The sequence below is a fragment of the Amblyraja radiata genome, chromosome 28 (assembly GCF_010909765.2).
Source record: "Amblyraja radiata isolate CabotCenter1 chromosome 28, sAmbRad1.1.pri, whole genome shotgun sequence".
Lineage (NCBI taxonomy): Eukaryota > Metazoa > Chordata > Chondrichthyes > Rajiformes > Rajidae > Amblyraja > Amblyraja radiata.
Window position 1 is genome coordinate 28,527,600 of NC_045983.1, and position 288,358 is coordinate 28,815,957.

The 288,358-nt window shown below is 45.5% G+C and overlaps 3 protein-coding genes across 5 annotated transcripts; 2 read left to right on the forward strand and 1 right to left on the reverse strand.

The window, feature by feature from the left end:
- Positions 1–12,597: 12,597 nt before the first annotated feature.
- On the forward strand, positions 12,598–130,239 carry LOC116989034 (cytosolic arginine sensor for mTORC1 subunit 2). Its single transcript, XM_033046158.1, has 9 exons — positions 12,598–13,014; positions 66,388–66,458; positions 113,340–113,533; positions 117,247–117,379; positions 119,499–119,622; positions 120,277–120,387; positions 122,689–122,771; positions 124,038–124,132; positions 128,472–130,239. Exons 1-9 carry the CDS (start codon positions 12,902–12,904, stop codon positions 128,535–128,537), a joined length of 990 nt encoding a protein of 329 aa, XP_032902049.1. The 5' UTR covers positions 12,598–12,901; the 3' UTR covers positions 128,538–130,239.
- A 61,091-nt stretch (positions 130,240–191,330) lies between these two features.
- Positions 191,331–232,266, forward strand: vkorc1l1 (vitamin K epoxide reductase complex subunit 1 like 1). Its single transcript, XM_033046163.1, has 3 exons — positions 191,331–191,549; positions 222,013–222,122; positions 228,475–232,266. The coding sequence occupies exons 1-3, from the start codon at positions 191,359–191,361 to the stop codon at positions 228,699–228,701; spliced, it is 528 nt and encodes a 175-aa protein (XP_032902054.1). The 5' UTR covers positions 191,331–191,358; the 3' UTR covers positions 228,702–232,266.
- gusb (glucuronidase beta) lies at positions 214,854–250,984 on the reverse strand. 3 transcript variants are annotated; one of them, XM_033046159.1, is made up of 14 exons: positions 250,762–250,984; positions 248,716–248,904; positions 247,161–247,342; positions 246,565–246,707; positions 244,735–244,928; positions 243,653–243,805; positions 242,551–242,729; positions 241,148–241,294; positions 240,962–241,046; positions 239,208–239,384; positions 236,870–237,005; positions 235,176–235,302; positions 233,745–234,511; positions 214,854–214,885 (listed from the first exon to the last, which is right to left on the reverse strand). In XM_033046159.1, the coding sequence occupies exons 1-13, from the start codon at positions 250,963–250,965 to the stop codon at positions 234,427–234,429; spliced, it is 2,001 nt and encodes a 666-aa protein (XP_032902050.1). In that variant the 5' UTR covers positions 250,966–250,984; the 3' UTR covers positions 214,854–214,885; positions 233,745–234,426. The 3 variants fall into 3 exon arrangements, with proteins under 3 accessions (XP_032902050.1, XP_032902052.1, XP_032902053.1); XM_033046161.1 differs by lacking the exon at positions 214,854–214,885 and adding an exon at positions 232,963–233,362 and having other exon boundaries at positions 234,404–234,511; positions 248,716–248,906; positions 250,764–250,984; XM_033046162.1 differs by lacking the exon at positions 214,854–214,885 and adding an exon at positions 233,393–233,411 and having other exon boundaries at positions 234,404–234,511; positions 248,716–248,906; positions 250,764–250,984.
- Positions 250,985–288,358: the final 37,374 nt, after the last annotated feature.

Sequence of the window (288,358 nt, forward strand, 5' to 3'; positions counted from 1 at the left end):
TCTCTCATTAAAATGGGAAAGCAATGTGTGTACGGAACATGCCAGCATTCAAAATGCTGTCTTCTTCAACCATAGCTCTGCCGTTCCCTCTCCTCACCCCCCCTCTCCTCAACCCTCTCTCAACCGCCCCTCGCTACTTCCTCCCCTCTCCTCACCCCCCCCTTTCCTCACCTCTCCCTCCTCACCTCTCCCTCCTCACCCATCCTCTCACCCCCCCTCTCCTCACCCCCCCCCTCTTCACCCCCCCTCAACCTCCCTTCTCCTCACCCCCCCTCCTCCCCCCTCTCCTCACCCCCCCTCTCCTCAACCCCCTCTCAACCCCCCCTCTCCACTTCCTCCCCTCTCCTCACCCCCCCTCTCCTCACCCCCCCTCTCCTCACTCCCCCTCTCCTCACCCCCCCCTCTCCTCATCGCCCCTCTCCTCACCAACACTTAACAATTACGCACTTGCTTGGTTTTTATTAGTTTTTTTTCGTTTATTGAGGAGAAGTGAAATGTAAAGCCAGAGGAAGGGATATGGGTGGATAAGGACAGTGATGGGGAAGTAATGGGGTGCAAAGGGCTGTACAAAGGAGGTGGGGGGTGGGAGAAACACACTGTACACTTTTCTCCTTGTTCCCTTATGCCTTTCGCATTCAATGGCAGACTCTTAACTTTCATGTTCAAGAAGGAACTGCAGATGCTGGAAAATCGAAGGTAGACAAAAGTGCTGGAGAAACTCAGCGGGTGCAGCAGCATCTATGGAGCGAAGGAAATAGGCGACGTTTCGGGTCGAAAACCTTCTTCAGACTCTCTCTTAACTTTCATCCTCATTTCAGTTTTAGTTTGGTTTAGAGATACAGCGTGGAAACAGGTCCTTTGTGCCCACCGAGTCGGCACTGACCAGCGATCTCCGCGCATGACACTGCGCTAGAGTTGCTGCCTGATAGTGCTTTCAGCGTCGGAGACCCGCGTTCGATCCCGACTACGGGTGCTATCCGTAAAGAGCTTGCACGTTCACACCAGTTATCTTCCTCCTGGTTTTAAAATGGTTTCTGACATTTTTCTGCATGCTTAGCAAAGTGCTGCACAAATTCTTGTTATTTAGGAAACTTATTAACAAACTGATAGCCAGATATAATTCAGCCTTGGATGGTTAATTAGCCTAATTGACTCTATAAGTCTATCCATCAGATGATGTAACTCTGAACACTCAGATTACAATTCTGCTGAATAGTAAATCTGACCACAAGTAAAACAGTGGCGAGATGATAACTCCATTAGACAATGTAACCTGCACGATAGAGCAAAAAGCTTTTCACAATAAGTTCGGAGGTTTAGTTTAGTTTAGTTTAGTTTAGTTTAGAGATACAGCGCGGAAACCGGCCCTTCAGCCCACCGTGTCCGCGCCGACCAACGATCACCCCGTACACCAGCACTATCCTACACACACACACACACACACACACACACACACACTAGGGACAATATACAATTTTACTGTGGCCAATTAACCTACAGACCTGTACGTCTTTGGACTGTGGGAGGAAACCGGGACACCCGGAGAAAACCCACGAGGTCACAGGGAGAACGTACAAATTCCGTACAGACAGCACCCGTAGTCAGGATCGAACCCGGGTCTCTGGAGCTGTAAGGCAGCAACTCTCCCGCCACATCACCGTGCCACCAAAATTCTCCACAATAGATTTTGGCTTATCTTGAGAAAACATCTCTTGGGGCCAGAAATTGCATGTACAGGTCTGATTACTGTGAACCAATATTACAGCAGTCACTGAATGTTTTTAGTGAATTTTCAATGAATAGAGACATACAGGTTTGTAAGTTAATCGGCTTGGTATAAGTGTAGATTGTCCCTGGTGTGTGTAGGGTAGTGTCAGTGTGCGGTGATCGCTGGTCGGTGCGGACTAGGTGGGCCCAATGAATGAATGAATGAATAAGTTTATTGGCCAAGTATATTCACATACAAGGAATTTGCCTTGGTGCTCCGCCCACAAGTGACAACATGACATACAGTGACAGTTAGGAATGACACATAAAACATTTAACATTAATAATAAAACATTATCGATTAAACATGTGAATTAAATAAAATACCAGAGCAAAAGGAGGCTACAGATTTTCGATTATTGAGTAGAGCTACTACTCGTAGAAAAAAAGCTGTTTTTATGTCTGGCTGTGGCAGCTTTGACAGTCCGGAGTCGCCTTCCAGAGGGAAGTGATGTAAAGAGTTTGTGGCCAGGGTGAGAGGGGTCAGAGATCTTACCCAATTGCTTCCTGGCCCTTGCAGTGTACAATTCATCAATGGAGGGAAGGTTGCAGCCAATAACTTTCTCAGCTGATCGGACGATTCGCTGAGTTTCCGTGCTGTATCTCTAAACTAAACTAAACTAAACTACGAGGGTTAGAGTGCCGGAGGAGGGAAATGGTGCTTCCAAAATTGCACACACCTCAAACTGATCTCCCTTCAATGTTAAACTTCTGTACATTTCACTCCCTAGTAGCGTTCCCTATTAGGATACTTGGACATTTTTCTCAGGAGCATCGGCGGCTAAGTGGAGGCTTGAAAGAAGTTTAGTTTAGTTTAGTTTAGAGATACAGTGCGGAAACAGGCCCTTCAGCCCACCGAGCCCGAGCCAACCAGCAGTCCCCGCACACCAACACTACCCCCAACAATTTACACATACATCGAGCCACTTAACCTACAAACCTGTACGTGTTTGGAGTTTGGGGAAAAAAACGAAGATCTCTGAGAAAATCCACGTGACCGCGGGGAGAACGCACAAACTCTGTATAGACAAGCACCCGTTGTTGGGATCGAACCCGGGTCTCCGGCGCTGCAAGCGCTGTAAGGCAGCAACTCTACCGCTGCGCCACCGTACTTATATAGAAGTATATAAAAGAGGGGCATAGATATGGTAGAGAGTCGGAACATTTTTCCATAAGGTGGAAATATCAAGGACTAATGGGAATACCTTAAGGTGAGAGGGGTAAACTTTAAAGGAGATGTCCGTGACAAGTTTTTTTCACACAGAGTGTGGTGGGTACGTGCTGTCGGGGGTGGTCGTGGAGGCAGATTCTACAGGAGCATTTAAGAGATTTTTAGAAAAGTACACAGATATGCAGGGAATGGAGGGATATAGATCGCATGAAGGCAGAGGAGGTCGGTTTAACCTGGCGGGGGGGTTAAAACCATGCTCGGCACGCACATTTTGGGCTGATGGGTCTGTCCTGTCCTCTATTGTTCTATGTGGATTCAAGAAACTACAGATGCTGGTTTACAAATAAAGACACAAAGTGCTGGAGTAACTCAGCGGGTCAGGCATCATCTCTGGAGAACACGGACAGGTGACGTAAGGTTACAAAGAGAATATAAGGTGTGAAAAGGACAGATCAAAGCAGATGATGATCAAGGAAAGGTAGAATGGTTCAGGAAATGTAGCCCTTGTTCCCTTCCATATCTCTAGCTTCCCTCTCCCCTGACTCTCTGTCTGAAGAAGGGTCTCGACCCTCGAAACGTCACCCATTCATTGTCTCCAGAGATGCTGCCTGACCTGCTGAGTTACTCCACCATTTTGTGTGTCTATCTTCAGTGTAAACCAGCATCAGCAGTTCCTTCCTACACACTAATTCAAATGAGTAGCTTGGACGTATTATTTATTTTCCGACACTTATATATCCTGCGTTGGTTTAGCTTATGAATTTTGTTCTTAAAATACAATTTTTTAAAATAATCTTGTTGGGTGACTTCAGAAATCTCTGTGATTCTGGTGCGGTTGGTTGCTTGGTGTTTAGCAATTCAGTCTCATTTAATTAAACAACGCATGGAATTTAATTAAAGTCGAGAAATAATTAGCTTTAGCCATTTTTACATCGTATTAACGGGCGTATACGTATGGCACGATAACTGTTCTTCCAGGCAGGGAAACATGAAGCACTGGTGAATTTTAGGTGCAGCATTTTCCTGCATTCACCGCTGCTTTTCATTAAAGTTTTTCACTAAAGGTTTAAGGCCTTGTCCCACGATGCAAGTTCACCCAAGAGCTCTCCCGAGTTTAAAAAAAAATCAAACTCGTGGTAGAATGTACGTAGCGGGTACGTCGGAGCTCGAGGATGTCTCGTAGCGGCTCGTAACGCTAACGGCAGGTACTCGGGAAACGCAGAAACTCGTGAAGTTTTTTTCAACAGTGTGAAAAATTCCCAAGAGTAAAAAAATACTCGTGATGAGGTACCACGAGTTTGATTTTTTTTTTTAAACTCGGGAGAGCTCTTGGGTGAACTCGCCTCGTGGGACAGGCCCTTTAGGATCAACTAGAATCGGCTTGGAGAAGACTCAAAACGCTGGAGTAACTCAACGGGTCAGGCAGCATCTCTGACGAAAAGGAATGGGTGACCTTTCGGGTCGAGACCCTTCTTCAGACTGAGAGTTGGGGGAGAGGGAAACGGGAGATATAGAACAAATGAATGAAAGACATGCAAACAAATAATGATGATCAAGGAAAGGTGGAGCCCACAATGGTCCATTGTTGGCTGTGGGTTGGGTGATAACGAGTTATACAGACAATGAAACTCACCAGGACGACAGTGAAACTAGTACAACGACTAGGATGGGGGAGAGACGGGGGGAGAGAGAGGGAAAGCATGGGTTACTTGAAGTTAGAGAAATCAATTTTCATACCGCTGGGGTGTAAGAGGCCCAAGCGAAATACGAGGTGCTGTTCCTCCAATTTGCATTAGGCCTCACTCTGACAGTGGAGGAGGCCCAGGACAGAAGGGTCAGTGTGAGAATGGGAGGGGAAGTTAAAGTGTTTTCATGGGAAGGGTAGTGAAAGAGTTAAAGACCTGTGGAAGGGGTCTGCCTAAAGGCCTGGCTTCTGCCTGTAAACTGCTACACCGCCCCTCCCCCACTGTCCCTGAGTAACACTGCTAAAGAAAAGTGTTCTTTGACGAAACCTCCCCTTTTGGTAATCCTCTCCTTACTTTAAATGTTTTCTTTTGGCCTCCCTTGTAACCCTCCAACCCCCCTCCCTCCCCGAACTCTTTGTTTACTTTCGAAGCTCTTTGTGTCAGGACACTTGCTAATAAAAAATCAACCTGTGATTGAATTTCACAGACCAGAAAATACCTTGATTTGCTTCCCCATCTGGGCAGAATTAGTCACTTTCTGTCTGAGCAGCAGTTGGAGATCCACAACTTAACTACGGCTGTGAAACTCAGAGAATAGTAATGCCAATTGCTATTAGCAAGCAGCAAAAACAAAAGCTTTTCTCTGTACCTAATAATAAACACATGATAATAAACTAAACTGGACAGAACTAAATCTGTAGGAAGGAATGGAAGATGCGGATTTCCACCAGAGAAAGCTGCAGTGACTCAGCGGGGCAGGCAGCACCTCAAGATAGAAGCAATGGGTGGCGTTTTGGGTCGAGACCCTCCTTCAGTCTCAACTAAATTGAACTAAACTGTCTGAAGAAGGGTCTCGACCCGAAACGTCACCCATTCTTTCTCTCCAGAGATGCTGCCTGACCCGCTGAGTTACTTCAGCTTTTTGTGTCTATCTTCGGTTTAAACCAGCATCTGCAGTTCCTTCCTAAACTAAACTGAACTATTTGGTGATCCCTGCGGGGAGGAATTTGCCTTGGAATTAGGCGAGGAAAGGGACGGTCTGAAGAAGGGTCTCGACCCGAAATGTCACCTGTCCATTTTCTCCAGAGATGCTGCCGGAACTGCCGAGCTACTCCAGCACTTTGTGTCCTTTAGATGAGGAAAGGAACAGCCTCCACGATGGTGTCCTTTACAAGTTAAAGGCTTGACCATTCAAGAGGCCTGGCCTGTCCATATCCTGTGTCCAGGAACCCTGAAGCAAAGAGGGGATATCGTCGGAGAGCTAAAACTTGTCCTGATTAAAATGTTTTCAAAAGAGAGTTAGACACAGCTCCTAGGGCTAGCTGAATCAATAGACAATAGACAATAGGTGCAGGAGTAGGCCATTCGGCCCTTCGAGCCAGCACCACTATTCAATGTGATCATGGCTGATCATCCCCAATCAGTACCCCATTCCTGCCTTCTCCCCATATCCCCTGACTCCTATTTCAAAGGATATGGGGAGAAAGCAGGAACGGGGTACTGATTTTCGATGATCAGCCATGATCGTATTGAATGGCGGTGCTGGCACGAAGCGGCCAAATGGCCTACTCTTGCACCTCTTTTCTATGTTTCTAATTGATTGATTGAAAGATACAGCTTAGAAACAGGCCCTTCGGCCCGTCGTGTCCATGCCGACCACTCATCACCCACTCTCTTCACCATCAGAGGCAATTTACAACGACCAATTATCCTGCAAACCTTTGGGAAGAGGATGGGGGGGGGGCAGCACCCAAAAGAAACCCATGCAGTGATAGGGAGAACATGCAAACTCCACACAGACAGCATCCAAGATCAGGATCGAACTCTGGTCACTGGAGCTGTGAGGTGGCAGATCTACCCGCTGCACCACTGCTCTGCCCTAAGTTCTGTGCAGATTAAATGGAACACAATCTGGATAAAAATTGCATTAAATCGTACTTTCCTTCCCATTTCTCAGGTATTTCAGAGAGCTGCTGCCTCACAGCACCAGAGACCTTGACTAGAGTTTCTGTCTGTGTGGAGTTTGCACTTCTCCCTGTGATCGCTTTGGGTTTTCTCCGGGCGCTCCAGTTTCCTCCCACATCCCAAAGACATGCAGGTCTGTAGGTTAATTGGTCCTCTGTAAAAAGAAAACCCTAGTGTGTAGGTACTGGACGGGAAAGTGGGATAACATAGAACTAGTGTGAACAGGGGGTGATCGATGGTCAGTGTGGACTTGGTGGGCCGAAGGGCCTGATTCAATGCTGTATCTCTGAACTAAACTGTGGAATTATATGCAGGCAGGCAGAGGTCAGTCTTTAGATGAGGAGGAGTGATGGAGAGAGAGAGTGGTGGTATAGCTAAATAACAGGTAGAAGCAAAGAACTGCAGATACACAAAATTGCTGGGGAAACTCAGCGGGTGCAGCAGCATCTATGGAGCGAAGGAAATAGGCGACGTTTCGGGCCGAAACCCTTCTTCAGACTCCGTACAGTTGGAGGGCAGGGGGGATCACAGAAGGTGTGCAGTTAGAGAGGAGGTTGTGAAACTGTCTCCGGAGAGAGGAGGAGAACTTCTTCAAAGTAGGCATACCTTGAGGAGATATCGCAGTGGAGTAGACAAAGTGTTCAAAAGGGAACTGCAGATGCTGGAATATCGAAGGTACACAAAATTGCTGGGGAAACTCAGCGGGTGCAGCAGCATCTATGGAGCGAAGGAAATAGGCGACGTTTCGGGCCGAAACCCTTCTTCAGACTGTTCAGAACTGCAGATGCTGGTTTGTACCAAGGATAGACACAAAGTGCTGGAGTAACTCAGAGGGCCTTGGTCTCCACAGATGCTGCCTAACCTGCTGAATTACTCCAGCACTTTATGTCTATCTTTAACTAAATATCAACTCTGAACAATAACACTGGGCTGTTGGCTTGTATCAAATCTCTGACTTTTTTAAACATTTAAGATACAGATAAAGGCGGCACGTAGGCGCAGCGGTATAGTTGCTGCCTTATAGCGCTTGTGGCGCCAGAGACCCGGGTTCGATCCCGACTACCCTGTGCTGTCCATACGGAGTTTGTAGGTCGGTGCGGACTCGGTGGTTCCGAAGGGCCTGTTTCCACGCTGTATCTCTAAACTAAACTAAATTTACTCTTTAATAACTGTGGTGCCTTACGTTAGTGTAGAAAGGAGTGAAAAAAGTTAAGGAAACGATTGCATCCCTAATTTTAATTAAAACATATTGAATCTTCTGACCTTGCAGCCAGTGATCGAAGTCTAATAAGCCACACCGTTTAAGGAAAGAAAGGAAACCCCTTCAATAAATTGGTCTCTCATTTTTAGTGTGTTTTAAAAAGTATGCGTTACTGTTCTCTGGGTGGTTTTATGTGGGGGTGGTGGGGTGGGGGGGGGTCAGGGTAACGTTTTTCAATCTCGTACCTTTTTTACTGGATCGTATCTCCGGTCGTTCTGCGGCCTAACATCATGGAGCTGGCGGTTTTGCTCGAGACTGACTTTGAGCCCCACCGCGGGGCCGTGGACTTACCATCGGAGCCTGCGATCCCTTACCTGGGATCGACGCTCCAATTCGCGGCCTGCGGATTTCACCATCGAGGAGCTCGCAGTCTTGAGTAGAGACCGATGTCGGGCAGCTCCAAACGACGCAGAAGGTTTCGACCAGCCCGGACCCGGGATCAGATCGCCCGGCGCGGGGGAGCTGAGATCCCCCCCGATGCAGAAACTTGATCGCTCCGACGCGATGGCCCAAAACGCCGCCGGCTACGGGAGTCAAGATCACCCCGTCAACGGAAGGCTATAGGTCCCTGGCCGCAGGAGAAGAGAAGAGATTGAACTTTTTTTCACCTTCCATCACAGTGAGGAATGTGGAGGAGTCACTGTGGTGGATGTTAATGTTAAAATGTGTTTTGTGTGTTATGTTGCTTTTTATTGGTATGACTGCACGGCAAATGAAATTCCTCGTATGTTGCAAAACATACTTGGCTAATAAAGTATGATTATTATTATTATGATTATAAGCTTGTGAAGCCCCACAGCAATCTCCAGTCAATAAAATATTTTACGATAGCACAGATTGTTATAATGTAGTAATCAACCCGGAATATCTGTGGGAATTAATCCATTCCGTTAACAATACAATATTAGGGAAAATTAGTTTCACCTTTTCCTGCAGCATTTCCTTTGCTGTGTAGTCAAGAGAGCTAGTATTTGTCGGTCATCAGGGTCCTACAGAGTGATTGCTTTGGTGGGTATATGGAATGATCTGCCGGAGTAGATGGGCTGGTAGGTGGCGCAGTAGTGGAGCTGCTGCCTTACAGCGCCAGAGACCCGGGTTCGACCCTGACCACGGGTGCTTGTCTGTACAGAGTTTGTGCGTGCTCCCCGTGACCTGCGTGGGTTTCCTCCGAGATCTTCGGTTTCCTCCTCACACTCCAAAGACGTGCAGGTTTGTAGGTTAATTGGGTTTTGTAAAGTTTTAAATTGGCTCGAAGGGCCGAATGACCTACTCCTGCACCTATTGTCTATTGTCTACCTTTTCTCAAGCTTTAACTCAAACACAAGCTTGAACTCATGTTCACTCCGCCTGGGCCTACGCAATCTCCCAGTTGCTAAACACTTTTAACTCCCTTTCCCATTCCCACACTGACCTTTCTGTCCCGGGCCCCCCTCACTGTCAGAGTGAGGCCACAAGCAAATTGGAGGAACAGCACCTCATAGACACAAAAATGCTGGAGTAACTCAGCGGGGCAGGTAACGTCTCTGGGGAGAATGAATGGGTGACGTTTCGGGTCGAGACCCTTCTTCATCTCATATTTTGCTCGGGCAGCTTACAACCCAGCAGATTGAACACTGATTTCTCAAATTTCAAGTAGCTCCTGCATTCCCTGCATCCCCCCCCCCCCCCCCCCCTCTCTCTCCCCACCCTCCCTAGTCATCCCACCAGTTTGCATCCTTGTATCCCTCTCGTTAGCACACCTTCCCCAGCCAACAATAGACCATTGTGGGCTCCACCCTTCTGTTGCTGGCCCTGTTTTGTTCTGGCCTTCTCTATCTTTCAGTCTGAAGGAGGGTTCTGACCCGCAACGTCACCTACTCCTTTTCTCCAGAGAAGCTGCCTGACCCGCTGAGTTTCTCCAGCATTTTGTGTCTATCTTCGGTATAAACCAGCGTCTGCAGTTCCTTCCCACACAAGCTTTAACTTATCTTTTCTCCCTGGCTCTTGGTTGCTCACTGACCTAACAGCAACCTCAGCGAGACTTTAAACCCTTGCTTTGACCGGGAACATAATGGTGCAACTAGTGGTGCTGCTGTCTCACATTTCCAGATGTGCATTCAATCATATGTTAACCCACTCATTCCTGGGATCATTCTTGTCAACCTCCTCTGAACCCTCTCCAGAGCCAGCACCTCCTTCCTCAGATATGGTGCCCAAAACTGCCCGCAATACTCCAAATGTGGCCTGACCGTCGCCTTATGTAGCCTCAGCATTACATCCCCTTCATGCTAAAGTGTTTTGAAGAAAGGGCCCCAGATCTGAAACATTATCCAAAATGCTGTGGCTGACCTGCTGATCAGCACCCGCTGCATTTATTTCACGTTTTCATAGCTGAGTCTCTGCTCTGCTAAGTCCCATAACTTTAGTCTGCACCCCTCCCCCGCATATTGTATTAACCCTCCCATTTCTCCTGATCTCACTCAGTCTCTAACCCCACCACCTACTCCTCGAAACCACCTTCTGTTTGTCCCCAAGCAATGATCAGTTCAACTCCACAGCCTGAAGTCCCCACTCAATCTTACTCGCTGAATTCTCCTGTTCTTTTCTCTCAATTAAGGCCCTGAGCTTTCTAAAGTACTGGCTTATCTACGGTATGAGGATATGTTAAGATATTACTCCCACATGCTAAATGCTTCTAGTTCAGTTTAGTTCAGTTCAGTTCAGTGCTGTTTAGTTTAGTTTAGAGATACAGCACTGAAACAGGCCCATCGGCCCATCAAGTCCGTGATCCCTGCACACTAACACTATCCTACATACAATAGGGACAAATTACAATTTTGTACCAAAGGTAATTAGCCTACAAACCTGTACGTCTTTGGAGTGTGGGAGGATACCGGAGTACTCAGAGAAAAACCCACGCAGGTCACGGGAAGAACGTACAAACTCTGTACAGACAGCACCAGCAGTCAGGATCGAACCCGGGTCTCTGGCGCTGTAAGGCAGCAACTCTACCGCTGCGCCACCGTGCCGCCCTAATCTGTTTCTTAAATGTTTAAAAAAGTCAGAGATTTGATAAAAGTCAACAGCCCAGCAGTCTGAAGAAGGGTTTCGGCCCGAAACGTCGCCTATTTCCTTCGCTCCATAGATGCTGCTGCACCCGCTGAGTTTCCCCAGCAATTTTGTGTAGCCCAGTGTTATTGTTCAGAGTTGATATTTAGTTAAAGAAAGACAGACATAAAGGAGGTTAAGCAGCATCTCTGGAGACCAAGGCCCACTGAGTACTCCAGCACTTTGTGTCTATCTTTGATATAAACCAGCATTTACAGACCAAACCCACTAACCTATTTTGGCGTTAAAGTGTGTTACTATGCAAAATGTGAACACAAGCAATTTTGCATAAATATAACATTTCCGTATTTCGCTGCTTTCATTTATTTTCTGTTCTTATTATTAGGTACAAAGTTGAATCAAAAGTTGCAGAAGCTTCATGGCAACGTTCGTTTTCTATGTGTCATTTAATATTTACAGTGTGGTAAATGTCCAATATATTTTGATCGATAAGCTGCCATAACTCTTAACCATCATCAGCAAGGCTTTGCAAGAAAAACAAACCTTTTCTGCTTCCAAAGTGATTTAAAAAATACATAGTCAGAATTCTCTCTTAGGCTGTTTGAACAACATGCCTTGTAGGATGTTGTTTTTGAGACATTCATTTGAAACTTAAACCTTAACTTTAAAACTTAACTTGAACTTATTATTTTTCTCCAGAGGTGCTGTCTGACCCGCTGAGTTACTCCAGATTTTGGTGTGTATATATGTGTATATGTCGTAAGGAATTGCAGATGCTGGTTTAAACTGAAGATAGACACAAAAATCTGGAGTTACTCAGCGGGACAGGCAGCATCTCTGGAGAGAAGGAATGGGTGACGCTTCAGGTCAAGACTTCTGAAGAAGGGTCTCGACCCGAAACGTCACCCATTCCTCCTCTCTGGAGATGATACCTGTCCTGCTGAGTTACTCCAGCATTTTGTATCTATCTTATGTGTACATGTACTGTATGTGTATATACACACACACACTGAACTTTTTTTTCTCTAGTTTATTATATTGCTTACAGTGTACTATGTTTACCAATTATGTTGTGCTGCTGCAAGTAAGATTTCCATTGTTCTGTACGGGGCATAAGACAACAAAACACTCTTTTGCTTACAGGGAACTATGTTTAAATATTCTGTTGTGCTGCTGCAAGTAAGAATCTCATTATTTTATCTGGGACATATGGCAACCCTAAAACAGACACAAAAAGCCGGAATAACTCGGCGGGACAGGCAGCATCTCTGGAGAGATGGAATGGGTGACGTTTCGGGTCGAGACCCTTCTTCAGACTGACAGCCAGGGGAGAGGGAGACACATTAGATAAGGAAACGTAAGACAGACACAAAAAGCTGGAGTAACTCGGCGGGGACAGGCAGCATCTCTGGAGAGATGGAACGGGTGACGTTTCGGATCGAGACCCTTCTAAACGTAAGGTGTGAAACCAGGAGCAAGTTTCAAAGGACTTTTATTGTCACATGTACCACAAAGTGGACGGAGATCAAGGAAAATGTAGAATAGATCATTGTTAGCTGGGAGAAGGTCTCTGGATCTCATGGAAGAGGGGCTCCAGCTAAAAAATAAAAGCCACCTTCCCCGCGCATGCGCAGTAGTATGGACTACAACTCCCAGCGTGCCCTGGGCGCCGGGGCATGCGCAGTGCGGGCGGTCTGAGTAGCATGTTGTTTGTTACAGTGAAACGAGCTGTTACAGTGGGAACTGCTAGGATCATCACTCTGCATGTTGCCTATTCCACCCAACCTCCTCTCTTTTTCTAATCTCTCTCCACCCACCCCTCCCTCCCTTCCTCCCTCTCCCCCTTCCTCCACCTCCCTCCCTCCCTCTTTTCAAGGAACTTTTTATTTAAAAAAAAACATATTTGCAGACCAAGTGGGAAATGATATAAAGGAGGACGAGGATTTTTTTTGATTTTATTTTTTTGTTGCAACGAGATGATCCACAAATGAAAAGGAGGAAAATATGGAACTGCACATCTTAGAGCACAGGCTGAAGGTAGCGAGTATAGCCAAGGACGACATCCAGTTGTTTACTCACGGATTAATAAAACTTGCTTTCCTGCCTTCAAAGACGAGGTAAGTCTGCAAAAACAAAAATCGAAGAACACGTTGAAGGGGGCAGAGCACAATGGCACATTTAGTGGGGACTCATGCAGTCCTGTCTTGCAGTGCAAACTGCAAGCTAAGGGGAGGAAAACAACAGTTGATGTCATTGCTTCGACAGACACCGGGAGGCAAGATAGAGGAGAAGGTGGCAGCAATTGACTGGGACTGTGTTTTTGGAAGAATTTTTTAAAAACAGCTACTTATCCCGGCCTAGTGGGACAGTCATTGTCGTCTGCAGATGGATAATTTGATTCAAGCACAGCAGGGGAAAGTGCAGTTGAAATAAACGGCAGACCCGGGGGGAAAGGGGAAGAGAAGGGGAATGCAAACGGGTCAAAGCATTCATTCGGCTCTTGGTCTGGAGTAGTAGCCCTGGTGTTGGAAGAGGGAACCGGCGTCTTTAAAACAGCGTTTGAGCAGCGCCTGGGATTAGGTGGGATTTTTAACATTGTTGGGTTTAAGCACAGAGAGAGCAGGCTGTCCAACATTGCAATGACACCTGATCGCACCAGAGCTCAGCTAGATGAACGAACGACCTCCACACCCCGCCCCTGTGTGTGTGTAAAAAAAAAAAAAATCCACCGCTCGTTGTTGTTTGCAGAAATCATAATTTTGCTTTACCGTTTTAAAAAGACTATCCGTTCTAAGGGGTCTTGTTATCCCGGTTTATTGAACGTGCAGCGTCCCCCAGTTTGGAGTTTGATCGCCTTTGTTTAAGTGCACAGGCGTTAGCAGATACTAGGGAAAATCTCGTTGCTTCAATGACTTTCAGAACATTATTAGCTGGGATTTAGCAGCGAGGCACTCCTTTTTTACATTTAGATCTTCCAATGCAATGTGATATTTGTTTGATCAAATTGTACTTCTTTGTGGATATTCTATTTTTTTTGGGGGGAGGGGGAGATAAATCCCAGATATTGAATATAATGTTTTATGATGTGGTGAGTCGAACAGCCCACAGCTTATTGTGGCTGTAACGTGTTATTTTCAGTCCAGAAATGCAACCAAAGTCAAATCATCTTGGTGACAACCCAGGGTTGCAGCCGGATAGTCAAACTGATTTTGCAAAAGTATAAAAAATAAGGTCGTTTAACACCTAGTTGATCTTGCAACCAATTTTTTTTTCTCTCACCCACTTTTTGCCAAGTCAGCAGATTTGTTTCACCCGGCCTGATGCACGCATTTGTACAATCACGACGCAGCGATTTAATGTGCAACACATTTTTCTTTAGAAGTTGCTGCAAGTATTTTGTTGTTGTTATTGTTGTTGCCCCGAAGAAATCAAAAAGTGGATATGTTGCAGAGAAAAGAAAAATAGCAGTGCGGGCTGACATGCAGGGATGGCTGGGCTTTGATTCATTTGAAAGAGGCAGTCTGGTTTGTGTTACTGCTTTGCTAAATGCAGGCACTTTCTAACGTGCAGAACAGCACAGTGCAGTGTGGCATTAAACAAATGTATGCAACTGTGTGTGTGTGGGGGTAAATTTCTGCTGAAGCCACCGATTGAAACCGACATTATTTAGCTAATTAAACTTCCATTTTCTTATAAAATGCTTAAGAGGTTTTTTTTTTTGGGGGGGGGGGGGGGGAGGGGTGGGAAGGGAGGAGGGGTAATGAGGGAATGGTTGCAAGCAGTAACGAGGCCTGAACCATTGGGAAGTGTACGGTTGAAAAAGTAAACTACTTTCGTGTGACTTCGAGTAGATTGGAATAAGAGCAACGTTTCAGCAGGGGCCAACAGTCACGCCCCCCCCCCCCCCAATTGACTGGCTGTGGAAAAGTACAAGATTGGAAGTGTGCAGAGAACAGCAGTGCGAGGGTGAATAAATGGGGAGTGGTGAGGGAATTGTATCAACTAAGGAGAGGAGGGCTTGGACTTGTAATGTAATGATTTCTAAAACCTACTTGATGCTGGATGATTTACAGTCTCTACAGGAAGCACTATAACAGTGCAGAATGTATGGGAGGACAGGATAATTGTAGCAGAGTGTGGACCTGGAGAGGCTGGGTAAAGAGTTACTCCAGCCTTTTGTGTCTATCTTCAGTTTAAACCAACGTCTCAGACTGAAGAAGGGTTTCGACCCGAAACGCTGCCCTTTTCCTTCGCTCCATAGATGCTGCTTCACCTGCTGAGTTTCTCCAGCATTTTTGTCTGCCTTCGATTTTCCAGCATCTGCAGTTCCTTCTTAAACATCTGTAGTTCCTTCTTGGTGGAGAAGGGTCCCAACCCGTTCCTTCTCTCCAGAGATGCTGCCTGTCCCGCTGAGTTACTCCAGCATTTTGTGTCCATCTGCAGTTCCTTCCTGCACATTAAGAGTATATAGTGTTTTGTTGGACTTGGAAAGTAAAATAAAACACATACACACACCCTCCTCCTCCTCCTCCTCCTCCAACCTGGAGGAACTTAATGGGCCAGGATGCATTTGAGGAGGGTGACAGGTGATGTTTTGGGTCTGGACCCTTCTTCAGACTGATGGGATCCCAACCTGAAATGTCGCCTGTCCATTCCGTCCTCAGATGGTGCCTGACCTGAATAGTTCCTCCAGCATTTTGTGTTTTGATTAGATTCCAGCATCTGCAGTTTCTTGTGTCTCCAAGCAGTTTTTCACCTTGGCTTATCAACACAATTCTAAAAGTTTCAGCAGAGCGGCAAATTAATTTGTGTAGTGACACTAATCAAAATATAAATAAGGACATAAAGTGCTGGAGTAGTTCAGTGGACCAGGCAGCATCTCTGGAGAACATGAAACGTTGAAACTTACTGAATTGTGAAATGCCTGGATGGAGTTAATGTGGAGAGGGTGTTTCCACTAGTGGGAGAGTTTAGGGCCAGAGTAAAAGGATGTACCTTAGGAAAGGAGATGACGAGGCATTTCTTTATTCATTCTTAAAGCACGGAATAGTCTTCACCCTACCATAGTTACCCAACCAGACGCAACTAAACCTTTTTTCCCAATAACCATTTTTTGATTAAATCCACCCTCCACCACCTCCATTTGGAATATTTTTTGAGGACCAGGAAACCAAGAACCAAGGGTGATGAATCTGTGGAATTCATTGCCACAGACGGCTGTGGAGGCCGTCAATGGATATTTTTAAGGTGGAGATTGACAGATTCTTGATTAGTACGGGTGTCAGTGGTTATGGAGAGAAAGGGTTTGAGAGGGATAGATAGATCAGCCATGATGAATGACGGTGATAGGTCAGCCATGATTGAATGATGGAGTAGACTTGATGGGCCGAATGGCCTAATTCTGCTCCTACAGCATATGAACCTATGGATAGGTGATGTTTAGGGTCATTAACCCATCAACCTGAGACGTCACCTATCCATGTTCTCCAGAGACGTTGCCTGACCTGCTAAGTTACTCCAGCATTTTGCGTCCTTTTGTGTCAACAACCATCTGCATTTCTTTGATTCTACAATCAAAATATAGATATTATTTGGGGGAGCCATTACTAGCATTAACTTACAGATTTTTGTTTTGAGGTGATAAAGGGGCGGAATGGTGGGTAGCGGTATAGTTCGCTGCCTCACAGCACCAGAAACCCGGGTTGGATCCTGACCACGGGTGCTGTCTGTACGGGGTTTGTACGTTCTCCCCGTGACCTGCGTGGGTTTTTTTCCCGGGTGCTCCAGCTAACTCTCTCACTCCAAAGACGTGCATGTTTGCAGGTTCTTTTTCATTTGGTTATGAAAAAAAGGTAAATTTTCTCTGGTGCATAGGGTACAGGGATCGCTGGCCGGTGCAGGCTCGGTGGGCCGAAGGGCCTGCTCTGGCGCAGTATCTCTAAACTGAACAAAAGATAGCAGTCAAGTCCAAATAGTCACCCTATAGCCACCCTAAAGAATTTATGACTTCTAAATGGCGTACCCCTTTAAGAATAAGGGGTAAGCCATTTAGAACGGAGACGAAGGAAACACTTTTTCTCACAGTTGTGAGTCTGTGGAATTTTCTGCCTCAGAGGGCGGTGGAGGCCGGTTCTATGGATACTTTCAAGAGAGAGCTAAATAGGGCTCTTAAAGATAACAGAGTCAGGGGATATGGGGAGAAGGCAGGAAAGGGGTACTGATTGGGGATGATCAGCCATGATCACATTGAATGGTGGTGCTGACTCGAAGGGCCGAATGGCCTACTCCTGCACCTATTGTCTAAACATTCACCCCCCCCCCCCCCCTTTCATGGCTGCAGATGTGTACTGTCCACAAAATTATTGCACCGACTCACCTAAGCTATTTCCAACAATACCTCCCACATCCACAACCTCTACTGCAGAGGGCTTCAGGAACTTTCAGGAAATTTGACATTCACTCCAGGGAGAAATCCTAGTGGATATTCTGTGACCCATGAGGTGGAACTCCATTCGCTCTGTAAAAGTGACCATGAATTTCCAGTGGTAGACAAAAATTCTGGAGAAACTCAGCGGGTGAGGCAGCATCTATGGAGCGAAAGAATGAGGGGTGATCTTATAGAGGTGTGACGTATCAGGTCGAGACCCTTCTTCAGACTGATGGGGGGGGGGGGGGGAAGAGGGCTGTGGGAGAGCTGGGAAGGGGAGGTGAAGGAGGGAGAAAGCAAAGACTACCTGAAATTGGAGAAGTCAATGTTCATTCCGCTGGGGTGTAAACTACCCAAGCAAAATATGAGGTGCAGCTCCTCCAATTTGCGGTGGGACTCACTCTGGCCATTATGATGAATTTCCAGTCATCTCTTTCCCAATCCTCCTCTGAACTTTTTGTTTCACCACCTGAACTATTCCATCAAAGTCCGACTTAAACCGAATGACCAGCATCAGGCTGACACATTTCAGCCCTCATGACCTTATACTAAAGCTAGTATTTTAAGATAACAGCCCTTCCCAGTTAATATAGCACAATGGGACAATTTTGATGGAAAGGATCAACAATAATAGCAGCAGAAAATGTCAAACAAAAAACATGTGCATCATCTGTGGAAAGATAAACAATGTTAACTTTTCAGGGGTGACTTGAACGATCGCACTCGGGGCGGCACGGTGGCGCAGCGCTAGAGTTGCTGCCTTACAGCGCTTGCAGCGCCAGAGACCCGGGTTCGATCCTGACTACGGGTACTGTCTGTACAGAGTTTGTTACGTTCCCCCGTGACCTGCGTGGGTTTTCTCTGAGATCTTCGGTTTCCTCCCACACTTCAAAGACGTACAGGTTTGCAGGTTAATTGGCTTGGTATAAGTGTAAATTGTCCCCAGTGTGTGTAGGGTAGAGTTAATGTGCGGGGATCACTGGACGGCGCGGATTCGGTGGGCCGAAGGGCCAGTTTCCGCACTGTATCTCTAAACTAAACTTGCAGTATTTTTCCCCTCCTTTTTCTCTTTACAATCATATTACTGGGTGGCATAGTGCACAAATGCTAAAACTGCTGTCTCACAACACCAGTTACCTGTTCCTTGGAGCACTGCAGGATGAGGGGGTGTTCTTATAGAGGTGTGTCAAATCATGAGAGAAATAGATCGGGTAGACTCACAGAGTCTCTTGCCCAGAGTAGGGGAATCGAGGACCAGAGGACGTGGGTTCAAGGTGATGGGGAAAAGGTTTAATTGGAATCTGAGGAGTAACTTTTTCACGCAAAGGTGGGTGGGTGTATGGAACAAGCTGCCAGAGGAGGTAGTTGAGGCAGGGACTATCACAACGTTTTAGAAACAGTTACACAGGTACATGGATGGGACAGGTTTGGAGGGATATGGGCCAAACGCAGGCAGGTGGGACTAGTGTAGCTGGGACATGTTGGCCGTTGTGGGCAAGTTGGGCCGAAGGGCCAGTTTCCACACTGAATGACTCTATGGCCCTATGTCCTGTGTTCAATCCTGGCATCGAGTGTCACTGCACGGGATTTTCATATTCTCCCTGTGGCTATTTGAGTTTTTCCTTTTACTTTCCTCCCACATCCCGGAGACGTGCAGGTTTGGAGGTTAATCGATCATTCTAAATTGCCCCAAGTGTGAAGGTGTAGAGCTGGTACCTCGCAGCGCCAGTGACCCGAGGTGATGCTGCCTGTGTGGAGCTTGCACGTTCAGCGTTCTCCCAGTGCCCACGTGGGATTCCTCCGGGTGCTCTGAGTACCGATGCTGTCTGTACGGAGTTTGTACGTTCTCCCCGTGACCGCGTGGGTTTTCTCCGAGATCTTCGGTTTCCTCCCACACTCCCAAGACGTACAGGTTTGTAGGTTAATTGGCTTGGTATAAGTGTAAATTGTGTGTGTGTGTGCGTGTGTGTGTGTGTGTGTGTGTGTGTGTGTGTTAGTATGTGTGTGTGTTAGTGTGAGTGCTGGGACCGCTGGTCGGCGCAGACTCGGTGGGCTGAAGGGCCTGTTTCCGCGCTGAATCTCTGAACTAAATGGATAGGGCAGGTTTGGAGGGATATGGGCCAAACGTTGGCAGGTGGGACTGGTGTAGCTGGGACATGATGGCCGGTGTGGGCAAGATGGGCCGAAGGGCCTGTTTCCACGTTGCATGACTCTAAACTAATGCTCAGCAATTCTTTATCCTCGTTTAAGATGCACATAAATGAACTGAACTCCCTGCTGACATTGGTCACCTTGCACTGTCATTGTATTAATGAAAACATAAAAGCTTTTTGTTTCCTGTAGATATGTGTACTTTGCTCTTGTGGTATTTGAATGATATTATAACCAAATGTCTCTCCCAGCAGACTTTTATCAGAGCATTGAATCTTGAAATAGTGCCCCTTTGACACAGTGGTAATGAACATAAAATGATTAACTATCTTTCTTGCATTTTATTACATTGTGTAGAAGCTTTCGTGCTTATTCAAGAAGCCCTTAAACACAAGAGCTTATTTTTACACTTTGTTCTTTTCATCAATGTTTAGGGCTGGAATAATTATCATAACATCAGGAATATAAATCATTTACAAATTGCACACCTCTTTGAGGGATTTCAGTTTTAGAAATCCAGCTTCCTTGAAAAATTTCCGGCCTTTTCAACATTGATTCTTCTGTGTGTCGGGCAGAGCTGTTTGCTTGGTTTAGTTTAGTTTATTGTCACGTGGACTGAGGTACAGTGAAAAGCTTCCAGACTGAAGACGGACACCAAAATGCTGGAGTAACTCAGCGGCTCAGGCCAGCGTCTCTGGAGAGAAGGAATAGGTGATGTTTCCCATAACCTCGGACACCCGTACTAATCAAGAATCTATCTATTTCTACCTTAAAACTATCCACTGACTTGGCCTCCACAGCCTTCTGTGGCAAAGAATTCCACTTTCTGACTAAAGAAATTTCTCCTCATCTCCTTCCTAAAATAATGTCAGTTAATTCTGAGGCTATGACCTCTAGTCCAAGACTCTCCCACTAGTGGAAACATCCTCTCCACAACCACTCTGTCCAAGCCTTTCACTATTCTGTACGTTAACCTTCTGTGATGTGTCAATGTAACCACATAAGCTTTATATTTCACTGTTCCCCTACCTTATCTGACACCCATTTCCATTCACTCCACCCGTTTGGCTGTCTAAGCCCGATCACCTGTATCTGCCTATCGGAAGAAGGGTCTCGACCCGAAACGTCACCCATGCCTTCTCTCCGAGATGCTGCCTGTCCCCGCTGTGTTACTCCAGCATTTTGTGTCTACTTGCCAAGCTTTGTTCTGCCCCGACCTCTCTTGACCAGCTCCTACCCCACCCCCCACACTACCATCTGTCTGAAGGTGGGCCCCCGCCCGTAAAATCTGCCTGCTCATTCCCTCCACGGATGCTGCCTGACCCGCTGAGATCCACCAGTTCCAGATTCCAATCAGAAAGAAAGGACGTACCTTAAGAAAGGAGATGAGGAGGGAGGCATTTCTTTAGCCAGAGGCTGCTGAATCTCGTGGGATGGAGAGAAGGAATGGGTGGCGTTTCGGGTCGAGAAGGTCCTTGAAGAAGAGTCTTGACCACGAAACGTCACCCATTCCCTCTTCAGAGGTGTTGCCTGTCCTGCTGAGTTACTGCAGCATTTTGTGTCTATCTTATTGGTTTATTACAATTGAACTTTGGGAAGGCTGTATTAATTAGAACTACAGATTAGAGACTGACCTTGGACAAAGTTTTTTTCCCTTCTTTATTCCTCTCCTCATTGGGTAATGTGAACCAGGGGTATTTCCTTAATCCTGACTGCAACTGGATAGGCAAAGAAATGTCCGTAGAACTATGTTTCAGCATTAGAGCCCACCCTGTGAATCATGCTCGTGTTTATAGCTCCTTGCTCAGAAGGAAAGATTGTGAAATTATAGATCTTGCATTTCTATAGGAGGTTTCGGGATGTCTGAGAGTCTTAACAGCGGTGACATTTTCGGGCGGGGTAATGTGGTACTCTGGGGAAAAGCAATTCTTAGTCTTCGGCTAGATTCCACAGACAGCCATCAGATCACTTACCAGACGGGATAAATGGCCGCCTTCATTTAGTTCATTGTCACGTGTACCGAGGTACAGTGAAAAAGCTTTTGTCGTGTGCTAACCAGTCAGCGGAAAGGCATGATTACAATCGAGCCATTTGCAGTGCATCGATACATGATAAGGGAATAACGTTTAGTGCAAGGTAAAGCCAGTGGAGTTTGATCAAACATAGTCTGAGGGCCACCCATGAGGTAGATAGTCGATCAGGACTGCTCTCGAGTTGTGGTAGGATGGTTCAGTTGCCTGGTAATAGCTGGGAAGAAACTGTCCCTGAATCTGGAGGTTGACAAAAATGCTGGAGAAACTCAGCGGGCGAGGCAGCATCTATGGAGCGAAGGAATGGGTGACGTTTCGGGGTCGAGGTGTACGCTTTCACACTTCTATACCTTTGGCCCTGTTTGTATTTCCAAGTGCGAGAGGAGATAGAACCTTTTATGCATTGACATTCCCAGCACTGTAGCGCTTCCTCTGTGCTATACTGCAGTCTGAAGAAGGGTCCCGATCCGAAACGTCACCTATCCAATTTCTCCAGGGATGCTGCCTGACCCGCTGAGTTACTCCAGCGTTTAGTTTGGACCCTACTTCAGACTGGAGTTCTTTGTTTTTGCAAGTACTTTGTCATGATGCAATAAGTTTGCATGATTTACTGCAGCCTGTTTATAATATTGCATGCTCACTCAAATTAGGCGACCAGTTAATGCCTGGGGAAATTTTAATTACAGATGGCTATCTGTTGGAACTTCAGGTTTAGCTTCCATGTTCTTCTTTTAAGGAGTGTCGTTTGATCTTTTCCACGCCTTGGAGAATGCAAACAGGACTTCACCTGAAGGCCCCATCTGAAAGCTGACACCGCTCTAACTTGCTATAGTGCAGCTGTCCCTTAGTATAGGTTTGGAGTGTTCAGTTTAGATAGGTTTGGAGATACAGCAGGGAAACAGGCCCCTACCACCGACCAGCGATCCCCGCACATTAACACTATCCTACACACACTGGGGCCAATTTGCAATTTTACCTAGCCAATTAACCTTCAAACCTGATGTGGACACAAAATGTTGGAGTAACTCAGTGGAGTTCCCTCAGTAACTCAGGGAAGGAATGGGAGATGTTTCGGGTCGAGACCCTTCTCCAGTCTGAAGAAGGGTCTCGACCTGAAACATCACCCATTCCTTCTCTCCAGAGATGCTGCCCGTCCCGCTGAGTTATTCCAGAATTTTGTGTCTATAACCAGCATCTGCAGTTCCTTCCTGCACAACCTGTACGTCTTTGGAGTCATAAGGTTATAAGTGATAGGAGCAGAATTAGGCCATTTGGTGCCATTTAATCATGGCTGATCTATCTCTCCTAACCCCATTCTCCTGCCTTCTCCCCATAACCCCTGACACCCGAACTAATCAAGAATCTCTCTATCTCTGCCGTAAAAATATCCATTGTCAGGGCCTCCACAGCCTGTGGCAAAGAATTCCACAGATTCACCACCCTCTAACTAAAGAAATTCCTCCTCATCTCCTTCTTAAAGGAACATCCTTTAATTCTGAGGTCTAGTCCTTGACTCTTCCACTAGTAGAAACATCCTCTCCACATCCACTATATCTGACAACAATCTTAGTGTCTGTAATAAGATAAAATATCTAGGGCATATTATTACAGAACAAATGACAGATGATGAGGATATTTATAGGCAACGACGCATGCTGTATGTACAGGCGAATATCTTCTTGCGTAAATTTGGTGCGTGTGCAGATGTGGTGAAGATGTCGCTATTTAGAGCATACTGCACACCACTCTACACTGCGCACCTGTGGTCGAACTATTTAAAGACAAGTATGCAGAGACTAAAGGTGGCATATAACGATGCCATGAGAACACTGCTAAGGCAGCCTAGATGGTGTAGTGCCAGTAATATGTTTGTGGCTGCAGGAGTCAGTACTTTAGAAGCTATCCTAAGACACCACATGTATAAATTCATTTGCAGGATAAATGACTCTAAAAATGTGCTTATTGTGGCCTTGACAAACATAAGGGTTAGCACTACACGCTATGAATCCCAGCTGTGGAGACACTGGTATCGTTGTCTCGTTGTAGGACATTGATCATTCTTTTAATCTGGATTTTTAACTTAAGTATTGTGTTTAAAAAATATATAAATTATGATGTTTTTATAAGTGATATACCAAGATTTTATATGTATTTATGATATTTGATATGCAATGCTTTTTTAATGTAATGTTGCCCCTTGTCTGGACCTTGAGTCCGTAATGAAGTTTATTCTCATTATTATTATATCGAAACCTTTCACTATTCGATAGGTTTCAATGAGGTTACCCCGTCATCCTTCTAAACTCCAGCGAGTACAGGCCCGGTGCCGTCAAACACTGGTCATATGTTAAATGCTCATTATATGTTAACCCACTCATTCCTGGGATCATTCTTGTAAACCTCCTCTGGACCCTCTCCAGAGCCAGCACATCCTTCCTCAGATATGGTGCCCAAAATTGTTCACAATACTCTAAATGTGGCCTGACCAGCACCTTATAGAGCCTCAGAGTGTGAGAGAAAACCGTAGCTCCTGGGAAAATCCCATGCAGGTTACAGGGAGAAGGTACAAAGTCCGTACAGACAGCACCCACAGTCAGGATCGAACCCGGTTCTCTGGCGCTGTAAGGCAGCAACTACCGCTGCGCCACCGTGCTGCCCGCGTGTAAGCTCAGACTTTCGTGCACGAGTTTCTGGACTAGATCCTTCATGCAGAGACATGGGGCGGCATGGTGGTGCATGGTAGAGTTGCTGCCTTACAACGCCAGTGACCCAGGTTCAATCCTGACATGGGGTGCTTCTCTGTACAGAGTTTGTGCGTTCTCCCCGTGGCCTGCGTGGGTTTTCTCCAGGTGCTTTGGTTTCTTCCCACACTCCGAAGATGTATAGTTTAGTAAGTTAATTGGCCTTGAATACATTGTAAATGTTCCCTATTGTTGGGATATAGGATAGCGCTAGTGTATAGGATGATCGCTGTTCAGCACAGACTCGGTGGGCCGAAGGGCCTGTTTCCACGCAGCAAGTCAAAAGTAACGTCTAAAAGATTGGAGATTAAGCTCAGATGTTTGTGCATGAGTTTCTGAACTCGGTCCTTCATGCCCATGAAATGTGTCCTATTACCTCAGCCAGGGGCAAGATATATTAAAAATCTACCAAGGAAGGAACTGCAGATTATTTTTTGAACCAAAGATAGACACAAAATGTTGGAGTAACTTAGCGGGACAGGCAGCATCTCTGGATAGAAGGAATGGGTGACGTTTCGGGTCGAGTCTGAAGAAGCGTCTTGACCTGAAACGTCACCCATTCCTTCGCTCCAGAGATGCTGCCTGTCCCGCTGAGTTACTCCAGCATTTTGTGTAAAGGTTTAGTGCAGTCTAGTTTATTGTCACGTGTACCGAGGTACAGTGAAAAGCTTTCGTTGTGTGCTAACCAGTCAGCAGAAAGACAATACATGATTACAATCGAGCCACTTACAGTGTATAGATACTTGATAAGGGAATAACGTTTAGTGCAAGGTAAAGCCAGCAAAGTCCGATCAAGGATAGTCCAAGGGACATCAGAGGTAGATAGATAGTAGTTCAGGACTGCTCTCTGATTGTGGTAGGATGATTCAGTTGCCTGATAAAAGCTGGGAAGAATCTGTTCCTGAATCTGGAGGTGTGCGTTTTCACAACTCAGTACCTTTTGCCCGAGGGGAGAACAGGGAGTGGCCAGGGTACGACCTGTCCTTGATTATTGCTGCTGGCCTTGCCGAGGCAGCGTGAGGCATAAATGGTATCAATAGAAGGATAGGTTGGTTGGTGTGATGGCCTGGGTTGCATCCACAATTCGCTGCAATTTCTTACATGATAAGGGAATAACATTTAGAGTAAGTTAGAGCCAGCAAAGTCCGATCAAGGGTAGTCCGATGGTCACCAAAGATGTACGTCTTTGGAATGTGGGAGGAAACCGGAGCCCCCAGAGAAAATTCACGCGGTCACGGGGAGAACGGGCAAACTCTAATGTAAAATGTAATCCTTCGGGACTTAATTCTCAGAGAGATGATTGATCTGTGTCGTGACTCACCAGCCGCTCGCAGAGGCACTGGGGTAACTTTTTCGCACAAAGGGTGGTGGGTGCATGGAACGAGCTGCCAGAGGAGGTAGTTGAGGCTGGGACTATCCCAATGTTTAAGAAACAGTTAGACAGCTACATGGATAGGTCAAGTTTGGAGGGACATGGACCAAACGCTGGCAGGTGGGACCAGTGTAGCTGGGGCATGTTGGCCGGTGTGGGCAAGTTGGGCTGAAGGGCCTGTTTCCACACTGTATCACTCTATGACTATCACTCTCAAGCACAGAAGTAGGTTTCTCCTTTTTTCTTGCCGCAGGGTAGCAAGTGCATTGCAAAGCTCTGAGGAAAAAGGCTAATTATGATGTTTTATGTCCACAAATGGGAGTCTCACTCCCCTTTTCCCACCCGCGTCACAAAACAGCAGCAGTTGGCGTCGATCCCCATCGAGCCATTGTTCCCCATCCCGAGCTTTGCCTGCTGAATTATCACATTGTTAAAATCTGCTGAGACAACTCCCATGATAAATGCTTCGTAATGCAGCGACAGCAAATACAGAGGCCTTCCCTGCTCCACAGCCCCCTGTTGTGACAGCTCTGATCTGTCAAGATTACCTTTGTGATTTGGAATGGAGTTTATCAAGTCTTGAAGAGTGAAAGACTAGGTTTGGCCACTGCTGGAGCAAAGTTCTGTGTGATTGCTACCTCAAGTCTTTTTTTTACTTTATAGTTTATGGAGGTGGCACATTTGGCCAGAATTTGGTAGAGTTACTGCCTTTACCGCGCCACAGATCCCCGGGTTCGATCCTGACTACGAGCGCTTGTCTGCACGGAGTTTGCCCGTTCTCCCCGTGACCGCGTGAATTTTCTCTGGGGGCTCCGGTTTCCTCCCACATTCCAAAGGCGTACTGGTTTGTAGGTCGACTGGTTTCTGTATGTTGCCTCCCCCCCCCAGTGTGTGTAGGATAGATCTAGTGCATCGGTCATTGTTGGCTGCTCAGTGCCGACTCGGTGGGCCGAAGGGCCTGTTTCCACGCTGTATCTCCGAACCAAACTAAACCAAGACTAAACTAATTACAAATACCACAAACTTCTTGCACGCTATCAAAGTTTGTGGTTTCAAGATTTAGGTGTGTTAGATGGACGGTTAATAATTTACCTGGGATCGTATGATTTAATGAGATTCTAAAGATCAAATGAATCTAACTATTTTAAGGCTAACTAAGTTATGTGGTTTGGTATGAATTTTAATGAACATATCAGGGTATTGACCAAGTTGGGAAATGAGACCATCTACAATATTGTTTTGAGTTAGAGGGGTTTGTGTTAATTTTTAATATTTCCATCATAAGTTATAGGTCGAATTAGGCCATTCGGCCCTTCAAGTCTACCACGCCGTTCAAACTTGGCTGATCTACCTCTCCCTCTCAACCCCATTCTCCTGCCTCCTCCCCTGGCACCTGTATTAGTCAAGAATCGGTCAATCTCCAACTTTACAACATATCCACTGACTTGTATTCCACAGCCATTTGTGGCAATGAATTCCACAGATTCACCACCTTCTGACCCAAGAAATTCCCCCGCATCTCTTTTCCAAAAGTACGACCTCTATTCTGAGGCTATGGAGTACTTCTCGCCACCATGAGCAATTTTGGGCACTATATCTGAGGAAGGATGTGCTGGCTCTGGAGAGGGTCCAGAGGAGGTCTACAACAAATGATCCCACGAATGAGTGGGTTAACCGATGATGAGCATTTGTCGGCACTGGGCCTGCACACGCTGGAGTTAAGAAGAATGAGGGGAGACTTAATTGAAACATACAGAATAGTCTTCTTCTTGTGTATGGCGTGCACAGCCTAAAGTTGTAGGACAACTTGTTCTATTTGATCTTATTTGTTTGTGCACGCCGGGTTGATTGCATTCGTCGAAACAGGGCGGACCACGTGAAGGTTGCAATCTCCCACCCCACACAGAATAGTGAAAGGCTTGGGTAGCGTGGATGTGGAGAGGATGTTTCCACTAGTGGGAGAGTCTAGGACTAGAGGTCATTGCCTCAGAATTAGAGAACGTTCTTTTAGGAAGGAGATGAGGAGAGATTTCTTTAGTCAGAGGGTGGTGAATCTGTGGAATTCTTTGCCACAGAAGCCTGTGGAGGCCACGTCAGTGGATAGTTTTAAGGCTGAGATAGATAGATTATTGATTAGTATGGGTGTCCGAGGTTATGGGGAGAAGGCAGGAGAATGGGGTTAGGGAGGAAGTGGTGGATCAGCCATGATTGAATGGCAGAGTAGACTTGATGGGCCGAATGGGCTAATTCTGCTCCTATCCCGTGTGACCTTATGACCCTGGCTGTGACCCTGGGAAGTCCTATGGTATTGTCGCATCGTGCGATATGTCTCTTTTTCTGAATAAGACATTAAACTCCGGTTCTGTCATATCCCATGGTACAGTTTAGTTTAGAGATACAGTGCGGAAACAGGCCCTTCGGCCCACCGGGTCCGTGCCTACCAGCGATCCCCCCACATTAACACTACCCACTAGTGACAATTTTTACATTTACCAAGCCAATTAACCTACAAACCTGTACGTCTTTGGAGTGTGGGAGGAAACCAAAGATCTCGGAGAAAACCCACGCAGATCACGGGGAGAACGTACAAACTCCGTACAGACAGCACCCGTAGTCGGGATCGAACCCGGGTCTCCGGTGCTGCATTCGCTGTGAGGCAGCAACTCTACCGCTGCGCCACCGTGACTGCGAGTTCTAAAGAAGAAGAAGTTACCTCATGTCTGCTGGCCAGTATTTATCCCTGGATAAACATTACTGCACCGTACTCCCATCGCCTCCCCCCGGAGCTGGCTGCGTACAGATTGAGTCCTCCCTCCCTTAAAGGTTCCATGGCTTCTTCATTATCACGAGTACCGAGGTAGGGTGGATATTCTTATGGCAGAGATAGACAAATTCTTGATTAGATTGGGTGTGAAGGGTTGTGGGGAAAAGGTAGGAAAGTGGGATGAGGGGGCAGAGATCAGCCATGGGTGAATGGTGGAGTGGCCTCGAAGGGTGGAAGGAACTGCTACACCCTAGAACTTGTGAGCTGCAGTGACATTCTTTTTTTGCATACAGTTCGGCGAGATTATTTTCATACTTAGATACAATACCTAGTTAGCACCTAATGCAAACAACCGGCCCTTTGAGTCCACATGCAAGAGTCGCCAGGATTTGCTGCCATGTCACGGTCCCAGCTGCAGCTGGCCAGATAGTCCTGTTGTTTAAAGGTACACAAAATTGCTGGGGAAACTCAGCGGGTGCAGCAGCATCTATGGAGCGAAGGAAATAAGCGACGTTTCGGGCCGAAACCCTTCTTCAGACTGATGGGGGGTGGGGGGGAGAAGGAAAAGGGGAGGAGGGGGAGGAGCCCGAGGGCGGGCGGATGGGAGGGTGGGAGGAGACAGCTAGAGGGTTAAGGAAGGGGAGGAGACAGCAAGGGCTAGCCAAATTGGGAGAATTCAATGTTAATGCCATAAGGACGCAAGGTCCCCAGACGGAATATGAGGTGCTGTTCCTCCAATTTCCGCTGTTGCTCACTCTGGCAATGGAGGAGACCCAGGACAGAGAGGTCGGATTGGGAATGGGAGGGGGAGTTGAAGTACTGAGCCACCGGGAGTTCAGGTAGGTTTTTGCGGACTGAGCGGAGGTGTTCGGCGAAACGATCGCCAAACCTATGCTTGGTCCTGTTGTTTAAGTTGCCTCTGTTCAGTTGTCCTGCGAACCGTCGTACCTTGCCACACCTTCGTGCCCCACGGGAGGGGGCTGTGGGGGGGCGCCTCCCACAGCCGACCATGAGGGTGCTCAAGGTAAGACCACCCGGTTCTCCGTCCCGTCCCTTGTCCAGCGTCCGTCGCCATGGCGACTCCCTCCTCTGTGGGGGTCGAGCGGGCGCGCCGGGCCCGGCAGCTTCCCTCTCCAGGTTCCGCGGCGGGAGAGCCGGGCCTGTCGCCGCGGTACGGGCCGTGGCACAGCCTGGATCGTCAGCCACCGCCCCGCGGCTCACACACCTGACGCACTACACCTTGGCCGCACCTGCACAAATACTTCTTCATCCGGAACCTTGGGAGATCCCAAATGTTAGAGGGGCCGAACTCTTTGTGGAATCTGTGGAATTCATTGCCACGGACGGCTATAGAGACCAAGTCAATAGATTTTTGTAAAGGCAGAGATAGGTAGATTCTGCATTAGTACGGGTGTCAGGGGTTATGGGGAGAAGGCAGGAGAATGGGGTTAGAAGGAAGAGATAGATCAGCCATGGTGGAGTAGACTTGATGGGCCGAATGGCCTAATTTTGTTTACTGGAACAAATGAACTTATGAAAATTGATATGAAAGGTATATTTTATATATATATATATATATATATAAAATATACCTTTCATATCAATTTTCATAAGTTCATTTGTTCCAGTAAACAAAATTATGCCATATATATATATATATATGTTAGTATTTTTTTAAGTTGCGAGCAAAGACAAGGGATTGATAATGACGTGAAGTTTTCAATGACTTGAATTATCAACCTTGCATTTTCTTTCCACAGATGCTGCCAGAATTGCTGTGAGTTATTTCATGTTTCCTGTTTTTAATTCTGATTTCTAGCATCTGAGCTTTATTTTATTTTTGGTTTTCATCAATCTTCCGACTTTATGGTCGCGACAGTTTCTTTTAATAGAACCCCAATCTGTTAACTGAGTGTAGTCTTTCTTATATATAGACACAAAATGCTGGAGTAACTCAACTGGGACAGGCGGCATCTCTGGAGAGAAGGAATGGGTGACGTTTCGGGTCGAGACCCTTCCTCAGACTATACTTTCCCACTTCAGCTTTCTACCAGACTATGTTTTAACGCAGTCGACCTGGACCTGCTTGGCAAAATATTGACACAACAGATCTAGTTTCACCATGTCCTGAAAACTCATTCCACTAAGCTCCCTACATTTGCATTAATGTAAATAATGCAACGCTGAAGTCTGAGATTTAAATGCCACTTTCTGTCTATAATGTTTACTGAGTATAACAGGCATTGTGTTTGTAGTTTGTGTACTGAACAATCAGGGTGCAGGATGCCCTCGCTGTGGGATAGGTTGTAGTATATGAGCGGCACAGTGGCGCAGTGGTAGAGTTGCTGCCTTACAGAACCAGGGACCCATTGTCTGATTCTGACTACGGGTGCTGTCTGTACGCAGTTTGTAGCTAACGATGGCCTGATATCCTTTATCTTTGCTACTTTTTTGCATATCTTTCATTCATTTGATCTATATATCTCTCCATCACCGTCAATATCTCTCGTTTCCCTCTCCCCTGACTCTCAATCTGCAGAAGGGTCTCGACCCGAAACGTCACCCATTCCTTCTCTCCAGAGATGTTGCCTGTCCCGCTGAGGTACTCCAGGTCTTTCTGGTGTCTATCATCGGAAGTAATAAAATCAGGAGTGGGTCTGTGAGATTATAGCCAGGTGCTCATCTGTGGGGTCATGGTCCAAGGGTAAGTAGGAGGAGGTGTCCGAGAGCCGTCTTTAATATCACGAACCCCGGCAACTGAATCTGCAATCCGGCAACAAGAGGACTACAGAGTATTAAATGACGTACTTCGTTAAATACTCTGCAGACAAATGAAAGTAAATAAGGTCGACCATGCACTACAGCTCATTCAAACTGTTTAGGGTTTTTAAAAATTTAGTTTAGAGATACAGCGCGGAAACAGGCCCTTCGGCCCATGGAGTGGATAGGCACACTATCCTACACACACTAGGGGCAATTTACAATTATACCAAGCCAATTAACCTACAAACCTGTACGACTTTGGAGTGTGGGAGGTAAACCCACGCGGTCACAGGGAGAAAGTACACACTCCGTCCAGACAGCACCCGTGGTCATGATTGAACCCGAGTCTCAGACATAGAAACATAGAAAATAGGTGCAGGAGTAGGCCATTCGGCCCTTCGAGCCTGCACTGCCATTCAATATGATCATGGCTGATCATCCAACTCAGTATCCTGTACCTGCCTTCTCTCCATACCCCCTGATCCCTTTAGCCACAAGGGCCACATCTAACTCCCTCTTAAATATAGCCAATGAACTGGCCTCAACTACCTTCTGTATGGCAACACCTCCACCGTTGCTCCACCGTGCAGCCCGATTGTCTTGGTAAAATTGTAAATTGTCCCAACTGTGTGTGTCGGATAGTGTTGGTGTGCGGGGATCGCTGGTCGCTGCGGACCGGATCGCTTGTCAAGTGCATAGCTTGTGGCCTACTATCCAGTCAGCGGAAGGACTGTGTTCAAGAAGGAACTGCAGATGCTGGAAAATCGAAGGTACACAAAATTGCTGGAGAAACTCAGCGGGTGCAGCAGCATCTATGGAGCGAAGGAGATAGGTAACGTTTCGGCTTCGGGTTTCGGCCCGAAACGTTACCTATCTCCTTCGCTCCATAGATGCTGCTGCACCCGCTGAGTTTCTCCAGCATTTTTGTGTACCAGCGGAAGGACTGTACCTGTTTACAATCAAGCCGTCCACAGTGTACAGATACAGGATAAAAGGAATAACGTTCAGTGCAAAATAATGCCCAATTAACGATAGTCCGAGGGTCTCCAGTGAGGTTGCTACAATTGTATAGCGTGGGTGAGGTACCCACCTGTAGTGACGAGTATATCTTGATCACCCCTCATCATTTGGGATGGAGTGACATTGGGTGCAGTTTTGAAAGCATGGTCACACGGGCATAACTCTGACGCTGGGCATGGAGGGGGGGAAACTCTAAAGCTCCAGAGAAAATTGCCAAAGAGGGATTCATTGTCCGATGTACTGACAAACGGACCAAATTATTACTTACAGCAGCATGGTAGGTCGTTAAAAATAATACACATAGAGAATATGTAATGAACAAAAATTCAGTAAATTAATAATCCCAAAATAGCAAACAGAACCCCATGGTTCTTCGAGTAACTAAAGGCAGTCCACCGTTGAGGTGTCTGGTGGTTATTGGGAAGAGGCTAGTTTTTTTGCACGGCTCATGTACTGTGCATATTTATTACTTGAATAAAGTCTGTAATTAATTGAATAAACTAATTGAATAAATTTTTTAAAAAGCATTGAAGTCAGTGGTCATGGTTTTCAGACCCCTGTAACAACGGCACCATGGAGCAGAGGTAGAGTTGCAGCCCCAGAGACCCGGGTTTGATCCTGACCACAGGTGCTGTCTGTACGGAGTTTGTACGTTTTAAATTAAATTTCTTTATTTATATAGCACATTTTTAGTCAACTTGCATTGACCCCAAAGTGCTTCACATAATTACATCCACACACACAGGCAAAGGTGGGTGAAGTGTCTTGCCCAAGGACACACACAGGCAAAGGTGGGTGAAGTGTCTTGCCCAAGGACACAACGACAGTATGCACTCCAAGCGGGATTCGAACCAGCTACCTTCCGGTTGCCAGCCGAACACTTAGCCCATTGTGCCATCTGTCGTCTGTCGTTCTCTCCGTGACAACTCGACTTTTACCCATGTGCTCCGGTTTCCTCCCACACTCCAAAGGCGTACAGGTTTGTAGGTTAATTGACTTTGGTAAAAAATTGTAAATTCTCTCTAGTGTGTGTAGGACAGTGTTAAAGTGCGGGGATCGCTGGTCATCGTGGACTCGGTGGGTCGAAGGGCCTGTTTCCGTGCTGTATCTCTAAACTAAACTAAAGCTTCTCATAATTTAGTATACTTCTATCAGGTTTCTGTTTTACCTCTAGCATGCCAGATAAATTATTTGTTTGTGTTTGTTAACGGCTAAAGGCAATCTATGTCCCTCTTCAATGCTTACTTTCTTCCCTCACCTTTCATGTCTACATTTGTGACTATATCTTTCATGTACTAGGAGTAGAATTAGGCCATTCGGCCCATCAAGTCTACTCTGCCATTCAATCATGGTTGATCTATCTTTCCCTCTCAACCCCATTCTCCTGCCTTCTCCCCATAACCCCTGACACCCGCACTGATCAAGGATGTGTACTTCAGTTCTATTCAGCATGGTTTATTGTCACGTGTACCGAGGTACAGCTTGTGTTGACCATACATGATTACAATCAAGCTATTTACAGTGCATAGATACATGACAAGGGAATAATGTTTAGTGCGTAGTTGGAGTAAGAAATGTTGCAGTAGGAGTAGAGATTTTAAAGTTTGTAATATGTGATTGTAGATGTGCTTCTGTGGCCAGCACGCAAATAGTCGCCTGGGTCGGGCGCCATTTTGGATGCTGCAGTTAACTTTGTACTTAACTATAATGTAATAAAATTGAACCACAGATGCTGATTTATACCAAAGATAGACACAAGTGAGAGGTTGATCTTTTGTCTCTTTGTCCTGGCAGGCTTGTAACTCCCAATCCTTGTGTACATGTTCATCTGGAATCTTTATCTAAAAATTGTTTTCCTTTTGCCTGTGAACTTCTTTCCCCATTCTGTTTGAATTTCTTTCTTTCTCTGTCCCGGCGTGGTCTTTGTGGCTGAACCTTTTTCGCCCAGCGTCAAAATGACTTCAACTCTGAGATTAAGTCTAATTTAGTTCTGAACTAAATTAATTCCAATTTAATTCTGAGGTAAATTAGTTGGGGTGGCTTTCTTGAAAATATGGTCACCTAAGTAAGACATGCAGGCTTGTACGTTGATTGGTCTCAGTAAATTGTCCCTAGTGTGTAGGATGGAACTAGTGATCGCTGGTCGGCGCGGACTCGGTGGGCCAAAGGGCCCGATTCCACTCTGTATCTCTAAAGCTAAAACTATAATGTTGGCATAAGTTGGTGGTGCAGTGATCAGTAGCACAAAACAATGTACTCTTTTTAAGGCAAGCCCTTGACTATGCAGGTAAATGCAAACATCTTCATCGGCACGGACTCGATGGGCCGAAGGGCCTGTTTCCACGCTGCGCCTCTAAACTAAACAAATCCACTTCAAAACTGGAACTGGGCCAAATTTGCCAACAGGACCACTGCCCAAGCCATTGAAAGGAGAGTGGGAAGTGTTGTAGGGATGGTCATGAGAGCCGGACAGAGGAGGGGGGGGGGGGGGGAGGAAAAAAGCAACCGAGAGACGACATAAAAGCGTGTGAAAGGATCGATTAAAAAGAGCTGACAAAGCTGCAAGTGGTGCATATTTGGGAGAAGTGTTCGTGAGCTGTCGGAGCAAGAGAAATGAAACACTTCGGGTGGTCTTGACCTTGTGTCTGTTTACAAAGCCACAGTGTAGTGTTTAAATCCTGTCCCTAAACTGGTGTTCAGTTCCATTGTGCCTCGCGCCACAGAAATGGACAAAATTGTTTACGCTGTGCAAGACAAAGAAATAGCGTTTTGTTTTTTTTACACAACGCCTGTATCTTGAAAGTACATATGTTGAAGTTGAAAATACAACGGTATTTCTGACACCACATTTTCTGAATTCCAGCTAAAGAGTGTTGGATTTTGTTCAGTTTACTGCCTCGTTATGTGCACAGCAATGCTCCCAGTTCTTCCTAGCTGAGCAGAATATGTGGCATTGGCTTCTGTTATTTTTGCAAGCAACCATGTGGGAGCAAGTTGAAAGTATGATTGGGATGCAGACCTGGGCATTCCAGAAAGTCTTCCCAAAAAAACTCAACCTGAAGCCTCTTTAAGAGTGGGCTCCCGCATTCCTGGTAAATGGAAGATTAGTTTTACGCTGAGCCAGCAAGGGCTTCCTTCATCTTATTGAGCTGCGTTGACTTTAGATGGCCGTCTTGGAGAACCAAGCCGATTGATACGTTAAACACAAAAGGCTGGAGTAACACAGCGGGACAGGCAGCATCTCTGGAGAAAAGGAATGGGTGACGTTTCGGGTCGAGACCCTTCTTCTGACTGAGAGTCAGGGGAGAGACGAAACGAGAGATACGGAGAGAGAAAAGAGATGCAAGGGCTACTTGAAGATAAATAAATCTATATTCATACCACTGGGATGTAAGCTGCCCAAGCAAGATATGAGGTGGGACTAGTGTAGATGGGTCAGCGTGGGCAAGTTGGGCTGAAGGACCTGTTTCCACACTGTATGACTCTGACTCCCTGCAATTGAATTGGGAAGTGATTTTTCTTTGCATATTTAGACGTGTTTTGGTGGGAAGGGATTATCCGGTGAAGATCTCGATGGAGGATTGTACCTTTCCAATGGAAAGTCTACTTTGGTTCAATGAACTCTGAAGAAGGGTCTCGACCCGAAACGGCACCCATTCCTTCTCTCCAGAGATGCTGCCTGTCCCGCTGAGTTACTTCAGCATTTTCCGTTTATCCTCCAAACTGGATGCTTTGTACGTTGAATGTTGGAACTGGGGCCTCTTTGGTTTTTTGGCTGCCGTGCCTTTCCAGCATAGAATGCTGCCCTCCCATCGATCTCTCTTTGTCCACCTAACTAACCCCACTGCCTTGTTGACTGTTGTGCACAATAGCCCAGTTTTCTTAACTCAGCGTTTCATAGACTGAACAGCTAACATAAATTCACTGGCTGGTTTTGGAAGTGAATCAATAATTAAATTTTTTTTTTTTTAAAGTCTTCTATCCCGTAATTCCCGCATGTCACCTCCTCCAGGTCTTTGCATGTTTACTTTTCCCATCGGTGCAGTTTAGTTTATTGTCACATGAACAGTGGAAAGGTTTTTGTTGCGTGCTAACCAGTCAGCGGAAAGACAATACACGATTACAGTCGAGCCAGTTACTGTGTAGATGCATGATAAGGGGATAACGTTCAGTGCAAGGTAAAGCCAGTAAAGTCCGATCAAAGACAGTCTGATGGTCTCCAATGAGGTAGATAGTAGTTCAGTACTGCTCCCTGGTTGTGGTAGGATGATTCAGTTGCCTGATAACAGCTGGGAAGAAATTGTCCCTGAATCTGGAGGTGTGCGTTTTCACACTTCTATACCTTTTGCCCGATGGGAGAGGGGAGAAGAGGGAGTGGCCAGGGGTGCGACTCGTCCTTGATTATGCTGCTGGCCTTGCCAAGGCAGCGCGAGGTATAAATGGAGTCAATGGAAGGTAGATTGGTTTGTGCGATGGTCTGGGCTGCGTCCACAATTGACTGCAGTTTCTTGCGGTCTTTGGATGGAGCTGTACCCAAACCGTGCTGTGATGCAACTATCCTGATGAAATGCTTTCTATGGTGCATCTGTAGAAGTTGGTGAGAGTTGGGGACATGCCGAACTTCCTAAGCCTTCAAAGGAAGTAGAGCCGCTGGCCCCCGATCTCCTGCATTGCCCCGCACTCCTGCACTGCACTGCGGGTACCACCCTCTGTAGCCCGATCCCAGTCATTGTGCTGGGATTTGACACGTGGTGAATTGAATTGCAGATTTTTCCACTTTTTTTTTGCGAGAGCTTTTGGATGACTGAATTACGGTGTTGAGCTTAATGTAGTACGGTTTGCTTTAGCGTGGGTAAGGGGCATGTTCATAAGCCATTGGAGCAGAATTAGGCCATTTGGCCCATCATATCTACACCGCCATTCAATCATGGCTGATCTATCGTTCCCTCTCAACCCCTTTCTCCCCATAACCCCCGACACCCATACTAATCAAGAATCCGTTAATCTCTGCCTTAGAAATACCCATTGACTTGGCCTCCACAGCCGTCTGCAGCAATGAATTCCACAGATTCACCACCCTCTGACTAAAGAAATTCCTCCCTTCTAAAGGTACGTCCTTTTATTCTGAGGCTGTGCCATCAATAGTGGAAACATCCGCTCCATCCAGGCCTTTCACCATTCAGTAAGTTTCAATGTGACCTGCCCCCCCCCCCCATCCTTCTGGACTCTAGCGAGTACAGGCCCAGTGCCGTCTAACGCGCATTATATGTTCTCCAGAGAGGATGTCGAGAACATTAACTTCTCTAGGCAATGTTTTGGGCAGAAACGTCGCCCATTTCCTTCGCTCCATAGATGCCGCCTCACCCGCTGAGTTTCTCAAGCATTTTTGTCTACCTTCGATTTTCCAGCATCTGCAGTTCCTTCTTAAACAAAGAGTAGTCGGAGACTGGTCGGAGAACTGGGAAGGGGGAGGGGATGGAGAGAGAGAGGGAAAGCAAGGGTTACTTGAAGTTTGAGAAGTTAATGTTCTCGACATCCTCTCTGGAGAACATGGTACGGTAGCCTAGCGGTAGCGTGGCTGCCTCACGGCGCCAGAGACCCACACACTAACGCCAGTCCTACGCACGCTAGGGACAATTTCAATACCAAGCCCAATTAATCTACAAACCTGTACGTCTTTGGAGTGTGGGAGGAAACTAAATATCTCGGAGAAATCCCATGCAGGTCACGGGGAAACGTACAAACTCCGTACAGACAGCACCCATAGTCAGGATCGAACCCAGATCTCTGGCACTGTAAGGCAGCAACTCTACCGCTGTGCCACCGTGCCTCCCCATGCCAGGGTAGATTGTCAAGTACATGGGTGACGTGTGGGGGAGCAGAGTTTATTGCACGATAGAACGCAAGCAACAGAAAACAAAATTGAGTTTTAATTTAGTTTAGAGATACAGCACGGAAACAGGCCCTTCGGCCCACTGAGTCCGCACCGTCCAGCGATCCCCGCATATTAACACTATCCTACACACACTAGGGGACAATTTACACATTCACCAAGCCAGTTAACCTACATACCTGTACGTCTTTGGAGTGTGGGAGTGAACGGAAAAGATCTGGGAGAAAACCCGCGCAGGTCACAGGGAGAACGTACAAACTCTGTACATACAGCACCCGTAGTCGGGATCGAACCCGGGTCCCCGGCGCTGGACAGCAGCAATCTACCGTTGTGCCGCCCAGTGCGAGTTAAGCAGGTGGCACGTCTCGAAAAAATTCATCACATCGGTGTCAACGGCTTAGTGATTCTCCTGTTGCTGAGCTATTTCAGTAGTAAAATTAACTGCTATTTGTAGAACATCCATCTGTGGCAAGAGTATTTCTGGATGTGGACCTTAGCAAGAGCTGGAGTGTGAGATGGTGTGTTTGTTAACACTCTAAGCAATCACATTTTTAAAGTACCTTTTTGTTTGTCGGATGGTACAGTTAATTCCCTGTTATCGGGCAGCTGAATCATCCTGAAGGCTCACCAGCGTCTCTTCTTCCTGAGGAGACTGAAGAAGGTCCATCTGTCTCCTCAGATCCTGGTGAACTTCTACCGCTGCACCATCGAGAGCATCCTTACCAACTGCATCACAGTATGGTATGGCAACTGCTCTGTCTCCGACCGGAAGGCATTGCAGAGGGTGGTGAAAATTGCCCAACGCATCACCGGTTCCTCGCTCCCCTCCATTGAGTCTGTCCAAAGCAAGCGGAGGGCGCTCAGCGGAGGGCGCTCAGCATCGGCAAGGACTGCTCTCACCCCAACCATGGACTGTTTACCCTCCTACCATCCGGGAGGCGCTACAGGTCTCTCCGTTGCCAGACCAGCAGGTCCAGGAACAGCTTCTTCCCGGCGGCTGTCACTCTACTCAACAACGTACCTCGGTGACTGCCATCACCCCCCCCCCCCCCCCCCCCCCCCCCCCCCCCGGACACTTATTATCACTTATTATTATTTATTCAAATCATTTGCTATGTCGCTCTTCCAGGGAGATGCTAAATGCATTTCGTTGTCTCTGTACTGTACACTGACAATGACAATTAAAATTAAATCTGAATCTGAATCTGAATCTACCACGACCAGAGAGCAGTCCTGAACTACTATCTATCTACCTCATTGGTGACCCTCGGACTGCCTTTGATACGGCTTCACCTTGCACTGAACGTTATTCCCTTATCATGTTTCTGCACACTGTAAATAGTTTGATTGTCATGGTGTTTTGTTTTTCCATTGACTGGTTAGCAAGTGGCACGGTGGCGCAGCGGTAGAGTTGCTGCCTTACAATGCCGGACACCCGGGATCGATCCCAACTAAGGGTGCTTGTCTGTACGGAGTGTGTGTGTTCTCCCCGCGACTGCGTGGGTATTCTCCGAGATCTTCGGTTCCCTCCCACACTCCAAAGACCTACAGGTTTGTAGGTTAATTGGGTTTGGTCTAAATTGTAAAATGTCCCTAGTGTGTGTGTGTAGGGTTGTGTTAATGTGCGGGGATCGCTGGTCGGTGCAGACTCGGTGGGCCGAAGGGCCTGTTTCTACGCCGTGTCTCTAAACTGGACTAATCTAAAAGCTTCTCACTGTACCTCGGTACATGTGACAATAAACTAAACTAACTAACTGTGGAACAGTTGCAGCAGGGACTTAAGAGATTAACTTGATTTCCCAGTCCTGAGTTGCCTGATCTTCACTGTTAACAGATTAATGGTAGTTAAGGGATGATGAGATTGGCGGGAAGATGCCTGGTAGAAGGAGAGGAAAATGGACTAGAATTCCTGGATTGTGTCACTTGTCCACCATAACACACCCAAGGAACGTAGAATAAATAACAAACAGACTCATAACTGTCTGTGTGAAAAAGTGTTTCGTCATCTCTGTTCAAAATAGCTTACCCCTTATTCTTAAACTGTGGCCCCTGGTTCTGGACTCCCTCAACATCGGGAATATGTTTCCTGCCTCTAGCGTGTCCAAACCCTTAATAATCTTATATGTTTCAATAAGATCCTTCCCATCCTAAATTCCAGAATATACAAGCCCAGCCGCTCCATTCTCTCAGCATATGACAGTCCTGCCATCCTGGGAATTAACCTTGTAAACCTATGCTGCACTCCCTCAATAGCAATAATGTCCTTCCTCAAATTAGGGGACTAAAACTGCACACAATACTCCAGGTGTGGTCTCACTAGGGCCCTGTACAACTGCAGAAGGAACTCTTTGCTCCTATACTCAACTTCTCTTGTTATGAAGGTCAACATGCCATTCACTTTCTTCACTGCCTGCTGTTACCTGCATGCTTAATTTTATTGACTGATGAACAAGGACCCCCAGATCCCATTGTACTTTCCCTTTTCCCAACTTGACACCATTTAGATAATCTGCCTTCCTGCCCACTCACCCAACCTGTCCAAGTCACCCTGCATTCTCATAGCATCCTCCTCACAGTTCACACTGCCACCCAGCTTTGTGTCATCATTGATGTATATTGTAAATAGCTGCGTCCCATCACCGAGCCTTGCGATACCCCACTAGTCACTGCCTGCCATTCTGAAAGGCACCCGTTAATCCCTACTCTTTGTTTCCTGTCTGCCAACCACTTCTCTATCCATATCAGCACTCTTCCCCCAATACCATGTGCCCTAATTTTGCCCACTAATCTCCTATGTGGGACCTTCTCAAATGCTTTCTGAAAATCCAGGTACACTACATCCACTGGCTCTCCCTTGTCCATTTTCCCAGTTACATCCTCAAAAAATTCCAGAAGATTAGTCAAGCATGATTTCCCCTTCGTAAATCCATGCTGACTTGGACCGATCCTGTTACTGCTATCCAAATGTGCGGCTATTTCATCTTTTATGACTTTTTTGATTGACTCCAGCATCTCCCCCATCACCGATGTCAGGGTAACTGGTCTATAATTCCCTGTTTTCTCTCTCCCGCCTTTCTTAAAAAGTGGGATAACATTAGCTACCCTCCAATCCACAGGAACTGATCCTGATTCTATCGAACTTTGGAAAATGTTCACCAATGAGTCCACGATTTCTAGAGCCACTTCCTTAAGTACCCTGGGATGCAGACCATCAGGCCCTGGGGATCCTTCTTCCCCGTGGCTATCTAACTGTACAACTCCTCCCGCCTTCTGTCGTGGGGTAGACAGACGGAAGTAGACAAAGTAAGACTGACTCCCCCCCCCCCCCCACCCCTCCCCTCCCACCCCCCCCCCCCCCCCCCCCCCCCACCAAATCTTTGCACATCCCCAATCCTTTCCACTCATCACTTTAATTTCATGTTTCATGTATTTTTTGTGTTTTTATGACTGTTGGCAGATCAATTTCCCTCCTGGGTTTAATAAAGTTCTATCGTATTGTACAGTATCATCTGAGAGCTTCTATAGAAAGTGTAAATTGTCTGGTTGTAAACAGCTCGGACGTAGTCTGGCACCGTCTATCGGCTTGTCACTACTCACTCCGGTCTGTGGTTACCAGACCTCAAGTGACACAGCGTGGTGCCGTTCATAAACCAGGTTTCCATTCCCTTCTTCATGCCGATGGAAACCACAACAGCATCGCCCTTGTTGCGAACGTCTAACTTGAGTTTGAGTTCAGTTCATTGTGTACCGAGTGAAAAGCTTTTGTTGCGTGCAGTGCAGTCAGCGGACAGACAACGCACGGTTACCATCGGGCCATCTGCAGTGTACAGGTACATGATAAAGTGCAAAATAAAGTCAGATCAAAGATAGTCCGAGGGTCTCCAATGAGGTAGTTAGTAGCTCGGGACTGCTCTCTAGTTGTCAGTAGGGTAGTTCAGTTGCTTTCTGCACCAAAAAGTTTCCCTGGCGATTTTGTGCATGAAAAGAACATGAACTAATGCTCAGAAATGATCCAGAATTCAGTCCTGGATTTCTTTTGGGGCACGTTTCAAATGGACCGGGTACAGGGCTGAATAGCAACAAAATCTGGACCATTTGTGTTGGAAGGAACTGCAGATGCTAGTTTGCACCGAAGATAGACACAAAATGCTGGAGTAACTCAGCAGGACAGGCCTGACATAGTCATAGAGTGATACAATGTGGAAACAGGCCTTTCGGCCCAACTTGCCCACACCGGCCAACATGTCCCAGCTATACTAGTCCCACCTGCTCGTGTTTGGCCCATATCCCTCCAAACCTGTCATATCCATGCACTCCCAACATTTTGTGTCTAACATATTGCACCCTGTCAGGAATGCAGACGGGTCTGAAGAAGGGTCTCGACCTGAAACGTCACCCATTCCTTCTCTCCAGAGATGCGGCTTGTCCCGTTGAGTTCCTCCAGCATCTTGTATCTATCTTCAAAGTAAAACTGCTGCCTGTTTATTACCGTGCTTTGGATTTCCAACTGTTCTGGAAGTGTTCTGTTTCATTGGAGCTTCCACCTGGAGCTGTTTTCAGATGTTGCAGAGTATTGGTGATGTTGCAACTGGGAGTTGGCAAGCCCAGCCGTCTTCTAGGATTTCGCATTTTGTAATCGAGGCACTTGAGACTTGTTATAGCGCTGAGGCTCGGAATTCGGTGGAGGGATCAGGTAATTAAATATAAATAAAGTCCCAAATACAACTCTCAACGCACCAGGCAATCACTGCCAATGACAGCTAGCTCATGTCGTGTAAAGTCTCCCAACTTGCCAAGCGGCAGAATTGTAGACAGCAATGCGAGGATGTTGCCAGGACTCGAAGGCCTGAACTAAAGTGAGAGGTTGAAGGTAGACAAGAATGGTGGAGAAACTCAGCGGGTGAGGCAGCATCTATGGAGCGAAGGAGTATGAGACGTTTTGGCTCGAGACCCTTCTTCAGACTGATGTGGTGGGGGGGGGGCGGGAAGAAGAAAGGAAGAGGTGGAGACAGTGGGCTGTGGGAGAGCTGTGGAGGGGAGGGGAAGGAGCTGCGGCTCGCCTGCAGTCCGTTTGTCTTTTCTTTTTTTGTTTTCTTTTGTCCCGTTTTTACAGTTTATTTCGGTTTATTTAGTTGTATATGTGTGGGGGGTGGGTGTGGTACGTGTTTTGACTTCCTTCGGGGGGGGGATGCGACCTTTCTTGCCGTTTCCCCCGTCCCCGTGTCCGTCTGCGCTGAGGCCTATCGCGGAGCTGGCGGCCTCCAACTGCGACCGACCTCGAGGCTGCGGAGGCAGAGCCAGGACTTACCAACGCGAGGCTGGCCGACTTCGGGGCTGTGGTTGCGGGGCAACCCAACTTCCGACCCGACTTTGGAGGCTCGGCCGCGGGCCAGTGGACGACATCATCGGGAGCTCACAGGTTGGTGACCTGTTTTTCCGGAGCTCCCGCAACTACAGCTGCGACCGCTGGACTGGAGGACGGCAGCTTCAACCGCCCCGGGCCGCGGAGTTTGAACCGGCCCGTTTGCGGAGCACGGATTCAGCCGCGGGACTTGCACACCATCACCCGGCGGGGTCACAACATCGGAGGCTTGGATCGCCTCGGCGCAGAGGGAGAGCAAGGAGGGAAGAGACAATGACTTATGGGACTTTAAACTGTGTTGAGTGTTTGTTTTGTTATTATTCTATGTTATGACTGCAGGCTAAACCATTTCGTTGCACTGAAAAGTGCAATGACAATATAATTGAATTACATTTTTAAAGCAAGGACTACCTGAAATTTGAGAAGTCAATGTTCATACCGCTGGGGTGTAAACTGCCCTAGCAAAATATGAGGGGCTGCTCCTCCAATTTGTGGTGGGACTCACTCTGGCCATGGAGGAGGCCCAGGACAGAAAGATCAGATTGGGAATGGGAGGGGGAGTTGAAGTGCTGGGCGACTGGGAGATCAGGTTGGTTAGTGCGAACCGAGCGGAGGTGTTGGGCAAAGCGATCGCCAAGCCTACACTTGGTCTCACCGATGTAGAGCAGTTGACACCTAGAGCAGCGGATGCAATAGATGAGGTTGGAGGAGGTGCAGAAGAACCTCAGCCTCACCTGGAAAGACTGCCTTTGTCCTTGGATGGAATCAAGGGGGGGAGGTAAAGCGACAAGTGTAGCATTTCCTGCGGTTGCAAGGGAAAGTACCAGGGGAGGGGGTGGTTTGGGTGGGAAGGGACAAATTGACCAGGGAGTAACGGAGGGAGTAGTCTCTACGGAAAGTCGAAAGGGGAGGAGATGGGAAGATGTGGCCAGCGTTGGGATCCCGTTGGAGGTGGTGAAAATGTCGGAGGATTATCTGTTGTGTGCTGGTGGGGTGGAAGGTGAGGACAAGGGGGACTCTGTCCTTGTTACAAGTGGGGGGATGGGGAAGGAGAGCGGAGCTGTGGGATATAGAGACCCCGGTGAGAGCCTCATCTATAGTCGAAAATGATTTTTACCAAAGCCAATTAACCTACAAACCTGTACGCCCTTGGCATGTGGACCACCGAATCCGCACCGACCAGCAATCCCCGCACACTAATACTATCCTACACACACTAGGGGCAATATACACTTACACCAAGCCAATTAACCTACAAACCTGTACGTCTTTGGAGTGTTGGTGGAAACCGAAGATGTCGGAGAAAACCCACGCAGGTCACGGTCAAGTTTATTTGTCACATACACATACAAGATGTGCAGTGACATGAACGTGGCAATGCCTGCGGATTGTGCAAAAAACGACAGAACAGAATAGAACAGAATCAGTATTTACATGTTAGAAAAAAAACAACAATTTTAAAAAGACACAACACAACAGTAAATTAGTCCCTGGTGAGATAAGAATTTACTGTCCTAATGGCCTGTGGGAAGAAACTCCGTCTCATCCTCTCTGTTTTCACAGCATGACAGCGGAGGCGTTTGCCTGACCGTAGCAGCTGGAACAGTCCATTGCTGGGGTGGTAGGGGTCCCCCATAATGTTGCTGGCTCTGGATCTGCACCTCCTGGTGTATAGGTCCTGCAAGGGGGTGAGTGTAGTTCCCATAGTGTGTTCGGCCGAACGCACTACTCTCTGCAGAGCCTTCCTGTCCTGGGCAGAGCAGTTCCCAAACCAGATTGTGATGTTGCCGGACAAGATGCTTTCTACAGCCCCAGAGTAGAGGCACTGGAGGATCCACAGAGAGACTCTGAATTTCCTCAGTTGCATGAGGTGGTAAAGGCGCTGCCTTGCCTTACTCACCAATGCGGCAATGTGTATTGTCCATGTCAGATCCTCTGTGATGTGGACTCCCGGGTATTTAAAGCAGCTCGCCCTATCCACAGTAGCCCCATTTATCTCCAATGGAGTGTACGTCCTCGGATGTTGTGCCCTTCTAAAGTCCACGATCAGCTCCTTAGTTTTTATGACATTCAAGAGGAGGCTGTTGTCCTGACACCAGAGTGCCAGATCAGCCACCTCCTCCCGGTAGGCCTTCTCATCGTTATCGGAGATCAGGCCCACCACCACAGTGTCATCAGCAAACCTGATTATGGAGTTGGAGCTGAACCTGGCCACACAGTCATGTGTGTACAGGGAGTACAGTAGGGAGCTGAGGATGCAACCCTGGGGGGATCCTGTGTTCAGGGTGATGGCGTTCGATGTATGTCTTCCCATCTTGACCACCTGGGGCCTGGCGGTGAGAAAGTCCAGGACCCAGGCACACAGGGGGGTGTTGAGCCCCAGTTCCAGCAGCTTCTCAGCAAGTCTGGTGGGGACTATCGTGTTGAAGACTGAACTGTAGTCTATGAACAGCATCCTCACATAGCTGTTGTTGAGCCCCAGTTCCAGCAGCTTCTGGCTGTCAAGGCGAGAGAGGGCGGTGTGCAGAACCTGGGAGACCGCATAGTCCGTGGATCCGATCGGACGGTATGCGAACTGTAGCGGATCCATGTTGCGAGGGAGGAAGTCGCAGATGTGTTTCTTGACCAGCCTCTCGAAGCATTTCATGACCACCGAGGTGAGGGCCACCGGACGGTAGCCATTCAGACAAGCTGGAGAAGCATTCTTTGGTACCGGTACAATGATGGATCTTTTGAAGCAGGCAGGGACCATGGACTTGGCTAGGGAGAGGTTGAATATTGTGGAGAACGTACAAACTCCATACAGACAGCACCCGTAGTCGGGATCGAACCGGGGTCTCCCGCACTGCATGCGCTGTAAGGCAGCAACTCTACCGCTGCGCCACCGTGGCCGTTTACCTTTCCTGTGAAGATTTTGTTTTTCTGATTTAAGTTTGCAGTTTATTATTCTGTTCGGTTCGCAGGATGTGGTCCAGGTTTGGCAAAATGTATTCACCGCATCCTATTTATTAGGAGAAAGTTTTGATGGCTTGAACCTCGAACCGGTGTCCGTCTTGGCATAGATGCCGTCCCTTGGCATTGGGGAAAGGAGTTTCAACGGCAACAAGGTAACAATAATAAACATCCATGAAAGAATGGTGTGTGACTAGGAGATGTTGACCCCAATCCACGGTTGCATGTTTAACCTAATTTAGTTCAGTTTATTGTTGTGTGTACCGAGGTACAGTGAAAAGCTTTTTTTGTTGCCTGCTATCCAGTCAGCGGAAAGACTATACATGTTTACAATCAAGCCGTCCACAGTGGACAGATGCGGGTTGAAGGAATAACGTTGAGAGCACAAATAAAGTCCGATTAAAGATAGTCCGAGGGTTAATGGTAGGTCAGGACCGCTCTCCAGTTGTCTGTTGGGAGAACGCACAAACTCCGTACAGACAGCACCGATAGTTTCATGCGCTGTAAGACAGCAACTCTACTGCTGCGCAACCGCACCGTACCTGTGGAAATACCTCTCTGTACTTTGTTGGGATTGCCCTTTTAATCTCTTTCCAGAGCTTTTCTTTTATTGTTTCTCTGTCAAACCCATTTTTCTCAGCTTCAGCGTGATGTTGGAACGCACAGCACTAACGGCAACGTGGCTTTTCTATGGGGAATTTAGCACGCTACCAAGACCCGTGCAAGTGGCACAGCGGTAGAGTTGCTGCCTTACAGCGCCTGATACCCGGGTTCGATCCTGACTACGGGTGCTGTCTGCACCGAGTTTGCACGTTCTCCCCGTGACCGCGTGGGTTTTCTCAAGTTGTAGGAGTAGAATTAGGCCGTTCGGCCCATCGAGTCTACTCCGCCTTTGAAACATGGCTGATCTCTGCCTCCTAATCCCATTTTCCTGCTTTCTCCCCATAACCCTTGACACCCATTCTAATCAAGAACCCGGTTTTCTCCGGGTGATCCGGTTTTCTCCCGCACTCCAAAACACGTGCAGATTTGTGGGCTAGTTGGCTTCAGTAACTTGCCTCTAGTGTGTTGCATGCAATACCGCGGGATAACATTGAACCTGTGTATGGGTGATCGTTGGTCGGCACGGACTTGCTGGGCCGAAGGGTCTATTTCCAGGCTGTACTTAAAAACTGAAATAAACTTGACTGTAGAGCTATTGCATAGAAAGAGACACTGGGGTATATTAGCACAGAAGGTTAAAGGGTCTGTCCCACTTGGGGGTCATGCAGATGGCGAGTGAAGATTTTGTGCATTCCAAAATCCTGGGGCGACTGCACGTCACTGCCTACGTCACCGTGCACCATGCACGCGTAATGCGCACCATACGCGCATCCCGTGCGCGTCACGCCGAGTGCGTTGTGACGCGTATATGATGACGCGCAAATGACTCCCATGTGGGACAGGCCCTTAAAAGATTGATGAAAGAGTTAGGTTTAAGGAAGTAGCTTAAAATTGTTGAAGAAGGGGAGAGGATTGGAATGGGAATCCAGGGATTTGGGACACAAAATGAGTGATTACATCAATCAATAAGAAACTGGCTGCTCAGAGATTGGGTAGGTGACGTTTTGGGACGGGACCCTTCCTCAACGGCCTGAAGAAGGGTTCCAACCCGAAACGTCACCTAGCCACGTTCTCCAGAGATGCCGCCTGAGTCGCTCCAGCACTTTGCATCTTTCCCTGTTACTACACACAGAGTGTTGAGAGCTTCTCAGTGGCGATGGAGGCAAACGGTTTTTATCTATCGAAACAAAGAGTACAGGTGGAAGTCAGCGAGTCAGGCAGCATTTTTAGTTTAGTCGAGAGATACAGTGCTGTAACGGGCCTTATGGTCGAGATTGCACCAGTCAGCAATCCCCGGACGTTAACGCTGTCCTACACACACTAGGGACAATTTTATTTTAAACATTTACATCAAACCAATTAACCTACAAACCTGTACGTCTTTGGGGTGAGGGGGGAAACCGAAGATCTTGGAGAAAACCCACGCAGGTCATGGGGGGGGGGGAACGTGCAAACTGCATACAGACAGCACCCGTAGTCAGGATTAAATCCGGGTCTCTGGCGCAGTTGGGCAGTAGCTCTACCCGCTGCGCCACCTCTTGAGACCTCGACTTGGCTTCCACAGCCTTCTATAGCAAAGATTTCCACAGATTCATCACCAAAGAAACTCCTCCTCATCATCTCCTTCCTAAAGGAACGTCCTTTAATTCTGAGGCTATGACCTCTGGTCCTAGACTCTCCCACTGGTGGAAACATCCTCTCCGCATCCACTCTGTTCAAGCCTTTCACTATTGGTGAAAGTGCTAGTGTGCGGGGCGAATTACTGCTGGGCGCGGGCGGGCCGAAGGGCCTGTTTCCACACTATATCTCTAAAACTAAACTGAAATAAGGACATTGCAAGCCGTTTCTGCTTCTCGCTGTGGCGGGCAGTCAGTAAATCTGGAGCACAAGTATTTTTTGTTTTGCTCCAGCAGAATTAGCATCTGCAAAATGATGTTTCCTGGTCTATTGTTGAGTGCCATTTTAATCAGCGCATAGGTTTTTGCTAATAACCTCAACAGCTGGTTTTATAGCAAACCGAGCGTGCCTTTCATCGCTTCCAACGCAGCCACAGCCGTTTTCTACATGAAAAGTTCAAAATGATATCTTCGTCTTCAAAGTAGAACAATTGGCACTTAATTTTCTTGTCGGATTTCATGGCCTTCTCCAGCTTTGCATACTGAATGTTTGCATAGCACCCCCTGGATTAATTTGTACCCCGATCCCTAAGGGACTTGAGTGTACGTGGAGGCTGGACTGCAATCCTGCTCGGGACTGAAGGCGGCTTTGTGCCGGTGGAAATTTCCAACCCTGACTGGCAGTAAACAGATAATATATTTCTCCAGTAGACTCTGTGGCGCAATATTAAATTAAAAATATCAACCCAGTTCCTTTTTGCTCCATTAAAGCTGTCAGGTTTCGCACTCTTCGGACAGAAAGACCCAACATTCTTAAAAGAGTCGTGAAATCGTCCGTCGCGACTTGTCACCAGCTCTGGTTTATGTACGGGATAAAAACTGTGAACGAGAAGGTAAATTAAATGTTGTTTACTACCAGGAGAAATGGAATGGCATTCGGTAATTCCATCTCGCTCGGCTGTTGAGAGAAAAGGGCTGGCTGTTTACCAAAAAACATGTCGGAATTAAACCACTAATTACTTTTATTTTGGCACACACATTCGCGTTTTCTCCCTCCTCTCTCTCTCTCTCTCTCTCTCTCTCTCTCCTCGAGTGTCAGATGTTCCCCACTTTCTAACATATATATAGAGTAACTTTCATTAACTCTGCCTCACATAAAGCACTTTATGGACAGATGAATGGCTTTGAAGTGTAGTCGTTAAGACTCCCACACCAGTCTGGAACTTTAAACCTTTGGCCTTTTGGTGCCTGCGATGGATGTCACTTCTTCCAAAGTAGTCCACAAGATTGGCCAGCCAGGGTCACCCATGCAGTGTGGATGAGGGCTGTTTAAGAGGCTAATTTCACAGTGCAAATCGCTGACTTCTTTCCAACAACCTGAGAAATGGGTGCGTTTAATTGGCACAAGAGACTGCACCTCAAAATATCATCATGGAGCAGACGTATTCATAGGTTGTAGGAGCAGAATGAGGCCCTTTGGCCCGTCAATACTACTCCACCATTCAATCATGGCTGATCTATCTTTCCCTCCAAACCCCACTCTCCTGCCTTCTCCCCATAACACCCGTACTAATTAAAAATCTGTCAAACTCCGCCTTAAAAAAAAAATCCAATTGACTTGGCCTCCACAGCCGTCTGTGGCAATGAATTCCACAGATTCACCACCTCTGACTAAAGAAATTCCTCCTCGTCTCCTTTCTCGAGATTAATTTTTCGTTTAGTTTAGTTTCGAGATACATCGCGAAAACAGGCCCTTCGGCCCACAGAGTCCGCACCGACCAGCAATCCCCGCACATTAACACAGTCTTACACACACTAGGGACAATTCACGTCAAGCCAATTAACCTACAAACCTGTACGTCTTTGGAGTGCGAGAGACCTAAAGATCTTGGAGAAAACTCACGGGGAGAACGTGCAAACTCCGTACAGACAGCACCCATAGTCGGGAGTGAACCCGGGTCTCTGGCACCGTGCCTATAGACAATAGGTGCAGGAGTAGGCCATTCGGCCCTTCGAGCCAGCACCGCCATTCAATGTGATCATGGCTGATCATCCCCAATCAGTGCCCCGTTCCTGCCTTCTCCCTATATCCCATGACTCCGCTCCGCCCTATCTAGCTCTCTCTTGAAAGCATCCAGAGAACCTGCCTCCACCTGAGGCAGAGAATTCCACAGACACACCACTCTCTGTGAGAAAAAGTATTTCCTTGTCTCCAGTCTAAATGGCTTATTCCTTATTCTTAAACTGTGACCCCTGCTTCTGGTTTCCCCCAACATCGGGAACATGTTTCCTGCCTCTAGCGTGTCCAAGCCCTTAACAATCTTATATGTTTCAATGAGATTACCTCTCATCCTTCTAAACTCCAGAGTGTACAAGCCCAGCTGCTCCATTTTCTCAGCATATGACAGTCCCGCCATCCCGGGAATTAACCTTGTAAACCTACGCTGCACTCCCTCAATAGCCGCCCCTGTTTATCCAAGATTGGTGTACCTAGTCTATTCTGTCACCTTCAATACCTTGGGCTTTGTGCATTCAATTCAGCAGATTAATTCAGCAGTGGAGCCGTGCACTTAAACTGGCCAAGCAGCATCATGTTAACATGGGTGAATAATTTCTAGCCTTGGCGATGAACTCCCAAGTTTCGCCTTTTACTGAAATGAAAAACCTCGTGGCATTTATCCAGTTGGATGGAAACTCCCTTGTGTTCTTTGAATGTTGGTGCCTCCGAAACACTTGTACAGCGTGTCCCTAATCTCATTTAGCACCCTAACGAAGATCATTGATTCTTGGAAATATAATTAGTCTTAGGTCCCACAAGGCTGCCCTCGATGTCCACACAAGTACCCACTGTCATAATATTTGTGCGTTCCGTGGTAAACACTTCCAGGAAGCAATCAACTAGGTTGCGCAGTTTTAAAATATCAATCTCTATTTCAACCTTCGGTTATTTCCTTTCTTACATTTGGCGAATCCAGACAGTTTCAGGAATTCACTGCCACAGACGGCTGTGGAGGCCATGTCGGTGGGAAATTCGAAGGCGGAGATAGACAGATTTTTGATTAGTAAAGGTTTGTCGGGGGGTTATGGGGAGAAGGCAGGAGAATGGGGTTGAGAGGGAAAGACAAATGAGCCACGATTGAATGGCGGAGTAGACTTGACAGGCCGAATGGCCTAATTCTGCTCCCAGAATTTATTAACCTATCTAGTTATCAACCAAATGCACCAATGGACAGCATGCTACAGAATGTGTTCACTATTAAATCTTGAGTGATAACTGCATTAACCTAAAAATAATTTTGACCTGAATAATTTCAGTCTGAAGAAGGGTCTCAACCCGAAACGTTGCCCATTCCTCCTTCCCTCCAGAGATGCTGCCTGCCCCGCTGGGTTACTCCAGCATTTTGTGTCTATCTTTGATTTAAACCAGCATCTGCAGTTCCTTCCTGCACAAATAAATTCTACCTAATGTCCTGTTATAGACACTGATACCAAGTGTCAAGAAGGCCAATTATATTCAGTGCAAGACATTTGTTCGAGTGGATTAATGGCCTGTGGTGTCCTTTATTAAGCAGACACTGGTCACATAGGAGGTGAGAGCAGGTATTGAGGGAAGGTACACAAAAATGCTGGAGAAACTCAGCGGGTGCAGCAGCATCTATGGAGCGAAGGAAATAGGCAACGTTTCGGGCCGAATCCCTTCTTCAGACTGATAGGGGGTGGCGGGGAGAAGGAAGGAAAAAGGAGGAGGAGGAGCCCGAGGGCTGAGGGATGGGAGGAGACAGCCCGAGGGCTGAGGAAGGGGAGGAGACAGCAAGGGCTAACAAAATTGGGAGAATTCAATGTTCATGCCCGCAGGATGCAGACTCCCCAAGTGGAATATGAGGTGCTGTTCCTCCAATTTCCGGTGTTGCTCACTCTGGCCATGGAGGAGACCCAGGACAGAGAGGTCGGACGGGGAATGGGAGGGGGAGTTGAAGTGCTGAGCCACAGGGAGGTCAGGTAGGTTCTTGCGGACCGAGCGGAGGTGTTCGGCGAAACGATTGCCCAACCTCCGCTTAGTCTCACCGTCTGAGGAAGGGTTTCGGCCCGAAACGTTACCTATTTCCTTCGCTCCATAGATGCTGCTGCACCCGCTGAGTTTCTCCAGCATTTTTGTGTACCTCCGATTTTCCAGCATCTGCAGTTCCTTCTTGAACAGATATTTGAGGGGAGTTCTTCTGGAAAGCCAGAACTAACTGTTGAGCCTTCCGGAGGTGTTGTTGGGCCTAACTCAACGAGACACCAGTGAAGGGAGATGCCTACTTGATAACCCCAATGATATACTTGCATCTACACCATCAGTCTTTATGTCCTTGTTAAAATGTAGGCAGCTGTTTATTGCATACTGAATTCGTTATTGTCCTTGTGTTGGAAGGAACTACAGATGCTGGTTTAAGCCGAAGATAGACACAAATAGCTGGAGTAACTCAGCGGGACAGGCAGCATCTCTGGAGGGAAGGAATGGGTGACGTTTCGGGTTGAGGCGTCTGAAGAAGGGTTCGGACCCGAAACGTCACCCATTCCTTCTCTTCAGAGATGCTGCCTGGCCCGCTGAGTTACACCAGCTATTTGTGTCTATCTTTAGTTATTGTTCTTAGCATAAGTTTGTATAATCAGTTTAGATGGTGCTTTGGGTTTCGTGGTTGAGAGCTTATCCCTGGTGTTACAGCATGTACTTTGTGTTTCCATTGTAATTCAGCAGCGGTAGACTTAAGAAGGATTAAGTATTTCTTCAATTTCAGGATTATGTACTCCAGCGTTGATTATCGTTTTAAAGGCCAATTCATTGCCATCGCTAAAAAACAAGAGTCATGTTGGCCTTTGTCTTTCAACTATTCCAAGTTATTGTGTGCGTTTCATAGCTTTTAAACGGCCGAGTTTTGCCCTGATCGCCATGCACGAACCGTGAAACCCAGGCAGTTACGAGCTAAAATGTGTAGGAAGGAACAGCGGATGCTAGTTTATACCGAATGTAGACACAAATTGCTGGAGTAACTCAGCGTGTCAGGCAGCATCTTAGTTTAGTTTGGGGATTCAGCGCGGATACGTCTAGAGTCAAGAGTGGTTTATTGTCAGTAGGTACACAAAAAAGATGGAGAAACTCAGCGGGTGCAGCAGCATCTATGGAGCGAAGGAAAAAGGCAACGTTTCGGGCCGAAACCCTTCTTCAGACTTGTTTATTGTCATATGTCCCAGATAGAACAATGACATTCTTACTTGCAGCAGCACAACAGAATATGTAATCATAGTAAATAATATAACAAAAACTCACAGAGAGAAAAAAAAGAACAAACAATAACAGTGCAATAATAATAATAATAGTACTCTATTGGAGTTCATAGTTTGAGGTTGTAGTGTTTAATAGCCTGATGGCTGCAGGGAAGAAGCTGTTCCTGAACCTGGACATTACAGTTCTCAGGCTCCTGTACCTTCTTCCCGATGGCAGCGGTGAGATGAGTGTGTGGCCAGGATGGTGTGGGTCTCTGATGATGTTGGCTGCCTTTTTGAGGCAGCGACTTCGATAGATCCCTTCAATGGTGGGGAGGTCAGAGCCGGTGATGGACTGGGCAGTGGTCACAACTTTCTGCAGTCTTTCCCGTTCAAGTTGCCGAACCAGGCCAAGATGCCACCAGTCAGTATGCTCTCCACTGTGCACCTGTAGAAGTTCTAGAGAATCCGAATCTCCGTAAACTTCTTGGGAAGTAGAGGCGCTGATGTACGTTCTTTATGATTGCATCATTGTGCTGGCTCCAGGAAAGATCGTCGTAAATATGCACGCCCAGGAATTTGACGTCTTTGACTTCGGCCCAGCGAGTTAACGCTGACCATCGATCCCCACGCACTAACCCTATCCCACACACACACACACACACTAGGGACAATTTACAATTTTACCGAAGTCAATTAGCCTACAATCCCGTACATCTATGGAGAGTGGGAACAAACCCATGCAGGTCGCAAACTCCGTACAGACATAGAAAACATAAAAAATAGGTGCAGGAGGAGGGCATTCGGCCCTTCGAGCCAGCACCGCCATTCATTGTGATCATGGCTGATCGTCCCCAATCAATAACCCGTGCCTGCCTTCTCCCCAGATCCCTTGATTCCACTAGCCCCTAGAGCTCTATCTAACTCTCTCTTAAATCCATCCAGTGATTTGGCCTCCACTGCCCTCCGTGGCAGGGAATTCCACAAATTCACAACTCTCTGGGTGAAAACGTTTTTTCTCACCTCAGTCTTAAATGGCCTCCGCTTTATTCTAAGACTGTGGCCCCTAGTTCTGGGCTCGCCCAACATTAGGAACATTTTTCCTGCATCTAGCTTGTCCAATCCTTCTATGATTTTATATGTTTCTATAAGATACCCCCTCATCCTTCTAAACTCCAGTGAATACAAGCCTAGCCTTTTCAATCTTTCCTCATATGACAGTCCCGCCATCCCAGGGATCAATCTTGTGAACCTACGCTGCACTGCCTCAATCACAAGGATGTCCTTCCTCAAATTAAGAGACCAAAACTGTACGCAATACTCCAGGTGTAGTCTTACCAGAGCCCTATACAACTGCAGAAGAACCTCTTTACTCCTATACTGAAATCCTCTTGTTATGAAGGCCAACATTCCATTAGCTTTCTTCACCTGTGTTCACTGGAGAAAAAGAATATGTGGACGTTTCGGGTCTTTTTCTCCAGAGATGCCGACTGACCCGCTGAGTCACTCCAGCATTTTGTGTCTTATCTTCAGCTAACCCGATGCCAAATGCACGGGAACACAGTCGAACACTTGACGGTAATGAGATGCAATGGAGCTCTATGGATTCTGCAGGCATTGTTACCCACAGAATGATTAGATTGTGGAGCTCACTACCACGAGGAATAGTTGGGACGATTGCCAGTAGCTAGGCAAAGCTGGGTAAACAGGAAAGAGAAAGGAATAGAATGATCTACTGTTGGGGTGGGATGGGGGGAAGGTATATGGACGCCAACCTGTACGATAGAGCAATTCGACTGAAATGGCCTCTGTTAGCTGTACTTTCTGTGCAATAAATTGGTGAGCTGGATCATTTTTATATTGTGACATTAGTAAAGGGATAAATACCAAAGCCAGGACTCCAGGGCCTCAGTTCAGTTTAGTTTATTGTCACGTGCAGCGATGTCAGGACTTTCATATGAAGAAAGACTGGATAGACTCGACTTGTACTCGCTAGAATTTAGAAGATTGAGGGGGGATCTTATAGAAACTTACAAAATTCTTAAGGGGTTGGACAGGCTAGATGCAGGAAGATTGTTCCCGATGTTGAGGAAGTCCAGAACAAGGGGTCACACAGTTTAAGGATAAGGGGGAAATCTTTTAGGACCGAGATGAGGAAAACATTTTTCACCCAGAGAGTGGTGAATCTCTGGAATTCTCTGCCACAGAAGGTAGTTGAGGCCAGTTAGTTGGCTATATTTAAGGGGGAGTTAGATGTGGCCCTTGTGGCTAAAGGGATCAGGGGGTATGGAGAGAAGGCAGGTACAGGATACTGCGTTGGATGATCAGCCATGATCGTATTGAATGGCGGTGCAGGCTCGAAGGGCCGAATGGCCTACTCCTGCACCTATTTTCTATGTTTCTATGAAAAGCTTTTGCTGCGTGCTAGCCAGTCAGCGGAAAGACAGCACATGCGTAGGAAAGGACTGCAGATGCTGGTTTAAATCGAAGGTAGACACAAAATGCTGGAGTAATTTAGCGGGACAGGCAGTACCTCTGGAGAGAAGGATTGGGTCGAGACCCTTCCTCAGACCTTTGGGTCGCGAGCCGAAAGGTCGCCCATTCCTTCTCTCCAGAGATGCTGCCCGCCTGTCCCGCTGAGTTACCCCAGCATTCTGTGACTAAGCTGGATTACGTGCTGTGTGCAATGGCGATCCACAGCCTTGTGACTCCGAGGCAAGGTCACCCACAGTGAACCAGATAAACCTTGCCTTGCTGAAGCTCCCAAGAGCACAGGTCCAGTTCTTGAACCCTGTCGAAATGAAATGCTTCCATTTAAAATGTCGATTTTCATTCCTTCAATTCCCAGTGCACCACTGTTTGAATTTTGTAGCCTTAATTCGGGCGGCACGGTGGCGCAGCGGTAGAGTTGCTGCCTTGCAGCGTCAGAGACCCGGGTTCGATCCTGACTACGGGTGCTGTTGGTACGGCGTTTGTACGTTCTCTCCGTGACCTGCGTGGGTTTTCTCCGGGTGCTCCGGTTTCCTCCCACATCTCCCACTGGTGGAAACATCCTCTCCACATTCACTCCTACCCGGCCTTTCGTTATTCGTTTCACCATTGTTGCCCCTGATATTTTAATTTCATGCTGTTTAATTAATTACATTAAAATCCTCCAGATTTTAAATCACATCTACGGCTCATTAGCCAGGATCTTCGGATTACAAATCCAATTATTTAGCCAATATGTTAGTATTCAATAGTACAGATTGCGTGCTACATTGATTAGGTTAATGGACTAGCAGGCAGAGACATGACTTCAATTTTCACTGTGAGACATGGCGGTCTTAAATTCAAATCATTAAATCAATCTAGATGTTGTAATATAAAATATGGTATTAGAGTTGGCTACAATGAAAATGGTGGATTGTCATAAAAATTAATCTGCATCATTGCTTTCCCCTTTGAGGAAGGGAATCCACTGCCTGGGGCGGCACGGTGGCGCAGCGGTAGAGTTGCTGCCTCACAGCGCCAGAGACCCGGGTTTGATCGTGACCACGGGCGCTGTCTGTGTGCGGTGCTTGTACGCTCTCCCCGTGACCGCGTGTGTTTTCTCCTGGTGCTCTGCTTTAGTTTAGTTCATTGTCACGTGTACCAGTCAGCGGAAAGACAATACATGATTACAATCGAGCCATTCACAGAGTACAGATACATGATAAAGGGATTCCTCCCACATTCCAAAGCAGTGTTGGTTTGGAGGCTAATTGGCCTCTGTAAATTGCCCCCAGTCTGCAGAATGCCAAAATGGGATAACATAGACCCAGTGTGTAAGAAGGAACTACAGATGCTGGCTTAAACCAAAGATAGACACAAAATGCTGGAGTAACTCAGCGGGACAGGCAGCATCTCTGGGGAGAAGGAATCGGTGATGTTTCGGGTTGAGACCCTTCTTCAGACTGAGTGTCAGCTGTTATCAGGCAACTGAATCATACTACCACAACCAGAGAGCAGTGCTTTTTCTCACAGAGAGTGGTGAGTCTGTGGAATTCTCTGCCTCAGAGGGCGGTGGAGGCAGGATCTCTGGATGCTTTCAAGAGAGAGCTAGATAGGGCTCTTAAAAATAGCAGAGTCAGGGGATATGGGATGAAGGCAGGAATGGGGTACTGATTGGGGATGAACAGCCATGATCACATCGAACGGCCGAAGGGCCTACTCCTGCACCTATTGCCTATTGTCTAAACTACTACCTACCTCTTTGGTGACCCTCGGACTATCCTTTTGTTAAAGAAAGAACTGCAGATGCTGGAAAAATCAAAGGTAGACAAAAATGCTGGAGAAACTCAGCTTGTGAGGCAGCATCTATGGAGCGAAGGAATATAGCGAAGGAGTCTGAAGAAGGGTCTCGACCCGAAACGTCACCTATTCCTTCGCTCCATAGATGCTGCCTCACCCGCTGAGTTTCTCCAGCATTTCTGTCTACCTCGGACTATCCTTGATCGGACTCTGTTAGCTTTACCTTGCACTAAACGATATTCCCTTATCACGTATCTATCTATACACTGTAAACAGCTCGATTGTAATCATGCATTGTCTTTCTGCTGAAGATAGACACAAAATGCAGTGGGACGGGCTGCATCTCTGGAGAGAAGGAATGGGTGACGTTTCGGGTCGAGACCCTTCTTCAGACTGGTGACGGGATAGACTGGATAAAAGCTTTTCACTGTACCTCGGTACACGTGACAATAAACAAAACTAAAACTCAAACTAAAGGAGATAGGAACAAGAGATATACATGGTACCAAGTGGCTATAGGCCAGCAAGGTCGGAGCTCTGTGTGTGGATCTAGGAAGAGGTGGCAAGGGGATATCACAGTCCCCGTGCCAAAGGGAAGCCCAGCCCCAGTAAAATTAATTCTAAAAATAAGTAAAATCAAAATCCAATTTATTGCAATCTGTGCAGCAATCCATCAGGGAGTTTGCCCAATGTATTGTCACTGGCTGCTCTGATCACAACAGCTGGTTGTGCATTCCAGTGTCACTTTGTGGCCTGGCTTACCCCATGCCAATTAAGTGACTGGTCGAACCTTCCGCGATGGGAGAACATTGTTCTTGATCAGCACGGGTGTCAGGGGTTGCGGGGAGAAGGCAGGAGAATGGGGTTGAGAGGGAAAGATAGATCGGCCATGATTGAATGGCGGAGTAGACTTGATGGGCCGAATGGCCTAATTCTGCTCCTATCACTTATGAACACAAACGCTGTGATCATTGAATGAGTAGGATGACTAATATTCAATGATCCTGAACCTTAAAAAAATCACTCCTGCAAATTGTCTCTGGTACAAAAGCTCAAATGTCCTGCAGACCGATATGAGGAATGCATGAACAGACAGCACCTGCCTTTTGCTGTTTACTTTTCACGTTGAGAACTAGGGCGTTTCAATCAGTATTACCATTTCTTTCAGCGGAAACCTGGAGCTTAAAAAAGAGAGCGCGGTACTCTAATCTCAAAAGTCAGTCGAGAAACTAAAACTAGCTTCGGGTCGAGACCCTTCTTCAGACGATGTGCTGTGTCGGTCAGTTTGTGTTTTCGGGCTGACAGTTTCCTTTAGCTGAAGCTGAATCGACGGAGACCGATTATTTTCTTTTCTGTTTCCCCTTGCTCTCCTCTTGTCTCGACCGAGGCCTCCATGTCAGACAAGTGGCCCTCAGGGGATTTAGTAAATGCCAATGAATGGGCACTTGTGCCGTTTATTTATGGCACAGTCCAGTCACAGTCTCGCAGCCCCACATTCTGGTCAAGTGTCAGACTAGGCAGCCCCTACTGCGTGGAGCTAATGAGTGTGGGGGGTGTGGGGGGGTAGGGTTGTCAACTGTCACGTATTATCCGGGACATCCCGTATTTTGGGCTAAATTGGTTTGTCCCGTACGGGACTGCCCTTGTCCCGTATTTGACTGCTACTACTCGGGTCAAGGGGGCTGTCGGGTCGGAGCGCCACGTCCGGCCCCGCCTCACCCGTCCCGACGTAGGTCCCTATGACCTCCCTGTGGTTTTCTCCGGGCACTTCGGATTCCTCCCACCCTCCAAATGCGTTCAGGTTTGTAGTTGTAGTTCAGTTGTAGTTGTGGTTCAGGTTCCTGTAAAATTGTCTGTGTGTAGAATAATACTAGTGTATGGATGATCGCCGGTCAATGGGCCGAGCGGCCTGTTTCCACGCTGTATATCATAATCATACTTTATTAGCCAAGTATGTTTTGCAACATACGAGGAATTTGATTTGCCGTGGAGCCATACCAATAAAAAGCAACAAGACACACAAAATACATTATAACATTAACATCCACCACAGTGACTCCTCCACATTCCTCACTGCGATGGAAGGCGAAAAAAAAATTCAATCTCTTCCCTTCTTTATTCTCCCGCGTTTGGGGGCCTCGAGCTTTCCGTTGACGGGGCGATCTTGACTCTAAATTAAATCTAAAAAACTAAATCGCTTTGGGGATTTTTTTCGGCGAATGCCGGCATCATTGACTGGCGTATCAGGCGACCGAAAACTTTGCGGCTTGATGACGTATGACACGCGGCAGTTTTTTCAAGTGTCGTAACATTTTTGGTCGCAGCTGGATTTTGAAATGTTCAAAATCTTTTGGCGACACTGATATAGCGCCAGCAGTCGCCGAAAAAAATCGCCAAGGAGAAAATTCCTCTCAGCATCTCCCTGTCAAATTCTCCTCAGAATGTTAATTGTTTCAATCAAATCAACTCTCTTTTTAAAGTCCATGGAACATCGACCCAACCTATTCAATCGTTAAGACCATTAAGAAGACTCCATTATTCCAGGAATCAGCCCGATGAACATTTTATTGTTACTCCCTTCAATAAAGAGTTCATAATACTCTAGTTGTATTCTCACCATTGCCTTGTACAATAGTAGCAAAACTTCCCAACATTTATACTCTGACACCCTTCCAATAAAAAGTGTAGGAAGGAACTACAGACACAGGTGATCTTACAGAGGAATAGATCGGGTAGATGCACAGAGTCTCTTGTCCAGAGCAGGGGAATCAAGGACCAGAGGACATAGGTTCAAGATGAAGGGGGAAAGATTTAACAGGAATCTGAGGGGTAACTTTTTCACACAAAGGGTGGTGGGTGTATGGAACAAGCTGCCAGAGGAGGTAGTTGAGGCAGGGACTATCCCAACGCTTAAGAAACAGCTAGACAGGTACATGGATAGGACAGGTTTGGAGGGATATGGACCAAGCGCAGGCAGGTGGGACGGTGTGGGCAAGTTGGGCCGAAGGGCCTGTTTCCATGCTGTATCACTCTATGACGCGATGCTGGTGTGCACTGAAGATTGACACAAAATGCTGGAGTAACTCAGCTGGTTGGGCAGCCTCTCTGGAGAAAAGGAATAGGTGACTTTTGGGTCGAGACCCTTCATCACACCCGAGTCTGAAGAAGGGTCTGGACCTGAAATGTCACCTATTCCTTTACTGCAGAGATGCTGCCTGCTCCTCTGAGTCACCCTTCCAACGTTAGCCTTCCTAACTAATTTGTGGAATCTGCATGCCAACTTTGTGTTAAATCTTCCCAAAGAAGACACCTAAATATTGCTTTGTCAATCTGTAGCCCGAAGCAAGAAGAAATCGCTTAAACAACTTCTGTTGAGCACTGCGGCGATGTGACTTTGCCAGCTCGTTGACTTAATACAAGTTTGAAAGTGGTTTGTTTCCCAATTGACTCGTAATGTCGCAGCCTTTAATTACTTCACAAGCTGGAGGCATCAGGAAGTCACTCACCTTGAGTGAACTGCAAGGAAACAACCGAGAAAGAATCAATCCGAAGTGTCGACAATTTTCAGCTATAATTAACAGAAGATTATATGTTTCAGTGCCAGAAACATTGGCGTTATTGCTGTTGCAAACACTGGGCCAGTTGGGCTCTGCACATCAGGAGGTGCGGACAGCATGAGGACTTGATCTCTTTATTCTACGGGGCAGACCATTCTTCAATCCAACTATCTCTGGGGTGGCACGGTAGAGTTGCTGCCTCACAGCGCCAGAGACCCGGGTTCGATCCTGACTATGGGTGCTGCCTGTACGGAGTTTGTACGTTCTCCCCGTGACCATGTGAGTTTCCTCCAGGTGCTAGGGTTTCCTCCCACACTCCAAAGACCTACATGCTTGCAGGGTAGGTTAATTGGCTTTGGTGAAGGTGTAATATTTCGTAGTGTGTGTAGGATAGGGTCAGTGTGCATGGTGGCCACGAGTTGGCATGGACTCGGTGAACCAGTTTCCACGCTGTATCTCTGAAGTAAAGTCTAAAGATTCAAATTATTCCTTAAACCTCAGGTTAGTGCTTAATCCCAGCAACTATCAGGCTCCTGAACACTACGCAATGTTAACGTTACCTCAGCAACTATGGTTCTCTATGGACTATGACTTTAGATGCACCACGGACTTTGGTTTTGCACTATTATGGATACCTGGTATTACGGTTATTAATTTACTGTATTATCGATTAGTACATATTAATAATCAGTGTTGTTGTGTTAATAGGCCTGTTAAACTACAGCAAATCAGAATGTTATTGTTCCATTGCTGGTACATATGACAACTAAACACTGGAGATAGACACAAAGCGCTGGGGTAACTCAGGGGGTCAGGCAGCACCTCTGGAGAAAAGCACCAGGTGACATTTCGGGCCGACACCCTTCAGACTGAGAGTCGGGGAGAGGGAAACTAGAGGTATGAATAAGTTCAGAACAAATCAGAACCAAGGAAAGGTGGAGCCCACAATGGTCCATTGTTGGCTGTGGAAGACTTGCAACTGAACACTTTTGGCTCCCTTTTCAATAGACAATAGGTGCAGGAGTAGGCCATTCGGCCCTTCGAGTCAGCACCGTCATTCAATGTGATCATGGCGGATCATCCACAATCAGTACCCCGTTCCTGCCTTCTCCCCATATCCCCTGACTCTGCTATCTTTAAGAGCCCTATCTAACTCTCTCTTGAAAGCATCCAGAGAATCGGCCTCCACTGCCTGAGGCAGAGAATTCCACAGATTCACAACTCTCTGGCTGAAAAAGTTTTTCCTCATCTCCGTTCTAAATGACCTACCCCTTATTCTTAAACTGTGGCCCCTGGTTCTGGACTCCCCCAACATTGGGAACATGTTTCTTGCCTCTAGCGTGTCCAATCCCTTAATAATCTTATATGTTTCAATAAGAACACCTCTCACCCGTCTAAATTCCAGTGTATACAAGCCCAGTCGCTCAATTCTTTCATCATATGTCAGTCCCGCCATCCCGGGGATTAACCATGTGAACCTACGCTGCACTCCCTCAATAGCAAGAATATCCTTCCTCAAATTTAGAGACCAAAACTGCACACAATACTCCAGGTGTGGTCTCACCAGGGCCCTGCACAACTGCAGAAGGACCTCTTTGCTCCTGTACTCAACTCCTCTTGCTCTGAAGGCTTTCTTCACTGCCTGCTGCACCTGCATGCTTACTTTCAGTGACTTTTCAGCCAGAGAGTTGTGAATCTGTGGAATTCTCTGCCACAGAAGGCAGTGGAGGCCAATTCACTGGATGTTTTCAAGAGAGAGTTAGGGCTAACGGAATCAACGGAACGGGGTACTGATTTAGGATGATCGGCCATGATCATATTTAATGGCAGTGCTGGCAGGTAAAGTGTCTATCATTTAGTACAAGATAAAATCCGATACAGTCTGATGCAAGATAGTTCAAAGGACTCTAATGAGGTAGTTTGGAGGTCAGCACCGCACTCGAGAATGGTTTGCCTGATAACAGCAGGGATGATCGATTCAAAATTCTGGAGTAACCCAGCGGGACAGGCAGCATCTCTGGAGGGAAGGAATGGGTGCGGTTTCGGGTCGGGACCCGTCTTCAGACCTTTCGTCACCCACTCCTTCTCTCCAGAGATGCTGCCTGTCCCGCTGAGTTACTCCAGCATTTTGTGTCTGTCTTTGATCGAAACCAGCATCTGCAGTTCATTCCTACACAACAGCGGGGAGGAAACTGTCCCTGATTCCGCGGAGATGTGCGTTTTCAAACTTCTATACCATAGAGTATTAAATAAGCTTTTTTTTTTTGCCATGTAGAATGTATCTTTGTAGCTAGAATTCTCAAAATTCTACCGAGAAAATTGTTGGCAAATTTAGTTCCAATGGAAGTGCAACTTTTGAGATAACTTTATTGCCGTTAGTTACTAAAATTAGTTTTTGCTGTAATGCACACTGGAATCTTCTCTTACAGATTTCATTAGCGTAGCTTCCTAGGTAGGTTTGAGTAAATACTTGCTTAATTACTTTTCTGTGGCCTTTGCTGCACTCTATTGATCCCTTCAGCTGTTGGTCTGTATATTAGTCTTAATTTTTGAATCTTGTAGCTGGCCCTCGGTGTTTGTTTCTTCAGCAAATTCCAGAGTTGCTGTTCATTGTGAAACATTCCAATAGCTGGAAGAGTCTCTCCGGCCTGTCTGCACTGCAGCCATTTCGTCAGCATCTGTTCTGCCGGCCCCCCACCTCAGGCTTGCTCTCCAACGCGTAATTCTACACATTCTCTGAAGGTCTGATGGATTAAAGAGGTTCAGACCAACAGTTCCCCACAACCATCAGGCTATTAAACCTGGCTCGGACAAAACTCTGATCATTAATAACCCCTTATCTATTATTTGCACTTTATCAGTCGATTTATTCATGTGTGTATATATTTATATTATGGTATATGGACACACTGATCTGTTTTGTAGTAAATGCCTACTATGTTCTGTGTGCTGAAGCAAAGCAAGAATTTCATTGTCCTATCAGGGACACATGACAATAAACTCACTTGAACTTGCTCCCTGTTTCAAATGAAGCCCGCGACTGAGGGGTTCGAGAGTTATATTATTATCCTAAGTCCCAGATAGAACAATGACATTCTTTCTTGCAGCCTGATAAATGATGCATGTTGTGAGGTGATGGATATAGACTTTTGACTCGGACACGGTGTGGAAACAGGCCCTTCAGCCCATCAAGTCCGTGCCGACCAGCGATCACCCATACGCTAGTTCTATCTGACACACTAGGGTCAAAATACAGAAGCCAATTAACCTACAAACCTGGGAGTGTGAAACTGGTGTACCCGGAGACAACCCACGAGGTCACGGAGGAGAAAGTCCAAACTCCATACTGCCAGCACCTGTAGTCAGGATCAAACCTGGGTCCCAATGATTCAGTTCAGTGATGTTTTCCTGTCACGTGTACCTGGGTACCATGAGATTCTTGTTTTTTTTTGCATACAATACACAAAAGAGTCGCCACATTTCTGGTGCTGACAAAGTTCAGAAAGTACTCTTGCTATTGAGGGAGTGCAGCGTAGGTTCACCAGGTTAATTCCCGGGATGGCGGGACTGTCATATGCTGATGGAATGGAGCGGCTGGGCTTGTATACTCTGGAACTTAGATGGATGAGAGGGGATCTTATTGGAACATATAAGATTGTTGAGGGTTTGGACACGCCACGCTCAAGGCAGGAAACATGTGCCCGATGTTGGGGGAGTCCAGAACCAGGGGCCACAGTTTAAGAATAAGGGGTAAGGCATTTGGAACGGAGATGAGGAAACACTTTTTCACACGGAGAGTTGTGAGTCTGGAATTCTCCGCCTCAGAGGACGGTGGAGGCCGGGTCTCTGGATACTTTCAAGAGAGAGCTAGATAGGGCTCTTAAAGATAGTGGAAAAGGGATATGGGGAGAAGGCAGGAACAGGGTACTGATTGTGAATGATCAGCCATGATCACATTGAACGGCGGTGCTGGCTCGAAGGGCTGAATGGCCTACTCCGGCACCTATTGCCTATTAGAGTCATGATGGTCCCACTCGGTTCTCGGCAGCAGAGGGCGGTGAATCTGTGGAATTAATTGCCACAGAAGGCTGTGGAGGCCAAGTCGTAGGATATTTTTTTAAAGCAGAAATAGATAGATTCTTGATTAGTGCGGGTGTCGGGGGTTATGGGGAGAAGGAGGGAAAATGGGGTTAGGAGAGAGAGATAGATCAGCCATGATTGAATGGCCTAGTAGACTGGATGGGCCGAATGGCCAAATTCTGCTCCAATAACTTGTGATGCACGCTCCTGCACCCCTGGGGCTACAAGGAAACCGTTACATTCTCATTCCTATGCCCCGCTTGCTTCTCTCATGACAGCAGATAGTTCGCTGATAAACATTAATTTGGCTTTTGGTAAATTTGGTCTTTATCTGTGCAGGATTCTGGCTCAATCATTTGCACATGAAACCTTCTCGTATAGACAGCCTTGCGACCTCGTTCAGTTTCAATAATCGGTACACAGTCGCAGGTGCTTTTTACCAGTAATGTGTACATGGCCCTTCCCATCAGGATATTCCACAGTGCTGGTATAGAATGTAATGTGACTCTGTGCGCAAGGCCTTATAGCCACTCACTGACCCAAAACATAGACAGTTTTAAACCTCCACTGATCACGGGAAGATCTGTAGCTGAATTATCTCAAGCTAATGGCCTTGTTTTCAATCTCTCTCTCCTCCTAGGTGCAAGTTCTTCAGTTTGACGGAGACTCCTGAAGACTACACCATCATCGTCGATGAGGAGGGTTTTAAGGGTGAGCACCTTCTTTGCTGCTGCTTTGGTCGTGTCCACCAATAATGGAGATGCGTTGAGCTATTTGCTGCCGTGTGAATCTTGTAATGTGGTGATACCTGCCAAAGCCGTCTTGCTGAGTCTCATTGTCTGTAAAGGGCCTGTCCCACTTGGCGCGTCATTTACGCGACATCTTTTACGTGTCAAGATGCAGGACGCCTGCGTTGTGACGCGCACACGTGATGCACGCATGGTGCGCATTACGAGCGCATGGTGTGCATTACGCACGCATGGTGCGTGGTGACGTAGGCAGTGGCGCGCGGTGCCCCAGGATTTTGGGATGTACAAAATCTTTGCGCGCCATCTGCGTGACTCGCAAATGAAGCCCAAGTGGGACAGGCCCTTAACTCGTCCTCACCTAGGGCACAGCTAACAATGGCCTGTTCCCTTTATCATCGTTCCTTTCTTGCATATTTGTGATTAATTTGTTCTATATCTCTCTATATCACTGTCTATGGGCGGCACGGTGGCGTGGCAGCTGAGTTGCTGCTTTACAGCGCCAGAGACCCAGCTTCGATCCCGACTACGGGTGCTGTCTGTATGGAGTTTGCACGTTCTCCCCATGACCTGCGTGGGTTTTCTCCGAGATCTTCGGTTTCCTCCCACCCTCCAGAGACGTACGGGCTTGTAGGTTAATTGGCTTGGTATAAGTGTAAATTGTCCCCAATGTGTGTAGAATAGTGTTAGTGTGCGGGGATCGCTGGTCGTGTGTGGACTCGGTGGGCCGAAGGGCCTGTTTCCGCGCTGTATCTCTAAACTAAAAAAAAGAAGAAATATCTCTCGTTCCCCTTTCCCATGTTTCTCAGTCTGAAGGAGTCACCCATTCCTTCTCTCCAGAGATGCTGCCTGACCCGCTGAGTTACTCCAGCATTTTGTGTCTATCTTTGGTTTAAACCAGCATCAGCAGTCCCTCCCTTCTTAAGTTACTACCTACGCAAGGGTGCTTTAATGAACCACGGTGACATCTCTCTGAAGATGCAGTCAGTGCCCACGGGAGTTAGTAGATACAAATTAAACACTTATCTGCTTTCAAACGTGTTATTTTCAATGGATTTCAAATGCAGCTGTTCGCCAGTTGTATTCAACATATAATTGACTTACCCCAGCTAGTTACATCTTTTCACCAAATGCTGCGTCACCCATTCCTCCTCTCCAGAGGTGCTGCCTGCCCCGTTGAGTTACTCCAGCATTTTGTGTCTATCTTCGGTTTAAACCAGCGTCTGCAGTTCCTTCCTGCACACATTCCTACACCTGCTTACATCAGTGCAGTTGGCCATTGGGCTTTTGAAATTAGCTGAGCAATAATATTTCTCCTAAAAATCTGCTTGATATATAACATTTGCAAACATTCACAGACTCTATTCGCAGTGTAATAGAGTCATTCCTTCATTTTACTTCGGAGTCACGTGAGTGATTCCGTGAAGAACCCGCTCAGCACGCATGCGCGGCATTACGTTCAGCAGAGCAACAGCGGCACAGCGGGAGTCAGGCGCTCCCGCTATGGAGGTGAAAGAACGGACCGTCAGGTAAGCTGACGTCGGGTTTTCTTTCACAGGGAGCCTTCTGCTTTCGTGCTGAGCGGGTTCTTCACGGAATCACTCACGTGACTTTCAGGCAGAGAAGAAAGGCTCTAGAACAAACCTGTCCCCCGCTCGACTCCATTGAGGAGCGTTCCATCTGGGGGGGGTGGCAGCATCAGAACAGACCTGTCCCCCCGCTCGACTCCACGGAGGAGCGTTCCATCTGGGGGGCAGCATCAAGGCGGTAGGATCACTTACCCGGCGCTCCGCTATCCCGACACCGTGCCGAGCCTAAGCAGCGGGCTGGAAGTACCGCCACGGAAGAGGCGTCCGGCCGGTGGCTCCGACTTATCGGACGGGACGTCTTTCCACCCGCACGGGGGGAAAGACAGCCGCCTGAACAGACCTGTCCCCCCGCTCGACTCCACGGAGGAGCGTTCCATCTCGCGCGGGCAGCAACAAGGCGGTAGGACCACTTACCGTGCGGCCTGCTATACCCCGACACCGCGCCGAGCCCAGCCCGCTAGCGCCTGAGCAGCGGGCTGGAAGTAAAGCCATGGAAGAGGCGTCCGGCTGGTGGCTCCGACTTGTCGGACGGGGACGTCTCTCCACCCAGGCGGGGGAGAGACAGCCGCCTGAGCCGCATGGAGCGGCTCTTGGAGCAGGAGCTCCAGCGAGGTGCGCCCCAGGAGGGGCACTCCTACAGTGCCTTGTGCACTGTCCATTGCTTCCTCCTTTCCAGAGGATAGCTTTGGTGACCAGGACTGGGCTGGTCAAGAACGGGGGCAATGGCTGAAGATCTCGGGAGTATGCAAGGGGTGCAGGAACAGGAAGAGCTGCTAGGTGTGGTGGACAGCTACGTGGAAACCCCACGTACTGGAGGCCGTTAAAAGCCTGACGTCAGCCATCACATCGTTTTCTCCTCGTTCCATGGACAAATACGGAGATGACCACAACCTTCGTAAACAAGTCATAAGACCTGCCAATAAATCCTACATTGCGGGGTTGTGCATACCCCAGCCACTGAGCCAGACCCACTGCTCTTTGGCAAAAACCTCACAAAGCATATGAAGGACATGCAAGAGGTTTTACAAAACTTTCGGCTCATGAGGGCAGGGCCGGGACGAGCAAACCAAAAACAGTAATTCCTACGCAGCAGCACCCCATCGCGTCCATCAGTCAACGTCTACCATATGGGACTGATGAAAGCTCGGGGTCCGCATTCTATCATCGAAAGTCTTCTTTAGACCAGGGCCCAGAGCGGACCCCATGGAAAATGTGCCACCCCCCAACGTCACCGCCACGTCAGACGACGTGCAACACTCGTTGGACCAGCAGGAAACAGAAGAATACCCATAACCATGGAGGTAGGTGGGTCTGGTTCCTACCGGTATATAGAGTAATACTAACACATGGGAGTCTATCACGAGTGATCAGTATATACTCAATGGCATTAGTGAATACAAATACAGTTCATACTAGAAAAATTGCCACCAGGTCAACATTCACCCCAGAGGGTATTTTCCCCTCTCCGTTAAAGAAACAAGAGGGACAAGCTGAACTGGTGAGAATAATTACAAAGGGTATCATGGGAAAACCTGAACCCTTGCAATTCGTATCAAATATATTCACTAAACCCAAAAAAGATGGTGGATGTCGCATCATCATTGACTTAACTTCACTAAATATGTTTGTTAAGTATATACATTTCAAAATGGAACCGGTTGTTACTGCCAAACAACTAAATTCCAAAGGATACTTCATGGCAAACATTCATCTTAAAGATGTTTACTATTTAGTACCATTCACAAGCATCATCGCAGATTTACCTGGATGGGGCAGCTATAGCAGTTTAAAGCGTTACCCAATGGGTTCACATCAGCCAAGAGTGTCACTAAGACACTAAAACCAGCTCTGGCAATATTCAGAAGACAAAAACATATTGTCATGGCATATCTTGATGATATCCTAAATGGTAGGCAAGACCATGAAATTGACTATGTTAGCTGTTCAGCTACCAAACAGTTCTTCGAAACTCTGGGGTTGTCTTACATCCAGATAAATCTAGGTTGAAGCCATCCACTATCATGGACTACTTGGGCTTCACAATTAATTCAGTCTACGTGACTGTAACATTGCCAAGAGACAAAATAGTTGAATTGGCACAATCATGCAACAATTTAATGGTCAACAAACTACCAACTACTCGACAAGTAACAGAGTAGTTGGGAAAATGGTAGCAGCATTTCCGGCTACATAATTCGGATCTTTGTACCAAAAACGACATACAGGTCATTACGATCATTTCATGAAGTTACCCACTGAAGTAATATCAGAACTACAGTGGTGGGCAAAAAACGTTTGACATAGTTTTCAGCCTATTATCATCACTAACCCTACGTCAGTTATCCAAACAGATGACAGTGCTCAAGGCTGGGGAGCAACTAACTCTATATCCAGCACAAGTAGTAGATGGACTAACCCAGAATCATCGTTACCACTTACACTTATAATTAATGGGCATTAATTATCTAGAGATGTTGGGTGACTTTTATGGTTTAAAAGCATATGCATAAATATGCATCACTTGCATGTACGGTTATAAATAGATAATACTACGGTGGTGGCCTACATTAACCATATGGGCGGCATAAAATCGGTATCATGCGACAAGTTGGTCAACACAATTTGGCAATGGGGTGACCAAAGACATATTTGGCTATCAGTAACTTACCTGTCAGGTAAGCTAAATACAGTGGCAGACACCAGGTCACGTAAATTTAATGACAACATCGAATGGATGTTAAAAACCCCAACATTTATTTTCACAAATGTTATCAAGCAATATGGCACGCCAGATATCGATTTATTTGCATCAAGGCTAAATCACCAGGTACCTATGTATGTTGCTTGGGAACCAGACCCTGAGGCAGCAGCGGTAGATATGTTCGCGCTGGATTGGGGAAATTCTTCTTCTATGCATTTCCTCCCTTCTGCCTCATCAGCCGGGGACTACGCACAGTACAAATGGACTCTGTTTCAGGTATTTTGATAGTACCCGACTGGCCTACACAGCCATGGTTCCCAATACTCCATGACATGGTTGTTGAAACTCCGATGGTATTCCCCAGTGACCCAGAGTTATTAACACCCAGTGTCGGGCACAAGCCACCCGTGCCATGAAAAAATCAAACTCCTGGGTTGCAGATTCTGCACAAACCACTTCTGGGACTGGGATTATCAGAACAAACCGTCGACACCATGTCAGCATCCCTCCGAACATCCACTAAAAAACAGCACTTGTCCAGCATCAAAAAATGGGAGAAGTACTGCTTGGATACAGGGACCACCTACTCAACCGCTACAGTTACCAACGTACTGGAATTCCTGGTGAACCTTCACCACGATGAAGGACTCAGCTACAGAGCCATCAACACAGCTAGAATTGCCCTGCCTGTCTATTTAAAACCAGCTCCAGGACAACAGGCCATGGGGTCCCACCAGCTGGTGGTCAAACTAATGAAGGGTATTTACAACTAACCCCCTAGACCAAGGTACACCCATATATGGGATGTCAGTGTGGTCCTGACATACCTCAGGGGATGGCCACCAGCCAGATCCATCAACCTGGAACCATCTATGCTCAAAACACTAATGTTGATGGCACTTGTATCTGCACAGATGGTCCAGTCACTACACCTATTGCGACTGGACACCATGCTCACAGCTTCAGACCAGATCTCTGTCGTTATCCAGGGAATGATCAAACAGAGCAGACCAGGAACACCTAATCCAGTCGTGGAATTCCGGGCTTACCCGTCAGAAACACGGTTATGTGCCATGACCCTACTATCCTACATAGACACAACCAAAATACTCGATGGAGATGAAAAGCCTTGTGGGTCAGTCATAAAAAACCTTATGGTCGGGTGACGAGCCATTTCGAGATGGCTCAAGCAGGTGCTAAAAGCTGCTGGGATAAAAACTAACATGTACAAATTTCATTCCACCAGGGCAGCATCCACGTCGACGGCTAAAAGAATGGACGTGCCTATAAACCACATCCTGGCTACAGCAGGATGGTGGGGGGAAAGACCGTTCAGAAATTTTATAATAAGCCGTTGGCAAAACCTGTTTTATTTGCAGGAAAGATTTTACAGACTGCAAATATTTAATTTAAGCCCAGGGGAGCAATTTAATTTCTTTGTTGTTATTGTTAAAAAATACCATTGTGTTTTTCTACAAACAGATTCATTGGTTGGTACGATAACACACTTCCTCCCTCAAAGACTTCGGCAGTGATGTAGTAATAACTGTTACACGGTTTGAAATCACAGAGCTTTGAAATCTTCACGGAATCACTCACGTGACTCCGAAGTAAAATAGTAAGATTAAATGAGAACTTATCAGTTTGAAGTTTGATCTGTATTTTATGAGGAGTTACGATGAGGGATTACGTGCCCTCCGCTCCCACCCTCAATAATATGGGTCAAATTCATAAACTGATGTCTCCTTGTCTTTACTATGTTTACTTCAATAACTGTGTCTATCTGTGATTCCACACCGCTGCTTTGAAGTATGCCGCGCATGCGTGCTGAGCGGGTTCTTCACGTAATCCTTCATCGTAACTCCTCATAAAATACAGATCAAACTTCAAACTGGTAAGTTCTCGTTTAATCTTACTATTCATCATCGTTGAAAGCATTAGCAACGCAGTGGCGCTGGTTTCCGACGGGAACGGTGACGGACGCACCACACATCTCTGTCCTCCAGTTACTATGGACTTCCGCCGCTGGAAGTATAGGATTTTGGTGTGTGTGTGCTTTATCATCATTCCTTACAATGCTATGTTCGACAGTGATCGCAACTTCTACCGAAGTGTGGATGGCCGTTGGCTCGCTAGAAGCTCATCCGCCCTTTGACGGGTCTTGTTTTTGGTCCTGTTGGGGGTCCACAGCCCCCTCCTCACCTGGCAAACCAGGTGGGGGAGACGGTTTAGTCGCCGACTGTCTGACCATGAGGGGGGAATATGGATAGGACAGGTTTGGAGGGATATGGACTAAATGCTGGCAGGTGGGACTAGTGTAGCTGGAACATGTTGGCCGGTGTGTGCAAGTTGGGCTGAATGGCCTGTTTCCACACTGTATCACTCTATGACTCAATCTCTACCACCATCGTAACACCCTTGCCTAATGTGCCCCGAGTCCAATTCTGATTTTATTCCCATTATTAGGCTTCCTTTCTTTTCTTAAAGAGACTGCATGAATGGACACCTCTCCTTTGATTAATCTTTCCTTAACCTTTTCACGCAAAGGGTGGTGGGTGTATGGAACGAGCTGCCAGATGGTAGTTGAGGCAGGGACTATCGCAACGTTTAAGAAACATTTAGACAGGTACTTGGATAGGACAGGTTTTGAGGGATATGGGCCAAACGCATGCAGTTCGGACTAGTGTAGATGGGACATGTTGGCCAGTGTAAGCAAGTTGGGCCGAAGAGCCTGTTTCCACACTGTATGACTGTGACTCCATGACTTGGGGCATCACTGGACAGAACCCGAAATGTTGGAAGAACTGAGCAGGTCAGGCAACTTCAGTTGAAGGAATGGACAGATGACGTTTCAGGTCCGAACCTTTCAATCTGAGGAAGGGTCCTGACATGAAACGTCACCTTTATCCTATAAACCCCAGAGATGTCCAGAGATGTTGCCTGACCCACTGGGTAACTAAGTACTTTAACACGTTGTGCCCTTTCTAGGTTTCAAACTAGTTGGAACAAAGAACTAAAAATCTTCAGTCTGACAAAAGGTCTGAAGAAGGGTCTCGATCCGAAACATCACCCATTCCTTCTCTCCAGAGATGCTGCCTGTCCCGCTGAGTTATTCCAGCATTTTGAGTCTTTAATTAAGTAAGGCTCTTTAGTCTCTATGACTCAATCTTCATCCTCCTCACCCTGTTCACCACCCTCCCCACATCTCTGCCTTTAAGAATAAGGGGTCGGTCATTTAGGACTGAGATGAGGAAAAACATTTTCACCCAGAGAGTTGTGAATCTGTGGAATTCTCTGCCACAGAAGGCAGTGGAGGCCAATTCACTGGATGTTTTCAAGTGAGAGTTAGACATAGATCTTAGGGCTAATGGAATCAAGGGATATGGGGAGAAAGCAGGAAAGGGGTACTGATTTTGGATGATCAATCATGATCATATTGAATGGCGGTGCTGACTCGAAGGGCCGACTGGCCTAATCCTGCACCGATTTTCTATGTTTCTACCTGTGTCTGAACTACACTTTCAGCCATTCCATCTTCAATAGCCAGAGGAATTCCCATTCAATCCCAGAGGAAACCCGCCTTTACTGTTTGCTGGCCTCTCCACTCTCTTTCTCAGGACGGCCTTTGTTATCTGGGAGCTACGGTGTAACCTGACTGACTCCCTCGTATCTGTCCATTCTGTGATGTGGTTTATATTCCCTGTGTCCATCTGCGTGCGTGTGCGTGTGTACGTATGCGGGGCAATGAACAGCTGGAACACAGTGTAACGCCCCACTTCCGGGGACAAGGTCAGGTCACGGTGTCTGACAGGAATAGGTCTCATGGATGATTCACGATGGCGGATTAGTTACATAGATGTTGCTGGTAAGGTGTAAGCAAGTGCAGTGAAAGGCTCTTGCAATCAGGCATGAGTGTTTCGTTTAGTTTAGAAATACAGCACGGAAACAGGCCCTTCAGCCCGCCGAGCCCGCACCAACCAGCGATCCCCGCACATTAACGCCACCCTACACACACTAGGGACAATTTTACATTCATACCAAGCCGATTAACCTACCAGCCTGTACGTCGTTGGGGTGTGGGAGGAAACCGAAGATCTCGGAGAAAACCCACGCAGGTCACGAGGAGAACGTACAAACTGGTTTCCCTCCCCCCCCCGCACTCTAAAGACGTACAGGTTTGTAGGTTAATTGGCTTGGTACAATTGTAAATTGTCCCTAGTGCGTGTAGATAGCGTTAACGTGCGGGGATCGCTGGTTGGCGCCGGTCTCGGCGGCCCTGTTTCCGCGCTGTATATTTAAACTAAACTAAAAGTGACAGAGAGAGAGAGAGAGAGAGAGAGAGAGAGAGAGAGAGAGAGATGGAGGCCGGAGCAGAGAGTTGAAACAGTGGGTCCTGGATCTGATGTTCGCTGCACAAGATCTGGTAAATTGGGGTTGATCTTATTTTAAAGTGCAATTGCGCAAGTTGGACAAGGAGATAGTTGTTTATTTCAAAGCAGCTCGTCAATGCCCCGTGTTGCCAGGAGGAGCACAGGAGAATTAGTGAAGTGGCATCGATCCAGTGAAGCCAAGTACAAAAATACATTTAAAAAAAAATATGTGGCTTCCTCTTAAAGGGGGAAAAAAAGAAGGAACTTGTGGTTTTCGCAGTGACCTGAAGGTGCCGAATAAATGCCTTGAACGTGCAGTCTTGCCTGTAGTGGAATTTGGTTCTGGTCCAGTGAGCTTTGCTCCTAATACAAGCAGCTATGAATTGGAGCACTAACATGGCTAGTGTGGGACGGAACTACAGATGCTGGTTTAAACCGAAGATCAACACAAAAAAGCTGGAGTAACTCAGCGGGACAGGCAGCACCTCCGGAGAGAAGGAATGGGTGATGTTGCAGGTCGAGACCCTTCTTCAGACTACAGCCTACAAACCTGTACGTCTTTGGAGTGTGGGAGGAAACCGGGGAAAACCCACGCAGGTCACGGGGAGAACGTACAAAGCAGCATCTCCGGAGAGAAGGAATAGGTGACGTTTCGGGTCTTGGTTCTTGGTTTCTTGGTCAAGATCCTTCTTCAGACCTTCTTCTGAAGGTCCCCTTTAAACATTGCCCCCTCTCACTTAAAGCCATCTCGTCTTTGATACTTCCAATCTTGGGGGAAAAAAGGTTCAGACCTGGTCACCCCTCAGCCTCGGAAGTTCTACCCCTGGTAATAATTTCTTCAGCATTTGTTCTGTATTAAAATGGAGAAGTTGAGTTTCTGAAATGGTAGAGCATTTAAAAAAAAAATAGTATATTCTATAACTTTACAGCCACGCACAATAAATGCAGGATTTTTAAGTAGAAACGAGGAACTGCAGATGCTGGTTAATACACATAAGGACACAGTGTGTGGGAGTAACTCAGCGGGTCAGGCAGCATCTCTAGAGAACACAGATAAGTCACATATCGGGTCGAGACGCGATGTTCCCGATGTTGGGGGAGTCCAGAACCAGGGGTCACAGTTTAAGAATAAGGGGTAAGCCATTTAGAACGGAGATGAGGAAATACTTTTTCACACGGAGAGTTGTGAGTCTGTGGAATTCTCAGCCTCTGAGGCCGGTTCTCTGGATGCTTTCAAGAGAGAGCTAGATAGAGCTCTTAAAGATAGCGGAGTCAAGGGATATGGGGAGAAGGCAGGAACGGGGTACTGATTGTGGATGATCGGCCATGATCACATTGAATGGCGGTGCTGGCTCGAAGGGCCGAATGGCCTACTCCTGCACCTATTGTCTTCTTCACACCAAGAAAACCAAGAAAAACTTTGATGAAAAACTGGCCCGTTGATTATAATGGTATTTTAGTTCATTTTAATTTCGAGCTACAGCGCGGAAACAGGCCCTTCGGCCACCAAGTCTGCGCCGAGCAGCGATCCCCGTACACGAGTTCTACCCTACAGAACAGGGACAATTAACCGAAATACCTGCACGTCTTTGAAATATGGGAGGAATCCAGAGCACCCGGAGAAATACCCACGTAGGTCACAGGGAGAAGGTACAAACTCCGTACAGACAGAGCTCGTGGTCGGTATCGAACCAGGGTCTCTGGCGCTGTAAGGCAGCAACTCTACCGCTGCGCCGCCGTGCCGTGCCGCCCCATAGGGGGACTGAACTCTACAATCGTCTCATTTCAAAATGTTGAAATGGCTTTGACAGTCCTGCCCCAAATCTGGCTGTAAAGTCCATCTGTCTTAGAGAGAGGGGCTGGATTATTCACCCTCTACCTCCCTTTAGTTCAGTTGCAGATACAGCAGGGAAACAGGCCCTTCAGCCTGTTAGAAACATAGAAAATAGGTGCAGGAGGAGGCCATTTGGCCCTTCGAGCCATTCATCGTGATCGTGGCTGATCGTCCCCAATCAATAACCCGTGCCTATTCTCCCCATATCCCTTGATTCCACTAGCCCCTAGAGCTCTATCTAACTCTCTCTTAAATCCCTCCAGTGATTTGGCCTCCACTGACCTCTGTGGCAGGGAATTCCACAAATTCACAACTCTCTGGGTGAAAAAGATTTTTACTCACATCAGTCCTAAATGGCCTCTCCCCTTTATTCTAAGACCGTGGCCCCTGGTTCTGGACTCGCCCAACATTGGGAACATTTTTCCTGCATCTAGCCTGTCCAGTCCTTTTATAATTTTATATGTTTCTATAAGACAACCCCTCGTCCTGCTAAACGCCAGTGAATACTTGCACTAAAGGTTATTCCGTTTATCATCCATCAATACGCTATGGACAGCATGGTTGTAATCGTGTATTGTCTGTCTGCTGACTGGATAGTCACAACAAGAAGGCTTTTCACTGTACCACGGCACACGTGACAATCAACAAAGCTAAACTTCACTCAGCAGGTCCACGCCCACCAAAGATCAGCCATACACTCGTTCTATTCCTACACACACCACACCATTTGCAGAAATGCCAATTAACCCACAAACCCGCGTGTCTTTGGAATGCGGGGGGAAAACCAGAACGCCCGGAGAAAGCCCACGCGGTCGCGGGGAGAACGTACATACTCCATACGGATAGCTCCCGTGGTCAGGATCGAACCCGGGTCTCAGCCGCTGTCAGGCAGAGACTCTACCGCTGCGCCACCGTGCCGCCACCCTGTTAAGGCTAAATGCTTTCAATGAGGTACTTGAGTACCTGACCGCGACCAGTGCATTTCCATTCAGCAGCGGTGGGAAAGGGTGCAAGAAACAGCCTCCCCTTTCACTGTCCGTGGTAGCCTTTCTTCACGTCTAATGAGCTTAGCTTCTCTTCAGGCAAAGGACCCAAGCTGCCTGCCAAAAGTGCTTGTGCGATTATGCTGACTCTGCAGTTTTGGCCGAGCCAGACGCACAAAGCAGCTGAACAAATAGAATATTTCTCTGTCGCTATACTCCCCCAGCTTTTGCCAAACACATTAAAGCCTGGAGAACTGCATGTGTTATCAGTCACCGTGATGCACCCTTGCAGTCCTGTTACTGCATGGGTTGTGGTTTCAGCAACATATTAAAATTACAGCAAGAGAGTGTTAAGGGAAGGAACTGAAGTTGCTGGTTTAAATCGAAGGTAGACACAAAATGTCTGGAGTAACTCAGCGGGACAGGCAGCATCTCTGGAGAGAAGGAATGGGTGACGTCACTGGTCGAGACCCTTCCTCAGACTGATCTGAAGCTTGTTCAACTGTGGGATAGTTTTTTGATATGGAGCCGGAGTTTTCTTCATTATGGTGAAAAAAGCGATTTATAAAATTTAGTTTGAGGAGCAGTGATAGGCACGGTGGCGCAGCGGTAGAGTTGCTGCCGTACAGCGCCAGAGACCCGGGTTCGATCCTGACTACGGTCTCCCAGTGACCACGTGGGTTTTCTCTGAGATCTTTGGTTTCCACCCACGCTCCAAAGACGTACAGGTTTGTAGGTTGATTGGCTTGGTATAAATGTAAATTGTCCCTAGTGTGTGTAGGGTAGTGTTAATGTGCGGGGATCGCTGTCGGTGCGGACTCGTTGGGCCGAAGGGCCTGTTTCCGCGCTGTATCTCTAAATTAAACTGAATCGGCTACTGGCTGTGACATCATGGGCAAGGTGGCAGAGGGAACAAACACAATTTGGAAAGGGAAATGCCATTTTCCTTTGTAAATCGGCCTTGAACGTGGCCCAAATGTGTGTCCACAGCACAGATTCCTCACAATGATGTTGATGGATTGGCCGAGGTTTGAAGGACTCGGCCTTCAATAGACAAAAACACGCCGTGTTACGCAGCTGAGGCCAATTATGATTGCCCTTTCAATGTCTCTGCTTCCAGCATGCTACAATTCCTAGATAACACCTGGGGCGGGGTTAATTAACGATTAATTTAACGATGAATTAACCTACAAACCTGTACGTCTTCGAAGTGTGGGAGGAAACCGAAGATCTCAGAGAAAACCCATGCAAGTCACGGGGAGAACGTACAAACTCCGTACAGACAGCACCCGTAGTCGGGATTGAACCCAGGTCTCCAGCGTTGCGTTCGTTGTAAGGCAGCAACTCTACCACTGCGCCATCGTTTAGTTCTTAGGGCTAACGGAATCAAGGGATGTGGGGAGAAAGCAGGACCAGGGTACTGATTTTGGATGATCAGCCATGATCATATTGAATGGCTTGAAGTGTCGAATGGCTTACTCCTGCACCTACTTTCTATGTTAGCCCTCGGACCTCTTCCTACCGGCCCTTTGTCCAGCGTCCACTATCTCCTCCTCCCATTTCCCGACCTTTGGGGGGCGGGCTGGAGACGGGAGCGTGGGCACACTCCGTAGCGGATTCCGCGGCCCGTTGGGGTTTGGCAACCACCTGCCCGTCGACTCCAGTGGCTCTACCTGGTACTTTGTACAAGGAGGGGCCCAGCAGAAATTTCCCCCCTACAAACGAGGATGTTGCCAAGACTCGAGGGCCTGAGCTACAGGGAAGGTTTGAACAGGCTGGGACTCTATTCCTTGGAGCGCAGGAGGGTGAGGGGTGATCTTATAGAGGTGTACAAAATCATGAGAGGAATAGATCGGGTAGACGCACAGAGTCTCTCGCCCAGAGTAGGGGAATCGAGGACCTGAGGACATCGGTTTAAGGTGAAGGGGAAAAGATTTAATAGGGGTAAATTCTTCACACAAAGGGTGGTGGGTCTATGGAACGAGCTGCCAGAGGAGGTGGTTGAGGCTGGGACAATCCCAACGTTTAAGAAACAGTTAGACAAGTACATGGATAGGACAGGTTTGGAGGGATACGGGCCTAACGCGGGCAGGTGGGACTAGTGTAGCTTGGGCCGAAGGGCCTGTTTCCACACTGTATCACTCTGTGGCTTGTGCTCTGTACTCGGGGGTGTTTGTGCTCAGTACTGACAATGATCCCAGTAAGGAGTACAGTTCACAAAGTGAATCTTGTTCTTGCTCCTTGAATGTCATATTACACCAGGCCACACCTTCCACAGAAGTAAGATAATCTCACCAAGGTTGAATAATATTGATTAAAAATATTTCTCATGCCGTGGGTCACTTTTCGTCATGATTGTATTACTGTTAAAGTACTTTTGCAGCGTTCTGTTCTGGGACGTGCCAAAAAGTGTAGTCAAGCATTTTGGTCGTAGGAATGAAGGCGTGGATTATTTTTCTAAATGGGGAGTGAATCCAGTAGTCGGAGATGCAAATGGACGTTGGAGTGCTGGTGCAGGATTCCCATAAGGGTAATCTGCAAGTTGAATTGATTGTAAGGAAGGCAAATGCAATTTATTTTGAGAGGACTAGAATATAAAAACCGGGATGTGATGCTGAGGCTTTACAAGACGCTGGTCAGGCTGCATTTGGAGTGTTGTGAGCAGTTTTGGGCCCCATATATGAGAAAGGGTGTGCTGTCCATGGAGAGGGTCCAGAGGAGGTTTACGAGAATGATCCCGGGAGTGAGTGGGCTAACATATGATCAGCGTTTGACGGCACTGGGTCTGCACTCGCTGGAGTTTAGAAGGATGAGGGGGTACCTCATTGAAACTTACCGATTAGTGAAAGGCCTGGATAGAGTGGACGTGGAGAGGATGTTTCCACTAGTGGGAGAGTCGAGGACCAGAGGCCATACCCTCAGAATAAAAAGACGTACCTTTAGAAAGGAGATAAGGAGGAATTTCTTTAGTCAGGGGGTGGTGAATCTGTGGATTTTTTTGCTACAGACGGTTGTGGAGGCCAAGTCAGTGGGTATTTCTAAGGACGAGATTAAAGATTCTTGATTAGTAATCGCCCTGTCCCACGATACGAGTTCATTCCAAGAGCTCTCCCGAGTTTAAAAAAAATCAAACTCGTAGTAAGCACGGAGAATGAACGTAGCGGGTACGTCGGAGCTCGGGGACGTCTCTTAGCGGCTCGTAACGCTAACGGCAGGTACTCGGGAAGACTCGCTAACAGCAGGTAAGCTCGGGAAGACTCGTGAAGATTTTGCAACACGTTGAAAAATGTCCACGAGAGCCCCGAGTACCGACGAGCGGCCATTACCTTAAATCTTCGAGTTTGAATCAGGGCAAACTCGGGAGAGCTCTTGGAATGAACTCGCACCGTGGGACAGGGCTATAAGGGTGTCAGAGGTTATGGGGTTGAGATGGAGAGATAGATCAGCCATGATTGAATGGCAGAGTTGACTTGATGGGCCGAATGGCCTAATTCTGCTCCTATAACTTATGAACGCCTCATTTGGACAGATCTGGTGACCGGGCTTAGCTCAGAGCATTAAAGCATGCACTGAGTGAGATTGCCCCAAATGCCAACGTGGGCACAGTGATGGAATCAGTAAAATAACACCTCTCACCTGGGTGAGCTGTTACAGGATTGTAAGTCACTGTCCAAGTTGATGTGTGAATGAAGCTGGTTTGATGTACCTCTCGTTAAATCAGTGACCCCAGCACAGCACCATCCCCATGCACACTTGCAGACACATTTAGCCACAGTTATTACGTGGAATTTTAAAGCACTTATGTGATAGCACACGGTGGCAGCCTGACCTTATGGACACTTATTGCAGGAGGTTTAACAGCTAGTGTCAGCAGTTTGAATACAGGCATTGATTTATTTCCCAAGTCGCTATCTCTCAGCTTGCTAGGGCTTAACCAAGGTGGAAGTGCATCCCGGTTTTAGGCAAAGTTGATATTTGTGGTTAGACACAAAATGCTGGAGTAACTCAGCGGGACAGGCAGCATCTCTGGAGAGAAGGAATGGGTGTCGTTTCGGGTTGAGACCTTTCTTCAGACTTCTCAAGCCGAAACGTCACCCGTTCCTTTTCTCCATAGATGCTGCCGCACCCACTGAGTTTCTCCAGCATTTTTGTCTACATTTTCGATTTTCCTTCTTAAACATGTGAGCGTTCAGCATTTGTTAGAGTGAATGAATCATCTGTAGTTTCAATAGACAATAGGTGCAGGAGTAGGCCATTCGGCCCTTCGAGCCAGCACCGCCATTCAATGTGCAGGCTCGAAGGGCCGAATGGCCTACTCCTGCACCTATTTTCTATGTTTCAATGTGATCATGGCTGATCATCCCCAATCAGTACCCCGTTCCTGCCTTCTCCCCATATCCCCTGACTCCGCTATTTTTAAGAGCCCTATCTAGCTCTCTCTTGAAGGCATCCAGAGAACCTGCCTCCACCGCCCTCTGAGGCAGAGAATTCCAGAGTTTCCTTTATTCAGCAGACACTGGTAGCACAGGTGGTGAGAGCTTGTATTGAGGGGGGTGGTTCTTTAGTTTCGAGATACAGCGAGGAAACTGGCCCTTCGGTCCAGAAAATTCGGTGGTGGACCTGTATAAGGCTGCTAATGCAAAACAGGTTACAGACTGGGTGAAGAAATGTCATTGGGAAGCTGGTACTGCAGCAACATGCTGTGGTAACTGGTCTTTCCTGTGGTAATGAAAGAGCTGCTGTTCCACTCTTTTTGAAATGTTAATTCCAGAACAGGGGATTTACTATTCAAGGAGGCTTATGTGAAAAGGACAAATTTGTTGAAAAAGATTAACTAGTTGTCCTGAGAGCATTGCTCAGGAGATTTCTTGCTCAATTTTTTTCACAAGTCTGACCCTTTAGACTTTACTTTAGGCTTTAGCGACACAGCGCGGACACAGGCCCCTCGGCCCCCCGAGTCCGCGCCGACCAGCGGCCCCCCGTACACCAGCACTATCCAACGCACACTTAAGGACAGTTTACAGAAGCCACAAACCTGTACTTCTCTGGAGTGTGTGGGAGGAAACCGGAGCACCCGGAGAAACCCCACATGGTCACAGGGAGAACGTACAAACTCCGTACAGACAGCACCTGTAGTCAGGATCGAAACCCGGGTCTCTTGGGGCTGTCGGACCCATTTTGCACCAAATCTATATATCAGAGAGTAGGGTTTTCTTGTTTGTAGACAGAAATGCTGGAGAAACTCAGCGGGTGCAGCAGCATCTATGGAGCGAAGGAAATAGGCAACGTTTCGGGCCGAAACCCTTGGGTTTCGGCCCGAAACGTTGCCTATTTCCTTCGCTCCATAGATGCTGCTGCACCCGCTGAGTTTCTCCAGCACTTTTGTCTACCTTCGATTTTCCAGCATCTGCAGTTCCTTCTTAAACAAGGGTTTTCTTGTTTTATAGGAATATATATTATCACGTTCTGGGTTGAGGGGAGATTTGATAGGAGTATAGGAAATTATGAGAGGCAAAGAGTTGCCCCTCCGGTTCCTATTAAATCTTTCACCCTCTCACCTTAAACCTTGGCCCCTGGTTCTTGATTCCCCAACCCTGGATAAAAGTCTCTGCTCCCACACCCTATCGACTCCCCGTGTTATTTAATACCTTTGTGTCCATAACTTGAGTCTATGATGAGCGTTTGTCGGCACTGGGCCTGGACTCTCTGGAGTTTAGAAGAATGAGGGGGGACCTCATTGAAACATACAGTATAGTGAAAGTCTGGGATAGAGTGGATGTGGAGAGGATGTTTCCACTAGTGGGAGAGTCTAGGACAGGGGTGGGGAACCTGTGGCCTTAAGGCCGCATGCAGCCTTATAGGCCATTGAGTGCGGCCTTTTGAATGAATCCAAATTTGGTAGAACAAATCCTTTTATTTTTATTAATATGTTTTTGTTCATCTTTTATTATTTTTATTTTAATCTTAAAATGAACGTATTTAAAATACCAAAGAGTAAAAGAGGATTGAACGAAATAATCCTATATCTCATTGAAGTTTCTTGGATGCAGCCTTATTAGATTACAGCTAACTTAATGCGGCATTCCGACATGAAAAGATTCCCCACCCCTGGTCTAGGACAAGAGGTCATAGCCTCAGAATGAAAGGACGTTCTTTCAGGAATTGGATGAGGAGAAATTTCTTGAGTCAGAGGGTGGTGAATCTGTGGAATTCTTTGTCACAGAAGGCTGTGGAGGCCAAGTCAGTGGATATTTTTAAGGCAGAGATAGATAGATTCTTGATTAGTGCGGGTGTCAGAGGTTATGGGGAGCAGGCCGGAGAATATGGTTAGGAGGGAGAGATAGATCAGCCATGATTGAATGGCGGAGTAGACCTGATGGGCCGAATGACCTAATTCTACTCTTATCACTTATGTTTGAGAGGATTAAAATTCAGGCCAGAATAGTTCACAGACAAATTACTAATACTCTCGTAATATACTTTTTAGTTTAGTTTAGAGACACAGCGCAAAAACAGGCCATTCGGCCCCCCGGGTCCGAGCCGACCAGCAATCCCCGCATATATTAAGACTATCCTACACACACTAGAGAGAATTTTTACATTTACCAAGCCAATTAACCTCCAAACCTGTTCGTCTTTGGAGTGGATTTTACTCCACTTTTGTGCGGATTTTATGCAAGAATAAATCTGTTTGTTTTCACTGAGAAAGTTTGCGTGAAAATAACACAGGGTATAACATGAGAGCGAGTGTGTTGAGGAAGTGGTGGAAAGAAAGTACTTGTCATTACACAGTATCATTAATGAATTCAGAAGGTCCCGAAGTGTTAGGCAGCTAGCGAGGTACTCCTGACATGCAATGCAGGCAGTTTACTAACAGCAGGGTTTCACACCAGCCATGTATTTACCAGCAGGTTTTATTTTTAAAGCAAAATAACTTTAATAGCAAGTTTGACTTTAAAAATAACTTTGGAAGCAAAATTATTTTTAAGGCAAAAGCACCATGGGCGACCACTTTCTGTCTTAGAGTTGCTGTCTTACAGCGCTTGCAACGCTGGAGACCCGGGTTTAATCCCGACTACGGGTGCTGCCTGTACGGAGTTTGTACGTTCTTCCCGTGAACGTGTGCGTTTTCTCTGAGAACTTCAGTTTCCTCCCACACTCCAAAGACCTACAGGTATGTAGGTTCATTGGCTTGGTGTATGTGTACATTGTCCCGAGTGTGTGTCGGATAGTGTTGATGTGCGGGGATCGCTGGTCGGTGCGGACTCTGTGGGCCGAAGGGCCTGTTTCCGCGCTGTATCTCTAAACCAAACTAAAAGCAGTTTTTTGCTGGAAACAATCACCATGTCGGGCAGCATCTATGGAGAGAGAAGCAGAATTGATCGTCCAATACTTGGCGGAAAGCACTGGTTGCCTTATGGGGCCACGTGCTTCCCTGGCTTGTAGCAGGCGGGCCAAACTCAGTCTGCAAGTGTATCCAGGATCTGATTGTTAAGGCCAAAGTTCAAGGTGCGAGGGGGACAGATTATGTAGGCATCTGAGGGGCAACCTTTTCACTCAGAGGGTGGTGGGTATAAGGAACGAGCTGCCATGGGAGGTAGTTGAGTCAGCTACAAATGCCACATTTAAAAGACACTAGAACCGGTAGACTCCGAGTCTGATGCAAGATTCTGACCCGAAAAAGTCACCTATTCCTCTTCTCCAGAGATGCTGCCTGACCCGCAGAGTTACTCCAGCATTTTGTGCCTATCTTTGGTATAAACCAGCATTTGCAGTATCTTCCAACAATGCTTATGGATCACACTAGCACTTGAACGAGAGCAGCAAAAACAATCCTTTGTGAAAGCTGAAATCCCACCTATACTGGGAGGTCTGGAGATTTTCCCTCTGAAGTTTTTGAATGTTTAGCATACTGAGAATGTCTAAAAGCCATCAAAAATTGCATGATCAACTACATTTTCAGAATGATTCAAAATATAAAGATTATTTAATGGCCTCAACGCTTGGAAACACTTTGAAACAATTCACAAATGCAAGGTAAATTTAATTAAAAACGAATGTAACTTTCTGGCATGGGGCATTTCTGTCTCCATTGGACAAGGGCAGAAGGTTCTATCCCTCTTGAGTAAAGCCCGTGTCCCACTTTCCTGTGTTACTTACGAATTCTCCCGAGTTTTCCCCTTGATTCAAACTCGGAGAATGTCCGTAGGAGTCCGTAGATATTTCGTAGCGGCTCGTAATGCCGGCCCTAGGTACTCGGGGCATCAGGTAAGCCGGGACGTTTTTTCAGCATGTTGAAAAATGTCCACGAGTTTAGAAAGAAATAGCCCCGGGTACCTACGGCTGGCTTTTACCGTAATTTGAAGTTTGAATCAAGTGGAAAATTCGGGAGGATTCGTGGTAACGGGGAAAGTGGGACGGGGGCTTAACTCAGCGGGTCAGGCAACATCTGTAGCAAAAAGGAAAAGGTGGTGTTTCGAGTCGAGACCCTTCTTCAGACTAAGAGTCAGGGGAGAGGGGAACGAGGGATATAGATGGCATTTAAAAGAAATGAATTGAAGATTACGTTTGTGTCTGTCTGTGGTTTAAACCAGCATCTGCAGTTCCTACACAGGCCGTAGGCCACGTTCTTCAGCAGCGTACCATTTTTTAAATTTGGAAGCCACCCTGGTGTGAAGTTGGCCTGCAGGGTGAGTTCAGGTCTCGGGAGCAGAGATTGAACCCACGACTTTCTGACTCATAGGCGAGTGGGTTAGCAATTGAGCAACGTCCAACCTTTAGAAGCTATAGAGATCAACTCAGTTTAGTTTTAGTTTAGAGATACAGTGCGGAAACTGGCCCTTCGAAGCCCACCGAGTCCGCACCGACCAGCGATCCCCGCACACTGACACTATCCTACACGCGCTAGGGGCAATTTACATTCATACCAAGCCAATTAGTCTACAAACCTGTACGTCTTTGGAGAGTGGGAGGAAACCGAAGATCCCGGAGAAAACGCACGCAGGTCGCGGGGAGAATGTACAATCTCTGTACAGATAGCACCCGTAGTCAGGATCGAACCCGGATCTCTGGTGCCGTAAGCACTGTAAGGCAGCAACTCTACCGCTACGCCACCGTGCCGCAGCTAGTAGAGGCGAGCAGAAAGGATGATGAGAAAGAGGATTATTGAACAGCACAATGTAGCGTAAAGATTGCAGAGATGGGCAAGAATAGGCCGAGCTGCCCCGTTTAGTGTGTTTATTTTAATGTGTACCGAGGTACAGTGAAAAGCTTTTGTTTGCATGCTATCCAGTCAGAGAAAAGACCACACGTGAAGACAATCAAGAGACCGTGGGCGATTGTGAGATGATTGTAGATCTGCCTCTGTAGCTGACATGCAAATAGGTGCCTGGGGTGGGCGCCATCTTGGAACCATCAAGGTGAATAATGTGAAGAGCGTTCCGTGCAAGATAAAGTCCAGTAAATTCTGATCAAAGATCGTCCGAGGGTCTCCAATGAGGTAGATAGTACCTCTTGTATATATTTTTATTTTTGGCATTTTAAAAAACAGAGATAGCGATGGCGGTGCCTGAAGGTGGTGAGGATAAGAAGGGCGAGTTGTTATTATCTCTCTGTGCTGACTCTTGTATGACAACAGACAATAGGTGCAGGAGTCGGCCATTTGGCCCTTCGAGCGTATACACCGCCATTCACTGTGATCATGGCTGATCATCCACAATCAGTACCCCGTTCCTGCCTACTCCCCATATCCCTTGATGCCGCTATCTTTAAGAGCTCTATCTAACTCTCTCGTGAAAGTATCCAGAGAACTGTCCTCCACCGCCCTATGAGGCAGTGAATTCCACAGACTCGCAACTCTCTGGGTCAAAAAGTATTTCCTCATCTCCATTCTAAATGGCTTACCCCTAATTCTTAAACTGTGGCCCCTGGTACTGGACTTCCCCAACACCGTCCGAGAGTGATACAGCGTGGAAACAGGCCCTTCGGCCCAACTTGCCCACACTGGCCAACATGTCCCAGCTACACTAGTCCCACCTGCCATATCCCTCCAAACCTGTCCTATACATGTACCTGTCTAACTGCTTGTTAAATGTTGGGATAGTCCCTGCCTCAACTACCTCCTATGGCAGCTCGTTCCATACACCCACCACCCTTTGTGTGAAAAAGTTATCCCTCAAAATCCAATTAAACCTTTTCCCCTTCACCTTGAACCTATGTCCTCTCGCCCTCGATTCCCCTACTCTGGGCAAGAGAGACTGTGCATCTACCCGATTTATTCCTCTCATCATCTTATACACCTCTATAAGATCATTCCTCATCCTCCTGCGCTCCAAGGAATAGAGTCCCAGCCTACTCAACCTCTCCCTGGAACTCAGGCCCTCTAGTCCTGGCAACATCCTTGACAAGATGTTGCATCTGGTGTATCATAATTTGATTGGCATTCCTCAAGGCTCACGCCTCGGTCGCCATGGTGAAATCCTTTTAATACCCAGCAACCCAAACTTCCATTGTTCAAAATAAGTGGTGACTCACCAAAAAAGCCTGAAAGGTCTCTTATTTTGGACTAAAAGTACCCATTGAATCAGATGACACAGTGATGTATGAGGGAAGTGCTTACTGATATGAACAGGATTTATATTTTATCCATAATTTTTTGCCAAAGAATTATCTTTCCTGTATGTAAGAGAAAAGCTAAGGTTTCAATTGACGACTTAAAGGACTGTGTTTCCCTTCCCACTTACAAATCGATAAAGCTCTGATTTGATTTTACTTTTAACAGGCCATTCGGCCCATCAAGTCCACTCCGCCATTCAATCATGGCTGATCTATCTCTCCCTCTCAACCCCATTCTCCTGCCTCCTGCGGCCCTTAACCCCTGACAACCGTACTAATTAAGAATCTATCTATCTCACTGCCTTAAAATTGACTTGGCCCCCACAGCCTTCTGTGGCCAAGAATTCCACAGATTCACCACCCTCTGACTAAAGAAATTCCTCCTCATCTCCTTCGTGAAGGAACATCTGGTCCGAGGCTCTCTCACCATTGGAAACATCCTCTCCACATCCACTCTATCCAGGCCTTTCACTATTCGGCCTTCTTAATTATGAAGCAGAATTTTCATTTTTGGTCTCCTTGACTACCGGTGTTGGAGATGAATGAATGAATAAGTTTATTGGCCAAGTATTCACATACAAGGAATTTGCCTTGGTGCTCCGCCTGCAAGTGACAACATGACATACAGTGACAGTTAGGAATGACAGATAAAACATTAAACATTAATAATAAAACATTATTGATTAAACATGTGAATTAAATAAAATACCACATCAAAAGGAGACTACAGATTTTGTGTTATTGAGTAGAGCTACTACTCGTGGGAAAAAAAAAAGCTGTTTTTATGTCTGGCTGTGGCAGGTTTGACAGTCTCCACATCGGCCAGCGAACCTTCGTCCCTCTCCTCACCCAGCCTCCGTTCAGCCTTCGTACCACGGGCGCGCCTCCCAAAACCAACCGTGACAGCGAGGATGGTAAAACTCATTGGCAATATGAAGGCACATGCAGACTGGAGGAACAGCACCTCGTTGCTGAGCTTACAACCTAACAGTAACCGTATTAGTGCTGCCTTCCAACTCATCCAGAGTTTAGTTCAGTTTAGAGATACTGCGCACAAACAGGCCCTTCGGCCCACCGAGTCCGTACTACCCAGCGATTCCCGCACACTAGCACTATCCGACACACACTGGGGACAATTTTTACACTTCTGCCAAGCCAATCAACCTGAAAACCTGCACGTCTTTGGAGTGTGGGAGGAAACCGAAGATCTCGGGAGACAACCCTCGCAGGTCGCGGGGAGAACGGACAGGCAGCACCCGAAGTCGGGGTCGAACCTGGGTCTCTGGCGCCGTAAGGCAGTAGCTCTACCGCTACGCCACCGTGCCGCCGGTTCATCCAGAGGCAAGCGGCAGCAGATGGCTATTTGCTGGGTTTACTGATCTTGCAGAAGTATAAAGCACACACAAACCACTCTCTGCTGCGCTGCATCTAATTGACTTGCAATTCAGCAAACAGTTTGCCACACAAGCATAATTACAACTCCCGATTGATAATGCTTTATCTTGTGTGTAAACGCAGGCCACGTGTTGCAATGAAATTGGATCTAACCTGCCGCAAGATGCCACCGACCACAGCTAACCTCATGTTTTCATTCAGCTCAGAGATACAGTGCGGAAACAGGCCGAGTCTGTGCCGACCAGCCAACCCCGTAACCAGTAGCCCTATCCTACACACTAGGGACACTTTGCAATTTTTATCGAAGTCAATTAACCTAAAACCTGAGATGGAGACAAAATGCTGGAGTAACTCAGCAGGACGGGCAGCATTCCTGGATAGAAGGAATGGGTGATGTTTCTGGAGAAGAAGGGTATGACAAAGGGTGTTGACCGAAAACGTCACCCATTCCTTCTCTCTCCCTCTCTCCCTCTCTCCCTCTCTCCCTCTCTCCCTCTCTCCCTCTCTCTCTCTCTCCCTCTTTCTCTCTCCACCTCTCCCTCTCTCCCTCTCTCTCTCTCTCCATCTCTTCGTCTCTCCCCCTAACCCTCTCCCCACTCTCTCTCTCTCTCTCTCTCTCTCTCTCTCTCTCTCTCTCTCTCTCTCTCTCTCTCTCTCTCTCTCTCTCTCTCTCTCTCTCTCTAGCGTTTGGTGACTATCTTCGGTTTAAACCAGCATCCACAGTTCCCTCCTACACGTTTAACCTACAAACCTGCACGTCTTTGGAGGGTGGGAGGAAACCGAAGATCTCGGAGAAAACCCACGTGGTCACGGGGAGAACGTGCAAACTCTGTACAGTCAGCACCCGTGGTCAGGATCGAACCGGGGTCTCTGGCGCTGTAAGGCAGCAACACTACCGCTGTGCCGCCGTGCCACGTTGCCTTCGTCAGTCTATGCTGGGAGAAGTCCAGACTTCTGATCAGACTTTCCACCATCTTAGCTACGGCACATCATCAGACCATAAAGGTGTGGCAGAGCATTTCACTTTAAGGGAATGGATCCCAGAGGCCGTGTGACATTGCTGTAACTAGGTACTGTATTTAATACCTCCATCTAGCATGAATTCCACAGCAATTAACCTCATTGACTTATTTTGCTTCAAATGGATCATCAATTCGAAACCAGGGTGAATTAAAAAAAAAATCTGTTAACTTAAGTGCAGGAGGATACGGGGTGACCTTTTCGAGGTGTATAGAATCATGGCTGATCATCCAAAATCAGTCCCCCGTTCCTGCTTTCTCCCCATATCCCTTGATTCCATCAGTCCTAAGAGCTTATATCGAACTCGCTCTTGAAAACATCCAGTGAATTGGTCTCCACTGCCTTCTGTGGCAGAGAATTCCACAGATTCACAACCCTCTGGGTGAAAACGTTTTTCCTCATCTACCCTCTGAATGAATGAATGAATACGTTTATTGGTCAAATATTCACATACAAGGAATTTGCCTTGGTGCTCCGTCCGCAAGTAACAACATGACATACAGTGACAGTTGGGAATGACACATAAAACATTAAACATTAATAATAAAACATTTTCGATTAAACATGTGAATTAAATAAAATACCAGAGCAATAGGAGGCTACAGATTGTTGGTTATTGAGTAGAGCTACTGCTCGTAGAAAAAAAGCTGTTTTTATGTCTGGCTGTGACAGCTTTGACAGTCCGGAGTCGCCTTGCAGAGGGAGTTTGTGGCCAGGGTGAGAGGGGTCAGAGATGATCTTGCCCGCTCGCTTCCTGGCCCTTGCAGTGTACAGTTCATCAATGGAGGGAAGGTTGCAGCCAATAACCTTCTCTGCCGATCGGACGATTCGCTGCAGCCTCAAGGTGTCGTGCTTGGTGGCTGAGCCAAACCAGACCATGATTGAGAAGGTGAGAACAGACTCTACGATGGCCGTGTAGAATTGGACCATCATTGACTTGGGCAGATTGTGCTTCCTCAGCTGCCGTAGGAAGTACATCCTCTGTTGGGTCTTTTTGACTGTGGAGTCGATGGTGGCCCCCCCCCCCATTTAAGGTCCTTGGAGATGATGGTTCTCAGGAACTTAAAAGACTCCACAGATGTGACTGTGTGAGGGGAGGGGGAGCTCTCCTAAAGTCTACAATCAATTCCACTGTCTTAAGAGCATTGTGCTCCAGGTTGTTGCGATGGCACCAGGATGCCAGCTGTGTCACTTCTTGTCAGTAGGCAGATTCCTCCCCATCCTGGATCAGTCCAATCAGGGTTGTGTCGTCCGCAAACTTGAGAGAAGTTTGACAGAGGAGTCAGTGGAGGTGCAGTCACTGGTGTAGAGAGAGTAGAGGAGAGGGGAGAGTACGCAGCCTTGCGGTGCTCCTATGCTGAGGGTCTGCGGGTCCGAGATGTGCTTTCCCAGCCTCACATGCTGCTTCCTGTCTGTCAGGAAGCTGGTGATCCACCGACAGAGAGGTTCAGGCACAATCAACTTGGATGAAAAAGTTTTATCCTCATCTTAAGAGGAATAGATCGGTGTATAAAATTATGAGAGGGATAGATCGGCTAGAAACACAGAGTCTATTGCCCAGAGAAGGGGAATTCAGAACCAGAGGGCACAGGTTTAAGGTGAAGGAGAAAAGATTTACGAGGAACCTGAGTGGGTAACTTTTTCACACAAAGGGTGGTGGGTGTATGGAACGAGCTGCCAGAGGAGATAGTTGAGGCTGGGATTATCGCAACGTTTAAGAAACAGACAGGTACATGGATAGGACAGGTTTGGAGGGATATGGGCCAAATGCAGGCAGGTGAGACTAGTGTAGCTGGGACATGTTGGCCGGTGTGGGCAAGTTGGGCTACTGCTAACAACCGAAGTTTAATTTTACACATTTTTGAATTGTGCGCTGCTTTTCAAGCACGTGATCGCTGCGTAAAATGTGAGGTGCCCATATTAATAAACGAGCTATGGAGAGTGAGCCACGCGCAGTTTGCGCACATTTCTAACCACAGGAACTTGTGATTGCTCGGTGCATGTCTCAACAAGGTGCCATTGAGCCAGTGAAATAAACTGATCCTGTTAACCTCAAGCAGATACTGATACTTGACCTTAATGAGGGACGCATCGATTATTTTTTGAGAAGCATTTGTCTTTGGCTCTGGACCTTCAGAATGCAGAGATACCTGTTGTCAGAAGATGCCCCACAGGCAGTGTCGAGATCCAGTCTGTTCGGAGAGAGTAATCTGTTCACCAGTTTGTTTTCACGGCCATAGAGAGAGCAATGTCTGAGAAAACGAACACAAAAAAACCTGGAGTAACTCGGCGGGTCAGGCAGCATCTCTGGAGAAAAAGAATTGGGTGACATTTCGGGTCGAGACCTTTCCTCAGGCCGAGTGTCGGGGGAAGGGGAAACGACAGGTATAGAACGTAAATAGAACAAAAGAATGAAATCTACGCATAATGCAATGATGATCAAGGAAAAGTGGAGCCCACAATGGTCCATTGTTGGCTGTGAGGGTGGTGATAACGAGTTACACAGACAGTGAAACTCAACAGGACGGCAGTGAAACTAGTATGACGACTAGGGTGGGGGAGGGACGGAGTGAGAGGGGGTGCAAGAGCTGCTTGAAGTTGGAGAAATCAATATTTATACTACTGGGTTGTAACCTGCCCAAGCGAAATCCTCCAGTTTGTGTTTGGCCAAAGTTTGAAAAATGCAGATTTAGAAAAAAAAATTGCAAAATAACATAAGAGAAAAATTATGGGAAGATGGAAATTGGATAAAAACCCAGATTAGTATTAGTTTAGTTTAGAGATACAGCGCGGAAACAGGCCCTTCGGCCCACCGAGTCCGTGCCGACCAGCGATCCCCGCACATTAACACTATCCTACACACACTTGGGACAATTTACATTTATACCAAGCCAATCAACCTACAAACTTGTACGTCTTCGGAGTGTGGGAGGAAACCGAAGATCTCGGAGAAAACCCACGGGGAGAACGGTACAAACTCCGTACGGACAGCACCCGTTGTCGGGATCGAACCCGGGTCGCTGGTGCTGTAAGCGCTGCAAGGCAGCAACTCTACCGCTGCGCCACCGTGCCCCCTTTTCTGGAGTAAGAAAGGTGCAATTTCACTGCTTAGCAGTATCTTCCCCACTGAGAGCCTTAAACATACACTTTATTTGGAAGCTTATATCTGTTAATTTGGAATGGCACTGCTGTTGTGTTTCTTGTGAAGCGTTCCCTTTAGGTTACTAACCATGTAGCTGTGAACTTCTCACCAACCTGGGCTGCAGTCCAAGTGCTAGGTTCAAGCAGTAAGGGTGTATCAAAGGTTACGGGGAGAAGGCAGGAGAGTGGGGTTGAGGGGGAAAATTAGTTCAGCCATGATCAAATCAAGCAGGTCTGAAGAAGGGTTTCGGCCCGAAACGTTGCCTATTTCCTTCGCTCCATAGATGCTGCTGCACCCGCTGAGTTTCTCCAGCATTTTTGTCTACCATCAAATCAACCTACAAGCCTGTACGCCTTTGGAGCGTGGGAGGAAAGCGAGGATCTCGGAGAAAACTCACGCAGGTCACTGGGATGACGGTACAAACTCCGTACAGACAAGCACCGGTAGTCGGGATCGAACCTGGGTCTCTGGCGCCGTAAGGCAGTAGTAGCTCTACCGCTGCGCCACCGTGCCGACCAATCCAGAGATTGGTAAATCAGTTCTGTCTTTTTTTTTTACCACCATAAATTGCCACAATCGGGAAACCTTTTTTTTACGGACACAATCACTGAAGAAAATGACTGATAAGAGCTCAAAATCACTTATGTGTTGAATGTTCTGTGCATTCACTTAATCACTTTTGTTTCTCTTTCTTCTGGACATTTGATGAAAAATATCAAACAATACTATTATCAGTTTGTTTTTTGCCGGTTCCCATGCACTGTTGCAAAGCTGACTGTGCATCCGAGATTTCAAAGAGCAATCTCGCCCTAAAGCCCCTGTCCCAGTGTACGAGGTAATTCAAAGAGTTCTCCCGAGTTTTCCCCTGATTCGAACTCGGAGAATTACGGTAATAGCCGCTCGTAGGTACTCGGGGCTCTCTTGGACATTTTTCAACGTGTTGAAAAAAACGTCGCGAGCTTACCGCGTTTCCCGAGTACCTGCCGTTAGCGTTACGAGACGTCCAAAGATCCGACGTACCCGCTACGTACATTCTACGCACTTACCACGAGTTTGATTTTTTTGTTTGTGTATAGTGGGACAGGCCCTTAAGCACAGCAGAAGCAAGTGTCCCCGGCAGAGTCCCAGACCCACCCATCAGAACTCTTTCCATAATCCGGGAATGTGATAATTTTTGTAGGAAGTAACCGCAGATGCTGGTTTACACCGAAGATAGACACAAAAAGTCAGGGTCACCTATTCCTTTTCTGCGCATAATGTGTGTGACAGCAGGAACTGCTCAGGAAGAGTGTAGAGGCAAGGAACCTCCAGAATGGGCAGCATGGCGGTAGAGTTGCTACCTCACAGCGCCAGAGACCTGGGTTCAATCCTGACTTCGCGTGACTTGCGTGGGTTTTCCCCGGGTGCTCCGGTTTCCTCCCACACTCCAAAAACATACAGGTTTGCAGGTTAATTGGCTTCGATAAAATTGTAACTAGTCCCAAGTGCGTGTAGGACAGCGTTAATGTGCGGTGATCGCTGGTTGGCGCAGACTCAGTGGGCCGCTGTTTCCATGCTGGATCTCGAAATTAAAATAAGAACATGGCTCTCCATTAAGTGTGTGTGTGTGTGTGAGAATGTGTGTGTGTGTGAGAATGTGTGTGTGTGCGTGTGTGTGTGAGAATGTGTGTGTGTGTGTGTGTGTGAGAATGTGTGTGTGTGAGAATGTGTGTGTGTGCGTGTGTGTGTGAGAACGTGCGTGTGTGTGAGAATGTGTGTGTGAGAACGTGCGTGTGTGTGAGAATGTGTGTGAGAATGTGTGTGTGTGTATGTGTGTGTGAGAACGTGTGTGTGTGTGTATGTGTGTGTGTGAGAATGTGGGTGTGAGAATGTGTGTGTGTGTGTGTGTGTGAGAATGTGTGTGTGCACGGGTGCGTGTGCGTGAGGGAATGTGAGTGTGAGAACATGAGCATGTGTGTGTGTGTGCGCGTGCGTGTGTGTAACGTGCCCTTCTTGCATTCAGAGCACTATTGAATTCTTTCTTCCAACTAAATTCAAACTACTTCACCAGAGTGGAGATCATCCCCTTGTAAAAAAATGCCAAACGATTACATTCCATAAACATCACAGTCTTGCAGCAGATGATGTGACTCGAGCCGTGAGATAAGAGCGCCCTGCCTTGCAACCAGTGACAGGGAGCCTAAGATTGTCTGAAGAAACAAAACAGGAATAAAACGTTGCCAAAAAAAACCCCCCCTTAATCAACTGTTTGTTTACGACACTATTCATGTTTCAAGCTGCAATAACCTTTTAATTGTGGCTTGATTTTGATCGTCGCTGGTGTTACGACTCTTGGTGCCAGCATTTATTGGGGTCCAAAATAATGGAGGCACTGATGTGGTGGCAAATCTTTCTTACAAACAGCCAGCTGAAATGGCCTCAAAGGCAAGAAAAATAACATCCTTCCTACACGTTTTAGCTGCTCCAATTTTTAAAAAAAGTTTAGTTTATTGTCAAATGTACAAGTGGGAAGTGCTTTTTACCAGTAATGTGTACCTAGCCCATCCCATCATGTTTATTCGACAGTGCTGGTTACGAATGCAACGTGATACTTGGGCGTAAGGCCTTAAAGCAGGGGTTCGGCAACCTAGGGCCCACGGGCCGAAATCATCCGGCCCGTAGGCGGATTCTTTTTCCCGTAATCATCCGGCCCGCCGAGCGCCGAGCTCTTGCTGTACCGCATCCTGCGCAAAGCCGCCGGCATGGCCGCGCACCTTCTGTGAACACGTTTTAAGAAACAACTGTAGATGCTGGAAAAATCAACGGTACACAAAAATGCTGGAGAAAATCAGCGGGTGAGACAGGCAAGGATTGCATGAGGCTGCCTCACCCGCTGAGTTTCTCCAGCATTTTTGTCTACCTTCTGCGAAGACGTGATTTGATGCCAGCCATCCGGGGCTTGATGGGGCCGGGATCCACGTGTACACGTGATAGATGTGGCCCGCCATCCGCTCACAGACATGCGTCCTGGCCCCTATGCAGAACAAGGTTGCCCACCCCTGCCTTATAGCCACTCATTGACCTAAAACGTAGACGGGTTTAAACCTCCACTGTTGCTCGTTTTCATTTTCTCTTTCTTTAAATAAATACCACCCACAGTTCTGTGGGAGAAAAAACTGCAGATGCTGGATAAAATCAAAGGTAGACACAAAATGCTGGAGTAACTCAGCGGGTGAGGCAGCATCTATGGAGAGAAGGAGTGGGTGGTGTTTCTGGTCGTTTCGACCCGCTGAGTTACTCCAGCGTTTTAATCCACTCACAGTACAGCGCCAGAGACCCGGGTTCGATCCTGACCTCAGGTGCTGTCTGTGCGGAGTTTGCACGTTCTCCCCATGACCGTGTGGGTTTCCCCCCAGGTGCGCTGATTTGCCCCCATCTCCCGCATTAGGACATTATTCCTTGGAGCACTGGAGGATAAGGGGTAATCTTCTAGAGGTGTGTATGATCACGTGGGGATTAGGTGGGGTAAATGCACAGAGTCTTTTACCCAGAGTAGCGGAACCAAGAACCATAGGTTTCGGATGAGAGGGCAAAGATTTAATAGGAACCTGAGGGGCAACTTTTTAATACAAAGGTTTGTTGGTAAATGATACGATCTGCTGGAGGATATAGTTGGGGCAGGTACTATCACAATGCTTAAAAGACATTCGGACAGGTATATGGATAGGTCAGCCATGGTCATATTGAATGGCGGTGCTAGCTTGAAGGGCCTCCTGCACCTAGTTTGCATGTTTCGACGATAGGTTTGGAAGGATATTGAAGATGGACGCAAAAATGCTGGAGTAACTCAGCTGGACAGGCAGCATCATAGGAGAGAAGGATTGGGTGTCGTTTCGGGTCCAGACCCTTCAGAAGGATATGGGCCAAACGCAGATGGGGGATGTTGGTCGGCAAGGGCAAGTGGGCCGAAGGACCTGTTTCCACTCTCAATCACTCTGTGACCCTGCCCCACAAACGCGCAGGTTTATCGGTTAATTGGCCACTGTACGTTGCCCTTTGTGTGTCCGGAGTTGATGCAAATGTGGGATAACATAGATCTAGAGGGCCTGTCCCACTTTGCGACTGCGAAGGTCAGCGACTGACGCCCTAAAAACCGTCACGTCAAGCTACGACACTCCGCGTCACATTACAATACAATACAATTTATTGTCATTTGAGCCTCAGTGAGGCTCAAACAAAATTCTGTTTCCACAGCCATACAAACAAAGACAATTTCCTAGACATACACACAATTTAATTCACACAAACATCCATCACAGTGGACCCACTGTGATGGAAGGCAAAGTATTTTCTCTCCCCTGTTCTCCATTTCTCTCCCGATGTCCAAGCCCCAGGCGGGCGATGATAAGTCCCACGGCCATTTTAGGCCGTGCCGGGCGATTTACGACCCCGCTCCCGGTCCAAAAGTCACAGAGTTGGAGCCCCCGGCGGGCGCTGGAATGTCCCACGGCCATGAAGCCGTGCCGGTCGTACCAACCCCGCGACACGGGCTGGAGAAGTCGCGTTGCGGGAGCTCCGGGAAGCGGTCTCTCTCTCTCCCCCCGGACCCGCGAGCTCCCGATGTCCCAGTCCACCGAACCTGCGGCTGCGTTGCTGGAGCCTCCGAGCCCCAGGAGTCACCCGCCTCCACAACACAAGAAGGTTACACCGAAGTATAATAATCACATTGGAAATGAACTTATCTACAATAAATCTAAGGACCAATAACTTTTTAATAAATAAATTGTTTAATTAACGTCAGCGTCACCGGGCGTCAACCGCAGGACAGCGAACGTCAGCGTGTGACCGGGCGCACGACATGATGAGGCACCCAGATGTCGCCTGAAGATTTTGAACATTCCAAAAGCCAGGGGCAGCAGGGAGACACCGCGCATCACTACACGCATCACCCTGCGTCACGCCCCGACCACGCCGCCACAACCTCTTTTCAGGCTGTCGCCGAAAATGTCGCCCAAGTGGGACAGGCCCTTAGGGCGGTCGGTCGATGGTGGACGTGGACTCGGTGGGCCGAAGGACCTGTTTCAACGCTGTATCTCGAAAACCAAAACATGGATCTGGCGTTTCTCAAGAAATCTCACAGCCCCGGAGATTTCCCGGGTTTTCCGTCGCGCTGGCTGATCACAGAGTCAGGGAAAGTCACGGTGCGGTGACTGTGGGGCAGCAGGTAGAGTTACTGCCTTACAGCGAATGCAGCGCCAGAGACCCGGGTTCAATCCCGTCTACGGGTGCTATCTGTACAGAGTTTGTACGTTCTCCCCATGACCTGCGTAGGTGTTATCCGAGATCTTCGGTTCTCTTCCACCCTCTGAAAACGTACAGGCTTGTAGGTTAATTGGCTTTGTAAATGTAATGCACCCTAGTGGGTGTAGGATAGTGTTAATGTGCGGGGATCGCTAGTCGGTGCAGACACGGTGAGCCGAAGGGCCTGTTTCCGTGCTGTATCTCTAAACTAAACTAAACTAAAAAAGCAGCAATGATGTATACCGACTAGTTTGAGTTTAGTTTATTGTCACGTGGTCGGCATAGATAGAGTGGATGTGGAGAGGATGTTTCCACTGGTGGGAGAGTCTGGGACCTGAGGTCATACCTCCAGAATCAAAGGACGCTCTATTAGAATTGAGGTGAGGAGGGAACTTTGTTAGTCAGAGGGTAGTTGATATATGGAACTCACTGCCACAGAGGGCTGTGGAGGCCAAGTCAGTGGATATTTTTACGGCAGGGATAGACAAATTCTTGATTAGAATGGGTGTCGAGGGTCATGGGGAGAAGGCATGAAAATGGGATTAGGAGGCAGTGATCAGCCATGATTGAATGGTGTAGAATCGATGGGCCGAATGGCCTAATTCTACTCTTGTAACTTGTGAACTTGTGCACCGAGGTACAGTGAAAAGCTTTTGTTGCGTGCCAACCAGTTAGTGGAATGACAATGTATGAATGCAGTCGAGCCATTCACAGCGTTCAGATACATGATAAAGGGTGTCCTCCCACATTCCCACAGCTGTGCAGGTTTGTAGGTTAATTGGGCCTCTGTAAATTGCCCCCCCCCCCCCTAGTGTGTTGGATGCGCAAGTGGGATAAGGAACAACTAGTGTACGGGTGATGGATGGTCGGTGTGGACTCGGTGGGGCCATCCACAGAGTGCAGGTACGGTCCGTGATAAAGGGAATAACGCAAATAACCTTCAGCGAAGGGGTGTCAAACTCTCGGCCCGCGGGCCGCATCCGGCCCGCGGGCCGCGAGTTTGACACCCCTTCGCCAAAGGTTATTTATGGGGTCCAATCCGACCCGCGGGATGATTTCCCCGATGCCAGAGTGGGCTGCAGCTGTCCCCGTTGACGGATCAGGCTGCGTTAGCGCGTGCACGCCGCAATCCGGCGGCGCGCGTGGTCGCATTTTGCCCGTGACCTAAAATGAGTTTAAACGAGTTTGACGCCCCTGCTTTAGTGCAGGATAAAGTCCAGTAAATTTCCGATCGGAGATAGTCTGAGGGTCTCCAATGAGGTGGGGAGCGGTTGGTAGGATGAAGCCATGACTGAACCCAAGAAGCCATCTTTTAAAACAATCAGACTTGGTTATTAATTTATGAACGGGTCTCCCAGAATGCGTGATCATATATCCCAGCAAGAGCTGGGGCAGTAAATTATTCACTCCCAGCTCTTGCATTAATTATCCAGCGAACATATCGCTCAGGAAAGCAAGCCTGTCATTAAAATACTTGTCAGCAGTGAGGTTAATGCATCTAGACTGTCTTGTGCGCGACCTGAGGGCATGTTGAGCCATTTCACAGGCCATGGGTTTTTAAGTGTACTTCTGACACGCAAGCATGTGGAGCAGCAGCAGCTTGCACATATCACTATCTCCCTAGCATCAAAATAGATCTGTATTGTGTAAGAAGGAACTGCAGATGCTGGTTTGAACCGAAGATTGACACAAAAAGCTGGAGTAACTCAGCGGGACAGGCAGCGTCTCTGGAGAGAAGGCACGGGGGACATTTCGGAAGGAGGGTCTCGACCAGAAATGTCGCCCATCCCTTCTCCACAGAGTTGCTGCCTGTCCCGCTGAGTAATGCCCCTGTCCCACTTAGGAAACCTGAACGGAAACCTCTGGAGACTTTGCGCCCCACCCAAGGTTTCCGTGCGATTCCCGGAGGTTGCAGGTGGTTGCCGGAGGTTGCAGGTAGTGGAAGCAGGTAGGAAGACTGACAAAAAGCTCCGGGAACCTCCGGGAACCGCACGGAAACCTTGGGTGGGGCGCAAAGTCTTCAGAGGTTTCCATTCAGGTTTCCTAAGTGGGACAGGGGCATTACTCCCATCTTTTTGTGTCTATCTTCTGAATAGTATTGGGCAGGTTACTGGAAAGTTCATCAGTGTTGTTCATAAGTGATAGGAGCAGAGTTAGGCCATTCAGCCCATCAAAAGTATACTCTGCCATTCAATCATGGCTGATCTATCTCTCCCTCTTAACCCCATTCTCCTGCCTTCTCCCCATAACCCCCGACACCCGTACTGATCAAGAATCTGTCTATTTCTGCATTATAATATCCACTAACTTGGCCTCCACAGCCTCCTGTGGCAACGAATTCCTCAGATTCACCACCCTAAATTCCTCCTCTTCTCCATCCTAAAGGAACGTCCTTTAAATCTGAGGCTACGACCTCTGGACCTAAACTCTCCCACTAGTGAAAACATCATCTTCGCATCCACTCTATCCAGGCCTTTTACTATTCGGTAAGTTTCAGTGAGGTCCTCCCCTCATCCTTCTAATCTCCAGCGAGTGCAGGCCCAGTGCCGTCAAACACTCATCATAGGTTAACCCACTCATTCCTGGGATCATTCTCGTAAACCTCCTCTGGACCCCCTCCATTGCCAGCGCATCCTTCCTCAGATATGGGGCCCAAACCTGCTGACTTCAGTATGAGGCTGTGCGTATCAAAAATACAATACAATATCATTACCTCCCACCCCCACACTGACCTCTCTGTCCCGGGCCTTCCCGCACTGTCAGTGTGAGGCCAAATGCAAATTGGGGGAGCAGCACCTCATATTTCACATAGGCAGCTTATAACCCAGCCGTATGAATATTGAAGGTAGACAAAAATACTGGAGAAACTCAGCGGGTGAGGTAGCATCTATGGAGCGAAGGAAATAGGCAACGTTTCGGGCCGAAACCCTTCTTCAGACTGATGTGAGGTTGGGGGGAAGAAGAAAGGAAGAGGAGGAGCCAGAGGGCTGAGGGAGAGCTGAGAAGGGGAGGAGAATGTAAGGACTAACTGAAATTGGAGAAGTCAGTGTTCATACCGCTGGGGTGCAAACTGCCCAAGCGGAATATGAGGTGCTGCTCCTCCAATTTACGGTGGCCCTCACTCTGGCCATGGAGAAGGCCCAGGATAGAAAGGTCGGATTTAGAATGGGAGGGGGAGTTGAAGTGCTGAGCCACCGGGAGATCAGGTTGGTCACTAACTTCAAGTAACCCTTGCATCCCCTCCCTCTCTGTCCCTCCCCCGCCCTAGACCCTAGTCGTCACCAGTTTCACCTTCGTCCTGCTGAGTTTCAATGTTTGTATCTGCTCGTTATCACCTTCTCCACAGCCAACAATGGACCATTGTGGGCTCCACCTTTCCTTGATCATCGTTGCTGGCTTTGATTTGTTCTTTTTCATACATTTCATTCATTTGTTCTCTTTACCTTTTTGCATCTCTCGTTTCTCCCTCCCCTAACTCTCAGTCTGAAGAAGGGTCTTGACCTGAAACGTCACCCATTCCTTCTCTCCAGAGATGCAGCCTGACCCGCTGAGTTACTCCAGCTTTTTGTATCCATCTTCGGTGTAACCCGGCATCCGCAGTTCCTTGCTACGCCATTGCGTGCAGCTCTGGTCACCCCATTACAGGAGAAATATTTTGGGGAGGATGCAGTCGTTCTGGAAAGGGTGGCAAGGTGGCGCAGCGGTAGAGTTGCTGCCTAACAGCGCCAGAGACCCGTGTTCGATCCTGACTACGGGCGCTGTCTGCACGGAGATTCCCCGTGACCGGCGTTGGTTTTCGCCGAGATCTTCGGTTTCCTCCCTTACACCAAAGACGTACAAGTTAGTGGGTTAATTGGCTTGGTATGAATGCAAAATTGTCCATAGTGTGTTTAGGGTAGTGTTGCCTGGGGACCGCTGGTTGGTGCAGACTCGGTGGGCCGAAGGGCTTGTTTCCGCGCTGAACAGCTATCTCTAAACTAAACAGGATGCTGCCTGGGTTAGAGGATGTAGGAGCCATTAAGCTTAAAGGGCCTGTCCCACTTGCATGCGGTTGCATGCGTTTGGCACGACCAAACGGAAGCAGAGTTCACGCGAAGTTCGCGCTAAGTACGCTCTAAGTTCGCACGTGACGTCATTTGCGTCATACTTACCAATCACCTGGACAGGAGGCGGGCCGACTGAATTAAGGCATCACATGGCGTCGGGCGGTGACGTCATCACGCAACACCACGCCGGGCGGTGACGTCATCACGTAACGCCACGCGCTAGGTGTACGCCGTCAAGACGCTGTGTACGACCGCAATGCTCCTGCGTGCCGACAGGCCGTTGGCGCACGAAGATTTCGGACACTGTCAGATTTTCGGAGCCCCGCGCAATGTCGGGACCAGCCCCGCACAACTCCGCGCTTCTAAGTGGGACTGGCCCCGTGCGGCCATACGGTGCCCGTACGCCTCAAGCGACCACGAGGTCGCGTAATTTGCGAGCTAAGGTCGCGTAAGTGGGACAGGCCCTTTAGTCAGTATTATTATCATGTCTGATATTTTTAGTTTTAGTTTTTATCTGCCTGTATTTTTGTAGGTGGGATTTGATGCGTAGCAGGGGTGTGTTCTTTTGTCAGAGGAGTCTGGAGCAGACTCTCAGATTAGAAGTTTCAGTTTGGTGTCGGAGAATGAGGGGAAACAATTTTCTACCATGATCAGAATCAGAATCAGAATACTTCATTGTCATTGCATGTGTCACATACAGCGAGATTGCTGTGTCTCTCCATTTAAAAGAACTTCAAACATTCACATACTCATACTTTTTACACTCCCTCCCTCCCCAAACCCACCCATGGATTCACATTTACATAAATTAACACTGTCTCCCACCCCCCCCTCCTTCCCCATAACCCGCTCCCGAGACAGAGTTCAGTTCCAAGATTGCTGATGGGTAAAAGCTGTTCTTAAGTCTGGCAGTGCGTGACTTTAGCGACCTGTACCTTTTTCCTGAGGGCAGCAGTGTGAAAAGGTGGTGACAAGGATGTGTAATGTCTTTCACGATATTACAGGTCCTGCTGCGGCATCTGGAGTGGTAAATGTCCTCCAGAGGAGGCAGGGGGAGTCCAATGATACCCTGGGCAGTTTTTATCACCCTCTGGAGAGCTGCTCTGTCAGCTGCTGAACAGTTCCCAAACCAGGCAGTTATGCAGTAAGTCAGTATGCTTTCTACTGAACAGCGGTAGAAAGACTCCAGCAGTTTAGCAGACAGATGGGCCTTCCTCAATGTTCTGAGGAAGTAAAGTCTCTGTTGCGCCTTTTTTACAACTACAGCAGAGTTCACAGACCATTTAAGATCCTCACTGATGTTGATCCCCAGAAATTTAAAACTAGGCACCCTCTCCACCTTCTCGCCCCCTATCTCCAGTGGCCTGAGCTCCGCTCTATGTCGCCTGAAATCAGTGATGATCTCCTTTGTCTTTTTAGTGTTCAGAGAGAGATTGTTGTGAGCACACCACTCAGAAAGTCTGTGCACCTCCTCCCTATAGGCGACCTCGTTCCCATGATGACGACACACATGTTACAAGACGACATACCTTTATAACAACACCTCCGCTCAGTTCGCAATAACCAACCTGATCTCCCGGTGGCTCAGCACTTCAACTCCCCCTCCCATTCCGAATCCGACCTTTCTGTCCTGGGCCTCCTCCATGGCCAGAGTGAGTCCCACCACAAATTGGAGGAGCAGCACCTCATATTTCGCTTGGGTAGGTTACACCCCAGCGGTATGAACATCGACTTCTCCAATTTCAGGTAGTCCTTGCTTTCTCCCTCTTCCCCCTCCCCTTCCCAGCTCTCCCACAGCCCACTGTCTCCGCCTCTTCCTTTCTTCTTCCCGCCCCCCCCCCCCAAGCCCACATCAGTCTGAAGAAGGGTCTCAACCCGAAACGTCATAGATGCTGCCTCACCCGCTGAGTTTCTCCAGCATTTACGTCTACCTTCTACCTTTATAAGAAGAAGCTTTTATGTGATTTAAATAATGTGAACAGAACAGCGATTAAGAACAGAAATTTATGAGTTATATCTTTGTTTTGTATTACTTCAATAAAAAAACAATTAATCATGAAACGGCGTCTGGAAGATTCATCTTTGCTGCCTTATGTGTGTCGTGAGTGCGTTAGGCGATACCTTCAAATCATCGATAATTAATGGTTATCGAAGTTGGACTTTGAGAACGTTGTAAACACCTGCCATTACAGAGGATTTCAACTGTGGGGAAAGTTTGGATATTCTTGGATTGTTTTGTCTAGAATATTGGACGGTGAGGAGATAGAAGAGCATAAAACTATGAGATATGAGAGGGTAGACAGTCAGAACCTTTTTCCCAGGGTGGAAATGCCCAATACTAGAGGGCTTAGCTATAAGGTGAGAGGGGGAATATCTAATGATGTGATGGTCTGGGCTGCATCCTCAATTCTCTGCAATATATTGTGGTCTTGAATGGAGCTGTTCCCAAACCAAGCTGTGATGCATCCCGATTAAATTGCTTTCTACTGCGCATCCGACACACACTAGGGACAATTTTACATTTATACCAAATCTAATTAACCGACAAACCTGCACGTCTTTGGAGTGTGGGAAGAAACCGGAGCACCTGGAGAAACCCCACGCACATCACAGGGAGAGCGTGCAAACTCCGTACGGACAGCAACCGTAGTCGGGATCGAACCCGGATCTCTGGCGCTGCAAGGCAGCAACTCTACCGCTGCGCAACCGTGCTGCCCCTGAGTAGTTCCGGGAGTCAAAGGTTACTGGGAGAAGGCAGGAGAGTGGGGTTGAGAGGGAAATATAGATCAGTCATGATCAGATTGCGTAACTGAGTTGATGGGCCAAATGGCGGAATTCTGCTCCTGTGTCTTCTGGTCTTTTTCATGGGCATGAGAATGTAGTCTAATGTTATCATTATAAACACGAATGAATTCTCACATGGACACTGTTATCCCAGAATCGCACTAAACAAACGTTGGCATTGAAGCAGATTTTAATGGCCTGTTATCTGTAATACTAGTATCAGCTTGTAATATCTAAAGTCTGCACCAGGTACTATAACGCCGCGAAATGTGGAGTTATAAAAGATGATAAATGTAGTTAACCTTGCGATCATCGGGAGAATGAAGGGCCGAGAAATAAGATAGCGTGTAAGAAGGAACTGCAGATGCTGGTTTACACCGAGGCTGGACACAAAATGCTGGAGTAACTCAGCGGGACAGGCAGCATCTCTGGGGAGAAGGAATGGGTTGAGACCTTTCTTCAGACTCGACCTGAAATTCCTTTTCTCCAGAGATGCTGCCCGACCCGCTGAGTTACTCCAGCGTTTCGTGTCTATCCTCAGAGGCTTGATATAGGTTCATTATTGATCAAGGAAGAGTAAATGGAGTGGGAATATTCAAAAGTAGGACGCAAGATGCTGAACTGAAAAGAGAAATAAATTATCGGCAGGTAATTTTAGTCAGCTTTGACCCTCGGTATTTTATAGATTTACAGCCACCTGTGGCAATGAACTCTGCAGCTTCACCCCCTTCAGGCTAAAGAAGTTCCACCTCACCTGCATTCCAAAGGGCCTGTCCCACTTGGCGATATTTTCGGCGACTGCCGGTGTTATATCAGTGTCGCCAAAAGATTTAGAACGTTTCAAAATCCAGCGGCGACGGAAAAAATGTTGCGACACGTGAAAAAACACCGCGCGTCACGCCACATCACGTCGTGAATTTTTCAGTGACCTGATAACGTCCGTCAATGATGCCGGCAGTCGCCAAAAAAATCAGTACGTCCTTTTATTCTGAGGCCGTGCCCTCTGGTCGTAGACTCTCTCAGTCTCCCAGATAGAAGCCATTATTAAACAAATAACAGGTCGTTTAAAAAAGTCAACAACACAGTTCTTGAGTCATAGAGAGAGATAGTACGATAGCAGGCCCTTCAGCCCACCAAGACTGCAGTAACTGCTGAGCTAATCCCATCCTCGTATCCTCTCCGGCCCAGATTCGATCTCTCCCCCCTAGATTGGGATGTTTCACAATGAACCTATCAACCTAAATGTTTTTGGGGTGTGCAGGTACTATTGTATTGTATTGTATTGTATATCTTTATTGTTATTTTCCTGAGTACTCACATACCCAGAGGAAACAAAAAAACGTTAATCAAACCAGTGTCCATTCAGTGTGCAGTAAAAAATAAATAGAAGTAAAAATACATATATCATGAACAAGTTTAACACTACTCTCAACTAAACATCAACAGGCGTTCCGATCGGCAGCGGCATGACAGTGGCTCTGTCCAGGTTGATGGTTGGTGCGCAATACTTTGGCAGGGGGCAAAGTCCGTTTATCAGTCTATCGCTAAGTTTAAGAAATATTCAGGCAGGTACATGGATAGGGTAGGTTTAGGGGGGGAAAAGGGCCAAAGGCGGGCAGGTAGATGGGGGTCTAGACTCAAAACGTCACCCATTCCTACTGTCCGGAGATGCTGCCTGTCCCACTGAGTTGCTCCAGCATTTTGTGTCTGTCGTAGATGGGGCATGGTGATCAGCGTGGGCAGGTTGGGCCAAGGGGCATGTTTCCACAATGTGTGGCTCGATGTTGGAGGAAATGTGAACACCTGGAGGACACTTACTCAGACAATAGACAATAGGTGCAGGAGTAGGCCATTCGGTCCCTTCGAGCCAGCACCGCCATTCAATGTGATCATGGCTGATCATCCCCAATCAGTAACCCGTTCCTGCCTTCTCCCCATATCCCCTGACTCCACTATCTTTAAGAGCCCTAACTAGCTCTCTCATGAAAGCATCCAGAGAACCGGCCACCACTGCCCTCTGAGGCAGAGAATTCCACAGACTCACAACTCTCTGTGAGAATTGTGAATCAAAGGAAAACTTCCCACCAAATAGAACCCTGTTCGCTGGAGCTGTGAGGCAGTGGCTCTTCAAGCTGCTCCACTGTGTCACTCTGTCTTTCTTTGAAAACCTAACGTATTTGGAAAAAGGGAAACCAATGAATTTACCATGTCTAACTTCAAGTAGCCCTTGCTTTCCCTCTCGCTCCATCCCCATCCCCTTCCCAGTTCTCCGACCAGTCTTACTGTCTCCGACTACATTTTATCTCTGTTTGCTTTGTTGTTACCTTCTCCCAACTAACGATGATCTACTCTCCATGTTCCTTGATCACCATACACTTTGTCATGTTTCACACCTTACACTTCCTTATCTATGTATCTCCCTCTCCCCTAACATCAGTCTGAAGAAGGAGACGTCGCCCATTCCTTCTCTCCAGAGATGCTGCCTGTCCCGCTGAGTTACTCCAGCATTCTGTGTCTATCTTTGAACTAAACTAAACCTTTGTCAACGCAATCTCCCTGTCCTCCTGGTTAATTCTACCGATTGTATGCCTCGTTGTCATCTTCCCCTCAGCTAACAATGAACCATTCTACATATCCTTGAGCAGCGTCTGCTTAGATCAATTATTTTCACACCTTACCCTTCCATATCTCTAGTCTCTCTCTTCCCTGACTCTCAGTCTGAAGAAGGGTCTCGACCCGAAACGTCACCCATTCCTTCTCTCAAAATGAGTTACTCCAGCATTTTGTGTCTGTCTCAAATTTACCATACTTCGATTTCTAAAAGGCACTTGATAAGGTGCAGTATGAAAGCCTAATGATATGATTAAAAAAATGATATATGATTAAAAATGATTTTATTCCGATTACTATGTAAGGTGTCCTTGAGATGTCTGAAAGGCGCCCATTAAATAAAATGTATTATTATTATTATATAGAAGGCAATAGATCAGTGGGATACAGGACTGTTTTGTTTGTTTCGAGACACAGTGCGGAAACAGGCCCTTCGGCCCACCGAGTCCATGCCGACCAGCGATCCCCGCACATTAACACTATTCCACACACTAGGGCCAATTTACAATTTAGCCAATTAATCAACAAACCTGTACGTCTTTGGCGTGTTGGGAGGAAAATGTAGATCTCGGAGAAAACCCACGGGGAGAACGTACAAATTCCGTACAAACAGCGCCCGTAGTCAGGATCGAACCCGGGTCTGTAAAAGGCAGCAACTCTACCGCTGCGCCACTGGCTTCTAAGAAACAAAATAAAAGTAGATAGATCTTTATTCTGGTCGTCAAGGTGCAATGAGTTCCAGAGGGTTTCGTGACCAGGCCTGACCTTTATATTAATGATGAGGATGATGGCATTGCGGCACTGCTCATTAAATTTGGCCATGACACAGGGATCAGCTGAAGATTAAGGGCAAGACAGAAGCAGGCTTCAAAAGACACAGAGAGAGAGGTAAAGTGACGAAGCAAAGGAACATCCTGCCAACTGGAGAATAATGCTGGAAAAATTAACATCCATTTTGACAAGAAGATTCTAAATGAAGCATATTACGTAAATTGTGAGAGACAGCAATGCTCCGAGATGCAGAGCGATTAGGATCACTGCGCATGAGTTTCAAAAGGCAAGTGAACAGTGCAGCAAGTAATTAGGACAATTGCATAAATGCTATCTCTATTGCAAAGAAAATCACTTGAAAATTCTGTAAGACTGTGCCTCAGTTCCATCATAGAACAGCGCAAGGCCGTTCGGCCCACAATTTCTGCCACCACAACACACAACATCGGGCAGGGTCCCGACCCGACATGCCACTGTTTAGGAACAAGGGGTAGGCCATTTAGAACGGAGATGAGGAAAAACTTTTTCACCCAGAGAGTTGTGAATCTCTGGAATTCTCTGCCTCAGAAGGCAGTGGAGGCCAATTCACTGGATGCTTTCAAGAGAGAGTTAGATAGAGCTCTTAAAGATGGCGGAGTCAAGGGATAGGGGGGAGAAGGCAGGAACAGGGTACTGATTGTGGATGATCAGCCATGATCACAGTGAACGGCGGTGCTGAAGGGCCGAATGGCCTACACCTGCACCTATTGCCTATTACCTATTGAACGTTTATCTCCAGAGATGCTGCCTGACCCACTGAGTTACTCAGGTAACTTTTTTAAAATGTTAACAATAGAAAGGGAAAATATAGTAAATAAAAACACATAGGTTTATGAGTAGAGTTAGGCCATTGGGCCTATCAAGTCCTTTCCGCCATTCAATCATGGCTGATCGATCTTTCCCTCTCAACCCCATTCTCCTGCCTTCTCCCCGTAACCTCTGACACCCTTGATAATCAAGATAAAACCATTTTCCGGACATCCACCCATGAAGTGTGACACAGTTGACTTTCCTCGTCCTTCTTGCTTACGGCGCAGCTAATCGGCGCCCACTGACTCGCATTAATCTTTGACGCGCACATGACCGTGTGGGGCCCGTTGCCACTCAGTCCAGCGCCACTCAGAACAGCATCCCTCGCCTCATCAGAACTGCCCCCCTCCATCGACTCCTTTAAATCGAGGCTCAAAACCTAAATTTTGGAAGAATACAGCTATTCCAACTGTTAAAATGTGGACTAGGAATATGATGGACATAGCACGCCTTGAAGAAATGAGACTCCGACTAATAGATAAATATGACCAATTCTTAAGGAGTTGGTCTCCTTTCATCGACTTTTTGGAATCATGTGATGCAGCGGTACTGTAAAGATTGCTGATTTCAGATCAGGTCGTGGATAGATCTACATCTCCGAATAAAGATTTGAAAATTTCTCTTTTAAGGGTCTTTTTCTCCTATTTCTACTTCCCACTTTTTCTTTTCTTATACACACACTTCACGTTTTTCTATTTTCTACTATCTATTTTTCCTCTTTTTCTCTTCAATTTTTTTTTCTTTTTTCTTTTCCCCTTCTTCTTGTCTTTCTTATTTCCTTTTCAAAAACATAAAACTAGAGGTTGGACATAGAATGTATAATCACGTTATGACATAGTTGGCACCTAAAATTAGGTCCCACTGTATTGTTGTGTATTGTACTAACTTCTAATAAAATAAACAAAAACAAAAAAACAAAAAACAAAAACAAACAAAAATAAACCTATTTCGACTCCCTAGTGTTTTTGAGGTCCTCTGAGGGGGGTTGTAAACAGTTTATGTATGTATTGTTAGGTCTATGTACCACGTCTGTGTACCACGTCTGTGTACCACGTCTGTGGGACGACAGATGGCACAATGGGCTAAGTGTTCGGCTGGCAACCGGAAGGTAGCCGGTTCGAATCCCGCTTGGAGTACATACTGTCGTTGTGTCCTTGGGCAAGACACTTCACCCACCTTTGCCTGTGTGTGAATGTGTGTGAATGATTGGTGGTGGTCGGAGGGGCCGTAGGCGCAGATTGGCAGCCACGCTTCCGTCAGTCTGCCCCAGGGCAGCTGTGGCTACAGAAGTAGCTTACCACCACCGAGTGTGACTGAGGAGTGAATGAATAATGCGATGTAAAGCGCCTTGAGTATTAGAAAGGCGCTATATAAATCCCATCCATTATTATTATTATCGTATGTAGCACATTAGTATCTGCACTGATGTACAGCACTTTGGTCAACGTGAGTTGTTTTTAAATGTGCTACACAAATAAAATTGACTGACTGACTGACTGGTTTTCACGAACATCACTGCAGAGACCATCAACAGTGATTAATTCCTGGCTGCGGATTGATCATTTCAAGCCTGCTTTGATCGAGTTTGCAACCTGGCCAAGAAAATTGATATTTTTACGGCGGAGTTTGATAGATTCTTGATTAGTACGGGTGTCGGGGGTTAAGGGGGAGAAGGCAGTAGAATGGGATTGAGTGGGAAAGATAGATCAGCCATGATTGAATGGCGGAGCAGATATGGCCTAATATTGCTCCTTCGGACTTAGGTAACAGAGGTTTGACTGAATTTCTAACGGGACATATTCCCCCATTGTCCTCCTGCAGAATTGAAAACGATAGTTTTAAGTTTTCGAGACACACCATTGAAACTGGCCCTTCGGCCCACCGAGTCCATGCCAACCATTGATACCCTGTTCGCAGTGCCCTGCGTTCTCATCCACCCCCGACATCTAGAGGCAATTTAGAGAGAGCCAATTAATCTCCAAACCCGCACCTCTTTGGGACGTGGGAGGAAACCAGAGCACCAGGTACAGTGGATAAAGAATCTAACATATATTTAAAGCTGTGTAGCAAGAAACTGCAGATGCCGGTTTACACCCACGATAAACACAAAATGCTGGAGTAACTCAGCAGGTCAGGCAGCATCTCCGGGTCTCCGCCATTCAACCATGGTTAATCTATCTCTCCCCCTCAACCCTATTCTCCTGCCTTCTCCCCATAACCCCTGACACCCGTACTAATCAGGAATCTGTCAATCTCCACCTTAAAAATATCCATTGACTTGGACTCCACAGCCGTCTGTGGCAATGAATTCCACAGATCCGCCTCCCTCTGACTATCGGGTGCTGTATCCAGTAACAATCGTTGTTGATCCTAACTGTTCCAGCAGCTAGAGAATTCATTCATTAAGTAGGTTTCGATGTTTCGGTATAAATTGCAATGAATTAATCTACACATTGGATACATTCCAAATACTTCAAGGTATGTTTAACGGTTTTAAACTTACTGCACAGAGGGGCAGCACGGTGGTTCAGCGGTAGAGTTGCTGCTTCACAGCGCCAGAGACCCGGGTTCGATCCTGACCACGGGTGCTCTGTCTGTACGGAGTTTGTACGTTCTCCCTGTGACCCGCGTGGGTTTTCTCCGGGTTGCTCCGGTTGCCTCCCACACTCCAAAGACAAGCAGGTTTGTAGGGTGTGTGCAGGATAGCGTTAGTGTGCGGGGATTGCTGGTCGGCGCGGACTTGGCGGGGCCGAAGGGCCTGTTTCCGCGCTGTGTAACCAAACCAAACTAAACTAACCCGTGCACTTTGCTTGAAAGTGATAGCCTGCTCCTTATTCACTTGTCTTTGGTCTTTGCAGAACTGCCAGGGCCCGAGCAGCTGAGCGTGGCAGATGAGATGTGGCTAGCGTTGAATGTGGTGTCTGGCGGTGGCAGCTTCTCCGGCTCACAGCCCATCGGAGTCACCAAGATCGCCAAGTCAGTGATCGCACCCCTCGCCGACCACAACATCTCTGTCTTCATGCTCTCTACCTATCAAACAGACTTCATCCTGGTAAGACATCGCTGCTCGGAGACTGTGTGCCACCTTCTCCCTGGGTGTGTACTCACTCACTTTCAATCATGCCAAGAGTAGCGGCACGGTGGCGCAGCCGTAGAGTCGCTGCCTCACAGCGCCAGAGACCCGGGTTCGATCCTGACCACGGGGGTGCTGTCTGTGCGGAGTTTGTACGTTTTCCCCGTGACCTGCGTGGGTTTTCTCCGGGTGCTCCGGTTTCCTCCCACACTCCACAAGACGTGCCGGTTTGTAAGTCAATTGACTTCTGTAAATTGTCCCCAGTGTGTGGGATGGAACTAGTATAGGGGTGGTCGTTGGATGGAGCGGACTCGGTGGGCTGAAGGGCCTGTTTCCACACTGTATCTATAAACAAAATGAAACTAAATATAGAAGGACTCCGACACTCCCATGACTTTGTTCGTGCTGGACCAGCAGATTCTTCAGACTTTTAGATGTTATTATTTCTACTAATACCCAATATCACTTTTAAAAGACTTTCCATAGATGTCACATCAAAGCTAAACTAAACCAAAGCAAACTGGCTCTTGGAGGCAGGCTCAGTGATAATGTCAAAAAAATAGCACGTGCAGACTAAGTCAAATTCATTCGGTGAGACCAAGCGTAGGTTGGGCGATCGTTTCGCCGAACACCTCCGCTCAGTCCGCAATAACCTGCCTGACCTCCCGGTGGCTCAGCACTTCAGTGAGACCAAGCGTAGGTTGGGCGATCGTTTCGCCGAACACCTCCGCTCAGTCCCCAATAACCTACCTGACCTCCCGGTGGCTCAGCACTTCAACTCCCCCTCCCATTCCCAATCCGACCTCTCTGTCCTGGGTCTCCTCCATTGCCAGAGTGAGCAACAGCGGAAATTGGAGGAACAGCACCTCATATTCAGTCTGGGGACCTTGCGTCCTTATGGCATTAACATTGAATTCTCCCAATTTGGCTAGCCCTTGCTGTCTCCTCCCCTTCCTTAACCCTCTAGCTGTCTCCTCCCATCCGCCCGCCCTCGGGCTCCTCCTCCTCCTCCCCTTTTCCTTCTTTCTTCCCCCCCCCACCCCCCATCAGTCTGAAGAAGGGTTTCGGCCCGAAACGTCGCCTATTTCCTTCGCTCCAGCAATTTTGTGTACCTAAGTCAAATTCATTATTGTGTCAGGAGGGCGTCAGATACGGAGCATGTGGTGTCAGGGGTTATGGGGAGAAGGCAGGAGGATGGGGTTAAGAAGAAGAGATAGATCAGTCATGATTGAATGGCGGAGTAGACTTGATGGGCCGAATGGCCTAATTCTGCTCCTATCACAACTTCTTCTTAACACCTTTTCTCCTCTAGGGAGCAAAGGCCATTGATCAATGTCCTCCACCTCACTCGGTTGTTGGCAGTTCTTTCGAGATCTCCTCAGTTGAGCCCACTCTCAGACATTTCTGCCTGGACACCTCTTCTCCAGCTGTTCCTGGGGCGACCTCCGTTCCTTTTTCCTTGGAGCGTTCCATTTCAGGGCTTGCCGGGTGATGTTTGTGGCAGCTTTCCTGAGGGTGTGTCTAATGCAACTCCATTTTATGATGGTAATGAATCATGTTCCAGGTGCACGGCACTCTGCAGTATCTAAGTGGCTCGAGGGGCTATTTTGGGAGACCAGTGGGTGAATTGTGTAACTAATGGTTACAGAATTGTTGAAGGAGGCGGCAAAGAGAGTTTGCCCCTGATATCCACCCGCCCTCGATCTTCTCCTCAGCTGCATTTTCTGTAACACAGCCAGCACGGACATTTCAACATCAGACCTCTGATTCGAGCTGCATCAGGTGTTTCCTCCGTGATGTGTTAACAGTATCCTTCAGTGTAGTTGACTTTAGTTTATTGCGTGCTAACCAGTCAGCAGAAAGACAATAGCGTCATAGAATGATACAGTGTGAAAACAGGCCGTTTGGCCCAACTTGCCCACACTGGCCAACATGCCCCAGCTACACTAGTCCCACCTGCCAGCATTTGGTCCATATCCCTCCAAACCTGTCCAATCCATGTACCTGTCTAACGACTTCTTAAATGTTGGGATAGTCCCAGCCTCAACTGCCTCCTCGGACAGTTTGTTCCATACATCCCCCACCCTTTGTGTGGAAAAGTTACCCCTCAGACTCCTATTAAATCTTTGCCCTCCACCTTAAAGACAATACATGATTACAATCGAGCCATTCATGAAATGTCCACTCAAGTAGCCGAAAGGACTACTTGTTGAAGCACCGACCAAGAGAGACATGATAAGGGAATAACGTTTAGTGCAAGGTAAAGCCAGCAAAGTCTGATCAAAGACAGTCTGATAGTAGTCCAGGACTGCCCTCTGGTTGTGGTTGGATGATTCAGTTGCCTGACAACACCTGGGAGGAAACTGTCCCTTTTTGCCCGATGGGAGAGGGGAGAAGAGAGAGTGGCTGGGGTGCAACTCATCCTTGATTATGCTGCTGGCCTTGCCAAGGCAGTGTGAGGTAGAAATCGAGTCAATGGAAGGGAGGTTGGTTTGTCTGATGGTCTGGGCTGAGTCCACAATCCGCTGCAATTTCTTGCGGGTCTCGGATGGAGCTGTTCCCAAACCGTTGGGGAAGTCCAGAACAAGGGGTCACAGTTTAAGGATAAAGGGGAAATCTTTTAGGACCGAGATGAGGAAAACATTTTTCACACAGAGAGTGGTGAATCTCTGGAATTCTCTGCCACAGAAGGTAGTTGAGGCCAGTTCATTGGCTATATTTAAGAGGGAGTGAGATGTGGCCCTTGTGGCTAAAGGGATCAGGGGGTATGGAGAGAAGGCAGGTACAGGATACTGAGTTGGATGATCAGCCATGATTATATTGAATGGCGGTGCAGGCTAGAAGGGCCGAATGGCCTACTCCTGCACCTATTTTCTATGTACTGTGATGCATCCCAATAAAATGCTTTCTACGGTGCATCAGTAGAAGTTGGTGAGGGTTGTTGGGGACATGGCGAACTTCTGAAGCCTTCTTAGGAAGTAGCGGCGGTGGTGTGCTTTCTTGATCGGTGCTTCAACAAGTATTCCTTTCGGCTACTTGAGTGGACATTTCATGAAAGGAAATACGATACCTTACACAGCTGTGGCCATTTTCAAAACATCACCACTCGCACAATGCAAATAAATTGGAAATTCAGAAGAGATAATTTTCTTGTGAGCCACAGGCCTTGGTTCAGTTTAGTTTAGTTTTTGTCACGTTTAACAAGGTACATTTTTGCTGCATGCTATCCAGTCAGCAGAAAGACTATGCATGATTACAATCAAGCCGTCCACAGTGTACAGATACAAGATAAAGGGAATAATGTTTTGTGCAAGATAAAGTCCAGTAAAGTCTGATTAAAGATAGTTCGATGATGTAGATGGTTGATAGTTGAGGTAGATTGTAGGTCAGGACCTCTCTCTAGTTGGTGATATGATGGTTCAGTTGCCTGACGTCAGTCTGAAGAAGGGCTTCGACCCGAAACGTTGCCAATTCCTTCTCTCCATCGAGTTTCTCCAGCATTTTTTTGTCTACCTTCGATTTTTCCAGCATCTGCAGTTCTTTCTTAAACATCCTTCCTCAGATATGGTGCCCAAAATTGCTCGCGATACTCTCAATGCGGCCTGACCAGCGCCTTACTCCAGCTGTTTGTGTCCCGTTCCCATCCGGGACATCAGAAGGGCTTTGACATTTTCCATTTCTTTTGCTCTTAGGTACGGGAAAGAGACCTGCCTCTGGTCATGCACACCCTGTCAGCAGAGTTTACCATCCTCAGGGTAGTGAATGGGGAGACAGTGGCTGCTGATCACCTAGGAATCACCAATGGATTTGTGAAGCCAAAACTAGGTGAGTTTGTAACCACTCTGCTACCTGGACTTGTCTATGACTTGGCAACGTTGGCCTAACCAGGGGAAGGAACATTGGAGGACCCGGCGTGGGGGGGGGGGGGTGGCCGTGAGGGAGGGGCAGGCACGGAAATCGCTGTAAAAACATGCGGGGGACACAATTTCCTGCCGGCCGCGCGCGCGCGCGCACATGCGCATACACAAGCGCACACAAGCGAGGGTTCGGCTGTGGGCAACAGCAGCTTCGTCCGCCCCGAATCGTGGGGCTTGAATTGGCCCGTTCACGGGGCCTTTCATCGGCCGGCGGGGGCTTCAACATCGGGAGCCTCGATCGCCTCGATCGCCTCGATGCAGCAGTTTGATTTTAAGCCGCGCTGGGCACTGAAAGGCCCCACGAACGGGACGATTCAGCCCTTAGAAAGCGGCTGATAAAGTCCGGATTACAAAACATGAAGGGGGGACCGTCCCCCACCTCTCAAAGCAGGGGGGGGGGGGGGACGTGTCCCCCCTGTACCCCCCCGGGATTTCCGCCCCTGAAGGGGATGAGGGGAATACAATGGGGACCTGGCGCGGGGGAGGGTGAGGGAGCACAAAGGGGGGCCTGGCGCGGGGATACTTTGTAACTTTGTCGGTGCCCTTTACCTGGCCACTATTCGCATACCTTGGGTTGTGCAAGCAAAGAATTTCACTGTGACTTGTCACATGTGGCAATAGAACATTCATTCATTCATTCATAACCAAGGACAGTGAAGGAATTGATCACTGTGAATGATGAAAGAGCATCTGCACTTCTTTGCTGCTACTCTTTGAAGTGTTTTCAGACGTCACCAAATATGTAAGTGGCTGGGTTATTTTATTTATTTATTCTTTATTAGAACTAGCGTACAGTAGTATAAAGCGTGGCATAGGACATAATACATTTCGTGTACAACTTCTATTTAAAATTTAACAAAAGAAAGATAACACAAGAAAAATAAAGCGAGAAAAGGAAAGAGTAAAATAAGTTATGACGTGTAAACCCCTGGAGTGCCTGGGGTTAACAAGTGATAGCCTGTAGAAAATAAAGAAAAGTAAAAAGAAAGAAAGAGAAAAAAAGAGAAAATGACTGGGTTATTCTTTGAGTGTTCCTGTTTGTTACATTTAGAAATAGCAGAATGAGGTGATCAGGGAGGAGCAACAGACGCTGGTTTAAACCGAGGACAGACACAAAAGGCTGGAGTAACTCAGCGGGTCTGACAGCAACTCTGGGGAGAAGGAATAGGTGACGTTTCGGGTCGAGACCCCTCTGTTGATTTTTATCCATTGTACCGATCGCAGGTTGCAACTGGATCAAAGCAGGCTTGAACTGATCCATCTGCAGCCAGGAATTAATCACTGTTTAGCTTCTCTGCAGTGGCGTTCATGAAATCTTTAGCACTATAACAGAGTGTGTAGGAAGAAACGGCAGATGCTGGTTTAAACCGAAGATAGACACAAAAATCTGGAGCGACTCAGCGGGACAGGCAGCATCTCTGGTGAAAAGGAATCGGTGACGTTTCGGGTCATAGAAACATTGAAACATCTAAAAATAGATGCAGGAGTAGGCCATTCGGCCCTTCGAGTCAGCACCACCATTCAATATGATCATGGCCGATCATCCAGAATCAGTACCCCGTTCCTGCTTTCTCCCCATATCCCTTGATTCCGTTAGCCCTAAGAGCCACATCTAACTCTCTCTTGAAAACATCAAGACCCTTCTTCGGACTGACCCGAAACGTCACCTCTTCCTTTTCTACAGACATGCTGCTTGACCCCGCTGAGTTGCTTCATCTTTTAGTGTGGGAAAGAACTGTAGATGCTGGTTTAAATCGAAGACAGACACAAAATGCCGGAGTAACTCAGTGGGCCAGGCAGCATCTCTGTCGAGCTCTCCAGAGGTACTGCCCGTCCCGCTGAGTTACTCCAGCATTTAGTGTCCGTCTTTTAGTGTCTTGTCTTCGGGACGAAAGTGCTTTATGGTGCATGACGTAGCACTCGCCTGTTCTCCATGCACCAGTAGAACCATGCTTCAAGTGGCAGAGACCACCTTTCACCGAAGGGCTTTAATGCAGACATCTTGATTTTTGTCATCTGTCACACAGTTCAGAGGCCAGTTATTCATCCGCTCTCGAGTCCCAGCAACAAGTTCTGTGTAACCAGCTTGGATCCCGACACCTTACCCACCGTAGCTACGCTTCTCATGGACGTCATGTTTTACTCCAACGGGTGAGTCAGAAAGATCACGATGATTTATGTTTGCTGCGCGATCTGTAAATAGCCGATGGAACTGGTGTGAAGGACAACACAATCACAAATCCTGATTACGTTTTTCTTTTGCCTGCCAGTGAGAAACTGAGATTACAATCAAATTTTTTTGGTTCTCGAGACCTTGGCTGTTTCATTTAATCCTCCGTGGAGAAATATGCCCTGTCTTCATCGGCGATCACTGGCAACGAGTATGACTGTCCTCTGCTTAGGATCGTCTACTTGTGGGTCTGCAGATGTCTGCAGAGGCCGATCCGCGATCCACACACCTTGGTGCAACGTGGGCAGTGGAGACTGGCGGTGGTTGGTAGTCGTCGAGCTGGTGCTGTCATTTTGTCTCTGCGACACGGCATCGATCCATTTCGTGACGTGCAGCTCCTTCCTGCACGGATTTCCTCCAGGAGTGCCTGTCCAGTGCATTGTGTTCCCAGTTGCTCGATGTGATGTGATGTTTTCCTTGAAGCGCTGTCCTTGAAATAACGCATAAACGATTATCTTAATGTGAATTTTCGTTCAGTGAAAAAGCTTACAGATGTATGCAAGTGTGCCACAGCGTTTCAACGAGGACAAAGCAACAATGTATTTGACCACGTGATGTGTTTGTTGTGGTTACAGTGTGAAAGACTCAGCCATAGGCAGCGAGGAAAGTGGTCACATTCGGTTCTTTTCCTTCTCCCTCATCGAACAGTACATCTCGCTAGTAATGGACGTGCAAACGCAACAGAGGTACGAGAACTCTCAGGGTTGTAACTCTGAGGCTTTATAAAGGCGCTGGTCAGGCCGCATTTGGAGTATTGTGAGCAATTTTCGGGCACCAAACCTGAGGAAGGATGTGTTGGCTCTGGACAGGGTCCAGAGGAGGTTTACCAGAATGATCCCAGGAGTGAGTCGGTTAACATGTAATGAGCGTTTGACGGCACTGGGCCTGTACTCGCTGGAGTTTAGAAGGATGAGCGGGTCCTCATTGAAATGGACCGAATAATGAAAGGCTTGGATAGAGTGGATGTGGAGAGGATGTTTCCACTGGTGCTGCCTGCCCGGCTGAGTTACTCCAGCATTTTGTGTCTATCTTTGGACTACATTGAAACTAGTTAGAGAGTTAGAGAAATCAATATTCATACCGCTTGGTTGTAAGCTGCCCACAAACTTGGAAACACGTACACATAGTCCTTTCAGGTGAAGCAGAGGTTCACGTGCACCTCCTCCAACCTTGTCTACTGTATCCACTGACCATACACTAAACTACAAACTAATCTACCTATTAGAGACCTTTGCCTATCTTTAATCGGACTTTTATCAGACTTCAACGATATATCTTGCACTAAAACATTGCCCCCTTTATCCTTAAGTAGACACTGAATGCTGGAGTAACTCAGCGGGACAGGCAGCATCTCTGGGGAGAATGGCGGCGCTGCCTTAGCAGCTGCGGCTCGCCTGCAGTCCGTTTGTTTTTTATTTTTTTGTTTGTTCTTTTGTCCTGATTTAGTTAATTTTTGGTTTTATTTTATTATGTTGTGTGTGGGGGGGGGGGGGAAACGTGTTTTTGGTCTCTTCCTTCGGGGGGATGCGACTTCTCTTGCCGTATCTCCCGTGTCCGTCTCCGTCTGCGCCGAGGCCTAATGGCGGAGCTGGCGGCCTCGGAGCTGGGGCAGCGTTCCAGCGGCAACATCGGAGCTGTGGCGTTCCGGCGGCAGCGGCAGCGGCGACCCGGCAACGGAGCTGTGGCGTTCCAGCGGCAACATCGGAGCTGTGGCGTTCCGGCGGCAGCGGCAGCGGCGACCCACAACGGAGCTGTGGCGTTCCGGCGGCAACATCGGAGCTGTGGCGTTCCGGCGGCAACATCGGAGCTGTGGCGTTCCGGCGGCAACATCGGAGCTGTGGCGTTCCAGCGGCAGCGGCGACCCACAATGGAGCTGTGGCGTTCCGGCGGCATCATCGGAGCTGTAGCGTTCCGGCGGCAATATCGGAGCTGTGGCGTTCCGGCGGCAACATCGGAGCTGTGGCGTTCCGGCGGCAGCAACTGCGGCGACCCGGCAACGGAGCTGTGGCGTTCCGGCGGCAACATCGGAGCTGTGGCGTTCCGGCGGCAACATCGGAGCTGTGGCGTTCCGGCGGCAACATCGGAGCTGTGGCGTTCCGGCGGCAACATCGGAGCTGTGGCATTCCGGCGGCAGCGGCGACCCACAACGGAGCTATGGCGTTCCGGCGGCAACATCGGAGCTGTGGCGTTCCGGCGGCAACATCGGAGCTGTGGCGTTCCGGCGGCAGCAACAGCGGCGACCCGGCAACGGAGCTGTGGCATTTCGGCGGGAGCGGCGACCCAATCTCGGAGGATCGGCCACGGGCCCGGTGGACGACAGCGTCGAGAGTTCACAGGTCGCCTCGGAGCAAAGGGAGAACAAGGAGGAAAGAGACAAGGACTTTAAGATTTTTGCCTTCCATCACAGTGAGGAGGTGCCTGGTGAACTCACTGTGGCGGATGTTAAATTTGTGTTTATTGTGTGTTTTGTGTCATTTTTATTACATGTATGACTGCAAGGCAACTAAATTTCGTTCAGCCCAAAAGGTCTGAATGACAATAAAGGCTACTTTGACTTTGACTTTGACTTTGACTTTGACTTTGAGAAGGAATGGGTCGAGACCCTTCTTCAGGCTGGTTAGGGATAAGGGAAACGAGAGATATAGATGGTGATGTAGAGAGATAAAGAATAATGAATAAAAGATATGCAAAAAAGTAACGATGATAATGGAAACAGGCCATTGTGCACTGCGGACAGTTTGATTGTAATCATGTGTAGTCCTTTCTTTGACTGGATAGCACGCAAACAAATGCTTTTCACTGTACCTCGGTACACGTGACAATAACCTGAACTAAACTATAGACTTTTTTTTTAATACAAAATATCAGAATAAAGAGACCTGTAAAAAATTATATTTAGACTCCAATATGATGGTCAAATTATAATAACATAATTTCAGGATGCCAAGTTAAAGCTAATATATTTCACAATCTCACCTATGTTTAAGGTTTCCAAATAATCTACTATTTACAAGTGCATCTGGTGAACTTTGGAAGATGGTTCGAATAGGTGGGCAGCCCCTGGGATTTGGTACGTACTGTAACTATCTTTTCACTTCCTCACTGATTTTCTTATTATTCATCTGAGTTTGGGCGGCACGGTGGAGCAGCGGTAGAGTTGCTGCCTTACAGCGCCAGAGACCCGGGTTCGATCCTGACTACGGGCGCTGTCTGTACGGAGTTTGTACTTTCCCCCTGTTTTCCCCGAGTGCTCCGGTTTCCTCCCACACTCCAAAGATGTACAGGTTTGCAAGGTTAATTGGCTTCGGGAAAAATTGTCCATAGAACTAGTGTACGAGCGATCGCTGATGGGCGCGGACGTGGTGGGCAGAAGGGCTTGTTTCCACAGAGTATCTCCAAAGTCTAAAGTTTATCACGGCCATGGTAATTGTTTCAATGGATCAACTTGCATTTCCCCAATGGTTAAATCTGAACAACTTGTGATATGCCTCACCTCTGTCCCCTTCACCCTTCTTCAGACTGAGAGTCAGGGGAGAGGGGAACGAGAGATATAGATGGCACACAGTACAAATGGATGAAAGATATGCAAAAACCATTGATGATAAAGGAAAGATAGAGCCCACAATGGTCCATTGTTGGCTGTGGGGTTGGTGATAATGAGTTATACGGACAGTAAAACTCAACCGGACGACAGTGAAACTAGTTCGACGACTAGGGTGGGCGAGGGATGGAGAGAGGGGGGATGCAAGCGCTACTCGGAGTTGGAGAAATTAATATTCATACCGTTGGGGTTGTAAGCTGCCCAAGCGAAATATGAGGTGCTGTTGCTCCAATTTGCGCTGGGCCTAAGCGGAGGAGGCCCAGGACAGAGAGGTCAGGGTGGGAATGGGAGGGGGAGTTAAAGTGTATGGCAAGGCGGACTGTCGTTATTTGAACGGATCGTTGTTAAGGCTAGTGTGTTCTGCTGGAGGAGGTTACGCAGTGTGAAAGAGATCAGAAGGGCGGCACGGTGGTGCAGCGGTAGAGTTGTTGCCTTAAACCGCTTGCGGCGCCTGAGAGACGCGGGTTCGATCCCGACTGCGGGCGCTGCCTGTACGGAGTTTGTACGTTCTCCCTGTGACCGCGTGGGCTTTCTCCAAGATCTTCTGTCTCCTCCCACACTCCATAACACAGCAGGTTAATTGACTTGGGTAAAAGTGTAAATTATCCCTAGTGCGTGTAGGATGGTGTTAATGTGCGGGGATCGCTGGACGGTGCGGACTCGGCGGGGGGGCCGAAGGGCCCGTTTCCGCGCTGTATCCCTGAAATGAACTGAACCTGAACTTCTTCCCACCAGATGAATGTGGAATCGTAGCTCAGATTGCAGAGCCCCTGGCGGCGGCTGATATACCAGCATACTACATCAGTACGTTTAAGTTCGACCATGCCCTGGTAAGTTCTGAAGCTGGCTGGCTGCAAAAGCGCATACTGCAGTGTCACTCTCTGCCAGAGAAACAAGCCTGTAGCTTTGCACTACTGTAGCTTATTAAATCTATTAATTCCTCTGAATCACAGCAATGGGCCCAGCGAGACCCTCAAGAACTCGCACGCTGAATGTGAACTGCGAGAAGATAGACACAAAACGCTGGAGTAACTCAGTGGGACAGGCGGCATCTCTGGAGAGAAGGAGTGGGTGACGTTTCGGGTCGAGACCCTTCTTCAGGCCTGAAGATCTTGGCCTGAAGAAGGGTCTCGACCCCGAAGTGTCACCCATTCCTTCTCTCCAGATGATGCTGCCAGTCCTGCCGAGTTACTCCAGCGTTTTGTGTCTTATCTTCGGTGTAAGCCAGCATCTGCAGTTCCTTCCCGCTCACGTGAAGGGCTTGAAGCTGATGTTCCTGAGCGAGGTTAATCTACTAAAACCGTGGGCAGTGTGAAGTGTTGTTCTCTGTGTTTGCATGCGCGCTGTCTGCTCCACTGCCCTGCAGTACTAAATGCGATTTATCAGCACATTGATCACTGCTAATTGCTTCAGCCCGGTAAAGCGTAAAGCAGAAGGCACCGACCTTGCACAATTTTTGCTTTTAAATCTTTCTTGTAGTGTTTGCTCTTTTCCCTTCCCCTTTTGAGTGCAAACCTGTTGAACTATGACCCGCTGCAGACAGCGCAAGAATTCCCCCTCCCCCATCCACAACCTGCTCCTCACTGCAGGTCTGCAGAGTGCCTCCATTCAAAGGGCGGCACGGTGGCGCAGCAGTAGAGTTGCTGCCTTACACTGCACTTGCAGCTCCAGAGACCCGGGTTCAATCCCGACTACAGGCACTGTCTGTACGGAGTTTGTACATACCCCCCGGGACCTGCGTGGCTTTTCTCCGAGATCTTCGCTCTCCTCCCACACTCCGAAGACGTACAGGTTTTCTAAGTTAATTGGCTTGGGATAAATGCAAATTGTCCCTGGTGTGTGTAGGATGGTGTCGGTGTGCGGGGATCGCGGGTCAGTGCGGACTCAGTGGGCCGAAGGGCCTGTTTCCGTGCTGTATCTCTAAACTAAACGAAGCCTCTTTGCTCTGCTGACTGGTTACCACTGTTTCCAGTTGTGTAAGCACAATTATTTTTTTTAAGTGAGCTGATTCCTCATTCCTAACCGTGGGTTGTCGTTTTATTTTGTGCCTCTATTTGTCCAGATAAGTTTTCCTACTGTAAGTAGCCAGTATTTTTTTTTAAACTGAATAATTAAATATTAAAAGGCCCATAATAAATCATCCATCCCATCACTCTAACAGCTTTTATATTTGACTTGAATGTGTAAATGATCTAAAGCATCATCTCAGCAAGTAAGAAATGGATCGGGGTTTCCGTGTAGCCAGGATACGCTGTCATCTTTATAGATTTTTTCCAATCACATTTATTCCTCCTGAAGGCATTTAGTCAGGTGTAGACCAATCTCACGGAGCTAGCTATTGTTTGACGCCATAGTGCAGCACGGTGGCGCAGCGGTAGAGTTGCTGCCTTAAAGCCCTGTCCCACGGTACGAGTTCATTCCAAGAGCTCGCCCGAGTTTGCCCTGATTCGTAAACCGGAGATTTACGGGAATGGCCACTCGTCGGTACTCGGGGCTCTCGTGGACATTTTTCATCGTGGTGAAAAATCTTCACGAGTCTTCCCGTGCTTACCTGCCGTTAGCGAGTCTTCCCGAGTACCTGTCGTTAGCGTTAAGAGACGTACCCGCTACGTTCATTCTCCGTACTTACCACGAGTTTGATTTTTTTAAACTCGGGAGAGCTCTTGGAATGAACTCGCACCGTGGGATAGGGCTATTACAGCGCCAGGGACCCATGTCCGATCCTGACCAGGGCTGCTGCCTGTACGCAGTTGCCACGCTCTCCCTGTGACCGCGTGGGTTTCCTCACACGTTCCATATTTGGCGCAGGTCTGTTAAGTTATTTGGCTCCTGTAAGTTGTTCCCGGTGCGTGTGTCGGATAGAACTCGTGTACAGACGATCGTTGGTGTCGTTATGGGACGCGGCGTGGAAAACAGGCCCTGCAGCTCATCGAGACTGCGTCGACCATCATTCACCCCGTACACTAGTTCTATCGGGGACACACACTTGGGGACAATTAACCTACAAAGCTGCACGTCTTTGGAATGTGGGAGGAAACCGGAGCACGGGGAGAAAACCCACGCAGGTCGCGGGGAGAGCGTACAAACTCCGTGCAGCCGTAGTCAAGGCCCATAGTCAGGATCGAACCCGGGTCCCTGGCGCTGTGAAGCAGCAACTCTACCGCTGCGCCACCGTGCCGCCCTTTGTGACTCCAGGAATTTGACTTGTGTGAACACCCTGATGAGCCTGATCTGCTGTCTGGACCAGGAAGGGGAGAATGGGGTCACCCCCTGCATATCATCGTTTTCTGGAACATCGCAGGAGGATTTGCTTCATTCCGAAGACCGGCCCGGAACGACAGGCCGATCCCTCATCCCAGCCTCCGGAATCACCACCGGGTTTTGTGACACCAAAGATGAGCAAAGTCCACCCACTTTTGCCCAACAACTAGGACCTACGTGCACTCAACAGGAAGGCCACGTCTAGGCCCATCTCACTCACCCTTAAGCTTCACTAGTATTTCTAGACAATAGACAATAGGTGCAGGAGTAGGCCATTTGGCCCTTCGAGCCAGCACTGCCATTCAATGGCTGATCATCCCCAATCAGCTCCTCTATTTTTAAGAGCCCTATCTAGCTCTCTCTTGAAAGCATCCAGAAAACCTGCCTCCACCGCCCACTGAGGCAGAGAATTCCACAGACTCACCACTATCTGTGAGAAAAAGTGTTTCCTCATCTCTGTTCCAAATGGCTTACTCCTTATTCTTAAACTGTGGCCCCTGGTTCTGGACTCCCCCAACATCGGGAACATGTTTCCTGCCTCTAGTGTGTCCAAGACCTTAACAATCTTATATGTTTCAATGAGATATCCTCTCATCCTTCTAAACTCCAGAGTGTACAAGCCCAGCTGCTCCATTCTCTCAGCATATGACAGTCCCACCATCCCGGGAATTAACCTTAACAAAAACCCACTTTAAATTGCTGGCGTTTAGTTTAGCTTTAGGTTTACTATTGTCACATGTACCTAGCTACAGTGAACAACTTTGTTTTGCGTGCCACCAAACAGATCAGACAGAACACGCATAGACACTAACTCAAGTGCAACAGCTAGAACAATGGGGAGGATACAGCAGTGTGATTGTTTAACTCATGATTCCAGCATCTGCAGACTCTTTAGTCTTCATCATGACAATGATGGGGCTGCACGGTGGCGCAGCGGTAGAGCTGCTGCCTTACAACACCAGAGACCCAGCTGTGATCGTGACTGCGGGCACTTGTCTGTACGGAGTTTGTACGCTCTCTCCGTGACGCCGTGTGTTTTCTCCGAGATCTTCGGTTTCCTCTCGCACTCCAAAGACATACAGGTTTGTAGGATAATTGGCTTGGTGCAAGTATAAATTGTCCCTAGTGTGTGTAGGATAGCGTTAATGTGCGGGGATCGCTGGTCGGCGCGGACTTGGTTGGCTGTTTCCGCGCTGTATCTCTAAACTAAACTATTGAAACACTTCCCTTGGGTGCCATTTTGTACACTTAGGGTCTTCCTGGTATATCTGGATCTGAGATTTCTATTCTTGAGACAACAGGATGGCTCTGGTCAATTGGTCTGGGTTGGATTAGATAAGATGCCAGTCCTTCAAATGCTTTTTAGAGTCATAGAGTCATACAGTGTGGAAACAGGCCCTTCGGCCCAACTTGCCCACACTGGCCAACATGCCCCAGCTGCACTAGTCCCACCTGCCTGCGTTTGGTCCATATCCTTCCAAACCTGTCCTATCCATGTATCTGTCTAACTGTTTCTTAAACATTTAGGTAGTCCCAGCCTCAACTACCTCCTCAACAGTCCCATCACCCTTTGAGTGAAAAAGTTACCCCTCAGATTCCTATTAAATCTTTTCCCCTTCACCTTAAACCTATGTCCTCTGGCCCTCCATTCACCTACTCTGGGCAAGAGATTCTGTGCATCTACCTGATCTATTCATCTCATGATCTGGTACACCTAAAATAAATCACCCCTCTACCTCCTGCGCTCCAGGGAATGGAGACCCAGCCGACTCAACCTCTCCCTATAGCTAACACCCTCTAGCCCTGGCAACACCCTCGCAAATCTTCTCTGAACCCTTTCAAGCTTGGCAATATCTTTCCTATAACATGGTGCCCAGAACTGAACACGGTTTACCTGTTTGTTTCCAGGTACCTGAAGAGAATATCAACAGCGTGATTAACGCTCTCCAGGTCAGCCAGAACAAGAGACATTAGGCGGGAAAGCCGAGACGCTGTTGTTCCTTCCTCGCACGGTATTTGAAGCTGGGCCTAGATTTGAAGAAGAATCCTTCGGGTGTGTGTGTTGAATGGCGGAGAGCTTGTTTCCCCCCCCGACGAACCGTTGGCTTACTGATGTCGTCCCCAAAGTGAATGCCCCCTTTGTGTTCTGTTTGTGGACCGTGTCACGTTGTGCTGGTGAAGTCAAACTACTTTCTACTGATATTTGCCACCTGCCTCCTCCCACCGCCTTCTGTGAAGCAGCCACGATGATTGACTCTCCTTCTGTGAATCGCTCGGGATAGTTTTAAGATGCGTCACATAGTTGAGTTTGTTTCAGTGGGGGGGTGGGGGGGGGGGTACATTGAGGTGGCTAATTAAGTCTGGGACAGGTATGGACAGTCTAGGGACAGGTACGTAATAGTACAAAGTGAATTTACAGCAAAACTCTGCTTTGAAGTGTCGAACAGGTTGGGGGGGGGGGGGGGGGGTGGGGTGGGGGAACACTTATTGACCACAACGATGAGTACAAGATTCCGACTGTCGGCTCCTTATGCCTGTTTACCCGCTGATTGAAAATCAGCTTCATTTGTGGTTCCTGGAGGGAGAGGCAGGTTGCATTTTGCAGTGACCTTTGGCAAAGAGCTTCACCTGATCTGTCCGTGGTGCTGACAAGGCAGTAATCCAGTCCTGGAGCAAGATCGCACGCACGGTGCCGTTAACGGCAAAGGTGGCGTTGGAATCTTGCTCGGGGGTCTCGGGTCACTCACTACCTGGCGGTCGGTAGCGTGTTCCCCGTCACCCCCCCGCGGGAGGTTGTGCACGGTGGGCGGGTCTGCTGGCTCCCAGCGCCGTCCACGCGTTCCCCCACACGTCTGGTCAGTGCCATTAATGGAGGTCAATGGACAGGTGTCGCCTCCGGCACTGATCCCTCGCGCAACCACCGCACAAGCACCGACCGCACCTGCCCACCGCCACCTGTGTACTCCCAGCGTCGGGGGAACGGCAGACGGATAGTCACCGTGGAAGGCTGATGTCAGTAGAATGTCCCGGAAGAGTGTTTCCTCCCCCCCCCCAATTTAGAGGCGAGAGAGATGGGTTTCCGCGAACAAGACCAATGAACGCCCAGCTCCGCCAAGGCTCGTTTTGCTCCCCATTCAAATTCTGCCCATTATTATCGACAAACCTGGACAAGCAAGTCGAGCGGAAAATTCTTCTCATCTTTCAATGACGTTTTGATCAAACTTTGGCCAGGCATTCCTAAACTCGGAGATCGGACTGCTGGGATCTTAGGAAGGGATCTTATCCTTGATGTTAACGTGTGGGGGGGCCATAAGACTCCGACCCAATCATCAGGTTCCCAATTAGGAATTGCAGTCTAACCTGATATTTTAAATGTTATCCCGCTCCATTAGGGATGCCACGCCTCTGGATTAACATAGTTCAAGCCAATACTGATGTAGCATCAAGATAAATGTACAATGTTTCTCGTCTGAAGTTACAGTTCATGAGGGGCAACAGAATTAATTGTGCACCACCCATTGCAGAATTCTGAAAAAGGGGGGAAAGACAAATTGGTTGAAGGGAATATTTTAAAAATGTAGATATATATACAGCATTCCACTTTTATTGCTGGTCACGTCTTTAGAAGTGGCGAGAACTAACATTAGATTTGGTTAAGGAAGAACTGTAGATTCTGAAAAAAATCGAAGGTAGACAAAAATGCTGGAGAGCCTCAGCGGGTGAGGCAGCATCTATGGGGAGGAATAGGCGACGTTTCGGGTCTCTGCCTCTTCTTTTTCCCACCTCCTCCCCTCCCCCCGACATCAGTCTGAAGGAGTGTCTCGACCCAAAACCACGCCTATTCCTTCTCTCCACAGATGCTGCCTCACCCACTGAGTTTCTCCAGCATTTTTGTCTACCGAACATTATAATTGGAATCACATTGGCTTGGGTTTTATATTAACGTACAACTGATTGTCGTCGCTGTTTTAATAGCTCTGCTCTTCAAAGCTGACCCCAATTTTCTTTCGAAGGAGTTGAAAGAAGTGTGCATTTTTATTGCTGTATTCGCCCCTTTTAATTCTGCAATTGGTGGTATATTTTATCGATTATTCTTTTAATAGGGTAGCACCGAATCTGGCGCCTTTATCTCCATGACAATGGATACATGTGCTGATACTTTACAACAGGTGCCACCTATCCGTCAGGAGCAGGGAGAATGTAGAGTGCTATTTATATTTTGTACACTAATTTGCACACAGTTGCCAGAAAGCCCTTGAATGATAACTTGAGACCACGTTTACCTGGGTCAGGTAACCTCCGCCATCGACCGTTTCCTTCGATGTAATTTATGCACATTTTTGTGAAAGTAAATAGGACTTCACTTTTTTTTTTTTGTACTCCGACATTCACTGTAAAATCCACTCCTTTATTCTTTAGTGGTCGGTAGAGGAAGGATTTTTTGCTCTTCTAGACTCCACAGTATTACCTGGCGGATTGTACAGTCGCAAGAGGCGATGGCAAGAGACATGAAGCTGCCTGTAAACGTGTGCTGAAGTGCCTGCTTAATCATCAGCCTGCTTCATTAAGGAACATTAACAAAGCTAAGATTGTAGTTCTGAGATGGGGTTCCAAAGTGTGTCATGAAATTATGAAATAGTTCAAAGCTGGTCTGCTTTCGATTGATTTTACTTTTGTTAAAACTACATTTTTCATTCATTTCAAGGCCTGGTTTACAGAAGTGATGTGTGATCCTTGATTGTAGATGCTGTATTTTACTATTGGGGAAATGTGCTAAAACACTAACCGGAGATTTTTTTACTAAGTGTTTTTTTAACCCCAGCTGCTTGTTGAATCAGTGGTAGCAGCAACGTTTACAAGCTAGTGACTTCTGAACTCTTCATTCCATGCTCGTCATTAATATATCTATATTTGCTGTGCCACATTCACCGACCTCTTGTGTTTTCATTTTTGCATGCGTGCATTCAGCTCGTCCTAACTTTTAGTTCGTTTGCTGCCTGTAATTGGTGAACCACTGCGTAGTCCATGGTGATGGGAGAACGTGTGAATGTGGAAATGTGTCAGCTGCCAACCAACACTCAGAACCTCCTTGTTCCTATCAAATTCGCATCAGTGGTACCCAGTTGCTGCCTCACAGCGCCAGTGATCCCGGGTTCGATCCCGACTACGGGTGCTGTCGGCACGGAGTCTGTACATTCTCCCCGTGACCTGCGCGGGTTTTCTCCGAGATCGTCACTTTCCTCTCACACTCCAAAGACGTACAGGTTTATAGGTTAATTGGCTTGGTATAAATGTAAAATTGTCCCTAGTGTGTGTTGGAAAGTTAGTGTGCGGGGATCGCTGGTCGGCGCAGACTCGGTGGGCCGAAGGGCCCTGTTTCTGCGATATGTCTCTAAATGAAACTTTAAATTCACTCATCCAAAACCTAACCTCGGTCTATATTCTTAAGTCATCTCTTTCTAAACCTCCATAAATAGACACTGGTTTCTTCAAGAATTTGTGTTTAGATCTGAGATTAGTTCCCTGCCTCCACTCCCCTTGCTAGCTTCATGAACACTCCTAAAGATGGTGCAATCTCCACCTTGCCACTCGGATGGCCACTTACATAGACGAGGCACAGAAGGAGTGTGTAGGAAGGAACTGCAGATGATGGTTTACACCGAAGATAGACACAAGATTCTGGAGTACCTCAGCAGGACAGGAAGCATCTCTGGAGAGAAGGAATAGGTGACGTTTCGGGTCGAGTCTGAAGAAGGGCCTCGACCCGAAACTTCACCTGTTCCTTTTCTCCGGAGATGCTGCCTGACCCGCTGAGTTACTCCAGCATTCTGGGACCATCTAAGGCATAGAAGGAAAGGGTCCTAACACGTGCAAATGGGATGAGTGTTAATGGGCAATAAGGTTAGCATGGACCTGGTGATTGATTCATTATGATACTGCAGAAAGCAGACTTTGGCAGATTTCTGCATCTAACAATATAAAGACAGGATTACAAGCCACATCTGTAGGAAATGCACTCAATCCAGCTTAAAGCTTCAGCAAAAACTGCCCGACGTGAAGAGTGGCATAAAATGTTCCTATTTCTCGAACTGTGAAGGTGCTCTGTCGCAAATAATTGCATTAAAATGTAATAATGTCAAAACGACCCCATTGTGGCTTCAGTATGCCCACTAGCAGTTTAAAATGACCACCGGTCAAATGGTGCTTCACACTGTGGCCTGGCTGGTTGAAGTCACAAGGAATAGGAGTAGAATGAGGCCATTCGGCCCATCAAGTCCACTCCGCCATTCAATCATGGCTGATCTATCTCTCCCTCCTACAACCCCATTCTCCTCCCCATAACTTCTGACACCCGCGCTGATCAAGAATCTTATCTACCTCTGCCTTAGAAATATCCACTGAAGTCGCGACTGATTGTTGGGACTTACAACTCCTCCCTTGCAAACTTCACCCACCTTGTTTCTCAGCCACAGGCCTGCTAGCATGAAGCTTGGCACAGACTGGACAATTAAAAGGAGGACAAAGATTGAATTCTGTAAGACTTAGACCTCCCCTGTTTGTTTTTCAAACAAAACAACCCATCCGTGTTCTGCTTGTCTTCCAGCACTCTGGCTGACAATATCTTGCGTCAACGTGACATCATTTTGGTTCTTTGTTTTCATTTCTATTGTTAGGTTCATCCCCTTAAAATTATTATGCTATTATCATTGCGGTTTGGAACTACCATCATCCACCAATTTCTCTTAGCCACAGGGGCCAATCCGCTATTGAATGTGAGGCAGGTTCTTGATTAGCGCGGGTGTCAGGGGTTATGGGGAGAAGGCAGGAGAATGGGGTTGAGAGGGAGAGATAGATCAGCCATGATTGAATGGCGGAGTAAGCTTGATGGGCCGAATGGCCTCATTCTGCTCCTATGAACTTAGGTAATGGAGGTTTGACTAAATTTCTAATGGGACATACCCCCCCCCCCCCTCAATGGGCCTCCTGCAGAATTGAAAAGTATAGTTTTCAGTTTTCGAGATACAGCATGGAAACAGGCCCTTCGGCCCAGCGAACCCACGCCAACCACCGACCACCCGTTCACATTGGTACTATCTCACCCCACTTTCTCATCCACCCTCGGGGCAGTTTACAGCGAGCCAATTAACCTACAAACCCGCGTGTCTTTTTGGGCGCGGGAGGAAACCGGAGCACCCAGAGAAAACCCACGCGGTCACAGGGAGATGCACACAGATAGCACGTGTAGTCAGGATCGAACCAGGGTCTCTGGCGCTATGAAGCAGCAGCTCTGCCAGCTGCACCATTGTGCCGCCCTTACTGCTTCATGTCATGGACCAGCAATGGAGCTCATCCGGCTTGTAAACCTAAGCTGTGAATGGAACCTACGATGCTCTTAGTGAGAATCAAGTTGTCGATGATTTTTCATTCACTTAATGGTCTATGGAATAAAGCACCATCGTTTTCAATTTCACGATGAACACCAGGCTAAAGAAGAGTCCTGACCCAAAATGGTACCTCTCCATGTTCTCCAGAGATGCTCCCTGACCCGCTGACTTACTCCAGCATTGACCCATAGGTAATAACATGTAGAAAACAGATTTCAACCCAATTCAGTCGCAAGGTTTGTTTATAGACCTGCCTACCTTACATCCATCTGTTGCTGGAGAATCATTTGTAGTCATTCACTGATCCATGAAAGAGTCTTGGAGAATCAAACAATGTTAATCCTTTAATCCATCCAGAGGATTTGCATTTAGTGTTTCAATCGCCAGTGCTGCCTTCCATAATCCTGAAGTTGGCATAGCTTTGATGGCACATTCGTGGAAGACCAGCTTTTTATTGCTACCTGCTTCACACAAGAAGGATCAAAGTGCGACATTGCCCCAGGTATTTAACCGGTCAAGCCTCCATATGTTTTTATTTTTGACCTCCAAATGGATTGAACGTCATCTAACGCCAAATTCTTGCCAAGTGTAGTTTGGAACATTATCTTGACGGCTTGGATCCAAGAGCATTGTTTAAATCTTCTTAAATCCTCCAAGTTTGTTTCAGCTGCAGAGGCAGCCAGCCTTTTCATGCATAAACCGTGCCCAATAAGCCATGTGATCTGAATGCACCTGCTGCGAATGTAGTGAACAATTTTTTCAAAGAAAACTGTGCTTCAATAATACATCTCCAATAGAACATTCCCAGGATCTTGCCCCGTTGCAGCTTAACGTTCAATGCTTTCTACATATATGCATTTGGTTTCGTCGGTTCCTTCCATAAATTAAAGACAAAATGCTGGAGTAACTCAGCGGGTCAGGCAGCATCCCTGGAGAAAAGGAGACCCTTCATGGTCTCGATCTGAAACGTCGCCCATTCCTTCTCTCCAGAGATGCTGCCTGGCCCGCTGAGTTACTCCAGCTTTTTGTGTCTATCTTCGGTATAAACTAGCATCTGGAGTTCCTTCCCACTCCTTACATAAATTAAGCTGACATCCATTCTTTTGAAGGAGAAATTCCTGTCTGATCTCGTGCGAATGTTAACTAGTTAATTTCCAATCATACCTTCATTGCCTTTGCAGTTATTAAAATATTAAAATATTAGCCAGGGTTGTTAAACAATAACCATATAGTATGAATTATTCTCTGTTCGGCTAACTTACTATGTTAAGGTAGCATTGTTTTGCTGAAAGATTAATGACTGAGTAGAAAGGTTAAAAATAATTACCTATTTGCACAATCAATCATTTTAATTTATGACCAGTCACACGATAACTAAGTTATTAATCTGAAGACCCAAATATTATGACATTTGACAAAATATACGATTATGTTATCGTTCCAGAAAATAAATCTGATCAAAGTTCTGGGCAAGTTCATGATCAAAGTTCAGCCACATCTGGAGAGGACGAAGCAAATTGCAATAAACCTTCTCCAACTAGAAACCTACTGCGCCACTATGTGGTGGAGTTGCTGCCTCACAGCGCCAGATACCCGGGTTCGATCCTGTCCTCGGGTGCTGTCTGTGCGGAGTTTGCACGTTCTCCCTGTGACCACGTTGGTTTCTTCCGGATGCTCCGGTTTCCTCCCACATCCCAAAGACGGGAGGGTTTCTGAGTTAATTGACCTCTGTAAATTGCCCGTAGTGTGTAGGGAGTGAATAAGAATAAGTGCAACAGAGAATTAGTGTGAAACATAGAAACATAGAAAATAGGTGCAGGAGCCTTCGAGCCTGCACCACCATTCAATATGATCATGGCTGATCATCCAACTCAGTATCCTGTACCTGCCATCTCTCCATACCCCCTGATCCCTTTAGCCACAGGGGCCACATCGAACTCCCTCGTGAACAGGTGATAGATGGCCAGCGTGGACCTGATGTGCCGAAGGGGCTGTTTCCATGCTGTATCTCTAAACCAGGTTAGAAGTTGATAATATTGTTCACTCTAGGGTGTTATCAAGAACTTCTCGTTAGAATAAAATGTAGCTTTATACTGCATTTAAAAAAAAAATATCAGTATATATATATATATATAGGTGCTGTCTGTATGGAGTTTGTACGTTCTCCCCGTGACCACGTGGGTTTTCTCCGGGTGCTCCGGTTTCCTCTCACGCTCCAAAGATGTACAGGTTTGTAGGTTAATTCGCTTTGGTAAAGATTGTAAATTGTCCCTATCGTGTAGGATAGTGCTAGTGTACGGGGATCGCTGGTCGGCATGGACTTGGTGGGCCGAAGGGCCTGTCTCCGCGCTGTATCTCTAAACCAAACTAAACTAAATAGTACAACAATCCTTCCAGTTAATCTTTACTACAATAGTATTCTCCATCAAAATTCTTCTTCAAACTTACGTTCTTTGCTATAAGTAAGCAATGTTTGATAATAAAGACCAGTGAGACTTTAAAGTAGGATTTAAAAAACGTTTGGTGCCCAATATCTAATCAGATTGCATTGTTCAGACAGGGCGACATCAGTGACATCTCATTAGCTTCCTCCCTTTACACCAAATGGATTAGAATAATGTGCTACTTTTTAATTTAAGATGCTAACAATGCGATCTAATTTAGTTTTGATTAAACATCTGCTTGCTTTGCTCCGTTGAAGAACATTACATGTTTTTAACAAGCCTGTTCTTCCATGAAATTGTTTGTGTGTAACCTTCTTGAAGGAGGATTGTGGAGATGGGACTAATACTGGAAATGGCGAATAATCATTCAGAGGGATCGAACAAGTGTTTATGATTGTTGAGATAATTTAGAGGTAGGCAATCACCCGCTCATGTACAGTATGTTTAATCTTAATCCGTGTACTTTAGTTTAGTTTAGAGACACAGCGTGGAAACAGGCCCTTTGGCCTACCGAGGCCGCGCTGACCAGCGATCCCCGCACACTAACCGCACACTATCCTACACACACTAGGGATGATTTACAATTTTACCAAAACCAATTAACCTACAAACCTTTGGAGAGTGAGAGGAAACCAGACATCCCGGAAAAAACCCACGCAGGTCACGGGGAGAACATACAAATGTGCAGACAGGCACCTGTAGTCAGGATTGAACCGGGATCTCTGGCGCTGTAAGGCAAGTTACTGCTTAGTAAACTGCGATAACGAGGCTTGAAGGAGCCAATTGGTGGCAAAGTGCAACTTCAGCAACTACAGTGTGGAAACAGGCCCTTCGGCCCGACCTGCCCACACCGGCTAACATGTCCCAGCTACACTAGTCCCACCTGCCAGCATTTGATCCATATCCCGCCAAACCTGTCCTATCCATCTACCTGTTCAAAAGGGAACTGCAGATGCTGGAATATCGAAGGTACACAAAATTGCTGGGGAAACTCAGCGGGTGCAGCAGCATCTATGGAGCGAAGGAAATAGGCGACGTTTCGGGCCGAAACGTCGCCTATTTCCTTCGCTCCATAGATGCTGCTGCACCCGCTGAGTTTCCCCAGCAATTTTGTGTACCTATCCATCTACCTGTCTAACTGCTTCTTAAACCTTGGGATAGTCCCTGCCTCAACTCGAGTACCTCCTCTGGCAGCTCGTTCCATACACCCACCACCCTTGCTTGCTTGTGAAAAAGTTACCCCTCAGATTCCTATTACATTTTTTTCCCTCTTCACCATATTAGATAAATCTATTGAAGGTGTGATGGTTTGAGAGAATTTGACACCTTTTTTAAACATGTGTACAAAACACGTATTTTTGCTTTTATTATAAGCCTTTGGTTGGGGAAGATAGCAGAAGTGGACATTGGCTACAGGACATGTGGATAGGTTTTCTCCAATGTTCTAATCTCTAACCTTTGTTCCAACCACCTGCCTGTCTTCTGTGTCCACCTATTACCTGCCGCACGTTGTCCTGCCTTCTCTCATCCAACTTTCCCCCCCCCCCCCCCACCTAGAATCAGCCTGAAGAAGGGTCCTGACCCGACGCATCACCTATCCATGTTCTCCAGAGATGCTGCTGCCTGACCCGCTCAGTTATTCCAGCACTTTGTGTTTAGTTTGGTTTAGAGATACAACAGGGAGACGGGCCCTTTGGCCCATTGAGTCCACGCCGAGCGGCGATCACCCGGACACTAACACAACCCTACACTCTCAGGATAATTAACAGAAGGCAGTTCACCTACGTTTGTAGGTGAACTGCCTTCTGTTACGTCTTTGTGATATGGGAGGAAACTCAAACCCATGCGGTCACAGGAGAACGTGCAAACTCCATACAGACAGCACTTGTAGTCAAGATCAAACCCAGGTCTTCGGCGTTGCAAAGGGCCTGTCCCACTGTGCGAGGTAATTCAAGAGTTCTCCCGAGTTTCCCCTGATTCGAACTCGGAGAATTACGGTAATGGCCGCTCGTAGGTACTCGGGGCTCTCGTGGACATTTTTCAACATGTTGAAAAATCTTCACGAGCTTACTGCGTTTCCCGAGTACCTGGCGTTAGCGTTACGAGCCGCTAAGAGACGTCCCGAGCTCCGACGTACCCGCAACGTACATTCTACGTGTTTACCACGAGTTTGATTTTTTTTTTAAACTCGGGGGAGCTCTTGAATTACCTCGTACAGTGGGACAGGCTCTTAAGGCAGCAGCTCTACCACTGTGCCACGGTGTTGCCGTGACCCTCTTGTGTAAACCAGCATCTGCAGTTCCCTGTTTCTCCAATAAAGATTATGGTTCTATTATTCATTCTATGAATGTCAGTATCCTAGTGAAACAGCTGAGGCAGCATTAACCCATTACCCGGGCAAGCAATCAATGCTGTTAGTTCTAAAGGCATTGTCCACTTCCTTAAAATGCATCCTTAAAATAGAAGCATCATTCACATTGTCATTCCACTAATCCCAGTGTAGTTACACTTTGTGACAATGATCCAACACTGCAGAAAATAGAGGTTCATTACAGTACCTCTGTTTCAGTATCGACAAGATGCCAAGCACTTAATAATTATTACATTCATTTTGATTGATTGTAACAGACAGCTGTTGCCCTGAAATGGAAAGCTTGCGAGATGTTTTATCGCCTTACAGAATAAAGCACATGTGGCGGAATCATTTAACAACACAGCATCTTCATATTAAAGCTCGTGATGTATGGGGCTATTTAATGACTAGTTGATATTTTCTGTCGATTTCTTCACCATGCAAACAAGGTGAATACAAATAAATGAACGAGCGTTCAGTGTTGGTGTGGGATTACACTCGCAGGAAACAAGTAACGGAGCGTTTGATGCATGTGGCTCACTTGCCTCTAACATCAGGGAACTGTGGGCATTTTGATCATGAGCTTGGTCGTTTTAATGAAAATGAAATTATGGGCAGAGCTTCCAAATTCTCGGTGTCAAATAATGGAGCTAGAGCCACTGAATTAACAGGTAAGTCATCCCTGATAAGTTCAGACAGTAAGACATAGCAACTGAATTAGGCTATTCTGCCCATCGCGTGTGCTCCCCCATTCGATCATCATGGCTGATCTATATTTCCCTCTCAAACCCCACTCTATAAGACCATAAGCTTGAAAGCCCTCACTCACTTGCACAAACTACACTGGGATTAGTGGAATGACAATGTGAATGATGTTTCTATATCCAAGCATTTTAAGGACATAGACAACTTCTTTGGAACCAACCGCATTGATTGCATTGAGATGCTGCCTGTCTCGTTGAGTTACTCCAGCATTTTGTGTCTGTCTTTGATTTAAACCGGCATCTGCAGTTCCTTCCCACACAGCATTGATCGCTTGCTCAGGTAATGAATGGATGCATGCTGCCTCACCTGCTTAACCAGGATACTGGCAGAAGACCTGAAGCTTGAGAACCCTCAGTGTCCCATTTGATGTGTTTATTGTCAGAGAACAACCAGTCTGTGATTTCACAAAGCTTCATGTAGGTTGGCAAGTTTTGGGTTCCATACTGTCCCATCAATGCTTCCCAGGAATTTCATGCTAACACACAGCATTGATGGGACAGTATGGAACTCAAAACTTGCCAACCTACATGAAGCTTTGTGAAATCACAGACTGGTTGTTCTCTGACAACCCAGAGCAGATCGCAGATGGATTACCCCGTCGATGTTGAAGGAACCAAGTCAAAAGGGATTTACGTTTGGAAATTACATAAGGGTGCGACTCAAAGACAAGCTGATTATGTTTGTTCTTTGGCAGTCTACGGGAATTTCATGCGTGCAGTTTGACCAAGCAGCAAGCAATAATGTGTGGTATTAGCCATTAACTTCTCAAAGAAAATTAATGAGCTTTAAGAGTGCCAACACAAAAATAATCTTCCAGATTAGTACAGATTCCCAGATATTTGGGGCAACACAGTGGTATAGCGGTAGAGTTGCTGCCTTGCAGCGCCAGAGACCCGGGTTAGAACCTGCCTACGGGTGCTGTCTGCACAGAGTTTGGACGTTCTCCCTGTGAATATCCACTGGACTTGGCCTTCACAGCCCTCTGTGGTGGTGAGTTCCACAGATTAACTACCCTCTGACTAAAGAAGTTCCTCCTCACCTCCTTTTCTCCGGGTGCTCCGGATTCCTCCCACACTCGAAAAGACGTACAGGTTTGTACGTTAGTTGGCTTCGATAAAGATTGTAAATGATCCCTAGTGTGTAGGATAGTGTTAGTGAACGGGATGGGATGGTTGCTGCTCGGCGCAGACCCGCTGGGCCAAAGTGCCTGTTTCCACGCTGTATCTCTAAACTAAACTAAGCTAAAAGCAGTCGTTTTTTTTGTTTTTTTGATCTTGCATTTCACTCGAGCAGTTTTTCCTCTGGCCTGGTTTCTGGCCTGTTTCAAACAGCACCTTGAGTAGTCACTGTTGCAGATTGACTGGAGCATATGTTTTGAATCAGAACTAGTTCAGGTCAGATCACTTCTGATTTAATTCTGTTCCCCCAGCCAGTCTGCTTAATTGAAATGATTTCCAGCTGATTCCAATGACTATTGCAACCAGGGAAAACGTGACAAGGCAACTTCAGGAAACAAGAGGTTGGGAAGTAGTGCAGCTGGCTGGAAAAATGTCGCTGCAGGTAGGTGCCATCTTGAACCATCTCATGTGTTTCAACCTTATTCCTGTTCCTAGTTTATTTTGTGTCAAGGTGTACACAGTCTGAACATTCATGCCATCGTCTGTTTTAATGTCAACTGAAGCACCTGGATAAAATTCTTGGCCTTACACCCTTATGCCCCTGTCCCACTTAGGAAACCTGAACGGAAACCTCTGGAGACGTTGCGTCTGTGCGGTTCCCGGAGGTTTTTGTCAGTCTCCCTACCTGCAACCTCCGGGAACCGTACGGAAACCTTGGGTGGGGCGCAAAGTCTCCAGAGGTTTCCGTTCAGGTTTCCTAAGTGGGACAGGGGCATTTAGGCTATTCGTTCCACCAAGTCTACTCCACCATTTGATCATGGTTGATCTATCTCCCCTCTCAATCCCGTTCTCCTGCCTTCTCCCCATAACCCGACACCCGTACTAATCAAAAATCTATCTCTGCCTTGAAAAATATCCATTGACTTGGCCTCCACGGCCTTCTGTGGCAGTGGCGATGGCAAATGAAGGCTAACTGAAGAGAGAGGGTGAGAAGGTGCAACAAAGAAATGACCCTTGCTTTTTCACAATGTTCTTAGTCATCAGTGAATGTTAGCCATGCATTGCCCATTTTGAATAAAAATCTGATTCCTTCTCCCCCAGCCTTATAATTATTTATGGTTAAATACAAACTGCTGGAGGAACTCTGCAGATCAGGCAGCATCTGTGGAGGGTATGAGACAGACATCGTTTCGAGCTGGGACCCTTCTTCAGATTAAAACGTCATCAGTCTCTTTCACTCCATGGACGCTACCTGAACTCGGGCTGCACGGCACGGTGGCGCAGCGGTAGAGTTGCTGCCTTATCCTGCTTTCAGCCCCAGAGACCCGGGCTCGATCCCGACTACGGGTGCTGTCTGTACAGAGTTTGTACGTTCTCCCCGCGAACCCGTGGGTTTTCTCCGAGATCTTCGGTTTCCTCCCACGCTCCAAATACGTACAGGTTTGTAGGTTAATTGGCCTGGTGTTTGTGTAAATTGTCCCTGGTGTGTGCAGGATAGAGTTAATGTGTGGGGATCGCTGGTCAGTGCGGACTCGGTGGGCCGAAGGGCCTGTTTCCGCGCTGTATCTCTAAACTAAAACTAAAACCGTCTCGACCCGAAACGTCACTCACTCCTTCTCTCCAGAGATGCTGCCTGTCCCACTGAGTTACTCTATCTTCGGTGGAAACCAGCAACTGCAGTTCCTTCCTACACATAAAACTAAAACTCCTCCAAATGTTTTTTTTTTAAACTCAAGATTTCAGCCCCTGCAGTCTCTTGTGTCCGTCGTTCTCCACCTCTAGTTATTTGGTTCCTTTTGAAGTGTGAGGGTGAAATTGGTCTCCCTTCCCCCCCCCCCCCCCCCCCCCCCCCCCCCCGTGAAGAGGAATATCAATGGATCATAAGCTGACAGTTTCACACTTTGCTTGAACTTCTCCAGTGTGACTTCAAAAGGAAAATAAAATTGGACGGCGTGTAAAAGTGGGTCTTGATTTGTTCCGTTTGGCATGATTGGGGAAAGCCCGATTTCACTCTGCTGCCCTTGCCTGGCTGGTCACTGTGATAAGCGGTTGTGTCACATCGCAATAACCCAGTCGATCGTAGTTGGATTTACAGCCGCTGATGGGCTGTTATTGCGGGGCCATGATCGACAATCTGTACCCTGGTCTCGGAACAGGTTCTGCACATTCATCGCCACCTCCACAGAAAGCGCGGGAAACGCTTAGTAAATCAGACAACGCGGCCTGGAGTGAACGGAGGGCCAGTGACCTTTCCACAGAAATAGTTCCAGCACTGTTTTCCTGCCAAGTTTCCAGTCCCTCAAGTATTTTACTGTTGCATATTAAGGCACACAGTCCTGGCTATGAATTCATAAGTTCTTAAGTTAAAGGAGTAGAATTACTCCGAAGGACCCAACCTCTTCAGATTTCAGTTATTAGCATCGTTCAATTATTATGCGGGGCCATGATCGACAATTTTGGTCTGAATTTCTAAATTAAGCTCAGTTCTGTCTTATGATCATAAGTGAATTAGCAGAATGAGGCCATTCGGCCCATCAAGCCATCCAATCGTGGCTGATCTATCTTTCCCTCACAACCCCATTCTCCTGCCTTCTTCCCGTAACCCCTGACACCCGTGCTATTCAAAAATTCAAGCCTTTAAAAAATATCCATCTATTCGGCCTCCACAGCGGTCTGTGGCAATGAATTCCGCAGATTTGCCATCCTCTGACTAAAGAAATTCCTCCTCATCTCCTTTCTAAAGGTACGTCCTTTATTTCTGAGGCTGTGACCTCTGGTCCGCGACTCTCCCACTAGTGGAAACATCCTCTCCACACCCATCCTCTCCACATCCACCCTATCCGGATTGCTGAACTAATCTAGCCCCAATTGCAATGATCTGCGGATGCCCTATCCTTGGTTGGAAGCTTCATCCCATTGGAGTGCACTTCAGCATTCTCAAGGGTACTGAACATGAGTTTTCATCTCTCTGTATAAATGAAGTGTACACCTAAATTCTAAATTATTTGGTGTGTACTTTCAATATCAGGAGCTATCCATTCAAAAAAAAATCACACTCATATTTTTGATTTTTTTTTGTTCTGAAAACATATAAAGGACAGCAGGGTGGTGCAGCGGTAGAGTTGCTGCCTCACAGCACCTGAGACCCGGGTTCGATCCTGACTACGGGTGCTTGTCTGTATGGAGATTGTACGTTCTCCCCGTGACCTGCGTGGGTTTTACCCAGGTGCTCTGGTTTCCTCCCACACTCCAAAGACACAGGTTTGTAGGCTAATTGACTTGGTATAATTTAAATTGGCCCTTGTGTGTGTCGGATAGTGTAAGTGTGCGGGGATCGCTGGTCGGTGTGGACTCGGTGGGCCGAAGGACCTGTTTCCACGCAGTGTCTCGAAACTAAACTAAAATGACACTCCTGCAATTTTTCCCTTTTCACCGCAAATTGAAAAGAGGACTTTTTTTTTTTCTTGTTTCTGGAATCCTGTTTGCAGCTATCGAACATTTCTCATCTGTTTCCATTTGCCCTGGACCTTTTTCCTTCTCCATAAGTAGTTAAGGTAACTTGATATTTTTACGCAGCAGTGTTGCAGCATTTCAAGAACACGGGATTCCAAGTGTGGAAGGAATGTACTTTTTAAATGTCCATTTCTCGATAGATTTCGGAATGGCAACTTTTTTAGATTCGAACCCCACCCGCAGTATAAAGTATTTCTTGGTGAACGGACTGTTTTTGGGCAGAGAGGGAGGGAGGGAGGGGGGAGTGGTTGAGGGCAGTTTCAGTGACAAGGGGACATGCTAGTGTGACTTATCGCCTTGGAATTTGCCGATCTTGTTCCAATTGCCTTCTGCAGCAATCAAGTGGTTTTTGATAAAGTTTGATTTTTTTTTTTTTTCTCTTTTTTCAGTTTTTCTTCTTGGCAGAAACTGGGAATTTATTTGAAATGTTGTGAATTATTTGAAAGGATCCAAGTACACCAGCATAAACTGGGATTAGGTAGTGTTCCGATTGTATCCCACTTTTATGATTTTTTTAAAACTTTGCAAGTTAAGTGTAGTTAATTTCCGTTCATTTTATAGTGAGGTTGTTCTGTGATTATTAGAAACTTAAATATACAATGTGTTAGGAGCAACAATTGTACAGAACAACTCTTTGCAGTTATGTGCTAACTTGCAGCAATATATATATATATAGGTTTAAAAAAAAAAGTAGTTTCTTGGAATAAAATTTAATAAGATTTTGGAATGTTTGGACAGTAAAATGCTTTAATCTTACTGTGGTGCTGTAACATGAGCAGTGGGGAATCCACTTGATCAGTATTCAAAACAAAACATCTTAAAGAGAGATGTTCATGTGTGCGTATGTGTGTGTGTGTGCATGTTTACAGAGATCGTGTCAAGAGTAGGTTGTCTGGTGTTTGCACAGTATTGTACAAATAGTGACTGCTTTGACCACATATGGATCTAGGCATTTAATGGGACACAGCAGGGAACAGGAGGGCTGCTTACCCCGTTACAAGGACAGGTAGTCACTGCAATATCTATTGAGCTTCGGCTATGCTCAGCACTCGGTACTATTGATCGGTCGTGCTCTGACTAGTAGCCATTGACTCTGGGCTAATCGAGGAAAATCTAAGTGAACTGGTGGCTGTTTGACAAGGAATGGCCTTCTAGCTGATTTATCGCCATTAGTTTTTCTATTGTGCCCATTTCGACAACGGGGGGGGGGGGGGGGGGAGGCCGTTGGAATTTGACCAACATAAGTAACCAGAGAATGTATATCTAGCACAAAGCCTATTGTTAAAATAAACTTGGAAACAAAATTGTCCCGAGTGTGTAGGATAGTGCTGGTGTACGGGGATCGGGGGTCGGTGCGGACTCGATGGGCCGAAGGGCCTGTTTCCGCACTGTATCTAATCTAAACTAAATAAACGTCTATATCTCTTGTTTCCCTTTTCCCTAACTAGTGTGAAGAAGGGTCTCGACCCGAAACGTCACCCATTCCTTCTCTCCAGAGGCGCCTTCTCTCCAAATAACGCCCAAGTGGAACAGGCCCTTAACTTTAAACTAAACTACTGTTATCTGGTAAACCTATCCATGTTACTTCCCCAATTTATTTAATAATTTCAGAAATAACCAATCTCATCTGAGTGTGTACAAGCTGTGAAAGTCGTGAAAAGCTTCCGACTGAATGAAACTGAGGTTATTTGGGTTTCTTACTTGCTAATTCTTTAGCAAATTGTCTCTCCTCCGCCCCCCCAGTAGACTGCTCCTACTGCAATCCATTAATCCCTTGACCAAAATGTATAGGATGTTAGTCAGCCCTTTCAATACCACTGGAGTGAACATTAATAATAAGAGCCAGAGCCATCTTTAAACCCACAAATATTAATTATAGTGAGTTAAAGCAATAACCAAATGAATATGAAGCTCGTCACTTGGATGCAATCCAACTGGGCCACTTGGTCCCAATGGTCTACACAGGCGTTTAGTACTACAGGAGTAGCACACTTTGAATGTGAAGGAGAGTTGTCATCATGTCAGGTTATGTTTTGCAGTGCATTACCTTTTCCCCCATAACTAATCCGATCATAAAGGGTGCTGCTAACTTTTAACAGTGTGGACTGATGTTGGTGTTGGGATGTTGGGAAACACAGCATTAAAGAAAATCGAAAAGGATTTTTTTTTTCTTCTTTTTTTTTAAAACTTTGTGTCCGAACTAGGTCTTATCCCCAGAGGTGTGATGCCCAGGGTATCGTACAGAATGAAACTTGCGCAAAAGAAACCGACTGTTAATTGGTGCCGATTAAGAAAGCAGTCACAATTTGTTCTGGTGTACTATATATATATATATATATATACACACCCTTGGGCTGGGAAGCAGGGGAAGGATATCAGAATACTGGTGACTTTTGATGCAAGCAAAAAAACCTCCAGCAGATGTTGGAGCGTTAAACACAGTGTTAAAGAATATCTTTGAGCAACATTTTGTGCATCAGCCGCGGGTGTAGTTTTCTTGGACGCTTATTGAATTGCAAAGCCTGCGACAATTACGGATAATAACTATCGAGAAGGAAAAATGTCGGTTTGGTTTATAGTCACGTGTACCGAGGGGCAGTGAAAAGGCTTTTTCCGCGTGCCAACCGGTCAGCGGAAAGACAATCCGTGATTCGAATCGAGCCTTTTACAGTGTGTGGATACATGTTGAGGGAGTAACGTTTAGTGCAAGGTAAAGCCAGCAAAGTACGATAAAAGTAAGAGATGTTGCCGTGGGAGTAGAGATTTAAGAGTGTGGGGCGATTGTAATATGGGATTGTAGATCTGCGTCTGTGGCTAGCACGCAAATAGTCGCCATCTTGGGTTGGACGCCATCTTGGGTTGGACGCCATCTTGGGTTGGACGCCATCTTGGAATCAAACACTTGTACCTGGATAAATAAAACCATAATTGCTTTGGAATTTATTTGATGCTTTCTTCCTACATCCCCTCGCCAACTTTTTGCTGATACTGTGATTTTAGTAATTATATCACTAAAAGAGATGGTTATGGTGATGGAAATGGGGTGTTCTTTTAAAGAAAATGTTTTAAAACGCTCCCCTCAGCTTGGAAATGTGATATTCTAATAGTGTCCAACACTGGTTTTCATTTCAGTCCTTTTGTGTTCACTTGCTATTCATTTTAAGTGCCTTTTGTATCACTTAGCATCGAAGCATATGTTAAAAATCAAAGGTGTTTATTTTATTTTTTAAACTGTGGGGAGTTCTAAAATTGGCACCTCCACTGCCTTCTAAAGGGGAGCCAGCCTTCAGAAATAACTGGCTCAGTGTTCACCACATCCCAGGGTACATAATTGGTAGCACGCAAAAAAAACCAAAAAACCCCACCCTTCCAGAGTTCACGGAGGGCAAATAACAGGAGAAAAAGCTTCACATTTCACCTCATCCGCTTTCTTGGACTGTGAAAGTGATTTTCAGTGATCACCTCCAGCTCCAAAATATTGAATTAGTAATCACACTGAAGAACATGTACACTTCTAATGGGATTAACGCTTCCTATCAGCATCTTCTTAACAGTTCTCTGTTTTAAGTGGTGCGCTATTTCAGTACAGTGCTGCTTGGCTGCCAGGTACTTTACAATTAGTAAAATTCCCCAAACAGAGAATTAAAAAAAAAAAATTTGTGTGCCATTTTATTAAAGCATTGACACTCAAAATTACATCTGCCTAATATACGATGAATTGCGTAGATTTATTCTAAATTGAACTTTTATATATTTCCTAAATCGAGTTCTGGATGATCGCCTAATGACACGGTAATCATGGCAGCATATAGGAGTCCCAAAATATTACAGTCGTAAGTGATAGGAACAGAATTAGGCCATTCGGCCCATCAAGTCTACTCTGCCATTTAGTCATGGCTGATTTAACTCTCCCTCCTAAACCCATTCTCCTGCCCACAACCCCCAACCCCCTAATCAAGAATCTATCTCTGCCTTAAAAATATCTGTTGACTTGGCCTCCACAGCCTTCTGTGGCAAAGAATTCCAATTGGTTAAAATAATCTCGCTGATTCTTGTGGTGCACAGAATCTCGCTTAGTTCTGAGAATGATCTTTGGCAATAGACAATAGGTGCAGGAGTAGGCCATTCGGCCCTTTGAGCCAGCACCGCCATTCAATGTGGTCATGGCTGATCAGCCCCAATCAGTACCCCGTTCCTGCCTTCTCCCCATATCCCCTGACTCTGCTATTTTTAAGAGCCCTATCTAGCTCTCTCTTGAAAGCATCCAGGGAACCGGCCTCCACCGTCCTCTGAGGCAGAGAATTCCACAGACTCACCACTCTCTGTGAGAAAAAGTGTTTCCTCGTCTCCGTTCTAAATGGCTTACTCCTTATTCTTATTCTGTGGCCCCTGGTTCTGGTCTCCCCCAACATCGGGAACATGTTTCCTGCCTCTAGCGTGTCCAAGCCCTTAACAATCTTAATGCACTTTGCTTGTTCTTTTTTTGAAGGGGAGGTTGTGGAAAGCAAAGGTAATGTTATAGTGTGACCTATTGTCACCATTTTCACGCCAGCACTTCACGACTGGGCTGGAGGCTTAAATGCGGCCTGGCAGAGACACAATTTTGATCCTGACTATGGGTGCAGTCTGTACGGAGTTTGTACGGCCCCTCCCCATGACCATGACCATGTGGGCTTTCTCCGAGATCTGTAGGAAGGAACTGCAGGTGCTGGTTTACACCAAAGATGGACACAAAATGCTGGAGTAACGCAGCGAGACGGGCAGCATCAAGGAACGGGTGACATTTCGGGTCGAGACCCTTCTTCAGACTAAAGAAGGATCTCGACCCGAAACGTCACCCATTCCTTCTCTCCAGCGATGCTGCCTGTCCCGCTGAGTTACTCCAGCATTTTGTGTCTATTTTCTCAGAGATCGTCGGTTTCCTCCCACACTCCAAAGACGTGCAGGTTTATAGGTTAAATGGCTTGGTCCCGAGTGCCAATTGTACCTAGTGTGTGTGTGTGTGTGGTAGTGTTAATGTGCAGGGATCGCTGGTCGGTGCGGACTCGGTGGGCCGAAGGGCCTGTTTCGCACTACATCTCTAAACTTAACCACATCTACAAAGCTGGATTGTTTCAAAAACCAAACTTAACTAGCAACAATGATAAGTCGTTCTGAAATGTTAGCGTTTACCAGAAGTTGGAATACTGTTCAAAAGTAAATGACTCCTTTTTTTTTTTGCCTGACAATAATAAACATTGCAATTGCTTTGTTCGAAATGAGGGTTTCCTTTAAAACAGCGACTGATCTACTCCAAGCGTATACTTTAAAGCCAGTCTTTTGTTTCCTTAATTATAATGAGCATTAAAAGTGACAAGCAAAAGCCTTCTGAGGAACTATTGGAAACAGAACAGCTCGGTTGAAACTAGTGCTATCTCTCGGAGAATGTGAGAAAATGCACATGCTTTTGTTTGCTTGTCTTAAGCTGAAACTGAAGATTTATGTACTGTAAGTAAAATTAATTCATGTTTCAAACAAAAGACAGTATATTTTGTACTTTGTAACGTGTTAATTAAAAACAGAAAAAAAAACTTTTTAAAACAAGGGCCAATGTGTGTGCTTTTGTACTTGAAACAATGTTAACCTTGCTTTTTTTTTGTGACTAGGCTAAAATAAATAACGTTGAGGTCCTTCAAGCAATGATCTATCTAGGCATTTATCGTTTCTTTCATTTGTAAGTAATCATGTGCCCAGACAATGAAATGCTTCACCATCTCTCCTTCCATGAAGGCACAAGACGTCTAGTCCTCCATTTTGAGGAAAGGGGCCGCAGATGCTGGTTTGCACCAAAGATAGCCACTAAAAGCTGGAGTAAACCCAGTGGGGTCAGGCAGTGTCTCTGGAGGGGAGGAATGGGTGACGTTTCGGGTCGAGATCCTTCTTCAGACAGAGACGGGATAGGGTCAACGAGAGATGTAGGTCTCGCAGGCCACGGGGAGAACGTACAAACTCCGTACAGACAGCACCCGTAGTCGGGATCGAACCGGCGCTGAATTCGCTGTAAGGCAGCAACTCTACCGCAGCGCCACCGTGCCACCCGTAATATCCGGTAACAAAAGCCACCTCAGGAGGTGGTAAGAAGTCCATCGAATTCATGGTAGGGGTTTTCCTTATGGGCCATGAGTATTAGGTGGCCTTGCCGACTTCGTACCATATCTTCTGTCTCATTTCTCTCACCCTCGCCCCCTTCCTGTCCAAGTCCCTTGTGGGGCCTTTATGCTCCTGCGATGCCAAGTGATTGGCTTCTTCCACTTCTACAATCACCGACAATCTCTGCATTTCCAAACCCCAAAAGATAGCAGGAGCCTGAACCTATGGATCCCTGGTCATTCCCTCTTGGGGTCCATGCTCTTGGCTGCCGGTCAGGTATGTTTGGACCAGTCCTTGGGGAGAGTTCGGGCGGCAGGGTGGCTCAGCGGTAAAGTTGTTGCCTCCCACCTCCAGAGACCCGGGTTCGATCCTGACTACTGGTGCTGTCTGCGGAGTTTGAACGTTCTCCCCGTGTCTGCATGGGTTTTCTCCGGGTGCTCCGGTTTCCCCTCGCTTCCCAATGACCTGCAGGCCTGTAGGTTAATTGGCTCCAGTAAATTGTCCCTATTGTGCAGGATAGAACTGGATGGCAACGTGGATCACTGGTCAGTGTGGAGTCAGAGGGCCGAAGGGCCTGTTTCCATGCTGTATCTCTAAATGTGTACCGAGTTGTTTACATCGGGCCCAGCCATTTGGATTGGGAGGACCTAAACTCTAGGGCACCCCTTAACCTAGGACTCTTTCTCCCCCTTGAGTTCAGATGAATCGGAACAATCAAGTCTGAGGAAGACTACTGCTACACTCACTCATCATGGCGTTGCAACGCTATTGTATTGAGGCCAATGTGGATTCCCTTCCCAAAGAACATGGATAAAAATGAAAGAGGAAAATGGATCTAACATCGGGAAGCATTTTGTTTATTTTAGTTTATTGTCACGTGTACTGAGGTGCAGCGAAAAGCTTTTGTTGCGGGCTAACCAGTCAGCGGAAAGACTACACATGGTTACAATCGAGCCATTCACAGTGTACAGATACATGGTAAGGGAATAACGTTTAGTGCAAGGTAAAGCCAGTAAAGTCCGCTCAGAGATAGACCGGGGGATCTCCGATGAGGCAGATAGTAGTTCAGGACTGCTCTCTAGTTATGGAAAATTTGGGCCACATATCTGAGGAAGGATGTGTTGGCTCTGGAGAGGGTCCAGAGGAGGTTTACAAGAATGATCCCAGGAATGAATGGGTTAGCATATGATGAGCGTTTGACAGCACTAGGCCTCTACTCGCTGGAGTTTGGAAGGTTGAGGGGGGACCTCATTGAGACTTACAGAATAATGAAAGGCACAGATAGAGTGGATGTGGAAAGGATGTTTCCACTGGTGGGAGAATCTGAGACCAGAGGTCGTAGCCTCAGAATTAAAGGGCGCGCTTTTAGAAAAGACTTGAGGAGGAATTTCTGTAGTCAGTGGGTATTTAAACTATGGAACTCATTGCCACAGAGGGCTGTGGAGGCCCAGTCAGTGGATAGTTTTAAGGCAGAGATAGACAAATTCTTGATTAGAACGGGTGTCAAGGGTTATGGGAAGAAGACAGGAAAATGGGATTAGGAGGCAGAGAACAGCCATGATTGAATGGTGGAGTGGACTTGTGAAATGGCCGAATTGTGCTACTATAACTTGTGAACAGCTGGGAAGAAACTGTCCCTGAATCTGGAGGTGTGCGTTTTCACACTTCTATCCATTTTTATTCCCGCAGTGATCAAATAGATGGGGTTTTCCCCTAGGTAGACAAATCACTACCCAGAAGGTTGCAAATTGTTGTAACAGGGAAACCGTGTGTTTCTATGGTGAACTAGTGGATTGAACTACCTTCCTGTGAAGAATGTGATAATTATCCTTCATCATAAGTATGATGGATTTATGAAAAGATGGATCGAGTGAACAAAATGCACAATGGAATGTCACTGAATTTGAAGTCTTTATTATGTGCGACAGCATACAATTCTATCATGTGAGTGTTTTTTTAAAAGCGTTAGCAAACTATGGGACCATTCAACAGGAAGAGGGTTTTATAAATAATCTTCTGTTTTCCTGGGATATATCCTTCCTGTGTGTAATAGCATCGGTCCTTGTTTTAAACTTGACAACTGTTTTTGTTAACTGTGTTAATGTTTTTAGGCTGTGTTAGACCCATTTTAAAATCACACGATGTAACTCCAAATCTCACTGTCTTGGCACTCAACAAATATATTCTACCTTTCTTCGAGGTTTGGAGGGATATGGACCAAACGTGGGCAGGTGGGACTAGAGTAGTTGGGACATGTTGGCCAGTGTGGGCAGGTTGGGCCGAAGGGACTGTTTCCACCCTGTATCACTCTATGACTCTGAGGAGTTTGATTTACTGCCAGATCAGTGTATTGGCCAAATGATTTTCTTTTGAAAGGAGATTTTCACCAGGTGGTTTATGCCATTTAACTCTTCCTGAGTGCCTGAAGGCCTAAGAAGCCTTACTACTAGAGGTGGCTGCAGCAACTGCAAGCCTTTCTCATAAGTTCATCAGGGATAGGAGTAGGATTAGGCCATTCAGCCCATCAAGTCTACTCTGCCATTCAATCATGGCTGATCTATCTTTCCCTCTCAACCCCATCTCCCCATAACCCCTGACACCCATACTAATCAAGAATTTTAGCGATCTCCGCCTTAAAAATATCCATTGACTTGCCCTCCACACCCTTCTGTGGCAATGAATTCCACAGATCCACCAGCCTCTGACTAAAGAAATTCCTCGTAGTCTCCTTCCTGAAGGAACGTCCTTTCATTCTGAGGCTATAACCTCTGGTCCAAGACTCTCCCACGAGTGGAAACATGGGTTACAGCAGAAAAGTTTCCTCTATGCTGTTATTTGCCAGCGGATGCCTAACACACTGTGTTATGATGGAGGATACTCACCATGAGCTCCATAGACTTCTTGCCTGTTCCTGCTGTGGTTCTGTTACTGGACTTCAGATGGTACATGACTCCCAAGGGAGAAATTTTAGTGCAGTGTAAGCAGGGATGGAAATATTTATTTTTTCTAAGTCATGTCCAGGGCTCGGTGACTTGGTTACTGTACTCATTTTTATTTCCGAGTCGTACAGTGTGGAACCAGGCCCAGCGGCCCAACTTGCCCCATCTGCACTGGTCCCACCTGCCTGCATTTGGCCCATATCCCTCTAAGCCTGTCCTATACATGTATCTGTCTAAATGTTTCTTAAACGTTGCGATTATACCTCCCTCGCATCCCTCCTCCGGCAGCTCGTTCCATACACCCACCACCCTTTGTATGTAAAAAAAAAAGTTACTCCTCCAGGTTCCTATTAAATCTTTGCCCCCTCACCTTAAATGTATGCCCTCTGGTTCTCAATCCTAGACTGGACAAAAGACTGTGTGTTTATCCTCTTCCTTTCTTCTTCCCACCCCTCATTCCACCCCCCCCCCCCACCAGTCTGAAGAAGGGTCTCGACCTGAAACGTCACCTATTCCTTCGCTCCATAGATGCTGCCTCACCCGCTGAGTTTCTCCAGCAATTTTTGTCATCCTTTGATTTTTCCAGCATCTGCAGTTCTTTCTTAAACTGTGTGTTTACCCGATCTATTCCCCTCGTGATTTGGTACCCTCTATAAGATCACCCCTCAACCTTCTGCACTGCAAGGAATAAAGTCCTAGCCTGCTCAACCTCTCTCTACAGCTCGTGGCCCTCCAGTCCTGGCAGCGCCTTCGAAAATCTTCTCTACACATCTTCCAGCGTTACCACATCTTTCCTATAATATGGTGCCCAAAACTGAAGACAATACTCTAAATGCGGCCTCACCAACGTCTTCTATAACTGCAACAAGATCTCCCATCCTCTATGCTTGATATGTCGGAAGGAACTGCAGATGCTGCTATGCACTGAAGATAGACACAAAGTGCTGGAGTAACTCAGCGGGACAGGCAGCATCTCTGGAGAAAAAGGAGGGGTGGGATTGTGGGTCAGAACCCTTCTTCAGACTTGTTCAAACATCAGACAGAGAACATTTTGAATTTGGAAAGCAAGCAATGTGAAGATTTATTTTTCCACCACAATATCTCACACCAGGCTGTTTGGCATGAGTACGGTAAGTCATCTCTATAGGTGGTTTGACAGCTGGTGAAGGAAGGTTTTATGTCTCTGGTGAGTTGAGATGATTTCTTGTGCGGCTTTTGACTGATATTAGATCTTTACCAATGACCTCCAGAGAGTGAACAAAAGTAATGGGACAGATGGGATTCAGGCCTAGTAAGATGGAGGAGGAATAGACAATAGGTGCAGGAGTAGGCCATTCGGCCCCTCAAGCCAGATCCGCCATTCAATGTGATCATGGCTGATCATCCACAATCTACCCCGTTCCTGCCTTCTCCCCATATCCCTTGACTCCGCTATCTTTAACAGCTCTGTCTAGCTCTCTTGAAAGCATCCAGAGAACCAGCCTCCACCGCCCTCTGAGGCAGAGAATTCCACAGACTCACCACTCTCTGTGTGAAAAGGTTTTTCCTCATCTCAGTTCTAAATGGCTTACCCCTTATTCTTAAACTGTGTCCCCTGGTTCTGGACTCCCCCAACATTGGGAACATGTTTCCTGCCTCTAGCGTGCCCAAACCCCTAATAATATTATATGTTTCAATAAGATCCCCTCTCATTCTTCAAAATTCCAGAGTATACAATCCCAATCGCTCCATTCTATCAACATGTGACAGTCCCGCCATCCTGGGAATTAACCTGGTGAACCTACGCTGCATTCCCTCAATGTCCTTCCTCAAATTGGGAGACCAAAACTGCACACAATACTCCAGGTGTGGTCTCACTAGGGCCCTGTACAACTGCAGAAGGACCTCTTTGCTCCGAAACTCAACTCCTCTTGTTATGAAGGCCAACATGCCATTTGCTTTCTTCACTGCCTGCTGAACCTGCATGCTTCATTGTGAATCACAGGAGGGAGTGATTTACAACATATTTCATGACTTCATGTTGGATTAGGTACCTCCAGTTATATAGTAAGTTAAAAATCTAGCTGGCAAATTCATTTCAGAATAGGTTGCTAGTTCCAGGAAGTGATTTTTTTTTTTTAAACTGCAGATGATGGAAATCTAAAATAATCCTTCCAATTTATTTTGGTACATGCTAACTGATTGTGTTTCCACTGTCCTGCAGACAGTGTGACCCTGGTCAAAAGGCTTTTCTATAATCCCCGTTGTATCATTTGCTCAACCTTGTAAACCTGTACCAAGAAAGTCATAGAGTCGCACAGCGAGGAAACGAGCCCTTTGTCTCAACTTGCCCACACCGACCAACATGTCCCATCTACAATTGAATTGAATTTCCTTATTTGTCAATCAAAAACAAGTATGCAGCCATAACAGTAAAAAAGCAACAAAACACACAATTTAACACAAACATCCATCACAGTGTCTCTCCTCCAGGCACCTCCTCACTGTGATTGAAGGTCAAAAGTCTTATCTCTTGCTTCTTTTCCCGCGGTCAGGCAGTCAAACTGCTGAGTCGAGGCTAGGCGAAGTTCCACCTGCCTATATCCCTCTCAACCTGTGCTATCCATGTTACTGTCCAATTGTTTCTTAAACATTGTGATAGTCCGTGCCTCAACTACCTCCTCTGGCAGCCTGTTCCATACACCCTCCACCCTTTGTGTGAAAAAAGTTACCTCTCAGATTCCTATTAAATCTCTTCCACTTCACAAACCTATGTCCTCTGGTCCTCGATTCCCTTACTCTGGGCAAGAGACTCTGTGTCTACCCGATCTATTCCTCTCATGATTCTATACACCCCCTCATCCTCCTGCGCTCCAAGGAATAGAGTCCCAGCCTGCTCAACCTCTTCACTATCGCTTAGACCCTCGAGTCTTGGCAACATCCTCGTAAATCTTTTCTGTACCCCTTTCCAGCTTGACAACATCTTTCCTGTAACATGGTGCTCTGAACTGAACACAATACTCTTAAGTGCGGCCTCACCGACATCTTATAGAACTGCAACATGACCTCTCAACTTCTACTCCAAGTCAACGGAAAACTTTGTCCAAAAGAGAATACCAGCAGCTTATACAAATTAATTCTGGCAACAGAAATTAATTTCTATCCTCTAATTACTGATCAAGAGATCCACAGGTATTTTTCTTTCCTAATCTGGGGCACTGTTTAGTTCAGGTTAGTTTAGAGATATAGTGCGGAAACAGGCCCGACCAGTGATACATTAACACCACCCTACTGGGGACAGTTTTTACATTTTTAACAAAAGCCAATTAACCTACAAACACGTACGTCTGGAGTGTGGGAAGAAACCGAAGTTCTTGGAGAAAACCCACGCAGTCACAGGGAGAATGTACGAACTCCGTACAGACTGCACCCGTAGTCAGGATTGAACCCGGGTCTCTGGCACTGTGAGGCAGCAACTCTACCGCTGCGCCACCGTGCCACCGTACAGATCCACAGGTATTTTTCTTTCCTGATCTGGAGTTATTTTAATCTTCCAATTGCTGAGATTAGCTTGCTGACTGCACACTAAGGATCACTGTTCCTTGCAAGCCAATACCATGCAAGGTAAGGTGTACATAAGGAGCGCACCTTTCAAACGGGAGAGTTTACTGTGAATTATCTGATGGCCAGCACTCTTGCCCACTTTAGATTTGCAAGCTGTTTCTTTAGTTTGGTTTAGAGATGTACCGTGGAAGCAGGCACGTCTGCCTACTGAGTCTGCGCCGACCAGCGATCCCCGCACATTCGTTCTATGCTGGACACTAGGGACAATTTACAGAAGCCAATTACAGAGGCCACTAAATTGTACAGAGTCCAGTTAACCTACAAACCTGTACGTCTTTGGAAAGTGGGAGGAAACCGGAGCACCCGGAGAAACCAATGAGGTTGCAGGGAGAACGTACAAACTCTGCACAGACAACGACCGGGGTCAGGATCGAACTTGGGTCTCTGGCGCTGCAAGGCAGCAACTCTACCGCTGCGCCACCGTGCCGCCCCATAGGTTGATGCATACATTGTCATAGAACGCTGCAGCATGCAAACAAGGCAACTTAGCCCACCCAGTTACTGCTAATCCTTGACCATTCATTTGCACTGTCCTATGAATGAATGAATGCTTCATTGTCACTTTATTGAATACCTTATTGTCAAGGTATGCAAAGAGTTACCACATAAAGGGCACCGACAAAAGTTACAATGTATCCGTCCTCATCCGTCGGTCGGCGGCATCATTGACCCCCACATCGTGACCCACTCCAATATCACCGCCGGGTGCTTCCATGGCACTGGCCCCAGCCACGGGCTCCACAGACCCAGGGGGGCGGCCGTGGGCTCTGTCCCACACCAACCCCTTTAGTTTATTCATACTCACCAACTGCTTCCAAGATTCTACCTTGCCATAGAGGGAGTACAGAGAAGGTTCACCAGACTGATTCCTGGGATGTCAGGACTTTCATATGAAGAAAGACTGGATAGACTCGGCTTGTACTCGCTAGAATTTAGAAGATTGAGGGGGGATCTTATAGAAACTTACAAAATTCTTAGGGGGTTGGACAGGCTAGATGCAGGAAGATTGTTCCCGATGTTGGGGAAGTCCAGAACAAGGGGTCACAGTTTAAGGATAAAGGGGAAATCCTTTAGGACCGAGATGAGAAAAACATTTTTCACACAGAGAGTGGTGAATCTCTGGAACTCTCTGCCACAGAAGGTAGTTGAGGCCAGTTAATTGGCTATATTTAAGAGGGAGTTAGATGTGGCCCTTGTGGCTAAAGGGATCAGGGGGTATGGAGAGAAGGCAGGTACAAGATACTGAGTTGGATGATCAGCCATGATCATATTGAATGGCGGTGCAGGCTCGAAGGGCCGAATGGCCTACTCCTGCACCTAATTTCTATGTTTCTATGTACCCACGGTGGTACAGTGGCGCGGCTGGTATAGATCTAATGCCTGACAGCGCCGTGGATTCTGTCTCCACCGCTGTGCCACTGTGCTACCACTTCTATCCATGCACAATCCCCCACTGTTTTTACTTGTGAGTCCCAAGGTTAAGGCCCATTATAAAACCCACAAGATCTGTGCTGAAATAGCGCAGCAAACTCAGAAAATTGGATGTCATTGAAACAGTCTCTTCAAATGGCTGTGATGAATTCAAGTGAAAATGACTTTGACTTTCAGATATACGGCAGATAGACTCTGAGAATCTCATTCAAAATATTTAACCAATGCGAGGGGCTTTGTGGAAACCGATTCTTGTGTAGATCGACACCGAAGATAGACTGTCTGAAGAAGGTTTCTCGACCCGAAACGTCACCCATTCATTCCTTCTCTCCAGAGATGCTGCCTGTCCTGCTGAATTACTCCAGCATTTTGTGTCAATCTCTGGTGTATCCCAGCATCTGCAGTTTCTTCCCACACAAGATTCTTGGGTAGGTTGACTATTCTTTTCCAACATATTCCTCAAGAATGACTGTGAATCTTGTCAATTAAGCTACTTATCAGCGCATATTTTAAGTAGAACAAAGCGTGCTTGGATGCGATAATAATGAAACCATTGTATCTGTTAAATAGTTAAAAACAAACGACACAATTTTCCAGCCACACACACTGTAACAAAATATCCTACAAAAGCTGGGAATTCCTGCCATGACCAATGATAACACCGGTGAAGCTTGACAGAATTTCCTTGGTAGATTAGGCGGCTCATTAGATTATTAAGTGTGACCCATGGTAGATCACAAAACAGCGGAGCAGAATTAGGCCATTCAGCCCATCGCGTCAATACCGCCATTTAATCATGGCTGATCTATCTTTTCATCTCAACCCCATTCTCCTGCCATCTCCTTGAAACATTTGATGCCCATCCTAATCAAGAAGGTATCAACCTCCACTTAAAAAATACCCAATGTCTTGGCCTCCACAGCTGTATGCTGCAATGAATTCCACGGATTTACCACGCCCTGGCTGAATACATTTTTCCTTATCTCCATTCTAAAGGTGCGTAATTTTATTCTGAGGCTGTACCCGCTGGTTGTGGACTCTCCCATTACTGGAATAATAATCCTGTTTAGTTCAGTTTAGAGATACAATGTTGAAAGAGGCCCAGCGGCCCACCGAGCCCGCGCAGACCAGCGATCCCCGCACATTAATACTATCCTACACACACTAGGGACTAAACCTACTTAGTTAACCTACAAACCTGGACGTCTTTAGAGTGTTGGAGGAAATCAAAAATCTCAGATAAAATGGGGAGAATGTACAAACTGCGTACAGACGAGCGCCTGGAGTCGGGATCGAACCCGGGTCTCTGGCACTCTGAGGCAGTTGCTCTACCACTGTGCCACCGTGCCACCCCAACAGGATATATGAATAATACCTGTTGTTCCTCAAACTTCTACAGCGCATCACATTGTATCCCTTGCATCAGAATCAAAGGGAACTGGTGAGGTGGGGTACACACAAAATGCTGGAGTAACTCAGCGGGACAGGCAGCATCTCTGTAGAGAAGGAATGGGTGGATTTTCGGGTCGAGACCCTTCTTCAGACAGGGAATTGAAGCACCATTGTCCTGGCACAAGGATTTGGTGAGAGTACATACTCGCTTGGCACCCAGACCATGTCACTCTAAAGGAGCCTTGTTTGATGAAGCAAGTTTCCATTCCATACCAACTGATTTCAAAGGAGTGTTCAAAAAGGAACTGCAGATGCTGGAATATCGAAGGTACACAAAATTGCAGGGGAAACTCAGCGGGTGCAGCAGCATCTATGGAACGAAGGAAATGGGCGACGTTTCGGGCCGAAACCCTTCTTCAGACTCAAAAGGGTCTGAAGAAGGGTTTCGGCCCGAAACGTCGCCCATTTCCTTCGCTCCATAGATGCTGCTGCACCCGCTGAGTTTCCCCAGCAATTTTGTGATTTCAAAGGAGTGTCTTGATCTGGGGTTTTCAAAGCAAACTCGAGAGTTGACAGCGGTAGAGATGCTGCCTTACAGCGCCATTGACCTGGGTTCGATCCCGACTATGGGTGCTGTCTGTACGGAGTTTGTACGTTCTCCCCGTGACCTGCATCGGTTTCCTCCCACGCTCCACAGGTGACAGGCTGGTAGGTATAAATTGGCTTGGTATAAATGTAAATATTCCCTCGCGTGTGCAGGATATTGTTAATGTGCGGGGTTCGCTGGTCATCGTGGACTCAGTGGGCCGAGGCTAGAGCGGAACTCGCTATAAAAACATGGAGGGGACGGGGGACACACACACACACACACACACACACACACACACACACACACACACACACACACACACACACACACACAAGGCTTCGGAGGCTCAATCCAGCGCTAAATGCAGCTCAACTCTGCCTGTCTCGCTGGGTTAACTAACAGCCCTGCCTGGACTGACGGGACACCAGCGCTGCTTCTCCACGCTGGCCATATTTCCTGCCCCTGGGCCGAGGGGCCTGTTTTCGCGCTGTATCACTAAACTAATCTGAACTAGATGGATATCTTCTACTGCTCTACTAAAATAGCCGCCCTCGCTTCTCAGCAATGACATGTGCCTCAGGAAGTTTAGTAATAAATGATTGCTGGAATAAGCTAATGCATTAAAGCAATCATTGCTTTTGCTTTGAACCAATTTCGGACTAAGGAACAATGGTTGACTTGTGGACTTCTTTAAAAAAAATGTTGTTCCATGTGAGCCAAATACTTGAGACTATAAAAAGAGACAAAATGTTGGAGTAACTGTGGGTCAAGCAGCACACCCTGGAGAACATGGATCGGGACCCTTCTTCACACCCATCCCAAGAACATTTTGGTCAGACCCCCTTGCCTTGAGAGCCATGAATATAAAATCATTCCGTTTTAAACTTTTTTTTTTTTTCTTTCTTTTTTTTATCTTTTTTTTTTTCCTGGTAGCCAACTCTCTGCCTAATTTTTTAAGGATATGGATTGATTTACAAGAATTAAACAATTTTGCTTTGAGTGGAACGGAGGCTTTCACTTATCAGTGTAAAAAATAGAAAGGCTCGATTCAAATCCAAACTCCATTTACGGGTAACATTTCCAAATCTTTGCCCATCAGTTCTTTGGTCATGTTTGAATGTTATTGAGTTTGAAGATTATATATGCAACTTTGTAAAGGTCCTGTGCAGATGATCCAAAGATGGGGCGGGGTAACAATTGGGAAACGTGTTCGGCGTAGAGTTACAACCGAGTTAAGCAAATGCGGTCAAGGAGGAAGCAGATGGACAATAATATGGGGAATTGTGACATTGGTGGTAAGAATAGGGAAGAGGGGTGCTTTTTTTTTTTTAAGAGAGTGATGGGGAGATCATGATCTGTTAGTTCAGAAGGCCCAGTTGATAAACATGTAAGTGCAATTAAAAATCACCAAGAAAAAGTAGCGAGTCTGAGTTAAAACATAGAGCAGGAGGATAATCAGATTTCCCTCTCCCCTTCTACTTATCGAGTCCACACACAAGATTAGAAGTAGTTCAGCCAGAGCTACCCCATTGGAAACCCTCAGACTATCTTTGATCGGACTTCCCTGTTCAACCTCCTGCCCTGTGGTAGGCGGTACAGGTGCGTCAAAAGCTGGACAAACAGACTCAAGAACAGTTTCTTTCCCTGGGCCATCAGAACTCAAAATTCCTCAAATATCCACACGACATGAGAGATGCTGTCATCCATTCCACTGTAAAACAGACCACTCAGCTAATATTTCTTTTTTAATTCTTTTAAAGTATTTATTACATTTTAAAGTGTAATATTCTCCCAGTGCAATGTTCTAACTACGTGACAAATCTAATTTATCTACTATTTTAAGCAGTTAAATAATGTATTGGATGTATTGGTGGTGTTTTTAACTTGTTTTGGTTGCACTGATCAGCTCTAATTTTGTTGTATTTCTAAGTACAATGACAATAAAGGCTTATTATTATTATTATTTACTGGACTTTATCCCACGTTATTCTCTTTGTCATGTATCAGTACACTGTGGATGGCTCGAATGTAATCATGTATTAGGCTAAGTGGGACCCGTTGGGTCCCTGTCACACAGGCTTGGTCCCCCAATGCAATATTCCACCACTCACCCATAGCCCCCAACTTCACAGGCACAGCTCATTTCCCCTCATCCCTAGCACTCTCTCCCCCTCCTCTTCACCCTCCCTCTTCTTTCCCCTCCCTTCCTCCCCTCCCCAATCCCCGGAGGAGCATCAGCCGTCGGCGCGGATCCTCAGCTCGGCCTGAAAGCACCAGCAGTTACAGCCGCGCCGGCGTGTAGGTGGGGGGGGGGGGAGAGCTCGGAGAAAAGACTGGGGGAGAGGGCGGTGTCACGGGGGAGGGGGCAGGAGCCAGCGAGGGGGACCAGAAGGGAAGGGGCATTGTGATGGAGGTACGTTTGGGACTCACAGTGGGCGCTGGACGCTCTCCTCCACCGGAATCAGATTCTCCGCTTTCCAATTGGCGACATCTCCTGGGCCAGGCCGCTTCCCGTCCCTCCGAAAATTGCGTCCGGTTGAAGACCTCGGCCGGCCACCCGCAGTGTCCCTCAGCTCCAGTAAAGACACGATGGCGCAGGAAGGGGCGGACCATCCCGGGGAGTGACAGGAGAAGAGACCAATCCGCACGGCGCTGACTGTCAGGAGAGGAGATCGATCTGCGCACGAGCTGTTTATAATATTTTTAAACCTCGCTAACTTTTACAAAAGGCCACTGATTGGAACAAAACTTGGTGCACTCGCAGCACAGGAGAACGGTGAGTGAGCTGGTGAAAAATCATAGCGCTATAGTGTACCATTTTTGCACGAATAGAAAAACCACTCAAATCGGAAGAGCACAAGATCAGAGTTGTAGTTATAGATAGATAGATAGATAGATAGATAGATAGATAGATAGATAGTCTTTCCGCTGACTGGTTAGCACGCAGCAAAAGATTTTCAGTGCGCCTCGGTACACGTGACAATAAACTAAACTAAACCGATGGACATTAAAAGTAACTCTATCCAACTTCCACGCTACCTATTTAATCAAACTCACAAGCAACAGCAGGGTAGTGTCATTTCATTGCTTGCAGGCTTGCATTAACCAACAAAGATGATCACTGTCAGGATAAAATTATATCACAGCTGACCTGACATTCGCACATTTTCCAGAGTTCAGCCAAGTACCAATTTAAAATAACTGGGCTGCATTTTTTTTTTTTTTTTTTTTAAAGCAGCCTTTGAGAACTGTGCTAATGAAATGAAATTTAAGTTACTGAAGTCAAGGAAATATTGTTCAGCACAGCAAATTAGACAGTAAGTCATTCTTTGGTTTGTTTTGTGTGGGGAGGGGGGGGGGGGGGGTGTTGGGGGAAACTTTTTTTCAATCTCTTACCTTGACGGAGATTTTATTTTATTTTTTAATTCCATATCGTATCTCCATCCGCACTGGGGCCGAACATAGTGGAGTGGCGCGGACTTTCCTGGAGACCGACCCGGCGCTTCAAGCCGTGGGAGTCTGCGGGACTTCAACATCATGGATCTTGCGACCCCTTTGACGGGGATCGAAGCTCCAACCGCGTGGCCTGTGGACTTCAACATCGTGAAGCCCGCGGTCTCTGGTAAGAAGAGGCCGACTCGGGAGCTCCATGCCGTGGAGAGAGTTTCAACCGCCCCAACGCGGGAGTTTCGATCACCCCGATGGGGGCTCCGATCGTCGGCTGCGGGGGCTTTGAACGCCCCGACTGCAGATGGTTTGACTGCAGATGGTTTGACTGCCCCCGCCCGTGGGGGATTGAACGTTATTGCCTTCCATCACAGTGAGGAATGTGGAATCCTCTGTGGTGGATGTTTATGTTAACTTTTATGTGGCTGTGCGTCTTGTTGCTTTTCACTTAGTAAGGCTGTATGGTAACTCAAATTTCAGTGTACCTTAATTGGCGCATGTGACAATAAACTGACCTTGGGACCTTGAATTATCAAACAGAACCATTTCATAAGAAGCTTTATTCATTTCCATTACTTCAAAACCGAGTGGTTGAGGATATCATGAAGGTCTGAACGCTTCTTACAGGTGGAAGTTTGGGGCACTATAATGAAGACATTGTTTATTGTACATAGCTTCTCATTCACCTCTCCCTCTGGGCATGAAACTGGAGGTGGCCGTAATTGTTTCATCCATTTAGCTTAATTTTATTGATGAGGAGATATAAAGATCGGCAAGGTCAAGCGCAGGCTCGGCGATCGTTTCACTGAACACCTGTGTCGGCACTTCCCCTCCCATTCCCAATCTGACCTTTGTGCCCTGGGCCTCCTCCATTGCCAGAGTGAGTCCCAGTGCAAATTGGAGGAACAGCACCTCGTATTTCGCTTGGGTAGTTTACACCCCAGCGGTATGAACATTGACTTCTCTAACTTCAGATCGCCCTTGCTTTCCCTCTCTCTCCATCCCCTCCCCCTTCCCAGTTCTACCACTAGTCTTATTGCCTCCGCCTACATTTTATCTTTGTCCCGCCCCCTCCCCAGATATCAGTCTGAAGAAGGGTCTCGACACGAAATGTCACCCATTCCTTCTCTTCTGAGATGCTGCCAGACCCGCTGAGTTACTCCAGCATTTTGTGCCTACCTTCAATTTAAACCAGCATCTACTGTTCATTCCTACACAGGTTTGCAGGACCACAAAGGAAGGACAACCTCATTTGAGATGATAGACACAAAGTGCTGGAGTAACTCAGCGGGTCAGACAGCCTCTTTGGAGAAAAAGGATGGATGATGTTTCGGATCAGGACCCCTCTTCAGACCGATCCACCAATCACTTGTCAGGGAAGATAGATACAAAATGCAGGAGTAACTCAGCGGGACAGGCAGCATCTCTGGAGAGAAGGAATGGGTGACGTTTTTCGGGCCGAGACCCTTCTTCAGAGATGTAAACCAGCATCTGCAGCGCCTTCCTACACATTATCGCTTGTCAGGCTTGGTCCTGGCCCCATTTCCCTCCCAGCATTCTCCCAACCCACTCCCCTCCCTCCCCCCCCCCACCCCCCCACCCCACCCCACTCCACTACAATAACCACCATAGTCAGGGTCTCAATCCAAAGAGTCACTTATTGATTGAGTCCTGGGCCTCATCAAGGGGGGGGACGAGTCGGGCTACAGGAGTCTGGTGAACGACATTCTTGCCTATGGTGAGGTGAACGACCTAAGCCTCAACACAGACAAGACAAAAGAAATAATAATGGACCAGAAAAAATCCACCCCCCCTGCAGCCCCTCATCATCAAGGGGACTGTGGTGGAGAGGGCTGACAGTTACAGATACCTGGGACTACAAATAACATCAGATCTGAACTGGACTTTGAACACTGCAGCCACAGTGAAAAAAGCCCAGCAGAGACTGTACTTCATCAGGCTGCTCAGAAAAGCTGGTCTGCACTGTCGCCCTCTCACCCAAGTCTACAAAGGACTGGTAGAGAGCATCCTCACCACAGGCATCACGGTGTGGTATGGAAACACCACACAGACAGAGAGGAAGGCTCTGCAAAGAGTCATAAAGACTGCAGAGAGGGTCATCAGAACTGAACTCCCCTCCATGGACACAATCTACACACAGCGCTGTCAAAAAAGAGCAGAGAGAATCATTAGAGACACACTACATCCAGCTCACTCCCTGCTCAAACACAAAAACTGCACATACAACCTCCGGCACAGACGAGCAGACAGTATCGCCACAAATAGAACACGCTTTTTTAAGAGCTTCTTCCCTGCAACAGTGAGACTCTTGGCCAAAACACAACAAAATGAACTGATGTCCTGATATAGGGGTTGTACAAGTTACAATGCTCTATGTGTCTTCTGTGTGTCTTTTTAAATTTTTTAAAATTTTTTTAATTTTAATTTTTAACTTAACTTGACTCTCTGAATAGCCGCACAAGAGTTCCTATGTGTGTAAGCACAAATGGCAAATAAAGTTTTTGACCTTTGACCTTTGACCTATTCATGTTCTTCAAAGATGCAGCCTGACCCACTGAGTTACTCCAGCACTTTGTCTTTTCTTATCTCTCGCGGATGTAGTTTAGTTGTGGAGATACAGCGCGGAAACAGGCCCTTCGGCCCATCGAGTCAGTGATCCCCGCACACTAACACTATCCTACACACACTAGGGGCAATTTTTACATTGATACCAAGCCAATTAACCTACAAACCTGTACGTCTTTGGAGTGTGGTTGCAAAATGAAGTTTGATTTGATTTGATTTGATAAGATTTATTGTCATTCAAACCTAGGTTTGAACGAAATATCATTTCTACAGTTTTTAACATGACAAACACAATCCAAGACCCAAACTTAACACAGTTTACATAAACATCCATCACAGTGAGTCTCCAACATCTCCTCACTGTGATGGAAGGCAAAGTCTTTATCTCTTCCCTTTGTTCCTTCTCCCGTGGTCCAGCAGTCCAACTGCAGCGTCGAGGCGAACTGGGAGAATGTACAAACTCTGTACAGACAGCACCCGCGGGCAGGATCGAACCCGGGTCTCTGGCGCTCTGAGGCAGTAACTCTACCGCTGCGCCACCTTACTGGCCTGTGTTTTTTTACACTTTTTGAAGTAGGATCCCCCTTGTGGACAGAGAGGGAGCTTGATTGTTGGAGATGAAAGCCTGCATGTTGCTGCTGCCGGATTACATGTATTGAGTATATCTCCTGGTGGGTGGCATTATGTAGTACATGGTGATAATGTAATGTAAACCCCACTTCTGTCAGTCCTGTCTCATGGCAGTCTCAGCCTCTGACTCAGAGAATGGCTGTGGTTTGGTCCCACTCCAGGGACTGGAGCAAGCAATGCAATGTAATGCTCTGGTGCATTGCTGAGAACATGCATGGCAAGTTATATTGTTCAGGAAGGAACCTCAGATGCTGGTTTAAAGCGAAGATAGACACAAAAATCTGGAGTAACTCAGCGGGACAGGCATCATCTCTGGAGAGAAGGAATGGGTGACGTTTTGGGTCGAGATTCTTCTGCTGGAGTCGCGACCCAAAACGTCACTCATTCCTTCCCTCCAGAGATGCTGTCTGTCCCACTGAGCTACTACACCTTTTTCGTGTGTGCGTGTGTGTGTCTGTCTGTCTGTCTGTCTGTGTCTGTGTCTGTGTCTGTGTCTGTGTCTGTGTCTGTGTCTGTGTCTGTGTCTAAGGCCCATTATAAAACCCACAAGGTCTGTGCTGAAATAGTGCAGCAAACTCAACAAATTGGATAGTTGAGGCCAGTTCGTTGGTTATATTTAAGAGGGAGTTAGATGTGGCCCTTGTGGCTAAAGGGATCAGGGGGTATGGAGAGAAGGCAGGTACGGGATACTGAGTTGGATGATCAGCCATGATCATATTGAATGGCGGTGCAGGCTCGAAGGGCTGAATGGCCTATTCCTGAACCTAATTTCTATGTTTCTATGTTTTTATAATTGAAACAGTCTCTTCAAATGACTGTGAAAAACTCAAATTATAATATTTTGATTTTCAGATGTACTGCATTCAACCCTGTGTAGTTGACTCCTATAATCTCATTCAAAATATTTAACCAGTGCAAGAGGCTTTGTGGAACAGATTCTTGGGATGATGGACACCGAAGATGGACGAAGATAAGGTGGTGAATCTGTGAAAATCTTTGGCACAGAAAGCTGTGGAGTCCAAGAGTGGATATTTTTAAGGCAGAAATAGATAGTTTCTTGATTAGTACAGGTGTCAGAGGTTATGGGGAGAAGGGAGGAGAATGGAGTTATGAGGGAGATAGATCAGCCAGTATTGAATGGCGGAATAGACTTGATGGGCCGAATGGCTTAATTCTACTCCTATTCCTTATGACCTTATGACTGTCTGAAGAAGGGTCTCGAACCGAAGCGTCACCCATTCCTTCTATCCAGAGATGCCGCCTGTCCCGATGAGTTACTCCAGCTTTTTGTGTCTATGGTGAATTATATTAATGACCTTCATACATTCTGGTGTATTTTACTCGTTTAAGATATTATAAGCTCCTGATTGCTACGTGTCTATTCTCAGAACACGGCATTCTTTCCCAAAAGTAATAAAAAAATATTGCGCCTATAAAATTGTTAATATCCTTGTGGAAAAAATATATATCTTTTTGTTCAAAAGGTGAGATTTCTTGAATTTAAAGGCAGGTCCATAAAGCTGTGCATTTAGTTACATTTATTTAACAGATTTTGTATTTTGCGCAATTTAGATTTAGAAACATAGAAAATAGGTGCAGGAGTAGGCCATTCGGGCCTTCAAGCCAGCACCACCATTCAATATGATCATGGCTGATCATCCAAAATCAGTACCCCGTTCCTGCCTTCTCCCCAGATCCCTTGATTCCGTTAGCCCTAAGAGCTATGTCTAACTCTCTCTTGAAAACATCCAGTGAATTGGCCTCCACTATCTTCTGTGACAGAGAACTCCACAGATTCATAACTCTCTGGGTGAAAAAGATTTTCCTCATCTCAGTCCTAAATGGCCAACCCCTTATTCTTAAACTGTGACCTCTGGTTCTGGACTCCCCCAACATCGGGAACAATTTTCCTGAATCTAGCCTGTCCAATCCATAAGAATTATATATGTTCCTATGATCCCCTCTCAACTTTCTAAATTCCAGTTAATATATTGTAAGCCCAGTCGACCCATTCTTTTGCTGACCGATCCATTTAGAAATGCAGCGTGGAAATTTCGGCGCAGAGGGTGGTGAATCTGTGGTTTTCATTGCCACGGAAGGCTGTGGAGGCAAAGTCAGTGGATATAGTTAAGGCAGAGATAGATAGATTCTTGATTCGTGTCAGAGGCTATGGGGAGAAGGCAGGAGAATGGGGTTAGGACAGAGAGATAGATTGAATGGCAGAGTGGACTCGATGGGCCGAATGGCCTAATTCTACTTATGAACTGATGAAAATATGAACTGATGAATATGCTTAGTTGGCCAGAATATCATTGAAAAGAACCCTGGCAATAGATCCAGGGTCAGGATCGCATTCTCTGCAGGTTCCTGGGGCATGGCTGCAGATGAAGGGGTTGAGCAGCATCCAAGCGTGACACGCGTCTTGGTGTCTCCAATAAAGGCGACAATCTGCCTGCCGCTGCGGAGGTGTTGATTGATTGTCTTGAATTGTAACACGGGGTGCGCTGCTGGGCATCTGCTGTGCACAGGCTTAGTACTCAGCTTTGGGCAGGTGGTGCTGAGGGGAAGTGCGACACTTTGGTTATCACCTCATTTGAACAGACACAATCTCATTTGATGGGTGATCACACCAGGGTTTCAAGAGAGATGGAAAATCAGCAAATTATTTTATGTTATTTAAGTTGAGGGGGGGGGGGGGTGGTGGCAGTTGCAGTGAGAACACCTAACGTGACAAGAACACTCCAATTTTCTGCACTCGCACGCCTCATAGATACATAGAAAATAGGTACAGGAGTAGGCCATTCGGCCCTTCGAGCCTGCACCGCCATTCAATATGATCATGGCTGATCATCCAACTCAGTATCCCGTACCTGCCTTCTCTCCATACCCCCTGATCCCTTTAGCCACAAGGGCCACATCTAACTCCCTCTTAAATATAGCCAATGAACTGGCCTCAACTACCCTCTGTGGCAGAGAGTTCCAGAGATTCACCGCTCTCTGTGTGAAAAAGTTTCTTCTCATCTCGGTCCTAAAGGATTTCCCCTTTATCCTTAAGCTGTGACCCCTTGTCCTGGACTTCCCCAACATCAGGAACAATCTTCCTGCATCTAGCCTGTCCAACCCCATAAGAATTTTGTACGTTTCTATAAGATCCCCCCTCAATCTCCTAAATTCTAGCGATCCCTTGTGAACCAACGTTTATTGAGCGGAACATCCTGCTGTCTTCATCATCATCGGCGGTCATTCGAAACGAGTATGACTGTCCTCTCCCCTCCATAGGGTCGTCTACTTGTGGGTCTGTGGAGGCCGATCCGCGATCCACACACCTTGGTGCAACGTGGGCAGTGGAGACTTGCGGTGGTTGGTAGTCGTCGAACCCCCTTCTCTCTCTCTCTCTCTCCCTCTCCTTACGGTGCTGTCGCTTTGTCTCTGCGACACGGCGTAGCCCCGTTTCGTGACGTGCAGCTCCTTCCTGCACAGATCTCCTCCAGGAGTGCCCGTCCAGTGCAATGTGTTCCCAGTTGCTCGATGTGATGTGGAATTTCTTCAGACTGTTCTTGATGTTGTCCTTGAAGCGTTTCTTTGGCCCGCCGGGGGCTCGCCGACCTTCCTTCAATTGAGAGTACAGAATCTGTTTAGGGAGACGTGTGTTGGACATGCGGATGACATGGCCAGTCCATCGAAGTTGGTGCTGCATTATTGTGGTGGTGATGCTGGTCATGTTGGCTTTTTCCAAAACGCTGATGTTGGTGCGTTTGTCCTCCCAGCTGAGCCTCAGAAACTTTCGTAAGGATCTTTGAGGTACTGTTCCAGTGCTCTCATGTGCCTGCTGTAGGTGGTCCATGAGTGTACTGCTGTATTGGTTTAGGGATACAGTGCGGAAATAGGCCCTTTGGTCCCCATGTCTGCACTGACCAGCGATCCCCGCACATTAACACTATCCTACACACACAAGGGACAATTTTACATCTATACCAAGCTAATTAACATCTGTATGTCTCTGTAGTGTGGGAGGAAACCGAAGATCTCTGAGAAAACCCACTCAGGTCACGGGGAGAGAGTACAAACACCGTACAGACAGCACCCGCAGTCAGGATCGAACCCGGGTCTCTGGTGCTGTAAGGCAGCAACTCTACCACTATGCTGCCGTGCTGCCCTGGTGGTGAAGGTAATTCCCTGCCTGCCAACTCGTTGCCTGTAGAGGGAGCTGCTGTATAATAATCCTCAATTTGACATTTAGCCTTACAGTTATTCCAAATATCCTATAACTCTGCTATAAGATCTTTGGTTATACCTTAACAATGAACAATTAATACAGGTTTACAGATAGAGTGTAAACTTAACCATTTTGTGTAAAAGGTTATTCTTTGTGTTAAATTATAGAAATAAATTTGTAAATGGTTGGTCCATCATCCCTCACTGATTCAATGGCTCAATGACACTTTGTCACATGTACCTAGGTACAGTGAAAGTCTTTGTTTTTGCATCCGGTAAAATTATACAGCATAAAATTATACCCTCTTTGTTCTTTTTTTTTAACCAAAAATAATTTCAATCAATTATTTACAAGAATAATATTTACAATACAAAACAATACCCATTCTTCAATATCAATAGACTGAAAATTAAACGGCTATATTACACCCCTTGTCAAGGATACATTCCACCCCCCACAGTGTCCGAGGTCCTGGAAATCCCCCAGGGCGCCCGTGGACAGCACGTAGTCCCTTTCTAACACCACCCGGGCGTTTACTTCCATCTTTAAGCGCCTTGAGTATTAGAAAGGCGCTATATAAATCCCATCCATTATTATTATTATTATCTTTGTTCTTGGGAGGCCCCCCATCCGGGTTCTACTTTGTTCTGGGCATCTTTCCCCGGGTCTCTCTTTATTTTTGGGGGGCCCCCGGCTGGTTCCCTCCTCGTTCTCGACGGCCCCATTTCATTCTCCACGGTTCCCCACCGGGTCCCTCTCAGTTCCTGGGGGCCCCCTGCTGGTCCCTCTTAGTTCTAGGTGGCTCCCGCTCGCCAATGGACAGATGCCAACCAAATTGTAGAAATTCAAATAAAATTATTACAGTGTTGTATAAGTTCCTGGGTTTCCTTCGTTGGTTGTAAAAGGCTTTGGGGCGTGAGTTCATTAGTGATTGGGGCAGAATTAGGCCATTCGACTAATCAAGTAAACTTAATGGGCCAAATGGCCTAATTCTGCTCCTGTGACTTATGAAGAAGGGTCCCTGCCTGAAACATCACCTATCCATGTTCTCCAGAGATGCTGCCCAACCCATTGAGTTATTCCAGCACTTTGTGGCTTTTCTTGTGAACCAGTGAGTATAGACGTTGGGAGGTCAAGTTGCAGTTGTATAAGATGTTGGTGAGGCTGCATTTAGGCCCATTCCGTTCTGGGCACCATGTTATAAGAAAGATATTGTCAAGCTTGAAAGGGTTCAGAGAAGATTTAAGAGGGTGTTGCCAGGACTAGAGGGTCTGAGCTATAGGGAGAGGTTGAGTAGGCTGGGTCTCTATTCCTTGGAGCGCAGGAGGATGAGGGTTGATCTTATAGAAGTGTATATAATCATGAGAGGAATAAATCGGGTAGATGCACAGAGTCTCTTGCCCAGAGTAGGGGAATCGAGGACCAGAGGACATAGGTTCAAGATGAAAGGGAAAAGATTTAATAGGAATCTGAGGGATAACTTTTTCACACAAAGTGTGGTGGGTGTATGGAATAAGCTGCCAGAGGGGGTACTTGAGTTGAGGCAGAGACTATCCCAACGTTTAAGAAACAGTTAGACAGGTACATAAATAGGACAGGTTTGGAGGGATATGGAACAAACGCAGGCAGGTTGAACTAGTGTAGCTGGGACATGTTAGCCAGTATGGGCAAGTTGGGCCGAAGGGCCTTTTCCACACTGTATCACACTTTGACTCTAAAATCTGTAATGTCTACATCGGAATATAACAATCAGGTTCACTCACGGCCAGATAGCTGAGTGTTGTGCTGTGCCACAGAGACTGTAAAATATTGAAAGATCCATAATAGGAATTAGTATCATTTGATTAACATGTTAGCCTTCTACAAAATTACCACCTGAATTTTCAATGAATGCAGGTATCATCTATTCGACGTGGCCTGGCTGAAAATATTTCAATTGGTAAATAGATTTTAGACATACAGCACAGCAATAGGCCCTTCGGCGCATTGAGTCCGCCCCGACCAGCGATCACCCCGTACACCAGCACTATCCTACACACACTCGGGACGATGGCGCAGGGGTAGAGCTGCTGCCTTACATCGAATGCTGCGCTGGAGACCCAGGTTCGATCCCGACTACGGGTGCTTGTCTGTACGGAGTTTGTACGTTCTCCCCGTGACCTGCGTGGGTTTTCTCCGAGATCTTCGGTTTCCTCCCACACTCCAAAGACTTGTAGGTTTGTAGGTTAATTGGCTTGGTAAATGTGAAAATTGTTCCCAGTGTGTGTGTAGGATAGTGTTAGTGTGCAGGGTTCGCTGGTCGGCGCGGACTCGGTGGGCCGAAGGGCCTGTTTCCGCGCTGTTTCTCTAAACTAAACAATTTACCATTTTTACCGAAGCCAATTAATCTACAAACTTGTACGTCTTTGGAGTGCGGGAGGAAATCGGAGCACCCGGACAAAAATCACACGGTCACGGAGAGAACGTACAAACCCCGTACAAACTGCACCCGCGATCAGAATCGAACCAGGTTCTCTGTCGCAGTAAGGCAGCAACTCTACCGCTGCGCCACTGTGCCGCCGAAATTGGGATTGCAAAACTTGTGCAATAACAAATGATTTTCAGCTGCAAGCTGTTACTAAACCTGATAATTACACTGAGCAATGTAACCTGGTCCTGAAAAATGTCAAACTGCAAAATCAATTAGTAAACAGTTCAATACAGAAGGTACACAAAATTGCTGGAGAAACTCAGCGGGTGCAGCAGCATCTATGGAGCGAAGGAAATAAGCAGCATCTATTCAATACAGAACCTTTTTCCCAGCTTGGAAATGCCGAAGACTAAAGGGCATTGCTTTCACGGTTTAGTTGAGTGATACAGCATGGAAGCAGGCCTTACGGCCCACCGAGTCCGAGCCAAGCAGCGATCCCCGCACATTATCACTACGCTAAACACACACTAGGGACAATTTTATACCAAGCCAATTCACCTACAAACCTGTACGTCTTTGGCGTGCGGGAGGAAACCGGAGATCCTGGAGAAAACTCACTCGGTCACGGGGAGAACGTACAGACAAGCACCCGTAGTCAGGATGGAACCTCGGGTCTTTGGCGCTGTGCGGCAGCAACTCTACCGCTGTGTCACCGTGCCGCCCACTATGAGGAGGTGAGAAAAGGAGGAAAGTTGAAAGGAGATGTTCGGAGCGAGCTTTTTTTTACTCAGGGTGGTGGGCACCTGCAATGCGCTGCCAGAGGTGGTGGTGAAGGCGATTCTCGGTGAAGGTGATTCTTGGTTTGTGCGGGTGTCAGGGGTTATGGGGAGAAGGCAGGAGAATGGGGTTAGGAGGGAGAGATCGATCAGCCATGATAGAATGGGGGAGTAGACTTGATGGGCCGAATGGTCTAATTCTACTGAGTTTGTACGTTCTCCCCGTGACCTGCGTGGGTTTTCCTCGGGATCTCCGGTTTCCTCTCGCACTCCAAAGACGCGCAGGGTTGTAAACTAATTGGATTGGTATAATGGTAAATTGTCCCTAGTGAGTGTAGAATTGTGCTCGTGTGTGGGATGATTGCCGGTTACAAATGAGCGACTGGTTAACCGACTGTGACATTGCAAGTACTTCTCGTAGACAAGAAATGCAGAAGTGCGGCAACTTTTTAAAAACGTAATATTCACAGAATTCCTCTTTCCACATCCTGCTGTCTGTTTCCAACATATTCTGTTTTTCTTTTTCCCCAAACATTGACTTGGTTTAATTGGAGAGAAGTCTCGGCTGGGTCATGAGACAGATTTTTATAAACACTGAAGAGAATTAATTACACATTTAAGCATTTTATTTAGGTGTTTTTTTTAAGGTTTGGAGATACACCGCGGAAACAGGCCCTTCGGCCCATTGAGTCTGCACTGACCAGCGATCCCCGCACATTAACACACATTACGGACAATTTTATATTTGCACCAAGCCAATTAACCTACAAACTTGATTAGTTTAGATTAGAGAGAGTGCGGAAACAGGCCCTTCGGCTCACTGAGTCCACACCAACCAGCGATCCCCGCACAATAGCACTATCCTAAACACACTAGGGACAATTTATAATTTTATCAAAGCCATTTAATCTACAAACCTGTACATCTTTGGGGTGTGGGAGGAAACCAAAGACTTCAGAGAAAACCTATGCAGTCATGGGGAGAATATACAAACTCCGTACAGACAGCACCTGTGGGCAGGATCGAACCCGGGTCTCTGGCGCTGTAAGGCAGTGGTTCTACCGCTACTCCACCGTGCTGCCCGGTCATTCCAAACTTGGAAATACGATACAAAATTAAGCATCAAACCCGCCAGTCTGAGAATCACTTTTCACTGAGTAATGGAGAAATGCAATGGACTTCGCTCAAAAACAATTAATTAGTTTTGATTCATTTCTTTAAAAGGAGGCTAAGTAAATAGTGAAGGTGTGACGCTCCATGCCTTGTGAATGGATGATTACATTATAAAACCTGATGGCTCCATTCGTACTGAGATTTCAGAAATGTGTCCACTTGAAAATGAAGATTAGATGGAATTTCATTAGTCAGAGGGAGGTGAATCTGTGGAATTCATTGCCACAGTCCACAGAAGGCAGTGGAGGCCAAGTCAATGGGTATTTTTAAGGTGAAGATTGACAGATTTATGATTAGTATGGGTGTCTGGGGTTATGGGGAGAAGGCAGGAGAATGGGGTCGGGAGGGAAAGATAGATCAGCCATGATTGAATGGCAGAGTAGACTTGAGGGGCTGAATGGCCTTATTCTGCTCCTAGAACTTATGTACATGAATTCATGAAGTATGTGAGGCTGGTGTGTAGGGGTTTGGACTTGGAGGGTTTAGTTTAGTTTAGTTTATAGATACTAGTTGGCCCACCGAATCCGTGCCAACTAGCAAACCCTGCATATTAACACTACCCTACACACACTAGGGACAAGTTTACATTGTCTTTGGTGTGTGGGAGGAAACCGAAGATCTCGGGGAAAACTCACGCAGGTCATGGGGAGAATGTACAAACTCCGTACAGGATGAAACCCGGGTCTCTGGCGCTGTAAGGCAGCAATTCTACCTCTGCGCCAACATGCCGCCCTAATGGGTTATGGGCAATTATGGAGTTCCGAGTGCTTTTCTGACAGAAATCCAAATCCGGTACAGACTAGAGATTAAACCGAACTGCACCTTTGTCCCAAACATTCCCGTGATATTGTTTTAGGGCGAGATGCTGAATTAAAATGTTTTTCTGCAAAGAAACAAACAACCTAGTGGCTGACTCATCCTGGATTAATGGAATGCCTCACACGGAGGAGGCTGATCAGTTTAGTTTAGAGATACAGCACGAAAACAGGCCCTTCGGCCCACCGCGTCCGCACCGACCAGCGATTCCCACACACTAACACTACCCTACGCACTCTCGGGGCAAGATTTACATTTATAAATTCATACCAAGCCAATTAACCTACAAACCTGTGCATCTTTGGAGTGTGGGAGGAAAGCAAAGGTCTCGGAGAAAACCCATGCAGGTCACGGGGAGATGGTACAAACTCCGTACAGACAGCACCCGGAGTCAGGATCAAACCTAGGTCTCTGGCGCTGTAAGGCAGTAGCTCTACTGCTGTGCCACCATGCCAGAGACTGTTATCTCAGCTGGTACACAAAAGTGCTGGAAAAACTCAGCGGGAGCAGCAGCATCCATGGAGCGAAGGAAATAGGCAACGTTTTGGGCCGAAACCCTTCTTCAGTTATTTTGCTACAAATTTTGCAACGCCTGAATGTATGCATAGCCTCCGAGAATGTCGGAAGTATTTTTGCACAGTTCTTGTTTAGTAGAGATTTTTTACACTGAATAAAGTTTATTTTGTTTAAAAAAAAAAAAAAGAATGAACAATGGGACTGTATATTACAGCAATGTTTTTATTCTACTTTTTCAGTAATTTAATATAGTGTATCAAGCTGGCCTTGATTTGAATCCAAAACTGCTGAAGTGAGGAAATGAAACAATTGCACCCTTTACACCCACAGATTCTCACCCTATACAGATTCTCAATAGCCTCCTTAAAGATCCTCTTTAAAATCCACCTCTTTTTGCCAAGATTTGGAGTATGTATTTCCTTCTTTGGTGTGACATCTAGGGTAGTGCTAATGTGCAGGGATCGCTGGTCAGTGTGGACTCGGTGGGCCGAAGGGTCTGTTTCCACTCTATATCTTTAAACTAAATAAAAACTAAACTAAACCTTTCTTTTTAAACCTGCCAACACCTCTGTTGCGCATTGGGTATATCTTCTGTATCAATGTTGGCACATGATATGAATGTGACCTATAGAACTGGTAATTATTAACTCAGTTCTTTGCTGTACATACAGAGGCATTTTACAAAACAAAATTAAACCTGGCATTTCAACACACATCTGAGGTTACTGCTGCCTCTGTCACACCCCCCACCCCCATCACAGTGAGATAACAAAAGTCCAGCCCTACCTGCCCCATCTACACTAGTCCCACCAGCCTGCGTTTGGTCCATTTCCTTCTAAACCTATCCTATCCCTGTGCCTGACTAAATAATTTTTAAACCTTGAGCTAGTACCTGCCTCAACTACCTCCTCTGGCAGCTCGTTCCATGTACCTACCATTCTTTGTGACATCAGTCTGAAGAAGGGTCTGGAACCGAAACGTCGCCTATTCCTTCTCTCCATGGATCCTTCTCACCCGCTGAGTTTCTCCAGCATTTTTTGTCTACCTTCGATTCTTCCAGCATCTGCAGTTCTTTATTAAACATCTGGAGCCATGAGACTTTTGCCTACGGTGTGTGCCCATTAAATTGATGGTATAAAGGCCATTACAATTGGGTTTTTTAAATCTTGTATGCAGCCTTCCATTTTAGCTTAGAAGGAGACAAAAGTGCTGGAGTAACTCAGCAGGTCAGGCAACATCTCTGAAGAATGTGGAGTATTGTGTTCAGTTCTGGGCACATTGGCCTTCATCAGTCAGAGTATTGAGTATTGAAGTTGGGAGGTCATGTTGCAGTTAAATAAGATGTTGGTGAGGCCACATTTAGAGTATTGTGGTCAGTTTTGACCCTCACTGATATCGTAGTCATATAGCATGGAAACAGGCCCTTCGGCCCAACTTGCCCATTCCAACCAAAATGCCACATCTACATTAGTCCCATCTGTCCGCGTTTGGCCCATATACCTCTGAACCTTTCTTATCCATATACCAGTGTAAATGTATTTTGGGTGCTATTTGAGTTATTCACTCACAGAAAAGTCAGCTTTCACAAAGTTTACCCCAGAAATTGTGCTATTTAATGGACTAACCCTGAACTGTATTATTTGACCTTGGACAACGAAATATAATCTCTTGTATATGTGCTCTTAATGGTTTCCTGTTGCCGCTGATGTCAACCACATTTTAGGTGCATGGTTCTTGAAAGTGGCCTCATAGGCAGATGGGGTGGTGACAAAGGCTTTCGGCACATTGGCCTTCAGCAGTCAGAGTATTGAGTATAGAAGGTAGACACAAAATGCTGGAGTATCTCAGCGGGACCTTATGAGAAGAGGGTATGGTATATATACTTTACTTTAGAGATACAGCACGGAAACAGGCTCTTTGGCCTTTGGCCTCACGGACCAGCAATCCCCACACATTAACATTATCCCACACACTGGGGACAATTTTACACATACACCGAGCCGATTACCCTACAAACCCATACGTCTTTGTGTGTGGGGGGTCTTTGTGTGTGGGGGGAAACTGAAGATCTCGGAGAAAATCGACGTGGCCACAGGGAGAACCTACAAACTCCGTACAGACAGCGCCCGTAGTCGGGATCGAACCCGGGTCTCCGGTGCAGCACGCGCTATAAGGCAGCAACTCTACCGCTGCGCCACCGTGCCTCCTGTCTATGGCATGGGTTTCCAGTTCTTTTGGGGCTTGTCCTGCGTGCTGGAGGCGGTCCTCCATGCAGACTTTGAACCGTTTCTTTGGGCGCCCTGGGTTCCTTCGACCCTGTGACAGAGGGTCCGTGCAGGAGTTGACCAAGAGGATGAAGTTGCTAACTCACTGCACCACCAACTGCAAACTGGCTCGTGGTCCCCTGACTTCCCCATTCAGTTGTCGACGATTAGCTCCTTGGCCTGTTGACGTCGAAAGAGAGGTTGTTGTATCAGCACCAGTCAACCGAGCATTCTGCCTCTCTCACCCATGTGCTGACTCATCGCCACCCGCGAGTCGACATCTGTCACAGTGACAATGTTAGGAGTTATTATTGACTACATTACGGCAAGGCGCTGACAATAATGCAAGGTAATCAGGCAAAGTCAACATGGTATCGTGATAGGAAAGTCATGTTTAACCAACCCACTGCAGTTATTTGAAGAAGTAATGTGCTGCGGTTGAATGGGAATCGGTACATTTAGTTGAGTTTTTAGTTCAGTGCGGAGACAGGCCATTCGGCCCACCGAGTCCGTGCCGACCAGCGATCCCAGCAAACTGATGCACCAGCAAATGTGGTAATAGATTATCAGAAGGCATTTGATAATATGTTAAATCAAAGGCTATTGCAGAAAATAAATAAAAACATGTTGGAGGTAGTATGTTGTACACCATGGGAAGAAGGCCTTTCTGATCAACTTGCCCACGCTAACCAACATGCCTCGCTATGTTAATCTCAATTGTCTTATATCCCTCCAAACCTTCCCTGTTCACATACTTGAGGTCCAAATGCCTTTTACTGTAGTTTTAGAGATACAGCGCGCAAACAGGTCCTTCGGCTCATCGGCCCATCGAGTGCACGCTGCCCCAGCGATCCCCATACACTAGCACTATCTTACGCTCGAGAGACAATTTACAATCTTTGCCAAAGCCCAATTGACCTACAACCCTGCCGTCGTTGGAGTGTGGGAGGAAACCGGAGCACCCGGAGAAAAACCACGCAGTCATAATAATAATAATAATAATGGATGGGATTTATATAGCGCCTTTCTAGAATACTCAAGGCGCTTTACATCGCATTATTCATACATTCCTCAGTCACACTCGGTGGTGGTGAGCTACTTCTGTAGCCACAGCTGCCCTGGGGCAGACTGACGGAAGCGTGGCTGCCAATCTGCGCCTACGGCCCCTCCGACCACCACCAATCACTCACACACATTCACACACAGGCAAAGGTGGGTGAAGTGTCTTGCCCAAGGACACAACGACAGTATGCACTCCAAGCGGGATTCGAACCGGCTACCTTCCGGTTGCCAGCCGAACACTTAGCCATGGAGAGAACGCACAAACTCCGTATAGACAGCATCCGTAGTCAGGATCGAACCCAGGTCTCTGGCGCTGTAAGGCAGTAGCTCTACTGCCGCCCCCGCTGTGCCACCCTTTTAAATATCACGTGCTGGAGGAAGCCAGCAGGTCAGGCAGTGTCTGTGGAGGGAATGGACAGGTGACGTTTCGGGTCAGGACCCTCCTTCTAACTGATGCTGCCTGACTCGCTGAGTTCCTCCCGTACGTTCATGTTTTGCTCAAGATTAGAGCATCTTCAGTCTTTGTGTCTTGCCTTTTAAACATTACAATTGTACCTGCCTCCACCATTTCCTCTGGCAGTTAGTCCCATACACCCACCATCCCCATATGGAAAAAACAGTCCCTGAGATCCCATTTACATTGTTTTGTTTCCATCTTACTTTAAACCAATCATTCTAGTTTTTGACCAGCCAGGTCAAACACTTATCTTCCAAAGTTCAGAGTTTTATAAACCTATAAAGGGCGGCACGGTGTCGCAGTGGTAGTTGCTGCTTTTCTGCGCCAGAGACCCAGGTTCGATCCTGACTACGGGTGCTGTCTGTACGGAGTTTGTACATTCTCCCTATGGGTTTTCTCCAAGATCTTCAGTTTCCTCCCACACTCCAAAGACGTACAGGTTTACAGGTTAATTAGCTTGGTATAATTGTATATTGCCCCTAGTGTGCGTAGGATAGTGTCAATGTGCGGGGATCGCTGATTGGTGCGGACCTGGTGAGCCAAAGGGCCTGTTGCTGTCTCTGAGTACATTTTATCTCTGTTTGCTTTGTTGTTATCTTCTCCCAGCTAACGATGATCTATTCTACATTTTCCTTGCTCCTCATCACCTTTGTCCTGGTTTCACACCTTACACTTCCTTATCTATATATCTCCCTCTCAACTGACATCAGCCTGAAGAAGGGTCTCGACCCGAAACGTCACCCACTCCTTCTCTCCAGAGATGCTGCCTGTCCCACTGAGTTACTCCAGCATTTTGTGTCTATCTTCTGTTACCACGCTATATCTCCAAACTAAACTAAACCACATAACATTGCCCCTCAGCCTCCATTGGTGCAGGGAAAAATAATCCCATCCCATCTAATCTCTCCTTAATAACTTGAGACCTCCTGTCCACGCAACAATATTGTGAATCCTTTTTGCACCCACTCCAGAGTAATCACATCCTTGCTATAGCATGGTGGACAGAACCGTCCACACGGATCCAACTGCAGCCACCAGCGATTTGTACACCTATAACATGATGTCCCAATTACTTTTCTCAGTGGCTCAGCACATGAAGACAAGCACCTTCTTCACCATACTGTCTACCTGTTAAGATACTTTCGGGGAAACTATGTACTTACACTCTAAAGTCTTACCATTCAATAAAACTCCCAATGGCCTATTGTTCACTGTGTATATCCTGGGCCTCGTTTAACTTCTCAAAATGTATGAATCGCATCGATGTTAACAAATTTAGGTTAGAGATGCAACGTGTTTATCCATGGTTCACACCTCACAAGCTAGGGGTGATTTACAGAAGCCAATTAACCTTTGGAGTGTGGGAAGAAACCAGAGGACCTGGAGAAACACCCACACAGTCACAGGGAGAATGTACAAACTTCGTACAGAGTACCTGTAGCCGAACCCGGGTCTCTGACGTTGTAAGACAGTCACTCTACCACTGCACCACCGTGCCACCCAGAAATAAGGTCATATAAGTGATAGGAGTAGAATTAGGCCATTCGGCCCATCAAGTCTGTTTCGCCATTCAATCATGGCTGATCCCACGTTCCTGCCTTCTTCTCATAACCTCTGACACCTGTACTAAACAATAATCTATCTATCTTTGCCTTAAAAATATCCACTGATGGCCTCCACAGCCTTCTGTGGCAAATAATTCCTTTAATTCTTAGGCTATGACCTCTAGTCCTAGACTCTCACATGAGTGGAAACATCCTCTCCACATCCACTCCATCCAAGCCTTTCACTGTTCTGTACATTTCAATGAGGTCCCCCCTCATTCTTCTAAACTCCAGCGAGTACAGGCCCAGTGCCGACAAACACTCATCATAGGTTAACCTACTCATTCCTGGGATCATTCTTGTAAACCTTCTCTGGACCCTCTCCAGAGCCAGCATATCCTTCCTCAGACATGGTGCCCAAAATTGCTCACAAATGTTAAATCTCATCAGTCACTCTCCTGCCCATTTTGTCAATTGAGCTGGTACCTGTTGTAACCTTAGATAACCTTCGTCACTGTCCACTGTACCACCAATTTTGATATGATCTGCAAACTTTTGTCATGCCACCTTCATTCCCTTTCAAATTATTAAGCCAGCAATGACAAATAAGGGAGCCAGCATCAATTCCTGTGCCACACCACTGGGCAAAGGTCTCTGAGAAACAACCCTCTATGACTCCACTTTGCCTCCTACCATCAATATAATTTTGTATCCAATTTGGATCTCAGTTGTGTTTGTTTGGGCTGACCTACTATATGAGACCTTGTCAAAGCCCTTGCTAAACACCACGTAACAGTGTTCACCGTCCTGCACTTGTCAAACCTCTTGGTACTAGCATGGTTAGAAGATTGGCTGGCCAACGGGGAAGATGGGTCTCGATCCGAAACGTCACCTATTCCTTCTCTCCAGAGGTGCTGCCTGACTGTCTTCTGGGAAATAGATAGCTGGCACAAATGCGCTGTTTTAAGTTAGCGAGATGCAGAAAGTGCTTTAGCACGGGGGATTAGAGTGCTGGCCAACAGATTTTGCATGAACTATTTAGACAAAGGCACCGATGGTATGGTTGATAAATTTGTTAGTTACACAAAGATAAAATGGAAATTAAGTTATGGTGGAGTCAAATTAGCACGTTTTCTGGACTATTGGATAATCGTCCTGTAGTTTCTGTCTCTCTCCCAGTGTGAATGAGTTACATTTGCTATTTTCAATAAGGAATTTCAGGAAATTGAAATCAATGCATCAGCCATTTTGCTTCTGTCTTGCATGCAGCTTCCTGCTAAGCCGGTCGCCACCAAATTGTAGAAACATGGAACTGCAGATGCTGGTTTACCCAGGAAAGACACAAAATGCTGGAGTAACTCAGCAGGTCACGCAACATCCCTGGAGAACCGAGTGGTGAATCTCTGGAATTCACTGCCACATAAGGTAGTTGAGGCCAGTTCATTGGCTATATTTAAGAGGGAGTTAGATGTGGCCCTTGTGGCTAAAGGGATCAGGGGGTATGGAGAGAAGGCAGGTACAGGATACTGAGTTGGATGATCAGCCATGATCATATTGAATGGCGGTGCAGGCTCGAAGGGCCGAATGGCCTACTCCTGCACCTATTTTCTATGTTTCTATGTTTCTAACATGGACAGGTGACGTTTCGGGTCAGGGCCCTTCTTCACACCCACTGAGTTACTCCAGCATTTTGTCAAAGCCCTTGCTTGTTTAATGATTAGCGGAGTAGACTTGTGTAAGAAGGAATTGCAGATGCTGGCTTAAACCGAAGAAAGACACAAAATGCTGGAGTAACTCAGCGGGACAGACAGTATATCTGGAGAGAAGGAATGGGTAATGTTTTGGGTCGAGACCCTTCAAGGGTCTCGACCCGAAATGTCACCCATTCCTTCTCTCCGGAGATGCTGCCTGTCCCGCTGAGTTACTCCAGCTTTTCGTGTCTTTCAGCAGAGTAGACTTGACGGGCCGAATGGCCTAATTCTGCTCCTATAACATCCTGAGGAAGTTAATAGCAGGACAGACAGAGACGAGGCTGTAGATGTTGTTTGCCTAAATTTTCAGAAGGCCTTCGATAAGGTGCCGCACGGCAGGCTGCTAGGGACGATGGGAGCCCAAGGTATTAAAGGGAAGATACTAGCATGGATAGCGGGGCTCTCTGCCTTAAAAATATCAAGTGACTTGGCCTCCACAGCCCTCTTTGGCAATGAATTCCACAGATTCACCACCCTCTGTCTAAAGAAGTTCCTCCTCACCTCTTTTCTAAAAGAGCGCCCTTTAATTCTGCTATGACCCCTAGTCCTGGACTCTCTCACCAGTGGAAACATCCTTTCCACATCCACTCTATCTATGCCTTTCATTATTCGCTAGGTTTCAATCAGGTCCCCCTCAACCTTCTAAACTCCAGCGAGTGCAGGCCCAGTGCTGTCAAATGCTCATCATTTGCTAACCCTCCCATTGAATCATTCTATTAATCCTCCTCTGGACCCTCTCCAGAGCCAGCACGTGCTTCCTCAGATATGGGGCCCACATTTGCTCACAGTAATCCAAATGCAGCCTTATAGAGCCTCAGCATTGCATCTCTGTTTTTGTATTCCAGTCCTCTTGATATAAATGCTAGCATTGAATTTGCCTTCCTTACTACCAATATGACTTGCAAATTAACTTTTTGGGAGTCCTGTACCAGCACTCCCAAGTCCCTTTGCATCTCTGATTTCTGGATTCCCTCTCCATTTAGAAAATAATCTACCGTTTTATCCTTACTACCAAAATGCATGACTCCGCACTTTGCTAAACTGGATTTCATCTGCCACCTCTCTGCCCACTCTCCTAACATGTCCATGTCCTTCTGCAGAGTACTTGCTTCCTCTACACTGCCTGCCCCTCCACCTATCTTAACATCATCTGCAAACTTGGCCACAAAGCCTTCAATCCCCTTATCCAAATCATTGATATACAACGTGAAGAGAAGCAGCTCCAGCACCGACCCTTGTTGAACTCCACTAGTCACTGGCAGTCAACCTGAAAAAGTGCCTTTTATGGCAACTTTGCCTTCTGCCATCCAGCCAACCCGCTATCCATGCCAGTATCTTCCCTTTAATACCATGGGCTCTCATCTTCCTCAACAGCCTGACGTGCGGCACCTTACCAAAGGCCTTCTGAAGATCTAGGTAACCAACATCTACAGCCTCCCCTCTGTCTGTCCTGCTATGAACTTTCTCAAAAAACTCCAGCAGATTCGTCATGCAAGATCTTCCCTTCACAAAACCATGCTGGCTTTGGCCTATTTTATTGTGAACTTCTAAGTACTGCATAACCTCATCCTTTATAATTGACTCTTAAGGTGAAGTGGAAACCTTGGGGGTAACTTTCTTACACAAGGGGTGGTGGATGTATGGAACAAGCTGCCGGAGGAGGTAGTTGAGGCAGGGACTATCACTACGCTTATGAAACATATAGACGGGTATATGGATAGGACAGGTTTATAGGAACATGGGCCAAAGGCAGGCAGGTGGGACCAGTGTAGCTGGGATGTGTTGGTCAGTGTGGGCAAGTTTGGCCGACGGACCTGTTGCCAGCCACGCTGTAAGACTCTATGACCCTCGGCCAACGTACACACTCTCTGACCACAATATTGATATCATAAGTGTACATTGACTGAGTTTGTCGTTGCCAATTAAGATGGTTACTCCATCAATCAATAATCCAATTTTAAAGTGCATTTTAAAAAAAGGGTTATAAACGATAATCTCTAAATTAACAAAAAACAAAACAAAAACAAATTAAGTAGACACCAATCCTATTTCCATTGCAAGAATCAACTCAGTTTAAAAGAATTTCATTGTTCTGTCTGGGACATAAGGCAATAAATATTGTTCATTAGGAACTAGAAACTGCAGATGCTGGTTTAGCAAGGAATGACACAAAATGGTGGAGTAACTCAGCGGGTCAGGCAGCATCCCTGGAGAGCATGGATAGGTGACGTTTCAGGCTGCGACCGTTCTTCAGACTAGTTGCAGGGGTGAGAGGAAAGAAAGCTAGACATGTGGAGAGGCAGGGCAAAGCACGGCAGGTCATAGGTGAACACAGGTGAGGAGGGAGGGGGCTGGGCTGATGGTTGGACAAAGGCCAGGGATGAACGCACAGAAGGATTAAAGAGGTGTGAACTGTGAAGCTCGAGGATGGACGAGGTGCGAATTGTGTAGCCAGGGGAGGGAATGTAGGTGGAGGTAGAGGGGAGAGATAGGTGCAAGGTCATCCAGGCCTCAGGAGGGGTGGGGGGTGGGGTGGATGTTATGTGGGAGAGATTACCTAAAGTTGGAGAATTCAATGTTCATACCATTGGGTCAAGTTCAAGTGAGTTTATTGTCATGTGTCCCTGTATAGGACAATGAAATTCTTGCTTTGCTTAAGCACACAGAAAATAGTAGGCATTTACTACAAAACAGGTAAGTGTGTCCATATACCATAATATAAATATATACACACATGATAAATAAACTGATAAAGTGCAAATAACAGAAAATGGGTTAATAATAATCAGAGTTTTGTCCGAGCCAGGTTTAATAGCCTGGTGGCTGTGGGGAAGTAGCTATTCCTGAACCTGGTTGTTGCAGTCTTCAGGCTCCTGTACCTTCTACCTGAAGGTAGCAGGGAGATGAGTGTGTGGCCAGGATGGTGTGGGTCTTTGATGATACTGCCAGCCTTTTTGAGGCAGCGTCTACAGTCTACCAACTTCAAAAGGCCCCACGTATTCCAACGGACTCCAAATCTTTTTTCCCTTGAACAGTTGACACGGTAGACCATTTTAATCGTGGAGGAAGAAATGGACGGCACAGTGTCGCAGCGATAGAGTTGCTGCCTTACAGCACCAGAGACCAGGGTTTGATCCTGACCACGGCTGCTGACTGTACAGGGCACTTGTGTTGTGAATTATTGTGGAGGATGTTTGGTCACCTCTCTTTACAGATTTCGGTCAATGGGGCAAAAAATCAAGATCCATTCGCAGAGGAGGCTGCTGATGGGGCGGAGTCCTAGGTGCAAGAGTGTCCTTGTTATTCAGACTTGGCTCCATTCAGTTGAGTCTTGTGCCGTTTGTCCGGACTGATCTCAGTTGAGTCAAATTTTGTGTCATTTGTTCCACACTGGATCAGTTTCTGTAATACACAATAACATCAATCCAAAATTTTGATTTGAACTTGTATGTTCATTTGTGTGATCGTATTAAGATAAGACGATAACTTAGCTATTGGTGGTATTGCCAACTCAGGGTCAAACATTGCTAATGAAGACTAGTCATCTGTGACCAGAATCTACCCAATAAAAGCTGAAGTAACATTTGCACCTAAAACATTTTGCAATGCTTCTCTGCCAACTTGAGCATAATTTTGCTCATTACAGCTGCTCCTCGACCTACGATAAACTCATCGTAAATTGAAAATATCGTAAGTCGAAAACGCATTTAATACAATTTGATCGCATGACCGGAAGTAACGTGCGGCTCGCTGCCGCTGCCCAGCGTTTGCACCATTGTAAAGTCGAACTATCGTAAATCGAAGCATTGTAAATCGGGGCGCTCCTGTATTTGTCAAAGCTGTTGACGGCACTGGGCCTGTACTCGCTGGAGTTTAGAAGGATGAGGGAGGATCTCATTGAAACGTACAGAGTAGTGAAAGACCTGGATAGCGTGGATGTGGAGAGGGTGTTTCCACTTGTGGGAGAATCTAGAACTCCGAGGCCATAGCTCCTGAATTAAAGGACGTTCCTTTAGGAAGGAAATGAGAAGTTTATTTAGTCAGTGGGTGGTGAATCTGTGGAATTGTTTGCCTGTGGAGGCTCGTCAATGGGTATTTTTAATGCAGAGATCATCAATAGATTTTTGATTAGTACCGGTGTCAAGTGTCATGGGGAGAAGGCAGGAAAATGGTGGTAAGAGGGAGAGATAGATCAGCCATGATTGAATGCAAAGTAGAAGATGGGCCGAATGGCCTAACTTGGCTCCTATCACTCATGATCTTATCAATATGTGTGGCAAATGCAAATGGTTGGTCTTGACCCATTCCATAATTCAAATCATCACGCACAAGTTTCACCATGTTATGCTGCAATATAATGGATTAACAAAGGCTCTTTTTTCATAAATCATAAGTCCTTTATTGCCCTTTGCCCCAAGTCCATTTTTCATCTTGCCAAAGACGACAGGAAATTTAAATTTCTTACCGATTATGATTCGGTCGCTAACACAGTGTCAGTCACGTTCTTATTAATTAGATGTACTGACCAGCATCACCTTGCTTTCATTTACGCATCCTTTTATACCTAATGTAATGTGTCAGTATGCTATAAGATCTGGCATAAATCCACCAATTGTACTTTGCTTAAGAATGATTAAAATTTGGTTATGAGACACATCAACTCCCGCCTCAGTAACGATCTGGACTCACCTTAATTTTCCCAATGTCATGATAGATTGACACTAATGAGATCTGGCTGTCTCTCCACTCTGCCATGCACCATTTGAACAACAGGAAGACATACGTCAGGCTCTTCGCTCAGTCCGCCTAAACCTACCTGATCTCCCGGTTGCTAAACACTTTAACTCCCCCTCCCATTCCCACACAGACCTTTCTGTCCTAGGCCTCCTCCATTGTCAGAGCGAAATTAGAGGAACAGCACCTCATATTTCGTTTTAGCAGCTTACACCCCAGCTGTATGAATATTGACCTCTAACTTCAAATAGCCCTTGCTTTCCCTCCCTCTCCAACCCTCCCCCTTCCCAGTTCTCCGACCAGTCTTACTGTCTCCGACTACATTTTATCTGTTTGCTTTGTTGTTACCTTCTCCCAGCTAAAAATGATCGATTCTACATTTTCCTTGATCTCTATTCCCTTTGTCCTATTTTCACACCTTACACTTCCTAATCTACGGTATCTCCCTCTCCCGACATCAGTCTGAAGGGTCTCGACCCGAAACGTCACCCATTCCTTCACTCCAGATATGCTGCCTGGCCCCCTGAGTTAATCCAGCATTTTGTGTCTATCTTCGATTTAAAAAAGCATCTGCAGTTCCTTCCTACACGTTACTTCAGGCAGTCGTTCATCGACCAGCATTTCACACCATCATCCCTTTCAAACCTGGGGAACTAGGTCTCTGCTTATCCCCATGGAACTGGATCCTCGACTTCCACTTCTACTTGGCAACCACGCCACCTCATTGAGCAACAGCACAGGGCCATCTCAGGGCTGCATGCTCAGTCCCCTGCTCTACTCTCTCTGTAAACTATGTTCAGTATAGCCAGATAGACACAAAATGCTGGAGTAACTCAGCGGGACAGGCAGTATCTCTGGAGAGAAGGAATGGGTGACATTTCGGGTCAAGACCCTTCTTCACCAATTCCTTCTCTCCAGAGATATTGCCTGTCCCGCTGAGTTACTCCAGCATTTTGTGCCTATCTTCGATTTAACCTAGCATCTGCAGTTCTTTCCTACACAGCCAGAAACTGGTAAATTCAACAATTAATACCACCAGTGTTGGATGAATAACGGGCGACAATGAATCAGAGTACGGGGTGGGAAATCAATAATCTGGCTGAGTGATGCCAGAACAATTTTGCTCGCAATGTTAGCAATGCCAAGGAGTTTGATTGTTGACTTCAGGAAGGGTAACCATGCACCTGTCATCATTGGTGGGTGGCAGTGGAGAGAGCCAGCAACTTCCTGGTTATGTACATCTCTGAGCTATCCCGGACCCAGTACATTCTTCCTGTGACAGCATGGGTGACGTTTTGGATTGAGACTCTTCTTCATACATATATATGTATGTATATATATCTATCTATACTATTACTAAAACTCTCATTTTGACCACTTCCGGTAGGCGTTGTAATTAAATCTGCACAAAAACGCTACCCTATATCGCTAGGATTTTTCGCCACCTTACTCAACGTTCTCCTCTGCTCCAAGCCACCAAGTTTTGTTCCGATCGGTGAAATATGAGAAAAGTTATGAAGTTATAAAAAATTGGGAAATCAGCAGATTGGTCTTCTCGCCTGTCAGTCACCATGAAGATGACACCTTTCTGGCACCCGCTGGAGAATAAAGCCCCGGAGGCGAGGCTGAGTAAACAAGCCGTGCTGATTGAGTCCGCAAGAGTGGAGTCGGGAAAGCCGCTGTGTGGAGTCGGGAGGTGCTGTGTGGTGCCGTGGCTGGTGGCCGCTGAGTGGAGTCCCTCACTCCCCACTTCCCCCTCCCTCCTCCTCCCCACTTCCCTCTCCCTCCTCCTCCCCACTTCTCCCTCCCTCCTCCTCCCCACACACCCACACCCTTTACCCCTCCCCCATTCTTCCCCCCTTCCCCCACACCATCACCCCCTTCCCCCCACCTCTGCTATCTTTAAGAGCCCTATTCAGCTCTCTCTTGAAAGTATCCAGAGAACCTGCCTCCACCGCCCTCCGAGGCAGAGAATTCCACACACTCACAACTCTATGTGAGAAAAAGTGCTTCCTCGTCTCCGTTCTAAATGGCTTACCCCTTATTCTTAATCCGTGGCCCCTGGTTCTGGACTCCCCCAACATGGGGAACATGTTTTCTGCCTCCAGCGTGTCCAAACCCTTAACAATCTTATTGTTCAAGAAGGAACTGCAGATGTTGGAAAATCGAAGGTACACAAAAGAGCTGGAGAAACTCAGCGGGTGCAGCAGCATCTATGGAGCGAAGGAAATAGGCAAAGTTTCGGGTGTCATTAGAGGTGCGCCATCTATGTTGAACACCAACGTGTTCACCACGTGAACACCAACGTTTCTTCAGATTGAAGAAGGGTTTCGGCCCGAAACGTTGCCTATTTCCTTCGCTCCATAGATGCTGCTGCACCCGCTGAGTTTCTCCAGCTCTTTTGTGTACCTTAACAATCTTATATGTTCGACATATGACAATAAAACACTCTTGACTCTGGATTTGGCTCTGGACTTCAAACTTGACAATAAACTGACCTTGGAAACACTTGACTTCAAACATGACATTTGACATTTGACATTTGACACTTGACACTTGACACTTGACTCTTGAGGCAGGTGCCATGTGGCTCAAGGGCCAAAACCTGAAGCCTCTGCTGCCACAGGGAGGGCGCACCTCTAATGACGTCAGCAGGGGGGGGCGGGGTTGGTGACGTGGAGGGCGCCGGCGCTGGCCAATGGCAGTGCGCGGCGTCTCGGAGGCGGCGGCGGCGGGGGGGGAGGAAGGCAAGATGGCGGCGCCCATCCTGAAAGTGGCGACCCCGAGGTGGGAGAAAGTAGCGCGGGGCAGCGTCTGCCTGCTCGGGGCGCTGCTCTCCGTCTACGCCTACCATGTGGAGAGCGCCCGGGGCAGCGACCCCGGCTACGTGGCCATGTGCGACCTGAGCGAGCGGATGAGCTGCACCAAGGTGTTCGGGTCGAGGTGAGTCTGGCGGGAGGGGAGGGGAGGAGAAGGGGGATAGCCAGGCCAGCCCCAGTCCCTCCCGGGCCCCCCTCATCCCACTGCCATCGACAGGAGAAGAGTCCCGACCAGAAACGTCACCCATCCCTTCTCTCCAGCCCCGCCGCCTGTCCCGCTGAGTTACTCCAGCATTTTGTGTCTGTCTTCGGTATAAAACAGTTCTTTCCTACACGGACCTATCCATGTTCTCCAGAGATGGTGCCTGTCTCCTTGAGTTACTCCATCCTTGTGTGGCTGTCTTTGATGTTTACCAGCACCTGCAGTTCCTTCCTACACGTTTTGTAAACATTCAGTGTTGCCATCCCTTCAGGGTAAGCCTTTGACAGGTGGTGTGGGACCCAACGCTGAAAGAGAAATCCATCTCCTGCAGGAGATGGTCAGAGTTGATCAGAGCTGTGGTGTTGTCACTGAGGTTTTATTGATTATAGAGCATCTGCTTTGTACTTAACTAACATAGAACAGGGTACTCCAGGGGTCCTGCCTGTCCCGCTGAGCTACTCCTGCATTTTGTGTCTATCTTCAGTGTAAACCAGTTACTGCGGGTTCTTCTTACACAGGGTATCATCTGTTCTAACTTGTGCGGTCTGGTCAAAAGGTTTTGGTTCCCACTACCAGATCGAAGATGTGGTAGTTAACGATCTGTCATTGCTGTTTAAAACAATTTTAGATGTTGCAGATTCTGGTTTGCAAAAGAAATACAAAATGCTGGAGGAGTAACTCAGTGAGTCAGGCAGCATCTCTGGAGGATATCAATAGGAGAAGGGTCCCTGTCTGAAGAAGGGTCCCGACTAGAAAAGTTACCTATCCATGTTCTCCAGAGATGCAACCTGATCCATTGAGTTACAATGCACTTTGAGAAGTTTATTTGAGCTTCTGAGTTATTGTGCACTTTGTTTTTCTTTATCCGTGAAGCCAAGATCTATGCCTTAATCTTTATATTGGTATATACGTGTTACAGATTGGTAAATATCTCAATGGAACCAATAGAGCCAATTGAAGCACACCATTATGTTGGAGTAGAATTATGGGTGTCATTTTCTGCAGTCTTTTGTTTCAATTACAATGCGGCTAAATGCTGAAAATGTTATGGACATTTTTTAAGGAAGGACTCGATTGATGCAGAAGGATCTTGTTGTGTATCATGTGTTCATTTATGAGGATTAGTTAAACCGTTTTGTACATTATGAGTTACAGATGAGCCTTGTGTACTTGTAACATTACGGTGCTCTGAAAGAAAATTTGGAATTTAATTTTGCTGATGGAAATGTACATTAGTTAGGAGTAAATGTGCACAGCAATGACAAATAAAAAGCCTTGCGGGCATTCCTGAAACAACCTGAACTTTTATTCTCTGGTGACAGGTGAAATTTAAGGCAGTCACAATGAGCTATTCAAGAATTTATTGATAGAAACATAGAAAATAGGTGCAGGAGTAGGCCATTCGGCCCTTCGAGCCTGCACCGCCATTCAATATGATCATGGCTGATCATCCAACTCAGTATCCTGTACCTGCCTTCTCTCCATACCCCCTGATCCCTTTAGCCACAAGGGCCACATCTAACTCCCTCTTAAATATAGCCAATGAAAGAAGTAGGCGACGTTTTGTGTCTCCAGAATATTTTATCTACATCCCAACTTATATACTCAATACTCCCTTTTGAACCTTCTGAATTTTGTAGTCGGCAGGGCAGTACTCTGTATATCGCCAACTTGGACAATTTTTACTGCCAAATAACCTACAAACCTGTATGTCTTTGGAGTGTGGGGGGGAAACCGAAGATCTCGGAGAAAACCTACGGGGAGAACGTACAAACTCCATACAGACAGCACCCGTAGTCGGGATCGAACCCGGGTCTCTGGTGCTGCATTTTGCTGTAAGGCAGCAACTCTACTGCTGTGCCACCGTGACTGCCCATTGATATTATGGAAAGAATAATTGGTGGTATCAGTTAAAGCTGAGGTTTTATCAGTAAGTTCCCATTGTTAGACCAATGTGTGGACAAGATAGTTTGGGGTCTATTTAAAAAAAAAAAAAGGTTTTTATAATGTTTTGCTGAGATGAAGCAAGGAAGGAAAGCCCCATTCAAACATAAATATAAAAGTTTGCTTGTTTGGACCACGTGGCATATTCTTTCTACAGAAGATAGACACAAAATGCTGGAGTAACTAAGCGGGACAGGCAGCATATCTGGAGAGAAGGTATGGGCGACGTTTCTGGTTCGGACCCTTCAGACCCTTTTATGTTACAATTATTGTCATGAAGAAGGGACTTTAATCAATAATAAATCCATGTAGACAAATGGGTTGCTTATTGAGTGGACATGCTTGGAGGCGGGGAGAAGATTCAGGGAAATTTGTTCGATTCAACCCTGGCATTTGCCCACATTCCTTTGGGGAGATTTTGTTAAATTAGAGAACTTTCTTTTGCAAAGTAATGTTTTAAAGTCCCACATACACCTTCAAAAACTCCTTTAATGCCATTGATTTTGACAAAAGCGATTCCATTTAAAATCCAGGAAACTAATAGTGTTGCTGATAGAAAATAGGATGAGATTAGTGAGATTGGTGTTTTGTCCAATAAATCCAAAATTTGATAAATGTTTGTGAAAATTACGTTAATCCCCGGATCATGGATCAAATATTGGAAAGTGGTGTTGTCTTAAATAGCTTTCTTCTTGGTCGGCCTGGATGGTTCTGTTATGTTTTTGTTTTATATGCTATACTGTTGGTCAGAATAGTCCAATTTGTCTCTCTCAATGGTACACAAAATTGCTGGAGAAACTCAGCGGGTGCAGCAGCATCTATGGAGCGAAGGAAATAGGCGACGTTTCGGGCCGAAACCCTTCTTCAGACTGATGGGGGGTGGGGGGGAGAAGGAAGGAAAAGGGGGAGGAGGAGGAGCCCCAGGGCGGGCGGATGGGAGGGTGGGAGGAGACAGCTAGAGGGTTAAGGAAGGGGAGGAGACAGCAAGGGCTAGCAAAATTGGGAGAATTCAATGTTAATGCCATCCGGACGCAAGGTCCCCAGGCGGAATATGAGGCGCTGTTCCTCCAATTTCCGCTGTTGCTCACTCTGGCAGTGGAGGAGACCCAGGACAGAGAGGTCGGATTGGGAATGGGAGGGATAGTTAAAGTGCTGAGCCACCGGAGGTCAGGTTCAATACATTTTATTGAAGAATATTTTGAAATGATATTGAACGGTTTAAGAGGGACCAATGTCGACTGTAATGAATACGTTATAACTATGTCGGCGCCCGATACGTGGCAATTCTTTGCATACCTTGTATGGTGTACAAAACAAATAATTTCACTTTGACATGTCACATGTGATAATGTATCTATTGTAGAACGTGTCACAAATTACATGCCTCCAATCAATAGACAACGACAATATGATCTGTATTTTTATGACTTTGTGCCAGAAAAGGCAACATGCAAATATTGTTCCCACCAGCACATCAAAGTTCACATGATAATTGCGCTTGCTTTAATATCGGGAATATTACTCTGCAATGTAGTCGTCGTTCTGTGCAAATATGTGCTTCAAAAGAAGAAATATGTTATTTTGTTATTCTAATTTGAAGAGTACAAGTGTACTGTGAATTTCGCTGGCTTCATTTATTGACTTTTGGTATAGGATTATAGAGTAGATTTGTAAAGTGACAAATATCAATCAATAGTAGAAAAGCCCAGAAAAATAATGAATATAAGAACCAGTGCATTTAGTTCATGTGCAACTTGTTGCATTGAGAAATGTAATACAACATGTACAAGCAGTAATGCCTTGTGTTCATTTAATTTGTTTCTTTAAAATTGAATATTTTCTTCCCTTAAATAGTGAAACATGATAGAATTAAGATAGTAAGGCAGTTACAATGTGAGATACTTAAATGTCTTACACACTTCTTGCTTATGGCGTGCACAGCCTAAAGTTGTAGGACAACTTGTTCTATTTGATCTTATTTGATTGTGCACGCCGGGTTGATTGCATTCGTCGAAAACAGGGCAGACCACGTGACGGTTGCAATCTTCCACCCCATACACATACTGATGATACTGTTGATTGCCTGCAGTATTGATTTGCCTGGTGTACCTACTTTTGTGTGGAGTTATATGAAATTGTAGAGTTGAACATTGTAGATTTTCATCTGTCAGAATACAACAGATACAATTAATTTACATGAGTTTGAAGATCTCGCTGCATTTTGTTTTAGGGTTGGGAGTAAATTGATTGGAAATGGGTTCAATACAATTGGCTAAAGATAGACACAGTGCTGGAGTAACTCAGCAGGACAGGCAGCATCTCTTGAGAGAAGGAATGGGTGACATTTCGGGTAGAGACCCTTCTTCAGACAATTGGTGTTTTATTTCAGAATGCAGGAGTAGATGAATGTTACTCTGAAATGGTAGAACGGTTACAGGAGCTTTTCCTCCAAACTAGAAATATACTTTTAAATTCTAATTCAGAATGTCTTTTGAAGAGATTAATTCTGTGTGATTAGTCCATCTGCAGCCCCGGGTAATTTTCCCATTTTGTATTTGTGCTCTTTTTTTTCAACATATCATTGAAGTGCAAAGTCTCGGTACATTTCCTCTGACTCATACCCAGTATCTCACAATCTTTGCTTGAAGAGCCACAGGACTTAAACTTGTCTTTAACTTGTCTTAAAACTTGACTCAATCATATCTTTGCCACCTAACAAGCTAGGCTGTTTAAATAGCTTGGAGTTTCTGCACTATGGCATTGACCCTTCACCCATGTTCCTCAACTCCTATTTTTTTTTTTTAAAGAGATATCTATGCTGGAGATAAGGTTGGAATTTTGTATCTCTTCCAGTTTCTTTAGTCCTTAGTCTTTATTTGACATGGGGTTACTTCATTTGGCTTTCACAGAAAGAAACTCTGAAACCTGGAAGTATTTTAAAGAATATTTTTTACCTAGGGAGTGGTTGAGATAAATGGCAATGGAAGAAAGTTAAGAACAGTAGGGAGAAGAAAAAAGATGATGGTTAGGTTGGATGAAATAGGGCGGGACGATACACGATAAAGCATAAATACCAGTATGGTGTAATTAAACATCTCCATTACTATGTTCATTTATATTTTAGCCTCATGAAAGACAACCAAGTGAATGTAATTTTATTCCTGAATTAAATATAGCAACTTTGAACTATCCATGCTGTGAATGTTTTAAATTGAAATGATTGCTATCTTTCTTATAAACTTTGGAAAGACTACTGTCTTTATTGTTACAATCTTGAAAACACATATATGGCACAGTGTGCAAAGAAACAATATTATGGTGAGCATTCTTTTAATTAAAACAACATAATCTTAGTGTAAGTAAAGGTTGTGCTTTATCTCCTTAAAGATTTGACTTGTGCAGCTCACAGGTTAAGACTGTTCTTTGGTGTCTTGACTGGAACAGTCATGACCTGTCACCTCCACTGGTCCAATAAGTTTGATGTGGCTAAGGTTGAACGAACGGTGTCATAATTAGTCATAATTAGTCTCAGAACGGATAAAAATCCTGTTCATCTTTGGGTCCATGGGCAATATGGATCTAGAAATAGTTTACCTTTGTAGTCTTATCCAGATCATTTATGATCCTGTACACTTCTATCAGTCTCCTCTTGATCCCTTTTGCTCCAAGACGAGCAATCTCCATTTTAACCGTTTATATGTAATCACTCACCCCTGAAACTATTTTAGTAAATTATTTTTTTATTTTAGGTCAGTTCATATATTGTCATGTGTACTGAGTACAGTGAAATGCTTTTTTGTTGCTTGCTATCTAGTCAGTAAAGAGACTATACATGATTACTAGTTTCACTATCGTCCTGTTGAGTTTCACTGTCTGTATAACTCGTTAGCACCTAGCCCATAGCTAACAATGGACCATTGTGGGCTCCACCTTTCCTTGATCGTCGTTACTTTTTACATCTTTTTCATTCACATGTTCTATATTTCTCTATATCTCTGTCTATATCTCTCGTTTCTTTTTCCTCTGACTCTCAGTATGAAGAAGGGTCTCGACCTGAAACATCACCTATTCCTTTACTCCAGGGATGCTGTCTGACCCGCTGAGTTACTCTGCTGAGTATGGGAACTTTCATTCATGCAACAAGTGTAGACAGAAGCCTTGCAGAAGGGCCACACCACCTCATGAAACTCCATACATGCCTGTCTGGTCAGGCAGCTCTTTCCTGCACCAGCTCTGGAGGAGTTGCAGGTTCTCGCATTGATGTCACCCGTTAGCCAAGAATCTTTACATTTGCTTGGAAGCAGCTCGTCCTTCCTCTCATGGGACTGCCTAAGAAGGATCCAGTAATATTTTAAGCAATTTTAGTATAAAAGGAAATTTTGATAAAAAGATACAGTCTACTAAGCTGTTGACTATTGCATGTTAGTCATAAGATTGTGTCAATAGAAATGGCCACATAATGCAGCGCGAGAAGAACCCGGGTAGACACACAACGCTGGAGTAACTCCGCGGGGCAGGCAGCATCTCTGGAGAGAAGGAATGGGTGACGCTTTGGGACGAGACCCTTCTTCAGACTGAAGTGTCTCGACCCAAAACGTAACCCATTCCTTCTCTCCAGAGATGCTGCCTGTCCCGCTGAGTTACTCCAGCATTTTGTGTCTCCCTTTGATTTAAACCAGCATCTGCAGTTCTTTCCTACACATGAAAAGAACCAGTTCTGCTTTCGAAATCCCTGCAGGCTAGTTTAAATTTTAAAAAAAAATTAAAAATCCATCACAGTAACTCCCCCTTCCCCAACTTTCCCAACCTTTGAAAATGTTGCCCAAAATTTAAAATCTTTGGTCTCTTGGGCATCTGCATTTAGAAACGGTTTACATTTGTTTAGCCGTGTCTAATTCAGTTATGATCTTGAACACCTCAATCAGTGCCCTCTTGATTTTTTTTTTCCGAGAAGAACAACCACATCTTTGCAATTTTAACCCTTTATCTATAATCATTCAGCCCCAAAACCATTCTAGTAGATCATTTCCGTAACCTCAATCAGCTCTTTATACCATTATTAAATGGTGTACCTATTGGGTGTTTAATGTAGGTTCAATGTAACATTTCAATGTATGAATCCTAAGAATCAGCAACGCAATGAGAATTCTCTCAAAATGCCCTTCTTCTTTTTTGGATTTGTGCATATTCGCACACAATGCCTCCGTCCACACACATCTTGTTAGAATTGTACCATTTGGTTTATTTTGCCTCCCCTGATCTTTCTTCCTACATGCAACACTTCACATTTCCCAGTATTAAATTTCATCTGCCATGTGTTTACAGTTTAGTTTATTGTCACGTGTACTGAGGTACAGGGAAAAGCTTTTGTTGTGTACTATTCAGTCAGCGGAAAGATATTAAATATGATCACTAACGAGCCATTTACAGTGTATAGTGTCTGTCAATTCTACCAGCCTAGCACTTTCTCCCTGCTGTCTTTTTTACTATTTATATTACAGGTGCACAACCTTTTATCCGAAGATCCAAATAACGAAAACCTCCGAATAGCGGACATTTTTTCGATCCTTGAAGAAAGGTTCTTGAAAACGTTCACCGAGGGCGGCCCGCAGAGGTGACAGCGGAACCTCCGGTCGGTCCTCGAAGAAAGGGGAACTAAATCCCCATTCATAAAAGAGACGGTGAGGGTATATTGCGCGGGAGGGTTAATAATTGACAATATGCTGCTGCCTGCCCGCTGAGTTAAAAAATTCCCACGGTAGACTCACGATACACAGTGTATCGTGAGTCTTGTGTGGGAACTTTTTAACTCAGCGGGCAGGCAGTAGCAGATTGTCGCTCCCTTCAGTTTCACACCACCTACACCCCTCTGCTTCCCGGCCATGTGTGTGACCCCTTCCCTCCCCTCTCCAGCTCCCCGCTCATTGCACCGGCGCGGGGGCTTTGCACTGTCTTCACGTAGGCGATGACAGCAGGTCAGTGCCAGTCACCGGAGACGTCAGGACCAATGGGGCACCGACCCCCAGGCCCACTGCAAGCACGGAGATTCCAGAGACCCACAGCCAGCAGCAGCCCAGCCCCGTTCCAACTTCAGAGGAAAACTGCAACCTGGCCGGAGACGTCAGGACCACCAGAAGCCGTTCCCCGAGCTGCGCCCGCTCATCGGGACACTGACCCCCAGGCCCACTGCAAGCACGGAGATCCCAGAGACCCACAGCCAGCAGCAGCCCAGCCCCGTTCCAACTCCAGAGGAAAACTGCAAACTGGCCGGAGACGTCAGGACCACCAGAAGCCGTTCCCCGAGCTGCGCCCGCTCATCGGGACACCGACCCCCAGGCCCACTGCAAGCACGGAGATCCCAGAGACCCACAGCCAACAGCAACCCAGCCCAGCCCCGCTCCAACTACAGAGGAACCTGGGTTGCGGATGACGGGGCGCAGCTCGGGGCGTCGTAGGGGCCCATCGGGGAGCGGGTTCCTGTTGGTCCTGACGTCTCCGGCCACCTGCCATCCTCCGGGAACTGTACCGCCCTTGCAGGAGAGTGGGGTTGTTTGCAGTTGCAGAGGGAGGGGGCAAGGGCGGTACAGTTCCCAGTCTCAGCTCCAGTCCAGGGGGGTGGCCGGAGACGTCAGGACCAACGGGACACCGACCCCCAGGCCCACTGCAAGCACGGAGATCCCAGAGACCCACAGCCAGCAGCAACTCCAGCCAGCCCGCTCCAACTCCAGAGGAACACGTAGGGGCAGAAGCTGATGGTGTGCAAGGTACGTCTTGTTCTTGGGGTGGCGGATGAGGGGGCGCAGCTCGGGCTGTGGGCAAACTGCCACTTGTCGCCGTAGCGGCCCATCGGGGAGCGGATTCCTCTGGAGTTGGAGGGGGAGGGGGGTATTGTGCTGTTTGATCGCCCCCTGCTATCCCAGGGACAGGGAGACACAGCGGCTTTTTAGACTGGTGGGCAATCACTTCCAAAGTTCTGCCCACACAGTCAGTACACCTCTCCTACACTGCATTTCATACAAACATTTATTCTGCAAGAAAAAACTACATTGAAGACTCAAACTCGCGACCGAGTAACTGCCGGGATCAAGGCGCAAACTCGCGACCTTGCGGATATGAGCCGAGCACTCTACCACTGAGCCAGCCATTAAAATCTACGCTAAAAAATTTCCATTCCGAAGGCCGACAAATTCTGAATTACGAAAAGTGTCTGGTCCAAGGCTTTCGGATAAAAGGTTGTGCACCTGTACTTCCAAACATTGTGCCATTTGGAAATTTTACTGTGACAACTCAAGCCTAATTTTTTTAAACATTTCAGCTAAAATCAGTGGACCCGATATCAGTCTTTATGGAACATTTCTATTTGCTGTAATCCAATTTGGAAGTACAATCATTCACCACTATATTCTGACTTTAAGCCAATTCCTTTCTATGTCTACTAGTAGAGCTTTAATTCCATGTGCATTAATTTTGTTAATGGGTGCAGAATGTGCAGAATGTTTTCAAAAATCTAAATAAAAGACATCTCCATTCCGATCATCAGTCTAATGTTAATCAAAGATTCAATCAGAAACGTGATATAACTTTAATCTTACTGATTAATTTTACAAATCTTACTGCCTTTTGCCATACGGAATCAACTGTTATTAAATATTTGTGTGGGAAAGAACTGCAGATGCTGGTTTAAATCAAAGGTAGACACAAAATGCTGGAGTAACTCAGCGGGACAGGCAGCATCTCTGGAGAGAAGGAATGGGTGACGATTCGGGTCAAGACCCTTCTTCAGATTGATGTCAGGGGAGTGGGCAGGACAGAGATAGAATGTAGTCGGAGACAGTAAGACTGGTGGGAGAACTAGGAAGGGGGAGGGGATGGAGAGAGAGGGAAAGCAAGGGCTATTTGAAGTTAGAGAAGTCAATGTTCATACTGCTGGAGTGTAAGCTACCCAAGCGAAATATGAGGTGATGTTCTGAAATATGAGGTGATGAGAGTTAAAGTGCTGAGCAACCGGGAGATTAAATATTTGCGTATGGATTGTATTTTAGATATTCACTATGAAGCTCCTGTGTGATCTGATCAGGAAAAAAAAATTACATTTATCTTTATAACAAGAATATTTTGTGTTCCTATTTGTTTTATTGGTCCTCAAAATTGGAGTTGCCAAATGGTTTACAAATGGAAAAAGCCATTGCGGTCTGCTGTTGTTTTAATCTCATCTAAACAACAGACTACAATTGCTTCTTCCATTTGTAGACCATTTAACGTTTTTGCACCAAGAAAAATACCAATATCTAAAGATAATGGTAACTCAAATTTTGAAGAACAGTGTAACTACCTACAGCTTGGATCCATTTGAAAGAGCAGTCAATTAACTAACATTTTATCACTCGATGTCCTTATAATTCTTTGTAATATAAAGCCATTAGTAAGGTGGACAAGAAAGAGGCAAATTGAATATACTTTGGCAGAGTATAAGGTAATGCATTTGGCATTGGCAATTTGGCATAACAAGGGTTGTTAGAAACTTTAAGGTACACAAAAATGCTGGGGAAACTCAGCGGGTGCAGCAGCATCTATGGAGTGAAGGAAATAGGCAATGTTTTGGGCCGAAACCCTTCTTCAGACTGAACGAAGTCTGTTAGAAACGTTCTTTTGAAAGCAGAGACGTACAAAAAGATTAGGGAGGGCGTATTAAGCTGCATGAAACGCTAATTAAGCCACATTTGGAGAACCAAGTATAGTTCTGGTCACTACATTAAAGTTTGAGTTAAATGCAGTTATCTACAAAATGAGTAGTTCAAAATCAGAGTAGTTCAATGAGTCAATTAGATGGTGATCTTAAAATAGTAGCAACAAGACTCTTAGATCATTTCCAGCGACAGACATCTAAGTTTGGTAAAAGACAAGGCTATCTCCTGAAAGAATTTAGCTGATTTAGGGCAACACAGTGGAGCAGAGGTCGAGTTGCTGCCTTATGTGCCTGGCCCACTTAGGCGATTTGTTTAGGCTACTGCAGGCGCCGGGGTGTGGCCTGTATGGTCGTGAGTAGTCTCCTCAGTCGCCCAAAGCGTCATGGCGTCTTTCTGGTCGTCGCTGGATTTTCAACACGTTGAGAAATTTTCGGCGACAGTGGCGACCGTGGTTTGAGGCCAATGAGCGTAGCTCGACATAGGTGCTGTCGTAGGTTGTCGCCAGCTTCACGAAGGTTGTCGCCAGGATGTCATAGGTTGTCGCCAGGAGGCGTAGGTTGTCGCCGGTGCTGACTTCGGTGAATTCCATTGTCGTATTCGCTGGCTGTCGCCTAAAAAATCGCCTAAGTGGGACAGGTCCATTACAGTGCCAAAGACCCGGATTTGATCCTGACTACGGGTGCTCTCTGTATGTAGTTTGGACGTTCTCCCCGTGACCTATGTGGGTTTACTCCAGGTGCTTTGGTTTCCTCCCACATTCCAAAGAAACGCAGGTTTTAGATTAATTGGTAATTTGTCACTCGTGTGTAGGATAGAACTAGTGTACGGGTGGTCGCTGGACGGTTCGGACTCTGTTTCTGTCTCAGTTGAGTTTATTGTCACGTGTACCGAGGTACAGTGAAAAGCTTTTCTATTTTTTTTAAATTTTGTTGCATGTTTACCAGTCAGCCGAAAGATGATACATGATTACAATTGAGCCATTTACAGTGTATAAATACATGATAAGGGAATAACGTTTAGTGTAAGGTCCACATCCGATCAAGGATAGTCCGAGGGTCACCAAAGAGGTAGATAGTAGTTTAGCTCTGCTCTCTCATTGTGGTGGGATGATTCAGTTGCCTGATAACAGCTGGGAAGAAACTGTCCCTGAATCTGAAGGTGTGGGTTTTCACTCTTCTATACCTTTTGCCTGATGGGAGTGGGGAAAAGAGGAAGTGGCCAGGGTGCGACTTCCTATATTATGCCGCTGGACTTACTGAGGCAGCATGAGGTATAAATGGAGTCAATAGAAGAGAGGTTGGTTTGTTTGATGGTTTGGGCACTCTTTGGGCCGTATGGCATTTCTGGGCGGCATAGTGGCGCAGAGATCCCTTACAGCGCCAGAAACCTGGATCTGATCCTGACTACGGGTGCTGCCTGAGTGGAGATTACACGTTCTCGTTGTGACTGCATGGGTTTTCTCCGGGCGCTCCGGTTTCCTCCCACACTACAAAGACATGTGAGTTTGTAGGTTAATTGGCTTTTGTGAATTGTCCCCAGTGTATAAAAAGAGTGCCACATAAGGAAGAAAGAGGGGTAAGATGTAAAGCAGAAGTGACAGAAAGGGGGTGGAAAGGAAGTGAGGTGAGAGTAAAGAGAAGGAGGGGGGGTATAATAGGAAAATGGTGGTCAGAGTAGGGTGGGTGGAAAGTGTGCTGAAGGAGGAGGTGGAAGGAACAGCTTGACGGGTGTGTAAGGGAAGGGAGGGATCCAAAATGGAGTGGATGAGAAGGCAGGTCGAGGGGCTTACTTGAAATTGGAGACTTCAATGTTCACGTCGTTGGGTTGGAGGCCACCCAAATTGCTGTTCTTCCAGTTTGCTTGTGGCCATACTCTGACTGTAGAGGAGACCAAGGAGAGAAAAGTCAGTATGGGGATGAGAAGGAGTTAAATTGACCAGCATCTGGGAGTTCCAGCGAAATGTAACGATGGGGAGACATCATGTGCCAGAGTAACTGACTGTTCATCTTCTCCCTTCTGGGATGTGCTGGTGCCGCTCTAAGATATCGTTGATTCGTACCTTGGAGGCGACAAGCTATGCTGGGATTTCTTTTGTAGCTGCAGCATCATCTCTCTGTTCCCCTTACAAATGACCCCTATACTATAGCCTTTCCTCCCCTCCCATACAGAAATCTGCTTTTTCTGTCTCAGTTTCCAAATGATATTATTGATTTATATGTAACGGTAATCTTCTCTTGAGTTTGCTTCAGTTACATATATGACTGTTTCCAATATTAGATGTGACAGTTGCCTGCAACATCCCTCCCTCGCCTCGAGACTTATTAAAAATGTAATGGTGATGTAGCAAGCAACCTGAAAGCTTTAGTTAATAATTTAACTTTTTTTTGGTAAATTTAACATTGTGCTGATTGAGCAAAGTGGATCATATGCCATATCTTGATCATATGAAATATGGATGAATCTATTGTTACATTTAAAATGTTAATAGTAAGTTATCGGAGTATACTTGTTCTTCCTCTCTGGATGTGAGCTATTCTGTTTAGACCATGAACAAGCTTTCAGCTCCTGATGTCTGTTTCATTACTCGGTGAGATTATTCCTCATTCTTTCCCTGCCTTTGATTCCATATTGTTTCATATCTTGGCCAGCAAAATTGTATTGATCTTGGATTTAAATATTATTTGATTGAGTTAGTGGTATTTTGTGGAGGAGATGGTCTCCAATTTCTGGCATTTATGTCACCACTCATGAATGGCCTGGTTCTGATTTAAACATGACATCCCACTTGTCTTAGATGACCCTTTCCCTCTCACCAGTCGAGAAAACTTTTGTCTCCCTGCCCTATCAATTCCGTCAAAAATCCTAAGAATCAAATCCTCTATTTATCTTTATTCCATGTGGTGTGATTTCAGTTATATACTGTGACATTACAATCTGACACTTAAAGATTACCATGAATGTGCATTGTATTCCATCAAAGACAAATATACCTTTTTCTAATGCATGCAAAGAACTGCATACCATACTTAAGTGTAGTTTAATCAGGGATTAAATGAAACAACATTTCATTTAAATATGAAATTGTATTGACAAATAAAATGACAAATAAATGACAAATGACAAATAAAATTGTATTGCATTGTATTGTATTGTATTGTAATCAGGGATTTGAGGTTTTATCCAGAAATGTGGTCTTGTATATTTTAGCATCACGCTCTCGCGTAATGTCATAAACTATCGTGAAAAACTGAGGGACTAACATTGATCCTGTGGAATATTATCTGTGGTCACTATCTATGTATGTAGCCATTATCCCCATTATTAATGTCTAAATAATCTTCTAACTAGCAGCAATTAATTCAGTTGCTTAAGCTTCAATTTAAGTTCCCAGTTAGTTTGTGTGGAACATTATTGAAGGCCATTTTCAACTATATCCCAAAACGTAAGATTCAGTTCGGGTTGTTAACCGTGCTCCAACCTTTACATGTTGGTTTTCTAACCTACTTGTGTTTACGTTGTATTACGTTGGTTTTCTAACCTACTTGTGTTTCTCCAAATGCTCAGTCATTCTGTTCATAATTATCCTTTCTAAAAAACTTCCCGCAAAAGACAGGCTAGGCTAACAAGTCAATATTTTCCTGGCCTCTGTCCATTTTCTTAAAGGATGGAATTGCATTTGCAGTTTTCCTATGAATTATTTTCCAAATCAAGAGGACTTTGAGAAGCAATGGCTTGAGCCAACTTCTTTGTCTACCTCTGTAAGTACATGGACGGAAACAGAGTGAGCTTCCAGCCATTTCTATCTTGAAAGTTATTTTTCTTCGTTTTCCTACATAATCTGCTGTGTAATGTAATCCTTGATTGATTATTACGGATGACTAGAACAATGATGCAGAACGGAGGCTTTAGAGTCCCAGGGACAATGGGACACACTATGTGGGAGGTGAGACCTGCTGCGATCAAATGGGTTGCCACATAGTAGGATTGAGACCAATTTTGTGAAGAAGTCGACAGATGTCTGAGAACCTATTCAGAAGAGATAAGAATAAATGTGAAAAACTTAAGCAGAAAATTAGCAAGCCAGTATTAATGGCTGCAGAAACAAAAGCAACTTGGACACCAATGACGTTGAGCAATCCTTAGTGATGAACACTTCATTCCAAGGAGTCCAGTGAAGAAGCAAAAGGTGACGGTCGATTAGTCTTGAAGGGTAAAGGATGGTGCCAGAAATGTGGCGACTCTTGTAATTTACTATCTTAATCTCTTGTACTTGAGTGTGATTATGTCTAAAGTGTAGTAATATTGTTACTGAACTGTATGCAAAAAAAGGGAATTTCACTGTACTTTGGTACACATGACAAAGAAGTACCATTGAACCATCAAGTGTTTGCATTTTTGATAGCCATTGGAAGCTGTTTCCAGAATGGTTTTGCAGGGCTCAGACTAGCTTCCTTGATTTTTAGCTGTACATTAATGATTGAGATACAAGCTGAAGGGTCTGATTTAAAAGGTTTGGAAATGATACAAAGATTGGTATTGTGGTTAATAGTGAACAAAATGGGCTATAGATTGTGTGATGGTATCAGTGGGCTGGAATACTGGAAAGGAGAGTGTTTTGTTAGTCCTGCCTGCACTCATTCTTTGGCACTTCAATAAACTCCTCTGCTATTGTCAAAGGAATTTTGAAGGAATTTTGGGGGATATCTGGACCTTGCCTCATGTAAGGGTGAGAGAGGTGGCAACCTCCTTTCATTTAAAAAGTATTGGCATTTAAACTGGTGCAGCCTTAGGGTTTATCAAGGCAAAATAGTGGTCTGCTAACTTTCAATAATGATCCTTGTATGAGCCATTTATGCATAAGTTAATATATTATAGCCATATCTAGATATTTCTAGTTTAATCTTTTTTGGTATGCTTGTGGGTGGGATTTGATATGTAGTGGGGCGTGTCTACATCTGAGGAGGCTGGCACAGCCACAGAGATTGGGATTCAGTTTAGCCTCAAGGGATGGTGGAGACAACAGTTTTTTACTACTCTCACACAAGACGCCACACTCTCACACGACTCTACAGGACAAGGATGAAACAGTAAGAACGAAAAGTTCTATGAATTATTTCTTTGTTTTGTATTACTTCAATAAAAGACCAATTAATCAAGAAACAACGACTGGAAGATTCATTTTTGCTATCGGCGAGTGCATAGACTATATCTCGATTACATCCCCGTATAGTAATGGCAATTAAAAGTTGGACATTGGAAAGTTAAGAAATTGCCATTACAATCCTCTTGTCGTAACAAAGTACTTATTTACCAGTGCTACTCCTTATTTTGATTTGTAATATAATGTATAGCTACTTTGGAAAGGCCCACGTGCTTAACATTTATTGTTTTAATAAAACACTTGCCTTTTCATTTCCCTCTTTAGTAAATCTTAATATCTTTTACCTTCCTTTAAGTTTTGCAATCTACAGAATCAAGACTATGAGTGGGTTTACACAATGCTGGAGTAACTCAGCGACCCAGGCAGCATCTCTGGATAGAAGGAATGGGTGAAGTTTCGTGTCGAGACCCTTCTGAAGAAGGGAAGGTTTCAAATAGTAGAAGAGGAGACGGTAGTTTGTGTCTATCTTCTGTGTGAACCAGTTTCTGCAGTTCCCCACTACACATTAGTGGGTTTATACACTCTTTCCCACAGTTTTATATCCTCTTTTGCTTCCTTTCTTGACCATGGGATGATGCATTGTTTGTCAACTAGAGCACTATTATAAACAACATCTGCCATCTGAAAAATATGTTGCTGTTTATTCACTTATCGGAAAGAAATGAAGTGAAGAAATTAATGAATATAAATTGGACCAGATTCTTTGGATGATGATCGGTACTTGTGACTTGAAAGGAGATAGTCAGGGATGGTTGCTGTACTGATTGCAAACTCTTGATTATCACAGCAGCACAGTGGTTAAGTTGCTAGTTTAATATCTAAAGACCTGCATTATTAATCCAGAGGGATGAGACTATATTCCAGCAATGCAATTCAAGTAATTATATTAGCTCTGGAATTTTTAAGGACTAATCACAGTTAAGACGATTGTGAAACTTCATGATTATCTTAGAAATCTATCTGCCTTGCCAATGTCCAAATATGGCCAATCCACTGGGCTTGCCTGATTTGTCCTATGTGAATCCAGCTCCCTCAAAGTTGTTGAATCTCAAGCACCCTCTGAAATGGCAGCAAGCCATCACTTCGAGAGCTGATTAAGGATTAGTTTTAGTTTAAAGATACAGCAAGGAAACAGGTCCTTTGGCCCACTGTGTCCACGCCGACCTACCCATTCACACTAGCTCTATTTTCTCCCACTTTCACGTCCACACTAGGGGCAATTTACAGAGGCTGGTTAACGTACAAATTTGGAAAATCCCAGTGAAAGCGATGAAGAAAATTATGCTCAACTTTTCCTGCCAAAATAATGCCAAGTCCAATGCCACCTCCATTGTAAAGCAAAATGCTTAAGCAACCATCAGCAGGGTGCAAGCTTAATATCAAAAGGTCACTGTCATGATTGCTCCGCTTGTTATTAATTAATTTTACAAAAACAGTATCTCATTTGACTCTCTTTTAAGATCAATACCATAAAGTTGTTTCATCTCTACAGCAGAAACAAATTAAATTTGCGACAGATTTAATTTTTCTCACTGCAGTGGGTACAGCTGGTAGAGCTGCTGCCTCACAGCACCAGAGACCCGGGTTTGATCTTGACCTTGAGTGCTGTCTGTGTGGAGTTTGCCCATTCACCCTGTGACCGCGTGGGTTTCCAACAGGTGTCTCGGTCTCCTCCCACATCCCCAAGACGTGTGGGTTAATTGGACTCTATAAATTGCCCCTAGTGTGTAAGGAGTGGATGAGAAAGTGGGATAAGATGGAACTAGGGTGAACAAGTGAATGATGGTTGGCATGGATTCAGTGGGTCAAAGAGCCTGTCCCATGTTGTATCTCTAAACATTCCCGGACTCGTCACATAATGTGTCAAATGGTAATTGTTTCCAATCAGTCACTCTTGTAAGTAAATTACTATAAGGGTGGCATACCATTCATTCATGTTTTGTCAATGATTCATATTAAAAAAAATAAACCTAATGGGCCATTGCGGGCTCCACCTTTACTGAGTCATCGGTGCCGGCTCTGATTCATTCTGTACCTTTTTATACCTCTCGTTTCCCTCTCCCCTGACTCTCAGTCTGAAGAAGGGTCTCCTAGATACATAGACAATAGGTGCAGGAGTAGGCCATTCGGCCCTTCGAGCCAGCACCGCCATTCAATGTGATCATGGCTGACCATCCACAATCAGTACCCCGTTCCTGCCTTCTCCCCATACCCTTCATTCCGCTAGCCCGAAGGGCTCCATCCAACTCTTTTGAATGCGTCCAGTGAATCGGCCTCCACTGCCTTCTGCGGCAGAGTATTCCACAAATTCACAACTCTCTGTGTGAATTTTTTGTTCCTCATCTCAGTTCTAAATGGCCTACCCCTTATTCTTAAACTATGGCCCCTGATTCTGGACTCCCCCAACATCTGGAACATGTTTCCTGCATCCAGCATATCCAATCCCTTAATAATTTTATATGTTTCTATAAGATATCCTCTCATCCTTCTAAATTCCAGTGAAAACAAGCCCAGTCGCTCCATTCTTTCATTACATGACAGTCCAGCCATCCCGGGAATTAACCTCGTGAACCTACGCTGCATTCCCTCAATAGCAAGAATGTCCTTCCTCAAATTAGGAGACCAAAACTGCGCACAATACTCCAGGTGTGGTCTCACAAGGGCCCTGTACAACTGCAGAAGGACCTTTTTGCTCCTATACGCAACTCCTCTCGTTATGAAGGCCAACATGCCATTGGCTTTCTTCACTGCTTGTTGTACCCGATGGTTACTTTCAGTGACTGGTGTACTAGGACATATTCCTTTTCCTTTTCTCCTGCGATGCTGCCTGACCTGCTGAGTTACTCCAGCATTTTGGGTCTATCTTTGGTGCAAACATTTCCTTCCTACACATTTTAACTTTTACAATTATTTTTCAATTTTATTGTTCCTTCCCGACCCTTTTTTAATATTGAATTCTCTTCTATAGTGCACTTGATTCTCCAAGAGATATTGCTCTTAATTTCAGACGCTTTCCTTCAGCCTGTTTGATAAAGTTCCGTTGCTTGCCATGTTCAAGCACTTGCTTGCCCTGCCGCACTAGTCCCAGATCTGTTTTTCCCCTCCGAGATATCTATTAACCTGTAAACTTTGTTATATTAAAAATATTCTAGGGCACATTTCACAGGGTCAAATACAATTAGTTACCCTTCTTCAGAAAATTCAACCCAATGAAAAACTCGGTTGAGTGTGGGTAAAGCAACCCATATGGAAAATATTCAGAAATAAACATGCAGCTAATGCAAGTGTGAGGTGGGGCCACTCAGCAAAGAGGTGCCTATGTCCTTGTACTTTGTCTAAAGTGAAGATATGGAGGTAGTAAATATTGACAGTTGAGAGCAAGATGAATAACTTGATGGTTACAAAGAAAATGTTCAGAGGGTAGTTGAATCATCAACACTCTTGTTTACTTTTTGAATTCATTGAGTTAATAGCCTCTTGGTTCTGTTCCCAGGACTCTTGACATTTTGGAGTACTGTGTTACACCATATGCCGGAGTAACTCAGCAGGTCAGGCAGCATCTTTGGAGAACATGGTTAGGCAACGTTTCATGTCGGCACCTGTTTTCTGATTGTAACGTCGCCTATCCATGTCCTCCAGAGATGATGCCTGGCCCGCTTACTCCAGCACTTTGCTTTTTTTTGGTGTAAGCCAGCATCTGCGGTTCCTTGTATTACACCAGTATATACGTTCATCGGATTTGCTAAAGCTCATAGTTGTTTGGCTGAAGAAACCGAAGAATCCTTGAAGTGCACTGTAAATTAGAGCTTCACGCAGTAGCTGGAAATATCTGTCATGTCGTGATCACCATCTTTAGAGAGTTTGTGTACTGGAATTCAAGGACTGAAATATTCATGTTAATATTAATCTTTGTAAAGGGTATCGGGCTAATTTAGTGGTGTAAAATGAGTCAGAACAAAACCTGAAGGAAATAATAATGGGAAAGGAATTTAATCAATTAAAGACAAGTATTTATGAGATGATGACTAACAAAAGGTCTATTGAGACTGATCAGCATGGATTTGCAAACATGATGAATGTGTTTGCCACATGTGTCTGATCCTCTTCATGGGTTCATGAGTGATAGAAGCAGAATTGGGCCATTTGGCCCATCAAATCTACTCCGCCATTCAATCATGTCTGATCTATCTCTCTCTCCTAACCCCATTCACCTGCCTTCTCCCCATAACCCCTGACACTCCACACTAATCAATAATCTATCTCTTAAAAATATCCATTGACGTGGCCTCCACAGCCTTCTGTGGCAACAAATTCCACAGATTCACCACCCTCTAACGAAATAAATTCCTCCTCCTCATCTCCTTCCTAAAGGTACATCCTTTTTTTTCATAGGCTATAGCCTCTGCTGCTAGCCTCTCTCACTAGTGGAAACATCCTCTCCACATCCACTCTATTCAGCTTGATTTGAATATTTTGGTGAGATAACATGGATGTTAGCAAGGCCTTGATAAGTTCCCCCAGCAGATTGGTCAGATAATTACAAGATCAAGGAGCAATGATAAGTTGGATTCAAAACTGGCTCGGTGATAAGAAGGAAATGAATCAACTGCTCTTGAAGCAAATACGACTGTCTCTGTTTGCCAAGACTCCCTATACAAACAATCTGATTTTTTTATTGAGGGATAATGGAAGCAGGAATCCAGCCAAGTCAATGAGAGAATGCCGTTCCCCATCGTAATTATCATCTACCTGAACAAACAAAAGCTTGTTTAAACATACTGTCTGTCTGAAACACAGCAGCAGACAAAGTGGCATTCATTTGTTGGAGCGCTGACCTAAATTGTGCTCCAATGGCTGGTATGGGGCTTATCATATCCTTGTAAAAAAATCTTGTAATACATACGTAATATACTGACCCAGTAACAATGGCGTCAACTGAAGCAGGCTTATTCATACCTGGACAATTAACTTTGGTAGGGTATTGGGTGCGAAGAAGGGTCTCGACCTGAAACGTCACCCATTCCTTCTCTCAAGCCTGTCCCGCTGAGTTACTCCAACATTCTGATATCGTAATCTATTTATACTCAAATTCTTTTCGTTAAGTCCAGCTACCTCTGGGCCAAATGTGATCAATGGACCTTTCTCTACTGTCTATTGTCTCCCTGAAGACAATTAGCCTTTTATCTGCAGGCCATTCTTAGTGTGAACTTGATTGACCGATCAGGCAGAAAATCTATTTTGAATTCAACCTCCAGAGCATGAATATTGATTCAGTAGAACTCTGTGTCATGATTTCTCGGCAATGGTGTAAGTTGACGATGTAATTGGTTCCTTATATTTGAGATTGTCTTGACAAAACCGAGTTATGTCATAATCATCTAACACAAAACGAGGCCCTTCAGCCCACCAGATTCATGCTGCCCATCTATACTAAGCACATTTGCCAGAACTTGGTTCCACAACCATCCCACCTTAAGCAGTTAACCTGCTTTGTCTTGAGTAAAATTAATGTGTTGTATGTGTTGTTCCCAAATCAATGCTCCCAGTGTTCTTCCTTTTCCAACCTCAGTTTTCTTCTCTGCTTCCAAATTTGGTAGGAAATGCTGTTTCCCGTAGCACTTCAAGAACAATGGTGACCATCAGTAAACTCTGTCCTGGACTAAATGAGCCAGTAGTAAATTCTGTAGTCTGTAAATGTGGAAACCTGGTATTTTCGGTTCAATTTACCTTGCTGTGCTCCGATGGTGTTTTCCTGCTAGGCTGGAGTCTGAAATGTCTGCGCAATGAAGTGGCAATGCTGTCCTTTCCTCCTTAATGTGGCAGGCACAGTGATGCAGCTGGTAGAACCGCTGCCTCACAACGCCTGAGACACTTGTTCCATCCTGACCCTGGATGTTGTCTGTGTGGATTTGGCACGTGCTCCCCGTGACCGCGTAGCTTTCCAGCAGGTGCTCCGGTTTCCTCCTGAGTCTCAAAAATGTGCGGGTTTGTAGATTAATTGGCAAATGTATTTTGTCCCAAGTGTGAAGGGAGTGGATGCAAAAGTGGGATAACGTAGAACTAATGTGAATGGGTGTCCCGACAGTCTGCATGCACTTGGTGGGCCGAAGGGCCTGCTTCCACGCTGTATCTCTATACAAAATAAACTCACAGTTAGGGGGTGACACAGTGGTGCCTCACAGCGCCAGAGTCCCAGGTTCAATCCTGGCTACAGATGCTGTCTGTACGGAGTTTGTACGTTCTCCCTGTGACCGCGTGGGGTTTCTCCAGTTTCTCCGGTCTCCTCCCACACTCCATAGATGTACAGGTTTGTAGGTTAATTTGGCTTCTGAAATTGTAAATTGTCCCTAATGCTAGTGCACGGGGATCACTGGTCTGCGCAGACTCGGTGGGCCGATGGGCTTGTTTCCACGCTGTATCTCTAAAGTCTAAAGCTGTGCACACACGGATGATCTTTGTTTTAACTGCTAATTGTTGCCAAACCTTTTTTTAAATATTGAGAATTTACCGTTCATGATTTTGACATTTGTTTAGACCTTGATCACTTAAAAAAAATAAAAAAATTATTGCTGGAATCATATGTTGACACTGAAACGTTTGCACAAAAGCTGCTGTCAGTTGTAATTGTATTGAATAATTCCTTTGTGGATTGCAGAATATGGGCCATTGTTCATAAGGGCTTGGTGTTCTATGATACCTTACCCAGTGAATATCAGCAAGTGTTTTTACAGAAAAGGATTTCGCCATTTTGTTTTCGCACGTATTCTGCTAGGAACGACTGATGATCAGAAACGGGAAAGACTTTTTAGATTAACCCCCAGGCTCAATTTTGTTGCATTCATTATTGCACCCATCTTGGATTACTAATTTTTTTGTGTGGTCGTGTTCTGCACTGGGTTGAACCTTTGCCCACTCACTGAGCCATCATGAAAATTGCACTTGAACTGTGTAATTAACCTTTGAGAAAAATGGATGAGAAAGGGACGCCAGAGTGGTGCACCGACAGAGACCCGAGTTCGATCCTAAAGGGGCTGTCCCACTTGGGCAACCTAATTGGCGAGTTAAGAAGAATTTAGGAGAGTTTGAAAAAAATGTCATGTTGAAGACCTCCTTCGACTATGTTGAAGACTAGCTACGACTATGTTGAAGACTAGCTACGACTAACTTCGGGAAAATTGGACACCGAATAGTGGAGAGTGAAGACGACCTCCTTCGATCTCCCTTCGACCTCCCTTCGACTATGATGAAGACTATCTACGACTACCCTCGATTACCTACGACTAACATGCCGACCTACTACAACTAAACATACGAGTAAAAAAAGCATTGATTTTTTCCATGGCGACCTTTTTTTACTCGCGGGCATTTTTCAGCATGTTGAAAAATACGCCGCGACCTAGCTGAGGCCTCGAGTACACGGGGACTACTCTCGAGCATGAAGGAGAGTTACAAAGACTTCCTACGACCTCGTGTAGACCATGCTGCGAGTATGAGTCGAGGGCAAACTCGCCAGAACTCGCGGATTAGGTCGCCCAAGTGGGACAGCCCCTTTAGATTGCTGACTACGTTCTCCCTGTGACCACATGGGTTTTCTCCGTGTGCTCGGCTTTCCTCTCAAATTCCACAGATGCGCAGGTTTGGTGGTTTCAGTATATTCCCCCGACTGTGTAGGATTCACACAGGGATAACATAGAATTAGTTTACAGGTGATCGTTGGTCGGAGCGGACTCGGCAATCCGAAGGGCCTGTTTTCCACAAAGTATCTCTAAACTAAACTAAACTATGAACTGACCTAAACTATGAATGTGATGAAAAGGGGTTGGCAGAGGAAGGAAGAACAGTGGTAATATTTAAGAAGGATAACTAGAGTAAAATATATCTTTTTAGTAAGTTCTTGGGGATCAAGGATGATTGACTTGCACTCCAGTTCTGTGGATTTTGAGGTGGGTGGTGAGGCCAAGATTTGAACCATAGAATCTGCCGCAGGTGGGGCAGAAGATGATTCACCTGGTGGCAGGCGTGGAGCTTTGATGTGGTGATCTTTTATCGCCATTGACGTTGTGTTTCTGTGAGGTCTTTAATTCTTGAAGTGCACTTTCCATCAGGCAATAATAATGATTATTGGTGCTTGACAGGTTCAACTCAAATATTCAGAGGTTCTTAATGCGTTGGACTGTTGAATATTTGAGTTAAAGATAGCCTTGGGAGCAATGAGCAACCAGAACATGGGCAGATTATCAGTGAATTGCTAGTTGGCCTGTCCGTTTGATATTCTGTCGGTCATGGACTTTCTCTCGGACCATGGTGGCTGTTTAGATATTTTTTTCCCTCCTGAGATCTGGTGGAATTTCCAATCTAAAAATGTCCTGTGTTCATAATTAATTATCTCCAGGTAATTCTCATCAAACCAGTTTGGGAGATGTTCAAAAGGGAACTGCAGATGCTGGAATATCGAAGGTACACAAAATTGCTGGGGAAACTCAGCGGGTGCAGCAGCATCTATGGAGCGAAGGAAATAGGCGACGTTTCGGGCCGAAATCCTTCTTCAGAGGGAGATTGCTGGCATAAAGCTCAGAGTCTTTTCACAGGTACTAATTATGGTGGACCACAGAACAAATGACACGTTGTAGACACTATGTAGCTCCTGTTGTGTGGGGAGATCTGGCTGCCTATGAATTGATGTCAGAAGAGGTATCTGCAGGGCCCACGAGACACTCAACATTAATTTGTGACGGGCAAAGTTTCATTGTTTTGAGGCACGATTAACAACGATTACCAAGATTAAGTGATCACCAGAGTATCGTTAGCAGCGGTCATGTCATAAGGAATAGTAAAATTAGACCATTCAGCTCATCAAGTTTACTCCGCCATTCAATCATGGCTGATCTATCTCTCCCTCCTAACCCCATGATGTTGGCGATGTGGTCATTCTTCCAGTCGTCTCCTCGATTTATAGACGGTAACGGTGGTGCCAGGAACTGCACTTGTGGTGTTGCAATGAAGTTTCCTGCTTTTTCTTTCTGGCAAAACGTGGTTGTTTGCACTGAGCATCTTTTCAGCAGGAGGGCTCTGTTGGAATTTCCGTTGACTACATCCTCCTTGCCAATTGTGCCTTGCCTGGTGAGCACATATTTTCCTACTCTGGGATTTGCCCAGGAAGATCAGTTTGACTCGAGGGTTATTTTTTTTTAATAAGGTGAGAGTAGAAATCATGTACAGTTCCAGGAAGACAGCATATGCACTGATGATTATAGCCGGCTGCCGGGTATGAGTGAGTGCGCTGCGACATTACTTATCCCACGGGGAACTGGTGAGATTCCAGATTATTTCATTCCTGATGGCAAAGCTCACCCCATGAAGACAGCTTTTTTATTCTGGATTGCCCTTCCTGAAGAAAGTGTTCTAATCACTTGATTAGTTTAGAGATACTGCACGGTAACAGGCCCTTCCCCCCCCCCCCCCCCTCCCCCCCCCCCCCCCCCCCCCCCCCCCCCCCCCACCAAGTCCGCGCCGACCAGAGATCCCCACATACTAACACTATCTTACAACCACTAGGGACAATTTATAATTTTACTGAAGCTATTTAACCTACAAACCTGTACGTCTTTGGAGTTTGGAAGGAAACCAGAGATCCCAGAGAAAATCCACGCAGGTCACAGGGAGAACGTACACACTCCGTCCAGACAGCACCCGTGGTCAGGATCGAACCTGGGTCTCTGGTGCTGTGAAGGCAGCAACTCTGGCAGAAGACCAAGGAGCTCATTGTAGACTTCAGGAAGTCTAGGGGCGGCACGCACACCCCCATCCACATCAACGGGACGGAGGTGGAACGTGTTTCCAGCTTCAGGTTCCTGGGGGTCAACATCTCCGATGACCTCTCTTGGACCCACAATACCTCAACTCTGGTCAAGAAGGCTCACGAGCGTCTCTTCTTCCTGAGGAGACTGAAGAAGGTCCATCTGTCTCCTCAGATCCTGGTGAACTTCTACCGCTGCACCATCTAGAGCATCCTTACCAACTGTATCACAGTGTGGTATGGCAACTGCTCTGTCTCCGAACGGAAAGCACTGCAGAGGGTGGTGAAAATTGCCCAACGCATCACCGGTTCCTCGCTCCCCTCCATTGAGTCTGTCCAAAGCAAGCGTTGTCTGCGGAGGGCGCTCAGCATCGCCAAGGACTGCTCTCACCCCAACCATCGACTGTTTACCCTCCTACCATCCGGGAGGCGCTACAGGTCTCTCCGTTGCCGGACCAGCAGGTCCAGGAACAGCTTCTTCCCTGCGGCTGTCACACTACTCAACAATGTACCTCGGTGACTGCCAATCACCCCCCCCCCGGACACTCCTCCCACAGGAAAAACACTATGTCTGTATACATGTAAATAGATTCTCTTCCAGGGAGATGCTAACTGCATTTTGTTGTCTCTGTACTGTAAACTGACAATGACAATTAAAGTTGAATCTGGCCTTCAGGAAGAGCCTACACCGTGCAGTTCCGTAGGTCTCTTGTACTGTAAACTGACAATGACAATTAAAGTTGAATCTGAATCTGAACCTGAACTCTACCGCTGCGCCACCGCTACAGCTGGAAATGTGTGTTTCTGTCACAGCTCTTCAGCGTTAAAGCAGAGTGATGTTTGGGTGCGTCAGCACTGGAGCTGTAGATAAGGGGGCGAACATTCCAGTTCCAGAACTACCACCATACCTGAAACATTACCCAGCTGCCTGACCCGCTGAGTTACTCCAGCACTTTGTGATTGACTAAATTGATGAGATTGTGATCAGAAAAAGGATGAGTGACGTTTCGGGTCAGACGCATAAATATAGATACTATTGGAAGATTAATTTGAAGCCAATAGCTTTCTGTTCTGCTCCTCTGATTGTTCGCCATCTTATTTCTGATGTGTTTAAAATTGAATTCTCTCTTGGTTGGGATAATGATTAGTATTAAGAAGTGTCTTTGCAGCGGCTTAAGTACCGTTAATTGCCTGTCCCACTGGGGAAAGGGTGGATGTGATTCAGTTCTGCATGGTACTGTGTTAACTCTGCCCATGGTGCTAGATTAATTATTAATTTTACTTTTCTGTAATGCAGGGTAACTGCCAGCCTTGGTGTGTATAGAGTTGTAGAGAATATCAGAAATTCTGTAACGCCATTGAGACAGGATCAGTGCACAATGGTAGACACAAAATGCTGGAGTAACTCAGCGGGTCAGGCAGCATCTCAGGAGAGAAGGAATGGGCGGCGTTTCGGGTTGAGATCATTCCTCAGACTGATGCCAGGGGAGGGGGTGGGACAAAGATAGAATGTAGTTGTAGACAGTAAGACTAGTGGGAGAATGGGGAAGGAGAGAGAAAGCAAAGGCAATCTGGTTAGGGAAGTCGATGTTCATACCGCTGGGGTGTAAACTACCCAAGCGAAGTATGAGGTGCTGTTCCTTCAATTTGCGCTGGGCCTCACGTTGGAGGAGGCCCAGGACAGATTGGGAATGTGAGGGGGAGTTGAAGTGTTGAGCCACCGGGAGATCAGGTAGGTTAAGACAGACTGAGCGGAGGGAGGTACAGTGTACAGGATCAGTGTACAGTGGTCTACATTGTCAACAGTACTGGTTATTTGTGGCAAGCACGTTCGTTGCTTCTAACTAAACCTTTATATGCATTGTGCCATAAGCTAGGCTGTGTGCAACTTCTGTAAACGAGTGGCACTCAGTAGTATTGACGGGGGATAGTTGCTCCTGTGTGAAATGACCAGACATTTCTCGTTAGATGCATTTCTCCCTCTCCCGGGGTGACGCTTGTTTGGTGGTGCGTAGTCGCCCAAACAGCTGTACTTTTTTTGGGTCGCCGCTGAATTTTCAACATGTTGAAAATTTTCGGCAACCTGCTGCGACTATGACGGGTGCCGGCAAGTCGCCGAAAAAACCGCGTGTGGGACAGGTCCTTTACCATGCCTTTAAAAAAAAAAACTTTGATCCCTCTGAAAAATACACAAATGTTATTTCTTCTTGATGGTTTCAAAATTAGTCTCGTGCCTTAATTGTGTTCCTGACGGAATGGAGTGAAGAAGTGCGTGAGGTTATGAGTAAAAAAAGAAATAAATCCACTGTCCGGTAAAGAAATAAAGATGGTGCAAAGGAAACCAAAAAATATGATTAGATTTGGGGTCAACCATGCACTGAAACAGGCCCTTCAGCCCACCGAGTCTGCGCCAACCAGTGATCACTATACACTAGCACTATCCTACACACTAGAGACTGTTTACATTTACAGAAGCCAATTAACCTACAAACCTATAGGTCTTTGGCGTGTGGGAGGAAACCGGAGACCCCGGACAAAACCCACGCTGTCACGGGGAGAATGTAAAAATTCCGTATTGACAGCACCCGTAGTCAGAATCAAACCCGTGTCTCTGGCACTGTGTGGCAGCAACTCTACCTCAGCGCCACCGTGCTGCCCCAATTCAAGTCGAGTCCATTTTATTTGTCACATACAAGATGTACAGTGAAATGAAAGTGGCAATGCTTGCGTTGACTGTGTCAGAGACCCAGATTCAATCATGGCCTCGAGTGCTGTCTGCGTGGAGATTGCGCACTCTCCCTGGGATCACATGGGTTTCCTCCAGGTGCTCTGGTTTCCACCTACATTCCAAAGATGTGCGGGTTTGTAGGTTAATTGACCTCTGTAAATTGCCCCTAGTGTGTAGGTAGTGGAAGTGGGATAACATAGAACTGTGTGAACGAGTAATTGATGGTCGGCTGGGTCAAAGGGCCTGTTTGCCTGCTGCATCACTCAACTAAACTAAATTGGAGGTTAAATGAACAGCCTACAACTGTATAGGTTCTGCAGTTCACAAGTTATAGGAGTAGAATTGGGCCATTCGTCCGATCAAGTCTACTCCGCCATTCAATCATGGCTGATCTCTGCCTCCTAATCCCATTTTCCTTGCCTTCTCCCCTTAATCTTTGATACCTGTTCTAATCAAGAATTTGGTCTATCCCTGCCTTAAAAAATATCCGCTGACTGGGCCTCTACAGCCCTCTGTGGCAATGAGTTCCACAGATGAACCACCCTCTGACTAAAGAAGTTCCTCCTCACCTCATTTCTAAAAGAGCGCCCTTTAATTCTGAGGCTCTGACCTCTGATCCTAGACTCTCCCACCAGTGGAAACATCCTTTCCACAACCACTTTATCTGCAGTTTCCTCCTTTGTGCCAATGAGTAAAGCTAATTTGCTACTGTAAATTGCCTCTTAGGTGAATGACAGGAAAACAGAGGTGGGGGAGGAGGAATAGTGATTGGTAGTGAGAGAGGGAAAAAATGATCATGGTAACGATGGCTGGCGCTAAATTGGTGGGCAAACGGACCTAGTTCTCTGCTGTTTAACTATGACTTATGTGTGGAAAATATTCGAGCTACAGCGGATTTGCTGTTACTACCTGACCTCATTTTGGGAACAAAGAGTGCTTTGAATTAGTTGAACAGTATATGGACTCAGCTTTTTCCTGCTGCAAATGTTGTTGGGCAAGTACAATATACAACTGAGTTAATCTAAGTTAAACCACAGTGAACACATTTAAATTAATACGCACAAGTATCTGAGGGAAGATGGAAATTATTTTTACATTCCAGTTTATGTCTGCAATGCATAGCTTAAAGAATGGAGAAAACTGATTCAGCGCTGTCTCGGAAGGGAATTGAAGATTTTTTTTTTAGTTTGCCTCCTCCTAACATTCATCGACCTGAATCTCATAATCCCCTCCCCCCCCCCCCCCCCCTACCCCTCTCCCAAATGTGACTTCATCCAACTGTTATCCTTCACCAAAGACAGACACAAAAAGGCTGGGTCTCTCTTTGGTCCAGCAGTGGCTCCTGTTTCACCACTCCCTTCCACCTGGCCATCTCCACTCTCAATCCCAATGTACCACTGATAATTCCTCAACTACCCAACCTATGCATGCTGCTAGAGCTGCTGATTTCCTCTGGCCCAGATTGATTGTTACTCCAGATTTTGGCACCTGCAGTCTCTTATCTCTAATTGGAAATGTCTCCTGGATGGAAAATATTTTTCCAAATTGCATCCTAGCCCTGTGAGCTTTAGTGCACATTGAGCCAATATCCTTTCTCCCCCCTCAGTGCTTCCTGTTACAGCTGTTTCTGTTGCTAATTTTGTGGTGCTTTTTTTAGGGGGGGGAAAGCCTCCTTTTGTTAGTTCAGGAAATTATACATTCCTTTTAGCTAACAGATGAACATTGAACTAATGCTTCTAGAGATGGAAAAAAAATAGTTACCTGTGATTGTGGTTCAAGATCATTTTTACCAATTCCACTTGTTCAAATGTCAGAATTTCCAGACTTTTTGTTCTATCTTTTTTTCATTATTTTCATAAATGTCAGTTGGTATTCTTGTAAAAAGTGTGTGTGTGTGTGTGTGTGTGTGTGTGTGTGTGTGTGTGTGTGTGTGTGTGTGTGTGTGTGTGTGTGTGTGTGTGTGTGTGTGTGTGTGTGTGTGTGTGTAAGTGTGTGTGTGTGGCGTTGTCCATGTGTTACTAATAGTTATGTTCCTACTGTGTCATTTAACTAATTATTATTTGTTGCAGGTGGGGAAGAGGATTTGGACTAGTTGGGATCATTTTTGGAAAAGAGAGTGCTTTGAATCAGCCAAACAGTATATATGGACTTAGTTTCTATGTGCTACAAATGTTGTTGGGTGAGTACAGCTTACATCTAAGTTAATATGATTCCCATTTGGTGATCTCAGCTTCATAGACACACAGTGTGGAAACAGGCCCTTCTGTCTAACATACAACTTCAGTGAAGCCTTAATTTGTTGAATTATAAAGTTTGTGCAGAGCTGATCTTCATCAGTCCTTAACCTACTTAAGAATGTTGCCATGGTGACTGGGTGTTTATCCATCTCAGTGAGGTCAGCCAGGTTTTCCACATTAAAATTTTTTTTTTTTATATCGTTCCAAATACTAATTTTAAATTAATTTATATCCGGATTATTTGAAATGTGGAAAAAGTGTTTTTATTCCCACTGATCAACAAAATTGATCGTCGTTATGTACTTTATGAATTTACTGAGTCTAGCTCTTAATGTCTCAGTCTTCCTATTTTTGCCCGTTAAAAGAGAGCCGGAAAAGAGGAGGGGCAGGACAGAGCATGGCCGGTAATAGGTGGACATAGGCAGGTTGTTGGACGAAGGCCAGAGAAAAGACAGCTGTGAGACATGGATAGGGAGTTGCCAATTCTGAAACCCCAGGGTAGAAAAGTTGTGAATTGTGTAGCTGGTCGAAACGGGTAGAAGGGCAAGGAAAAACCAGCGCAAGGAATGGCCTTAAATAGGGTTTGTTATCTCTGTGTCCTTTTTTGTTCCAGGAAAAGAATCCAAATGCCACTTACCCCTGGACTGAGTAAATCCTGCTTTGTGATAGTAAAACACTGCGCTTGATCCAAATTAAACATTGGCTCTGTTTAAAAAGTCAGGCTTTAACGTGGAGCAAACTGAGGAATCTAGTGGCCAGTGAACTACTTTGGAATTGTGCTCTGTCATGGTTCATTGATCTCAATAACCAGTTTTGCTACTGTGTTGAAAGCTTAAAGCTCAGAATCCTATTGCAACATCCTGCTTCAGTTTGGGAATGTCATGAATGGAAATTAATTTCTAATCCTGCAATTGGAACTCATGTGGAGCAAGACTAAATAGTTTGGTTTAAATTTCGCTCTGGTGAGAATCCAAGGAAAGAAAGTGAGATTAGCACATCTGATTTTATCGAGCTTTCAATATTCTATGGTTTCTTGTGATGCTACTATGGTAGAATTTCTGGAGGCACAGAGGTAGAGTTGCTGCCTTAAGGCGCCAGAGACGCAGGTTTGAGATTCTGACTACGGATGCTGTCTGTACAGAGTTTATGTGTTCTCCCCGTGACCTGCGTGGGTTTTCTCCAGGTGCTCTGGTTTCGTCCCACACTCCAAACACTCCAGGTTTGTAGGTTAATTGGCTTCGGTAAAATTGTAAATTGTCGCTAGTGTATAGGATAGTGCTAGCGTACAGGGTGATCACTGGTCAGCGTGGACTGAAGGGCCTTTCTCTAAAACCAACAGTGCAAAGCCTAAATTTTAGATCTTCATTTAAAGTGATTTAGTTCAAGAAGACACCTAGATCCTAAATCTAATAAAGTAATGAGGTTTGATTTGGTTGCAGTAGATTGGAAAAGTGAATTAAAAAGTATGGTAGTCGATAAGCAATCAAACGTTTAATGAATAATTTGTTTACAACATATACATATCCTTTTAAGGCAATTTAAAAAACAACAGGAAAAGTGGTTCAACCATGACTAAAAAAGTTAAAGATAGTATTAGATCTGAGAAAAAAAGATTCAGTCAGTGTGAAGATTGCGGTCATTTTTGGAATTTGGCGAAGACCATACATTGATAAGGAGAGTAGAATAACAGAGTAATTTAGCAAGAAAAATAAAAAAATAAAGTGTTGATGCTTCTGTGGATATTTGTCAATAAAGATGGGCAGGACTTAATGCTAAAAGCTGGTAACATTTCAGGTCCCTGTCCCAGTTCTAACTAATTTGTTCAAGAAGGAACTGCAGATGCTGGAAAATCGAAGGTAGACAAAAGTGCTGGAGAAACTCAGCGGATGCGGCAGCATCTATGGAGCGAAGGAAATAGGCAATGTTTCGGGCAGAAACTTCTGAAGGGTTTCGGCCCGAAACGTTGCCCATTTTCTTCGCTCCATAGATGCTGCCGCACCCGCTGAGTTTCTCCAGCGCTTTTGTCTACCTCTAACTAATCTGTCTCCAGTTGTGGGTCAGAGAAATGAGGTCGGCCACCTTTGATTGCGGAAGATACAAGGAACAGCAGATGTTGCTTTACTTCAACAGACACAATGTGCTTGAGTAACTCAGCAGATCAGTCAGCATCTCTGGAGATCATGGATAGGTGATATTTTGGATTGGGGTCATTTTCAGGTTGTGATTATGTATATGATACAAGACGGGCAACGTTTCGGGTCAGGTCCCATCTTCGTTCTGAAGTAGATTGCTCAATAGTTAGCTGGAATGGATTGGATTAGTCGTGCTTTGTATGAGCAGAACTCACCTGGAGAGAGTTCCTATTGTTTAGGGTGATGTCATTTGCAACATGAACTCCTTGCTCTTTTTGCTTTGTCCAGTCAATGTTAGTATCCTTTGTGCAACCTTAAATAACTTGTCTATTTGTCCTGCAATCCTCGCTGAAATGTGGACATGCATTCCATGGATTCAGTATATCACATTTTCCTGTTTATAACCTGATACGATGACCCCCAAATGCATTACCTTGCTTTTCTGTTTTGAATCCCATTTGCTTTATGTTTGGTCACCTAACTAATTCTATTGACATCCTCTTCATCCTTCACCTTCCTTGCTCGCTACTAATCGCATTGCCAGTGTTGGTTTGTCTGTAAACTTCGAAGTGTGGACCCTATCTTATGTTTGATCATTCAGCTACACCACATAAAGAGACCAGCACCAAACCCTGCAGAATGCTTATTAACCTTTTCCTTCCTGACACCGAGTCAGTTCTGTATCCAATCTGTGACTTTCTTTCTCTTCACCCATAGAGAGAGGGCATTCAAGGAAAGGTTACAAAACTGCCACTTGTGGTGGTTTTAGTGAACTCAACCCTTTTATTGCAAAGGTCAAATCAGAAAATACTGTAGATGGGGCCCATCTCACTTTTATATTGTACATTTTGGAATTATTTGAAACTGAATCTGTGATCGTTCTGATATGTGTTATATTTTGCTTTTATTTTAGTTTGACATTCCTCTCACCATCAACTTTAATTTATGTATTGCTGTAATAGTAAAGCACCCCAAGCAAGCCATCTTACTGGTGTGAAGTTGAATAAAAATTGGCATGAGGTAAAGAAGTAGACTTTGGGTTGGTTCATTGGATTGTGGAATAAGTATTATTTGACATATTTCATATTTTCTTACAACAGAGGGGGTCACTATGAACATTCTTTCACACATTTTCTAATAACCCTTTCTCTCTCACCTGCCCTCGTCTTTCCCTCACCGTCTCCCTCACTTCTCATACTACCCACCTTCATTGTGCTTGATTTGTAGTTCCCAATTATCTTACATCTGTGGGGCTTAGAAAGCAGGAACCCCTGTGATGGGAGTGGTGCTGGGGGGAGAGGGGGGAAGGACAACTCTTATAGATAAAGGGAGAGCAAGTAAAGTCCACACGCATGGTACCTAAGATCAGGATGAAACCTAGATGACAGTAGGACTAATGGCTGAGCCAATGTCTAGCCCCGTAAATAGATTGTAAGCAGGATTTTTTATGGATACAGTTGGAACAGAAAAAGGTTTACCGTAGAAATTCAGAAGTTAAGGGCTTGATAGGTTAAAACTGTGATGGAGTGACGGAATATATTGTAAACTAACCATTTATGGGATTAAATTCAATAATAGTAAAATCATTCTGTTTCATGGACCGTTTACTGGAATATTTGTACATGTACTCCCATGTGTCTAAAATGTTACATTTTAGTTTTAGATCATAATGCTAAGGGCTTAGATGAGGTGAAATTTGTTAAGTGTGAATTTACTCAATTAATCTGCAAATGGTCCTGCTGGAAATGGAGCAAAATTTGACCTCTTGGGAAACAAGGCAGGTCAGGTGAGTGACGTGGGAGAGCACTTGGTGGAACCGATGACCATTAACTAGTTATGGGAAATTGCTCGAGACGAGCCCTGTCCTTTTTCAGGAACATTCAAAGGGCAGGGATTAGGGGGAATTGATATTGGGGAGGCCGTTTGCAGGTATATCTGGGAAGTGGGAGGCTTTTAAAAGTGAGATTGTGAGAGTTCAGGGCCGGGCCTGTTCCTGTTAGTGAAGAGCAAAGGCTAGGCTGGCGCGAGTAGGAAACACTGACCCTCAAGAGATGCTGAGGCTCTGGTCAAGAGAAAAAAGCATATGTCAGGAGTGGGCAGCTGGAATCGTGAAGAGTATAGAAGGGTGAAAGGGAAAGGGAATGCAGGAGGGCAAAAGGGGGTTGTAAGAAAGCTGGAAGATAAGATAAAGGATAATACAAAGCAATTCTTCTGCCCTTAATATACTTGGTAAAGGTAGAGGGTACAAGATGGCGCCAGAAATGTGGCGACTCTTGTATACGGCCTCGGTGTAATCCACCATCTTACACTCTTGTCGTTAAGTTTGATTGTGTCTAATGTAGAGTAAGATTGTTAATGAATTGTATGCAAACAAATAATTTCACTGCACCTAGGTACATGTGACAATAAAGTGGCATTGAACCATTGAAGGAGAAGATGCATAACAAATCAGACTTGGAAGATCAATGTTTCAGGAAGAATTGTATGGCTGGAGTAGCTGGGAATGCCAAACAGCGAGGCAGGGGGGACTGGACAGAACAACATGGCCATTTTAAACTTGAGGCTTGGACCCATTGTACGTTCCTGAGCACAGAGATAAATATCTATTCAAATATAATTTGTCTAGAGTCAAACGCAGCAATCCATGTGAACTGCATATTTGTATGTGGATTTGCAAAGCAGTAATGATCACATTTTCTGTATGGTGTAAAATGAAGTGTTGTATTGCATTCAAAATCTACAAGATGTTGTATGTGTCCATGGCCTTGGGATAGGTGTTCAAAGAATACTCGGCCAGGTTGTTAGACAACGTAAATGGTGCGGGAATAATATTTGTTGCTTCTACTGAGTTTTAGTATTGCTTTATTATTGTCACCTATACCAAGATACAATGAATAGCCTTGTTTCTTGCTATCCCATCACATCATATTATTCCATCAAGCCACACACAAGTACAACGGGTCGTGTAAAAAGAAAAAAAATAGATTGCTGAAAATTGTGTGGCAGCATTATAACATTAGTTACGAAGAAAAAGTGCAAGGCCCGCGCATTGGAGTAGATTGGAAGATTGGGACTGCACCCCAGCTTATGGGACGGCTGTTCAGTAATCTGATAACAGAGGGGAAGAAGCCGTTCCTGAATCTGATGATACATTGCTATCTTCTACCCAATGGAAGAGGAGAGAAAAGAGGGACTGACTGGGGTGTAAATGGTTATGTTGACTGCTTTCCCGAGGCAGCGTGAAGTTTAGATGGACTTAATAGTGTGGTGAGGGGGGTGGGGGGGAGGGAGGGAGGTTTGTGTGATGGATTAGGCTACATCCACAATTCTCTACACATCCTTGTCGTTTTGAGCAGAGTCGTTGCCAAACTGTTCTTGTTCTCTGCCATAAATATCCAAATGGCTCAACAGACCCTCCGGACGTGACAGTCATACAGCGTGGAAAGAGGCCCTTCGGCCCAACTTGCCCACGTCGACCAACATGTCCCATCTACACTGGTCCCACTTGCCTGCATTTGGCTCGTATGCTTTTAAACCTGTCCTATCCATGTACCTGTCCAAATGTTTTTTCAACGTGATAGTATCTGCCTGAATAACATAGAAACATAGAAAATAGGTGCAGGAGTAGGCCATTCGGCCCTTCGAACCTGCACTGTCATTCAATATGATCATGGCTGATCATCCAACTCAGTATCCTGTACCTGCCTTCTCTCCATACCCCCTGATCCCTTTAGCCACAAGGGCCACATCTAACTCCCTCTTAAATATAGCCAATGAACTGGCCACAACTACATTCTGTAGCAGAGAATTCCAGAGATTCACCACTCTCTGTGTAAAAAATGTTTTTCTCATCTCAGTCCTAAAAGATTTCCCCTTTATCCTTAAACTGTGACCCCTTGTTCCGGACTTCCCCAACATCGGGAACAATCTTCCTGCATCTAGCCTGTCCAACCCCTTAAGAATTTTGTAAGTTTCTATAAGAATAGCCTTTTCTGGCAACTCATTCAATATACCCACTATCATTTGTGTGTACAACAGAATATTTATCATGGTTTTGCTAAATGCAGCGACATTTACTTCTGTAAATGTTTACAACTGTTTGTTTTGTACAGCAAAGAATGACTTTTGTTCATGAAGTAACATTTTATTTTCTTTCCCGCAGGTATGACCGTGAGTGCAATGGCTGCTTTAATACTAATGACGACCTCCATAGTGTCTGTGGTGGGCGCACTGTATCTAAGTTACATCCTGTATTTTGTGCTGAAGGACTTTTGCATAATTTGCATTACTACATATGTCCTGAACATCATTCTCTTTATTATCAACTATAAACGACTCGTTTACTTGAATGAGGCCTGGAAACAGCAACTCCAATCCAAACAGGAATAATGTGTATGATCTGCAAGCCTAACACCTGGAGAGCCTGCTTTCATTATGTCTATTTGGCAGTCATTTTTTTTTGTGAGAGAGAGAGAGAGAGAGAGAGAGAGGTGTATATGATATTATGGAAATCAAAGTCATTGAGAACCAATTTTTTTAAATGGAATACTTCTGTGGGGCCCTGGGTGTTGGTTTATCCTCCCTCCTGCACAGATATAACAGAGACCAACAAAGAGCAAGCTTTAACTGTAGTGCACATTCCTTCGGAGATCTGAATTTAAACAAATACACTAAGTGGCATTTGTAATTTTAAGCATTCCTCTTTCTTTTCCTTCTCCCAATAATGCAAATTGTGTTAAATTGTGATTGAAAGTGCCTTCTGTTACAGAGGAATTTGCCGTTTTATTTTAATCCTATTCAAGTGTTTTGTATTGCACAGAAAGTGGTTAACAGGTGTCCTGGGTCTTGGTGCTTTTTTACGTGGGGTCAAAAAAATGTACATCTTGGTTGAATGGCAGTGTGAGTGTTGCAAGTCCGATTATTCTTTCCGTACAGTAGTAATTTATCACATGTTAAATAGTGGCTTTCCATGTAAAAATGTTTGGGTCCTGTAGGCCTTATCTGTGTACATGCTTGTTTTTATTTTAAAAGGCCGACAATGTACCACAAAGGTATTTAAACCAGCATTATTCGTAGTGCTGGGTAGCTCTAGTCACAGCTTGCTAATGGTTTAAAATGACGCATCTGAGTATTTTCGGTAAAGTTACAAAAGCTCTAATCTTTGCAGGTGACTAAAATGGGACTAAGAATTTGTTAATATTTTTAATGTAATTTAGTAAAAGTGCAGTATAAAATAGTTTACTTTTTTTTAACAAAAGAACTTCCACATTGCACTTTAGACATAGTAATTTTATTTTAATTTCAGTTTTTGAAAATTTGTTGAGTGAAGCAACAGGACCATGTCTATATAAATGTGTGGTCATCTAGACCCATGTTTAAAACTTGGGTATTTCATGACCTGATTTAATGGACCCCTTTTGGTTTGAATTTAGTTGTGCTGTATACAACCTTTTTTGTAAATTCATGTAAGTTTTTATTACGTTGAAGCCCCCTTTTTTTGTCACTAGTTGTGCCAATTGTTTGTGTTTAAGATTAGTTGATTTCAGAACCAGTGCTATATTAAACATATGGGTGGCACGGAGGAGTTGCTGCCTTACAGCGCCAGAGACCCAGGTTCGATCCTGACTAGGCGTGCTGTCTGTACGGAGTTTGTACGTTCTCCCCGTGACCTGCGTGGGTTTTTATCCAGGATCTCCAGTTTCCTCCCACACTCCAAAGACGTACAGGTTTGTAGGTTAATTGGCTTGGTATCATTGCAATCGTAAAATTGTCCCTAGTGTGTGTAGGATAGCGTTAACGTGAAGCAGGTCGGCGCGGACTTGGTGAGTCGAAAGGCCTGTTTCCACGCTGGATCTCTAAACTAAACTAAACATCTTTCAAATTAATTGGACTGACTGGATGGAAAGAGGAGTTTACATTTAAAAAGTTTGATCTGGCATTAAGAAAGTATTTAAAATCAATTCTGTCCCATTAAACGAATTAAAATATGCATGACAAGTGCTTAAATAAAGGATTTTCTCTCGTTACAAACAAATAACTACCATTTAAAACGCCCGATTTTGCTCAATACCATCTTCGGGCTTTGTTTGGAAGTTTGTCATTTTCAGCACGATGACAATTAGACCTAGAGGCTTTTCCTGGTTTTGAAGCTGTGGTGCTCCTTAAATATTGTTGGAAATGTGCATTCACTGTGCAATGCCGGCTGATTAATTTTGTATTCATTGCTGCACTAGATAAAAGATTTCAATTCAATATGATGATGATGATGTCCCCGAAACTACAAGTTGTGGAGATTGTAACAAATTTAATAACTTTTTTTCAAACACTGTAATTATTCACATCAAGCAACCTTGTGGTCTATTGCACTAATTGATATCCTAACAGTTTTGAATTTCTTAAAGTAGCTTATGATCTCATTAGAATGAGGTTACTTTACATTTCATAGATCGTGAAAATGTTTAATGAAATGATGTAATTGCGACTTTGAACTGGTAAATATTGGTTTATTGCAGAGGTAGTTGAACCAATTTTTTTTTTCTCCTAATGTAAATTTTAATGCCTTGAACCAACTTTCCATAAAAAAACGTGTTAATTTTTAGTATACCTCAGATACTGTGCACATATGCACAGGATCCATCTTACATGGTTGAGTCATCCAAACAATTGTCAACTTTCTGTGCCTACTTGATGTGCATAGTCTAATCAAAATGGAAGGGACAGTTTTAGATCAGCAGAAAAGGATGAGTTCTATGTCAATCAAGGACTGCATGTATAGCGAACGCATAGTAATTTACTTTGAAGCTAAAGCTTGTTAACGTGCAAGATGTTGCACATGCAATCAGTAATTTATGGAGCCAGTATTTTCGCAACTTTTTTTTTTGTGTGCCCTTAAATGTGTGATTTTTTAAAAAAAATCCTTGCACTGTAAATGTTTAGTTGATGTTAAATGCCATTACTACATTCTTCATAGAATGCTGATAATCCAGAGGAAGTTGGGCACAGTTAAAGCTTGCATCCTGGATGTGGGGGAAGTACATTTATTGTATCTGTGCTCCTTGAAGCTGCTGGGTTTAGTAAGTGTCCCCGTCTGTCTTGAGCTCTACATGACCACTGGAATGCTATTGTACTATTTTGTGACATTCCTGTGGCCCGATAAGCTGTAAGAAAGAAGAAAAAAATTCCAAAGGAGTTAACTTGTGTTTATAATACTGGTACTTTATACCTTGACTGTGGACGTCCTGCTCATTCTTGATCCTGTTTTGGGGTAAAACTATATACTATGTAACTGCAATTCTACATGTTTGGTACAAAACAAATTGAATATTGGTTTTTGCCACTTTTGGGTTGGGTTCGAATTTTGTGTATCTCCTGGTATTGAGATCATTTTACCAGCAGTAGAAAGATGGACAAATTTAAGGTCTCAGAAATCTAATTGTATTAACCCTCTTCCACCACCATTGTTTGAAAATATTGCACTGTCTAGCATGAAACCCATGTTTACTGCTCATAATGTACTGTAATTGAATATAACTAGATTCATCACTACATATCACTGGTATCAGTATCAATACAGGCAAATGGGCCCCTATTAAAGACAGTGAAGTAAAATGGTTTTCATTACAGTAAATTGTCATTATGAAAGTGACAGGGTGACAGATGCTCTTTATTTTTGTAAACTGTATCTAGCATGGCAGAAGTACTATGTTCTTGATCTGTATAATATGTTCCATCAGAGTTATTTATTAATGCTGCTTCATGCTCATGAGCACACATGTTAAAACTTTAAAGGTGGACTCTCTGGGCATTGATCCCTTTCACAGCCACAGACGAGAACGGTTTTTTATACATAGGTTCAGGAATATGATTTTGCTACATGGCAAAAATTGTAAATATGTATGAATGTGTATTCATTGCACAAAATTTTTGGTATGAAATAAATGTAGAATTTACATGAGTCTTGTACTTTTTGAATGTTAATTTTGTCGGATGGCTTCTACTGTTAATAACTCCTGAAAGCAAAATTGTTCAAAACAACCCATAAACTCAGAATTTTGTTTAAGAAGGAACTGCAGATGCTGGAAAATCGAAGGTACACAAAAATTCTGGAGAAACTCAGCGGGTGCAGCAGCATCTATGGAGTGAAGGAAATAGGCAATGTTTCGGGCCGAAACCCTTCTTCATACTGAAGAAGGGTTTCGGCTCAAAACGTTGCCTATTTCCTTCGCTCTTATATGCTGCTGCACCCATTAACTCAGAAAACTGACTAAGGAATCTATACTTAATAACTCCTGCCTGAATCATTCATTGCTTTTCCATGCTATATCTTGGTTATAACCAATTCCAGGAGTGTGGATTACTCCTGGATAATACTGTGAATTTCACGTATTAGGATGTGGAACGAAATGCTGTTTATATACTCACCCATAGTTTTCTGGAGCTGTGATACGACCAAATAAGATTTTAATTTAATTAGGTTTAGATTAAATTCTCCTGCGACTAAAAAACATCGTATGAATTTAACCATAGAGTACAATGAATCGCATATTTCCAGAAGCTATTAGTCTGTTCATGCTGAAATTTTAACTATGTGGAATTTAGTACCTGAACCTGTAAGAATTTATGATGAAAGCATGCTTTGTCTGACAAACTATTTTTCAGTCATTGACATTTTTATTGGTGGCAAACATTTTTATAAAAACATTGCACAATGTTTGTCAAACTTTAATACATTATTTAAAGAAAATGAACTTAATTCTGCCACACATGTTGAAGGAGTAACTGTATTCAATTTCCCATTACTGGTAACTTATCTCTTAATCTTGGTTCAGTTTAAGTGCATTCTTAAAAAAAAGAGTAAAAGTAAAGCTGTAGGTAACATTTCTTGAATGCTTAAAGGGCCTGTCCCACTGACGCGACTTTACAGCGACTGTCTTCGACCTTCAAGCTCAAGGGCACTCGCCTGGAAAACCTCGAGCGACCGCGCACACACACAAACACATCGCAAAGGCGGGGGGCAGGGAAAGCGGGGGAGCGCTGTCTGAAATTCACACCTGCGATGAACAGGAAGGTAAAAGACCGCTGCACAGTGTACGATAAATCCTTTAGAGTGCGGGGGGGGGAGGAGTGGAGACACTTTTAAGAAGCCAGACAACTTATAGTAAAGTTTAGCGGGCATTTAAATTACCGGTCGGTTTTCCTTAGTCCTGAAAACTCCAATGAGCCAATTAAAATGCCTGGTCAGCGAAGGAGATTGCCTACGGATGCCCTCGACTGCCTGTAACTACATGGCGACCCCACTCCACTGCACTACGAGTTCAAAAGAACCATGCCGACCAATTTTTAATGGCGGAAAATTTTCCAACATGCTGAAAATTTTTCCTCGACCAAACTGAGGCCGCAAGTATGCGGGAACTTCCCTCGAGCATGAAGGACCACGGGTCGACCATGCTGCGAGTTTGAGTCGAGAGCCAACTCTTCTAAACTCGCAGATTAGGTCGCCGCAGTGGGACAGCCCCTTAAGTCAAACAGCTTTATTAGAAAAAGTTCATTAAAGATGCCCTTGAATATGCTTTTTGAACAAAAGCTAACACCAATCTCATCTACCTTATGTAAATTATAATTTGAATTTTTATTTAAGGTTGGTCTACTGCTACTTCAGTATCACTTTGAAAAAATCCTATAAAATAGTTTATACAAAACAGGCAGGCCCAGTGGCGCAGCAGTAGAGTTGCTGCCTTACAGCACCAGAGACACGTACTCAATCTTGACCATAATCTTTACGATCTCCCTGTGACTGGTTGGGTTTCCTCCCACATTCCAAAGACATACAGGTTTGTAGATTAATTGGCTTCTGTGAATTGCCCCTAGTGTGTGGGATCATTGGCTGGCGTGGACTCGGTGGGCCAAAGGGTTCTTTGGTGTATTGGTGTTCACGCTGTATTTCTAAGCTAAACTGTTGAGGTATTGATTCCATTTGACCTGTTACAATTCCTAGTGTTGTTTTTACCAGGCTGGGAAAATAATTGCAAATGAGCACCAGATAGGCAAGGTTGGTTTGGTAAAAATCTGCTTCCAACTAGATTTTTTCTTACCTATTTTACAGGGGATAGGGTCGTCATTGAAATGAAGGCTTGGCTGCACATGTTTTTTCATCCCTTTGGCAGATGTCCTGTTCTTCATTTTGAAACTGGCAATAGAACCTGCCAAACAATAGGATTGAAACTCACTAAGTGGGGATTTATTTTGGGGAACTTTACAATTCCTGTGCAAGTACTGAACATTTTGTGTAAGCTGAGAGTGATACGGTTGCCTCAGACTTTTATACTTGGACTTTAAGTATTTTTCAACTCAAGAACACTCAATAGCATTTAAAACAGGTAAGTCCAGGAATGATTGGCTTAACATATGAGCGTTTGACGGCACTAGGCCTGTAATCGCTGGAGTTTAGAAGGAATTTACTGAATAGTGAAAGGCCTGGATAGAGTGGCTGTTTCCACTAGTGGGAGACTCTAGGACCAATGGCTGTGGAGACCAAGTCAATGGATATTTTTAAGGTGGAGATTGACAGATTAGTACGGGTGTCAGGGGTGGAAGGCAGGAGAATGGGATTGAGAGGGAAAGATAGATCAGCCGTGATTGAATGGCAGAGCAGACTTGATGGGCCGAATGGCCTAATTCTGCTGCTATAACTTAAGCTAGTACATGTTTGCAAACATTGTCCTTCCCAGCACTGTCACCACCACAACTTCAGGTACTTCTCTTCAAAGCATGTTGAGGAAATTGAACGCATTTCCTAAATTGATACATAATTCCCCGTAGCACTGTGCCTACTTCTGTATTCACTGGTGGCCACAGCCATTGTACCTCTGAGAAATGTTTCTGGCCTCATTTGCCAGTTTCCAGTAGCGATCCCGAAGAATGAAGGCTGCCATTTTGGGTTGCCGTTGACGAGTGAAGATCCCTTTCTTGTTTCCATCCACACGTGTTACGGCTGCAGGCAAATAAAGCAGTTATTCAGCATCTGTCAATGAAATCTCCCACATCCACATTTCAGTGTCAGGTACAGATTTTTTAGAATCACTACCCCTCAAGGCCATCAGCAGGAAGACTTCTAGAGACTAAGAAAGCACTTCTGATTACAGCTACCGTAACATTTTCTATTTCAAATTTTGCTTTCTCATTGACTTTTCAGTAGTGTATTAAGTCATAAGAATTAGACACATCAAGTCTACTCTGCCATTCAATCGTGGCTGATCTATCTCTCCCTCCTAACCCAACCCAATTCTCCTGCCTTCTCCCCCATAACTCCTGACACCCGTATTAGGACTCAATTAGCCAGCTCAAAGTGGAACATGTACAACCAAGTTAAATTACAGGTGAAAAGTCACTAGACCATATTGCTAATACAAAACTATTAGACCCAGGCATTTTAAGAGCAGGTCCTCCACAGGTAGGTAATTCATACTGAATGTCCTTATGATGATTGGAAGTTTACTACTACTCAAGGTAAGCCATATCATTGCATTACTATGTTTGCATATCTTAACCAGGGACTGTTATGTAAAACTTGTATTTTTCAGCAGCAGTTACAATTTCCAAACTATTCAGTTTTTTCGCTTAAAGTCAATTGCAGATTCTTTTGTTTTGTTGATTTTAATATCATATAATACCCTCCTATTCCACCAAAATTGTTCAGGATTCAACTTCCTCTGATTTATCCATTTAAAAAAAATGATTCGCAATGCAGAAAATACTTTATAATATATCACTTTATAAAGCAGAAAATCATAGAAAAAAAGTAACAGCAGATGCTGGTTAATACACAAAGTTGTGGAGTAACTCAGCAGGTCCGGCACCACCTCTGGAGAACAGGGATAGGTCATGTTTCGCGTCGACAAGGGTCTCAACCTGGAAACGTTACTCCAGGTTACTTGGGCACTTTGTGTCCTTTTGTGCATCTCCCAACAGATACCAAACTGCTTCATGAGCAATATTGAGCAATGCTTTACCACCCAGCTATGGCCTGACATTTTAAAGTGCAAAATACCACGAGCCACTCCCCGACTCAGAAACTATGTGCAAAATACCAATACAGCAAAATACCACTGTAACAATACAAACAAACGATTTGAAGCCGGCCAGACTGCAGCCCCCTCTGCTGGGTTCGCACAGCTATTGCAGCAGCAGCATCCCCAGTTCAATCCTGACCTCCGCCTGTGTCGAGGTTGCATTCTCCCTGTGACCACGTGGTTATCCTCCCACATCACATTGGTGCCATTCTAAATTGCCCATTGCATATGTCAGCAGCAAAATTTGAAGTGGGGGGGGGGGGGGGGGAGATTGATGGGAATGTAGGGGAATAGATTAGAGTAAATAAATGGGGACCGATATTGCCTAAAGGACTGGCATAGACATGGGCCAAATTATTTCTTGATAGAGTAGATCATCAGAATTCTTTGAGCAACAATTCAGAGGGCATAGTTCAAAACCTAAAGCATGTTGGGTGTATATAATCTGGGAAATTTATTAGTATCAGATAATAACAAAATATTACTTACATTGGGCAGTCATGAAGTCTGCAAAATTCCAAATTAGTTCACCGATTAAGTAGTCTTTCCTTTTTTCATCAAACATTTTAAAGTATTCTTGCAATACAGCTCGCTGGTATTCTTCTGTGAACATTACTGGTGGATCCTATAGACAGATGTGCATAATCCAATAAAATCTACTTCAAATTTCAGCAACTAAGTTACAGAGAAAGGTTGAACAAGTTAGGTCTTTATTCTTTGGAGCGCAGAAGGTTAAGGGGGGACTTGATAGAGGTCTTTAAAATGATGAGAGGGATAGACAGAGTTGACGTGGATAAGCTTTTCCCACTGAGAGTAGGGAAGATTCAAACAAGAGGACATGACTTGAGAATTAAGGGACAGAAGTTTAGGGGGAACTTCTTTCCTCAGAGAGTGGTAGCTGTGTGGAATGAGCTTCCAGTGGAGGTGGTGGAGGCAGGTTCGATTTTATCATTTAAAAATAAATTGGATAGTTATATGGACGGGAAAGGAATGGAGGGTTATGGTCTGAGTGCAGGTAGATGGGACTAGGGGAGAATAAGTGTTCGGCACGGACTAGAAGGGCCGAGATGGCCTGTTTCCGTGCTGTAATTGTTATATGGTAAATCTCATTATGATTATTAAGTCATTACTAGCATTTGATGCAAGTTAACTATGGGTGGAAATGTAACTCAGCGGGCCAGGCAGCATCTCGAGAGAAGGAATAGGTGACATTTTGGGTCCGAAACGTCACCCATTCCTTCTCTCCAGAGATGTTGCCTGTCCCGCTGAGTTTCCTGGTTTCTCACAATCCTTAATCCAAATAGTTTTCAACATGGAAAATGACTGATTCCTTGGCTGCAAGGTTATAATGAGGAGTAAGGCTCTCAAGCCCGTTGTCTTGATGCTATAAGTCAATCTTGAGAACGGCCAATTCCACTTGCTTGTAAACTAATCTGTTGACACCTCCGTGTTAAAAGGAACTGAGAAGATGCTGGTTTAAACCGAAGATGGAGTAAATCAGCGGGACAGGCAGCATCTCTGGAGAGAAGGAATGGGTGACATTTCGGAATCGAAAGGTCACCCATTCCTTCTCTCCAGTGATGCTCCCTGTCCCGCTGAGTTACTCCAGCTTTTTGTGTCTATCATCAGTGCTGACACCCTTTGTGTGTGTGTGTCCTGAATCCTGACATGCCCAATAATGGGAGAAGTTGCAGATATTGGCTGAAAGGTGCTATTTTATGAGCATGAGCAAGGTCATTGTTTGACCAGGCCATGATAACTTTCACAGGTTTGACACACACCCTCACATTTTGAGTAAGAAAGATTTTGCAGAGCCAAATATGTAGTGCAGATGCCATTGTTGAATCTTTGTGCTGAGATCGACACCTTGTGGTCAATATAATTGCATGAAATCTCCTACAAAGAACCGCTGAGTGTCTGGTAAGGCCATTTCGAAGGACAGCTCAGTGTGGAGATAAATACAGCAAATGACCTTCGCCAAAAGAAAGACCCCTCAATCAGATGGGCTTCTTCTCTCAACACTATTCTAGATAGTTTAATTTATTCACTTTAAGAGTGGACATTGATGACAAGGCCAGCACGTTGCTGATCCCCACTTGCCCTTGATCCGAATGGCTTGCCAGGTACGGGGGCACAAGTCGACCATACCTCATAAGGATGGTACATTTTCTTACCCTGAAGAACATTAACTAGCACTTCAGCAGTTATTTTGGCGTTCATTGCTGATGACTAGTTTTACTTTCTCCCCAAATCCCGGCTAATTAACAATTTAAATTTCACAGTTGCCATGAAGGTTTTATGTCTCTGGTTTGTTATGGGCCTGTCCCACAGTACGAGGTAATTCAAGAGTTCTCCCCTGATTCGAGCTCGTGTAATATACGTAGCGGGTACGTAGGAGCTTGTGGATGTCACGTAGCGGCTCGTACGAGTATCGGTAGGTACTCGGGAAATCCGATAAACTCGCGACGTTTTTTCAACTGAATAAATGTCTACGAGTAAAAAAAATACTCGTGATGCTTTTTACTCGTACAAGTCCCTCTACGTACCCGCTACGTACGTTACACGAGCTCGAATCAGGGGAGAACTCGGGAGAACTCTTGAATTACCTCGTACAGTGGGACAGGCCCTTTAGTCCAGATTTCTGGATTACTGCTCCAGTATTTTAGCCACCGCTGTTTACATTATTCAATCGAGAGCTGCCATGATATAAATGATATTATGTGAAGGCTTTAGCTTTACATTCCAAACTTTTTGCAAATTAGCCGGGATTTGGGGAGAAACTTAAATGCAAAATGTTTAATGCCAAGCTCATGCTTTCGTTACTCACACTGTGCAGTCCTGCTATCGTATCCGCTCCATATTCACTCTGAATAATTGGCTTTTGGTATTTTTTATACCAATTCTCAAACTGATTGGCAAGTTGCAATTGAATGATCTCCAAATGGCCAGAATCATGGTACCAGGAAAAATAGCTGTTCACACAAATAACATCAGTGTACTGGACCTGTGAAAACATAACCAAACTTTCATTTATCCCAGAGTTATTTTCCAATAAATAATTTCAAACTCACTTCGGACAGGTTTCAAAGAACAAACATTAAAAAAGGTTCTCTTGTCATACATCTCAAACAGACCACCTTTTCATTCATTTATTTATTTTTGCGATGCAGCGTGGAAACAGGCCCACCGAGTCCACACCGACCAGCAATCCCCGCACATTAACACTATCCTACATGCATTAGGGAGAATTTACACATACACCAAGCCAAATAACCTACAAACCTGTACGTCTTTGAGTGTGGGAGAAAACCCATGCCGTCACGGGGAGAACGTACAAACTCCGTACAGACAGCATGCGTAGTCGGGATCGAACCCGGGTCTCCAGCGCTATAAGGCAGCGACTATACTGCTGCGCCACCGTGGCCACCCATTTTAGAACATTTTGCAGTGACAGATCCTTCTAAGTCACAACGTGTAGGAAGGAACTGCAGATGCTGCTTTAAATCAAAGATAGCAACAAAATGCTGGAGTAACTCAGCGGGAGAAAGGTGTCAACCCGTAACGTCACCCATTCCTTCTCTCCAGATATGCTGCCTGTCGTGCTGAGTTACTCCAGCATTTTGTGTCTATCTTCCATCTAAGTCACAATGGAAATATACTCATTAGAAATCAAATGTACCAGATTTAAACAAAACAGGAGTGAAAGCTGCTTCTGCAAAGTCACTGTCATAGAATATTATTAGCCCTTCAAATGAGCGTTAAACTTTCTATAGTAATTTTCTATTATAGTCTACAGCAATTTTCTATTGATTAGTCATTTCTTGTACATAAACTTCCTCTAAAATGCTTGTGAATTGGAAAACAAAATGCAAGTCATCTATTTCTTTGCCTACATTCTTTCTTACTCATCTATCCTGTCGTCCCTCTAGAGCGACCATCCCCTAGTATTCTTGGATTCAATTAATGAATTCTCTATTCATTTCAAGAGTATTCCTCTTATCTGGAACATTGGACGCAACAATTTTGTAAGAGCTCAAAACGTAACCATTTGAACATTCCTTGTTAACTTAAGGATTACACAGTAATCAAGCTGCTGCTCACTCAGTTCCAGGCATGGCATTTAGCACAAATTATAAAAATGCAGATAGACACAAAATGCTGGAGTAACTCAGCGGGGGCAGGCAGCATCTCTGGATGGGTGACGTTTCGGGTCGAGACCCTTTTTCAGACTGATATCAAGGGAATGGGCGGTACAGAGATAAAATGTAGTCGGAGACGATAAGACTGGTCGGAGAACTGGGAAGGGGGAGCGGATGGAGAGAGAGGGAAAGCAAGAGCTACTTAAAGTTAGTGAAGTCAATGTTCATACCGCTGGGGTGTAAGCTGCCCAAGTGAAATATGAGGTGCTGTTCCTCCAATTTGCGCTGGGCCTCACTCTGACAGTGGAGGAGGATTTATAAACATTTATAAAATTGCGGTCTGGTCACAGGGTCCGACGTGAAAGAAATTAAACACGTTTTACTCTTGTGTATTGGACCTTTACAAATGTAGAACATTGAATGGACTTAATTTTCTACTCACACCTTTGTCAGTCTCGTAGTCAGTGTCTGTTACAAAGGTGACAGGTCTGGTTGGATCCATAGCTTTTGTTGATGCAATTAAAGTTCTGTTTTTAAAGAACAATATAAAGATCGTTTAAACATATGGCTAGATTTCACACAAAAAACGATTTAGTAATTAAGAGCACATGATCATCTCAGTACTTACTTGAAGTAGTGGTCTGCTTGAGGTAACGCAGATGCAGGTTCATTAGCTACGGACCACATTACCACCGAGGGCCTGTTTTTATCTCTATGCACCAACTCTTTCATTACAGCTAAATGATGAGCGAGGGATTTATTGCCAAAGCTCAGGCTAAAAGAAAGCAAATAAGAGGTTAGCATTAAGCTTTGGACGTATGAAATATCGATTATGAGAAAGGCTAGGTTTTATATTGCATGACAGTTAGTGCGGCAGGAACTGCAGATTCTGCCTTAAACCAAAGATATCATGTTTTATATTGTTATATACTGCTCAATTGTGGTCTAACTATAAGAAAAAGAGTATGCAGAGGCTCAAGGTAGCATACAATGATGCAATGAGGTTGCTGCTTCGTGTCCCTAGGTGACATAGTGCCAGTCAATTGTTTGTGTCCACTAGAGTGCCAACCTGTGAGGCACTCTTAAGACAGCTGATGTTTAGTTTTATGTGTCGCCTGGACAAGTCAGAGAACCACATAATTCAAGCCCTAGTCAGCCCTCTGTAAAGCTGCTATAGATTCACTTCTAGGCTAAGATGGCATTGGTGCAATAGCTTGTATATCTTTTAGGCTAATATGCAATTTTTAATGTATTTTTGTATCTCCTTATACTGTATGTTGTGTTATATGGACCTGTGTCTGAAATAAAGCTTTAATTAATAATAATTTGTGTCTTCACATTATTTCATGTGGCTTGCCATATTCAATGATACTAAAGGATTACTTTCCAGATTAATTATTTTCAATGAGAATGCGACATATTTTAGCCGCCATCTCATGTTTTCGCTCAGAGACGGGGGGAAAAAAGCTTTCAAAATTGATGGGGAAAGAATAAAATGATCAGGTTTGGCCCTTAAGATGAAATGTGATTATTGACTTTGCAGTTACCAATGTGCCAAACTACCCATCTTCTCTCGCTGCTCCCTATCTGTGATTCTTCCTGCTCCTTTATCATCGTTACGTTCTTGTGCATCTTTCATTCATTCGTTCTATATCTCTCTACATCACCGTCTATATCTCTCATTTCCCTGTCCGTCACTCAGTCTGCCGAAGAGTCTTTCGACCCCGAAACGTCACCTATTCCTTTTCTCCAGAGATGCTGTCTGGCCCGCTGAGTTACTCCAGCTTTTTGCGCCTCTCTTCCATTTAAAGCAAATGCGGATTCTTTTCAACTTAAATGCAACGGGATCACGAACATAACATAATTAACTATGGCTCCCCGATTGCATGCATTCAATTAATTGTATACATTTTACAACAGTTCCTTTTCAGATGATATGAGATTAACAGCGAACAGAATATTCTTACCGCAGTGGAGCATCTCATGAGAATTTTACCAGACTGTTTTGTAAAGTTTAAGAAATGTTCTTACGGATTTTTGATGCCCACGCCTGGACACTCATCAATGACCACAATCCCATACTTGTCACACAAATCCATAATTTCCTCTGCATATGGATAATGGCTCGTACGAAATGAATTTGCTCCCAGCCATCGAAGAAGGTTAAAGTCCTTGATAATCACTGACCAGTCAAGGCCTTTTCCTCGCATCTAGTGGTGGTGGTGGTGATTAATGAAGGTTTCGTACAAGTCAAGCTCGCAAAACATTATTCTACGTTACTCCGCAAACCCGATGATTGATGTACACAATTAGATAAACTTCCCTTTAATGGCAATTCTGCTTCTGGTAACTTCTCCAGTTTTAGGATTTACACCCCCCCCCCGTCTTCAAAAGAGTCTCAGGCAACTAAATAAATTATTTAGGAATCATAATTCCCAAGGTCACATACACAACGATCAATCACTCATCAGAGAGGCCATAGCCTGAGAATAAATGGACGTACCCCTTTAGAAAGATGAGGAGGAATTTATTTAGTCAGAGGGTGGCGAATCTGTGGAATTCATTGCCACAGACGGCTGTGGAGGCCAAGTATTTTTACGGCGGAGATTGACAGATTCTTGATTAGTAAGGATGTCAAGGGTCATGGGGAGAAGGCAGGAGATTGGGGTTGAGAGGGAAAGATAGATGAGCCATGATTGAATGGCGGAATAGACTTGATGGGCTGAATGGCCTCATCCTGCTCTTGTGACTAATGAAATTATTTAGCTGTAATGCAGAAATAGGATCAAAACAATGTTTAACTGCAAAAGGAAGTTAGACAGCAACAGAAACAAATAATTATCCAATTGCAAATCTAAAATGCAGATAAAGACTAGCTCCATACGCCGATAGTTACAATTATGTGAACGTTTTTATCATAATGTTAAATGTTACCTTGGGTGTAAATTTATTAAATGGGTGCATTTTACATCGGCATGGTTTTTAATTTTTGCTGTCAGCAATGTTTGTTGAAATAGAAATAAAATAGTTTATGACCAAACTGAAAACGTAAAATCGCATGTAATGCCACAAGACGGTAAAGGCAAAACAGAAAAGATACAAACAATATGAATAGGCAGATACTCATACTCACATCTGAATCTTCATGCTTATTTACTCCATGGAAATAGAATGGCTTTCCATTGATAAGGAACTGGGTCTTGGTAACTTGGACCTTGCGAATTCCAACTGGTAAAGTATAAAAATCTTCATACAGAGTGTTATCATTTTTGCTCTTCATATGTACCTAGGTAAAAAATGTTTATCATTTATTAAATATTAGGTTGATAGATCCAAATTTTAAGTTATACTACAATCGGTAGTTTACAGAATAAAACCAAATAACATTCAGAATTTTGTATTGTTGACAGGACCTGGTGCTGCTTCAGCAATGATAGCTCATCTGTATGAAAAGATGTGGGAGAAAAATTACAGAATATGGTCTTAATAAATGTGGAAACTAATGATACGTTAACCAATTTTGCTGTTAGCCCAAAACCTGAGCAACCGTGCTACAAGTTACATTCAGAAGTAAGCAAATAATTAACTATTTCTCTGTAAAATTAAGATAGGATATGAATGATAACATCCACATGCTGTTAAACTGCATTAAAACGGTTCAAATTGCTCTACAAACCAAAATAATGTATGATGGAATAAGCCCCAATTGCTTGAAATTGCCAGTTCAAGAGTTAAGGGTGCATGTTTGTAATATGCACCGGATATGAACTGGAAAACTAGAACAATGAGGTTAAGTCAAGTGGTAAAGAAAGAACTGCAGATGCTGGAAAAAAATTGAAGGTAGACAAAAAAATGCTAGAGAAACTCAGCGGGTGAGGCAGCATCTATGGAGAAAAGGAATTGGCGACGTTTCGGGTCGAGAATTCAGACTGATGTCGGGGGGTGGCGGGAAAAAGAAAGAAGATGCGGAGACAGTAGGCTTTGTGGGAGAGCTGGGAAGAAGGATGGGGAAGGTGGGAGAAAGCAAGGGCTATCTGAAATTAGGAGTATGGTGAGGTACAATGTTTATTGTCGTGTGTACAGGTATTGTGAGGTACAGGACAATGAAAATCCTTGCTTGCTGTAGGGAAGAACTCTCTCACCAATGTTAAATGTAGAGATCATTAGACCAATTTATTTTTACACAGTGAGTCCCGAAAATATTGCAAACCTTACCTCAAGGTTGTAAAGGTACCCAGGATTCTCGTGCATCAGGTATGGCCACCACAGGTTAGGATCAAGTAGTTTAAGTTCTCCAAATGGAGGTCCATCGATGATAGAAGCAACAACTTGCCCTCTGTGATCACGCAACGTTAGTGACAGTGTAAAATGTGTGCTTCCACTTATGGACACTTTGTAATTTATAAATCCTAGAGGAAAAGCAGGTACAGTTACTGAAAATCAGAGTGAAAGCTATTTCTTTGGAGTCTTAAACTGTAACAAATGTCAATGAAAAGTCGCACCACAACATGTTCTTGTCAAGGGTAGACACAAAATGCTTGAGTAACTCAGCGGAACAGGCAGCATCCCTGGAGAGAAGGAATGGGTGACATTTCAGGGCAAGACCCTTCTTCAGACTGATGTCAGGGTTAGTGGGCAGGATAAAGATAGAATGTAGTCAGAGACAGTAAGACTGGTGGGAGTACTGGGAAGGGGGAGGGGATGGAGAGAAGTTTTTGAAGTTAGAGAAGTCTTTGAAGTTGGAGAAGTCAATGTTCATCCGGCCGGGGGTGTAAGCTACCCAAGCGAAATATGAGCTGCTGTTCCTCAATGGGCCTCACATGTTCTTGTCAAATATATGGCAACAATGTCAGTAGGTAATTTTCTTTACGGTAGCCTTTCATTTTTTAATATCAGATATTTGATGCTAATAGGAGCAGGTAGAAAATGTACTTGATAGGTTTGCAGTTAATGCCAGATAAAGTCAAATCATGGCCAGCATTCTCTATTCACAGAAAACAGGTAAATCCAATCCAGTTCATTCAATTGGCACAGCTGTTAGAGATGCTGCCTCATAGCGCCAGAGACCCGGGTTCAATCGTACCCTCGGGTGCTGTCTGTGTGGAGTTTGCACATTTGCGGGTTTCCTCAGCGTGCTCTGGTTTCCTCCCACATCCCAAGGACGTGCGGGTTTGTAGAACAATTGGTCTCTGTAAATTTTCCAAGAGTGTAGGGAGTGGATGAGAATGTGGGGGAACATAGAATAATGGGAGCTAGTGTGATCAATGGTCAGTGTGGACTCAGTGGGCCTGTTTCAATGTTGTATCTCTAAACTCTAATACCCACCCAATCTGCATCTTTTCTATCAGAGGAGAGTCATATGCAGGTTCTCCCCACCTTATGCGCCGCCCATACATACGGACGAGCATTTGGGAGATTGGAGCGATGGATTAGTGGCTGCTGCAGGCATCTTCTATCGTGTGGGAACTCAGTTCATGGTCACATTTCCTACTTGTGAACTGTTCTGGTTGCAAGTAGTTCTTAGGAACAGAACCTTGCCGTAACCCGAGGAGAACATGGACTAGTTTCACAATCTATAACTCGAGGTCAATCTACCCAGCACCAGAATATGACTGCAGGACTATCTTGCACCATCTCCAGCTGCTTCATATATACCTGCTTTGATACAGCGAGGAGCCAATTGGCCCAAAGTGTCTATATTGATCCTCGGAGTGCTTTCCCACCCTCATTACCTGTAAACTAAACACTATCACATGCCCATCAACCTCCACTCTGTCCCGTCCTTACCTAATGTACAGTAGCCAGTTAACCTACCATGGCATCTTTGGGATGTGGGAGGAAATTAGAGAATTTGGCGGAAACCCATGCAGACACACAGAGAACATTCAAACTGACAGCGGAACTGAGCTAAGGATCAAACTCACTGTAGAAGTTCACGGGGGTAGTTTTTTTGTGTGCAATTATGCTTGACAATAAATGCCAACCTTACCAGTGATGCCCAAAACACACAATTATTTTTTCTTTTTTTAAAGTTTAATCATCTACCTGTAACACCCACGACGTCTGTTACAACCGTTACATCTTCTATGTAGACATTCGGTGTGGTGTATAGTAGAACTGGCCTGTGAATCCCAGCATAATTGAAGAAATCAAATTGGATGATCTGCACAAAATAACCACGAGGATACCTAAAGGTAAAATAATGCAGATGGTAAATGAAAAGCATAAGACCGTGTTTCGTCACTCTTATCTTCTGGCTCACGATACCAAAATAAACACAAAGCACCGTAAAAATATTAAATGCTAGAAATACTGAGCAGGTCAGCCAGTATCCGTGGAAGGAGAAATAGTTGGTGGAAAGAGTAGGTGATAATAAATGACCTTTGAGTTAATGATTCAGATCTTGGGAAAGAGTTCTGATAAAGGACCTGGGACCAAAAATATTAACCATCTTCCTTTACAGAGATGCTGCCTGACACGCTTAGCATTTACAGCCTGTTCTGTAATTTTAGTCATAAGCCAGAAATGAATTACTCCCAACATGACCAAAAACCACATCCAGTTTATTATTCCAGAACACAGAGGAAAGAAAAATCCTCATTACTATCAATTACTTAATTATGTATTTTAGTTAGTCTCACCTTTTTGTATCCGTCATGTATTCAATTTTGCCTGGAGGTAAAGTATAAGGCGTAAGTGTGTTGTTTACTGCGATAGTGATTCTGTGCTGAAGAGATGGACTACTCTGAATAATTTTAGTGATGTCAGCTTCAAAAGGAAGATGGCCCCCTTCGTGGAAGGCAACCTGAATACCATTCACCCACTGCAAAAAGACAGAGCCTCGTTAATCACATTGCTGTAAAATATTTCATTTTGCAACCATCTAAATGAACTGAACTAATGAATACCCAAAACGCCAATCGGGCATCAGGGTGGCACAGCAATAGAGTTGCCGCCTTACAGTGCCAGAGACCATGGTTCGATCCTGACTTAGATGGCTTGTTTGTACAGTTCTCCTTGTGGTACGTTCTCCCCGTGACCTGCGTGGGTTTTCTCCGAGATCTTCGGTTTTCTCCCACACTCCAAAACCGTACAGGTTTGTAGGTTAATTGGCTTGGTATAAATGTAAAATTGTTCCTAGTGTGCATAGAATAGTGTTAATGTGTGGGGATCGCTGGTCGCTGCGGACTTGGTGGGGCCGAAGGGCCTGTTTCCATGCTGTATCTCTAAACTAAACCTGAATATTGATTGCGAAATACTTTTGAATGCACGTCTATTCCTCTGGGCTTAGTGAAATCTTTAGTTAAAAGACTAGTGCAGCATAAGTGTTTTAACTAAAGATTTCACTAAGCCTAGAGGAATAGACAAGTGCATTCAAAAGTATTTCGCAAAACATGAAAGGAGGAGGATTTACTAAACTCTATTATTGCTAACCATCGCTGTACAAAACATAGCTACTAATTCAATGTTTTCAGAAATTAGAGAATGGTGGAGGCTTTAGGGGCTGTGTAGAAGTCTCCTGCTTCCCAAGCGAATGAGACAATACCCTCGCTATGGTACGACTGTTCAGAAGCCTGGCAACAGTGGGGAAGCCGAGTCCGGTGGCACGGGCTTTCAAGCTTCTCTAACTAAAATCCCCAATTTTAATGCTGAAAATGTGAAGTGTTACATTTTTTGTAGTAAGAATTGGAATGGGCAAAGTAAAGCGCGGAGGGACATTAGATGTGAAGATACACCAGAAAGGCTGAGATTGCTCTCCTGAGAAAAGATATCTGGAGAGATTGAGGCTGGGACCCCTACAATTTCCTCAGCAAACTTAATTATCCACTAAATCATCTATACCATCTTATGTGCGATTATCTGCAAATTACTGAATCTACATGTTACAAAACTGATTTTTAAAAAGATACTTGCATTGAAAATTGAACAAATGCTATAAATTAACTGTTCTAAAAAAAAGATACTTAAGTAATTCTCTCTAAGAGACCAAGAATGCATATATAATGTGTATTGGTAAAGCTTTCAAGACTCAAACTTCAAAACACCTGTACTTGCACCAATCATTTATCATCACCTAAATGTCCATAATTTCATGGTATTGTTTGCTTTATCCATTGAATCGAATTTTAATTCTTACTTACGTTAATAATAAATTTCCAAATGTAAGCATTATATAGAATAATTAGGAATACTTACAACAACTGCGAAATAATGGGCACTTCCAACATAGAGGACCACTCTCTTCCCAGCTTCTGGGGAGATCCAACATCTAGGCACCCACACTTCATTCTCATACCACACCCAGCCGATGAAATTCTTCAGATTGGGATCTTGTGTGATGTCATTGTAGCTTGCTGGAACGGGCATGTCGATCACCGGCCCAGTCTAAGAAAAAAACTTAGAGATACAGGTGCGGAAACATCGAGTTCACCCCGACCATCAGTCACCCGTACACTAGTTCTATGCCCTACACACGAGGGGCAATTTGAAGAAGCCAATTAACCTACAAACCTGCATGTCTTTGGACTGTGGGAGGAAACTGGAGCATTCTGAAAAAAGCACGCGGTCATAGGGAGAACGTACAAACTCCGCACAGACAGCGCCCATGGTCAGGATCATCCCGGGACCCTGGCACTGAGTCATCAGCTCAACAAGCTGAGCCACTGTGCCCCCCATTTCTTCCTGCATGATTAAAATGACTACCATGGTACATTTTGCATTGTTCACACCCAGGTTAATCCCTATGGTCAAGGGAGGCACAAAGCAAGTTTAACAGTTGGTAAACATGGCTACAATATTTAGCCTGACATTCTAGCGAAGTGCTAAATGATTGATAAAACATCCAAAAAACTGCCTTTCAGTTGAAATATTAAACTGAAACTCTTCCTTTTGCTCAAAGAATATTTACAGATCATCATGTGCATTCTCCATATGTTTTCACTCCATATTTACCCTCCCAGCTACTCACAACAGAGTATTTGATCATTTATCATATTGCGAATGAAGAAATCATAAGTTTCACTGCTGTTTCCTACATTCCAACAGCTTCCCTTCAAGGTGTTTTATTGATGACAAAATGTTTTACAATCTCTCAAATAATGGAAGTTGCTACATAAAATGAAAGTTATTGCTTTAATGCATTGCACAATTGCATAGGATTACCACCAGAGCTTTTGCAGGCATATTGACACTAGGATTTCTTCACTGGGGGATGGTTGCAACATCACATTTTCAGGAAAGATAATCTCAAGGGGGAAGTTGCAATATTACCCGTCTCAACTAAAATTCTTGTCTTGCCCAAGAGATTGGGGGAGGGGGGATGTTGGGGGTTTCATGGATGCTAGAGAAGAAACTAAGGGCACTAGAGAGAAGGAGGTGGGTGTGAGAGAGCGATGGAGCAGGACAACACTGGATTAACTACCCTCACATCCTACGATACAGCTTTATTTAACTCGGAGGGAAATTGGTCTGCCACCAGTCAAAAGATACAGTAACAAGGCATTGACGTGCATTATAATAATAATAATAATGAAATTTAAGTGACAGTTATTGCACAGCACATATGTAATATTGCACAAGCATTAAATTAAATAATCGAGTGGAAAGGTCCAGCATGAGGGATGTGCATAGATCGGGAGTGTCGGGGGGGGGGGGGGGGGGGGGGGGGGGGGGGGGGGGGGGCAGTCGACCCCATGACAGAAGGGGGAGGAGTTGTACAGTCTGATAGCCACAGGGAAAAAGGTTCTCCTGTGGCATTTCCTCACTACTCCTTCCATCCTCCAATCCTTGCTCATTCTTTCCACACCCCCTTCCCGACTACGTGCCCCTCAGCCCAAAGCCATTAGCCACTCACTCCCCACCCCCTCCCCCCACCACACCCCAACACACTCACACCCCTCACACCACGCCCCCCCAATCCACACTACCGACCTCGTTCCCTACCCATCCCTCAGAAACCACAAACCGAAACCCAGCCACGCGTCAACACACACCCCCCAAACCCCCCTCAACCACTCTCTCCTCCCCCCCACCCCCCACGCACCCACCACCCGAGGCCTCACCCCCACCTCCCCTCACCCCCCATCGCCACCCCACCCCAGGCTCACCCCCACCCCAGGACCCCCACCCCCCCCCTCACCCCCCCACCCAGGCCTCACCCCCCACCCAGGCCTCACCCCACCACCCCCCCCACACCCTCACCCAGGCCTCACCCCCCCACCCCGGCCCCCACCCCAGGCCTCACTCTGCAGCGCCGCTGAACCACTTCTCCTCGAAGCCCTGCTCCCTGCTGGGGGAGCGATCGGCCCGGAAGCTCCACAGGCCGCCCAGTTGCTTCAGCTCTCGGGACGCGCTGTCCCGGGGACTGAGGGCGGCGGCGGTCGAGGCGAGGAGGAGGAGGGAGAGCGGGAGCGGGAGCGGCGACACCGAGCATCTCCCCGCCGCCATGATGCCGTCACATGATGACCCCCCCGTCACATGACCCCGAGTCCGGTTGTGGGACGTCCCGTATCAGGATGTCCTGGGTGTGGGGGTGTGTCCCGTCTCAATATATGTCCCATGTGGGGATATGTCCCATGTGGGGATGTCCAGCCTCAGGATGTCCCATGTGGGGATGTCCACTCTCAGGATGTCCAGTCTCAGGATGTCCCGTGTGGGGATATGTCCCATGTGGAGATGTCCACTCTCAGAATGTCCCATGTGGGGATGTCCATTCTCAGGTTGTCCAGTCTCAGGATGTCCCGTGTGGGGATATGTCCCATGTGGAGATGTCCACTCTCAGGATGTCCCATGTGGGGATGTCCACTCTCAGGATGTCCAGTCTCAGGATGTCCCATGTGGGGATGTGTCCCATTTGGAGATGTCCACTCTCAGAATGTCCCATGTGGGGATGTCCATTCTCAGAATGTCTCATCTCAGGATGTCCCATGTGGGGATGTCCATTCTCAGGATGTCCAGTCTCAGGATGTCCCGTGTGGGGATATGTCCCATGTGGAGATGTCCACTCTCAGAATGTCCCATGTGGGGATGTCCATTCTCAGGTTGTCCAGTCTCAGGATGTCCCGTGTGGGGATATGTCCCATGTGGAGATGTCCACTCTCAGAATGTCCCATGTGGGGATGTCCATTCTCAGGATGTCCAGTCTCAGGATGTGTCCCATGTGGGGATGCCCCGTCTCAGAATGTCTCATCTCAGGATGTCCCATGTGGGGATGTGTCCCATTTGGAGATGTCCACTCTCATGATGTCCCATCTCATGATTCTCCGTATCAATAACCAGTGGCAGGATGTGTATGAAGGAACTGCAGATACTGGTTTAATCCAAAGATAGACACAAAAAGCTGGAGTAAGGCTGGACTCACCGAGGTAGATAGTAGTTGCTCTCCAGTTGTTGATAGGATGGTTCAGTTGCCTGATAGGCAGCTGAACCATCGCAAGTAGCAACACGACATATAGTAAACAATGTTTTATTCTTAATTGTTTACTGTATGTCGTGTTGTTACTTGCGAGTGGAGTATCAAGGCAAATTCCTTGTATGTCTACATACTTGGCCAATAAACTTAAAACATATTCACTTATTCAACATGAACAGCTGGGAAGGAATAGATGACGTTTTGGGTCAAGACAGGGGAGATTAGCTGTCTCTGACTCTGTCCCTGAATATGGTCCAAACGCAGGCAGTGGGACTGGTGTAGATGGGACATGTTGGTCGGTGTGGGCAAGTTGGGTCGAGTGATACAGCATGGAAACAGGCCCTTCGACCCAACTTGCCCACACCGACCAACATGTTCCATCTACACCAGTCCCACTGCCTGCGTTTGGACCATATACCAGAGTCAGGGACAGCTAATCTCCCCTGTCTTGACCCAAAACGTCTTTGATCGGACTTTGCTGGCTATATCTTGCATTAAACGTTATTCCCTTATCATGTATCTGTACACTGTGGATGGCTCGATTGTAATCATGTGTAATCTTTCCGCTGACTGTTTAGAACACAACAAAAAGTTGTCACTATACCTCGGTACACCTTGACAATAAACTAAACTAAATTAAACATATCCCTCTGAACCTGTCCTACCAGTGTACCTGTCTAAATGTTTCTTAAAAGTTGCGATAGTTCTTGCCTATGGACATGGTCATGTAATAGAACTTTCACTATGCAATCACAAATAGCAGCTCAGGCAGCATCTGTGGAGAAAGTTTCACTTTCCATGTTAAAGGATGCAAAGTGCTGGAGTAACTCAGCAGGTCAGGCAGCATCTCTGGAGAACATGGATGTGACATTTCAGGTCGAGTCCCTCCTTCAGACAAAACATCACTTATTCAAGTAAATCCCTTTGATCCATCTAGGGGCTCTCATTTAGACTGCTTCATCGCTCTGGTTCCCCGTGGCCAGCAATGGATTGCTATTGGAGACAAAAGGAACTGACGATGCCGGAATCTTGAGCTAAACACTGAGTGCTGGAGGAACCCAGTGGGTCAGGTAGCATACCTTGAATGGAATGAACAGATGACATTTCAGATCAGGATCCTTCTTGAGACTTTGATAGGTGACGCTACTGTTCAGGACCGTTCTTCAGACGGATAGGCAACGATTCAGGTTGGGACCCTTCTTCAGTGGGTCCTCACCTGGAACGTCACCTATCCATTCCCTCTACAGTTGCTGCCTGACCCGCTGAGTTAACCCGGCACTTTGTGTTTTGTACTGGATTGCTGCTGTTTGGCCCAGTCGCTGACATAAGCTGAACTCTCAATCGTGTTGTATCCGGAACATGCTGAACTTCAAGCACTTGCATTCAGGAAGACATGAATGAACTGGATCCTGGCTGCTCACTCATTGGATAAGACTACGTGCTCTTCTGATACGGCCACAAGGAGCTTACTGCTATATTTTGGCAAATTGATTCAGAGGTTTAAGTTCCAAGAGAAGAACTGAGTAGAGACACAAAAACGGACATTGATGCAGGTACTTAGGAGGTCAGTCAGCAGATGCGGAAAGGGAAATAGTTCATATTTCAGGTTGAAAATTGCTGGCCAAAACATTAACTAAAGTCCAAATAAAAAACACAAGATCCGTTTTGATACAAACTGTAGAATGACGTGTTCACATCCTGTGCTGAAATTAGATATATGATAACAGAGAAACAAGGAACTGCAGATGCTGAAATCTTGAGCAAAACTCAAAGTGCTGGAGAAACCAAGTGGGTCAGACAGCATATGTGGAGAGAATGGACAGGCAACATTTTGGGGCAGGACGCTTCAACAAAGAACTGCAGATGCCGCTTCGCAAAAAAAAGACACAAAGTATTGGAGTAACTCGGCAGTTCAGGCAGCATCTCTGGAGAACATGAAGAGGTGATGTTTCTGTCTGGGACCCCTTCAGTCTACCAGTCTACTATCCGCTAATCAACCAGACTCCCCTCACCTGCATTCACATATCCCCTCCCTCTCAGTCCTTCCCCCCACCCTCGTCATCGTACTAGTTTCAGTGTCGTCCTGCTGAGTTTCACTGTTTGTATCTGCTCGTTATCACCTTCTCCACAGCCAACAATGGACCATTGTGGGCCCCACCTTTCCATGATCATGGTTGCTGGCTTCGATTTGTCAATAGACAATAGACAATAGGTGCAGGAGTAGGCAATTTTTATTCTGTACAACTGCAGAAGGACCTCTTTGCTCCTATACTCAACTCCTCTTGTTATGAAGGCCAACCTGCCATTTGCTTTCTTCACTGTCTGCTGTACCTGCATGCTTACTTTCATTGACTGATGGCCTTTTGCATACCATTTCCTTCATTGTTCTCTGTACCTTTCATATCCCTCCTTTCCATCCCCCCTGGATCTCAGTCTGAAGAAGGGGGTCTCGACCCTTTTCTCCACAGATGCAGCCTGACCCGCTGAGTGACCCCAGCACTTTGTGACATAGGCTACGGTGTTCTATTCGACGTCTTTGGAGACCAGCTTGAGATTGCTTTCACAAAGCATTTAGATGTATTGGTGAAAACATCACGGTGAAAACATTCCCTCGAGTGTTAATAACAGCACCAACAACAAAAAAAGAGTAGATTTAAACAATAATTAGAGAAACGGGGGTCCAATGACTCAAAACGTCCTCGGATTAGTGAAAGAAAAAGACGCAAAAGTGCTGGAGGAACTCAGCGGGTCAGGCAACATCTCTGGAGAACATGGATAGTTAGATGAGTAAGAAGGAACTGCAGATGCTGGTTTACACCAGAGAGAGAGATACAAAGTGCAAGAGTAACTCAGTGGGTCAGGCAGCATCTCCGGAGAACATGGATAGGATGAGGTAGACAAAAACGCTGGAGAAACTCAGCGAGTGAGGCAGCATCTATGGAGCGAAGGAAATAGGCAACGTTTCGGGTCGAAACCCTTCTTCAGACTCAACTTGATAGACCCGGGTGAAGTTCCGAGTGGGGAAGCCTTCTTCGTCGTGGTAAACCTTGTGTGTACATGAACCATTTAAACGGTAACTGTGGAGATCAGGACCTTACAAGAACGGTGTCCGATTTTGTTCCCCTTGAAATTGAGCGGTCCCGGGTTGAGCCCAGCAAATGTCTATTTCCATCTGGTCATCCTTTGACCCACAGCATTGGCTTCTGGCGAAAGACATTGTGAAGTGGTCAGATATTGTGATTTCTCGTCATAATCTGACTGGTTGACGTTCCTGCGGTTTTGCTACGCTACCTGCAGTCTGGACAAACTGGATAATGTGCACGGATTTCAGGGACGGGCTCTTGTTCTGTGCCATCTTTCTATCAAGTTTCATTATTTTAGCAAACGGGGAAGCGCGAATAGGTGAGTTGGTCACCTCTGCGTTGTTTTGGGGATTTTCTTTTTGTCGATTAGTAGTATGCTCTTTCAGCAAACGTTATGTGAATACAAATGAACGCCAAGATGTTTTTTCGGGCACGTTATTAATATATCAGTTCACATAGAGAAAGCAAGAGACACAAAGTGCTGGAGTAAACTCAGCGGGTCAGGCAGCATCTCTGGAGAACACGGATAGGTGACGTTTCTGGTCGGGATCCTTCTTCAGGCTGATCGGGACTCAGGGGGTGATTACAATCGAGCCATCCACAGTTTTACAGATACACGATAAAGGGAATAGCGTGAACAACATTTAGTGCAAGGTGAAGGGGAAAATTTTAATCTGAGGGGTAACTTTTTCACACAGAGGGTTGTGGGTGCATGGAACAAGCCGCTGGAGGAGGTAGTTGAGGCTCGGGACTATCCCAATGTTTATGAAACAGTTAGGCAGGTACATGGATAGGACAGGTTTGGAAGGTTATGGACCAAACGCTAGCAGGTGGGACATGTTGGCAAGTTGGGCCGAAGGGCCTGTTTCCATGCTGTATCACTCTATGACATATCAAGTTGGAAGATTTTGTATAGTTTAGTTTAGAGAAAAGTAAATTAAAGCCATCTTAATATGTTTCAATGAGATCAACTCTTATTCATGTGAACTCTTCAGAGGGGATTTTCAGTTCCTGCAATATATATTTCCACAAGATCAGCTCAAGCAATTTTCTGCATTCAAATTTGAGCACAATTATGATTTAAAAAAACCAGCTGCTCTTTGCTGATTATAGAAAGTAAAAGGTAATTGTTCCACCAACTCCTCAATCTATTTCACATTAATCGGTATATATCTTGTTGATAACCTTATTTTAGCCATTAGGCTATTAAACACTACAACCTCAAATAATCCCTGAACTACAATGGCTATTATTCTTATATTGCATTATTATTGTTTCTTTGTTTTTTATGTGTGCATGCCAGTGTGTGTGTGTATATATATGTACAGGTATTTGTGTATATGTGAGTATGTGTGTGTATATCTCATTTATTATATTGTTTACAGTGTACTATGTTTATATATTCTGTTGTGCTGCTGCAAGAATTTCATTATCCTATCTGGGACATATGACAGTAAAACACTCTACAATGCCAGAGACCCAGGTTCGATCCTGACCACGGGCACTATCTGTACGGAGTTTGTACGTTATCCCCGTAAAGGTTTCTAGGTGTAATTGGCTTCAGTAAAAATTGTAAATTGTCCCTAGTGTGTGTAGGATAGTGTTAGCGCATGGGGATGGCTGGTATCTCGAAACCAAACTAAACAAAACGAATCTACATGCAGTGTACATAGATACATAGAAAATAGGTGCAGGAGTAGGCCATTCGGCCCTTCGAGCCTGCACCGCCATTCAATATGATCATGGCTGATCATCCAACTCAGAAGGGCCTAACCCGTACCATCACCTATCCATGTTCTCCAGAGATGCTGCCTGACCCGTTGAGCTACTCCAGCACTTAGTACATCGAGCGTGCGGACTGACCGGATTTTGGACTTTGAATAATGACGCCAAAAATGGCGGAGCAAGTATTTGTAATGCATGCAAAAGTAATTTCACCGTACAGTTGCATATGTGACAATTAAGCCACTGTTGAACCATTGTGCGATTTTATTGTAGATTAACATGTTCTGTTGATAAAACAGTGTCATAGAGTCATAGAATGATGCAGCGTGGAAACAGGCCCTTCGGCCCAACTTGCCCACACTGGCCAACATGTACATTAGTTCCACCTGCCCGCGTTTGGTCGCTATCCCTCCAAACCTGTCCTATCCATGTACCTGTCTAACTGTTTCTTAAGGTATTGAATGTATTAAGTGTTGCAAATTTAAAACTATCTTTCCTTTCAGGATGCGGGTCAAGAGCGATTAGTGTACGAACAAGCCAGTCACGGATAGTGGGAGGTCGTAGTGCAGTGACAGGCGCATGGCCATGGCAAGTTAGCCTCCAAATGGCAATTGACAAAACGCATCTGTGTGGAGCAACGATCATCAATCAGAACTGGCTTTTATCAGCCGCTCACTGCTTTCCTCATAGCCGAGGATTAAAGTATGTTAAACAAACATTACTATTTTACTCTTACTGTTCACGTAGCCCACAGCTAACAGGGGAATATCGTTACTTTTTGGCATTTATTTAATTCATTTTCTCCCTCTCTTCCTATATCACCGTCTATATCTCTCGTTTCCCTTTCTCTCGAACCGCAGTCTGAAGAAGGGTCTCGACCCGAAACCTATTCATTTTCTCCAGAGTTGCTGTCTGACCCGCTGAATTACCCGAGCATTTTGTGTCAATCTTCGGTGTAAACCAGCATCTGCAATTCCTTCCGACACATTACTATTTTATTATTCCATACGAGACAATTGAACAGATTAAGTTCATAAGTCCTAGGAGCAGAATTAGGCCATTCGGCCCATCAAGACTACTCCGCCATTCAATCATGGCTGATCTATCTTTCCCACTCAACCCCATTCTCCTGCCTTCTCCCCATAACCCCTGACACCCGTACTAATCAAGTATCTATCAATCTCCGACTTAAAAATATCCATTGACTTGGCATTCCCAGCCATCTGTGGCAATGAATTCCACATATTCACCACTCTATAACTAAAATTTCCCTTCTAAAGGTAGGTCACTTTTTGTAGGCTATAGCCTCTGGTCCTAGACTCTCATACCAGTAGAAACATCCTCTCCACATTCACGCTATCCAGGCACTCTATTTATGTATTTGTTTTGTACATTTTTATTCAAAATGAACTTTGGGTCTATTTTCATCCAGCTACATAGCTCCCTTAAAACTTGCAGTTATCAGAACAAACTGTTCTCCCAGTGTCACTTTCACCATTAGCCCATTAACATCAGTTATAATTAGTTTAGAGAGTTAAGTTTAGAGGTACAGCGAGGAAACCGGCCCTTCGGCCCACCAAGTCCACTCCAACCATCGGTCACCCGTTCACTAGTTCTATCCGACACACCAGGGTCATTCTACAGAAGCACAATTAACTGACAAACCTGCACATCGTTGGGGTGTGGGAGGAACTGGATCACTCAGAGAAAACCCACGTACGTGGTCACAGGGAGAACATACAAACTCCTGAAAGACAGCGCCGGTAGTCAGGATCAAACCCGTGTCTCTGGCGCTGTGAGATAACAGCTCGACCGCCATTACTATTAATGCAAACTAAAATATAGATGTTTTTGAACAACCATTAATTGTGGTCATATCTATTATTAATTTGTGTTACAGTAGTGTTAGCGTGCGGGGATCGCCAGTCGGCACGGTGTAGGTGGGCCGAAGGGCCTGTTTCCGCGCTGTATCTCTAAGCTAAACTTAATTAGAGCCTCATTAGTGTGTATTTGACTTAATTGTGAACATATCCTCTCTTAATGTAAGTTACAACGGAGCCTCTATATTGGGTCTTTGACTTTCCTGGTAATTTGTGCAGTCAGTGGCCCTCTAGTCAGTTCTGGAAGCGACTTCCAGTTGTTATTTGACATTCATTTTCTTTTGTACCATCACAGTGTGAGGTCACTTTGGAGAGCTGTGATAGGGCTGCGGGAAATAGATAAGCCCGACAGATGGACGGTTACACGGAGAATAGAACAAATAATAGCACACGAGAATTTCCTGAACGGCAGAAACGATGTTGCGGTGCTTAAAGTGGACGATCCCATCGTATATGGAGACTACATCAGGCCAGCCTGTTTACCAACGCCTGGGAAATTCCAGAATGAGAAGTGGACCCACTGTCATGTTACAGGATGGGGACTTATGGAAGAAAATGGTAGTATTTTTATGAGTAATATTTGTAGCGAAGTGTCTTACAAGTTACTGGTTTTGCAGGGCCTTGCGCTAAATTAAACAGATTTTTGGTCAGGCTTTTAATTTCAGATCAGCTCATCTTGAAAACATGTCTCTTACACTTCACCCCTAACCCCCCCCCCCCCCACCCCCTTCCTAGTCTAGCACCTATTTCTCCCCTCCCCTTCCCTTCCATCTACAATCCTTCCTCTAGCTTCACAATTTGCAACTCTTCAATCCTTTTGTCTCACACCTTCTGTCTTTTTTTTAAATCTCTGGCCTTTGTCCACCATCTTGCCTATCAACCTCCCTCCCTCACATGTATATGATCCTCTTACCTGCCATGTCTTTATCTTGTACCTCCTCTCTTCCAGCTTTGTTCCACCACCCCTCAAAGCCAGTCTGAAGAAGGGTTCCCAACCCGAAACCATCCATGACACCTATCCATGTTGTCCAGAAATGCCGCCTGACCAGCTGAGTTACTCCAGACCTCGTGTCTTCACTTCAGAATAGCCGTGCCAGTCAATGTGAAACTAACTTTCTAGTTGAGACGAAACCATCTGCAGATGTTTAAGAAAGAACTGTCCCTGGGATGGCGGGACTGTCATATGAGGAAAGATTGAAAATACTAGGCTTGTATTCACTGGAGTTTAGAAGGATGAGGCGGAAATCTTATAGAAACATATAAAATTATAAAAAGACTGGACAAGCTAGATGCAGGAAAAATTTTCCCAATCTTGGGCGAGTCCAGAACCAGGGGCCACAGTCTTAGAATAAAGGGGAGGTCATTTAAGACTGAGGGGAGAAAAAAAAATTTCATCCAGAGGGTTGTGAATTTATGGAATTCCCTGCCACAGAGGGCAGTGGAGGCCAAATCACTGGATGGATTTAAGAAAGAGTTAGATAGAGCTCTAGGGGCTAGTGGAATCAAGGGGTATTGAGGAAAGACATTCTTGCCATAGAGGGAGTACAGAGAAGGTTCACCAGACTGATTCCTGGGATGTCAGGACTTTCATATGAAGAAAGACTGGATAGACTCGGTTTGTACTCGCTAGAATTTAGAAGATTGAGGGGGGATCTTATAGAAACGTACAAAATTCTTAAGGGGTTGGACAGGCTAGATGCAGGAAGATTGTTCCCAATGTTGGGGAAGTCCAGAACAAGGGGTCACAGTTTAAGGATAAAGGGGAAATCTTTTAGGACCGAGATGAGGAAAACTTTTTTCACACAGAGAGTGGTGAATCTGTGGATTCTCTCCCGCAGAAGGTAGTTGAGGCCAGTTCATTGGCTATATTTAAGTGGGAGTTAGATGTGGCCCTTGTGGCTAAAGGGATCAGGGGGTATGGAGAGAAGGCAGGTACAGGATACTGAGTTGGATGATCAGCCATGATCATATTGAATGGCGGTGCAGGCTCGAAGGACCGAATGGCCTACTCCTGCACCTATTTTCTATGTTTCTATGTTTCTATGATATGGGGAGAAGGCAGGCACGGGTTATTGATAGGGGACGATCAGCCATGATCACAATGAATGGCGGTGCTGGCTCGAAGGGCCGAATGGCTTCCTCCTGCACCTAGTTTCTATGTTTCTATGTAACTGCAGATACTGGAAAAATCGAAGTTGGACAAAAATGCTGGAGAAACTCAGCGGGTGAGGCAGCATCTATGGAGCAAAGGAATAGGTGACGTTTCGGGTCGAGACCATCTGCAGATCATCATTTCCAGTGGCATTTTCCAATTTTTAACTACTATTTGGCAAAATCAAAGAGGGAATATTTGTGCATGGTTATCAATGTAATTTACGTGTGGTCATACTACTGGTTTAAGGATGTGATTTATAATTCTTTCTGTTGTTGACAACATGATCGTGATGTCTGTCCCATTCAAGTGATCATTAAAATGTCTTAAAGTATAAGCATTTTGAAAAAATGTAAAAATGTAGTTGGCAAAGTATGTTTGTGATCAATTGAACATGTTTTGACTGCATTGATAATAACCTGTGGCCTTGACTAGATATTCAGCGTGTTGTGTAGCATTCGTATAAAAATGATGAGCTGTGGAATGCTATGTATCTGCTACTAGATTAACAGGCATTTCTTGTTAAAGAATTGACTCAATGTGAGGAAATATATTGTTGACTTAATACGAGGGAATATATTTTTGACTACTTCTCAGATATAAAGGAAATAATCCAAAGAGTGTCATTTATTGAACCAATGTTTGTTTAAAGTCTTCTGAGAGCATTCTGAGAAAAAGGTCTCCAAATGTTACATAATTCAATCATTAAAGGCACAAGCAATAAGTGAGACACTGCGTTAGTGATCTTCTTGCTTTGGTGACTTATGAATTTCGTTGGATAGAGATGGAAGAAAATGCTACTGGTGCTTCCTCAGATGGGTCTTAAGGTCATGCAGAAATTGTGCAAATTCATCACTAAGGTCTTGGAACGTCTGTCCCTCAATCTTGATTTGTATTGAATTAGTAAATCGTCCTTGTGGTGGCAGTAGCAATACTCTTCAGTTCATATTCACAAATTATAGCAGCAGAATTAGGCCATTCGGCCCATCAAGGGCGGCGCGGTGGCGCGGCGGTAGAGTTGCTGCCTTACAACACCAGAGACCCGGGTTCAATTCCGTACGGAGTTTCTACGTTCTTCCCGTGACCTGCGCGGGTTTCCTCCGGGAAGTTCCGGTTTCCTTCCACACTCCAAAGATATGCAGGTTTGTAGGTTAATTGGTTTGATATAAATGTAAATTGTCCCTAGTGTGTGTAGGATAGTTAGTGTGCAGGGATCGTTGGTTGGCATGGACTCGATGGGACGAAGGGCCTGGTTCCGTGCTGTATCTCTAAACTAAACTAAGGTGACAGTCTACTCCACCCTTCAGTCACGGCTGATCTATCTTTCTCTCAACCCCATTCTCCTGCCTTCTCCCATATAACCCCTGACACCCGTACTAATCAAGAATCTGTAAATCTCTGCCTTAAAAATATCCATACTCTTACTCATCTTGGCTTGGAAGAAGGTGATTGATCCCACATTTGATGGTTGGTGACCCATAATGAAGATGCACAGAAAATCAGTAAATACCAGAAACACGCAGCGGGTCAGGCAGCAACTATAGGAAGAGTTAATGCTTCAGGTAATAAACCCATGATTAGCACTTTGCATTTTCATTTCTATTTTCCAGCATTAATTTTTTATTTACTGTAGATAATGGGTTACTGGTAAGGATGGACTGGGCTTGATTCTAATGCACCCCCTTGTAAATAAACTAGCAGCACTCTAGGTTCAATAGACAATAGACAATAGGTGCAGGAGTAGGCCCTTCGAACCAGCACCGCCAATCCAATATGATCATGGCTGGTCATCCACAATCAGTACCCCGTTCCTGACTTCTCCCCCTATCCCCTGACTCCGCTATCTTTAAGAGCTCTATCTAACTCTCTCTTGAAAGCATCCAGAGAATTGGCACCCACTGTCTTCTGAGGCAGAGAATTCCACAGATTCACAACTCTCTGGGTGAAAAAGTTTTTCCTCATCTCTGTTCTAAATGGCCTAACCCCTTATTCTTATCATTGATGATGTGCATGAAACACGTGACCGATTGGTGCCCAAGGTATGATACCAAGGAATTCAGGAGAGAACGGAGGACGTATTTGGTAACATCCTTTCACTGCCTTTAATCATTGCCTATCGTGGCTGGAGATCCACTTAGACATTGTTTCCCGAACAAGTGTTGTCTGGAAATCTTTGCTTGCAGCTCTGGACAGGTTCAGCACTGCTGTCCCTCCAGTGCGCTGTCCCATGGTGAAATACCGTGGTTCTGTGCTCTGAATAAGTCTGAAGAAGGGTCTCGACCCGAAACGTCACCCATTCCTTCTCTCCAGAGATGCTGCCTGACCCGCTGAGTTATTATCCCTGTAAATGAAGTTACGAAGTTTAACAACTCAAGGAGTAGCAGTCACTTATGCCCCTGTCCCACTTAGGAAACCTGAACGGAAACCTCTGGAGTCTTTGCGCCCCACCCAAGGTCTTACCTTCCACTACCTGCAACCTCCGGCAACCACCTGCAACCTCCGGCAACCACCTGCAACCTCCGGCAACCACCTTCAACTAGCATTGCAACCAGCTTCGACTAAAAAATTACCGATTTTTAAAACGGCAACCTATTTTTAGTCGCGGCCAGTTTTGAATATTTTGAAATAATCGCCGGAACATTGAAGAAGTGGAAACCACTTTCGACCATTAGGGAGACTGACAAAAACCTCCGGGAACCGCACGGAAACCTTGGGTGGGGCGCAAAGTCCCCAGAGGTTTCCGTTCAGGTTTCCTAAGTGGGACAGGGGCATAACTGTCAAAACTTCACTGCCTTCCCATCAGTGTCTGCAACCTAGCCTGGTGTTGGGTGAATGAACAATACACATTGCATGCTGTGAGCAAATTCAGCCTTTGAAAGAGCCTCTCTGAATAATTCCCAACATTAAGGAATTTCTATGGAATAATATTCGAGGCCCAACTTGTTTTATACAACCTTTCCTAAATTTCCTTCTTGCAACAAAGGCCAATTTAATGAATTCTCCATCTATTCCACCTTTGAGTAACGTAAGCCTGTTTGATTCTAAGAATGGCAACTGGGTAGAGATAGTTCATCTTACTGTGTAGGAAGGAATTGCAGATGCTGGTTTAAAACCGAAGATAAGACACAAAATGCTGGAGTAACTCAGCGGGGACAGGCAGCATCTCTGGAGAGAAGGAATGGGTGACGTTTCGGGTCTCTCCAGAGATGCTGCCTGTCCCGCTGAGTTACTCCAGCATTTAGTGTCTATCTTAAGTTCATCTTGCTAATGGGTTTTAGAGTGCCCATTGTATTCATGGTAAAGGGCCTTTCCCACTTGGGCGTCATTTGCGCGTCACGCAGGTGGCGTGCGAAGATTTTGTGAATCCCAAAATCCTGGGGCGCCGTGTACAACCCCGCGTCACTGCCCACGTCACCACGCACCACGCGCGAGTAATGCACGCCTTGCACCCGTCGTTAGGATCGAACCAGAAACCCGGGTCTCTGGCACCGTAAAGCAGCAACTCTACCACCGTGCCACCGTGCCGCCCTTTGGTTTTCCGAAATATTCTACTTTGGAAAGAAAATATACTTGGGCGAGCTTGAGAATCGCAGCCCCTTGTCTCTGCACAGAAACTATCGCACATCTCAGGCAATCACATTTCATTGCCTGCGTTCAGCAACTACTGTTACGCCGCTGGTGAAGATTTCAAGAGAGCAGCCATCTCCAAAGACTGAAGAACTTGTGCAAAGTTCGCCAAAGGTTGTCAAGGATTTGTCAACAGAATGTTGGATTTCCTGTTTTATTTAAAATCTTATTTTTGATAATAGAAATATCAGTTCCATGTTGTCACACACCATAGAAGGAAGATACTGAAGCTTTTGAACTTCATCAGTTTTCCCTGCGACTTAATATCGACATATTCCCATCCCACCCGTGCCAGGGCTAATTTGCAATGGCCAATTCACCTCCCAACCAGTACTCCAATCACCCAGAGAAAACCCACACGTTACCTCACCCGACACTAGCGTTATTCTGCTCCTTCTTTCCTCCAGTCTTCTCTTCTCTACCACAATCAATCTGAAGAAGGGTCTCGATCCAAAAAGTTGCCTATCCATCTCGCCAGAGATGCTGCCTGACCCATTGAGTTACTCGGCACTTCATATCTTTCTCAAGATTCCAGCATCTGCAGTTCCTCGTGTCTCCACACAAGTGATAGTGGAAATATTGTTAACTCTTCATGTATCGTAGGAAGACGCTACATTCTATTTTCGATTGTACCGACGATGACTAGATTGTCTGTGGATGTTATGCAATCCAGTGGAATTCACTTAGGAAGGAGATGAGGAGGAATTTCTTTAGTCAGAGGGTGGTGAATCTGTGGAATTCTTTGCCACAGAAGGCTGTGGAAGCCATGTCAATGGATATTTTTAAGGCAGAGATAGATATATTCTTGATTAGAACGGGTGTCAGGGGTTAAGGCATGAGAATGGGTTTAGGAGGGAAAGATAGATCAGCCATGACTGAATGGCGGAGTAGACTTGATGGGCCGAATGGCCTAATTCTGCTCCTATCGCATGAACCTCTGAACTTATGAAATCCCTCTTTGTTTTTCTTTAGGCAGGCTCTCACGCGTTCTTCAGGAGGCCGCAGTTCAATTGATTCCTTTAGAAACTTGTCAACAAAGCGACTGGTATGACCATAATGTAGATGATAAAATGATCTGTGCTGGTTTTGCGGGTGGAGGTATCGATGCCTGTCAGGTAAGATCATCCTTATTTGATAAGTACGCAATACCTCTTTACCATGTGCCTCGAACTAAATTCATCAATTGATGTATTTTTGAATTAGCTTCCTTCTGACATTAGCAATAAATAGGAAATGAATACATGCAGAGAGACCAAATATATTAAGCACTTGTCATCTGCAAACTGCTTTGCATTATGAGTAGAACATATCTATATCAATGATTTGGATGAGAACATATCTATATCAATGAAAGTTCATGGCAGGATTAGCAAGTTTGCAGATGATACAAAAGTGGGTGGTGTTGTAGATAGTGAAGCTGGTTGTCAAAAATTGCAGCAGGATCTTGATCGGTTGGCCAAGCGGGCTGAGGAATGGCTGATGGAATTTAATACAGAGAAATGTGAGGTGTTGCATTTTGGAAAGTCTAACATGGGCAGGACCTACACAGTGAATGGTAGGATTCAGGTGAGTGTTTTAGAGCAGTGGGATCTACGAGTGCAGGTGCATGGTTCCTTGAAGGTGGTATCACAGGTGGATAGGGTGGCGGAAAAGGCTTTTGGCACATTGGCCTTCATCAGTCAGAGTATTGAGTATAGAGGTCGTGAGGTCATGTTGTAGTTGTATAAGACATTGGTGAGGCCGCATTTAGAGTATTGTGTTCAGTTCTGGGCACCATGTTACAGGAAAGATGTTGTCAAGTTGGAAAACAAGAACAACACAGTGTTTCTTAGGAACACCACTATTGTGTTATAACAGAACTACCCATACTGTATGAGTAGAACAGTGGGTATAAGTACTCATGAGTTGAGCTGTGAGTAAATTAAATGCATGAATAGAACAGCTTGTACATGTAGTGTATGATGTTTTGGCCATATTCACAGTGGGCTTTTTAAGTGTAGGCCAATACTAAATGTATTCAAAAGGGAACTGCAGATGCTGGAATATCGAAGGTACACAAAATTGCTGGAGGAACTCAGCGGGTGCAGCAGCATCTATGGAGCGAAGGAAATAGGCGACGTTTCGGGCCGAAACCCTTCTTCAGACTGATAGGGGGTGGGGAAAGAAAGAAGGACAAAGGGAGGAGGAGGAGGAGCCCGAGGGCGGGCGGATGGGAGGAGACAGCTAGAGGGTGAAGGAAGGGGAGGGGGGGAGGGGACAGCACGGGCTAGCCAAATTGGGAGAATTCAATGTTGATGCCAAGGGGACGCAAGGACCCCAGACGGAATATGAGGTGCTGTTCCTCCAATTTCCGCTGTTGCTCACTCTGGCAATGGAGGAGACCCAGGACAGAGAGGTCGGATTGGGAATGGGAGGGGGAGTTGAAGTGCTGAGCCACCGGGAGGTCAGGTAGGTTATTGCGGACTGAGCGGAGGTGTTCGGCGAAACGGTCGCCCAACCTGCGCTTGGTCTCACCGATGTAAATCAGCTGACATCTAGAGCAGCGGATGCAGTAGATGAGGTTGGAGGAGATACAGGTGAACCTTTGTCGCACCTGGAACGACTGCTTGGGACCTTAAATGGAGTCGAGGGGGGAGGTGAAGGGACAGGTGTTGCATTTCTTGCGGTTGCAACGGAAAGTGCCCGGGGAGGGGGTGGTGCGGGAGGGAAGTGAAGAATTGACGAGGGAGTTGCGGAGGGAGCGGTCTTTGCGGAAGGCAGACATGGGGGGAGATGGGAAGATGTGGCGAGTGGTGGGGTCACGTTGGAGGTGGCGGAAATGGCGGAGGATTATGTGTTGTGGATTATGTGAAATACTAAATGTAGTTCAGTCACTATTAGCTGATTTGATCCATGTCTGGTTTTACTGTTGTGCACCCGATCCGTAATCCAGTTCGGGTTTCCACTACATCATCTAGTGTGCAGGTTGGGCTATTCTTCAGATCCATCTAGGAGCTTGAACCTGCAACAGTTATGAGTATTTACTCTATGTGTCCTGCCAATAAAGAACGTAAATACGAAGCTGAACGATCCAGTGTTTATACGTCAACTAACACTAAAGAGCACATCAGTAATACTGAAGTTATTTCCAGTGTTGCTACTCATATAGCATTGTATATTCAGAAAGCATGTTTGAGCGTTGAATGCCAAAGACAGCTTTATGTCTCAGTATACACTGGGCCCTCTATCTCCAGGTTCAACATTACATACTGTACATGTCAGCAGATATATTAAATGTGGCTGGTGCATTGTCAATTATTTTAACTTTGAGCAAATATAAAAGTCCATAGACCCATGTAATCAATTACACAAACACACCCTTGTTCCCAAATACGGTTCAGGAGTTATTTATTGACATTTCATTTGGTTAAAAAGCTGTTCGAAAGGATTTCGGGTGGAAGAAGTATTCTGACATGGTTAGGAGCAGAATGGTAAGGGATGTGGGAGTGGATTCAGATAATCCATTTTTGTATGGTTTGGTTTAGTTCAGCGTGGAAACAGGCCCTTCGGCCCACCGAGTCCATGCCGACCAGCGATCCCCGCACACTAACACTGTCCTACACACACTAGGGAAACTTTACAATTATACCGAGCCAATTAACCTACAAACCTGTACGTCTTTGGGGTGTGGGAGGAATCTGCGGCATCCGGAGAAATCCCGCACATGTCACAGGGAGAACGTACAAACTCCGTACAGACAAGCGCCCATAGTCAGGATTGAACCCGGGTCTCTGACGTTGTAAGGCAGCAACTCTACTGCTGTGCCACCGTGCCACTCTATTGCCCAGAGACAGCTGAATATTGACCAAAACACAAGGAAGAACTCTTCATCAAGGTGCTTCCATGGGATTCTTCACATCTCCAGAGGAGCAGATACGGTTCCGCTTTAACACCATCTTTAAATAGGGGACCAAAAATTGTGCGCATTCCCTTAACGATCACACCCAAGTAGCAGCCTAGATGTTTTGTGCTCAAATCTCTAGGGTGGGAATTGAACCCAGATCATCCTAACTCCAGGGTGAGAGTGCTGCCTGTGATGCTACAGATAATAACCCAACATAACAGTAGTGGCGGCACGGAGGCGCAAGGTAGAGTTCCTGCTGTACAGCACTAGAAGACCCCAGTTCGATCCTGGCCATGGGTGTTGTCTGCGCATTCCCCCCGTGACCTGCGTGGGTTTTCTACAGGATCGCTGGTTTCCTCTCGCACTCCAAAGACGTACAGGTTTGGAGTTAAATGGCTTGTTATCGTTGTAAATTGTCCCTAGAGTGTGTGGGATAGTGTTAATGTGCCGGGATCACTGGTCGGCGCGGACTCGGCGAGCCCAGGGGCCTGTTTCCATACTGTATCTCTAAACTAAGAACTGAACTAAACTTCTGTTGAACCACACTTGTTGTGGGATGTTCCAGAGGGGCAGTGTTGACAGTGCTGGCAGAGATGTCTATATGAACATGAGGCTGGTAAACAACTCATTTGGCAGAGGGAGCGAGGGTCAGTGTTAATCAACATTAATAAAGCCAAGGGATACTATGGAGCTGTAACTAAACTAAACTAAAGTACAGTAGGGCATTGATGATGAAGGAATACACTGATAGTCCCGAACCTGGGGCCACAGTTTAAGAAGAAGGAGTAAGCCATTTAGAACGGAGATGAGGAAACACGTTTTCTCACAGAGAGTTGTGAGTCTGTGGAATTCTCTGCCTCAGAGGGCGGTGGAGGCCGGTTCTCTGGATACTTTCAAGAGAGAGCTAGATAGGGCTCTTAAAAATAGCGGTCAGGGGATATGGGGAGAAGGCAGGAACGGGGTACTGATTGTGGATGACCAGCCATGATCATATTGGATTGGCGGTGCTGGTTCAAAGGGTCGAATGGCCTACTCCTGCACCCTATTGTCTATTGTCAACACAAGGGCCAGTACATTAACCAATACACTACCAGCCCCAGCACAAGGGCCAGTTCTAGTGCATCAACTTAGCAGCAAAATCTGCGCTACCCAACTAAAGAACAAATCCTATGATGCGTTAAAATGTAAGAATGATGTAAACATATTTATTGGTTTTGCTGGAGTTATCGATTGGTTTTGTTATCTGAGAATCACTTCTGACATTACGTTTCAGTTCAATTCTTATTTGTTGCTAGTTTGTGAGCAAAAACTAACCCAAGATACAAAAAATAAAAAGTAAAAATCCACTCACTTTAGACTTTTACCGTTTTACTGTTCTTTTTTTATAAATCATGTTTCTCTGGGTATCTAAATGTTATTAGTTGTTTAAGTTATGACATCGGATGGAAGCTGCATATCAAATCTCGTTGCACCTATGTGCAATGACAATAAAATATATTATTATTATTATTATTGGAACATTGATGGCATGGTTTCTATAGAGCCTGCTTGTGAATACAAGACGCCTACAGATCCCAGTGTATTTGTGTCTCCTAGGGTGACAGTGGTGGACCGCTGTCGTGCAAGCAGAAAGGTGGAGAGGATTTCTACGTGGTTGGAATAGTTAGCTGGGGTGAAGGCTGTGCGCAACGTTTTAAACCGGGGGTTTACACCAGCACCAGCGCCTACGGAGAATGGATCATGCAAAGAACCGGGATGCACACCGCCCAAGTGATAAGTGCGCCGGATCAGGGTGAGAGCGTCGCCGTCGTAGAGAGTCAGATATCGTCCATCGTGACAGAAGCAGCACCTGTACACGAAGTCGCCACGTCAGAGCCCGTATCAATGGTGCACAGAAACTCACCTGGACAAACGGCTCCCCTTTTAAATCTGCTTATTGTTTTATATCACTTTTGTATTAGTTGTTATTCCTGAAGTTAAAGAAATATAATGAAAATGATTTTCAGACAGAAACATAAAACCCTTAGTATGACTGCTGTTGCATCCATCCTTTATTAAACCATATCATGTCTCTATCCTCAACCCCTTCCTTATTTGCAACTTAATTCAGCAAAGTGTGATTCAAACCAGAACTTTTTGTTGTTTCTGCGAGAATACCCTTAAAGGCAAATGCAAGAAAGTCGATGTTTAGCTAGAGCAAGGGTTCCCAACCTGGGGTAAATTTACCCGTTAGGGTGTACATTTCGCCTACCCAGGGGGTACATTTGTTGATTCTGGGTTTGTACATATTTTTTCTCATTGACTGACTGTGTTTGGTTCTGGTATACCGGTATCTGTTCATCATTAGTTGTTCATAAATAAGTGAAATAACATCATCTGTTATTTCATAATGTAATTATGCCGGCAGACGTTACAAGGCCTTCTACGCCCGAACCTCCAGACTCAGGAACAGCTTCATTCCCAGAGCTATAGCGGCTCTGAACCGGCCCTGCTGAGTGCCCCCCACCCCCACGGACTGTCTCCCTCGGATGGTCACGTTGCACAGACACATCTGCACTTTAGTCTGTTTGAATTGTTTTAACTATTTTACTGTTGTAATGTTCTTTTTACAAACCATGTTCTTGGGGTATCTAAATCTAAATTTTATTAGTTATTTAAGTTATGACATCGGATGGAAGCTGCATACCAAATCTCGTTGTGCAATGACAATAAAAGATATTATTATTATTATTATTATTATTATTATTATTAAAGTTGCCAGGCATAAACGGGGCGATAAAGGTTGGGAACCCCTGAGCTAGAATGTAATTTTATTTGTCGGTTAAATGTTAGTTGAATGTAGTTGGAAAGTCTCACGTTGAACGGAATGAAAAATGTTGTCGGGTTGAGAAAGGACTAAAAGAGGTTTTGGTTTGACTAAAGTTCCAAATATATAGTCTTTCAAAATTGCGTGACGATGAGCCCTGCTATGGTAGAACATAGATCAGTACAGCACAAGGACAGGCCCTTCTGCACAAGAGCATGCTGACCGGTTGCATCGTGGCTTGGTTCGGCAACTTGAGCGCCCTGGAGAGGAAAAGACTACAAAAAGTAGTAAACACTGCCCAGTCCATCATCGGCTCTGACCTTCCTTCCATCGAGGGGATTTATCGCAGTCGCTGCCTCAAAAAGGCTGGCAGTATCATCAAAGACCCACACCATCCTGGCCACACACTCATCTCCCTGCTACCTTCAGGTAGAAGGTACAGGACCCTGAAGACTGCAACAACCAGGTTCAGGAATAGCTACTTCCCCACAGCCATCAGGCTATTAAACCTGGCTCGGACAAAACTCTGATTATTAATAACCCATTTTCTGTTATTCGCACTTTATCAGTTTATTTATTCATGTGTGTATATATTCATATTATGGTATATGGACACACTTATCTGTTTTGTAGTAAATGCCTACTATGTTCTGTGTGCTGAAGCAAAGCAAGAATTTCATTGTCCTATACAGGGACACATGACAATAAACTCACTTGAACTTGAACTTGACCTTCTGCCCACAACGACCGTGCCAAACATAATGCCAAGACTGAATCGTATCCGCCTGCATCTAATCCTTAACCATACGATCCAGGAGAAACCTTTTCACCCAGAGAGTTGTGAATCTGTGGAATTCTCTGCCACAGAAGGAAGGCAGTGGAGGCCAATTCACTGGATGTTTTCAAGAGAGAGTTAAATTTAGCTTTGAGGGCTAAAGGAATCAAAGGGTATGGGTAGAAAGCAGGAACGGGATGCGGATTTTAGATGATCAGCCATGATCATATTGAATGGCGGTGCTAGCTCAATGGGCCGAATGGCCTACTCGTGCACCTATTTGTCTATGTTTTTCTATGTTTCTCTCCCACCACTTTCCTGCATGTCTATGTGCTTATCCAAATGCCTCTTCTGTCACGCAATGGTATCTGCTGCGACCGCCACTCCTGCAGTACAATCCAGGCACTCACCTGCCCCGCACATCTCCTTTAAACTTTGCCCCTCCACTTTAAAGTTCCAGCTCCTAGTATTTAATTTTTCAATCCTGGGAACGAGGTTCTGACTGTAACGTAACTCTGCCTCTCATAGTTTTATATACCTCTATCAGGTCTCCCTACTACCTCCGGCATTCCAGATAAAACAATCCAGGTTTGATCAATCTTGCCCTGTAGATAATACCCCTGATTCCAGGCATCATTCTGGTAAACCTCCTCTGCAAAGCCTTCACAAGTCTCGACCCGAAACGTCGCCTATTTCCTTTGCTCCATAGATGCTGCCTCACCCGCTGAGTTTCTCCAGCATTTTTGTCTGCCTTCGATTTTTCCAGTATCTGCAGTTCTTTCTTAAAGATGTTGACCAGAACCGCACGCAATACTCCAAACGCGGCCTAACCTAAGTCTTATAAATCTGCATCATGACTTACTGACTCTTATACTCAATGCCCTGACCAATGAAAGCAAGCATTCTATACACCTTCTTTACCACTCTAACTACTTCTGCCCTTTCTGATTCTTCCAATCTTTTGCACTCAACCTGTGGCTCTCTGCTGTTTATTTAAGTGGACGATTACAATGAATATGAGAATTTGTCTAAAGATAGACACACAGTGCTGGAGTAACTCAGCGGGACAGGCAGCATCACTGAAGAGAAAGGACGGGTGACGTTTTGGTTCGAAACATCACCCACCCTTTTCTCCAGAGATGCTGCCTGATCAGCTGAGTTACTCCAGCACTTTGTGTCCATCTTTGCTATAACCCCTATCTGCAGGTCTTTGTTTCTGTAGTAGAATGGGTCTCTCTGCTTCCCATGCATTTCTATTGCCCAGTTTCATCTTCCTTGCACCAAGGACTCTCTCTCTGAAGAAGAAAATGAAAAAAATCAGAAAGTATATCAACAGAAGAGTAGCAAATAAATATCTACTGTTTTGTGACTGTAGACAGTTTTCAGCTAGAATGACTTTAGCATCACCTTAAATATTATATGATTGTTTCATTTCTTTCAGAGATCATATTATATCATGTTGCTGACAATGGATTTAGCCAAATATTGTCCAAGTGACTTAGAGTCATAGAGTGATACAGAGTGGAAACAGGCCCTTCAGTCCAACTCTCCCATGCTGGCCAACATGTCCCAGCTTCACTAGTCCCACCTGCCAGCGTTTGGTCCATATCCCTCCAAACCTGTCCTATCCATGTACCTGTCTAACCGTCTCTTAAATGTTTTGATAGTCCCTGCCTCAACTACCTCCTCTGGCAGCTTGTTCCATACATCCACCACCCTTTGGGTGTGAAAAGATTCTAACAAAATATTAGTAGCAATTATAAATATCTCCAGTGACTTCAGGGTGAAGGGAATAAAATGGTGGAACTGTTAGCTTGAATGGTCTGGAGTGTCCACAGATTTGAACTAAGAGTCTGAAAATAAGTCAAACACAAGGTTGATAGATTGCAGAATATGAAGTCCAGGTGACTGTACATTAGGAAGGAACCTTCAAATCACCTCGTTATTTTTTTGCAATTCTTCAATAATATTCCACAATAGAGGCAGATAATGCTGATGAATAACAAAAGAAGCCAAGTTACTGTGGCTTGAAACAATATCTGTTTCTCTTCCCACAGATGATTCCTGATCTGCTGAGTTTTTCCAGCACTTTTTGGTTTTATTCTGGATTTCCAACAGTTACATTTGTTTTGGATCATGGTCCATAATAGTATCTACTGTCTGCTCCCCAATTTACAGAACCTTTAAAAATGAGCTAGCATCCTGCAATTGCACATGGTTGGAGATGATTCAAGTAACAGCAGATCATTACATGTTGCAGGAAATTAAATCATTTTTCTAATATTTTGTTAGAATTATTGAACATTAAAAAAAAAATCCCCATTGGGGAAAAAATCCCATGGCTGCATTTTTTTTTCTTTTGCTGAAATTATAGTTCCTTTTAAAACTGATATAACATTGAATACCAAATCTGTTCCCCGATTTCCAATCATTCGATATGTTGTGTTAAATGTGCATGAACAGTGATGAACTGGGTTGAAACATTGATCTACTCCTTAGCCAAAGAACAATATGGCACGAGTCTGTCAATATTGTTAGAGCAGTCCTGAACTACAATCTACCTCATCGGGGACCATCTTTGATCAGACTTTACCTTGCACTAAACGTTATCCCCTTAACATGTATCTGTACACTGTGAATAGCTCAATTGTAATCATGTACTGTCTTTCCGCTGGCTGGTTAGCACGCAGCAAAAGCTTTTCACTGTACCTCGGTACACGTGACAATAAACTAAACTGAAGCTGAAACTGAACTGATACATGATTATTGAACATAGGGCATAATATGGTAAATAAAAAAATTGTGACCTTTATGTGACCTATCACAGGATGTTATAGTGTACATTAATGAATCTTATTAGTGCCATATTTTAAGTTACTTCAGTAATGATTTTTAAGAAAGAACTGCAGATGCTGGAAAATTCGAAGGTAGATAAAAAGGCTGGAGAAACTCAGCGGGTGAGGCAGCATCTATGGAGCGAAGGAATAGGTGACGTTTCGGGTCGGGACTGAAGAAGAATCTCGACCCGAAACGTCACCTATTCCTTTGCTCCATAGATGCTGCCTCACCCGCTGAGTTTCTCCTAATTTTTGTTATTGGGTTAATGGTGCTATATACTGTAAATACAAGCTGTTGTTGATTTCAACTCACTTAACACAGTAGTTGAGGGCTACTAAAAATGCAAATTTTGAAAATGTAGACTTTTTTTTAAAAGAGTACTCTAATACAAGCTGATTTAGTTATCACGCTAGTGGACATCAAGGATGAAAATTACTTGAACGAGAATAAAATAAACAATTATATTAACTAATGCTGCTGGATTGCACGGAAGATTTTATGTGTACAATTATAAGATCACAAGATCATAAGTGATAGGAACAGAATTAGGCCATTCGGCCCATCAAGTCCACTCCGCCATTCAATCATGGCTGATCAATCTCGCCAGCCTAACCCCATTCTCCTGCCATCTCCCCATAACCTCTGAAATCTGTACTAATCAAGAATCTACTGTATCTATCTCTGCCTTATATATATCCATTGACTTGGTCTCCACAGCCGTCTGTGGCAAAGAATTCCACAGATTCACCACCCTCTGACTGAAGAAATTCCTCCCCACCTCCTTCCTAAAAGAATGTCCTTTAATTCTGAGGGTATGACCTTGAGTCCCAGACTCTTCCAAAAATTCAAAGACAAAATTCTTCACCATTAGAAAGTTACCAAAACACTTACTCCAGACTATATCACACTGCTATATACAAAGTAGCAGTGTGATATAGTTTGGAGTTAAGTATTTATTTCATTTTCATAAGATATCTGTAATATTTAATATTTAAGTTCTTGCTCAAATGAGAGAAAGGTTGAAATTGAAAGAATAAACAACGCCCTTGATATGACTATGCTTCAGCATTTATTGTTTCTTCATCAATATATTTGCAGAATATAGTGGTTAATATCATTTTAAATAGTGGTATTTAAATATCTGTTGCTGGGAGTGAATACATATGTAGGAAGGAACTGCAGATGCTGGTTTAAACCAAAGATAGATACAAAAAGCTGGAGTAACTCAGCAGGACAGACAGCATCTCTGGAGAAATAGTTGACATTTCGGGTCAAGACCCTTCTTCAGACGAGGGCCAGGGGAAAGTGAAACGAGAGACATAGATGGTGATATAGGGAGATATAGAACAAATGAATGAAAGATATGCAAAAAAGTAACAATGATAAAGGAAACAGGCCATTGTTAGCTGTGGGGTAGGTGAAAACGAGTTACAGACAATGAGACTAAAAAAAAATAAAGTCAGCAGGAACTAACAGTATTACCAACGTAATGCTATTCATGAAGAAACATTTTAATCTTGGATATTTCGGTTTGTTGTGAAATGAATTTTGTGTGGTAAAGAAATGTTATCATTACAGAGTCCCATTGACACATTCCAAATCCAGGCCCAAGGTGGTGAATCGGTGGAATTTCTTGCCACAGAAAGCCGTGGAGGCCAAGCCAATAGATATATTTAAGGCAGAGATAGATAGATTCTTGATTGGTACTGATGTCAGGGGTTATGGGGAGAAGGCAGGAGAATGGGGTTAAGAGGGAAAGACAGATCAGCCATGATTGAATGGCGGAGTAGACCTGATGGGCCATGCGGACTAAATCTGCTCCTATCACTTATGAACACATTAATTGTAATCGTGATATCATGAGCCCATGTTTTGAATGTGCAAGTGGTTTGCAATATCAAAAATGATACAATTAGAACAACAGTTGTTCTTTAACAATCAGAAATTAAAAATAATTCCGTCCGTGTATGCTTACAAGTTCCCTGAAAATTCAGCAAGAAAGATCTTCCTTGCATTAGAGAATGTGATCGACTATCCTTGAATGCATGCAATTAAAGCACGTCATTTATGAAGTTGAGGAAAAAACGTTGAATGAACCTCCCTGGACTCGCGTGACTATAGCCTCGATTTACAATCAATTCTTGACGCCAACCCAACAAATAGTGTGTCTATCAGTAATGGGGGTGATCATTTATGGGGATGAAAATGACTTGAAACGCTGAGAATCATACTCAATAGTTCAATATGTTTTAATTAATAATAAGTAAGAGTACACGTGTATTTTGAAAAGTCAGCGTGCAGGGCAGCAAAGTGGCAAAGCTGGTAGAGTTGAGTTTAGTTTAGCTTAGTTTAGCTTAGAGATCCCGGAGAAAACTCATGCAGGTCACGAGGAGAACGTACAAACACCGTACAGACAGCACCCGTCGTCAGGATCGAACCCGGGTCTCGAGCGTTGTAAGGCGGCAACTTTACCGCTTCGACACTGGGAAATATCAGATGTGCTAAGAATAGTGAACAGCTGTGCTCAAGTCCATTTCCAACAGCCCAAATATATCATCTTGTAAATGATCACCAGAGTGATCTAAACCGTGTTCCTGTGCTTTCATGTGCAATTTGTATTGAAAAGTGGGTACCAACAAAATAATATCTAGCTCCACGATTGTAACTAACTTTCCACTTTGCTGTTGCTTTGCCCAACCTATAATCTACCTTCAGCTGTTCCAATGAACACCTGCTAAATAATTTCTATTGAGTATATGCAGTAGGAAAAACTGAGATTACTTCTGGATTGCTTCTCTGGAGACCTGTCTATGTGTACAATAGTAATCTTTCAACATAAGCTGGCAGGAAAGTTCCTTGAAGAAGAAGGGTTTCGGCCCGAAACGTTGCCTATTTCCATCGCTCCATAGATGCTGCCGCACCCGCTGAGTTTCTCCAGCACTTTTGTCTACCTTCGATTTTCCAGCATCTGCAGTTCCTTCTTAAACAAGTTCCCTACAATGTACAGGTCTTGCTTTTTAATATATGGATTTCATATCACAGCCAAATTCACTGTTAATTATTGGGCAACTGCTGAGTTTATAATGCCTGATATTCTGACTTTCTCCAGATGGTGGTGTGAGATTCAAAATCAATCACAAACTCTTCAGAGACAAAATCAAAGAAACAAGTTTTCCTTTATTACATTTCTGCGCAGAAAAGGGTGTCCCTCCTCTATCATCCTCTAGAGACACACAAAAATGGAGGTTGTATCTATCTTTTTATACCTTTCTTCACTATGGTCACTACCTCATGTCTCCCCATCGAGCTTCGTCCAATCATAACATAAAGCCCACATTCCCACAAGAACGTCCAGAAACGTCTCGGAACATCTCCTGACGTCAAAGGCTTCTGCTGGAGTTTTTATCTGTTACTGTATATTGTTACTTTCTTCTACCAGCAGTCTGGCTTCTGCTGACACCTTATTTCTTTCTAAGTTATAATTTTCAGAGTTCTAGTATAAATCAACCATCCCTATTAACCCTTCTCTCACAGTGGCAATGATGTTTCTTGCAATGAAGTTTTCTCTCGCCCTTGACACAGGGGTTTGGCATTCATTCCGTGGGTACTGATTTGATTAATGAGACCCTCCACTCCTTTCATAAGTTCATTAGTTTTAGGAGCGGAAAATTACGCCATTCGGCCCATCAAGCCTACCCCGCCATTCAATCATGGCCGATGAAGATGGGATGACATGAAAATGGTAAGAACGGGTAATCGATGGTTGTTGTAGACTCCTGGGCCAAAGCTAAATGTGGCAGCGGCAGAGACACGGGTTCGATCCTGACTACGGGTGCTGTCTGTGTGGAGTTTGTACGTTCCCCCCGTGAACACGTGGGTTTTCTCCGGGATCTCCAGTTTCCTCCCACGCTCCATCAATACATGCAGGTTTGTAGGCTAATTGGCTTTGGTAAAATTGTAAATTGTCCGCAGTGTGTGTAGGATAATGCGAGTGTACGGGGTGATCGCTGGTCAGCGAGGGCTCGGTGGGCTGAAGGGCCTGTTTCCGCGCAGTATCTCTAAACTAAACTAACATTCCAGCATGTCCCCCGCTGATCTCAGACCTTGTGCAACTGCTCTGCTGCTGTTTGCTCTTTAGATGCATCTGGCAAGGACTTTGATCCTGCAGAGTAGTGCAAGTAACTGGAGCCTTGCTTCAAGCGTACAAAATCTGCCCAGCTACATTTCTTGCAGAGGCATGACCTCCGTGGGTACACGCTGCTTATTCACGCTGAGTCAGCAAATGCCACTTGTCCCTGTCACAGTGACTCGGCAAACCTCCACAGCATGTCCATGCCAGCTGATGGGCACAGCCACACAGATCGACATGCCTGTGTAAACCAGCATCTGCGTTTCCTTTCCACACATTGTGCCACCAGCCAGATATTGAAGAAGGGAAACCCTGTTCGCATCTGACAAAGGACAGAGTTGACATTCGGTGCCCATAAAGTGATCCGCCAGGAATCAACACCTCCCTGCAACCTGTGGTAGTCTGTAAACTCAGCATAGCAATGTGCTTTCTTCACCTGCTGGTTCCTAGCAAGCACGAAAGAAATATACAGATATAGTTTAGTTTAGTTCAGTTTAAAGATGCAGCACAGAAACGGGACCTTGGGCCCACTGAGTCCGCACCGACCAGCGATCCCCACGCACTAACACTATCCTACACACACCAGGGACAATTTACAATTTTACCAAGCCAATTAACCTACAAACCTGTACGTCTTTGGAGTGTGGGAGGAAACCGGAGCTCCCGGAGAAAACCCACGCAGGTCACGGGAAGAACGTTCAAACTCTGTACGGACAAGCATACAAGCATAGAAACATAGAAACATATAAAATAGGTGTAGGAGGAGGCCATTCAGTCCTTCGAGCCAGCACCGCCATTCATTGTGATCATGGCTGATCGTCCCCTATCAACCCTCACGGTCCCTCAGATCCACATCAGCCGGTCTCCTCTCCATCCACAAATCCAACCTCCGCAGTTTTGGGGACAGAGCCTTCTCCAGGGCAGCTCCCAGGCTCTGGAACTCCCTCCCCCAACTGATCCGCAATTCCGTGTCCCTCACCATCTTCCAGTCCCGCCTCAAGACCCATCTCTTCACCTCTGCCTATCCTTAGCCCCACGTCCCCCTCCCTTTTTTATCTGTGCTTGAATTGCCTCATATTGTGTTTTGAATTGAATTCTGTCTTTAATTTGTGTACTAGTCATGTCTCTACTATTTATTTCATTCCGCTTACATGTTTTTCCTCTACTTGCTAAATTTTTGTAAGGTGTCCTTGAGACTCTTGAAAGGCGCCCATAAATAAAATTTATTATTATTATTATAATAACCTGTGCCTGCCTTCTCCCCATATCCCTTGACTCCACCAGCCCCGAGAGCTCTATCTAACTCTCTCTTAAATCCATCCAGTGACTCGGCCTCCACTGCCCTCTGTGGCAGGGAATTCCATAAATTCACAACTCCATAAATTCACAATTCCATAAATTTACAAGCACCTGTAGCCGGGATCGAATCTGGGTGCCCGGCGCTGTAATTGCTGTAAGGCAGCAACTCTATCGCTGCGCCACCGTGCCACCGTAGTTGGGATAAAAATACAAAACCAATACTTAATTTGGAATAACAACACAAAATAAACTGAGAACCAACCTGTAAGCAGTCACTGGCCCTGATAAATACCTTTTTTCGGGTGTCATTTCTGATGCTGCATGGATATTCTGACCAGTGAGGTTAAGGGAGGAGATTAGTAGGTGTTAACAGTCCAAGTTCACAAGTTATAGAAGTAGAATTAGGCCATTCAGCCCATCGAGTCTACTCCGCCATTCAATCATGGCTGATCTCTGCCTCCTAATCCCATTTTCCTGCCTGCTCCCCATAACTCTTGACACTAGTTCTAATCAAGAATTTGTCTCTCTCTGCCTCAAGACTATCCACTGACTTGGCCTCCACTGCCCTCTGTGGCAATGAGTTCCACAGATTACCAACCCTCTGACTAAAGAAATTCCTCCTCACCTCCTTTCTAAAAGAGCGCCAATTTAATCGTGGTGCTCAAAGAGCGCCAAGAAATCCAATTTAATGCCAAAGTTGTGGCTGAACAAGGGTAAAGATACCGAACTAAAATTCTTGACTCATTAAAGCGTACACATCAGTCATTTGTAAAGTATAGGAGCCAGCCCGATTCACAACAGAACAAATGAATTAAAATAATAATTTAAAACATCTTTCCACTACACAAATCAAACAAAAATTCAGATAAATATAGCATTTAGAAACCATTCTTAACTTTTGGATATCGGTGTTAAGAATTGAAACTCTCTCTCTCTCTCTAATATTTCTACACATGCTTGTCATGAGAAATATAAAATGGATGAACATCAAAGTCTAGTTAATAACTGATAGTTCACAAAAAGTTACCAACAAAGCTAATTGCTCATTGAAAAGAAAGAGACAAAGTGCTGGAGTTACTCAGCGGGTCAGGCAGCATCCCTGGTGAATATGGATAGGTGGCGTTTTGGGTCAGGACCCTTCTTCAGACACGTCACCTATCTATGTTCTCCTGAGATGCTGCCTAACCCACTGATGCTGCCCTAACCCAGCACTTTTTTTGTAAACCAGCATCTGCTTTTCACTGTACCCTGGTACACATGACAAGAGAGGCAAGAGTCAAGAGTGTTTTATTGTCATATGTCCCAGATAGGACAATGAAATTCTTACTTGCTGCAGCACAACAGAATATGTAAACACAGTACATAACGGGAGAAGAAAAGAAGTTCATGCACACGTACTCAATAAATAAACAAATATAGTGCAATAATAATAGTCTGTTGTAGTCAGAGCTTATTTGGTGTCGTGTTTAATAGCCTGATGGCTGTGGGGAAGAAGCTGTTCCTGAACTGGACTGTTCCCTGTTTCTATATAATTGCTAATGGATCTCAGATCAGACACAAACTAGATATTAGTGCACAGTCATCTGATTCTCAATCCTAAATCTATCTTCAAATTTGTATGTGTATATTTGTACCATACAATATATTCTTGGAATTTCATATTTTTTCAAAACTTTGAATAGAATCTATTTCATGGCTATTTTAACTTTCAGCTTTATTCATGAGTTATGTGAACTTCACACTTCCTGCTATTATGGAAAGTTCCATTTGTCTGTTCATAAGTGGTAGGAGCATAATTAGGACATTCGGCCCATCAAGTCTACTCTGCCATTCAATCATGGCTGATCTATCTTTTCCTCTAAACCCCATTCAATAGACAATAGACAATAGGTGCAGGAGTAGGCCATATGGCCCCTCAAGCCAGCACCGCCATTCAATGTGATCATGGCTGATCATCCACAATCAGTACCCTGTTCCTGCCTTCTCCCCATATCCCCTGACTCCGCTATCTTCAAGAGCCCTATCTAGCTCTCGCTTGAAAGTTTCCAGAGAACCATCCTCCACCGCCCTCCGCAGAGAATTCCACAGACTCACAACTCTCTGTGTGAAAAACTATTTCCTCATCTCCGTTCTAAATAGCTTACCCCTTGTATCCTTAAACTGCGGCCCCTGGTTCTGGACACCCCATTATCGGGGACATGTTTCCTGCTTCTAGGGTGTCCAAACCCTTACTAATCTTATATGTTTCAATAAGATCTCCTCTCATCCTTCTAAATTTCAGAGTATACACGCCCAGCCGCTCCATTCTCTCAGCATATGACAGTCCCGCCATCCCGGTAATTAACCTTGTGAACCTACACTGCACTCCCTCACTAGCAAGAATATCCTTCCTCAAATTTCGAGACCAAAACTGCACAGCTGTGGTCTCACTCGGGCCTGCCTTCTCCCCATAAACCCCTGACACCCGTGCTAATCAAGAATCTATCTATCTCTGCCTTAAAAATATCTATTGACAGCCTTCACAGCCTTCTGTGGCAATGAATTCCCCAGATTTACCACCCTCTGACTAAAGAATTGAATTGAATTGATTTTTATTAGGGACAGTGCATATTAATAAACATTTGCATGTAATATGCAAGATTGTAGCCAGTAGCTAATTTCCATCTTTAGTCCCAACACAAGGTAAACACATCCCAAACAAGGTAAAAACAAAAGACAAAAACAAAAACAAAACAAACAATAAAGTAAAAAACTAGCAATAAAAGAGTACCATAGGATAATTTTAAGGTAGATTATGATTTCAATTTTGATTTTGCAGTAACCATGTTTTTAGATGTTTGGTAAATGAGGTAAGGGTTGGCAGATCCCGTATGACGCATGGTATCGCGTTCCAGGTCTGCGACGCTCGATATGAAACTACTGACTGCCCAAAGACACTTTCCCTAAACGGGACTATACAATCACCCCTGGAGGCTGCTCTTGTCGACCTATTTGTGTTTTTCTTTATGAAGTCCTTTAACGGAGGTGGGGCTAGTCCACGGAAGATTTTGTAAACCAAAATCGAGTCCGAATATTTTATTACGTTTTCCCAGCTCAGCAGATGAAATGTCTTCAGGATGCTACAGTGATGGTACATTCTGGGCTTTTTGTCAAGAGCTTTTAGGGCTTGTTTATAAGCAATTTCAACAGGCTTTAGTGTGGACTTACATGCCAGTGACCAAGTTGTTATACAGTAGGTCATGTATGGCACAATCATTGCATTAAAGTATAGTTTGGCTGAATCAATAGTTAAATTATTTCTAATATATCTAAAGTTGGACAAATTAAATTTTATTAAATTTACTGTTCTTTTCACCTGTTGTTTGAAGCAGAGCTGTGAATCGATCACGATTCCTAAATATTTAAACTCATGTACAATTTTAAGTTTTGTTCCATGTACAAACACATCAGGATCTCCATCAGTGCTTGCCTTTTTGGAGAAAAACATACAGACAGTCTTTGACACATTAAGATGTAGATCAGAAAACTGCAACCAGTTTGACACATTAATCATAGCAGCTGATAGGTCTTGTGCAGCTTGATGTTTGTTTTTGGCATGTACATACACAACTGCATCGTCAGCATACATCTGGCAAGTCACATTTGATGTACAGCTACTTGGTAGATCATTAATGTACAGACTGAATAATAGCGGTCCCAAGATTGAACCTTGAGGTACACCAAGAGGGTTTTTAGAAGTTGCAGATTTACTGTTGTGCACTCTAACACATTGTTTTCTCTGTACCATATATGACTCAATCCATTTCATCGTGCTCAAAGAGAGGTTAAAATAGGACAATTTGGTCATCAAGATCTGGTGGTTCACAGTATCAAAGGCTTTTCGTAAATCAAGAAAAACAGCTCCTATAACACCACCTGCATCAATTTTGGACTTCATATTTTCCAAAAGGAAGCAAAGTGCCGTCTCAGTGGAGTGAAGCCAAACTGCATTGGGTTTAGATGTTTAATTATCTGTCCTGCAACCCATTTTTCAGCTATCTTGGAAATTGCCGGAAGAATGCTTATTGGTCTATAATTACTAATTATAGTGGGGTCTCCTGATTTTAAAATTGGAGTTATTACTGCAGATTTCCAAGAATTTGGGAATACACATTCGTTTATGGACTTGTTGATGATGCTGGTAATTGGAGCAATGAGTGACTGCTTATGAGCTTTAAGAAACATTATATCCATACCAAAAGCATCTTCGGCTTTTGAATTTTTAAGACCACAAATAATCCTGTTAACCCATGGCTGAGACACTTCATTCAAAATAAGAACCGGAGAAGCAGTGTTCAGCGGCATAGCATGTCGGACTGCGGAACAGGAACTATGAGTCAAGTTCTTCACAGAATCTATAAAATACGTGTTAAGGGCTGTTGCAATCTCATTTGGATCATTAGTCAGATTTTCATTTAGTTGCAACTCCCTAATGTTCTTGTTGATGATATTATTTCCAGTTAGTTTCCTTATGTTTGTCCAAATCTCCTTAGCATTACCTCTTGCGTTGCTTATTACATTAATAAAAAAGTTTGCCTTAGCATTCCTGATTTCTTTAGTGACTTTATTTCTGAGTGAGGTAAATATTTGTCTATTATGTGCTGCTTTTGTCTTCAGGGATATCTTAAGGGTATGGTCTCGCAATTTCATCAGTGACCATATTTCACTATTTAGCCAGGGAAGATGATTCTTTTTCCGTGGTTTTGGTTTTATCTTTTTCATAAAACAATTCATTTTTTCTTGAATAACTGCCATAAATACATTACAATTTTCATCAACGTGTTCATGGTTGAGGTGATCAGACCAGTTAATTTCATTCAAGGCATTTTCCAGGTTTTTTATTTCACCCTTGGGTTTTCTTAGTTGCTCAGACCTTTTACTGGAGTGACAGGTGAACCTATTTTTTGACAGTTTTCTTGAAAAGAGGATCAAATTATGGTCCGAGACCTGTAACCATATTATATGTGTTTTGTATTCTGTCATATTTATTGCTGAAGACCAAGTCTATACATGTTTCTGATGAGCTACTTATTCTAGTAGGTCCTGTAATTTGTTGTGAGAGATCAAAGCTATTTGTTATTGATTTTAAACGTTTTCGATTTGTTTTGTCATTCCAATTTATATTAAGATCTCCAAGTAAAATAACCTCTTTCTTAAAATTCCTCCTTTTCTCCTTCCGAAAAGAACACCCTTTTAACCTGAGGCTATCTTCTTCTTTCGTGTCCATCTTCCATGTTTCAAATGTTGACATCGCTGTCATCGGCCCTCCTGAAACGGACGCAAACTTCCGGAGACTTTCAGTGGGAGCCATCGTTTGCTGCAATAGATGATGGTGGTGGCAGAATTAGTTCAGGATACTTCCAGTTTCCAGCCCCACGACGTGGACGCTTCTGCTAAGGCTATGACCTCTGTTCTTTTCTTCTAAAATCTTTAATGGGAAAGCCATAGCTTTCTCCACAGAAGCTCTAAGTTGATGAAGTGCCATTTGTACAAAGTCATTACCATTTCCCTCCATAAAAACTTGTAATCCAGGTTTGACATTAATTGATGCACAGATGTGTAAGGAAATTAAATATGCTTTTTCTAGTTCTACAGCATGAAATCAAAGCAGATTTCAATGCAAAACTTGAATTGTTCTCTGGTGCCTAGAGACGGCTCAGGTGACATTTAATAGTAGGTTTCAGACTGTACGTGATTTTGATGAAGGGTTTGAATCTTGGAACTCCCTCTCTCCACAGCGGTATTTTGGAATATATTCACTAATAGGGTGCAGTTTCTTAACCCACAGCCTTGACTGTGTGTTTGCTTCCACAGATGCTGCTTGACCCGCTGAGCTCTTCCACCATCGGCGAGACCAAGCACAGATTGGCCGATCGTTTCGCTGAACACTTACACTCAGTCTACATAATCTCCTGGTGGCCAAACATTTTAACTGCCCCTCCCATTCCCATACTGACCTTTCTGTCCAGGGCCTCCTCCCCTGCCAGAGTGAGGCCACACGCAAATTGGAGGTACAGCATCTCATATTTCGCTTGGGTAGCTTACAATCCAGCGGTATGAACTTGGATTTCTCTAATTTCAAGTAACCCCTGCATTCCCTCTCTCCCCCTCTCCTTTGCCCCACCCTAGTCATCCTACTAGTTCCACTGTTTGCATCCCTTTTTCTTTTCATTATCACCTCTTTCCCAGCCAACAATGGGCCATTGTGGGCTCCATCCTTCCTTGGTCATTTGTTGCCAACCCTGCTTCGTCCTGGGCTTTTCTTACCCCCAGTTCCCCCCTTCTACTTGTGTTAAGTTTAGTTTATTGTCACGTGTACGGAGGGACAATGAAAAGTTGTTGTTGTGTGCTAACCAGTCAACGGGAGGACAATACATGATTACAATCGAGCCGTCCACAGTGTACAGATACACGATGAAGGGAATAATGCAAATTCATCTGCTCAGTTAATCTCAGTGCAAGGATTATCTATTGAACTTTTCCAAATTCCTCATCTGCAGAAAAGTCCTTGGACGTTTGTTTACCTTTTGTAGACTTTGCACCGTTACATGAAATCTACCCACGTACACGACGGGGGTATAAAGCCCCTTGCAACACACACCCTGCAACAGAGAGAACAAAACAAATTGCTGGGGGAATTTCAATGGGTCAGGCAACATCCGTGGAGGGAAATGGGGATCTTTCTTCAAGACTGGAGTAGAGGAGGGTTAGCTGGTGGATAGAGGCGAGGTCCACACTGTATGACTCAAAGAACAGTGTGTACAAGCAGGGCGGCACAGTGGTAGAGTTGCTGCCTTACAGCACCAGAGACCCGGGTTCGATCCCGACTGCAGCGTCACAGTCCCGGGTTCGATCCTGATCCAGTAGCCTGGGAAGAAACTGGGAAGAAACTGTCCCTGATATGCTGGGACATTGTTCAGGAAGGAACTACAGATGCTGGTTTGAACCAAAGATAGACACGAAAAAACTGGAGTAACTCAACGGGTCAGGCAGCATCTCTGGAGAAAAGGAATAGGTGACGTTTCAGGTTGAGACCCTTCTTCAAGTCCGAAATGTCACCTGTTCCTTTTCTCTAGGGATGCAGTCTGACCCGCTGAGTTGCTCCAGCCTTTTGTGTCCATATGCTGTATAGTTCTATATTCTATTACTTTAATGTGTTGTTAATTCTTTTTGTTGAGGTATAATATGTTAATGGGCCTGTAAAACTGTAGCAAGCAAGAATTTCATTGTTTTATTCCCAGTACATATGACAACTAAAACACTCTTGACCCTTGTGCCTCTTGAAGTGCAAAACATCTCCATAAAAAAGGGGTGAAACTATAATTTTAAGGCAACTGTGTCCCCTGTTCATGGGCGAATAATTGAACAAAAGTTTATTCAAAGACATATGCAGCAAATCAACAGAATTGTATCAAATACATATTGCATTTAACTTCTGAATTTGACCCTGTTGCAAGCAAATTTCAAAAGCAGAAATCAATATGTTTGAGCTACTATCTTATGCATATAGATCATATTAGTTTAGAGATACAGCGCGGAACCAGGCTCTTCAGCCCACCGAGTCCGCACCGACCAGTGATCCCCGTACATTAACACTATCCTACGCACACGTGGGACAATTTACAATTATACCAAGCAAATTAACCTACAAACCTGTACGTAGTAGGAAACCTGAGCTCCCAGGAGCAAACCCACGCAGGCCACGGGGTGAGGGTACAAACTCCATACAGACAACACCCGTAGTCAGGATCGAACCAGAGTCTCTGGCGCTGTAAGGCAGTAACTCTACCGCTACACTACCATGCCGCCAAAGACCAAAGATAAATGGTTAGACATAGTATAGGAAATATTTGTGATGGAGAAAATGACATATTCTCTAAGAGTGAAGGAAGACGTGTTTAACAGAAAATAGGAAAAATGGATTAGGTACAGAAATAAAGACATCAACACTGTATAATTTTATTGACAATAATGTAAGTTATTGGGAAATGTTTGCCAAACATGTTGAAAATTTTCGACGACCTGCGGCGACTATGATGCCTGTTTGGTCGTGAGTAGTCGCCCAAAGAATCGTACATTTTTCTGGTCGCCGCAGGATTTTCAACATGTTGAAAATTTTCAGCAACCTGCTGCGACTATGACGGGTGCCAGCAAGTCGCCGGGGGAAAAAAAAAAAAAAAAAAAAAAAAAAAA

Coding starts and splice junctions, on each gene's coding strand:
- LOC116989034 (XM_033046158.1), top strand. CDS start 12,902: ATGGAACTGCACATCTTAGAGCACAGGCTGAAGGTAGCGAGTATAGCC. Junction 113,534..117,246: donor ATCAAACAGACTTCATCCTG/GTAAGACATCGC, acceptor TTTTGCTCTTAG/GTACGGGAAAGAGACCTGCC. Junction 117,380..119,498: donor ATTTGTGAAGCCAAAACTAG/GTGAGTTTGTAA, acceptor TCTGTCACACAG/TTCAGAGGCCAGTTATTCAT.
- vkorc1l1 (XM_033046163.1), top strand. CDS start 191,359: ATGGCGGCGCCCATCCTGAAAGTGGCGACCCCGAGGTGGGAGAAAGTA. Junction 191,550..222,012: donor ACCAAGGTGTTCGGGTCGAG/GTGAGTCTGGCG, acceptor TATTTGTTGCAG/GTGGGGAAGAGGATTTGGAC. Junction 222,123..228,474: donor TGTGCTACAAATGTTGTTGG/GTGAGTACAGCT, acceptor TCTTTCCCGCAG/GTATGACCGTGAGTGCAATG.
- gusb (XM_033046159.1), bottom strand. CDS start 250,965: ATGGCGGCGGGGAGATGCTCGGTGTCGCCGCTCCCGCTCCCGCTCTCC. Junction 242,730..243,652: donor ATAAGCATGAAGATTCAGAT/GTGAGTATGAGT, acceptor CACCACCACTAG/ATGCGAGGAAAAGGCCTTGA. Junction 235,303..236,869: donor AGACTTCATGACTGCCCAAT/GTAAGTAATATT, acceptor ATTTGCCTGCAG/CCGTAACACGTGTGGATGGA.